The sequence below is a fragment of the Lutjanus erythropterus genome, chromosome 14 (assembly GCF_056507025.1).
Source record: "Lutjanus erythropterus isolate fLutEry1 chromosome 14, fLutEry1.hap2, whole genome shotgun sequence".
Lineage (NCBI taxonomy): Eukaryota > Metazoa > Chordata > Actinopteri > Lutjaniformes > Lutjanidae > Lutjanus > Lutjanus erythropterus.
Window position 1 is genome coordinate 1883553 of NC_139330.1, and position 288358 is coordinate 2171910.

A 288358-nucleotide genomic window follows, 5' to 3' on the forward strand; every position below is an offset into this window, starting at 1 on the left:
TATTTTCCCATTTCTTTATTCCTTTTCAGCGTCAAACTTAAATTAAAACATTTAACATTAAACTTAATATCTTTGGGTTGTGGACAAAACAAGACATTTGAGGACATCATCTTGGCCTTTAAGAAACACTGATCAGCATTTTTCACAATTTTCTGATATTTTATGGACCAAACAACTCATCAGTTAATCAAGAAAATAATTGACAGATTAATAGACTGTGGTCTAGGTCTCTTATTTTCAGGTGATTTTACACTAATGAAAAAATGCAGATGAATATTATATTCCATTTCTGACATGCTCTGCTAATAAATCCCCCGAAATCGGACACACTGGACCTTTAAATGTGAATATTTTCTGTTTTCTTTCCTCCTCTCTGACAGTAAACTGAATATCTTTGGCTTTGTGGACAAAACAAGACATTTGAGGATGTCATCTTGGGCTTTAAGAAACACAAATCAGCATTTTTTTACCATTTCTTTTAATGTTTCTGGACCAAACAACTATTGGATTAATAGACAAAGTAATCAACATATAACTAACTGAAAATAATCATTTGCGGGGCTACAATCATAATACTATTGACCAAATATCAAGGATATTTCTATATTGATAGATAGTGCAAACATATAAAAAAAACTTTGACAACCATCAGTAATGTGGTTATAATGACTAAGTGGGTAAAGACAAATAATAGAACACCTAGAAAAGAAAATGTAATGCAGCCTTTACAAACAGGAAACTACAACATGTATGCAACATGATAATATAACAATTTGCAAAATCTAAGACGATATCTTCTCTCATATGTTGCTCGCCTCTATGTGACATGACTGCAGACTGAAACCCACTGATGACAGCAGCAGGTTAGTGCAGAGCACCGTTCACACACACACAAACACACACACACTCCAGCCTTCATTGTGTGTGTTTTACAGTACACACTGAGTGCTGAGCAGTGACCAGTGTGGTTAATGGTTTTCACTATGTTTTCTTTCCCTGGCTTTGTTGTCCAGTAAGCATTCTATCAGCATGTGACATTCCACAACCTTAACTCCCAACCCACACACACACACACACACACACACACACACACACACACACACGCACGCACACACACATATTTACCATGTAAACACAACTCAGCCTTTCTGTTTAGCCATCATACACACTCCCACAGCTCAGCATATGTACACACACACACACACACACACACACACACACACACACACACACACACACACACACACAATCTAATTACTTCTTCTCACGCCAATGAATGTGGAGGACTCCCATAATGCCCTTTGTGACCCCGCTCCCCCAACCCAAACGCTCACTTCCTGTTTCTTCCTCTCGCTCTGCATTTCTCATCCACTTTTTCTTTATATTCTCTCACACACACACACACACACACACACACACACACACACACACACACACACACACACACACACACACACACACACACACACACACACACGAAGCGCAAAGTGAAACTGCAGCGCCCGTATCTGTTTATAACACAAACTGTCCTTCACACACCTTTGACTGCCACACTGGACTCATTTAAATGCCTGAAGGACGGCAGGGCCCCACATCAAGTCTGATAACTTATTTTGACTGTGTGTGTGTGTGTGTGTGTGTTTGTGTGTGTGTGTGTGTGTGTGTGTGTGTGTGAAAGGCTGCACAGTGCATGTGTAACAGTTTGCATGTCTTCATGAGCATGAGCATGAATGTGCCTTTGTGTGTGTGTGTGTGTGTGTGTGATAGAGAGTGAAAAAGCAGAGAGCATGTAATCACATGTGTGTCCTGTGCTGAGATAAAGACAGGAATGCCGTCTCTCTCCCCCGTTCCCTCCCTCTCCTTCACTAACAAAGAGCTGAAGTGTCAATCTACTGTAAAACAAGCAACGCTTTTCTAACCAACATGCACTGAAACTGAATGAAAAGTGAACTGCAAAGACACTCAGAGCTCCTAACACTTGTTACAACACCATTTCAGATGTAACTGTTCTTTCTTAGCTAAGTGTGTAAAAGCCTCGCAAGGAAGTTAAGAGGTAAAAATTGTGTGAGAGCATTTTGAGCAGGTCTTAATGTTGTATATTCTAAGAGATCAGTACGAGCTAAAATTAGGGCTGAACAATTAATTAATTCATTTCAGTGCACATATTAACAGGTTAGCGCCTGTTTGAGTTGTGCAGCAGCAGCGGTGCGTCATCAAGAGATTCTGTGTCTTGCATAAATACACAGTGAAAATGATCTGTTGACAGTCATATCAACATAATATCAGCAACGTGACACCTTTCACAACAGCTTTAATGTCTGTATCTGCATAATACGTCACAGGCATGAAAAAAATTGTGCCAAGGAGGGTGTTTTTCTGGTGCGCACTCTCTTTTTCTTGTCTCTCACTTTGAACAGTGGGGAAAAAACATCACACTGCTTTCTGGCAACAAATCTTTTCTTCTCTTCACCACTCATCTGCAAAGTTAGAAAGATGGAGCTGGCAGTAGCATCAGTTGGAGAGGTTTTCTCCGACTCTGTCCCGCATGTTGAACTGGATTTTCTCTTATCCAGAAACAGAGTTTTTGCAAAATATTTCCCAGGGTGGATAAATCCGAAAATATAAATGTCACGTTTAAGTCTGGACAAGGAAAACAGATCTTTTGCAAAACAGTGACGTAGGCCTGCCCACTGTTGTTTCATTTTCAACCACAGATGTATTACAATGGACTAGATAGGGCACTGGCACCAAGCCATGACTCCAAATTTGCACTAAAAACATTTGCAACGGCAAAAAATATATTTTCCCACTATAAGCCACCTTTATAAAAGAGACGTGTGTAAAACTGTTGACAGGACACCTCGACTGCAAACAACAAGTTATGATTCTTTCTGTGATGGTTTTTTTGATCCATGGGGCTTTTATGTTTGTAAAAAAGTGAGAAAAGCAATTAAAAATCTGTCACATCATCATAATGTAAAATCTATGGGCCAAGCGGGAGCCTGTGGGCAGTTGGGCGCCATCTTTGCATAACACGATCTACTTTATTATACTCCATCTACAACAACCAGAACATGATACTGTGAGTGTACTTCATCCACACACAAAATTTAGTCTAGTTTAGGTGTCAAACACTGTTTCAGGTGCCCATATTTTATTAAAAAAGTTTAATTTTAATTATTCATTTATGTCACAAAAACCTTTAACTTTACTGTGTGTTGAAAAAGTGTCAGAAAATCAGAGCTGAAGGACAGAGCCTGAAATTCCAACTCTCTGCTCTGTCCTTGAAGTAATCCTTGGAAGCACTGGGGGCCCTTGACTCTTGGTCCAGTGTCGTCTGAATGCTCTTAACTCCAGGCAGTCTATTGTAAATAAGCCTAATGGATGGTTCCACAATGCCTCAGGAATGTTACTTATCCAACAGTGCATGTTATTTAGCTCGAATCACATGACGTGTGTTACTGCATTCACAGTATGTCCGCTCGCTGTCCATGTCTTTACACTCCAGTGTGTTTTTTAGAGAATAAAAAGATGCTCATGTGCAAGTATGCATGTGTGTGGACTGTGTGAGTGTGTGTGCGTGTGTGTGTGTGTGAGTGAGGACTTATGGGTACTACTCTCTCTGTTTCACTCTCTCTCTCTCACTCTGGTCACTTGGGGAACAAAGCAAACTTTATCAGAACATTGCAATCCTGCATTCCCCAGATTCTTAGCACTTGGCAACCGGCTAACACACAGAGCGAAGAGGGAGAGAGGGAGAGAGGGAGAGGAGGAGGAGGAAGGCAAGAGGAAGATAGAAGAAAGAAGAGGACGGCAGGAGAAATAAAAGCTAGTCCTCACTCACAGTGTCTGCTACAGGTTTGAATCTGCAGGACAATAATGGACATTTTAACCACAAGAACTGTTCAGTCTTCTTGTAGTTTGACCTGCAGCTGCAGTTTGAGCTGTTCTCAACTGAACACTGTGAACGTCAAAACCAAATGTGATTCAAAAATCAGGACCTGTCTTATCAAAAGTACACACCTGGCAGTACATGACTAAGGGGCACTTTTTCAGTTTGGTTTTTGTGAAATCCAGTCAGCAGCTCCAATTTTGATAAAATCTCAACTCTTGACACCCCTCACTGCCAAAAGGAAGGTGGCATTTCAGATAGAGCAAAAACGGTCTGAATAACTGATTATCAAAGTTGAAGTTTGTCCAGTGAGTGCCTTATAAAAGAATCATTCTTTGACTATTTGGAGGTTTTGTTCTTTTTCTGGAACCAAATGGCCAGTGCCCTTTTATCGAGCATTTTAGCATGACATTCAGCACTCAGCAGTTTTAAACTAGAAACTAAACTGGGATTTTAGGTTTGCTGAGGAGTGCGTTTGTGTATTTGTACAAATTTCCATATTCAGGGAGACGTTTCTTGGCTCTGTGGAAATTACATATGTGAAAGGGTTTGGAAAGAGCAAGCTGCAACCACCAGAGCTGAAAAATGAATTGGTGTTCCTCTAATGGCCACTTGAGGCTCCAAAAATGAGTCGATCCCCAAAGAGACCTACATGAAAAAGTCCAACTTTACAGCAGAAATAAACATGTTTACAGCCTGGTGCTAAAAAGGTTTTGGTCTCTAGAGATAATTTGGTTGTTTAAATTATATTAAAGCTTAAGGATTTGCACAATAAGGGTGTGCTCATTTTGAATGACAGGTGGGTACCATCATAGATCAGCCTTAACTGCCAAGATGGTGACAGCCAGAGCCACCACACCGTGAGCTCCAGAGAAACCAAGGAGGTGACGTCACAGAGGCTCAATTCACTTTTTGTTATACAGTCTATGATAAATGCACAACAGCGTTATCAGATGTTGCCATACTGCAACCATTATAGGTGGATGTTTTCAAACTCTGTGGAAATTAAATGTTATGTATCTGAAAGGTACTGAAAGTTTTTGGAAATGCGTACATAGTAGGGTTGCACAATTTGGTAAAGACATCATATTGTGATTATTTTGACTAAAATTGCGATATATGATATGATTAGTGGACCTAAACCACTAAATTGCTGTTTTAAATGGAAGTTGTTTCCCAGGGACTTGCTGCCTAAAACTCTAAACTTGACAATAACAAACACTCATAGACTCATCAACAGGATAGATGATGTGCACTCACTAATTAACTCACTGAGTTACAAACTCACTCCTCAACTGCGTCACACCTCCTGCCCCCTCCTGAACCCACCCTATCTTCATCATCCTCGGAGTCAGAGTCCTGTTCATCTCCTCTGTAATGTTGCTATCTTCCCAGTCATCCAACGTGGCCTTTGTTAGACTCTGAGTCTGGGTCCCAGTCTAACAGGAACGCTAACTGAGCTAACTAGCTAATAGCAGCTACAGCAGAGTTAGCCACAGTCGCAAGAATAGAAAACTTATGACAGAAAACAAAAACATGTTTTTGTAATAGGAAGGCGCAGTGTTGTGGAAAATGTAGACTCCATTTTGAGGAAAGTCTGGCACTAACAGATGTCACTGATGCGAGGTGGAGGTCATCATGGTCTGATCTGTGTACAGTAAATACTCCAGGATGACAGTGAACTCAATGGTGACATATTGATGTTTAAAACTGCTACAGAGGAAACCTTTAAAGTATGGCAATCACCGTGTCTGTGTGTTCTTTCATCCACTCGAGAGCCACTTCTCTTATATCACAAACACAGCAACACAATGAGAGAGCCTTGGTGTGCCAGATTAAACACCATTAAAAGGTTCAGTGTATCAAGGACCCCGGCACTTCTGATGACCTCTAACTGTGTTATGTGCCAAAGTGAACCTTTGAAGTCCTGCAGCTCCTCGCAGACTTTCATCATCTGAGAGATTCAAGTATAATGTATTCTTTTGGCCAATCATTTTTGGATTGTATTAATTTTTTTGGCCGTCATGTATGATGTTTGTGTTTTCTGGGGATTTTCTGTTGATGAAGGTTTAGTTATCAGGTGAATTGTTTGAAGTGATCCATTTCTTGTAACTTGTGCTTATATCAATCCAATCTGAGCTGTTAACCACTTTACTTCTTTGCACTTTTCCAAGAAAATAGAGGAAACACTCTGGATATGAGGCTTAGATGACTGGACAAATATATAGGCTCTCAGTGGATGGTTAAGTCGCCAACTGTTATTTTTTGGGGGGAAGGGTGTGATTTTTGTCATTTATTTTGTTTGTTTGTCAGACAAACTGAAATGATGGCAGTCGTCTGTGTAATTACCCAACCTTGAGGTTATCTAGTTTTAAGGACTTTATTTATTTATTGTAATTTCAGATTATTGTATTCAGTCTCAGTTTGGTAAATATGACCGTCCACGCTGAATCCCCAGGGCAGTGGTAGGTGAAATGCACTGCATTGATTTCATAATTAACTGATATTTGGACTTATTTTTGGAATAAAACATAATACATTTTTGGCCTGGTAGGGTTGCTCATTGGCCCAGCGACCTGCCAGAAACACTGTAGGCTTCCCTACTTGCTAGAAAATTATTTGCCCTCACAAGTGAGTCAGATGCATTTTTCATGCATCAGAAACACTCTCGTTTTAATCTACACACCTGTCTGCACCAGCTCCGTTCGTCTCGCATCCCAGCTGCTTCCAACGGCCATAAATGTGACCTGAAGCATCAAGTCTACTTTTTCTGACAATATGCATGTAAACGTGAGGCTGGTGCCCAGCAAAAAGTAACTCAAAACATGACATTTGCGGTCCAGACAAAAGGGAAGTGCCTTTAAATGGCTAAATAGATCCCTGTATGTTCTTTATTATAGATTGGCAGAAGTTGTTTTATTTTAATTCACATAAGAAAATGATTTTAATCCAAGCCAAGGATTGGAAGTGTTTCACCATAAATGCATCACGACTTGATGCTCTGTCACGTTCTGCCGACGCCCTTTTTGTTTTGGGTTTTTTTTGCCCCTGCCCCTCAGAGAGCCTGAGTCCATCACTGGTCCAGAGGGTGTCGTCCGTCTGAATCCATGTGATTGCAGCACAAGTGTAATTGGTGACTCAGTACCTGGAGTCCTGAACTGTCAAGCTGATCCTCCATTCCAGTAGTTACTGCTCAGCTTACTGGATTTTGTATTTACAGGTTTCCTCCTCACTTTACCAGGCTGAGATTTATATACCATTCAGTAATATCTGAATCAAAGATAAACAGGACTTAATCTGTGCGCTTGACTTCATGATTTGATCAGAATTTAGCTTCTAATCTTCATTAACAACCAGTGGCTGCAACCTTTGCATTAGTGTGTCAGTAGAGCTGGAGTTTTCCTACAAGTTTCCATTCTTTATCTGATAACACGGATCCTGCCTTTTCCTCCGCGCCCTCCCTTCCTCCTTCGTTCAGCTCTCTCTGACCTGAGTCTCTGAGTTGACCTTGTTCATCAGTCTCTGTCAGCAGTTTAACGGACCAACGGATATTCCGATCAGGGTCCGGTGCTAACAGAGCTGGTGGCCCGTGTAACCAGAACTCTGATCATTAACACCGTTGGCTCCTAAAGGACAAAATCTGCGGGTTAATGTTCCTCGACACCCTCGGGTGCAGAGCACCAGGGGCTTACTGGAAACTATGCTTAGCAGTGATGCTGAAAAAGTTGATGATAAACTTCCTGGTCTTCCTCAAACACCTTCTACACCATTTCTACACAAGTTGCACATCATGTAGACTATTTGTACTTAGGTTTAAAGAAAGTTCAGTTTTTTTTGTTCCAGAGAGTGAAATAAGAAGAGTGATATCACTGTTACTACTGTAAAACACCTTATAATGACATGTTGACTTTGTTTGTACTGCACTTTTCATATTTTTTGCACAGTTCATATGTTCTTTTTTTAGTTATGCATACTGTCGATTGCACTGTTTGCACTTTTCTACACTCGGGCTAAACAATTAATCAAAATTTTATCAAAATTGCAATATAGTCTACTGCAATTTTCCAAATCACAGGATGCGCAATATTTGAAATGAAATATTGTGGTGCTGCAGAGGTGTCCTGGCAGGCAACTGAATTTTCTAGACTTCAGAAAACATCTTTGTTTGGTACAGATCCCTGAGAAAATGAAGAGGAGAATAATGTAAAAATTACCATGTCCTCTAATATCGCAAATCATATCGCAATTGGGATATCAGTCAAAATAATTTCAATAAAATATTTCTTCAAAATTGTTCAGCCCTGTTCTACACTTTAATTTTTACACTTTAGTTTAAACTTCACTATGCATGTTAAGTACCATGTTCTCACATTAGTATTAATATTGTTAATATGTTTAATCTTTTCATTGCATTGCCTAGTTTTTGTTTTTTCCTTATTTACTATCCGTTTTTCCACAATCCCTTTGCATCTCTGCTGCTGTTAGACAGAAATTTTGTCCCGGGTATAAATGAAGAGCTGCCTACCTACACAGAGCTGGAGCTGAGAGGTGATTAGCCTTGCTAGCTTAGCTAGAGACTGGAAGTAACAGCTGGCCTGGCTCTGTTCAAAGTTTTAAATAATATAGCAGGTAGCTACCCTTAAAACCACAAATGCTATCTGTTTGTGCAAAGAATTAGTGAATGTACTTCAATTTTAAAATTATTGGTAGATGAACCTTCAAACTTTGGAGGGAGCTGAGCTAGCTCTTTAAGCCAAGCTAACCACATCCTGTCTCTGTACGTTACTCACAGACATATGAGAGTTATAAATCTTCTTTTCAAAGTCTCGTAAACGAGACTTGAATGAAGCCCGTTTTAAGTATTCCTTTATCTTTTTCTTTCTGGTTTTCAGTCACTAAACCTCATTATATAAAATGATTAGATGATAGCACATAGAGAAGACGATTCCTCTGTGTGTCCATCAGTGCAGATCACACACACAACAGACACAACAAGATGAAACAGGGTGACTCGGCTGCAGAGAAAAGGTGTGAGAGTTTTTTTAAGCACCACAGGACTGACATGTAGACCCAAAAGTTCAGCCTTGATTCAAAGATCGAAACCTTGATTCATTGTTGTTTAACTGTAAAGTAAGGATTAGTAGCTTTTAACGTAATTGTATAGATTATGTGGATGAATAACCAAGTTTTTGGCCAGACAGAAAACAGTAAGTGAGCTGATGAAAGTTTCAGATATACCTTATCAACAGACTACAACAACTACTTGTTCTCAAGTTCACCTTGTTTGCTGTGTACCGAAGGAAACCAGCTAATTTGTTGCATTAATGTGGCTTGAACAGATAAAATAATGGAAACTATTAATCCCATTAAAGTCAACAGAACCGAGCTCTGAAATGGACTGTCGATCCAAGTCTGATGGGATGCCTGATTTAAATTAGATGGTGTCTGTTTTCTGTTTCAACTTGGCTCCATGTTGTTTTTACCGTTTTCATTCAATTACCTCTTTTACTGCTTTTTTTTTTTTTTACAGTATTCATTCATGCATACATTTTTATGGAATGAATACCTCCATTAAAATAGAATTGTTTGGCATTCCTCCCATCTCTCCACTCCCATTCTGAGTTCAGCTCTTTGCTCCCTGCCCTCATGTAATGTATTGCGGGATGGGCCGAGAATTCAGGAAGTCACTCCTGCCGTCTCCATGGCAACCCTGAGGTCAGCCCTGCGAGGCCGGAGACCCCTCCTCAAACACAAAGAGCCAAGAGGCCTGGATCAACACAAACAACCCGGCTTACACACACACACACACACAAACGCAGGCGAGCTCACAGGGACATAAACTGCATTCAACAAACTAAAGAACTTCCTGTGCAGCCATACAGCAACAAACAACACATATTCAGTATACGACATAAAAACTACAGTAAATAACCGGTGAAGACGCAGCACTGGGTTGCAGTGATGCCTGATGTATTTTCAAGTTAAAGAACGAAGTCAAGACGTTTTTGGGAGATTTCTTCAGATTACTGGTTAACAAACTGATGCCACAATCATCCCAGTGCTCCCAGTAGATCATTGGCTCTGGAGCTACGTGCTAAAACCTCTCCAGCATTTGCGAGTAAATGGCGGCGGGACAAAGTTTATGAGCTGACACACAAGCGAGTGTTTCAATTATCCTGAAAAAGGAGTTCAGTTGGGTGGCGATAGAGGGTGTGGGACAAACTACAACTGTGCATCGCACAGCTTGACTCTAGTTTGAGAACAAGGCTAGGGATAGATGCTACCTAGCCACTAAATTTGGTGGCCAAAGTACATTTTTGGTGGCCCAGATGTAACATTATGTTTAAAAAGGCAATTAATAACTTAACACAGCCTCACATAGATTTTATTTATTGCGTCTGCTTGTTATTTGTAGGACTACAGATGAAAATTAGCATCTTGCTAAATCTGGTGCAACCATGTTTTCATTTTATATTAATGATAAATATTATTGCACGCTGCCCTTACAAGCTAAAAGCTTCTCAGCTTGTGGAGGAAACTGGCAGCACACACTGCAGTGTAAACTCCTGCAGGCATCCACTCCTGAACTGAAATGTTGCTGTTTCATTTTTTCATAATCAACCTTTGGTGGTTCTGTCTCTGTAATGATCATGTTAGCAGTTTGAGTTGGTTTAGTAAACCAAGACTTAGTAGCCTCAATGTATCAGTAGCTAGCCAGCGACAAGTAAACTTATGTTCACTGTTTTTGTAGAATGCTGAACTGACAGTTGTGAAGGAACCAGGATATTTGTGAAACCATAACATTGTGTTGGTGAAGACATGAAATACGGTGTCAAGTTTGGTGGCCAAAGGGAAGCTTCACAGATCCACAGATTAAATCAATAACAAAAATAATGATTAGTTGCAATTTCTTGCTTTCAAATCACAACTTTTGAATCCATATTCTCTCCACTTACAATGATGACCGACAAGCTAATGTCCTTTTCTTTAATTCTTAAGGGTTTTGCCTCGTCCTGTTGGAAGAGAACAACAGATTTGTGACTGAAAGCTTCCTCAGTCCTCCTCACATTCATTCTGCCTGGGAACCAAACTGACTATCATCCCGAGGGAGGAAAGAGTTGGATGAATAGGCAGGGCTCAGAGGGTCACTTTCAAATACAACCCACTACAGATTACTGATTACCTACTGAAAGTGTACTTTCACAAGTTTACTAGTCAGTGATCTAGTGGTGCGTGATGACACAGTTCAACTACCTTCGTTTAGTGATTATCACAAGAGGAACAACCACCAATAAAGCAGTCTTTTGGACCTTTACATTTGAACTAATAATGATTTCCTTATTACCCTAACATTTCATGAAAAAAGTTCTCTGTAGATGGGTTTATCCTCGTCTGCATCCATTTATTCTACTAATCTACTCATTCCTCAAATTTAAACACATGCTCTATTAATGCATGACCTGATTACTTCACATTATTTTTGGATTAGCCTACTTGAACTTCAAAAACGATGTAGAATTCAGAACTTAGTGCCATATATAGACAATAACCCATATACATGTATTTTTGTGTCCATAATTTACCACAGTGAAAATATTTTTTTTCCTTTCTAAATGTAATGCCTCAGCTATTTTCTCAAAAATGGCTAAATGTAATCTGATTACTCTGCATCTTTCTCTTACTATAGTTGCTGCTAGTGTTCCATGCAGAATTGCTTTTTATGTAAAAATTAGTCCAGCATCCTATTATTTAAAGATGGATGTTACAGTATATCTCTGTATATTTCTCTAATTTATGTTTTTTTATTTTCAGCAACTATTATACTCTGTGGTACAACACCTCTGACAAGTATCACAGTTAATTAAAGTATCCGGCCTGAGCTCCCCCACTGTATGAAATGCAGTAGACTAGTTGATGCTGAATGTCCAGTTCTCCTTAGACAAACTCAATTTAAAAAATCTATAAATTGAGAACATATTTGATTGTCAGCATATTTATATACCAGGTAGAGCCCAAGTAAGGACATTTAATGATTCTTATGTGTCTTCCAATAAATTCGGCCTCGAAAAATTCTGCCAGGCAGTTACTATAATCTGTAGTACAACACTCCTGACAAGCATCACAGTTAATTAAAGCACCCAGACTGAGTTCCACTGCTGTGTGAATTTATTTAAATCTTTTCAGATTGTTCACATAGTTATATAGCAGGTACAGCTAAAGTAAGGACATTTAAAGAATCTTATGTGTCTTCACACTAATTCGGCTTATACATAATTAATTTAGCAGCCATCATACCATTAAATCTTCATCTTATTTGTGATATACCAATTCTTAAAGTTATTTTTTGTGGACATTAGTCGTTCTTCTGATGTTGGATATATGCCGAATTTATAAGTGTTATATTTTAATACATGTCATCTAACAAAGACTGCCCTACAGTGTACGCAAGTGTGCTGAAAGCTATGGTAAATCAAAATGCATAAGTATCTTAACGGAGTTCTGAGTGGCATCGTGCGAGAGACAAACAGAACCAGACTCGGAGGTAAGTTAACTCACCGTGAGCACGTCCCTGCGGACAGCAGTTGTAGACAGCGGACCAGCGGCTCTTTGTAACGTTATTTCGTGATGAATTTCAACAATTCCTGATGAACTTTAATATAAAAGTGACAGACGTTAAGAGGTCGGTGAGAGTCAGACATTAAAGTCAGTCTTCAGCGGATGCCGGCCGGCCGGTCACTTGTCCTCAGCGACTCCGGAAGACGGAGCAGAGATGAAGTGCTGATGATAAACACTTTTTAAAGTTCAGGAAATCAGAATATGTCATTCCTTTTATTTTTCCTTTTAGTCTCCGATGTCCTCTTCCCTCTGTCCCAGCTGAGAATGTCCGCTGTAAACTCTGAAGGTTTTTGTAGGAGGAAAAGTGGATGGAGTCCGGCCCTCTTTCCAATGACCGCTGTGAAGTTAGCTCAGCGCCGTTAGCCACAACAGAAACACGTTTCCGGTTTGTCCTTTCAAAATAAAAAGCAACATTAGCAAAATTCTATACAGTCCAATAGGAATTTCACTTTTTCCAGTATGATCCCCTATTTTTCTGTAAATATATATTAAAAGAAAAAAACTATAGGAATTCTGAAGATAAAAAGTTTTGGTTCTTTGTGGATTTCCATAGTCTTATTAGAAATCTGTTTTTTCTTTTCTATTTGTTTCAATAAAATCCCATGGGACAGTGGTTTTTAAACTGGGGCCCAATGGGACCAGCAAGGGTCCTTGAGTGGGCTGTAGGGGGTCCACAGCAAAAGAAGGGACAGAATATTTGAACTTTTATATCACAGGTTTCAGAAGCCGGGACAACAATCAGGGTCCTTGATGGGAAAACGTTTGGAAATGCCTGCCTTAGGATTCCTATAAATTTCTAAAAATCATATGAGATTTTTTTTTTTAAAAGATTTCCTTTATAAAATATTTGTTCCTCACAAGACTTTCACAGTCCTATTGAAAATCTGCTTTTAAGAGGATCTTACAAATACTTTCAACATTTATTTTAATCATTTAGAATGCTGATTCCTTTTCTATGGATTATTTGAAAATCATGTTAAAGTATGGGACACAACTGCACTACAAATAACTTTATGTTACTACAAAGTTGAGGTTTGCCTGTTATCTTTATGCTTTTTTGTTTGTTTTTATAATAAAATGAGTGCTTTTATTCTGAAAGCAGTATCAATATTTCCGGTACCATGTGGTCTTCTTGTGTTTAACTTGACGAAGCTTCCACACTGGCCAATAGCCAGGAGGCTGTAGGACAGGAGGACATCTCTCACCTTGCAGTCTCAGGGGCTAGTACACACACACACACACACACACACACACACACACACACACACACACAGTGATTGTGTCTTTTTTTAAAAAGTCATCTGGTCTGATTAGTTGCTTAATTTTTATAATCTGATTACTTAATCCTGATTACATGTATTGTGTTACAACCCATCCCTCCCCAACAGCAAAAATGAGCTCAGCCTTAAACACTTACAGCAGTAAAATGCAACATACACATTAATGCGGAAGTAATATTGATCCATAAACAGCAGATATATAATAAAATACTGAAAGGGAACATTTTACTGCACAATGAATACTTTTTATTTTCATCATTTAAGTACATTTTGCTGATAATACTACACTTTTTACTTCAGTAAAGTTTTGAATGGAGGACTTTTACTTGTAGTGGAGTATTTTCACAGTGTAGTACTTTATCTAAATACTTCTTCCACCACTATATATATCTCAACTGAAGCTACAAGGTCAGTTTTGTACTTTACATACATGTGAGGACATTTAATCTGCAGTATGACCCCACACAGAGGTCTGTGCATTAATCAGCCCGCATTATAGCTTTGTTTAGACACAAACCAGTACAATAAAAACCCACTGGTGTCTCCTACTGGGACTGAAGAGAACTTAAAGATAAGTGAGGAGAGCAGAGCAGGGCCTTATCTAACCTTGCAGAGGCTGCATCAACCTCCACACTGCTGACTGCTGAGAGGTCAACTGTACGCTGGTGTCCTTTTCATTCCACATGGATCAGCTGAGGGTGTTTCAGTCTCCTTTTATGTGCAGACGTCCTCCAGCCTGCAGTGTCAGTTATTTAAAAGAGCACAAAAAGCCTCGATTCAACTCCCTAAACATAATTAAAAAACAAAACTCTGACCTTAAACAGGATCATGAGCCAGTTTTACCCTCTATGTAATCCTAAATTTGATCTGATAATGTTCCTCAGAAGCTATAAATAATAAAAATGATAATAAAATGATAAATTGTGTGGCATCACTAAAGTAGACATGTGATGTTCATACAGACTCGGGAGCCTGGGTCTTACTTCACTCTGCCAGGGTTTAGTTTTGACGTTCTGTATTGCTTATATACACATTTAGAAAAGAAAATGTTTTTCCTCAGAGACGTGAATGGAGAGTGTCCATAAGTAACAGTGTTGCAGAACTGCAGTGACAGAAATGACTGCAACAGAAATACTGCTAGAGTTACTACTGAGTTGTACAGTTAAGTTAGTAACCAAATAATTATAATGGCATTTCAAAACAAAAATTATCATGGTTTTACTGTATGTAACCATAAGATGAAAAAGAAAGGGGGTGTGGCCACTTAGTGGAGGAAGAAACATTCACATCTTCTATTTAAAGTTACTACAGGTAACTTTCATATTGTGTAGATTCTGGAACCCCCTGTGGACAACAGTGGTAGTGTTTACCACCACCACTCCTCCCACTTCCTTTTAACTTTGCCTTGGAAAATGTAAATACAAGCTCTTCCTGTCTGTATGCCAACCTGGTGGCAGCATTGATGATAACTACATAAAAACAGCAGAGAAGAAGAAAAGCAGAAATACAAACAAAGCTCTTGCAATGAATCTTTTCGTTGCTGTATGAACAGAAACAGGTTTACATTTGTGTAGCAGTTTGCAGTGATGCATTTACTGATCATTTAGAAATAAACAAGAAACAGTTACTCAACCCATGAAATAAGAGAAAAAATAATTTTTTTTCAACTTTTTCATTCATAAAGGTGCAGGGAACAACTAGAGGATAAGAGATGCAGTGATGAAAGTGGTTTTTAAACTGTATTTATTAGATAGAATGAAAGAACTTCAGTTTGGGACGATGATTGTAAAGTCTGGGACAGTTGCAGGAAACTGATGAGACAAGTTAATTTACAGCCTTGAAGGTTTCCTTTAGCATCTGCATGAAATACCAGGCTTTCCATACACCCAAGAGTACCACAGATGGCCTACCTGAAGTAACTGCACAAAAGTCAGATACAAAAGTTATCGCACGGTTTATTTTGGGGGTTGGTTAAGTGTCCTGAGCAGCAAAATAATGAGAAAATAAGGAAATATGGGCAGAGAGCTGCAGAGTCTCTGCAGGTACAGACACCACCACACACTGACAGTCGGTTATAAGTGATGATTAAAAGGGCTTCTCTTTATGAGTCTGTACATTTATTTTTTTTTCCTGGAAAATGTTGCATATATATCTACCAACTGTGCAAAGAATAGTTTTGTTCCAGACCAGACCACCCAGTTAGAACATCATCAAGCTGTCTTACATAACTCTGGTGGGCTAATAACCTGATGCAGGAGATACGGTGAGCTATAATATAGCCACAGAATTTCCCACCTATAAGCCAAAATAAACTGTTGCATCTAATGTAAGTAAACACAGGCCGGGTCGGCCCATGTGACACTCGCTGTGGCCCACTTTGAGCCTCCGTGTTGCAGAGTCTTTGTCTGAGCTCTGTCTGCTGTCTGGGTAACCCTGCAAACCCAAACCCTAACCCTGAACTGGCCCCTGAAGAAGGGAGAGTCGACCCAAATGTCCTCACTTCACAAACATTTCCTCACTCTGAAGGATGAGGAGTCAAAGTGCTTCTCTCACACACGTATCGCACATCATGGACAAGAAAAACACACACACACATCTCATGTTCTCAACCTGAAATGGCAGGAGGCGTTTGTTCCGTTTGCTTTTTCCACTACCCTCATTATGTTTTTTTGTTTTGGGTACAGACCAGAGCAGGAGAGGCAGATAAAATGCCTCCAGATTGAAGAATAAGTGTTTATAGTCAAAGCAGTGTGAGGATGTGGGGATTAGGTAAGACAGTTGACACTCAAAGCAGAGCAGGGGGGTGTGACCTACGGAGGATACCCCACCCACTCATTTATGTTGTCCTAAAGAAGAATTGCAGAGGACTCTGGTCATATGATTTGGACTCAACTGGATAAAATCAAAAATAACATGCAACTAGACCTGGACTCTAACACCAGTCACTCACAACTTGACTTGGACTTGGGCCACTTAATTCACCAGATCCACTTTGTTTGAACCAATCAGACAAGGTCGACACTATAAAAACAAAAAAGCTTAGAAAACTCCAAAATTCAAGGCAACAGACTGCAATAGATTTTTTTGAGTTTTGAGCCCAACTTGAATTCTTTAGTTTTGAAAAAGTTTTATCAACTACTGATCTTTTCTTGAGATAATTTACTTCACTTCTTAAGATAAACTCTAAGCTTTTACAAAGTCAAAACATTGTATTTTTTTAAAAAAATGAGTAAATGAAGTGAAAGCAAATATAAAAATTTTTGTTTTCAATTAAAATGACATCAAAGATAATTTTGCTTTCATGCAAAAACTGATCATGATCTGCAAACAAAACAGTGATATATGTGTATAACTACATGCAGTGTACTGCATATACCTGAAGAAAAGCATGGGAGTTAAGACGGTTGTGTTTGCACGTCTAAGCAAATGTGTGTTTGGTACACATGCAAACAGGGCAGAGGAGAGACAAAAGACGGGGAGGAGACGGACTGCGGGTCAAATTACACTGATGTGGTAGACGTGGCAGAGGTCAGGTGACCGAACACAGGTTTCAGCTGAGAAATTCTTTTGTCTCTCCTCCACAGTGTGTTTTCTGGGTTCTTCAGGTGGAAAAATAAACATGGGTTGTTCTTCTCAGTCAGTGTGTCTCATCCATGTTCTGTGCAAAGTGTTCCTCAGGGTTCAGTCCACTGAGCTCAGCCCAGGAACGTAAGGTGGAGAAGCACTTCACTTTTAGTTTGATTACTGTGTGTTTAACTGAATCCACAGGCTGTTCTTCTTTATTTCTTCCACCATCCATAAACATGAGCAGCGTCCAGTTTTGTTCCATTAAAGACAAAACACTCAGCTTTAGGGTGCAACAAACATTTCAGTGCTGCAGTGGTCAAACACCCCTTTGGCCTTCTGGGTCAAACACCTGACGACAACAGTGGCCTTCACACCTGAGCATGTATGACGATGTTACAGCGACACCCAGTGTTCAGACAGTGAACTACAAATTAACCTCTAGATTATTTCAACAACATATTTGGCTCCCACATACACATAATCTGGCACTTTTGCAGCTCTTGTTCTGACAACAGGAAAGCGACATAAGTCTCCTGTACAACAGTTCAGACCACTGAGCTGAACACTGCAGCAGGTTTGGACAAAGGAAGTAATGATTAATCATTGATCACCATCAATAATTTAACCAATTAAAACTGTATCCATTAATATTTAATCAATAGTCTATAAATGGCAGTAATTGCATCTCATTCGACACTGTTTTGCTTGGCGGAGCCAAATAAGGAAACTGAAACTTTTTAAAAAACACGTGTTTTGCATCTTTTACATTTTTAAAGATTAGTGAAAACCGAAAATGTGTAGTATTTTTCTAACAGTACTTTTACCTGTAATTGATTAATATTTTAGTAATGTCACAATACTTGAGTACAAAATTTTCTCAGTACTCTTTCCACCTCTGCTCGTCCCCTCCGTCCCATCAGGGATCTGCACCTGAGGTTCCTTCATGTTACACACACATGCAATATAGATAATTAATTCAATTCAGAATAGAATAGAAGTATATAGGATATATAATATATATATTTATATATAGAATAAAGTGAAATAAAGATATATAGTTAATAGGGTTCCACAATTAATTGCAATCCAATCAAAATCATGATGTGGGGAAGTGTAATATCCAAATCGCAGAACCAGAACCAAATCACAATTTGCAGAAGAAGCATTGTGATAATGAGGGACTGTAGTGGAGCAGAGACGTCCTGACCTGCAAATCTTGTTCTTCAGATGAAAGAAAATAAACCTAACAAATGTCACATTATGAGGATTTTTATTTTTTTGATAATTTGCAAAACTGATATTTCCCACCGACTGTATCACATACTGCAATTTGCAGCCTAAAGTTTCTCTGCAGTACAGCCGAGGTGAACAGAGCCATCTCACTGAAGGAAAACGTATAAATAGCACCTGATTCTCTCTACATCAGCACCAAGAGTTTATTTATAATACTGCAGAGCAAAGATGAATCTGATCACATACTGCACTGCTTCCTGTGGACACAGAGGTCAAGTGTCCAGTGACAATAAAGACGCGTCACTGTGAGCTGTGAGCATGTGTGATCACAGGCCTCAGACCAGTGCAAACCCGTCTGATGAGAGGAGATCCAGGTCTGTTCTCAACAAAGAGACATTTGGACCTCGACTGTAACTATTAATCCAGTCTGTTTTAATATAAAACACCAGAACAGACCAAAATGTGTCTGTTTGAGAGACAGACATCAGGACATCTGTCCGTGTTGATTTGTATTGGAACAGCTCCACCTAGTGGATCCAACAGAGCATCATACAGTCCGAGCCCCACACATCAGTGCACCTCCACACACAGACTTTTGTGAGTAAATGAAGCATGAAAGTGAGCAGGATTAAAGGTTTTTATTTTCAAGATTCAGTATTCAGACAAACAGTGTTCAGCAAACTAACAACCATCATGTGATCTGCAGCAAATACTAGCTCAGGTTCCAAGACTACCATAGAAAAATCACACAGATACAGAAGTTTACACTCTTAATCTCTGCAAAACAAGTATTTCATTACACAAGATAAATCAGGGTCTCTGAGGGTTTAAACTGGTTAAATTTAAGACTTTTTAAGACCATCATTAAATCAAGTTAAGACTTATTTTACTTTTATGAGCAGTTTGCATCAGGGGTTGTTGGTTCGATTTTGGTTTTGTTTCGCAAATGTTACAACGTGGTCAAAACAATAGTTTGCTACACATTTAAAACTGAGACTGAAGTTAATGAAACTTTAAAAAGTAACATCAACTTCATAATTTAAAGAAACAAACAATAACTGCACTTTTTCTGCTGATATATTGATATTCTGTTTATTGTGCAATTGAGCGAATGTCAATCCAGGTCAGTTCAGTTCAGCAGCTCTTCAACTTAGTTTTCAAGCAAAATTTTCAACTTTGTTCAGAATAATTGTTTTCTATTTCATTTTACGTATGGACAAATTATGAGCTAATTGTTAATTTTGGACCTGCAGGCTTACTGAGAATCCTTCACTGGCACCTATAAACAAAAAAGTTAGACAAGTTTAAGATATTTTAAGACCTAAACTTCTCAGTACTGGATTTTAATATTTTTTAATGACATACAGAAACCTCGTAAAGATACAATCAGATGAGAAACACACTTTCATTCTTTCTATTACTCAAAATCCTCAACTGAAGGAGGCACATTTCTGTCATAAAATCATTAAAAAAAATAATTCACACAAAAATATTTCTATTTAATTTGATTTAAAAAATACTTTTAAATGCTGAAGGGATTGTTAACAAGTTAGAGATCACATTTTTGGGATTATGCAAAACTGAAGTCATTCTGAGAAGAGATTCATGCAGAAATATTAATTTTATTATTATTATTATTATTTTTAAAACTAGATCCACTGTGTCACTTTACAGAATCAAATCCCTGATTGTAGCTTTGGAGAAAAAAAAAAGATAGCTTTATTTTGGCTCAAATCACTGCCACCCACCCTACATCCATGGCAAGACAGATTAATGGAAAAAATAACAGCAAAACTCCTCATAAAGAGCTCCTGTCATCACATATTTTAGATGACCAATATGATAAAGTGCTGTACTGACTTAATATGTGTTTTTTTTAAAAGATATTTTTATTTCATTTGGGGTTTTTTTCTCTCTATGTGGATGCACATGAACAGTGTTGGGGAAACTATTTTCAAATGTAGTTTACCAAACACTTATCTTTACTTCACAATTAAAAGAAGTTAAACTACATCTTAACTACTTTTAAAAGGCCAATATTGATGTGGTTGGGATGTTAATGATAAATCATAAGAACTTAATTTAACTGAATTTATTAATTGATAATTAATCTAGATGCAGCAGTTTTTTTTGGTGATTTTGACTTGAGATGACAAAAAATGGGCAAAAACAAGAAAAATTAATTCATATTTTCCAGCATAATTTAAAAGAAAACCCATTGGGGTTGTATTTTCTTGTCAGTGTGGCTCGTCGATGCTCTGGGTGAAGTGTTCCCCAGCGTACAGGCCGTAGTGCAGCGTGTCTGTCTGGGCTGCGGCCCACGCCATCTGCAGACTGGAGAAGCGAGCGGCCCAGTGACCCTGAGGGTCCACCGTCACCACGCCGCCCAGACCCCCCACTCTGGACTTCATGTAGGCCAGAGCTAAATCACTGGCTGCCTCTACAGACTGACCTGAGGACAGAGGGGAGGACACACTGGGCTTCATTCACAAATATCTTTGTACATTTTTTCTTCAGTTTATTTTTAAGAAAAATCCAAGTCAAGAAGGTGTGTGTGTGTGTGTGTGTGTGTGTGTGTGTGTGTGTGTGTGTGTTACCTTGCTCCATGTGGAACAGGATGAGTCTGGCTAAAGTCAACTTCATGATTGTTTCTCCGTGGCCCGTTGTTGACACAGCTCCAAGCATGTTGTCAGCATAACCTCCAGACCCTGAAACACACACACACACACACACACACACACACACACACACACACACACACACACACACACACACACACACACACACACACACAACAGATCATATCAGCCTATAGCAGTTTTCAAATCTCAAGAGGCACAATATGTGTTAAATGCAAAATATGAGTCATTTCAAATTACATATCGTGCTGCAAATGTCCTGGCCTACACATCATATTTTTACAAATGAGAATAATGATGTAAAAATTATCATTCCTTCTAACAGATTGAGGCAGCTGTAGACCAACAACCCCTGTGTGCTGTGAGGTAAAATGACTGATTTTGCCTCTGGTGTTTGGTTGGTTTAGAAAGAAAGCTATTGGGCTTATATAACAGCAATTTCCTGTCCAAAAAGTCTGTCTGACAGCAAGGTTAAATTATAAAAATATTACAAATATAGCATATTCTTAAACTGATATCAATTTTTCAGGAACTTAAAATATATGTTGCTACTGACCCTGTCAACAGCAGGACATTGTTTAGCGATTTAAGCCACATTCTTCAACTTTTTCTTGCAATACAAACTCTTCTCTGCAGAGGATTACAGAGCAGCAGTTGGTACAAGGATGCAATTACACATCCATTTCACTAGATAGGAGAATAATGCTTTAGCTCCTTTTCTCTTGTAGTGGTATTACCCACTCCAGCAAACTTTAACCCTTTATTGACCACTAATCTCAGCTAAAAGTCTGTCTCGTCACATTCTTCTTTCTGTCCATACTGATGTTAGTTTGTAGAGCACACAGAAGTTTAACAGCTCTGATTGGGTTTTTATCAGTCAGCCCGTGTTGTTTGAACCCAAAGTCTGTCAGAGAGTCAAGCTGTGACCTGACCAACTGACTCATGACAGTCTAATCTCTGCTGCACTGACAGTAACAGATCAGACTGAAGGGGTCAAAATCAACAAAACTAATCATACTGACTGATAACATAGGTGTGAACATGTGTTACTATAATCATCTTTATTTTAAAACACACTTTGTGTCCCAGATTTCTGTCAGCGATGTCAGATTTTTACAAAATCACGATTCAATCTGGCAGAAAAGGGGTTAGCTATACCCTAAGGACCCCTGTCTCACTTCCTGGTTTAAAAAAGTTGGGAATACTGCTCAAGCACTGGTAAACTTTCTGTTTTTATTCAAATTCATTAAATAATACCACGATCAGATGTGTCACAACCATAACACGTCAACTCTGCATGCAGCATGAAGAGAACTCTGAACAACTTAAAAAAACAAATTGTCAACTCTTCAATTAACCTGGAAAATATCAATATGGCTATTAAACCTTATAACTGGCCAATCTCCAAGAGATTACATTTTTTATTAAATGTAGATGAATTTACAAAATGTTCATCACTGCATTCTGGTTTTATCTATATGTGTGAGGACTGACCGATGCAGGGTGTGTCGCCCACTCGGCCCTCCATCTTGTTCAGGATCCCACCAGTGGACGTCGCACAGGCTACGTTTCCCGCGACATCGACGGCCACAGCTCCGACCGTGCCCATCATCCCCCTGCACGACAAACCACACAGGAGCAGCAGGATCATGTTTGAATGACGCTGCGTTGTACCAACAAAGGTTCATTTTTAAACTTGATTAAATCATGGTGTAACTTTAAGTTTTACTAACTTTGCTTTTAGCTAGTTAGCAAACAATGCAATGTTTTGTTAACTTTTTAGCTACCTTACAACAATATAATGTTTTATCAACTTTTTTTATTTAGCTAGTAAATAATGTAACATTTTGTTAACTTTTTTAAGCTACTTAGCAAACAATGTAATGCTTTATTAACTTTTTTAAACTACTTGCCAAATGGGCGCCCCTGTAGCTCAGTCGGTAGGGTGTGCGCACCATGTATTGAGGCTGTTAGTCCTCTGCAGCGGCCGCCAGTTCGCATCCCGCCTGTGGCCCATTTGCTGCATGTCATCCCCTGTCTCTTCTCCCCCCCTTCCTGTCATACCTTCAGCTGTCACGATCATTAAAGGCAAAAAAGCCCAAAAAATAACCTTAAAAAAAAAAAAAAAAAAAAATAGTTGCCAAATAATTTTTTAAGGAATATGGAGCAACCGAAAGTCAGTTCCCTGCTTTAATACTTACTGGGCCCCAACAGCACACAAATTTATTTATTTATTTGGGTAAGCAAACATCTCCGTATTGATCTAACTCTATTTAATTTCAGTTTACATCAATAAACCTTTGCTAAACTTAAACTACAACTAATCTTAGATCAAATTAATGTTCGTTGGTGCAGCCCAGTCAAAGGTACAACCAGTAAATTGGTTACCAAGTTAAACATTGCTAAAAATGGGTTAATAAACAGTCCACCAAAGACAGCTATCCGCTCCTCACTGCTTGTTGGCTTTGAAAAGTATGAAGCTCTCTTTTTTATGAGGAGGGTGCAGCTGCAGTCAGCTGGACTCACAGCAGTGACACTGAATTCCAATAATGACCCAGAGTCACAGCAAAAAAAGAAAACCTGTCCAAACATCCAGACGAGCTCCCCAAACCGATCCTGCTGCATAATCTAAGTCACTGATTCTTGATTCTTGTGCTCAATATGTTCCAAAAATTTCTCACTCTTCCAATAAATGTTCACAACATCACAACAGTCTCTTCAAAATGAAGCCAGAGGGATGAACGTCTCCTTTAGTAAATACATTTCTATACAAAGCTGCTGACAGAAAGCAGCACGACAATGTTTAATTTTCTGATAGATCATAGCATATTTGGGACAAAAAAGTTTAAAATAACGTCATGTCTCACATATGGTGCGCCACAGGGTTGGCATCAGGTGCCAGGTTCTTTTTCCAGCGCATGCGTGCGTAGTCAGTGATGAGGGACTCCTGGGGCACCTCGGGGACGCCCATGGAGCGGGCGAACTGATTGGCACCCTCCGATGTCAGACACACATGATTAGTCTGAAACAGAAGTTCACATCAATAAAACGCAAACTATTCCTTTACTTGCTTTGCATGGCCAACGTGTGAACAGATTGTAATGCAACTTCAAAAATGAGACCTTAGGAATTTTTTCTGGGAAAATCCAAAGGAAGTGACATTTATGTTTCACTTCATGATCATCCCATATATAAATGCACGTACCTTTTCCATAACCAGTCTCGCGAGCTGGATGGGATTTGCGATGTTGCGTACACAACTCACGGCACCACTAGCCAGCATTTTCCCATCCATCACCAAGGCGTCCATCTCCACGTCTCCTTTGACGTTCAGCACTGACCCACACCCTGAAACATAATCACAGAAATGATGAGACGGAGTGTTTCCTCTGAGGAACCGAACCAACAAGGTCATATCTGTACATTTAATTCTGTTGCACAAAAATTTTAAACTCTCAGTTTAAAATATGATTAACTTTAAACTTGCGCCTGAGGAGGTTTAACTTGTAAAACAGCTGCCTTTTTGAGATGGATTAAGCTAAATAATCAAGTTGTGTGATGAGTCTCTTCTGTCTTTCACTCCTGACTGTCCTGTTGTCAGTTTTTTATCTATTATTTGGCCGTGTTGCTCACATTAATTCAGCTGACAAGTTTTTCTTAAAGGAGTAGAAATTAGTGAGTAGACTGGTCTTAGCAAAACAGTATAACATTTTATTAACTTATTTTTGCTAGCTAGCAAACATTGTACCATTTTATTAACTGTTTTTTAGCTTGTTGGCAAACAATGTAACGCTTTGTTCACTTTTTGCCAGCTAGAGAACAATGTAATGTTTTAGCTAGCAAGCAAATAAACTTCTTTTAGCTGGCAAACAATGTAACATTTTGTCAACATTAGTTAGCTAGCAAACAACATAGCATTTTGTTATTTTTTTACTGTATTATTTACTTTTTTAGAAAGTTGGCAGAGATTGTAACATTTTAAAAACTTTTTAGTTAGATAGAAAAAAGTTTTATAGAAGTTTATAGAGTTTTATAGCAACAAGTTTTATTTTAGCTAGCTAGCAAACAATTAACATTTTGTTAACAAATAATGCACCACTTAATTAACTTTTTTTAACTAGCAAAAAATGTTACATTTTGTTAATATTAGCTAGCAAACAGTGTAACATTCTATTTGCTTTTTTTTTTTATAGCAAGTTGACATTTTGTTATCATTTTCCCCCTCTTTAATACTTACTCGGTCCCGACAGCATGACAGGATCTCCGTATTGGTTAAACTCTTTAACTTTAATTTCAGTTTACATGAATAAATTTGTATTTATCAAACAGAGATGAGTTTTTTTTAAAAGTTCTATTATGCTGCAGGCTGTGAGTGTTTTTACGTTACCTGCGTTGAAGGTGGGGTTATTCTCCATCTGGGTCACAGCCTCCACCACAGCGTCCATGCTGCTGCCCCCTCTCTGCAGGACAACGTACCCAGTGCGGGCTGCTGCACACACCCCCGAAGTGGACAGGTTTGACTGCTCTTTTGGGACGTGACCCGCTCCTCCATGGACCACCACCACCGGCAGCATGTCAATCAGCTGACAGGGAAATGTGGAGAGACGAGCTGCAACACAGGACGTGGACACTCGATTTAAAGGTGCTACCTGTTCTTAGGTAGCATTTCAGATATCTGTCACTTATATTTAATGTAGTTTATACAGTAAATATAATTGACATAAAATGGCCATGAAATGCCATCAGAGAAGCTAAATTAAAATATGGTTGAAGTGATCAAAATGTTAATGGAGTGTTGGAATTAATCATGATTTGTCCCAGTTCTCAAAAATGGCTGTTATATATCCTGTTTGTTTTGAAAGGTGCAATATAATTAATATTTTTACTGATTTACTCAGTAAATTCTGTGAAAATCCGTCATGTCAGATTATTTGCTGTTTGAATGAAACATATCTTCACGGTGTTAACTTCATATAAAACAGGTGGCTATACGGCAGCTACAGGATATATTAAATATGTTAAACCACAGCAGCCTTGTAAACTGCCTGTCTGTCGAAATAACGAGACACATCAGAAAAAGCGGAACCCACGTTTTAAAGAACAAGCTCGCCTGTTATGACCTGGTGTTTTGTGTCACAGGCTAATGTGACCGTGTTCAGGCTGAAAAAATAACAATGCTGCAGAAACCGAGCCGAGACTCCGTGAAAAACTCAAATATTTATTACAAATATTTGATTTATTAAAAAAAGTCTGAGTGCACCTACTCACCCCGAAGGTTCACGAGCTCGTCTGCAGCTTTATTTTGGCTCTGAAGACACTGAAGGTATTAAACCGAAGCTGTTAAAGCTGAAGAATAAACTGCAGCACTTCCGGGAAATAACAACAACACTTTCAAAATAAAATAACAACATAAATCAAATCAATCATAAATAAAAGAGTTACGAATAGTGTGCGCTAGAATTTTAGGAAGTCTTATAAAAGCATATTTCTGCCAATGTGATGGGAAAAAAGATTCTGTAAGTCAATATTTAAAAAAAAAACTTTGTCAAAATGATGATTTAGTATCTTAAATAACACCAAAAATAATGATTTAGTATTTAAAATTAACAAAAAACTTTCTCAAAATAATTTCTAAAAATAAAGACACCATATCTAAAAATAATGACGTGGAATCTAAAAATAGTGACTTAAAAATAATGACTTAGTATCTAAAAGAAATCCTTAAAAATAATAGTTTGGTATCTGAAATAACAAGAAACTCCTAAAATAATGACTTACTATCTTAAAATAATGACTTAGTATCTAAAATAATGAGATACTTTTTCAAAATAATGACTTATTATCTTAAAATAACAAGAAACTCTCTCTTACAGTTCTATCATCTTTCTGAACCCTATGAAATATTTGGGAAACGATCTGAGGATGGATTTAGATGAAAATACCTGGTCAAACATCTGTGAAAGAATACATTTTCTGTTTATAAGTAACAATATCAAGGAAACTAACTTTTTATGGGTTATGACGTTATTGTTACCATTCATTTAAAAAAATGAAAGAAAGCTGAAAAAGAAGTTATTTACTGAAATGAGACGGTTGTAGTTGGATGTGTGAACTGTTTGTGTTTCTCCCTGAACGTTGCCCTACATATGTGGAAACCTGAGTCAGTTAAGCAGGTGATTCGTTGCTGTATGTATTACTGTTCAGAAAAACGTTTGGGAGTGTTAGAGATAATGATGATGAAGGGTTGGGCTCAGCTCTAATTTTCTTTTGGCTTCGTGCCTCTTCCTCTGCATGTCACTGGCTCCAGACATGCAGCTGCAGCTCCTCTCAGTACTGTACGCCCAGTGGTGGTTCTGATGCTCAGTGAGCTGTTTGCAGTTCTGAAACACAAACAATCAAGATTTAGGGTCTGATTTTACATTCCACCATGAACTTACACTGGTTTAGATTTAAATGAAATATATTAAAAATATATATATAAATTAATATGCAAGCAATTTCATGTAGGAACTACTTTCTTTCTGCAGTGGAATCTATGAGAACTGGTATTTCCTGTATCACAACAAGGTGTGTTCATTATCTTTAGTAACTGGCTGAGGCTTTTTGGAAAAAGACACTGAGTTTTAATGTGTATTTTTGGTGCTTTGAGCAATACAGTTTTCTAATATGTAACCTTGAGGCCTCTATGCCACATTCTGTCCACTGGAAGGGCACTTTAAAGGGCACTACGCTACATTTTGTTCACTAGAAGGGTACCTGAAAGGGAACTTTACCAAGTTTTGGCAACTCAAAGGGCACTTTAGAGGGCACTTTACATACATTTTGTCCACTAGAAGGGCAGTTTAGTGGGCATTTTACTGTATTTTGTCCACTAGAAGGGCACTTTAGAGGGCACTTTACTCCATTTTGTCCACTAGAAGGGCACTTCAGATTGCAATTTACCATGTTTTGTCCACTGAAGGACACTTTAGAGGACACTTTACTACATTTTGTCCACTGGAAGGACACTTTAGAGGGCATTTTGCCATATTTTATCCAATAGAAGGGCACTGTACAGTGCACTTTACCATGTTTTGTCCACTGAAAGGCACTTTAGAGGGCACTTTACTATGTTTTGCCCACTGGAAGGACACTTTTGATGGCAATTTATCATATTTCAACCACCATAGGGACATCAAAGAGGGCACTTCTGTGTTGTTTTTTCAAACAGAGGGCTACAGGAGAGCCAGGGGGAGCTTAAAAAGACACAAGCTCCCCAGAAACCGTGATGTGTGAAATTCTGGGGGATCTCTAAAATTGTGAGAATATGCTATTCTTGCAGTGCATTTCTATTTTTCTGTATCTTCATCATCATGGATCGTGCATAAAATTCTGCTATTATTGTTGTATGATTCATCACTAATCATCATCTCTAATTCACTTTATAGTAATGAAGATCCTGACGCACAGGCTATTCTTGTCATCACCATTGAAGCTTGGCAGCACAGTATCATAAAAACAAACTTCCTTCGTCCCACTCTGTCACTGAAAGCACTGAATCATTAATAATTTCTCTGTTTGTAATCAGCATACACATATCGTGCATCATATCAGACATTATTTTTGGTTTTGATACGTGTGTAGAGTTTGATGTGGTCATTAACTGACTATTATACTGTATATCTGCCTCTAAATCTGACTTTTGTTTTTAGTATTAATAACTTAATAATCAATAATCATGAATTGATGAAAACTGTCAACTGCCACAAAACCTCCCAGAAGAAGAAAGCAGCGAGTGTGAAGCAGACAAGAATGAAGAAGACTGATTTGCAGTTGAAACGTAGCAGCGATACAGTTGAAAACACGGAGAAAGAAGTGAAAAATGAGCCAAAACAATACTTTCAGTATCAGGAAGAATAATGTGATTTACCTCAACAAGCGGCACTGATGGTGCCCTGCTGTATTATATCTCTTTATATGAGATTTTTCTGTTAAATTTAAAAATATTGTAGACTGGTCAGGGGGTACTTCACTGAAAGAAAAACAACTGGTGTAGCCAACATGCAAATTTTGTTTACTGCTGTTGAAACAGTATCAAGCCTATACTGACACCTAGCTGCTGGACCTCTTCAGTCCACCATAATGAGATTAGGATGCATTCTGGGACATGTGGTTCAGTCCCATTCAGTTTCTTTTTCAGAAGGGCCAGGTTTGACCAAGTAAAATCCAAGGGGTCAGACTTTTACATTCCCTGTGTCTGACCTGTAGAGTTAAACATTTAAATTTGTTAAACCGCGTACTTTAATTTTCTTTCTCCACTTTATTAGTTTTCACAGTTATAAAAGAAACATGCAGGGACTGAATCCTGTACTTCAGCCACTACTGGCTGCTATCTGGGCTCCAACTGTTGGACTTCATTGCACAACAGAAGACTGATATGTCCAGCATTAAATATTACAATTACACAGAAAATTAGTATTTTATACAACACGTGGTGTTTGTTGTCAAAGTTAAGAACCAATCAGAGCCTATCAGCTTGTCAATCAGGTGACAGCCAGGCGTTTGCAGTCGGTGGAGGGCAGCTGCGGCGCCTGGCTCTACAAACTGTGGCTGCCTCGATCTCGTGAGGTTATCGTTGCCCACGTGTGCATGACGTCAGAGCAAGTCGGGATCAAGTCGGACACAAATCTAACCGGCATGCATTGTGCGCTGATGCCGCTGATCGATTCTCCGCAGGCCTGGATCATCTCGAACGCACCTATTCTTAATGAATGAAGGCCACACCCCTCTGTCACCTGTCCATCCTGACAACCAATCACTGATCGGTTTTCTTCCTGTACAAAGGAGGTAAAAGGGAAGTGGTGATGGTGTCTGAAAGACGGCGTGGGAAAAACGCCACGTGAGTCTCCGAAGACCGAATATCTCCGGAACCAGCCGATCAATAATCTCCCTTAAAGGCAGGTGAGTTGGTGAACGTCGGGTCTTCATTTCTCCCTTTTTCCGTTTATTTTCTTCTTTCACAAACTTTTGCTGTTTGATTTTCTGTTTGATCATGAAGCAAACAGCTGACACCTGTCCACAGATCTCTGATGAACTTTGTTGGCGAGTTAATTTACTCTTTTTACTCTTTAATAAACTGAACCGCTAAAACTTTTCCAAAGATCCTCATTTGATTTGTTTCGGTGAAGATGGTTTACTCGGAGCAAATTTTGAGATCCTGAACTGAACAAACAGTTCTTTTTGCTGTTTATCGCTGAAGATCTGAAAAGTTGTGTTTTTCTGTTGAACTCTGAAGAGTTTCTTGGAATATTTATTTTGGATTTGACTGAAAATGACTCTCCCTCTTTTCTTCTGTCTCTCTGGTTAAAAGTGTTTTTTCATCGTCCCATCATTTACACTAATTTACTGAACTGACTTGTGCTGCATTGTCATTTTTATGAAAAGTGTGTTTATGACAGAGTGTATTCATGCATCCATGTGGAGGAATGACCTTTTAAAATTTCAAACAGGAAATCGTCAGATGAACTCTGGCTGCACCATAAAAACAATGATGAGATATTTTGCTGATGATCAGTGCATCAAAGTGATTTTTGCAAAATGTTGAGCAGGTGGAAGTAATGAATGACAACAACTCAAACTACCATCATCTAAACCTCTTTTCACAGATTAGGCCTCATTCAACAGAGTTTTCCCCTCAGTTTTAAATGGAGGTAGTGGGGGTCAATTAAAAGTTCCTCTTAATAAACAATAACTTTGTTCTCAGTTCTTCATGTTATAGCTAAATAAAGTCAGTAATTTATAATAAAGTGCTTCAACAAAATAAAATAGGAAATTTAACTTCATTGAATAATTTAATATTTATTTATGTATTGGATATTTCTAGATACCATATACATTCTGTCTTTATCAGTGATTGTAATGTTAGCAGTCATAATTATCAATGACAACATAATATAAATATATAATAAGATGTAAATAATCAACATATTACATGATAATTTGAAATTATACTGTATGTCTTGTAAATTAGTAACATTTATTTATGTATCAGCTTTTGTTTCTTTAAATATTTTATTTCAGTCATGTAAATTTTTCACACTGGCATCAGTTACTATAGTAACTGACCCAAGAACGCTAATTTCTGTCCTTTTGGGGACGTAAAAAAGGTCCTGACAGTGGAGGAGCTCTGAGAGTAGAGCCTGCTGACATTTACCATATCATTACATCACTGTGACAAGACCAAGACCAAGACCAAGACTAAGACCTCCTTATGTTCGGCTGGCATCTGACGGGCCCCCGGCACTTTGCTGTGATGTGAATTTTTGGGGGCGGGGCCATGCCATGTGGTGTGTGATGCCTCGCCATCGAACATCAGGCGGCATCGGCTGGTGCCTCCTTATGTCCGGCTTGCGTCTGACGGGCGCCCGGCTTCTGCTGCAACGTGAATTTTGTGAGGCGTGGCCATGCCATGTGGTGCATTGTGCTTCGCCATCAAACATGACATTGCTGGCATTTGATGGGTGTCCGGCTTTCGCGGCAACAGTTGTGGGATCGGCCGGCGCCTCCTGGGTCTGGCTGGCGTCTGAGGGGTGCCTTTGCTGTGACAGTTGCAGGAATGGCAGGTGCAACATTTTCTGGAGGGCTGGGGCCGACATGTAATTCTGACGTCTTGCCATTAAACACGAAATTTACTTGACAGTATACAGCAATAGTCATAGCACCACCTACTGGAAACAGGAAATTACACGTTTTAGACTTTAACATGCTCCTCTAAGCAGGTTGACAATATCTTACTCAAATCTTGTCAGAAAGGCCTTAAGACCATTGTAATGTTACATTGTGAAGATCTTGACTTATCAAATGGCACGACCACGATGGCACTGCAACGGTCAATGTTTTGCCAAAACACAGGAAGTTGCATTAACTTTTGTTTACTTGGTCAAATCTGCCTGAAACTTCACTTGTTCAATAGTCGTCCAGGCCTGATCATATGACATGAGTTCTGTGGATGGGAGTGAGACGTGTACTGAGCTGCTGGATGAGAGCAGTGACCATCACCCTGTAGGACATTACATTAGCAAAATAAAAGAAATGTTGCCCCAAATATCGGCTACTAAAAACAATTATGGATTCAGCACATCATAGGTGACATTTTTATCAGGACTTTGAACACTTTATGTAAATTCCTCACCTTTTGGGGAACTCAGCTTCTAAATTCAAAACAAGAAAAAAACAGTCGGCAACTACATTGCTGTGGATCTGATGAGAAACTGGGTGGGGGGTTTGGGGATGAAGGGTGTTCAGTTCACAGTATTACCTTATACAGCTAGTTATGTGGCCAGCACCATCAACAAAGAGTACAGTGTCTTTATAGATACATAAAGTCAATGATTTTGGGTTAGTCATCTTTTTTGGGTTGGATTTTGAAGGCTTGTTATATATTTTTTGATTTGATTTTTTGTTTTTTTATTTTTTGGCACTGAGCAGGTTTAGAAATTAAAAGCTGAAAGCTGACGAAAACATTTCAGAAATTACATGATGGTATTCATAATTTATTTATTTTGATTTGTCCCAAAACATAAAATTATATTGCACAAGTCATATTCATTGTCAGATCCTGTGGGCCACATAAAATGAGGTGCCGGGCTGGATGTGGTCCACGGGTCTCGAGTTTGACGCATGTGAATGAATCTTAAGCATTTCAGATGCCAGTTGTTTTTTTTTAATCAAAACTGGATCTGTGGCTAAAAATAGTCCAATAAAGTACCTGAGTTTCTATTTAGGTGAATGTGACAGTGAATGATCCGTTTGTGTGATTTACAGACAGCAGCTGTGTTTTGTCGTGTATATCAGGACGGTAACATTCAGGAACCCCCCACCCCCTCTCTGTAGACCACACAGGCTGTAATTAAAATGTTGTACGCTGACATACTGTAAATGTCACCCTATAGCCATACATGTGCACAACTCTGTGGTGAACCTCAGGCTCCCTTTACATTGTTCTTCAGCATGAGGAAGTTCTCTGTGTGTGTGTGTGTGTGTGTGTGTGTGTGTGTGTGTGTGTGTGTGAAACTGGATGGATAAGGAGGAAGGACAGAAGGAAGGAGCGGAGGGAGAGAGAGCGGGAGAGGGAAGGAGGGAGGGAGGGAGGAAGGAGAAAAAGGGGGATGCGCGTCATTCTAACACGCAATGATTGGTGGGAGAGAGAAGGAGGAGGAGGAGAGTGCAAACACTCTTATTGTGAAGGGTTCTATACAGAACTACAACATGGTTTTGCAGACATACATCATTTCTCACACACAGAATTACTCATATTATTTTATTTTGACCCACGTCACGTATCGTAGGCTGCACAAGGACAACATTTACCTTTTTATGTTCTATTTCTGAAACTTTTTCATTTTATTTTTCTTTGTGTATCACTTCATGTATATTTAGGTTGCTGTACTTTTGTTTTATTGCTCCTTAATGTATATATGTATATGTATATGTGTGTGTATGTATGTATGTATGTATGTATGTATATATATGTATATGTGTATGTATGTATGTATATATATGTATATGTGTATGTGTATGTGTGTATATATATATATATACATATGTATATATGTGTATATATATATATATATATATATATATGTATATATATATATATATATATGTGTATATATATATATATATATGTGTATATATATATATATATATATGTGTATATATATATATATATATATGTGTATATATATATATATATATATATATATATATATATATATATATATATGTATATGTGTGAGATTATTTACAAAAATGTGCATCAAATTAAACATAAATTAAACATGAATAAATGAGGCGTTTTTGTTTCGAAGTAATTCCAACCATCCATGAGTTATTCTGCTGCTACAAGCCCCACAATGCACCCTTGAAGAACCCTTTATTTCCTGTGTGTGCTACAGGCCGGCGTGAGCGCGCATCTTAACAGTGAGTGGAGCCCCCCATTCTCAAATGAGGGCTGCGCGCTCCCGCCGCAGGAGAAGTGAACGCGCTTGAGGGGCTGCGGTCCCATTGACGGTTCCGTCTCCCTGACAGCAGCATCAGCATCAGCATCAGCGGCGGCTGCAAAACAAGAAGTGTCCGCCTCGCCCCGCAGCCTCCGCGGACACCTGAGCCTCCTTCAGGGGACCCCCACCCCCCCTCTCCGCGCTGCCCGGCCCGAAGGAAGGAAGCCAGAGCCCCCTCCCGTGAGCCATCGTCCCGACCAACCGACCGACCGCCGGAGAGATGGGCTCCCCGTAAAACGGAGGTGGTGGAGGGCAGAGGCGGGCGGGCGGGCGGTGGGAGGGGGGTGGGGGGAGAAGACAGCGGAGCAGCAAGAGGGAGAAGGAGAGGCTGAAAACCGGGAACCGAAGCGCTACCACCTCCTCCACCACCGCTGCTGCTGCTGCCGCTGCTACCACCGGAGCTAGCGCTGACACCGCTCCGCTGCCGCCGCCGCTGCCGCCGCCGCCGCCGCCCTGGGTGCCCCCCGCCACCGCATGGGAACTCCGCATCAGCCGCTACGACCGCCGCTTTGTCCGTGGGCCATGTCGTGATCCGTGGGCTCCGCCAGCGGGTTTTCTATCCGTGATCCCGACCGAGGCGAGCAGGAGGAGGAGGAGGAAGAGGAGGAGGAGGAGGAGGAAGGGGGAGGCAGGGAGGGAGGGAAGGTGGTGGGGAAGATGTTCGCCTCGGTGGGCCCTCGGGGCGGCCCGCGCCCACCCGTCGCCCCGGCCATCCCGGAGCCCGACCTGAGCCATCTGACGGAGGATGAGAGGAAGATCATCATGGCTGTGCTGGCTCGGCAGCGGGAGGAAGAGGCGAAGGAGGAGGCCATGTTAAAGTAAGAGAGAAGAGGAAGAGTGTGTGTGAATGTGTGTGTGTGTGTGTGTGTGTGTGTGTGTGTGTGTGTGAGAGAGAGAGAGAGAGAGAGAGAGAGAGAGGGAGAGAGAGAGAGACTGGGCCTGGACTATTTCCGTTCTGAAGAACTCCATCCACCTCGTCTCTCTCCTCAGCATCACTCCACTGTATCTGACCATGCATGCATGTGAGTGTGTGTGTGTGCATCCTGCAGGTCCCTCCACACACACTTAGTTACACACACACACACACACACACAGTCACACACACTCACGGGCCCATGCAGGCTCCAGCTGTGTGCAGGAGACAACATGTAGTGTGGACGTCCAGTTTGCAGATCCTCTCTGTGTGGTGGTGGGTCAGGTGTAAAGTTGAAGACGAGAAAGAGGAGGAGGAGGATGGTGGGAGGATGAAGGGGTGTGTCACCATGCCCCATCATCATCATCCTCATCATCACCAGCAGCAGCATCACACTCCATTCAGATGAAAAAATAAGAGCTAATTTCTCATCTGCACCTCAATTCTTAGATGCATCCTGACTCTCTCAAAAGATTCTGAATCGATGCAGAAAAGTCAAATATTGGACATTTAAAGGAGAAATCTCTCTCTAACTCATAAAATGACCATATGTCATCAGAGAGTAAGAAAACATGTTAAGCTGAAAGCTACTGCCACTGTGTCCTTTTAAATTGCTGTTCCAAGCCAGAATAACTGTTCTGGTTTGCCCATTTCACATTTATTAGAGCTCATATTAATGCCGAATGTTTTGCTGAATGAGTCAGTGTTTGTTTATGAGATGTAAGAAATCATTAATAATCGTTTAGAGTGAGTAGATTTCTATAATGGTTAAATTGAGCAAATTGTTGATGGAATTTGGCAGGCAGTGACTGAACTCCAACTCCATAGTGTGTTTTTCAGGATAACAAGCTGAACTTTGCATCGACAGACTGACAGAGTTATAAACAGCTGATCGGGACTCGGCTTGTCAGTGTCAAAATATAATATCGAGCTCATACTCTGGGGAGTAGGTGGCAGGAGGAAACAACTCACTTCAACTATAGATCGATTATTTATTAGGCCTCATGGCGTTCATGGCTCCAGTTTACTCTTTGGGCTCATTTTGAATGCTGGGGTCACAAATATTTCTCCTTTGAAATCAAATTCCCGACATTATGATCGCTCACTTTGTTTCTTACGGGTCCACTAATTGGATGGTGAAATGTAACAAACGTAAAAATACTCGTTGTGTTTATGTTCTAAACTAAGCTATGTCTTGAGTTCTTTGGATACTGGGTGTATGCCATCGTATCATATCATTCATTATATATTGATTTTTTTATATGATAAAAAAAACTGGGATCATGATAATTGTGATTATATTCCAATTTTTTGACCTAATGACTTCATAGTGTTACACAGAGCAGCAGGAAACATGGCTGAAAGTGAAATTAACTTTGCCACAGACTGGACGGTGGAGGAGTTAGTTCCAAAAAAGGGGGGACGACTTCAGTTGTGTGGAAGTGGTTCAGTTGCAAAAGATCAGATGTACAAGAAGCCACAGTAATATGTAGTAAGTGTAAGAAGATTGTAACAACTAAAGGAGCAATACAACAAACTATTTAACCACCTCAAGCAGATGAAACTGGTGAGAAGAGACCAAAATCCTGCAAGGAGAATTCCAAACCGGAAATATTTTTAAGTATTTTGTCATATCGTCAAGAACGTTGTTAGTGCAGAATATCCTATAATATTGTGATATTATTTTAGGGCCATATCATCCTAACCTAATGATACAATCTGATCGGTATCCTTTGGCTTAAAAGCTGGTGTATGGAGGCAGAAGAGAAGTTGAAGGGAAAAGTGATCTGGATAAGAGCCACACTGTGTGCAAGTTTTAGTTGCAACAAAAAATGGATTATTACAAATTTGCTATGAAGGGTTCAATATAGTTTTTTATCACTTGCCTGTCTGGGAAATCCTAAGTCCAAATTTAATGTTTACTTGCCTGTGTACAAATTCTTTAATCAGTGGTTATTTAAAATGGGTGTCATGATTCTCCAAATCCACTGTATGATTGGTATGATGGTATCCCAAGATCAAATTTTGATCTGTAAAGATCTACACATCAATGCAAAATATGTTTTTTTCCCTGACAACTGTCTTATGGTATCAAGTGTGATGTAACGGCCAGAAAGCTAAGATATATCGTCCATGAAGTGTTTTTTTCTTTGGACTTGTGATAGACGTCACAATTGTAGTTTCTTAAAGTCTAAGGTGATGTCTTTAAATGTCTTGTTTTGTCAGTCTAAAAACCCAAAGATTTTCAGTTTCATATGATAATAAACAAAGAAAAGCAGGAAATCTCCATATCTGAGAGGCTGAAGACAAAATTTTCTGGCATTTTTGCATGAAAAAGTGCTGTAACGATTAATCGATTAAGAAAATAGTGAATCATAGTGAAAATAATTGCCCCCGGGCTTGCGGACAGTCCTATGTTTTAAAATTAGCAAGTAGTCATACAGTGAGAAAAAATAAATAATGTAAGGAAATTTTGATGCATCAAGATGAGGGCAACGCTGTGCAACGGTGATTTTTTCTTCATGCTTTATTAGGTGCTTCGTCATGTTAGTCATACTCACAGTTTTTCCTGAAATAATCCTTCTACATTTTATGCATTTATTTTTAAAACACCACGGGCATGTAATACAGACATACCTGCAAACCTTTTGGTGGTAAAACATTACAAAAAGATTCAATGCAAGTATTGTTTGACAGAAGAAGTTTTGATACTTCTTGGTACTGGGTTATTGAGATTGATACCTCTGAAAGTATTGCGTACCAATACCCAGCACTAATCAAGATGCATCGATAATCGTTTCATAATTGCAGCATAGCCCTCTGAATCAGAAGCGATTCCCGCCCCGATGCCTGAGTCAAGACTTTTGTGAATATTTGGACTTTACCTGAAATATTTCACGTATAAATGCAGCAGAAGTCTGACTGAAGCCTGGCTCTGAGAGTAGTAAAAGTAAAAGCCTCCCTGTTGGCTTCTATCTGTGCAGCATCTATCTCAACAGCTGCTGTTCTCAGCTCTGGGGTGCGGTTGAGCCTTTCCCAGCCGTATGATGCACTGTATGTAGGCCAGTGCTCTTGCAACAGACATCACACAGGCTGTTATAGAACCAGTAGGCCTATAACAGGGGGAGAAAAGGTGCCTGTGTCATGTCATTTTGCATCAGGAGTGGCTTATATCCACTGTGTACATCCACCACCACCTCCTCCTCCTCCTCCTCCCCCTCTTCCTGCTGCTTCTCTATACCACCACCATACAGAACATGCATGGAGCAAAGTCTCCTCCAGATTTATTTGTTACTGCGATCGGTGCAGAAATGAACTCACATCCACCCCCCACTTGCCAGAAATGCCTTTTCTCTCACATTTTCTGCATGGAGCTGCATGCATAGACGGGCAGATAGAAAGATAGACCGACCCACCTAAGCGAGGCGCTCCTCAAGCTTTACGTCCCTGTTTCTATTTTAAGCCCTCTGCGCGGACTGATAGCCCAGCACTGGAACGGAAGATCGATTCATTGCATCTAAAGAAGGAAATGTCCAATATATAGCTCCGGCTCTAAGTGGCTATGCATCATTTTCAGTAATGTATGAGAAGCCGTGGATTCAGTCGTGTCAGACTGTAGCGGCGGCTGCAAATAAGGCAGCCTGTCAGCACATACATGTCTTAAACTACACTGGCTTCAGCACCGATTCCTCTCATCACTGTTTGGATGGAGATTGCCATAGCTAAGCAGTGTGTGTGCGTGTGTGTATGTTTGTGTGTGCGTGTGTGTCTTTACGTTTGGGTCTGCACTGAAAAGCTGCACTGGTTGACTAATACATGCATGGTGAGTGTACTAGCAGTAGGGTAGTGTGGGTTGTAATGCAGAGAGGCAGAGAATTCACTACTCGTATGAGCATTTTAAGCTTTACATCAGCTTGCTTGCTATTAAAGCATGTAAGATTACAGGATTCTATGTATGCACACCTCTCTGTGTTGGGTACCATTCACATTTGAACTGATACAATACCAATATTAAAACTCTTATCTTATTTAACCTTTATTTAGACAGGTAATCTCACTGAGACAGTTGTAAAAAACTTCTTAATTTTAAGATTATTATTATGTTATTTATTCAGAACTTCTTGCACATGAAATAAAAACCAGTCTCTGCAACCTGCAGCCTGTCAGTCTGTCACCAGGGCGTTTAACACTCTTGTTTGTGTCTCAGAGGAAGCACATGTGACATCCTTCCTGTTACCTTGTTGTTGTCATTACTACCGTAGCACTGTAATATTTCCCTGTAAATAAAAGTCTGCAATTCATGCTAAGGTCTTGGACATGCTAATAAATGTCACATAGTGTTCATAGGGTGCTAAATAGCATGTTGGTAAGGAGTTTCAGATGCAGCCAGTGTCTAATGCAACAAATGCTAAGCAAATGTCCACCAAGGAAGTGAAAAAACATATCCAACAAGCTAATTTATTGCTTGAAATTGCTGATTAAATTGTCGATGTCTCGCTTAAAGTTTTGTTGTGCATCAAGGGTTATGTTAAACTATTTAGGAACTAGCTGCAGGCATGCTATGGTCAGCTGCAGCTGCTGTGCAGGACTTTGCAGAGATTCCACCTTGCATGGTGCAATCTTTATCTTTTAGATATACTTTGTATTTGGTTAGATGTGCTGCCCAGTTTCACCTCACTCTTCTTTTGTAGTTTGGTCGCCGACCCAACCCGACTCCCTGTATGTATGCATCCATAGCAATTTAAATGATACTGTGTTAAAGGGTAGCTTTGGTATTTTTCAACCTGGACTCTATTTTCACATAATTTTCTGTGTGTCTAAGTGACTAATGGCGACAAAAATTTTTGAAATTTGGTTGAGTTTTGAGGGAGAGTGCTGCAGCCACTAGAAGTGTGATATGATACGTTTAGTTCAACCACAAACAGCTCTTTCATCGCTCTCGCCAAGCCGACCAGACTCCCTTTGCAGAAACTGTAATTTTTGTAATTTTGCAGCAGGGGCCTTTTCTCTTGTAACACTGAAGTCACCGGTGCACTACTGCTAACTATGCTGTAGCTGCCATTAGCTACTTAGTTTAGTTAGCAGGCCTATTGGACAGGGACCTCAAAGACTGACAGAGGTCAGTTTCATAAGCAAGAAAACATCACAAGACATGGTGGGTTCATGTGGGGACAGGTAATGTGAATCAGTTGAAAAGCAAGTTTGTAACTTAGTAAAACAAAAAGTATGTTTTTGTGGAGTTGGAATTTATTTTTTCCATGTTTTGAACAACAAGACTTGTATGAGGTTGAAGTGTGTTGAAATAACTAAACTAAATGTTCAGTCTGCTGCTGGAATCAGAACCAGTTTTTGCTGTTGGTATTTACCAGGCGGCTCGCTTTGTAACCCAAAAATATACATTTAAATTTTAATTCATGTTATAAACATCTGATAAGTTGACAATGAGAATCTTTCATCGGGGGCAGCCCTCGGTGTAACTCAGTTTTGCTTCTGCCAGCTGTAGCGATCTCTCTGAATACTGGATCAATTTGAAAAAAATGTTGTCATGTATACTTTCTTTAAAAGCCTAAAATCAATAAATAAAATAAAAATAATAAATGGAAAGCTAACATGCAACTCATAGTACAGTAAAGCACAGTAAAGCTCCTCCCTGCAGCAATATTATATAATAGTAGCATTCCCTCACAGGGAAATTCACCTTTTCAAAGTTTTAAGAGTCACAAAAACTCAAAGTTCGTGCATTTTATTCAAAGTTATTGATTGTTTATCAGGTAGGATTGCCCCTCTTTACTGCATTGAACTGATGAAACCAGAAACTCAGTGGAGGTAAATTTTTTGCATTTCATTGCAGTCACTTCATGTCGGTATTAACCTCCTCAAATCGATCACAGAGAGCTCGTACATTTCACTGCCCTCACCTTGCAAAATGTGCAGAATGATGAGAAAGACGTGATGCTACACTGAAATGCATTGTGAGACATATTTTTCCTCTTACATGTAGTGCTATTTATCAATGTAGGCAGTTTTGGTGTGAGTTGCAGGGTTTTGGAGAGTCTGTAGAAATGTCTGTCTTTTCTCCAGTATAATGGCATTAGATGGCACTCAGTTTACCCAGACCCTGACCCAGTTGCTCAAGAAAATCCACAGACCTTGTTGTGAGCAGTTTCACATAGGAACTACTTTCTTTCCAACAACTGTGCAGAAGAAAGTGTGCATCTAGTCATAGACGAGAGGCTGACGCTCATCATGGGATGTAAATATCAGTGTCGTCCTCCTTGGCTGAGCTGTAATGTTAGCACCACTGAGCTAGCTAACATGGTCAGACGGTTGATGGGTGAAGTTTGGTAGAAAGACAATAGTTCCTACATGAAACTGCTCACAACAAGGATCTGAAACTCTGCAACTCGGACCAAAACTATCTAGACAGATAAATAACACCACAGGTAAGAGGAAAAATATGTATTTTTGATTTTGAACTGTCCTTTTAGATATTTTAGCCTAGTTGATCTACATATGATGAATATATAGATTCAGTAATATCAGTGTTGTTATCTGATATATAAAAAAGTAAAAGTTTATGGAAAAACTCTTTTTCTTCATATTCAGGAGTGGAGTCTCTCTGACCTGAAAGGATCTGTGGTTTTGCATGTTTTAGTCCATTAAGCTCTCCAGCCCTCTCCCTCCTGATACTGTTTCTGATACCTCAAAGTAAAGAATCTGTCAATACGGAGTAAGAATCCAATCCCAGCCTGCTGTCTTTTCTCCTAAATTTCATTACTTGCTTGTGTGGGACTGATCGGGATCGTTTTCATGTAAGGTAACATGAGGTCAGGGATTACAGCAGCCTGTGGTGAATGAAGGTAACTGAGAATGAAAACAGTTTTTTTTTTAAGATGACATTGACCAAACAATTTTAAAATGTGGATCACATTAATGCCGTCAATATTGGTGTTGATATTAATGTGACAGACAGGATGTTTTTGTCAGTGTTAAATAAAAAAATAACAGATTTTACACCACAGCTAACCATAGTATAGAAATTTGAATTAATTTTTCCTACAATGCCAGACATCTGTTGGCTTCCTTTTAACAAAAGTACACAATAAGAAAGCAATGTACTACTGTGGACGGGGTCAGCAGCAAAATGTATTTCAGCTGCTTAAAAAAAGGCCCACCTGAAATAACATCATTTTAAGTGTGCGCTATATTTAGAAAATTTTCACCACTTACTGTCATGTGGCCTTTTTCAGTGGGGAACTGCTGTCATATATATGCAAAATATCAGTCTTTCCAAACCAACCAAACTCCAGAGGCAAAATAAGTAATTTTACCTGGCTGAACACAGGAGTCGCTGGTCTACCGCTGCCTCGATCAGATAGTTTGACTGTGTTATTGTGGGACTCTGGTGGATTTAAATGAACCTTTGAAAACACAGAAGTCACACAATAACACAAGCATAGTACCTGATCATGGCAGCAGTAGAACAGAGGCTCCAGTGTTCTGCAAGATAAAATTACTTCTCTTGCCTCTGGAGTTTGGTTGGTTTAGAGAGAGTGATGTTTGGCTTATATAACAGTGGTTTCCTGTCAGAAAAGGCTTTTTGATGGCAGGATAAAGTGGTGAAAATATTCTAAATATAGCGTACATTACACTTACACTTTTTAATACATGTTGCTGCACTTCAGATAATCTGAACTATCCCTTTAAGCATTACAGAACTCAAGCATGTTTGAAGAGTGACTGATTTTCATACCATGTGTGAAATTCCTGAAATAAGGGGCTTGCAAACACATTGGTATGGTCCTTTAACCTTATATTCAGACACCAAAATCCAGTAAACATGATTTCAGGATGACACCACTGTGGAAAAGTAGCAATATTAAGTTACTTTTTCCCTTTTTTGTTCCTTCTTTTTCCAGTATAACCCAAAGATGTCAAATCTACCTCAATCACTGCTTATTTTAAACAGTCTGTACAGCATAGATGGTCAGAATCCGTGCAGAACAAAGAGATATCACCACTCTTAATGTGCAGAAAGTGTCTCATAATGAGCGGGTTATCCACAGTATTGACGATATAAAGACATGTCTTCTGTATTTGGCAGCGTTGGGGGGTGTCTCTCTCTCTCTTGAGTTTCCTCTGTGATCAGACTGATCAGAGCCCACGGTTCATGTTTATGGATGAGATGGCTTTGAATCACACTGTGAATGTGTCAGTGGACATACTGAAAACATGTCATCGCTGTCGTAGGCCTTAAACGTATCTCCATCACTGCTATGAGACTCTTAATGAGCATTTTTACCAGTTTGTTTGTATTTGAAGAGTTTTTTTTATTAGTTTGGTGCCTGCCATGTCATTTGAGATTGTTATCTTTGATTTCAGAAGAAAGTCCCGTCTCCTGCAATCATGAATGACACAACTATTGAAAGTGTAAAGGAGTACAGCTATAGCTGCTATTATTGATGGTAAACTAACATGGAATGCTAATACGAATGCTAGGTTTGTAAAGGTTCAACAATGTCTGTACTTCTTAAGGAAAGTCAAGACTTTGCTGATATTATTTTACAAGTAGTGCTGTCATGGTGACTGAACTCGACCTGTGGTATGCAGTATTAGAGCCGTGCTTTTTGGGTGTTTTTTTTTTTTTTGCAAGTTACTGCTAAATGTTTCCAGTGGTTGACTTCAAATGAGGCTCAAAGTTTCTCTTGACTGTCCCTCAGTATTACAACAGTAAAACAACATAAAACAAGGCAAAATTTGCAGCTTCCAGGTTTGAGGTCAGGTCACGATATCGATCTGTCATTTAGGGCTGTGGCCGACTAAAGATTTTCCTCACTAGCACCATTAGTGAGGAAGCACCATTCTTTTTTTGTTTTTGCAAATTACTTCATTTATGATCAGTTTTACTGGCTGTTATGATCCTGGCAGTTACCCACATTCGACCTGCTGCTGTCATTCTTTAGTTGACGTTAACGTGATCAACTGTCGGTTAAGGAAAGTGCACAAAATTCACAACCCGACTTCCAAGTTTGAAGTTGTGTCACGATATTGAGCCATCATTGAGCTTGAACCGTCACTGAAGACTGTGATTATTGTGAAAGCCCTACAAGACTTTGATTCAGAGTATTTTGACCTTTTGTATTCAGTGTCGAGGGACACAGCTGGGAAACCAATTTGCAGCATTACTTCCATGACAGACCAGCACATCATGGATTTAGCTCACAAGATCATAGCAGACCCACTTCAGCCTCCCTGACCTGAACATGTGTGTGTATCCTCAGGGCGAAGGTGTATCAAACACCAGGATGTGGACTGAAAGAGGCATCACATCCTTTATCAGCTGACTAACAGGCTCTGATCACATGGTCTGAATTTGGCACTTTGTTGAACTTTCACTTGATGCCCTTTGTGGATTTCCTAAAATGATGCTCTTTGTGCATCGCAGATTCCCTCAGGAGCAATAAAGGTTTCATGCATCCACTCACTGACTCAGGTGACACAGAACAGCAGCTAAGAACAAAAGCTTCTGTGCTTTTAAAACAGAAGTCTATAATTCATTCAGAGTGAGAAGATAATCAGAGAAAACATAAAACATGACTTTGTGTGAGCATAACAAGGCAAAACTTTGATGCTAGCAGTTACTCGTAGGAGAGCCAAGCATAACAAAATGAACTCAGGGCCAGCTGCAGTCTGTACTGATGCTCATATTCAGCTTTATTTTCATATTCAGGAGTCAGTTTTTAAGAAAAGAAACGTACAAATTCTCTGATTTCAGCTTCTTAAATGTGAATATTTTCTGGTTTCTTTTCTCCTCTCTGACAGTAAACTGAATATCTTTGAGTCATATCAACATTTTTCACTATTTTCTGACATTTTTTGGACCAAACAACTAGAGCTGCTTCATCTAAAGAAAATGAGTTGCCAATGATTCTGATAACTTTTTAATTGTTTCAGTTATTTTTCAATCAAACATTTGCTGCATCAAGCTTCATAAATGTGAGGATTTGCTGCTTTTCTTTGTCATTTATGACAGTAAATAAAGAGCTGAGAGTCTGTTGGTTGGACAGACGATACATTTTATGACATCACATTGGGCTCTGGGTAATTATGATGCGCATTTGTCACCTTTAAATGAATTGCTGATGAAAATAATTGTTTGTTTCAGCCCTAATTCAGGTTTGGCTGTAATATTTTGCAGGATGTCAGGTTTTAAGTCTCTGTGAAGAGTTTTACTACATACAAAACACAGCAAAGTTACCTGAAACCAAAGAAAGTTCACAGTTGAGTTTTGTGCTAACAGCGTTTTCCTCACTCTGTGTGTTTCAGGGAGGAGAAGCCCATCCAAGCAAGAACGGTGAACCTGGTTGGGCAGAAGAAACCTCCGCAGCAAAACGATGTCCGGTGAGTGACAACAGTTCTTATTTAACCACTGACCACACTTGCTAACCTGGAGAACTCAAAAACAGGGAGAAAATGCTTGGTTGTGGGTTCCTTCAGAGTTTTACTAACTTTTCCTGCATTCTGGTGACTTTTAAAGAATGAAAATAACAAAAGTACGCTCTTTTGCAAACGGATGCCTGCAGGTGTTCAATAAGTGACACTTACTAGCTGGAAAACACAATGGGATCACAGCATTTAGCCTTACTTAGTCCAATTTTCCTTACACTGAAAATGATTATGTTTCAGTTTTTAATGATACTGCTTGAGTATTTCTTTCTCTTAGTACCCTCTGTTTCTCTCCATCTCAGTCACTGAGGACGAGACGTGAGCAGCTCTCTTCCACATCACGTGCATGCCAGGAAACAACATTTGGTGTAACTGCAGTGTAGTCTGAGTAAAAACGGTAGACTGCTCAGAGTTGTAGAGTTGTAGAGTTGTAGAGCTCATACACAAAATGAAAAAGAGAAGTGAAAATTTGTCTTAAATCAAGAGAAATATGTGAGAATTGTGACTATAATTGCCAACTTTGAGACCTCAGTAGTAGGTTTGAGTTTCTGGTGACTTTTAAAGATGGAAACTAACAAAATAATACACTGCAACAGCATTTTTATGTTTAATACTTTTAATTTTACTTTTAATTCTCAGGAAAGAATGCAGAATAATTTGCCTCTCTAGCGTGAACTTTTCTTTCATGCATTTATTTTTTTCCTGCCTCTACAAGAAAATGTTTTGGCATGTTCTGGTACAAATGCACGTCCCTTTCTTTTAAAAACAGGAATTCCTCTTAGGAAGTTTGGTTGGGTGTCGCTGTGTTGCTGTCTGGGTGGAAACAGTAGACTTTGCAGAGTTGTGGGGTTGACACACACCGTGCAGGATCAGAAACAGGTTGTGATAACGAAAAAGAAAACAAAGGTGTGAAAATTTGTCAGAAATCAGGAGAAATACAGAAGAATGGGAGGAAATAGGAGAGGGCAATGACAAACAGGCGTCTCCTGGGAAAGATGGGAGGGTTGGCGAGTTAACCATCAGCTCAGTATCAGTTAGTCGGTATGGAATTTAAAAGTGGGTGTTCACTTTAACGTCACTTTAACGTCATTTCACCCCAGTGGCCCAAAACAACCTCCGATTAAGCGCTGGCAGTCCGTCCTTTTGTCTCACATTCATGTTTTGTTGTGAAATCTGTTTTACACCTCAGATGAGTCAACAATATAAAGGATAAACTCATGTTTTGGTGATTATCTTTTGAAAGTGTGACTCAAACCATCATCATCATGTAATTTTGTATGATACTCTAAATGGAAGTGCACCGCAGAGGCCCCTCATTCAGACTTTTTGATTCATGTTGAGGAAATATGCCTCAGTTGGTGCTGCGCACACTTCTTCACCTTCTGAGTGACTTTATGTCCTGTTCAACACACACACACACACACACACACACACACACACACACACACACAGTCCAGCTGCTGCTGTCTGTCATCTCTCTAAAGATGGACACGGTCAGTGCAGTGAGTCCAGTCCAGATCCTGTTGAGTCATTAGAGACCAGCTGATGTTGTCGTCCTCCTCTGAGGAGGAACTGCCTCTCAGGCCGGATTCAGAGACTCAGGGTGTCTCACAGTTTGCAGCCAAGCTGCTCGTCTGCAGGAGTCACTTCAGGTTTTAGTTCAGATAAGTTTAGTTTGATTTTGTTTATTTCAGTGTATCGTCCAATACTAATCTCACAAAAACAGAAAATACACTCAAACACAAACTACTTATGCACATTCCATGATTGGAAAAGGAGCAGGAGGAGGAAAAAACTACAAAAATGGACAAACAATGCATAACTGCTGTGATGTATGATATTATTATAAACATAGTAAACAGCTCTGTTTGCACAAAATGAAGCCAGGCTTACATAGTATAAGTAAGGTGTTTTTTTTCAAACAATTTTAAAAACAGTGCCATTAACTTAAGTTATCATTGACTCATTATTGGGCCTTTATTCTGAAAGGGCTCACTGCTGTTTTCTTTGGTAATGATAACAGGGCTGCACCTAATGATTATTTTCATAGTCGATTAATCCCTCGATCATTTTCTTGATTAATCAATTAATTGTTTAGACTGTAAATTGTCAGAAAATGGGTGAAAAATGTTGATTAGTGTCTCCCGAAGTCCAAGATGATGTCCTGAAATGTCTTGTTTTGTCCACAACCCAAACATATTCAGTTTCCTGTCAGAGAAATATTCACATTTAAGAAGCTGAAATCAAAGATTTTTTGTGTCACAAAATTACTCAAACCAGCTTTATTTTAATGTTTCATGTTTCAGCTGATAGGAGTTGTGTTCAGTCACTGCCGATGAAAACATTTCCTGATTTCTCTGCTCCTGTTTTACTTTAATTTGTTGCCCTTCTGTAGATTGCTATTATGAAATATCATTTTGGTTGTTTAAAGCACAATAACAGTGGATTTAAGGTAATGAAGAAGTGAAATAATTATTTATATAAATATATATATGTAGTTTACTAAAGCTGTAAGGTGCTGGAAAAGCTTGAATATGCACCTTGAAAATTCTTGAAAAGTGCTTGAATTTGACTGTGTGTGTGTGACTTGTGTAGGATTCTTGTATTTTAGCCACCAGAAACATGGCCAACCTAAAAACATCTATATGAGTTTAAGTGTACTCTATATTTAGAATATTTTATATATCTTATATATATCTTTTCCATGTTGTCAGACATCATTTTCCGATGGGAATCCACTGGTATATAAGTCAAATATCGCTCTCTCCAAACAAAGCAGAAATTACAATTTTCTGAAAAAGGAAAAATGTGTGAGAAAACAGCATCATAATGAAGTACTTTAATGCTTAAAATCTTGTTCTTGAGATGAAGGAAAACATGTTTTTGGTGCACACCCCAACATATATCACATCATCATGATTCAATTATTTTTTTCATGAAAAAATTAAAGGATTCCTACTAATAATGCAAGCACACTTACAGTCAAAATAATTGCAATATGACTTTTTTTGTACCATATCATGCAGCAGGGATGGAGAGAAAAAAACAAATACTGGCCCCGATACATACATATAATGTATATATATTTATATGTATATAAATATCATGGAGTCCTTCTGTGCCTTTCGAAGCTCCTGCTGGAACAACGCCTTCCATCTCGTGTCCAATTAGTGGGAGTCGGATGCTTGATGGTTTGGTCAGGAGCGATTCTTTATAATGGCTCAGCTCAGTGATCATCTTTCCCTCACCGCTCTGTGTGTGTGTGTGTGTGTGTGTGTGTGTGTGTGTGTGTGTGTGTGTGTGTGTGGTTATTTGATCAGTGGTTGTTAATACAGACTTGAATTGCAAACGTTACTTGAAACAGACTCTGTCGTTTTCACTCTTTGATGTTATATGAGCATCTCCATCCCCGCTGGCTTATTTGCACGTTGAAATGCCAGTTTCCACGCGTTTCTGTTCGCTGTGACTTCTACAGCCACTAATGTCTTTTTTTTTTCTGCCACACAATGATCAAAGGATAAAGCTTGTTTATGCTCTATCTGTGTATGTTGGTGTGTGTGTGTGTGTGTGTGTGTGTGTGTGTGTGTGTGTGTGTGTGTGTGTGTGTGTGTGTGTGTGTGTGTGTGTGTGTGTTGTTGGATCAGAGAGTGAAGTGGGATTACAGAGTAAGTCAGCTGGAGCACATCTGCTTCTCTGAGGAATCCCACAATATGGCCTCCATTTCTAACATCATACAGTCTGTGTCTTTCCGGTCAGTATTCCACATTATTCACCAGACGTTACGGACGGTATTCTGACAGAATTCCTTCTGCCGGGGCCACTGAGCTGGGACAGAGATAACACCGTGTCTACGAAGTGATTTTCACGCAAAAACGTCAAAACCGTTAAAGGAACTGTTCACCCCCAAAACAAAAACACATATTTTTCCCCTGTCATGTGGTGCTATTTATTCATCTACATTATTTTCTGGTGTGAGTTACAGAGTTTTATGAGAAAAATATGTAGTTTGGGGAAAAAATATGTATATTTGATCTTGCGGTGAACTGTCCCTTTAAGGTGTCTTGAACTTACTCTCTAAGTAAATAAATAAATATAGATTCAGGGCCTGTTTGTCTTTGCAGCAAACCTGAGCATTTGGCTCGTTGTTCCAAAATGCAACTTTACTTTTAGCATGTTTAGCAAGTAACAGCACTCGGTCCGTTAGCTCAATGCTAACACATAATGGGAATACCTATGGCTATGCTAACGTAAATTAACATTAGCATGGTTATGTTAATGTTATCTTGTGTACTTTACTATTCCTATCTTATTTGTACCTTTTATTTTTCCATTTCTGTAGTATTCTTATTTGTACATAATTCTCATATTTAACTTTAACTGTTTAATCTTAAGTTCGTCTCTTTCATCTTTTCATCCTGTTGTCCCACTGAGCTGCATCACCAAATTAAATTCCTGTGTACTTTGTACATTTGGTGAATAAAGTGATTCTGATTCTGATATTATCTCAACAAACGGATCCATTTTACTTCACATGCTTAACATAAAACAACGTGTGCTCAGACTTTCTGCTCGGCAACTATTTTGGTAACTGATTCATCGGTTTGAGTAATTTTTAAAGGAAAATAGTCTAAACGCTCTGATTCCAGCTCATTAAATGTGAATATTTTCAGTTGTTTTTTATTTCTCTCTGTTAGTGGCTGATTTTCTTTGGGTTGTGGGCAAAACAAGACATTTAAGGACGTCATAACCAACTAATAATAAATTAACTGAGAAAATAATCTTCAGATTAATCGATGATGAAAATAATCGTTATTTGCAGTCCTAAAGTTGCTAAATTACATTCTCATCTAATGTTTTACTTTGACAGAGAAACTGTACTTTATAAAGCTGAATTTTCACACAGTTAAACTATATATATCTGTGTTTGTAGCTCTTAAGATTACTAAAAAAAAAAAAAAGTCTTCCAGAAACAAAATTACAGGCTGTTATCTTTATCATTTGTTAGTAATGCTAATTAGCTGGTCGCTAATTAGATAGATGGATAGAAATTCAAAGGAGCTGTTTTTCCAGCTTGAATTGGTTAATTTCAGCACATTCAAACTAAAGAACAAAGATAATTAGAACTGCATTATTAATCAATTGTTAAATTAATCACTGACTACCATCAACTATCGATTAATTGTTTTTATTTATTTTTTAATAATAAAGATTCTCTGATTTCTGCTTCTCAAATGTGAATATTTCCTGGTTTCTTTACTCCTTTTATGACAAACTGAATATCTTTGGGTTTTGGACATAAAAAAACACTTGAGGATCTAGAGGAAGTCATATTCTCCAGACTCGATCACTGTAACTCTCTCCTCTCTGGCGTTAAACAAAAGTCACTCTCACGCCAGCAGCGAGGCGTCTTACTGGTTTTAACAGACGACATCACATCAGCTCAGTCCTGGCTTCCCTCCATTGGCTCCCTGTGCATTTTAGAATTGATTTTAAGATTTTACTGATCACTTTCAAAGCCTGGCTGGGTCTGGGCCCAAGCTACACAGTTGAGATGTTAACCCCTTGTGCGCCGGTACGGCGGCCCTCTTGGCTGCTCCATCAGGACCCCTTGACTTTGGAACGACCTGCAAGAGCAGATCAGGCTGCAGAACCAGCGGCATCTTTAAAACCCGTTTTGTGAAGTTCTGACTTGTTATAGATCTGGTGAAACACCTCCTGACCAGCATTTCTTAATATCAGCATATAGATCATCTCATAATGGATAACAAATCTTCTCATATTGGATGACATTGATCGTCCCTGTGCTCATTTCAGTAAGTAAATAAAACGCTGAGGGAAGCCCTGGCTGGCAGACGTTATCTGCTCATTGTGTATTTGTGAAGACATAATGTTTATTCACAGGATGATTGTAACGTCTGTAGGAAATAAAGTGGGCAGGGAAACCTGGCTGCTGACGGTCAGCTGCTGCCAAACGTTTGTCAGGTTGATCGGCTCAGCGGAGACAGAATGGACTTCTGGTGGGCCGTTGATTGAGCTGCTGGCAATCTGAGAGCGCTGCGAGAGAAAATGGCTTGTTTTAAACTTGACCACTGTGTACTTTTTGAGTTCATCTCTTGGGGTTTTAAAACTTTTAATAAGCCCTGGAGTTGTAAAAGTTTCTCAGTCTGTAGGGGAACATGTAATCCTTCAGCTGCAGTTAATCACCATACAGAAGGCTTCAAATGATAAAATCACTACGTCACAATATGTCTTATTAATGACCTTGTGTTACTCAATGCATTTTAATTTAATTTTTCCATGCAGTAACCAATGTTTATTCAACACTTTGTATGCTCTCTTCAAGGTCCAATATTGGAGGTTCTTATGTTGTGTTTTTGCATAATGTTTTACATTAAATTTAACTGATTTTAATCCCAAACTGATGAGTTTTACTGGAACTATGCAGACTTTGAACCTGGAAGTCTTTTTGTGAGCATGATAGAAATGTTCCAGTGTGTGCATAATACAATATAGCGATAATTTACAAATTATATGCGATAAACATATAGTCAGAAGAAGGGATTAAAGGTTAAAGGATAGTTTGGATTATTTGAAGTGGGGTTGTGTGAGGTACTTACTCATAGTGAGTATATTACATAACTACATACATAAGTGCTTGCTTGAAACTGCATTACTTTCAAAATAAGCTCTCACTCTCTGACTGAATAGTTCACTTTTTAGAGAAAGAAATAAAATAAGTTGGATGTTGGCTCAGTCAGTTTACATAAAATGCAAGCTGAAATATTTTGAAATATGAAACTTTGTTGTGTTCCTTTAATTTGACGCCCTTCTTTAGAATTCTATCATAAAATAAATTTTTTGTCGTTTAAAGCAAAATAACATCTGATTTAATGTGATGAAGAAGTGAAATAAATATTATATAAATATATATGTAATTGACCACAGCTCTAAGGTGCTGGAAAAGCTGAAAATGCACCCTGAAAATTCTGGAAAAGGTGTAGGAACCCTGTGTTTCAGCCACCTATAAGAAGGTCCACCTAAAATAATCAAGATCAATTTAAGTATCCACTATATTTAGAATATTTTCACCGCTTTACCTTTCTGTCAGACAATATTTGCCGATGCGAAACTACTCTTACATAAGCCAAATATCATTTCTCCAAACAAACCAGACTCCATAGACAAAATTACTAATTTTACCTCACAGAAGACCTGAGTTTCTGGTGCTGCTGCCTTGATTGATTAGTTAATTTGTGTTATTATGCAACTTCTGTTTTTTAAAAGGTTAGTTTGGATTCATCAAAGTCAGACAATAACACAAACAAACTAAAAAACTGAGGCAGCAGAAGACCACGACATCTTGCATCCTGTAAGATAAAATCACAGATTTTGTCAGTGGAGTTTGGTTGGTTTGGAGAGAGTGATACTTGGCTGACATAACGGGGGTTTCCCATCAGAAAAGTCTGTCTGACAGCAAAATAAAGAGGTGAAAATATTCTAAACATACCATACGCTTAAACTGATACTGATTTTTTTTTTAGTCGTTTAAAACAGTGGTTCTCAAATAGGGGTCTGGGGTCCATCAGATTATTCCAAGGGACAAATGTGAGAAGGTCCCTGGTCTGTTTTCTATCTTCTAAGCGGTCGCAGGCTGAGAAAAAATTGAGAACCTCTGTTTCTGCTTCTCTAAACTGAGGGCATGTCACCCTCCATCTACACTGACTGTGGAAACTCACACAACAACAAATTATTCAGACTATCTGAACTATCCCTTTAAATGGGTTAGGTTACTTTGCTTCAGTTTTACTTTTGCACAGCTACTGTTTTGAAAAAGTTCAGTCACTTTTACATGCACAGAATGTCTTGGTCCTTTGCTCCACCCCGCGTTCCTCCGTGTCTGCACACGGAACCACACATACCTCTGTAATGAGGGAACCTGGATGTTCTGCAGCGTGTGTGCAGGGTGTTTACACTTCACATCACGAAATGTGATTGGCCTGGTGTCCCCTGATAGCAGGGTACCATGGCGATGGCCCAGCAGCCCCGTAGTAACCTCTGTGACCCCTGGGATTGGCGAGGAGTCACTTCCTCACTTCCTTCAGGGGTTGGCTGCTATCCTGGTCTTCCCATGAGCCTCTGCTCCGGCGAGGGGGAACACACGCACACACACATGCACACACACACACACGCGCACACACTTAGTTACATTTCTGTATGTTTGAGACTGTTCTTTCTTTCTTTTCTTAATACACTGTAAACCTGAATAAGTTAGCAGAAAAAACTTAAATATACAGAGTCAGAGTTACATGCCGTCTTTAATCACAGTTAAATTAAAATGATTAATTTAGCCAACTTAATATTTACAGTAAATGCAACTCGGAATTTTTATTCAAACCTCTCACTGCAATAAGTTAAAGGAAGTGAATAAATTTTAAATATAAAAACCCATCATTTCATGTTCAGTAAAGTCAGTATAGTAATAAATATATATTAATTAGTCTCTTAAAATATTTGTGTTTTAGGGACCTCTGTAAAGAGCTTATTTCCCTCATTAATTGATAGGTTTAATAAACAAAATATTTATAAACATAAATGCAGTGTTGGACTGAGTAGATCATTTGCTGCTTTATGTTCCAAAATACAAATGTTCGTGTTTGTGGTTGTGTTTTTTGCTGGCTTGCAGTTTTAACCATTAATAAGTGCTGTTAGTAAGGTTTGTGCTCTTGGTAATGCAATACTTGACACAGTAAATGTACACTGTAAAAATAAACTATTTGTCTTAAATAAGAAAAATTAGTGCCAGGGCTGCCTTAAAAATTTAAACTGACTGAATTTAAAAAGACAAGTTGAGGTCATTTTTTAATGATTCAAAACAAATAAACTTTCTAGTCAAATAAACTATAGTTATTAATTCAGTTGTACTTGAGATGTTTAATAAGTCTCAAACTTAATAAGTTTAATAACTCATTTACACTTTTAACATTTAACATTGGCCATAATTTATTACATCTAATAATCAATATTTTTCAAAGTATTGTATCAAAGTTAGAAATTCCAGTATTTTGACAACACTAACAACTCATTATATTACTTCATTACAGCAAAAAGTAATATATCACAGTAACACGTTACCCTGAACACTGGCGAATAAACAGTTTTTGTTATAAATTACGTGTAAGTGATCCATAGAGTGATACCAGACAAAGGTGACCCCGTTTTCTACCCCGATGAGCACCTTATGGACAGCTGCAGTATCGGACAAACGTGCCAGATGGGAGCAAAAAAAACATAGACCCATTTTTTTTGACATGTCTTCATTCTGATTCACGTAATTACCTGGTGTACATTATGATAAATCAGTGAATATAGCTGGAGGGAGCGTCACTGCTTGGCAAAGCTGCAGAAAACAAGCGCTCCTCTTCAGCTATGAAAGAAAATTGCAGTTTAATGTTACAGTAAATGTCAGGATTTAAATGACTTTAATACAAAGGAGATTAAAAATATATCAGATGGTTTTGTGGTTTTTATGCAGAGTGCTTCCCCCTCAGACTGAGCTGTGTATGTGTGTGGGTACATGTGTGAATCTGCGCTCCGTGTGTGAATTTGATTGTTTGTGTCGAGGAGTGTTTGGGTATATGTGTGTATGTATACATGCTGTGTGAGTGTGTGTGTTTGTGCTGCCTGGCTGTGTATGGCTTTGCCAGGCCATATGGAGCGCTGTCTGGGGAGCACACTACCCACTTAGCTCTGCTGTTGGCTCTGGTGCTCTCTCCATCTGTCCCTCCTCCCTCCTCTCACATCCCTCCGTCCGTCCATCCCACCCTCTCCTCTCTCTGTTCTCTCCTTATCTTCATCTTTTGTTCTCTCTTTTTATTTCTTGCAGCTCGGCCTCTTCTTCGTTTCTTTCCTTTCTCAAAGTCTCTCTCCCTCCTACACTGTGTGCTTCATCCGGTCTTAAACGTAATCCAGAAATAGTCTTCCTGGGGTGTTTGTCCAATTACAAGTGTGTGTGTTTCATATGCAGTTATAATAGTCCAGTCAATGTAACTCGAAAAAAGGCTCAGCCCAGGAGAAAGGAATATTTTTAATAGTTTTTATTAGTCTTCGATCAGTAAGCAAGTTAATTTGTAACAACTTACTGTATAGTCAGGCTGATGCAGGACTTGAATCATCCTGAAGGGTTTTATTTCACAGCACTCACCTGTTCACTGGATGTTATCCCACTAATTACATGATTACTTTCCAAAGAAATCAATAATTTGACACAAAATATTATTTAAAAATGATTTTATTGCTCCTCCAGAGTCTTTAATCAGAACTGCATCCTACAACTGCATCAACGATCTGTTATACAGAAATAACAGACCTTACTGTTATTTTACACTGCATGCAGCACGTATGCAGCACGACTGCTGTACACCTGCAGCCAATATATGTTAATTAGAATGACAGCTGATTGTGTGCATTTATACTGGACATGAATGCAGCACGCAGCGGCTGCAGCAGATATAGAGAAGAGTTCTGTTTTTGCTGCAAGCCTGCTGCAGCCCACAAACATGTTTAAACACATATTAAAATGATTTAAAATGATGTCCTACACACAAATCATATTGCAATTACAATATCAGTCAAAATAATCGCAATTAGATGTTTTTTTTCAAAACCATTCAATCCTAGTATGCAGCACAGCTGCTGTACGTCTGCTGTGCAGCATCCACAGCAGCCAAAATACGTTAATCAGAGTGGTAGCGGGTGCAAACACAGCATGTAGTGGCTGCAGCAGGCTTGCAGCATGCAGCAAATATAGAGAGGGTTCTATTTGTGCTGCGTGCTGCAAGCCTGCTGCAGCACACAAAATACTGTTTAAACACATTTTAAATTATATACATGTTTCCAAGGCAATAAGGCCCAAGTAGAACACATAAAAGGCACAGATAGAATAAAGTGTCAGCCATCACAGGGCAACTGGCCACTACAACAAAGACATCTAAAAAAGTTACAGTGTGCAAATTGAAGCAGAGATTTGCACTTCTTTATCTTCTGGGTCTCGTCCAGAGGCTGTCTAGCTCTTGAACATCCACTCAGCCGAGGACGGCGTTGAGGCTCAGAGCTGGTGAACGCCCTCCTATGAGCCCCAGACCGCTGCTGGTCCTTTTATTCAAAGGCCAGGTCGGGAGTCTGGAGCCGGTAATCGATGAAATGACCGGTGGGGGTCCTGTTGTTGTCGGCTCATTGACAACCAGCGGTCACACAGAACTTGTTTCAAACCCTCCACCCTGCTCCACCCCACCACCCACCCCACCAGGTGACACACTGAGTGTCCACAGTTCCTGGAAAAGTCCTGAGGAAATGCATCATTATTTATATGATGTGTCATTTGAAGCAGTGTTTATTAGGGTTCATAAGGCATCATGCATGCAGCAGCACATGGTGTGCTCATTAACATTTACTGAAGTTATAAAGAGATTGTAAGCACTGAGCTCGTATGAACTGCTGATGGTGAGCGTCATACTGTAGGGCAAATATAAATAAAACTCAAGGAGAAAAAGCATTATGTTCTGCCTTCAGAAGCTCTCAAATTAACTATGAATACTGTGAAACTGCTACGGGAAGTGTGATTCTCTCAAATACCAAATCATGTTTATAATCTATGAAGGTGTGTTCAGAGTAGGGTGTCACAAATCTCAAAATCTGACCTTTGAAAAAGTCCAAATTCTCTGATTTCAGCTTCTCAAATTTGAAATTTTTCTGGTGTCCTCACTCCTTTTTGTCAGTAAATTGAATATCTTTGAGTTGTTGACAAAACAAACATCTGAGGACAGACTTTTCACCATTTTCTGACACTTTGAAGGCCGAACAACTAATCGATTAATCAAGAAAATAATCAAGAGATTAATCCATAATGAAAATGCTTGTCAGTTGCAGCCCTAATGCAGATCATTTGTCTGGCAATTTGAGCTGTTTAGTGCTGCTGAACCTTGTCAACACATGCAGAGTGAAATTATATTTGTGGGATGTCTAAGATGGAATCTGATCCACATCCTGCTCACTTCGCAGATAAATAGAGCAACTGAAAAGAAGAAAAGAAAAGAAAACATGATCAGCTGATCTTTGGCTCTCAGAAAGGGTGGGAACCATAAGATGTGGTTGCCTTCAAGGAGCCGCAAGTCCCATCATTACTTTACTTTTGTTGATGAAACAAAAGGAGACAAAAAAATAAATAAATAAAATAAAATCCAGTGTCATTAGATGGCTGCACATTTCTATTCCTGGTCTTCCTTGAATCAAACATACTGTTATCTGCTGTCTCACTCTGCTGTCTCACTCTCAGCTCGTGTTGTAGAAGACAAACTATGTTAGAAACACTTGAATGAATTAATGGATATAAGACTAACGCTATAAGGCCTAAAGAATTCAAGTGACATCTCTGTTGTTGTTGACTGTAAAGACAGTATGCTCCATTCATCTGGGGGCCTCATCTGTTGAGTCATGTCAGTTAAAAATAAATATGCAAATCAGAACATGTTTCATGTCTCTCATTGCTTTTGAAGAACATCAGACCAGACACCCTCTCTACAAAGCTGCGTTCTTAATCATAAAACCTGTCATTTTCTGGCAAATTTTCAGCACCACTTTTTTTTTTTAGTCTAAAATACTTGGTCTTGATAAAACTAAAATGTTTTGGACTAAAAGTGAAAAGGATGAGGTCGACTACCTATGACTAAATCCAGCACAGACTTTTGATCTCAAGACTAAGACTAAATGAACATTAATTCAGACTGGTTTTGTTTTGATGGTAGGTTTAGGCAACACATGTATTTGGTTTGGTTAAGGCACCAGATCTCCTTGGTTATGTTTAGGAAAAGATCATAGTTTGAATGCCAGTCTCCTGTATGGTAATGTGATAGGACACATTTCCACCACAGGAACTTTACCCAGGAACTAGGAACATGGAGGAACTCACTACGATCCACCACAGAGACCAGGGTCTAATTTAAATTCTGGGGACGTTATTTTAACCCCCAAAAAGCACAAAGCAAAAAAAAACAAAAAAAAAAAACTCCCACACGCTGCCCGCAGATTGGATGTTTTTTTAATAAAAAATGTCTCAAAATGATTAATCAATTATCAAAATAGTTGGTGATTCATTTAATAATACATTAATAATAAATTAATCGTTGTAGCTCTAAAAAAGCTCTAACAAAGAAGTGAATCTTGTTACCTGTCACACTTTGTTTGCTTGGTACACACTCCCACATAGCACTGAATGATATGCAAAAAAATCACATTGATTACAATTACTTTGACAGATATTGCAATTGCAAAATGAGTCATGATTTTAGTGGAAATGATAATTTCTGCATTTCATTTGCACTGAAAAAAGTAAACACGATGATGTGATGAGGTCTGGATGATTTGTAGGCTTCATTTATAATGGCATGTTGAGACAAATTTTATTTTATCAAAAAACTGCAGATCTTGTGATTTGGATATTGCACTTGGCCATATTGCCATGTTGATAAGGCATATTTCGATTATTTTTTTTTTTTCTTAACTTGTGCCATGTGGTTTTCTTGACCACACCTTACACTCTGAGCAAAATGAAATTGCTTCTCTGGGCGTTTCTCTGTGGAAGAATTTTGTTTTACGGTGTTTTAAGTTACTACTGGAGAGACAGAAGCAGGGCAGTGGTGATGAGAATCATGATAAATTATAATCCTGATAGAAAGATGAGCACCATTTCAACAGAATACAGAGTTATGAGGAGAGAACGGGTGGGAAACGGAGAGAATGAGTGAGGATAGGGCTGGAATATCCAGAGAAAGAGAGAAAAAGAGGAGGAGAGAAGAGGAGAGTTGGTTTGGTGAGCTCGAGTATGAAGCAACTTATTCTGCTGAAACTGCAAATGCCAATTTTGGCATGAATCATCGCTTTTCTTCCGTTGGTATCGCCCCCCCCACCCCCCCACCCCAAAAGAAAACCTCTTTAGAAAATTTTATAACCAAAACTTTCAGTCTTAATGCTTTAAAAACTGGAGACAAATTAGAGCAATCGCTGATGGCAGACACGATTAATATTACTCGTCTCTCCTCGCCAATAAGTTGTTAAACTGGAAGAAGGGAATAAGCGAGAGTGTGATATAAGAAAATGATGGGAGGAGGAGAAGGAGGGATGGAGGGAGTGGGGGAGGTGAGAGTACAGCCGAACAGCTCAGCATGGTGAGTTCTCTGACGGAAGTGAGGGAGGGGAAGGGACGGAGGAGGAACAACAGAGCTTGGCACAGAAAAAGAAAACTAGAGAGCGAGAGATTCTCCATGTCCCCGCTGCCATATGGTGAGCAGCCAGGCCACAGCTCGGCTCATACAGGCACTAATGGAGAGGTAGAGGCACCGGAAAGGGCTTGTCACGTCGGAGAGTCTTTTTTTTTTCTAAGAAAAAGTGTCCAAATTCTCTGATTTCAGCTCCTCAGATGTGAAATTTTTCTACTTTCTTTAGTCCTCCATAACTGTAAACTGAACATCTTTGGGCTGAGGACAAAACAAGACATTTCAGGACGTCACTGATTGACATTTTTCACAATTTTCATACAGTACTCTGACATTTTATGGACTGAACAATTTGATTAATTGAGAAAATTATTGGCAAATTAATCCATAATGAAAATAAATGTTAGTTGCAGCCATAAAATCACATCACTTCAAGAAAATATATATATATTCAGAGTAAATGCTTGAACTAGATTAATCAAATGTATTTTTTATTTTGTTTGTACATCTTTGTTAACTGCGCATCATAGCTAAGCTGAATAATAGGTTCGTAATTTTTGGATGCCATGCTGCATTAGAGAGTTATTGGTCGCTGCAATCCTTCCTCCTGTCCATAAGTTCTATATTTGTCAGCAGAACTGATGTGTTGCTTTGATGAATGTCAGTGACAAACCTGATCTTTTCAGTACACGTTACAAAATAAAGAAACATAATAATATGAATAAATAGTAAATACAGTAGTAAAAACTTGAGTTGGAACATTGAGACGTACATGTATGACGTTTGCACAGAGGACTGCAGATTGGTCAGATTGCAGAGAAGTTGCATTGATTGGACATGAGTTGTACAGAATTCACACAGATTGCAGAGATTGGTTGATACAATAAAAACTGAAAAGTCATTCTGACTTCTTCCTGTAGGATTAAGTTTTAGTCACTAAAGAAAGGTCCACTCAAAAAATTCTATATCGATTTATATGTACATTTAGATATTTAGATATTATCACCACTTTACCTCGCTGTCAAACAGACTTGTCTGATGGGAAACCATTGTTATATAAGTCAAATATCGCTCTCTCCAAAACAACCAAACTCCATTGACAAAAATAGTCGTTTTACTTTGCAGAACTCAGGAATTGACTTGATCTGTTTCTTTGTGTTATTGTGTGACTTTGGTGAATCTTAACTAACCTTTCAAAACACAGAAATCACACAATAACAAAATCAAACAAACAGGTGGAGGCAGCAGTGGACAGACAACTCCTGTGTTCAGGTAAAATTACTGATTTTGCCAATGGAGTTTGGTTGGTTTGGAGAGAGTGATATTTGACTTATAAAACATCAGTTTTCTGTCAGACAAGTCAGTCTGACTGGAAGGTAAAGTAAACCCTGTCCACAGCCGTGCAGTGCTTAGCTTCCTTCACCGGTAATCCTGCTGCATCTCCAACCTGGGGGCGTGTCGACCTTCATGTATTGTAGGTAATACACTGACTATGGAAAAGTACCTCATACAACCTTGCTTCAAATATTCCAAACTATCCCTTTAAAGCATGTTTTTCTCAGCTATGGTGCCTTAAAAGATGGCCTTCTTCTATGAGTTTGATGCAACCTCACACCATGTATATGACCGGTTTCATAATCCCCAGATTCTTATCAGCCTGTAAAGGTGATAAACTCTTTTCTGAAAATAATAAAGTGTTAAAGTGAGTGTGGGAGGATCTCCATCGCATGCAAACACATTCCTTTTCTGTGCACACACGCGCACACACACACACACACACACATACACACACACACATACACACATACACACATACACACATACACACATACACACAGATAGACACCCAGTTGCTGCAAACCGGAAACCCATTTCTAATTCTGGCATGCATTTTACCTTCCATTCAATTTCACAAATAGCATGAGAGGGAGGAAACTTTTTAATACTCGTCTATTATAGGACACAGAATGAGCTCCAATCAATCTTGCAGATGACTCCTCTACAGTAAGAGCGTGAGTGTGTGTGTGTGTGTGTGTGTCTCAGTGTGTGTGTGTGTGTCTTAGAGTGTGTGTGTGTATGTGTGTGTGTGTGTGTGTGTGGGGACTAGATTAAAGACAGAGTGAGAGACAGAGATGTGGGGAGGTGAGGAGGATGCTGAGAGAGAGACAGGTCGGTGAAAGAGTTGAAGAGAATGAAACTTTGACTTTTGAAGGTCTTCACTTAAAGGGACAGTTCAAATTATTTGAAGTGTCTGTTGTATGAGGTACTTATCCATAGTCAGTGTGTTACCTACAGTAGATGGGGGGTCGACACACCCCCAGTTTGAAGAAGCAGAGAGGAGAACCAGCACAGAAGATGAGCAGAGTACTGCTGTGGACAGGTTCAGCAGCAAAATGTACCCCAAGAAAATCAACATCACTTTCAGTGTATGTTATATTTATAATATTTTCACCACGTGACTTTGCTGTCAGACTTTTCTGATGGAAAACTGATGCAATACGAGTCAAATATCACTCACTTTAGACCAAAGTCTGGAGGTGCGATCAGTAATTTTACCACAGGCACAGTTACTATCATTTCCATACAGTTGATTAATTATCCTTTCATACATTTTTATGATTATGATTATCCTTTGTTAAAAGGAAAAACAATTTTATATATATAAAAAAATGCTTTTTACTTAAAAAAAAAAAAATCCAAACTATTCCTTTAACATCTCACAATAGGAGAGAGTAAAAAGAAGCAAAGTTACTTTAAAAATAAGTGTTGGAGAGTAAATGAGAACGAGACAGAGAGAGTTGGAGTGCTTAATTTCCAAATGGCTGCGAGGTGATTTTCTCTGACACTGACTCATTGTTATTTGATTCATGTCTGCCTGCTTTTTGAATATCGATCCAGGAACCGGAGGAGTGACTCATACTCGGCCATAGAGGCCTGAGTCACTACAGGAAAAGAGTCAAAGCTGGCTTCCAGTCCCAGCCTGATGCCACCCTGCTTTATGAAAGCCCAGGAGTGGAGCCGATGGTGCCAACGTTTGGCTTAGCAGCAGTAATGACGCTCAAGGACTAAAGGACTCAGCTATTTTATCTGCTTTATTTTTGGACACATATACTGTATGCCAAGCGGGGGGTCTGAAACTTAGCAGAGTTGTTTACTGTAACTGAAACTTTAAGCTGTGATTGAGGATTCAGGCTCTGGCAGAGAAGCGGTCCGGAAACATTTGGGAAGGACTAGACCTTTTTCACAGCAGCCATTTTGGCCCTGTTCACACTGCCACACCAAATTAGTTTCGTGTAACAAATTACTGATTTTGCTTATGGAGTTTGGTTTGAGAAATTGTCGTTAAATAAGCCAAATATCGCTCTTTCCAAACCAACCAGACTCCCTTAGTAAAAACAGCAATTTTACCTTGCAGAACACAGGAGTCGCTGGTCTTCCACTGCCTCGATCTGATAGAATGATTGCATTATTGTAAGACACTGGTAAATCCAAACTAACTTTTTAGAGCACAGAAATCACACAATAACAAAAGAAAACTAATGGATGGAGGCAGCACTAGATCAACATCTCCAATGTTCAGCAAGATAAAATGACTGATTTTGCCTGTGGAGTTTGGTTAAAATCTTTCGGGATTAAATGTCAGCAAGAGTTAGATGTGTGTGTGTCCTCTCTGTTTGTCCTTGCCAGGTAAAGGTCTGCGTACTGTCCAGCTTTGAGTTACAGAGCATTGTAACATCTGTCACCCTGCCATAAACTTAGTCCAGAACTTCCTCCTTCTCCCTCGATCCTTCCTCACCCTTTTCCTCTGTCTGCTTTGCTCTTCTTCTCTCAGACCTTCTTCCTTTTGCCTGATATATCTTCTTCTTCTTTGCCATTGTTGTCCAAAAACTATTAAAAGCCCATTAATGAGTGGGTAGACACGACATGTTCCATCATTACCACAAACACACACATACTGTAGTTTATTTGGACTCAGTTCTGCTGCTGGAAACACTCACTAGAGCACTAAATATCATTTAATCCTCAGTTTCAGAAATAATTGCTAAAAACTACAGCGTCCAGCTGTTTTATGAAATCACTAAGCCTTCTTTTAAAAGTAAAACTACACACTTGTGACCTGTTTTTTAAGATTTATGTCATCAGTAGGAACCACTGGGCTCGGGGCTGAGCTCTATAGAGATTATTGATTTTGGTCTTTTATGGAATTTGTTGGCAGCCTTAATCTTTTAATGACATGATAAAAATCTTGCAGTGATGCCAAATAATTTCCTCTCGCCATGTAGACACATCACTCCACTAGCATTAACAAAATGTAAATTGTGAATTTATTATGTTATTTTTCATTTTAAAAATGTGTAAAACATGTATGGTGTAGTAGAAATGCAGGAGAACAATGCAATGTAAATAATATGGAGGCTGTTTAAAGCCATTGTCATGGTATGAAATGTTAGCTAAGCCAGCCAGCATCATAGCTTCATGACATTTCTCAACTCAGTTGCAATCTTGGAAAGTAGCTTAGTATATTTACTGAAGCACTTGAGGAAGTCTTTCTATTTTCTGCTACTTCATACTAATACTTTACTGCATCTCAGAAGCAAATATACTTTTTACTCATTTATCTGTAAACATCAGTTACTAGTTACTTCGCAGATTCTGATTAATAATACAAAGTATAATAAATTCTGACATTATTCTATTAATAAGGCTTTATTGATCTTCTGGTGGAAATTGACTAAATAAAGCTAAATTAATTAAAATTAGCTATATGTAATATCTTGATGCTTATACTTTTAGTTAAGCAACATCTTCAATACTTTTACTTGTACAGAGTATTTCTACTCTGTTACAAGTAGAAATACTTTGTATAAAAGTACAGACAAGGAGAATTAAAGTTAAATAAAAAGAAAATGAAGTATAATGTGTATTTTCTGACTTTTAAAACTTACTTGCTTATCAAAACAAGATACTGTTTTGTTGTACTCTAATCTCAAAATGATGCAGTAGGCTTTATTTTCATATTAAAATCACGACTCCCTGATTTTTTTCATTATATCATGCCACCATTTTCACTACTCTAGAGTTTGCATTTCTGAACATAACACGTAAAGACTCTGTTAAGATGGATATATTTGGATATTTTGCATTTCTCCATGTGATTTGATTTGCATATTCACAATGACAATGCTATGGTTTCTCTACGGTTTACCTCTGTGCAGCAAAAAAATATATCTCCTGGCAAATTAATTCATCTCATTGTGAGTTTAAAGAACTTGTGTTTCCTCTAAAGACTGAGCAGACAGATCATTATACTCTTATAAAAACACTGACCACATTATTAGAATAAAATCCTGGAAAGATTTATTTTGGAATATAAGTGAAATGATCTCGGCACTTTCATTAAGAAAAATAGGAATTTTACCTCTCAGTTCTGAGCTAAATGAGGGATCCTCTTTTAGTTTTTTTTTTTTTTTTTTGCAGTGTGTATCTCATTTATGTAATCCAATTTAATTTACATTCTCATGGACAAAGCTTAGGTTTCTCTGTGTGTGTGGAGTCAGAGTGCAGAGCTTGTTAGTGCTACACAGCTTAATTATGGGACACTTTATGTTAATGCTGTTTTCTGCTCTGAATCGTGGACCATTTCTTTAAAATATGCATATATGCACCCACATACTCACACAGAGGGTTTGTTTTCATGTTGTTCAAGAGTAAAGGCATCGGGCGTTTTGATGAAAAAGTGGAGTTTGCGTTGAGTTTGTGTGTGTTTGCGCAGAAAAGTGCAGCTTTTTATTCTCACTTTGCTTTAACCTTGTGTCTCACTACATTTGAATATGGATATTTTCCTGCATTTTCTTAATGAGGCCGCTCTCTGTTTCTCCGTTGTGCTGTATGTTTCTCTCTGATCTCTTTCCCTCTCTGTCCCCTCCCTGCGCTCTGTCCTCCTCCCTGTCTCCTTCTCATAATGATCGTCCTCCCCACCTCCACACACACACACACATACACACACGTCTCTCAACGCCGTGATTTGATGTAATAAAGATTTTTTTCTCACCTGCGAGAGAGAATTTGATGGCTTGTTGCGGTTGACTGATTTGTGGAGACGGACTTGATGTATTTCCTGCTCCTGTTCTCATTGTTTGCGTCTACAGTGTGTCCTACTTCAACACATTGATTGCAGAACACACAAACACACTACACTCATGTTAGATTGTTGCCTACCTGGTTTCTGTTGACTGAGGAGAACTTAGGCCACAAATGACACATGTGTCAAGCAGGTGATTTGAGGGGGATGAGTTTGTTGGCAAAATGACCAAAATGCATCCTCCTTGTTAAGCTGCTGTTCTCCCTCCTGGATCTGTCTTGAATTTATGATATTCTTTAAACTATGTAGATGTGGAGTGGGCTTTAAAAAAAATACAGACTCAAAAGAGTCATTCATGAGTCGGTTTGCGAGAGATGGAAGCAAACTGGGTTACTAACAAGAATCTGCCTTATTATCACTGCAGTTCTCCTGGGCATTGGGATATTTACCTCACTTACTTAACTGAGGTAAATAACGTTCTACATAACCCAGAACCATGCATGATCTTTTCTTGAACCTAACCACGTGTTAAGCACCATGTGACTTCTCTGGCAGCTGTTCTGTATTTGTTTGTTTGATCAGATTTATTATTTGAGTCTCAGTCATTATTTGAACACTGTCTTTTATTTGAGATTATCTGGGGTCACTCAGTTTGGGAATTACGAGGACACCGAAGTGTAGACTGTCTCTGTGGTGTCCTTCAGGCAGGACACAGAGCTGATTTATAGGAGAGCTCATACTGAGGCCCTTCACAGGTCTATAGGAGAACAACACGGGGCCTGTGGTGGTGTTGTCATGTCGCTGCTGGTTTACAGATGTTTGTGAGATAAACAGTAAATAAGCACAATGTTAAAAGACAGATGCTAGAAGCTATTTTGTTGAGTTTGTGTCTTCCTGCACATGAAATATTTGACTGGCCAACAAAGTGCATTGCCAGATAATGTTGTATTACACTGTGTCCTTCATAATATGTTTCAGTGACCTCTTTTTTTCCTCTCACTTCCACACATCTTTACATTTACATCGTATATACAGACTGAAAACAACACTGTAAAATTTCTCTGTGAAACTACTGTAAACTCCTGGCCACCATTATTGACACAGTTTGACTCTAATTTACCTTCACGGTTTATTATTGTAAAATTTATTACAGTATTGCACAGTAGAATGTGACATTTAATATAGTTACAACTAATACAAGGTTTTCTTTGTATTAATAGAGACAACTGTAAATTACAGTCATATGCTGTAAATAACAATCTCTTTTCAGTTTAAACAATCCAGTTCTGAGATGAACTCAGTTTTACAGAAGAAAATACATAAAAAAACATGCAAAAAACACAATGAGAGAAGTGACAGCTTTAAGGAAATGAAATAATGCAAAATTGTATGACAGAAGATTTAATTTTACTTTAATATGACATAATTTGTATTTGAAAAGTTAATTACAGTGCACGAGGGCTGCTCAACTGATCACAATATTATCAAAATCACAATATTGGACAATGCAATATCCAAATCACAGAACCAAATCACAATTGTTTGAAAAAGGATAAATGTGTGAGAAAACAGCATTATAATGAGGTACTGTAGCTCTGCAGAGATGACCTGGCCTAAAAATCTTGTTCTCTAGATGAAAGAAAACAAGTGTCTTTGGTACAGATCCCAGCAAATATCACATCATCATGATTTTAATAATAAATGATCATTCTCATTAGTTTTGTTGAATGTTGCGATCGCAATTTCAGTCAAAATAATGGCAATATGACTTTTTTTTAACCATGTGGTGCAGTCCTGTGGTGCATGCAACTGTCGCAGGGCATCAATATAAACCTTTTAATTACTTTATCATGACTTTAAACAAAAATAACTGTTTTGCAAAATACTGTAAAGTGTAAATTATGAGTCGCTCCACACTCTGTCGGGGGTCTGCTCCTTTTCCTCGAATCTTACAGTAGTGTTAATATTTGTTCCAAAGTTTACAGAATCTCCCTGTTTGTAGGAAGAACAGTAAATTTACTATCAGAATTTGTCTGTATTTTTACAACATGCATTTGGGAGTCGGGTGGGATTGTCCCATGAGGTCAGAAAGAGACAACAGACACAGAAGATTGAAGGTAGGAATAAAAGTTTTGGAAATAACCTAAAAACTCAATGAACCCAATAAGAGAATGACAATAAGGACGGAGGGAAATTGGATGTAGTGAGGATGAAGGAACGTACTGAGCCCTTCTGTGCATTTAATACTGAGTGTAGTTACATCCAGCCAATATGGATTTATTAAGCCTAATACCAGTAGAAGCTATTTTGGATTAAAGCCACCCATCATCAGCAAATACTGCGTCTGAAGTAACAAATAACTCACCAATAATCATATTAAAAAACAAAATATAACCCGTCAGAGTCTTGTTGAAACTGATCAAAATCATCAGTTTAAAGGCTTCATTTGAACAACCAATATATTGATCGATTCTACAATAAACATATAATCAATCACACTGCCTGAATAGTATGTTGGTCTGACTCTCTCAGAGCTGAGGGTTGGGACAGACACACTGAGCGCCGTGGAGCAGGAAGTAAATCCTGCGGTGCTGCAGCAGCAGGTGACCTCGCCGTGACCTTTGGCTATTGCTCCCAGGAAGTGTGTGTGTGTGTGTGTGTTAACGTCATCAGTGGTGTGTTTGCATGTGCATGAGTGTGTGTTAGTTTGTGTGCATGTTGTTTAAAGACAAGTGATGGGGTGAGATGAGGTGTGTGTGGGCAGGTTGTGTTTCACCCACTGGGTCCTCAGGGTCTCTGCAGGTTTTCTTCAGGGTGTATTTAGTTTGTCCTGTTACACACACAGGAGCAGTGTTCACTTCTCTATCAAATGACAGTCAGACTTTTCTCTGGCCTGTACTGCTGGGATTTGTAGTTTTTAACGGCTGAGCTGATGGGGGAGGAGACTGCACCGCTGACTCCCAGTCTGTGAGTAGCTGCTGTTCTGCAGCCACAGCAAATGATAGGAAATCCTTGAAATGTTATTTATTGTGTTGTGCAGATTGAATTTGAGGATGTCAGAGCTGATTTTTATTAATTGATTTTAATTAATTTCTCTCTTTCCCTGACAACTTTTTTTGTTTTATTGGCATCCATAGCAAGCTTATGGCACTGAGCCACAGATGTAGGCTATGACGCAGAGTTTAGTTGATGAAATATTAACATTTTTAAAGATTTTGGTGTATAGGCTACATATTTTTACAGTTAGCAAATGTAAGAATCACTTTACACTGTAAAAAAAAAGCTGACTGAGAGTTTTGAACTCAAACTCAAACTCTTTGAAACTTTAAAAAGTTTTGCAGACCTGTAATCTTTAATTGAATAGTTTACTATTCATCCTTACATTAACTTAAATCTTTGAGTTTTAGAATTTAAAAAATGTCTTTCAAAATATGAACCAGATTTGTCATTATTTTGGTGCTTGAAAATTAAATGGTTTTAAATGAAAATATTAAAATTTCACTTTCACGTGATTGAATTTACTCTGTAATTTTTTAAAATTAAAATTTCTGTCTCAATTTTCAAAACTAAAAGATTTAAGTTTATCTGATGAAAAAGAGTAAATTATCTCAACAGAATATTATCTGTAAAACTTTTTCAGAACTTTGAAAAAGAGTTTGGGTCGGGCTCAGAACTCAAAAATCTATTGTAGTCCATTGCCTTTATATTTTGAGTCGTCTCAACTTTTTCACAGACCTACAACAATGATAAATGAAAATGTTAAAGAAAGATTCATCTCCATATTTTATTTCCAAAGTCACAGGAAGCCACTGGAGAGGGGCTAAAGAGCCGCATGTGGCTCCAGAGCCGCAGGTTGCACACGTCTGTTTTAGACATTTTAGTGTCTCTGTACTTTGCACACATCCTGCAGCTCACCAGCAGCAGCAGCACTCAGTAAATAATTCTTTTCTAGGACCTAAAATCCACACCGATTGATCCTTCATACTTTTGCCAGTATGGCTGTCATACATAAGACGTAAGTTGGCATTAAATTTCACTCTAAGTGGCATTTAAAAGGTCTTTAAAAAAAAGTCTTAAATTTAACTTGGAGAGCCCCGGGGCTACCCTGCTATTTTTCTCGCTCCTCTAATTTCTTTTACTCCTGTCTTTTCTCCTCCTCTTTTCTCATTTCCTCTCATGGCTACTCACTTTTCCTCTCCTTTCTTCTTGGGCTGCAACTCATGATTTTTATTTTTATTTTCAATTGATCTGCTGGTCTTTTTCTTGATTAATTAATTAGTCTATAAAATGCCATTTCTAACACAGACGGAAACATGAGCTGAGACTAATTTGATGTACATATCATTTAAAATTATGTCCACAGTGGACCGTGTTCGACTGGCAGGACGAAGAGTAGGATTATGGGAGTTCCTTCTCTGTCTTGTTTTGTCCACAATCCAGAGATATCCAGTTTACTGTCAGAGAGGAGTAATGAAATCAGAAAATGTTCACATTTCAGAAGCTGAAATCAGAGGATTGGACTTTTTTTTTCTTTAAAAAATTACTCAAACTGATTAATTGATTATTAAAATATCTGGTGATAAACAATAATTGACCCTGCTCTTCTTTTCGTCTTTTTTTTTCCTCTGTATTTTATTGCCTTCTTGCTCTCTTTAAATCTAATTTCTTATTGTAATATTTCCAGGTATGTTTTTTGATGGACATATATGTGTGTTATGTATAGGATGTGATTTTGTTCCCTCCCCTTTTCTAAATCAGACTTGGCTACATAAAATCAGTGTGTTGTCTCCTCCTGTGATTCTGAGCCCATCAGCTCTCCTCCTCCTCCTCCTCCTCCTCCTCCTCTCTGGTCTGTTTCCCCTCTATTTGCTCCCTCCTCAATCTCCACACTGTGAAATCCAATTAATCAACATACTGTAACGCCTTAGATAAAACCAATACTCTTCCCCTCTCTTTCTCATATCGATTTGAAGAGTTTCTTGAGTCTGCAAAGCAGCCTGAAACAATAGCAAACACAGAAAAAAAAGTTGATTGCACCAAAACACACAAACAGTTCAGAGAACAGTGATATCGACTGGACTTAATGCAACGATTGTCTCCTTCGCTCTCTCGTCTCTGCTCACTTCTCCTCCCTCCTCTTTATTTATTTATTATTCATCCAATAAAAAAATACACAGCGTTCTTCATTTGTCTGTATTGTATCTCATCGCCCTTTAACTTGTGTGATTTGCAATAAATCACAGTTGATGGAATCACTATGAAATGCTGAAACTAATTGGATCAAAAGAGCACAATGGAGTCATGATTTTTCATCCTATTTCTTCTTTACAAGAATGTCTGTGTTTGCTTCTTCATATATTTCTATTTTTAGCCTCACTAGCCGTCAGAACAGAAAGGTTTGTCAGCTGGTTGGTCAGTTGACCCAAACTGAAATATCCCAACGGCTACTAAGTGGATTTTCATGCAATTTTGTACAAACGTGTGTGATTTCCAGAGGATGAATCCCAGTAAGTTCACCTGACTTTTCTTATAGTGCCACCATGAAGTTGCCAATTTGGCAACTATTATTTGCAGTATTACAGAAATATGGATCCAGAGAGGATTTACTCAAAGTCTTCAGTTCCACTTTGGTCCTGACGAGGGTTGAAAGACTTTGAAAAAAATATCTGTTTGCAATTATTTTGACTGAGATTGCAGTTGTGATACAGGGTTTGTACGGACAAAGTACTTCAAATTCCTTGAAGTTGTATTTGCGTTCCATTCACAATAAATTGCCATCTGATCGTTTACTTTGCTTTTTAGTAAAGCTGCAACAGTTAGTCGATTAACTGATTAGCTGTCAAGTGTCTTTTCCTTTGACTTGTCACTCCTTTGTAGAATATCATGAAATATAATTTTGGTTGTTTTCAGCACAATAACATCTGATTTAATGTGATGAAGGAGTGAAATAATCATTTTGAGTATATTCAGGTAAATGTGTAATTTACCACAGCTGTTAGGTGCTTGAAAAGCTGGAAAATACACCTCGAAAAGTCTTAAAGTTCTTGAATTTGACTGTGGAATAGGTGTAGGAACCCTGGTGATATGATTTGCGATTTTAAAAAGAATGATATATTTTTTTGCATCTTTATTTGCAGTTTCTTTGAAAGACATATTTCAGTGGTTATGGTGTGATTTTTGCAGGGATCTGTATCAAACTGCCAGTCCTGCAGCAGGATTGTCTGGAATCACAACACTAAGATGCTAAATTTTCCAATCACCCACCGTCAGCCCATCGAACCGGCGATTGCCGATACTTTGGCGCAGGCCTCCCACCCACGACTGAGTTTCAGTCAGGATCATTATCTGCTTAACATTTCTATTTGTCCGATACTTTGTACTCCTGTCAGTGTTACGCCACACCACATATTTTTGTCTTACACTCTAATTTGTAACGTGATCACCTTTTAGAGATGTTTAAGTATTCATGTGTCCATCTTGTTTTCTGTCTTCCAGAGGTATCCAGCAGCAGCTGTCCAGCTACAGGGAAACGGTGATCCGGCAGGCCACGGTGGCGGCGGGCTCGGCCGTTCACCGGGACGACGCACCGACCTGCGGCATCTGCCACAAGACCAAGTTCGCAGACGGCTGCGGGAACCTGTGCTCGTACTGCCAGACCAAGTTCTGTGCCCGCTGTGGAGGACGAGTCTCCCTGAGATCCAACACGGTAAGAGAGAGGAAGATTATTATTTCTTTCTTATTGTTAATTTTGTCCACTGGAAGTATTCGTGCAACAGAAATTGTTGGACGAAAACTCACCAAAATTGGCAGGTGGGTCACCCAGTATTCCACCCAGTACTCAGGCAACAGACATGACACTCACTGACCTCAAAGTGGCGCTGTAATGACAAAATGATCAAATGTTTTGTTGCAGTTATCTTGAAAACTTGCATCTTTTTGTCAGTTAGTCCTCTGCTTCAAAAATGTCAACTTTAATGACTTTACCTCAATTTGATCAAAATCCTTTTTTCGTGAACTCGTCTGAGACCGCTCGGCCGAACTGAGTCAACGTCATCTACAGACTTTACTGATCTAAAGTTATCAAAGGAATTTTGATGCATCAATTTGTTTGGATTCTACAAGTCAATCAGTTTTTATCAAAATAACTCATTTTCAAAAAATGTTCACTAACTCATGAACATGATGAGATATCAGACTGATATAACTCAGTTTTAGAAAATCACTCTGATACTCTGATCGCCAGCAGAATGTTTTATCATGCTGAAGTCTGAGAGATTAAATTAAATTATTCACTTTCATTGACTTCAGAACTTTATCAATTGTCCACAGAACAAAGCTGATGTCATCTTTAATCAAGGTCACAGGTTCAAACCCCCACGTGGACAAAGTAACACTGACAGGTGGTTTGTAAAGTCTCTCCACAACTCAGGCGTGTTGAATGACACTGATTGACCTCAGGGAAACGTTGTAACATTAAGTTTTATCAGTTATCTCAGACACGGTCTGGTATAGAGCCAAACTTTTTCATAATTTTATTTTTTTAAGTCATCAGTGTCTGTTTTTCTACTCTAAAACTGTCTTTTTCTCATTTTGCTTGGACTTTGATAAAACTTGGTTTCACATCTTGTTCTATTAATTGTTCTCGGTGTGGACGGCCCTTTGTATCGATACGCAGTGCAGAAAGAAAAATATAAAGTTTTATACTTTTCCTTTGACACTTGGCAAAATCAGTTGTAAAAACCAACCAGTTAATAACATAAGTTGGTTTATTTTAGTCTTCAGTTTATCTTTAATTGTTCATTTTATTATTTATTTAATTATTTTTCACCTCCAAGCCACATATTTTCCCCAATATTTACAATTTTCCCCATGCTTATATTATTATAAGACAGATCAGGGCTGGGCAATATGGATTTTTGATATAGTTAACTTGTGATATGGCCCATATGTTGTCTTTTCCTGTTTTTAAAGGCTGCATTTATAATAAAACTTCCAGACTGTTCTACCTGTTCTATCATTTGTCTTTGACCCAATTAGTCATAATAGTCAGTAATTATCAAAACATCTCATTGGGTTAATATTTTGCGAAAGCACCAGTCGTCTTATAAACGTGATATTTGGTCCAACATTTGATTTTTTCACCTCAGCTGCTTCCACCTCTTGAAGTACACAACCTGTCATCAGTCACGAGCTACATAATCAATAATTATTGATGTCAACCGATTTGAAACTTCACTATTTTGATTGGTTTTCATCTATATCACCCAGTCCTAAAACAAATAAATGATTAAATCTTTGCTAAGACCAAAAAAAATGTTAAAGGAAAACTTAAAAACTTTTCTTTTTATGCTGCATTTTATTTTACTTATTTAACTGACAGGATTATTTATTGCAATATTCATTTATATTTTTGACTCTTCTTGTACTTCTGGTGCATGATAGCAGTGTGTGAGAATAAATACACTCACAGCAGCACATCCAGCTGTTCGACTGTACGTCCAATCAGGTTGTAGCAGAGCCTCAGGTGTTTGGACTCAGGTGGAGGTGATGAGCCATGGCACATATGTGTGTGTCTCTTTGTGTGTATTAGTGTATACTATCCTCTGGATGTGTGTATGTGTGTGTGTTACAGTTTGCTGATGTGTGTCTCCATCCGTGTGTGAATGTGATCTCTGTGTGTGTGTGTGTGTGTGTGTGTGTGTGTGTGTGTGTGTGTGTGTGTGTGTGTGTGTGAGACCCAGGCAGGAGCTGGTAAAGGTTAATTGGGCATTAGACTGAGCTGTGGACTAAGGGGGTGGTCTCCCATTCTGTCTCGGTGTCCCAGGGGTCCGGAGGTGCCCTATACACACACAGCAGGGTGTAGGTGTGTGTGTGTGTGTGTGTGTGTGTGTGTGTGTGTGTGTGATGGCATCGGGTGGCGAGTCTTCCTCTTAAATAAGTGACGTCCCCTCTCCCACCCCCTTCCCCTCTCCTACATTGCCACTGTGGCATTTAATGACCTCGCACACACACACACGCACACACACACACACACACACACACACACACACACACACACACACACACACACACACAGAGTCAAAAGTACATCCTAATTAGTTGCTGTCTGACGTGGGGAGAGTTCAGCTGTGGGGTCCTGGGTGGTGTGTTGGGGTGGGCGGCAGTTGCATTCAATGGGAGAAGATCTTTGAAGGGTGGATTTTGTGCACACACACACACACACACACACACAGACACACACACACACACACACACACACACACACACGTAAGGTGCTACTGTTAGATTTGTTACTTATATTTATTTCTTCATGTGATGCTAAAGTTATTGCCTAATGCAGTGTTAATTATTTTTCTGAAAGCTCAGTTTTGTGCAGAGCATTATTAATTGTGATAACTGCAATAACTAATAATAAGAGCGAAATATTAAAAGAAAATTATACAGACTGGAAATTTGACACCATCTTTGCCAGAAAAATGACAGCATTGGTCTTATTTAACTTCTTTAGATAAACTTTTTTAAAGTTTTAGAATTCCCCAAAGTTTGTATTTAAAAATAATTGAGTAAAAGCATTGAAGTAGATGTGAATGATGTTTAATTTTTTTATATTTTCAATTAAATCTGTTTCATTTTCAGGCACCAAAATAATGGTACAGCTGTGATCTTTTTTTTAGATTCTTTTTGGGCTTTTTGCCTTAGTGACAACTGAAGATATGACAGGAGAGAGGAGGGATGATGCAGCAAAGAACCACAGGCGGGAAAGTAAATCATCTCGACTAAACATATTTCAAAAGTCAAAAAGTTTAAATTGGGATCAAAACTCAAAAATCTATTGTGGACTTTACATTTTGATCATTTTAAATCATTTCTCTTGGCTCCACAAAAGTTTTATGAATATAAAAACTGCATGGATCCAAACTTCATCATAGAAAGAGTCATAATTTAGCTTGTTTACAGGCGTCCTGTCAGCAGGTTTGCAGATGTTTTTCTTCTTACACTGGTAGGAAAATGCTTTTAAGGCTGCAGAATTTTCTGCTGCAATTCCGCGAGTGGCCACAGAGCGATATATAACATCAATGTTCTGTGACCGGTTTCACAAAGATAGACTTTGATATGTCTGAGATATAACAGATAGTCAGACTTCAGATAGACGTCGAAATTCATCTGTTGCACAAAGCAGTTTAGTTCCTGACTATTTTAAGTAGGACTATGGAATTCTGGGTAAATTAAGACATTTTTCAAAGTAAAAAAAAAAAAATGGCCGACTGAGTCCCTGCATCCAAATGCTCAGCTCCATTTATCCCAGCAGAAAATATGTGTCTTTTGGAGGAATTCAACAATTATTTTTTTAAATAGTCCGACAGTGTTAATCTCACTGTTGAGAAGAACATCAAAGATGTTCAAAAAGGAATAAAAATATCGTACAAGACATAATGAAAGAAGTGTTCAAAAGAGAAAATCCAGTGACTTACTGCGCTCTTTTCACTTCTCATTACTCTTTCCATTTCAGTGTTCACAAACCACAAATTACGAGCCATGTTTTTCTCTTTTTTTTTTTGTTGGGTGCGACTGATCAGTTTATGGCACTGATCGTTACCATGGTAACAGGGGTCTTAAACCTGAGTTTGCCTCGGAGTAAGGCATCTAATTTTTGGTGGGCTTACAGTTGGTCAGTCTTTATTTTTGTGAAATGGTCTAACTTGCAACATACTAATGTATGGGCAAAGTTAAGACTGGTCTAAAATATCTTTGTGAAACTGGCCCTGGATCACAGAGGGGGTGTAGTTACACACCTGGTGCAGAACCTGGTGCAGAAGTAGACCGTGATGTGGGATCTCCGCCTGGCAAAGCGAGTGTGTACAGGATTGAGAAATCTCACGTTCATTTTTGCATCTTTCATTTTTGCCTGTTTAGGCACAGTGACCACAGTGTTTCAGTTCCCTCTGCTGTCAGTGAATAAAAAAAAATCATCCATCTGCTTTGTGTGGTGTTGACTGCATGACGCTCGGTGTCACATATCTGTGTGTCTCTTACACTGTTTGTAAGCAGGGCTGCAGGATCATTGTCATGCTTTCAGATATCATCTTTGCTCACATTCTCTCTGTCTTTCTTTTCATTATACATGAATGGCTGACTGGGCTGCAGGAGGACAAAGTGGTGAGTGATGTGATTTTTCTTTTTCTTTTTTCCTGGACCACATAACTCTGCCTGCAACCTTTAACACAATCCATCCTAACAGGTTCGGACAGGATGTATGTTTGTGTGTGTGTATGAATTTCTCTTTGTCCACCTGCCTATTTTTATTACATTATTATTGGTACAAGTTGCATCAGTAGCCTTAATGTATTAATGATGTATTATCATTTAATAAGATACTTTCTTGGCCACCATATACAGTGATGTCATTATCTCAAAACTAAATTAAAACAATCTATAAATCCATAGTTTTCCCGTACCTACTGATATTCCTGTAGCCTCACCCAGCATGAGTCACTTGGAGGAAAAATCATATTAGAGCTTTTCCACCAGCGTGGAACTGGTCCTGTTCCTGTTCACACTCAACATTTCCTACAAAAATAAACTGGTTCAGAACCCAAAAAAAGCAAGGTTCCCAGCTTGAATCAAAAGTTGCAGGTTTCCTTGGGGGAACCAAAGTGGACGTGTCATCTTCTACAGGTGGTTGTTCTGCAGCGCCCTCTGCTGATGGCATCCTTGATTATAGTGGTTCCACTCACAATAGGTGGAACTGTGGAGTTTTTCCTCTGGCCTGTGGTGTGAAGGAAGAACCCCAGTGGAACCCTTATTCAGAGCGTATCTGTCCTCTTTCTCAGTGTTCTATACCCGTACATGTGTGTTGTATTGACCTGCTCCGTCCCCGTGAAGAAGACGTCCTCCTTCGTCTTGTGTCCTGCTGGTTAAACAGGAGTTTAGCGAATGATCCGATAGGACGGTGCTGGAGAACCGTTCCCGGAGGACATGCCTTTAACACCTTCCTCTGCTTGTGTAGTTGTGTCAGGTTTAGAACCTTTCTTGGCCTTGGCTGCCTTCCCTCAGGGCAGCTGCCAAACGGCACTTTGATGATACTTGGCTGGGCTCGAACGCCACGGCTGTCCGAGAGTGCTTTGGTGTGCTGTACATAGCAGCCTCTCTGCCTCGCTCAGGCTCGGTACAACAATCACTGGCTCTAAAGAGGAACGTTTTGGCAGAATGGAGGCCTTATGTAGCACTAGCCTTTTAGCTGGACAGCACACTGGGTTTGAATTACTGTTTGACATGGATTCATTTAATTACTCTGGGATTGATTAATCTTGCCTGGCACAGCGGCTGTCCAAAAGTGCAAAGTTACTGTGCCCGCTTTTTCCACTCCACTCAAACTAAACACTCAAAGTTAAAGTGAAAGTGTTGGCACGGATCATCCCGGCCCTGAATGATATCAATTCTATCAGTGTGTGGTTGTTGTCCACATCAGCATAACTGCTCTTAATAAAGTGCTTTTAAAAAGGGTTTCTGTGGATCTTTAAGGTCAGGTTCCAGGAAAATGTCGCACATAAAGGTGGGGTGTGTCAGAATTTGTCAACCAGGAACAGGAGACCCAAAATGCAGACTGCAACAGGAGTGCTTGACTTGGAAAGTTTAATAAAAAAAAACCAATTACAGAAAACTTACAGAGATGACAACAAGACACAGATGAAGGCAATGAAGAACAGGTGAAAATAATCAGTGAAGTCACACCAAATAAAACAGGAAGAGACTGAAAAACCAAACTGTGACATAGTGTGTGGTGTAACTTTTATTTCACTTCTTTAGATATAACATGCTAATGGTGTCACTGGCAGGTAATTAGAAAAATGAGGATGACAAATAAGATTTTAGTTTGTTATATGTTGTCCTAAATTATATCTTACAATAATTAACAAAATAATAATTTGGCCCCGACTTTGAAAATCACCGTCAAATAAAACACGGGATCATTTGGTACAAATCATGTCATGCCTGCTTATAGGGAAGAAAAAGAAATAATGTCAGGCTAAATTTTGGTAAAGGGAAGAGAGTGCAAAGAGTGTCTGCAGGCTGTTTTCCTCTCACTCCTCACTCAGCTCAGAGCACTCATGGTCGGGCTGAGTGGGTGTGTCCTGTGCCGCTGGATGAGAATGTGTTGCTCTGCAGAACATTACATTAGCAAAATAAGATGACAAATATCGCCCCAAAATGGGCCAGAAAAAACAAGTGGCAATGGATTCATCATTGATAGGAGATATATTCGTCCAATTGCCCAACCCTAGTATCAAGCTTGCCCAACTGTCATTGGAACACAGAGCCTAAAGGGGCGGGGCTTAGGAAGGGTCCATTGTATTCATGTGTAATGAAGTTAGTCTGCATTTTGTTGGAGTGAGACAAGTTTCTGAGTCATGACTTTGCTCTCAGACACGACGTTTAACTCACAAAGTTATGGGAGTTTGTTAAAGGCTGCTGGACACCTGGCGTTAACCACATGACAGACAGTCCAAGGTTCTGTTCAATGGCTGCATCTTAAATTATTTGTGTTATTTTAAAAGTTCTGGTTCCACTTCAGCTCTCTACATACACCAAACCCCCCCAAAAATGGGGTTTAATCACCATTTTCCCACCACATTTTGTGTATTGAATGAACTGTGATGAAACATTTATTTTAAAGTAAACGATAAAGAGACAGATAAAGTTTTAATAAGACATACAGCGTGTGGTGCATGCAGCCTGGTGTGGTGCTAATGATATTCAGCCTCATTATCTGCAGTGATGGCTGAGCTCTGGTGGAGAGATGAGTGTGTGTTGTTGTACCGAAGCCAAGTGTTTCTCACAGAAAGGGCCATTTTTGAAGTCTTGATTCCTCCTCTCATGGGAGCCCAGAGAAGAGTGTTGTGTGTTCGTTTCTCTCACACTCACTCACATGCTCACTCACACCTCTCCTCTCTCTAATTGTAATGTCCAAGGCTGTATTTCTGTGGGGGACCTGTGCTTTTATGTGGCTATAACTCAGACTGCTCAGCACTGCTAGATTGCTGTTTTTAGACCAATTCTGATTCAGAATTACTGGCGTGCTGCTTCATCCACCGGTGTTTTCAGCCCACTGATGCTGTTAACCACAGACATGATGTTGGTATTATAAATATACTCCATACTATTTTTGAACAAAGCCTTTTGCTGTTTTACGATTAGATGGAGAGGACACTGGTGATTGTCTTATTGAAATATAGTCAGAACAAAGTCTGCGGGAGCGGACTGAGAGGATGCTCGTCTATATTGTCTGATTATTTGTAGAGGCGTTCAGAGACGTCATTATCTGTATCTGCAACTGTGCAACCAACAAAATTATTAAAAGACAAGATATGGATGTGGTTTATACCAGACGTTATGTTAATCAGGCAAATGTTTTAGTTTGTCCTAATATTCATTGGCAGTGCAACTGTTGTGCCATCAAAGCATTAAAATGATCTAATGTTGACATAATTATGAAATATATGTGCACATCCTCCTCGCTGTAAACCCAGATAAATCAGCGGTACTCAAACAAATCAAGGCAATCAGTGACCACAATTTTATTCTATCATTGTAAATATGCCTTTACCGCAAATATATAAAAAAAAATTTCCTTCAGTTGAAGGTAATAATCTTAAATTGCAATGATGCTGCATTCATGTTTCTTGGTTTATTAGTCTTACTGCAGTTCACAGAACTAGAACATTATACATATATTAATATTAGAACTTAATAATACAATGATAAGTCTATCCCATATTGGGATTGAAGAAATATCTGTTTCCATCACATTATTTCTGCTTTCCTGCAATAACATATTTGTATTTGGTTGCATCCCAAATTATTAAATTCAATTTACAATTATATAAAACTGAAATGAAACTAATATTGAATAAACCTTTCTCACAGCAGACATGACTTGTCCAACACAGGTGTAATTATAACATAATAAAATCATTTCAATTTCATTGAAATAATAGCTAGAACAGAGTCATTTCCACTGTTATTTGTCCCACCTGTATTTCTTTTTGCTCTGAAAAGAAGAGAGCAAACTTTTGACATGAAAGAAAAGAGAAACAAGCAAAGCAAAGCGATGGTATTTTTTACATGGTCACAGACAAGCAGGCAAGGAGGGTAGAAGTTTTTTTGGCCTCCGTGGGAGTGCATGACAGAAAAAGTTTGGAGTGACAGAACTAAGGCCTTGTGTCCACATAGCATTTATCTTCTGAGAGCCAGCGTCTTTTATTAGTTGTTCCCAGTGAGCAGACAGCGTCTGCATGCAGTCACCTGGAGAAAAGGCGCGGTACTCTGCTTTTTTTAATGCAGCTGCTCCGAGCAGTTAGTCAAAAATCTCTGAACATTTCAGAGAGGAGCTGTTGGCAACTGTTGCTACAAGTCTCTTCATCCACACACTCACCGAACACAACCAAAACACACTCCTGCTGTCAGTTACCTGGCAGTCTGTTAGATGTGTACACCTCTTCTCAGGGCCGTCTGCTGCCTGTTAGAACTACTTACAGCGTCACTGCAGTTTTACTCCTCCCTCAGAGCCCCCTCCTGTGTTTCTTTTGGGAATCAGCACTTTCATTCATCACGTTTGTTCAGTTATGTTGCCATCATGTTAATGTAATAGGTGTGTGTCACAGCTTTGCCCTGGGGGAGGTGTTTATGAGCCTGTGTCATGTTTGTGTAGATTTGCTGTAAGTGTCACAGATCCACAATCATTTACTTTTCTGAGGGTTAAAATCCTCAAACGCAGAGTTTACAACCCCCTTTGCTCGCTGCCGTGACCAAAAAAGTTAGTATCATTGCACCTTGAGAGGAATGACCAATCAAATGAAGGCAAAAATACCTAAAAAATAATCTTACTATGTGTCTGATACTTGTGAAAATGTACATGTATTGATCTGAGCCTACAAGGAATTATGGCTTTGTGCTGCTTTGTGTCGGGGTGCAGCGCAGGAGAAAAGCCTGAGCGATGTGTCATCTGCTGTTAACGCCACAGCGCCTCATGATTACTATTGATCGCCAGTCTCGCTAGCTGCGTCTGTCTTCACGTCCGTCTCTCATTGACTGGTCTTAAGGGGGCCATCTCTCTCCTGGTTGTTGCTGTGCACTTCCTTATGAAAGCAGCCTCGCACACACAAACACACACACACACACACACACACACACACACACACACACACACACACACACACACACACACACACACACAAATACATTCTCACTGTATGATGAGAATGACACACACACACTCTTGTACAGATGCACACAGATGTGCAGCACTGTTGCACACACACATTGGCATGCTCATGTGTGCATACATACATGAACACTAATTCAATTGCTTATTGCAGGACAGAGCTCTGTGTTGCTTTTAATGTCAGTCTTTAATCAGTGTAAAGAAATTTTTATCAAGAGTTCAGAAATGTTTTTAAAAGTTGAAGAAGTAGTTGTCTAACACACAGGTCTGCAACCTGCAGCTCTAGAGCCATGTATGGCTCTTTTGCAATACTTAAATTGTCATCTATCATTGTTGTATTGTTCTGGTATACTCTGGTATATTCTGGTATAGTTTGGCTAGTTTAAATTAAAATAAAAAAAAAATCTTGTACACCCCAACAAAAACACACCTTGAATTCTTTTTCTCTCTCACACACTTGTCCTCACTTACACTCAGGCAGACCTTCACATGACCAGGTGCTACGTTTGCTAACTAGAGACGTTTTGTGGTGAAACAGGGAAGTGCAGTGTCATGACACCAACCTGAACTAAACTACTACAGCTGTGTGTGTCTGTAAAAAAGTGTCTGGGGAGGGGGGAGTCCAACACACAGTAAAATATTAACATGTTCCTGTAATGGAAAGGACACGCACACACAAAAACACACAACATCTCATCACATATGCATGTTCATAAAGATGTTATCTTTGTCTTAACTTGGAGAAAATGCAGAGAATGGAGCACAAACTAAAGTTTTCCTCCTACTGACCTGATAAGTGTGTGTGTGTGTGTGTGTGTGTGTGTGTGTGTGTGTGTGTGTGTGTGTGTGTGTGTGTTACGTATGTTATATCCGGCCTGCAGATGACAGAGGCCCTCACTTGGCTCCCTGAAGATGTTAGTGTCTGCGGGGAGTCAAAGTAAATGATTTATGATATTGATCAACTATTTAACTGTGGATATGGCCTGTGTGTGTATGTGTATTTATACTGTATGTGTGTGTGTGAGAAAGAGAAAGTGTGTGTATCCCATCATGCAGTGTGCTTACTTGTAGGACCAGTGTTCCATGTGTTATTGTACAAATACAATGCACTCGGGTGCTTGCAAATGCACTTATTTGTGTATGAGCTCTTTGTGAGTGTGCATGTGTGTACTGTATGTGTGTGTGTGTGTGTGTGTGTGTGTGTGTGTGTGTGTGTGTGTTGCTGTGGGTGCCGGGCTGTGCTGATATAGTACCTCATTAGCTGCTGTGGACACTAATCTCCTTTGTGGCAGTCTTTCATCCTTAGCGCAGGATTTATTGACGCCCTCGGTTACGGCGCTCGCCTCGCATGCTGCTGGTGCCATACGTCAAGCTGTCATTGGCTGATGCTACTTCCTGGTCCCGCCCCTCCTCCCACACCCCCTCCCCTCTCATAGGGTAAGTGTGGTGCGTGTCTCACCTGTGAGGCGGCAGGCGCTCGGTGTGTTTTAAGTCTGACGGTTGCTGGAGGTGTCACACATCAGGTCGCTGCTGCCTGGAAAGACAGACAGACTCTGCTAATATACAGTCTAAATCTTTGCATTTTTATTGTTTTTTTTTTTATTTATTTCTATTTCTACATGTCATTTCCATCATCCAGGGCTCACCAGTAAGTTTTGTTGACTTTCCCGCAGCAAGTAAAATGCCATGTCGGGCAAGTTAATCTGGCAACTGACTTGTGTGACCGGAAAACATTTAATTGTTAATTAAAATAATTATTAAAATAAAATATTACGGTTGAAGCCTTTTGTTATTTTATTATTTAACTTTATTTTTTACTCAGGTCTCACTTGTAAGTGAAATCTTGATCTTAGTGCGACTTTCTAATTAAATTAAAGACAAAAAGTTAAATGCATTTTGTTAAAAAAAAAAGAGAGAACAGATCTGAAAAAATGAATGTAGGCACCAGTGGAGAGTGTGCACTGGGAATTGAACCTGTCACCATCACACGCTGACCTCCATTCCACATACTGTACAGTCTGTCGTTACACAAACATCCCACTCTCTCCAGGAAACAAACACCTTGCTGCACAAACTCCAAGATTTCACCGCTGGATTATTCATTGTCATACTGTATCACACACACACATATACACACCCCCAAATGCACCATATACACATGAGCAATGATGCACACACTCCACGGTGAATACACACACACACACATACTCCAGCTCCTCGACAGACACAAATAGACACACACGCAGATGGACGCACACACACATGGATGCAGCAGGACGCAAAACAAACACACACAGGGGTTTGGTGTCCTAGTTTCCATCTGTGGAGAAGCTATTCTCTCTCTCTGGCTCTCTCCTTCACTCACAAACTCCTCTCAGGGGGGGTCTTACTGTGGTCATGTGACACGTTGCTGCTGTTGTTGCAGTTTGTGTGTGTGTGTGTATATAAGAGCAGGCGTTTGTGTGCATCGCTGCTCATGTGCATATATTTGATTGTATGGACGCTTTTGTGTGAGCATGCACAAGCCGCCTATATATGTGTCCATCCTTTATGTGTGTGTTTGTGTGTGTGAGAGCTCACTGTCAGGCTGCTCTTTGCCTGCCTACTCTTCCTCCTCTCCGGCGCTTGTTTCACCATCAGAGTGTGATCTAATACAGGGATTACTATGGGATTAAGTGAGTCTCTTATAAAATAACAGCTCACCGCTCCATATCTGCTCAACACTGGCCATTTGTTCTGCCGTATCAACACACTGTAACAACACAATGAGAGCTCCAGCAAAGAGTGAAATGTGCTTAGAGAGGAGTACACCAACAGGAAAACTGGCAGGTGGGACAATCCACCTAAAACATGGTGTTATCCCTTTAAGTCAGCCTGCTAATTTAACTCACCAGTTTCATTTTTCAGCACCTGAACAAATTTTATTCTTTTGTTAGATTTTTTTATTCCCCTAATCAGAACTGGAAGGCTTATCAGCCACAGCCAGAGTAAGTAAACTTTGATGTTTGGTCTGTCATAAAGGGATGATTCAAATTATTTGAAATGGGGTATGATAAGAGTATTACAGTATATGCTGGTCGGCACACGCCCAGTTTGGACAGGCAGAAAAAAAGCACAAAAGCAAAACATATTTCTGCCACCAATATCAGTTTAAGTGTACGCCATATTTAGAATATTTTCACCACTTTACCTTGCTGTCAGACAGCATTTTCCAACAGGAAACCACTGTTACGTAGCTAAATATGACTCTCTCTCTCTCTCTCTCTCTCTCTCTCTCTCTCTCTCTCTCTCTCTCTCTCTCTCTCTCTCTCTCTCTCTCTCTCTCTCTCTCTCTCTCTCTCTCTCTCTCTCTCTCTCTCTCTCTCTCTCTCTCTCTCTCTCTCTCTCTCTCTCTCTCTCTCTCTCTCAACCAAACTCCATAGGCAAAATCAGTAATTTTACCTCACAGAACATGGGAGTTGCTGGTCTACAGCTCCCTCCATCTGCTAGTTTCTTTGTGTAATCGTGTGACTTCAGTGTTTTAAAAGATTAGTTTTGTTTCACTGTAGTACCACAGTCAGACAAACAAACTAACCAACTGAGGCAGCGGTAGACCACCAACTCTTGTTCTGTAAAGTAAGATTGCTGTTTTTCTCAACAGAGTTTGGTTTAGCACAGGAGAGCAATATTTAGCTATATAAAGTTAGTTTTCTGTTAGAAAACACTGTCTGACTGCAAAGTAAAGTGGTGAAAATTATTAAAATGTCACATACACTTAAACTGATATTGATTTTTTTGAAGGTGGAGCTTTTTTTAAGTAGCTAAAAAACGTTTTGCTGCTGACCCTGTCCACCCGGTTCTGCTGCTGCTACTGCAGGTAATACACTGACTGTCGATGAATACCATATTCATTAATTAGATATTTTATTTCTGTTTGGTATGTCTTAATAATTAGCAACATGACTGTTAAAGCTGATATATGTCACTTAGGCCTTAGGATGATTAAATATGAAGCAAAAACTTAGAGCAAATATTGGACAATTTAATCTATGAATTTGTGTTTTTTGGTATGTGGCTCTGAAGTACAGACATATAGTACAGACAAAAGGCCAAATATGTGTTTTTTTTTTTATGTTGCAACCTCTTCAATACAAGGATGACCAAACTAGCAAGCTGTATCAAAAGTGTTCACAGGTTGAGTCTGTCGCCCTCATGTGACCAAAAAGTTCATTTGATGCAGGATTAAGCTCTGAAATGCTTGTTTATAATGTCTGTTAACACCACAGATATATTACTCTGTAGACTGAATACAGTATTCAGTATAAACACCCTGTGTGGAGCTGTAGTTTACTCTCTGTTCGCCTCATTGTTCTTTTATATTCTGCTTTCTCAATATTCTGTTGTAGTTGTGCCTTTCTCTATTATAGATTTTTTTTGATGGAAAGGGTGCTTGCATGTGGATTAGAGTCAACTGCTTTTTAATAAAAACACTTTCTAAGGGGAAATTCTACACAGGCAGGTTATACTGAGGAAAGAGATGTACTTTGATTTACTGTGTTGTCTGATGAAATCATTTCAGCTGGTATAGCCCTTAGCTTTTTGGGTATATTTTATAAAAGGAAAAATAGGGATAAAAGTCAGCCCATAATGATATTAATAATATAATAATTGGCCATTTCAGTTGCATGTTGCAGTCTCTGAAGATTGTTTTGAGAATTAATTAAACTACTGCATAAAAATCAGTAGTCAACAAAATATGATTACAATAGCAAAAACTTAATTTTATAGAAATACAATGTGTAAAAAACCTCACAAACTCATGGTATATGGGTTGTTCTTTTATTATCTTCTTTTATTATTATTCTCAGTTGTAAAACAATACATGCGTTTTCACAATATATGCTTATTGTGTGCAAAAGCAAAAGTTAATTAGTAGGACTTAATGTATTTTAATATGTTGCAACCGTTTCTTTATCATGTTGCAGCTGCAGTTGGGAGGCAGTTGCAATATTTGACTTTTTCCATTCAAATAAATATTTTGAATGATATGACATAAGTAATGATCTTTAAATGGTATGAGTAATTAATAGACGGATGTAAGTTTAATACATAAAAAAAAAAATTTGGTTGGTTAAGTTCTAATAGTCTCCAAGCTTAGAGAAATTTCAAGAGTGTTGCAACCGTCCCCAGTCTCCCCTACAGTATAAAGCTGTTAGTGGATACCTTAAACATATAAGAATAATATTTTTATAGAGTTACATTTAATAATTGGAGTAGGACACTAGTAACAACAAATCAAAGATTTAAAAATAAAACAAAATGGATTATTAAAATAATAAAATAAGCGCAGTCAGAATGATCGTCGTCATCAGGTCAGAAGTCAAGATGGCGCCTGTGTGTCAGCAGGAGGTCACCGCACAGAGCAGCTGAAGCGCAGGTAACTCTTCACAGTCAGTCTGTCAGTCTTCTGCTGTGGAAAATGTCGAGCAGACGAGTCTTAATTGTGAATGAAACTCGTACCTGGGATGAATGTTACGCCGTCCGCAGCACCGACCGTCTGTTCCCAGCGGAGACCGTCATGGAGGAATCAAAGATGGAGTCCGAGCTGTGCGAGTGAGTGCCGACATGTTTCTCCTCTTCACTGTGTCAGCTAGTTACGGTTCAACATACAACAACGAGTTTAGTTTGTTAATCGCTAGTCTTTGATAAACTTTAGGTGAGTCGTTTATCTTCTCAGTTCGGGTTTAACTGCCTGGCTGTATGCTAGAGTTAATTAGTTATTAGCTTGTTAGCTAACGGTTAGATACAATGTAGTTATAAAAACTTTATAATTGCGATTGTTTTTACTGTGTCAGATAATATGGTCATCTCATCCTGATCCTGTCTGCAATTATACAAAACATCTTCACAACTCAAAGTTTAATTTTACTCAAGTGATGTTTTTAACATCATTATTTGTATTTTCATTGGAAAACATTTAATTATGGTGTGATTTTTGTCAGGATCTGTACCAAACAAAGAAGTCTTCAGCCTGTAGAATAGGGCTGGGCGGTATGACAAAATTTTCATATCACGGTTTTTTTAAAAAATCATATCGGTTTCATGTTTTTTTTTTTTTTTTTCATGCAACAGTGTTCTTACCCACATTTTCTTCTACTGAGAACAGAATTACTGCAGTTGATTGTCTTTAAACAGCCCATTTTATTGTCATAAGGATTCATGTGTCATGTGTCCACACACAGGTAAAAGCATGACCCCTTCAAAGTATGGTTACCATCACATGGACGACTATACAATTAAACGTCCCCACCCACGCTAGTCGGCACCAGAAACACTAGTCGTTTAAAATATTTAAAAATGAAATATTTGTCAATATTTGTCAATATTTCATTCATGCATGATGCCAGTTATCTGTTGCCTCACGGCACTAGTCGGGGCTGCAGCTCTGTCAGACAGAAGCTCCTCTCACCCAGCGCGTATGAACCGATCACCGTGGCAACACCGGATGTTTACATCAGCGAAGTCGGACAGATGAATGTAGACTGTGACAGAATAAGTTGATATATATTCACTCGACTGGAGAAACGTGACCACATTAAACACAGACACAAACCTGCAGGCAGAGCTGCTGCTGCTAACGTTAGCCACAGTGTGTCGGGCTAGCAGCTAACGTTAGCCACACTGTGTGTCAGGCTAGCAGCTAACGTTAGCCACACTGTGTGTCGGGCTAGCAGCTAACGTTAGCCACACTGTGTGTCGGGCTAGCAGCTAACATTAGCTCTGGGTCCTTTACCTGCAGACACTGTGACCCTCTTCGGCCTGGAAAGGTGAGGCGTAAGCTAGTAAGGTTTGTGAAGTAGTGCGCATTTCAGCGGCATTTGGCGATTGTAGACTTTGATTAATGTCTTCAAATGGCTCTTAATACACAGTATTTTTTTTCGGACAGTGTTTAACATTATAAATTAAATTCTGCCTTGTGTTTTCTTAGTGACTATTCTAAATTAAATTTTGCATCTAATCAACAGAGAAATTAGTTGCCATGGAACATCCCTAGTACACACGCTCATGCAAGCACGTCTGTGGTGTTGGTGTGCAGCAGTGAAATGGGTCCCCGCTGAAACACTTTCCGCCGCGCACGTTCCGGACGTTGTTTGGGCTATTCACCGGTATGACGGTATATGAAAAATTCATATCATAATGAAAATAAAGACCGGTTTTCGGTATGAACCGGTATACCGCCCAGCCCTACTGTAGAATATAATTTGTAGGCCAGGACATCTCTACAGCACAATAATATTTATTTTGAATATAGTATTTAGTAATTTGTATTAATTGTCCAGCCCTAGTATGTACGCTATTTTTTCATAAATATTTTCAAATAATATTTATTTAGAAAATAACTGTCTTGGATTCAGCTCCAGTACCTTTTGCTTACCTGATCTGTCTGAATTGGCACCTGGTTTGACTTCATTATTTTTCATTTTTTGCAAATTGTTGTTGTGTTACTCAGATGTCTGGAACCAGGCTCTCTTTTTGTAGTAGCACATGCACCTCTGCCAGTGACAGTTTGGTTTTAAAATGAATCGAATCCCTGCCTGTAGTGTCAGTCCAGAGGAGAAGGATCCTGTAGATTCAAAGGATGAAGATTGGTGTTTGTCTGCTCTTTTCTCCCCTTTGGATCTGTTTCCACCTCACAGTGCTCCACTCCCACCCCCTGTAACATCCTGTTCACCGCCTCACGCAGCTCCGAGGACCAGGTCCATCACCCCGCCACCTCAGTGGAGACCCAGGAGAGCCACTGCATCATCCCCATATAGGATGAGAGGATACCGTCCATATAGAGCACCTGTTTATATGCGATGCAGGCATGGCTGCTGCTCCTGCTGCTGCAACTACAGGAGATACACGTCATGGAGGTACATGCCATGGAGATGCAGTCAGAGAAGATACAGGCCAAGAAATACATCATGGGAGCACTTTCCTGTGGCCATCCAGCCCATCAGGTGGTACCAGGTTGTGGGGAGCATGAAGTGCAGCAACTGCAGAGCAAGGGGTAGGCACCAGATGACGTCCTGGATGTGCCAGAGCTGCAAGGAGCCTCTGTGTCTGATGCCATACAGGAACTGCTATGCTGAGTGGCATGATCAGTGGTGTTGAGCTTAGAGGTTTACTCTCCTGTGATGGAACGAGTTCTTGTGTTAGTGCCACTTCTGTTAGCCTGTAGACTTCTCCTCTGTTGATCCTTTACTTTCAGACTTGTAGAGTGAGTGGAAATAGACAACTTTTCAACCCCCCCCCCCAGTGTTTCCAAGTGTTAGTATTGTTTGTGCCACTGTCGCAATGGCAACATCGTTTTCATTTTCTCAGAGCCACTCTGCAGAGAAGAGATCACCACTTTTAGAAATAAGACAGAAGAAAAAAAGCATGCACTAAATAGGTACACTGAAAGCTATTGTAATTAGTTAGTATATCAGTCTGCCAATATTATTGACCTGATGTTTATAGAATCATACAGAGTGGACACTTTTTTTAAGAAATCATGATGCAGATTGTTGTAGTTTTTCAGTTTTATAGGCAGCATCTTATTCATAGTTGATCAGTTTTCCTAGTTATTATAATTTAAAGCAAAAAAGGTCCTGTTTTCAACTGTAACTTGCAAGTAAACGAATGTCAAATAAATTTGTATTTTTTCTGAGTAGTTCCTTTAAATGTGATCAATTACCAGAAAAAATCTCTTTAAACGTTGCTGTGGAGAAGAAGTTATTTTTGGGGGCATGGTCAACTTGTTTGCATGCCATTATTATTCACACACTCCTGCTTCTGTAAATGTTTGTTTCTGATTAAATTGCAGAGAAGTTGTTTGTGGTTGTTTTGTGATTTATTTTTAAACTAAATCTGGCTCGATGTTGTAGTTAAAAGGGTAACTGCACGTTGATATCCAGAAGTCGCACGGTGTAATGGGATGTCACACCTGTGCTTTTCCTAATGTGACAAACACTATTTTGAGTTTTTCGTTTCAGATTTGTGACTGACATAATTTTGACTTTGTATCTCAATTTCAACATTTTCATCTCATAATACTGACTTTGTATCTCATAATTATAAGATAAGATATGACTATAATCTCAGAATATTCAGGTTTATTTCCTCAGAAGTTTGTGTTTTTCATGACTTGACTTTTTAACTCATACTTTTATGTCTTTTGGTGTCTGTGTCTATTTTACCTCACAATTTGGACTTTTTGTCTCATAGTTTGGATTTTTTATCTCATAGTTACAACTTTTTACTCCATAATTATGACTATAAGAATATTCAAGTTTTTTTCTCAGAAATTTGTTTTTTCTTTCAAACTTAGGACTGATGTTATTATGACTGTTTATTTAATAATTTGGACTTTAAATCTCATAATTATGACTTTTTTATCTCATAGTTACTTTTTGTAAAAACAAATGAGTAATCTCAGAATATTCAAGTTTTTTCCTCAAAAGTTTGTTTTTTCTTTCAAACTTATTACTGTTACACAGTTTTGATCTTAGTTATTTTTTTATCTCATAATTATGACTATATTCTCAGAATATTCCACTTTTTGGTTTGTCTTTGCTCATAAAATTACCACTTAAATCTCAGAATCACTTTTTTCCTTCGTAAATTGATGTTAATCTTGGAGTATTGTCCCTCTTCCCTGGCGCTTTTTCTTTTACTTGATTATTTTATTGACAGAAGATCATTTTGCTGCAGTTTAAATAATTAGAACATTTATCAAGCAAAAATATAAAACAGTTGACACTTCCAGCTTCTCATAAATGAATATTTGTTTCTTTATATCATTGCAGATATTTAAATATATTTGAGTTATATTTTGTGCTGTTGGTTGAAGACAATGATTATTTTTGTAACCCTAATAATGTTCCTCCTCTATTGTGCACAAATATTGTGTGGAGCAATTTTTTAAAAGGGTCAATTCACCCCAGAATCAAAACTGCATATTTTCCCGTCTTACCTGTAGTTCTGTTTATCCAACTACTTTTTCTTTGTGCAAGTTTTGGCGATATTGGCTGTAGAGATTTCTGCCTTCTCTCCAATGTAACCTTAATATTTTTTGGTTTATTTACTCCTATATGGACCCTTACGGACCAAATAACTAACTGATTAGTTGAGAAAATGAGCGATAAATTAATCACTGATGAAAAGTTGCAGCCCTACAGGATTTAAATCAAGAAACCACAATAAACCTCCTTAGAGATGTGTTGAAATGCATGACTACATAGAAACTCGTCATGGACAAGTCAACGGGCACTGCAGTGTCGATCTGGCAGCCGTACACCTCGTCGGTCTGGCTGCAGAAAATCACAGATTGGTGGATGTTTTCACCAAAGCTATAATGTCCCACATGAGGCAGTGTTTTTCTTTCTTTGGTGTGTGTGTGTGTGTGTGTTTGAGCACACGTTTTCCCTCTCTCCCTGGTGGTGCTGGGGTGTTTGGCAGGATAAATATAGCTGCGTTGGTGTAAAGCTGTTTTCTCCTCGGCTTTTGTAGCTTTAATCAAAAGCAATCTGGAGGAGGGAGAAATGGAAGGGAGAGGAAGAGCAGCAGGAGGAGGAGGAGGGAGAGAGGAAGGGTAAGAGGAAGAGGGCGGTGGGGTGGTGGTGTTTGGGGGGTGTTGGCCAATGCCAGAGTGTTTTATTTTAGCTCTCTTTAAAGAGTCATTGGGGAGTGTTCAGGAGTAATGAGAACCCTGGTGGCTGGAGGAGAGGGACTGACTCTAACCTCCCCACGCTCTCCTCCATCCTCTTGACTGTCTCTTTATTTCCCGCCCAACCTCACTTCCCCTGTCATCCAATCTTCCTCATTCCTGGCTCTGATGTCAACACAGGGCTGTATTCACACACTGCAGGCCTTCATGAATCCTCGTGTCTATTCTAGGATGTAACACACGTCCCTCATCGATATGAACTGACAGCGATGTTGACGAGATGCAGAGAAACAGGCGTCACAGACATCACGTGTGTTTTTAATGCATTTCAGTTAGTGTGTGTCTGAAGCTGTCAAAATTTGGCTTGACCAATAGTCATTAGTGCATCTTCACAAACGCCACTCCTTTGCAATGTTGATTGTTATTGTCTTGTATGATATCAGCTGGCCAATGAAGGATTCTAAGAATTGTTGCAAATCAGTAAGAGAAAAATAAAAACTTCATTTTAAATACACATAAAAAGGTTGACACCCCCAGTTTGGAGAAGCAGCAGCAGTGCTGGTGTAGGAAGTTAAGCAATGTGCTGCTGTGGACTGGATCAACAGCAACATGTGTTTTAGACACCAAAAATATATGCTATATTTACAATATTTTCACTGCTTTACCTTGCTGTAAGATAGTCTTTTCTGACAGGAAACCATGGTTACATAAGCCAAATATCACTCTCGTCTCCAAACCAACCAAACCTCATTGACAAAATTAGTCATTGTATCTCACAGAACCCAGGAGTTGCTTGTCTATCGCTGCCTCCATCTGTTTGTTTGTGTTATTGTGTTTTAAAAGTTGAGTTCAGATTCACAGAAGTGTCGCAGTTATACAAACAAACTAACCAATCAAGGCTTCAATTGAGCAGCAACTCCTTTCTAAAATTACTGGTTTTTGCCAAAGATGTCCGGCGGCTTTGGAGAAAGCGACATTTGGTTTATGTAACAGTGGCTCTTCCTCGGAAACGTCTGTCGGACAGTGAAAACCTTGTAAATATAGCATAAGCTTAAGGTGTTATTTCATTTTTAAGTGTGTAAGATACATTTTGCTGCTGAGCCTGTTCACAGCAGTACATTGCATAGCTTCTGACGGATAAGTACCTCATACAACCACACCTTAAAAACTCTGAACTATCCCTTTAAAAGTTTTTTAAATGTAATAAATTTATGTTGAAAAACAAACAAACAAAATAGTCATGAGAGCACTGACGAAAGTGTTTACCCATAGGTCCCATTAGATACAGGACAGATGAGGAGCCAGTTTTAGCTTCCAACATTGTTCTTTCTTTGTTAAAAAAATCTATAATGGAAATATTTTTTTCCACTCAGTCTTGTATCAGCTCATTTCAGTTCTTCATTAAAGTTATATGATATGTAGGCTTCACTGTTACTACTAATATTTTTAAATGATAGATAAAAAGAACTAAGAAAGCGATACATACAAGACAGAGGATCATATGTGGCTGTTAAAGCGGCATACATACTGTATTTTATGTAAAATATGTTGGTTGCTTGAATTTTAATTTGTCATCACTGTCAGAATACACTGTATGTGTTACATCATGAAATGGACATGTTAACAGTGAATTAAGGCTTGCAGTGAGCAGACATGCGACTTCAAAATGTGAGCAGAAGAAATGTGAATCTGGACGCTCTGAGCTGTATTGTGTGTAGACAGCCAACGTATAGTCGGTGTGCATATGTGTGACGGGACAAATAGAAAGAAAGAAGACGGGAGACATTATTTTGGCAGCGAGCTCAATATCCTTTCATTATCCAGTTGGCTTTGTGTGCTTCATTTGGAGGCCAGAAGCAGCCCAGCAGTAGAAGCCAAGCTGCTCCCTGGTATAACTGCCGTGATGGTGATCTTAAAAAGCTTCCATAAAAGCCTTTTTCTGGACCACTCATTGGCAGCCCTGCAGCTCTTTAGGAAGTGCATTGTTCCATTTCCTGTTTGACAGGAGCCGGGCCTCCGATTAGTGGTTGGCAAAGTAGTTGGTTGAGATGGTTTTCACAGGCTGCAGTGAAGAATAGCTGCTTCCTGTTGGACATTAATGTGGTACTAATGTCAGCTGCATTAAATACCTCAGAACACACGTGTCCAACAATGTTAATGCATGTCATGTATATTTGATTATCTAATTAGATAAAAGCTTTATCGGTTGATGGCGGCATATAGCTGTTTCTGTAAGCTCTTAGAAATAAAGTTGCTAATCAGAACTTTATAGGTTTCTTTGGCTCGTCTCCATAGGAGAACCCTTTTTGGTTTCCAGTAGGACCAGTAAGAAATTGGCTCTGCTTCCTGAACTGGTTCTGTTAAAGATTCTTGGAACCTTGGTGTTATCTAATGAACCAGCCCTTATTTCCATCAGTTTAGTGTGGAACCATTGTAATCAAGACTGTCATCAACAGAGGGCGCTGCACAAGGCACAATGACCAGAAGAATATGACACGCCCACTTTGGTTCTCAAGAGCAAAACTGCTATTTCTTAGTTCCAGCTGGGAACCAACTTTTCAGGTTCAGAATAGAGTTAGGCGATATGTTAAAGTTTTCCATCAGATCATGCTCACGCCATCCATCGCCGACTGACAATATCTTTGTCCCCTCCTCTCACCTCCTCCTGTCCTCTTGAGCCTCAGCTTGGAGATTCAGTGCATTTAGTAAACCCAATAAAAAATATAAACTCACAAAGTGTCAAGAAATTAAATACCCCGATGTTTATTTTCCTTTTTAAACAGAGAAATACAACGTACACCTTCTGAATTTTAGTTTCTCTCTTTTACAGAACTAAGACGAGCTTAATTTGCTTTTTAATTCGTAAAACACTCTTCATTTGACTTTGTTAGTCTGTCCACTCTTCCAACAATCACCAACTCTGGTTTGGTCGATTAAACTTTAACTGCATGAAAAGAGTGCGACTCTGCGGGCATTTAACCTCTCACTCCTCACCTGACTCTGCAGAACATTACATTAGCAAAATAAAATGACAAATATCACCCCAAATATCGTCCAAAAAACCAAACAGGCACTGGATTCAGCCCATCGTCAATGGGCGATGTATTTGTCCAGTCGCTCATCTCTAATACAGGCATCAGTACTAACCTGAAACTGTTTCATAACCAGTTAGAAACTCTTTGTTGTACGTTTAATTACCTCTGATATTATGCACTTGTCCGTAATTGCAGCAATGTGCTGACACTGCTGGATTTTTGTAGGTGAGACTCTTGATGAATCCTTTCTTCAGCAGCAAATGATCCTCAGTCCTTCAGCAAGAACCTTTTATTTCTGAGTGTGTAACCTCTACCCATGCTCCTTTACTCCTATAGGTGATCTGGGTGTGTAATAACTGCCGGAAGCAGCAGGAGATCCTGACCAAGCCGGGCGAGTGGTTCACTGGTCCGGCTGGGAAACTCGGTTCTGCCATCAGCGAGCCGTCTGTGTGCCAAACACCCGGTGACAAGAAGCTCCGCTCTCGCTCCCAAGCGCCCCCGGGCTCCACCACCGCAATCCAAGACCCCAACCGACCCGGCGCACCCGGAACCATACCTGGCACCGATGCTCGGTCACGTAGCGAACCACCACGAGACACGTAAGCTGAAGCAATGTCCATCCTTTTTAACCTATGCATCAGAGGACACATATAGATACAAAACCTACATCGTGTGAGCTCTAATGGAGGGATGGCGTTCTTCCAAAAGATATTCGCTCATTTGGCTCGAAACCTTTTCAGACATGGAATATATAACATTGCTGGCATGCATCTCTTAAAGTAATTTTTTGTCATTCAGACATAGGTGTCTGTCAGGTAAATATCAGCTACGGCTTCATTCAGACATGACAGGACATTCAGGGAAATAATATTTTGCACCTGGTACGTGAGAGGAAGTGGGATGAGATCAGAAGTAATGATATCATTTTATTTTGCCATTGAAGCCTCACTTAATGACCACGAGTGAGTGTCGCTCCCTCATCTCATAGTGAATCCCCTTAATAAACTTTTATCATCAATTTCATCATTTATTAGATTGTACTGCCTAATGGCCAACTGTGCACAAGCACAGAAAAGTCATTAAGTTGAAACTCTAGTTTAATTCCATGTACTCTAACATGTAAAATTACCATTATATTTATGTAATGAGGTGCATTTCTTAAGAGGGTTTAAAAAGATAGTTATTTGAAGTGGGGTTGTTTTAGGTACTTCTCCATAGTCAGTGTTTCACCTGCAGTAGATTCTGGTTGCCAGTTTGGAGAAGCAGCAGGAGTACTGAGTGTTTTCAGAAATATGAGAAAAGACTTTGCACTCATGTCTCTGTGCTACAGGATGTCTGTTTCAAAGAAAAGGAAAAGATTGTCACTCTTCTCTTTAATTGAAGAGTGCCCAGGGTTCAACTTGAATGTTTTTCTTTAATTGCCCGGTTGGGCAAGTGGGTCAGAAATCTACTTGCCTGAAGTCAATTTGTGATTACCTGAGGAGGAGGAGAAACAATCCTGGAAACGCTGCAAACTTTGTTTACCCGCTGCCATTTTGTTGCGAGTGCCCAATTGATCGATGCAAGTCTCGACAGAGATGTGACAAAAGTCAGATCGCTCATTCATTAGCCACCTCTGTCACCAGCTTCTGACAAAAATGATTGCTTGTTGCTGCCTTGCTTAACTTACCAGCCTGATGTTGCATTTTATAGGCAATCAGACAGTCCTCGTTGTTGAACTCTGAATGCCTTCCAACAACTAACTTGCACCATCGGTGTGGCTTGTTGGGATAAATCCCATTAAAACATACTCGTCCTGAGGCTGACAGTATTTTTTTGGCTCTCATTTTGCTTCACTTTCACTTTTTTTTCTCTGTGTTTTCAGCTGCATTGCTGCCACATTTAAACCACAAATCTATTTCTTGTTTTTTTTAATCTCTTTTTATTCTAATGTAAAGGATTTCACTGAAAACAGGAATACTGAATATAAAATGTGGTTTAATCAATCCTATGTTTCCATTTTTAATGAACTAATAATAGTATAAATATTTAGGAATTATGAGTGATTGACTTAGACCTTCCTGTCTGGTAAATGTTAAATGGCTCATGCCTTTCACATTTTCACATTTGGGTCCCCAAACCCAAGATGAAATAACCTCAATGACATCACTGTGACATCATCAGGCTCCTCCAGAGCCTCAGAAGACACCATTATACAACAGTCAGAGTAGAACCAATCATGATGAGACTAAAGTGATCTTGAAGTGTGAAATTGGTGGAGTGCCCCTTTAAACTGCATTCTCTCAGTCCACAGAAATAAAGCAGTCCTTGTAGAATCTATTAATATTTGTATTATTGAGCATTATCTCCTGCATTCATCATTGTCTTCTGTTATACAGTGGTGCATTATCTCTCTTAAGCAAACTGCGTTGTTTCCTATGTCAGTCAGAGTGTAATGGAAGAACGCAGTCTGTTCCAAAACACTGGATAGTAGAACGTGTTTTCACCCCTGACGTTCTATTAGTGGACACTAATGTCAACAATGAAATAGTAAGAGATGCAAAGTCACGCCAGTTATTTGATATAATGGAAGTAGAAGCTGAAAGCAGTCAAATACAGTGTCTCTTACATAATATTTACTCTATTTACCTTCCACTTTTTCAGTGGCAAGAAGAAAAACACAATTAAAATGTTTATTTGTTTGGACGACTTTTTACATTTGACTGTCATGTAGTGCTGAAACAATTAGGCTGGGTTGCACCAACAAGAATTAATTTTAAGTTAAAGTTACACCTGATTAAATCTTGGTTTAACTTTCACTCATGTTGCACCAAACTTTAAAACTATCTTGAAATTAAGACAGATTCAGATTGAATCCATCGATGTACCAGCTGAAATAAAACACCTTGTGTGTCAACATCTCTCACCAATTCTTTCTTTCTGTGTCCGTCCCTCACTGACTGCCCCCCAGGAGAAATGGACGGGGAGGCGGAGGAGCTGGTCGGGGGGAGCGCCGGCCAGGTCAGGCCAGACTGCAGACCCAGGTCTCCATGGACCGGGACCTCCGGGGGGAGTCCAGGGAGCGCAGGGAAAGCCGGCGGCTGACGAAGGGACGTTCTCTGGAGCACGATCCTGTGGGAGGAGGTGGTGGAGTACGACGGACAGAAGAGGGGGGTTACCACCATATGGACCACAGCGGTGCCCCCCCTCGCCAAGCAGGGCCGGTCCCTCCTGGAGGGCGGGGCCAGGGTCGTGGCATGGGTGTAGTAGGGGAGGTCGGGGATGGCGTGCGGCCTGGTCAGAGGACGGTGGGTGGGGTTGGTGCGCCACATGAACACACGCTTGCTCAGCAAGCCCCTCCCCCTGAACTCAGAGAACCTCCCGGTTCGGGCCCTGGCTCAGCCCCTGGCCAGGGACCCGCAAGACGGACCAAACGGGAGAAGGCTGAGAGCATGCTGCGCAATGATTCGCTAAGCTCTGACCAATCGGAATCCCTGCGCCCGCCACCGCCGAGGCCCTACAAGTCGAAACGAGGACTGGGGGCCGGAGGGAAGAGGCAGACCAGCGTCAGTAGTTCAGAGGAGGAGGGAGGGACCACGCCGGAGTACAGCAGCTGTGAGGACGCCGAGATCGAGAGTGTCAGCGAGAGAGGTGAGAGACAAATCAATCATCACGTCCTGTCTATGAAAAAACTGTGTCTGATTTCATCCAGGGAGGGAGTGAAGAGTATCGACATCTGTCTGTTCATTCAGTTGTTTATCCATCCATCACCTCAGGTATCTGAGGCAGTCTGAGTTACAGAAAATGAGTGGGAATGATCCGTGTCACCACTGCTTTATGACAGTTTGTTACACTGCTTATTCCAAACAGGTACTTTAAACTACAGATCAACACTGATTCTTTAGTTTAGGTATTTGATTTGATTGCATTTTTTTTTTACTTTTTTTACTTTTTTACACTAGACAATGTGAACAAGTCAAATCATGCACTTCTAGGTTGTATATCATGAGTCACATTTCAAAAAACACTGTACATCATGTCTTATATTTCAGTGTTTTTAAAGAGTATGACATTGATGACATGTTAAGTATGTCAAGTATAATTCCTACGTTCTAGAAAATATGACTGGGATCATGATGCTAATTTCTGTTAGCTGGTTTAAAGGAATTCCTATTATGTGTTAGCATCAAGCTAACAGACTCTAGTTGCTAGTTATTTATATATCTAAAAATCAATTCAGCAATCCAAAAATTGATCACAGTACTTTAGAGAATTAATTTTTTTCTCTCCCACTCCTAATAACAGTTCTATATTTCTCAGGTCATATGTCAGACTAACATCACAGTTGATTCATGTGTCCTGTTCTGTTCTGCAGAGTTTGTTATCATGTTCCACATAAAACCTTCTTTTTAAGGTGTCTGTAAAATTTTCTAGTTTCCGTCTTCGTGGTGTCGGTGGTTATCATGAGACTGAATTAATGTCAGCAGCAGCAGCTCTCAGTGCTCAGGCTGTATACTGGACATGCACATTATTCACTCTCCTTTGGGTGATACTCCTTGTATAGAAATTAATAAGCGAACAAAACAAAAACAAGCAGCTCAATTCAATGGCTTTTATACAGAGCTCATGCATATGATATCTTCTATCGCTCTTGCAGTACTTCCTTTAGTGTTGTGCTCTTAGAAATTCTCTTTTTTAAATTCTTTTTGTTCCAGGGTGTGTCTGTATAGATGTTTCACTACCACCTGCAATTTATTTTGTTTCTTTTAACAGGTGCACTGTGGGACGTACATGTGTACAGAGTTTTTGTACATACAGTTTTTGTCTGCGTACTGACTTTTTGATTATATTTGATATAATCTGTTTTCCAGTGTGAATACACAATGGACTCCAGACCTGCCCGAAATTAGAATGTAGTATAGAACTGGGACAGTTATTGCTTTTATTTTGCATTTCAAGAATAGAGTAAAAATGTTGGGACTAAAGTCAAAATGTCAAGTATAAAGTCAAACTCTCAGTGCCAGGCCTAAGAAATAATAAATCAGAGGAAAAAATAGCTTAAGTTCGCATTTCCAGAATAGAGTTGAAATATTAAAAATAAAGTCAAAATGTTGAAAATAAATACTAAATGTTGAGAGTAAAGATTAAGAATATGAATCAGAGAAAGTCTTTCTAATATTGAATTTCAAGAAGAAAGTCAAAATGTTGAGAACAAAGTTGAAATATTGAAAATAAATTTGAACTTTCAGTATTCATTCCAGGCATAAAAAAGTCAGAGGAGGAAGAATATATTTAATTTTACATTTTTAGAATAAAGTCGAAACGTTAAAAAAAAAAAGTTAAAATGTCGAGAATAAAGTTGAAATTTCCAGGAAAAAGATGAACCTTTGCCAAGCATCAGAAAAAATAAATCAGAGGACAAAGGTTTCTTTTCCTGTTTTGCATTTTGAGAATAAAGTCAAAATGTCGGGACTAAAGTTGAAATGTCAAGTATGAGGTCAGACTTTCAGTATTTGTGCCAGGCATCAGAAATAATATATCAGGACAAATGTTTTTTTAATATATATTTTTTTCAGAATAAAGTCAAAATGATATTTCAGCTTTATTGATTGAAAACATTAGCATCACTTTCTAAATTATATCTATCATCTGTTTGAACAAACATTTCACCTCCAGCAACATTTCCTAACTTTTGTGAGCAGGCAGCGGGCCGGAGCTGACAGTCTGGTAATGAGTGTGTGTGAGCCTGTGTGTGTGTGTATCGGGATGTTTTCCCGTGTGTCATATTGTATTGTTTTCAGCGTGGCCCTGAGGGGGGACAATCCCACACTGAGTGTACATGTGTGTGTGTGTGTTAGTGTGTCTGTGATGGGGCAGTTTGACCCCACTTGATCCCAGCGTTGACCTTGTGTGGCCTCTCATAGCCAACTATGTCCCCGAGCCTGAGAACACACTACTGTTCACACTCCAACGTTGTCATGTCCAAGCTGGGATATGTCACTTCACTGCTCACTGCCACGATGTGTCCGACTGTGCTGGAAGAGTAAAAAGATAAAAATACATTGGCTAAAGGCTAACGTATATTACTACCTTAGGGGGCGGAGTACTACTTGTTCCTGAATTACAGAGGCGGTAGCAGGATAGAAAATACCAGTCCTGTTAAGGTTGCTGCAGTGCTGCATCTCAGAGGACCAAGTCATTGTTTTGCAAGTCACAAGTAAGTTTTTGCACTTGAGTCCCAAGTCAAGTCCCAGTCCTAAATGTTGAGTTTTGAGTCCTAAACAAGTCACATTACGCTCTACTCCAAATGTAATGCCATTTTATCAACAGAGCCTCAACTTACCGTTCTTTGTGCAACTTCAAATGTCAAGCGGAGCTGAAAAATTGTATTTCCATCTGTAATTTTCAACCTGCATGGTTTGCAAACTGCAGTCAGGTTCCTACGCAGTGAGGATGAAAAGTGAGGATGAGGATGGAAGTGTGAAATTTGAATTCAGTCATTTTTCAGGTTGGATACTTCCAGTATAGAAAAAAAGAAAAGATAATATGGAAAACGATTTGTGTTTCAAGACTGTTGTCTCTAGTCTGTTTGCTAAAATACAAAATTCAGATTTTCTAAAAATTAATTTATCACAGTGTTTTTCTTGGAATTTGGACCAGGCAGCCAGCAAGCCAAAATGTGAGAAATGTGAGAGAGCGCGCACCAGAGCAAGCTTGATGTCGAATGACGCACACTCCTACACAGAGCTGCTGGAAAATCAGAAATTTATGGACACTGAATAAACAGATGCCATGGAAATTTAATTATTTAACTTTTGTCAGCTCTTTTTCAGTTGTTATTTATAAAGGAGACGAAAAAATATGGGAAGGGGACAAAAATATGATATTATTTATTCAATATGTTACAAATAATATGAGTACAGGTAGAACCAGTTAGTTTACTTCCTGTCTGGGCAGAAATCCCAAAGTCTGTAGAATCTGATTTATAGGACAGTACATCTCTGCCTCACCACATTCATTAATTTAAAAGTTTTTTGACACACATATTGCTCCTCCTGTGATTAGAAAATTGCAGAAAGCCATACTGCGATTTCAATAAAATTTCAATTAATTGTGCAGCCCATTCTGAGCCTTCTACCATCTTAACATTGAGATTTTAAAGTTGACCCACACCACACACTACGACACACAGGCAGGGTCCAAAATTAAGACCCAGCAGGAGTCAAATGCTGGTAGATTTTTCCTCTTGCCAAGTAAAATCTTGTTACTGAAAGTGCAATAAAATGTTTGCAAGTAAAAAGCCAATAAAAGTAATTTATCAAAAAATGTAGCACCTTACAATTGATGAATAAGAAGTGTCAGCCAGAGAGCGCAAAAATGATGGATGGCTTTATCATTGTAATAGTTATTATATACCTGACTTATTAAAGGAAAAACAGATTATGTCCAGACAGTACCATTTAATTTAGGTGCAAACATAAAACATATTTCTAAATCTACTGTCTTTTTTCTACTTCATTGCTGAAGCATGTGACTTAAATACAACAAGAATATCATTGTCCATCACAATGTTTTACTGTGGCCATTGTCATATCGCCAAACCCTAGTTCACTCTTCTTTTATTTACCACTACCTGACAGTCCATGTCTTTTTACAGTAGTCAGTTTCTACCTCCCTACAATGTCAGTGTTCACTGAACACACTCTGACTGTAGCCTCATGCTACATTAAAGCTGCACTTTGACCGGAAGCTGACATTGTTGGGGTTGTGTTGTGTTCTGATGTGAAGGGGAGAGCATGCAGCGCGAGCCTGGACTCAGACCAGGCCCCGCGACATCGATCAAGTGGAGGTTTAGGATGAGAGTGTTCTGTCAGGCCGGGTTTTAAACACACCAGCATGGCAGAGAGACGCTGCTTCCTTTTTTAGCTCGAGACTGAGACCAGGTCAGCTCACAGATGTGGTTGCTGGCAGCCGAAGAGCATCCAGGCATGTAAATCATCGTAAGATCACTGCTGGAAAACACACACACACACACAAACATGCACTCAGTCACAGTACAGTAGATCCTGTTATGATCCGTGCAAGTATCCTACTACACACAAACACACACTATCAAGAAAGAAACACAACACTAGTAGTACATACATGAGCACCCTGATGCTCAACTCTGAACTTTTTTACTGCCTCAGAAAAAAAGCACAACATAATAACGGGGGGCTTTTATTGTGAAGAGTTTAAATAAATGAAATACATCTCTTTACTGTTTTACAATCACTTGACTAAAGACAAGCATGCATCAGTTAAAAGACACACCTGCAAGCAGGTAGCCCTGTTGTAATGGAGATATAAATACCCATCATGTGCAGAGGCAAACCAAATCAAACCAAGCCAGAACATGTTGATGGAAAAAGGGCTCTAGTGTTTCCATTGTTTCACTCACATGAGAGACAGAGGTGAGGAGAGGAAGTACAGCTGTGATGAGAGTGGGGGGGAGGAGCTGCGATTAGAGCCAGGAAGCAGACTGCAGGCAGAGAGGGGAGCTGGAACACAAGTGGAAAAGTTAAAACTACAGTGAAAAGCAACAAACTAGTAAATAGTGTCCATAGTTCGTCCAAGATTGTATTAAAGTACAAAACAGCTGTTTCTCTTGGGGCGAAAAAATCGTTTTTTAGGGGTGGCAGTGCTGGAAAAAGGGCAGTGGCGTGAAGTGTTGAGGGGTGATGCATCTACATGCACAGGCATGTGCCTGGCTGCCACTGATGGAATAAAGAATGTTTTTCTTACCTTAGAATGAGCCCTGGTAGCTCAGTTGGTGGAGCGTGTCCCATGCAGAGGCTGAGTCCTCAGCAGTGGTCATGGGTTTGATTCCAACCTGCGGCTCTTTGCTGCATTCCTATTTCCTGTCTGTCTAGAGCTGTCCTGTCAAATAAAAAAGGCTGAAGGCTGTTTATATCTACAGAGGGTGCAGGTCCTCTCCTTGCATGATGCTATGTTGTGCCGCCATGTTTCTACAGTAGCCCAGAACTGACAAACCACTGTAGGTTCTCCTACATGCTTGGAGAGGTTTGCAGTCTGCAAGCTCAATGTAAGATGCCAAGAAACCTGCAAACTGGTCCGACCGTCCGTCTTTTTAGGCTAAAGAAAAAAGTGACCATAGCCTAAGTTATTCTGTGGTGGAATAAAACAGTTCAGGGATTTAGCCAACTGACTGCTGACTTATTGGTCAAAGTGCAGATATTCCATTTTATATGTCAGGTTCTGGTTGGGTTACATAGATTCTAGGGCTGCATTATTGGGTAAACAAGTCATTTTGCGAGTGTTCTGAGTGAAATTGTGATTGTGATATGCAGTAAGATTAATGGAAATAATGAATTTTGCATTACAATTTTCATGCTCACTGAAAAAAAAACTATTAAAATCATGTTGATGTGATATTTATTGAGGTCTGAAGCAAACAAACATGTTTTCTTTCATGTAGAGAACAAGTTTTTTAGGCCAGGTCATCTCTGCAGCACTACAGTACCTCATTATGATGCTGCTTTCTTACACATTTTTCCTTTTTCAAAAAGCTGCGGCTTGATTCTGATCCTGAGATTTGGATATTGCACTCGGCCGTATTGCAGTTTTATTGCAATTGCAATTAATTTTACAGCCCTAGTGAGTTTATGTGAATTGATATTTACTTTTATATTCCATAGTCAAAAACATAACAATATCTCCAAGTGGATTAGGATATATTTCACCCTTAATGATATTCATTGTTTTAGTTAAATAGGTATCAAACATTATCAACGTTTTGTAAATCTCATACAACCCTCTCTGCACAACAAGTGACCTCTCAAGTGATCCAGACCCCACAGTCACTTTAATTGCTTTTCTCCTTCATTCAGGTCCTTGTTAGTGTAGAAACACAGGAACACACTCACCCATGTGGCCCACCCACTGCACAAAATTACGTTCACGCTCGAGTTATGAAACTGAGAACTCGGTTGTCTATCGTCACAGCGTTTGCTTTAAGATTACATAATGTCACTATAAGTTGTCACAACTCGTTAACCTCATAGCCTCCTGGCTCCTAGGAACGCTTGGCTCTGTTTTACTCTGTGTCATAACAGTGTCGTCGAGGTCCTGCACACATTTCAACACCGCCCCCTGGCACATGTGTACAGACAAGGCTGCGTTTTTGGACTGAAGCAGGAGACGGGGTTCAACCACTGAAAATATTTAGAGTAATTGTCTAAAATATCCTGCTGGATGTGCAGCAGTTCCTGTTATCAGCTCCCTAAAAGACAGCTGATACTGACAGAAATCAATGAAGAAAATGATCAGACACTTTACTGTAACTGTGTTGTTACAGTTCTACAATAACCTGTTGAGCTGAAATGAAACTGTGCCATTCAAATTACAGGTACTTACATCGTCATTATATATATCTTCATTAGTGAATGGAGTGTGCAGAGTTGTCACAGAGATGGATCCGTTGACACTGAATCAGATTCAGAATCAGGTTTAATGCCAAGTAGGTTTTCACATTTGCTTTAGTATTTTGGTGCATAAAAATAAAAAGAGAGAGAGAGTGTAAGATTTTTATTATAAAAGTTTTTTTTAATTGTTTACATTTTTTAAATTAAATTAATATAATTATTGCAGGCCAGTATATCAGCCTGATATTGGCCTGACATGGACCTATTACAAATTATTGAAATTGGTGTATATGTTTACCAATATGCACGAATATAAAAACTTCTTCTATCTGCCACCCTATCAGTAATCTGTGAATTTTTCTCCTCTAAAATCAGTCTCTGTCTCAAAAATCTTATGTCAGGCTCTAATAATTATCAATCATTTGAAGACACAATTAGTAAATTGAATAATTAAATTACAAATTTCAGGGTTTTTAAATTTTTTGATAGACTTATTTTAGTTTTTTTTTTATGTTTTCTAACACATCATTTAAATACAAACTTACTAACCCCTTTGGCACACTCAAGCCTCCATACTTTCTAAGAGGTGAAAACAAAAGAATAAAAAAATAACAAGGAAAATTTGCGTTTCTGTAACATGAATTATTTTAATGTTTCTCAGTGACAAATAGATTTTAGGTTATATTGTTATATATACTGATGCACAATAAACATTGGGAAATTTACATTAGAATTTGTTATTCTGACAATGAAAGTAAAATGCTCTAAAGTATAAAAAGATTGTGTACTTAGTTGTAGTGATGTCAGTTAGATTTGGTTCAGTCATAGGTATAAAATATTAAATCATTCATCTTTGCTCACTGTATCATAGCCTGTCTTGTCCTCAGGTGTGCATAAATAACAAGTTATAAACTATTTTAAATACAAAACATGAAATAATCAGTTATGTCATCTGCATTAGTCATTAGATATTACCAGGTGATTATCAGTTATTTGTTTTGTGCATCTCTAACAATAACCCTCAACATGAGGTCATAAGTTACCAGTTTTAATTTAGTCTTACAACACTGCAGAAATCCACAACATCTTATGTGTAAAATATCTGGAATTACTCAATTTATAATATCTTTACGAGATTGATAAATTCAGTAATTGATTATTCTTTTAGCAGACTTCAGCCTCTGTACCTGTAAGAGGTGACGAGCGTAAATGATGTAAGAGGAAAACGTGCATTATTAACATGTCTCTCTGCAGCTCTAATAGATTTTTGCGTCTTAATGACCGTCAACATGAGGTCATGGTTTAGTCCTACAACACATCATAAATCCACAACATCTAATCTGTAAAATATCAGGAAGGGATTTGAAGCATTTTAAAAGGCTTAGCTGTCCTCTGGTATCGTCACCGCCTCGGCAGACCACTTTGAGCCTGAGTCCTGCCACTGTGGTGATAAATTTCTAAATCGAGCCCAGGCCTGAATATTCAATAAACTTAACCCTCTTCACTGTAAACAAATACCTTCTGAAGAGCTCCCAAATTTGGCCGAGCTGTGTATAAGAGGACTCAGGCTGGTATGTGCTGTGTATACACTTTCTCCTGTATGCGTGGGCGTTTGTGTGTGTGTGTGTGTGTGTGTGTGAATGTATCATGGGGATATGAAGGAGGTCATCGTCTCTGCTTCCTCCACAGTATCTGAGCCGGTCTCTTTTCTCTTGCAGGCGACTGGGAGTGCTACCCACATGACCCCACTGTATGGCACGTAAGTCTCTGCTGTTTGAGTTTTGTCTCTTTGCATTTTGAAGGAACTGATAGGTGTGTCAACATTTGTGTGTATGTTCAGTTTGTAACTATGACTGCCTTTGGTGCTGTAAGATGCTCACTGCTGTTATGAGCACTTTTCAGTGTCTGTGTTCTGTACTTTTACTTTCATCTCCTGTTGCTGAAGTCGTCTTTCTGATATCCCTGCCTGTGCCAGGCCTGTTCAGTTACTTTTTTAGAGGGGAAAGACTGGAGTGCCAGGGGGCCGGGCGTTTACATTTCCTGTGTCTGACCTGTAAAGTTAAATGTGTAAAACAGTTCAAGTCTATCACACAATTGGAAAAAAAAGATTATGTACAGAAATACAGGAAACAACAATGCATCTGTGTAATCCTAGATTAGAAGCAGTTTTATTTTGTTTTAATGAACGTAGTCTGACTCACTGGATGCGCTCTGCTGGTTTAAGTCCTGCCATTGGTTGCTTGCCTCAAGCAACATTGCAGCGTCCACTATCTATGTGTTAAAACTCTCTCCCTCCAACCTACTAGTTGCAACCTACTCACTGAAAACAGCAGATTAGCGCCTCGGATGCTAATGATACAAGTGTAAACAAGCTAACAGCTGTTACCTTTCCTTTTGGAGTGATTTAGTCTTTTTAATACCAGAGCTCACCTCCCGACGTGCAAAAGTTCGACCAAAACACGTTCCCCATCAGCACTATTTTGCAGCAGCGCCGTCGCTGCATCCTGAGCTTAGCGCTGCCCAAGACATACATGATTGTTTTAAAGAAATGCAAACAAGGCCGGGTGTTTTTTTCCCCTTATAACAGAATGTTTATGTGTGGAACTAGAACTTTCTCCAGCACTGACCACTGTGGAGAGGTCTGGCTATGCAAGACTATAATGAACACAATCTTGCATTTATCTTCTTTTTTTCATTCAGTTTGATCCTCTGAAATTCCCTTCAGCTTGAGTTAAAGCTGAATGTGCTCATTAACCTATTAATGAAACAATATCACACCTGTAACACCTATAAATGTAGAATTTTAGCAAGTCACAGTGGTATACTTTGAATGATCAATGGATGAGATTGTGGTCATTAAAGCGACAGATTTGGCACACAGGCCACCACTTTAATAGGCCCAGCCGATGCTAACCGCCTTTTGCAGCAAACATGAAGGCTTTTCCAAACTTAACGTGACTCTGGTGTTATATCAGTCGATGAAAGTGGTTTGCAAACTTAAGCAAATTTATAAGATAAGATAATCTGTTATTAGTCTCAATTTTGCAGCGTTACAGCAGCAACGAGGATTGCAAAATAGAATAAACATCAATAGAAAATAATAATTTATAGGTACTAAGCAATATGAGTAAGATGATATGTAAAATAGAACCAATATAAAAAAGAGGAAATATGAAAAAATATATACAGTATGAACAGTTAAAGACTCAGCAGTTCCAAATAGAAAAATATTGATATTAGTGAGGTGTAATGATAGTACACCTGAGTGAGATACTGATATTGCACAGCATGAATAAATGAATGAAATATCCAGAGGGAGATGCTACAAACTGTTGCAGCCTTTCAATCTGCTGTTTTCCTATTGTACTCAGATGGAGGGATAATGCATCAGATCGAGATATAAATGTACCCACAATGCATTAGGTTGCTGTTCATCCACACCAGCTCTTAAAGAGACCAGAAAAGCATTTAGCAGGAATATTAACGAAATTAAAAAACAATGCACCTTTGACCTATATACATATTTAACAAATGTTTTAAAGGGAAACTTTTAATCCAACAAGGACGCTCGTAGAATTTAGACAGTAAATAAACGTAACAACAGATGGGAAACACTGTGGCCTTCATATTTTCAAGTTCACTGCAGATCAAAATATAAAAAATAACTGTTGATATTTCACCAGCAGTAGATGTTTTCCTATTCCTTTGCAAGTATTTATTTATAAATGTCTCCTGAGTGTCAGTGAATGCATCGAGACAAATCTCTTCTCGGCTCCCATTGCAGCATCCTGTAACCTGGCAGCCATCCAAAGAGGGAGACCATCTGATTGGACGAATCACCCTCAGCAAGAGAAGCGCTGCCATGCCTAAAGAAGCCGGAGCTCTGCTGGGGTTAAAGGTCAGAGAGAGTTTCTTATTTATGTTTGAGATATTAATATTATATAAACGGTGTTTGGTCACTCTTTTCTCCCCCTGATATGACGGATACATCACTAATTTCTCTGTCTGTCTGCAGGTGGTGGGAGGCAGAATAACAGAGTCAGGGAGATTAGGTGCCTTCATCACTAAAGTCAAGAAAGGAAGCCTGGCTGACGTGGTGGGACATCTCAGAGCAGGTCAGTCTAAACCAGTGTTTCCCAAACTTTTTTTCTGAGTTAACAGGCCGTCTCATTGTTTTCATTTCCTCTCAGCAGGAAAGTAATACATAACATTTTAGTGTCCTTCATAAAATAGACAAAATAAGTCCATTTAGGCAGAATTAACAGAATTAAATTTAAAATAAAGCAGTTCAATTCAATTTTTTTCCTCCTGGTCTTTATGACACTCGCAGCCAACCCCATGTTGTTGTTGTTGTTGTTGTTTCTACTGTAAAAACTCAATCAAAATCATGAATACACATCTGATTTCAGGGGATGAAGTGTTGCAGTGGAACGGAAAGCTGTTACCGGGGGCGACCATGAAGGAAGTTTACAACATCATCCTGGAGTCTCAAGCCCAGCCTCAAGTGGAGCTGGTGGTATCCAGGCCTATTGGGTAAGTCAGGAATAAAACGCACTCCACACGCCTGATTCTGATGTCTGTTATTTAAGTCCTGAGTCAGTCACAAGTCTTCATGTTGCATTGACTTTAACCCTTATTTAACCAGGCAGAGCTGAGTGTTCTGGCTCAGAGTTGGCTGACCTAACATAAGACAGGACGGGGGACGTTTATTTGTATTCTGACTGCGACTGTGTGACTGCATTGAAAATATTAAAAATAGCCACCAGCCACTACCTGCTGCAGGCGCTGCCAAGATCTAGAACGGGAGATTTCCATTTTGTCCCTTTTAAAAAAGCACTTGTGTTTATTTCTAGGATGATATAAGGTGAATTGTTACCGACCAAATAAAATCAGCCGTAAACTCTGTAAAAGAAAAGAAGTGGCTGCATCACAGAGTTTTGGTTGTAAAAGATAAAAACCAAGCCGGTCATGAACATGTGAGTGTAGCAGGTCGGCCTGCAGCTTAAAAGTCCTAAAATAAGTTAATCTAAGTCAGACGTTGGTTGTTATGTCCTCTAAACTGAATCTACGCTATAAAAGAAAATTCAGCATCCTAATTTAGGTTACATTGATTGAAGCTATTGAAAAAATCTTTTTAATAGTTTATTAAGTTGCTTTAAATGAAATAAAGTAGACACTTTAAATTGAAGTGTTGGAGGAGGCTGTATTAAAGAAATGTTTCATTACTCCAGGCAGAAATAAACATCTGTACATGCAGATCAACAGGCTCATAACTTCTCATAATTTTTCTCGATCTAATTCTGTCTCAGATGATCTTTGGCCATCATGTCTTTAAAGGTCTTGGTATCACAATTACTGATGTATATTTATTGTTATTGATGACAGTTTGTTAAAATGCATTGAGTTTTTTTGCAAATAGGTTCAAACTGCTGTAAAATAAATCTTATTTATGTGTGTGAGTAATGTAGAAATTTGAAGCTTATTAAGATGAATCTATAATCACAGTTTTAGGGAGATAAGAGCTTGTTTAAACTCTGTAATATTAAGACTAATTCAACTTATTTCACTCTATTTGAAAAGCAAATATATGGATCTGGAGAAAACGCTTCATTTGATTTTTCCAAAGTGTATCCTAATAATCTGTTTACAACTTTCCCTGAAAGAATTATATAATCTGGTACTAATCATTCAGAAAATAGAAATTCTTTGTTCCATTTAACCTACATGTTTGTTCATCATTAATGTCTTTGTGAGACTTAGTGAGATTTTCTATTTATGTTGCACTTGTTCTGCTGTTCACTGACTTAAAGGCTGGGTTTAGAATTAATTGTCTCTATCACTCTATTTCAGTATAATTAGTATCAAATTATTAACAAAATAATCCTCCTGGAGCTATAAATTAGTTCTCTAAACTTTATTTTTTACAACTGCATTTATTGTAACAATTTAGATTATAAGGATTTTGAGAGTCTGGAAATATTTACCTTGAAAAGTTCTTGAATTTTCTCTTAAAAAGCTGTACGAACCCTCAGTAGAAGTTGTGTTTTATTTTTATTTTTTGATAAACTATTGTTGTAAGTGAGATTAAGCCCAGTCTAATGGTTTTATTTTCAATATATATTTCACAGTAAAACACTCACTGTTTGTTCAAGCCTTTGCAGCTTTTCTTAGGATTTAACCTTATTTGCTCTTTGATGGGAAAAAAAAGTTGAATGTATTAATTTCTCTCCAAACACTCGCGAAGGGTGTATAGAAAATATCAGTAAGTAATCTGCCCATTTTATTAGGACCCTTTAATCCTCTCACGCTTATGGAAGCAATTTTGGTTTTGCTGGTGCCATTTTGCATCCCTAAATGAACTGAGTGGAAGGGATGCCAATTGATGCAGATGTTGGCTTTTGTGAAAGTAGCTGCAATTAGTCACCTCCAACTAAATCAAACTGAAAGTTCTCTTGAAGGGATGCCAAATGGCCAATGGGAAGTGTCCATCAATGTAGCATTGCTTTTTGCAAGCTTTTTAAACTGTTTGTGCAGCGTCTGGAGTTCCTCTTCATTCTTGGTAAAGTCTGAGGATCCCAAAGTGAAATCCAGCAAATAAGAAATGCTCATTTATTATTTTTACTCGTAATCCCTTGGTTCTAAAGTTGGAACATTAGGATTCATGAAGCAAGCAATATTTGTTTTATTTCATTTACATTTTTTTTTTTTTTCAATTTTTGATTTTGGAATGGGCTCTAAGGCAGCCGAGGGTCCATGAAACACTTATCAGTTTAATAAAAATCAAAAGATAAAATCATAAAACTTGAAACAACATTTGGGGACATATGCTTATTTGTCTTTTTTCCCAGTGAAATGAGAAGATGGATATCAATCTCATGTTTTTTATGTTAAGCACAGCACTGGAGCTGAGAGGCGAGTAGCCTGCATGCCTGTAGTGTTTATGCTAAGCTAAGCTAACTGCAGCCCGACTCCAGCTCTGTACTGTTCTCCACACACAGACATGTGCTATCCCTCTTCTCAGCTAACTCTCAAAAAGAAAGTAAATAAATGTAAATGACCAAATGTTAAAGAAAATATTGTACGACCTCATTTCAAAAAAAGTTGGGACCTTGTGTGCTACATAAATAAAAACAAAATACAATGATTTGCAAAAACTTTTTGATCTATATTCAGTTGAATACAGTATAAAGTCAAGATATTTGTGTTCGAACTGATTTTTTGTAAATATACACTCATTCTGAATTTGATGCCTGCAACATGTTTCAAAAAAGTTGGTTCTGGAGCATGTTCACCTTTTCTTTTAACAACACTCAGTCAGTGTTTGTGAACTGAGCACGGTAATTGTTGACGTTTTAAAGGTAAATTCTTTCTCATTCTTTCTTGATATTTGACTTCAGCTACTCAACAGTCCACAGTCTCTGTTGTCGTATTTTGTGCTTCATGATGCACCACACATTTTCAATGGGAGACGGGTCTGGACTGCAGGCAGGTCAGTCTAGTACCTGAACTCTTTTACTACGAAGACATGCTGTTGGAACACGTCCACAATGTGTCTCGGCATTGTCTCTCTGAAATAATCAGGGACGTCTTTGAAATAGACATCAGGGATGGCAGCATATGTGACTCCAAATCCCTCCATACCATCACAGCTGCTGTCTATTGAAGTTAGTGCTGGGAACAATCTGGATGGTCCTTTTCCTCTTTAGCTCAGAGGACACGACGTCCATGATTTGTGAAATGTGGATTCATCAGACCACAGCACACTTTTCCACTTTGCGTCAGTCCATTTCTCTTTGCATGGTAGAGTCTTAACTTGCATTTGTAGATGCAGAGACAAACTGTGTTTTTTTGACAACGGTTTTCCAAAGTGTTCCTGAGTCCATGTAATATCCTTTATACAATGATGAGGGTTTTTAATGCAGTGCTGCCTGAGGGGTCAAAGGTCACAGACATTCAGTGTTGGTTTTCAGTCTTGCTCCTTCCGTTTTTCCAGACAGGTGCTTTTTGACCATTCCACAACTTGCAGTGTTTTGCTGCTCCTGTCCCAACCTCTTCGAAATGTGTTGCAGGCATCAAATATATGAATATGAAATATCTTGTCTTTGTACTGCATTCAGCTGAACACAAGTCAAAAAGTTTTTTGCAAATCATTGCTTTCTGTTTTTATTAATGTTTTATGCAAAGTCCTAACATTTTTGGAATTTTGGTTGCAGAATATCCATTTGTTGCCCCGTGGATTACTAAAGATTTTAAAAATCTGCTTTCTTGTGTGCTTTCAAAGAAACGCAACTACAAAAAAACACTCAGTATGGAGCTGAAAAATTAAAATACTGAACTTTTCCACTTTTTAAATTGCACTGATAAGTGTTGCACAGATTACCATGCTTTCATTATATTACATGAAGCTGGTGCAGTGGATTCTGGTGTTTCCCATGGTACCTTTAATTGCAGTGATGGTGATGAATAAGAAAAGATGATGGTGTGGACAGAATTGAGCCACTGGTTCCCATCCATTATTATTTCAGATGATCATTGATCAGACTAAAATGTCTGAATGAGTCTGGGAAACACTGCAGTCATGAGAACAACTTGGCTCTACTCACATCTTCACTTCTCCATGTTTTTTTTACCACATGATATTTTAATCTCCAAGTAACCTTTAATGACAGTGCTACTTTCTTCTAGTAAACTACATTTATATGCATGTGTGCCTGTGCATCAAGAACATTACTAACTTTGTTTAATCCAGCTAGATGCCAGTATGAGAGTGACTGACATGATCTTTGCTGCTTCTTTTCCAGTGATATCCCAAGAATCCCCGACACGTCCCACCCTCCATTAGAATCTAGTAGGTATCTTCTGTGGAAAATCTCTGTGTTTGGATGTCTGTCTGGATGTTCAAAAATACTTTGATTCTAAGCTCTAATTATCACATTGCATTTCATTTTTTTGCAGTCTGCATGCAAACAAAAATGAGATAACTTTAAATTATGTTTTAAATTGACAAACCTCAGTACATAGTTTCTCTGAAGTAAGGTTCTGTGGTGGTCCACAGAGGGACTTTGCCTCTGTATGATCCAACTGTAGGTCAAGAGTGAACAAATGAGGGTCACTTAGTCCGTAGTTAAAATGATACTCGATAAGTCCATTTTTTAAGGTATATGAGGCTGCAAATAAAAGCCTGTGTGACACAAAGTAGGGCAGAAGCTTGGTAATTTGTCATCCTGACAGGTTACCTGTGGATTAGTCTGTATTCTTTTTATATGAAAAGAAAGGAGCTCTTGATTCTGGACATTATTTGAGTACACTTTTTGTTTTAGATTTGGACCAGTTTATGCTTTCACATTTTACAAACCCCACTCATTTTCTCACATTTCTCCCCTGACTCTTGTCTGGACTTGACATTTCTGTCCCTTCTGAAACAGAGCAACTTTCTCCTTTTGGGGTTTCAAATCCGTTTGTTTTTCTTTTTTGTCTTCATAGCAGGTTCCAGTTCTTTTGAGTCCCAGAAGATGGAGAGACCGTCCTTAAATGTCCTGTCTCCCTCCAGTCCCGGGATGCTCCAAGATGCTCCACAGTTAATGCCAGGCCAACTCTCAGTGAGTGTGTGTGCACTTCGAGTGTGTTGCGACTGTTGATGTGTGAGAATGAAGATGCAGCATCAGTTTTGTTTGCGTGTGTTTCTCGTCCAGGTGAAGCTGTGGTATGACAAAGTGGGTCATCAGCTAATAGTCAACGTGCTGCAGGCTGTAGAACTTCCTCTTCGGACCGACGGGCGGCCCCGGAGCCCCTACGTCAAAATGTACTTCCTCCCTGACCGCAGGTACGCCAACCACCCCTTCATAGGGTGTTCTAATCAAAATAAATAATTAAACTGCAGTCTATGTTGTCTGATTTGGATGATAAATTAGTTTAGGTCACTCAGTTGGGTGTGCCACCCTCCATCTGCTGTAGGTAATACACTGACTATTGATAAGTACAAAACAATCTGAATTATCCCTTTAACAAGAATGTATGGTATGGTATAGTATAAATTCATCACATCCACAGTCCACATAGTTTGCTGTGTAAAAACACACCACCTTTGACTTCACCAACAGGTTTCTAAAGTCTGGATTTAATGCTCGCTGCCATATTTTTCAGTTGATTGGAGTCATAAAGTCTAAATGGTAAGAAGCCAAGTTGGGAAAAGCAAGCAGCAACCACAGCTGGCTGTGACAGATTGAGAGTCCTCCTTAACCCGTATTATCTGCTTAAATAATCAGACTCTCTCTGTGCTGTTTAACGCAGTGACAAGAGCAAACGAAGGACGAAAACGGTGAAAAAGACCTGCGAGCCCAAGTGGAACCAGACCTTCGTCTACACGCACGTCCATCGCAGGGATTTCCGCAACCACATGCTGGAGCTGACCATATGGGACCAACCCAGGTCGCCAGAGGAGGACAGCACCTTCATGGGAGAGGTACCACACACACACACACACACACACACACACACACACAAACAAACAACGAAGGCTCCACTGCTTCTCACATGTTCTTGATGCAGCTTCTCAGTGAAAATAGTGTTCAAAACGGTTTGTTATTTTGTGATTTTATTTAGTTTATCTGTAAGAGACCATAATAAACATACATTTTTAGAGCTGCATGATCAGCCATGAAGAAAAAAATCTCACTCGCTCCCCCATGCATTCACGTCACACTGCATTTTTTAGACTTATTTACTTCAGAACAATCTCAGCTGCTTTATCAATCACAAGCACACAATGTAAAGCAGAACACACCATTCATTCAACATTCTCGCATACGACTCAATCAGTGCTCTCTCATTTCTCTTTCTCATTCACATCCCTCCACTGTCAGTCCTTGTTACCATAGTAACCAGACACGGCACGTGTCAAATAAGCAGGAAGGAGACAGTCAGAGAAACAGATTAGAAAGCCTACTGAGAGGAGTCGGAGTCAGAAAGTTTTCAAGCGAAAGAAACAAAACTGAGAGTGAGAGAAAAGCTGACACACACAGGAGAAAGACCTCTCTCAGATCATCACACGTGGTGATCTTTTTAACATAAAGAAACAACCCTCTGTTTGTAAAAGAACACATATACATTATAAAGCCATGAGGTTATGAACTCTATATTTGATCAGAAAGAGCAGGGTGTCAGAATGATTTTTCACCAATGCTTTCATCACACTAGATGCCGGGTCTTGTTCAGGCCTCTTATGATTCTTCTGATTTGTTGCTGCAGTATTATGTGATCTCTGAGTATAATAGGCTTAGCTTGTTTGGGTCGGGACTATATGGATACAATCATGATACTTGGTTTGATATGCATTGCAATTCTACAATTATTGCAATGTTTGTTTGCTTTTCTAACACTAGACTGCAGAGAAAAGTTGAATCATACTTCTGAAGACTGTATAACATAACTCATATTTTCAAAAACAATGAACATGACATGTCAGTCAGAGTTTTATTTCAGCAGCATCTTTGCTATACTGCATGTAAAATTGCTACTGCATTTGTCTGTTCCTGTTCATCACATAGTGAACTTAAGATAAAATATAAAATATAAATCTATATATGACATATACTGTATGTGCTCCCCTCTTCTGACAAGCAGTACCTCCACCAGGTTGTTGCTGTATGAGTCTTGACCATTTGAGGTTGCTGTAGCTGCTCAGCGTGGAGTTTTGAAGTCAGACTAGCAGATTGAGTTATCGATATGAAATCAGAAGTTATTAGTTAATATCCGCACAACACTGGAAATTTACGCCTTGAAGTCTTGAACCCGCGCTCCAGTGGGGATATCTGTTGGTGTTAGCATCAAGTTTAACGGAGTAAGTGCTGGTTATTTAAATGTATAAAAAAAAAATCAATTCAGGAATCATAATGAAAAGAGTCACGATTTTTAATTTTTTATGTTCAGCAGCATTTAAATAAATCACTTTAAGTGTTCTAAAGTGAGAGAGGAAAAGAGGCTTGAGGTATTTGTTTTTGTTCTAAGAGTCTTTTAAATCCAGCCTCTTATTCTTTCATATGTTTATGTCATTTGTTTAAAGTCCTGTCTATACAGCAGGCTATTCAGATGTGTTTTCTTAACGTGAGCGTAAATGTAAATGTATAAATGTTTTTGTTGAAAAAATATGAATCGTGTTGAAAATCGTGATTCACGTTTTCCACTTATCACGCAGGCTTATAGATGTTATGATTTGATGTATTGTACCTGAGTTATCTTCGAGCTCGTTTTCATCTGTGGTCCCTTGGCAGACTGCAGTTAAAACAAAACAAGCTGGACAAACAAGACACATAATCCCTGATATATTTTCATAAACGGCTTCTACTGTCTGTGTTGTATCAAACACTCATGAACAGCAGCCAAACGTTTAATGACTCTGTGGATTATGACCTGAGCAGATCCTGATAGAGCTGGAGACGGCCTTACTGGACGACAAGCCTCACTGGTATCCACTCCAGACCCACGATGTCTCATCCATACCGCTGCCCCGCCCCTCCCCGTACCTGCCCCGACGACACACACACACAGACACCCCCGGCAAGAAGCTGCAGCGTAAGTCTGAGTCTGTGAATGGCCTTAATTGTATATTATACTTCTGTAAAGCTCTTCCGTGTGCTCTTATATCTGTGTGTACGTGTGCGTGCATGCATTGCTGTGCAAACGAGTGTGTGGTTTACTATCAGTTAGCAAAGTATAACATGTCTGTTTTCACTTCCCTGCAGTAATATTGCATCTCTGCCTGGATATGAGCATGCATATATGTGTGTGTGTGGTGTATATACACATGTGTGTGTGTCTGTATGTGTGTGTATCTATGGCTGTTTAGGTTCTCAGCGTGTAACAGAGCCTGAATTTGATGAGGGTACAGCAGTAATGTCTAAAGGTGGGTGGGGATTGTTTCCTAGTGTTACATTCAGTGTCTCCCACAGGCTGGATTTTTATTTGTGGTGTTGTTTTCGGGGGTTGCTTGGCTTGAACAGGTGTATGTGTTAGTCAGCAGCAAAGTTTGGCATCACTTTTCTTTTTTTTTGGTATGGAATACATTTTATGCCAAAATAAATTCCATAAATTTGTGTAGAAATGTATTCCATCCGAGACAAGCAGCCCTTTTACCAGAGAGCAAAGACGGAAACTAAAGAAAGTCTGAATTTACATTTGGAAAATTGTTTTATTCTGCTGAACTGAATCTAGAAACTATTATTAATCATGACTTTTAAATTACCTGTTATCATAAATCTCTGTGACAGTACTAAAAAAAAATGCGAACATTTTGAGCATATTACTTAATCTGGAATTGAAAATCAAAATTGAATATAAAAACGTAGATGACAAAAGTATGGCGGGCCACCACAAATAAATCATGTGTATGTGGAACACTGTCATGTCGTAGATTTCATGTTTGCATGGGGCAGAAAGCATCCAGGCTCCATGCACCACTCAGGCATTGTTCTGCCTCAGATGAGCTCTGAAATGAGGTTCATCTGAAATATAGTTTTAAGACATTAAAGGTACTATGTGAAGAAATTGTATGTGTTAGTTGTTTGGCGTTGCCAATGTGTAAATTCATTGTATTGGGCTGAAACTTGACAAAATTGTGCAACTCGATAATTATACGCCGCAGACTAAAATCAACCATCAGAGTGTGAAATGCAATTTTACTGGCGCTGTTGCTTTTTAAAGTAAAAATTGAGATGATGAGACAGAAGCTGTTGCTTTCACCTTGATTGATTAAAATACTGAACGCTGTGACTTTGGGAATTTTGACTGGTGTAACTGGGAAACGAGGTGTGCTGTCATCACAGAAATAGATAATAAGATTGTGATTTCTGTGTAAAGGACTCTCTTGGAAAATCCAAAGGATGTGATGAGCAGTGTGCAACACTAGCTAACATTAGCTCAGAAATGGAGGCCACTAATGTCAACAAACAGCCGGTGCCCACCACAGCACAAGCCAACGATGATCCCAGTCAATCACGTTCAGTGTCAGTGTCAGTTCAGTTACGTCGCTGTCCTGGCTGCTCGCTTGTGCTTAATAACATTAATAACAAGGATTTTGTGGAAATTCCACATAGTACCTTTAATTTCCTAAACATTAGCAAACTAAAACATAATTACGACATATGTTGAAACACTCAGCTTTTTGTTTGCGTGTGTCTTAGTGTATGCTAAACTGTACACTGAATGTCTGAGTTTATCTGTGTGTTAGGGTTGGACCAGTTTATAGCTTTGTTATATAAATCCTTAAAATAAATAAATAATGTGAATTAATTATGTAACACATTCATCTCATTCCATGCATGTACCTTGACAGTAAAACTCTATTGGAAACACAATATTGGCTGTATCAGTCCAACCCTACCATGTGTCTGTGTTTCTTGTTAATGAGCACCGAAGTTAAAGCGAGTGACAGAAGGGATGGAAAAGTACACTTTATTACTTTGACCAACTTTTTGTTTTAATTTCCATGCATGGTAGGAATAAATGAAAGACCTTGGTAGCACTTTCCAAAACAAAACTAATGGCCCACTGTGAGCTTTGAGGTGCTGTTCTCTTGGAAATGAAACCAGTGACCTTGGGACCACAACAAAGCCCGACACAGTCACACGGATCCTTTCAAGGCTGATCAGTCTCTCTATTTATATTTTTATCTTCAGAGATAGTTCCACCAAAGAAAGAGAAAGTTTTTTTTTTACTATGTTTGAAAATGCAGGACACGGTAATGAAAAATAGCCAGCTGCAGTCCTATTATTAGGCTAATCTTTAAATAGTCTGTATCCTTGAGACAGACTGTTCTGTTGTAGTTTTCGTACAGTATGTTCAATGGTATCAAGCTGCATGCTGAGACGTTTGCCTGCACACTATGTTAAGAACAATAATTGTTGTTTTAATACATTTACATACTAGGCTTATATGTTGATGATCTCTTGGTAATCCAGTGCAGGAATGGCAGACCCCGCCATCACCAATGAATACTACTATATGGAGAGACATTTACTGAATGTAAAAATAAATTATTTTGCTTTCTTAAATTGTATAAAAAATGGATTTTTGGCCATGAAAATCATCAGGAATATGAATTAATTTACTTTATTTTATAGGTTTATAGCTCTCTGATAAATGTCGTTTTTCCTACGCTAGCTTATTTCTGTATGACAAAAGCTACAATGGCTGCATTCCCCTGGAAACCACGCTTACGCTGGTTTCTGAATTCTTTATTAATGTACTGTTTATCAGACAAATGATAAGAATGAGCTAGCTATAGCATGCTATTTCACAGCTAAAGCTAAAGATTTGGGGCCCCGTTTTTTAATTAAATTACTAATTATTAGACCACAGATGAGACAAGAACGGGCTACCTATAGCATAAGTAATACTAGCGATATGGGACCCTGAACCCTGGACCCACAAATGAGACAAGACTAAGCTAGCTATAGTGTACTATTTTCTGCCTGTAGGTTCAGTCGGTGTTGAGTAATGGAAAATGTTAATTCTGAAGGACTATGAGTTAACAGTTCAAGTCAAGAATGCAGCTTTAAAGGCTTTTGTCTTTCAGAAGTATGCATGCTTCATCTAAAGTAGGTTGAACACCATCTGGATGACAGTAATTCATATTATGTAATATTGCTAAAGCTGATGTGTAATTGCAGAGTGTAATTGTAATCGTTGTAGATTTCACTTCAGTTTTAATCTGCTGTGAATCAGGGTAGTAAAGGCCTAAACTCCCAAGTACTGAAGAGTGCCCTGACACTGTTCCTATTTTTGGCATAATTGCATTTATTTTTGTGCGCTTACCCACATTTACTTATGAGTGTGTGTTTCTGTGTGTGTGCACGTGTGGCCGTTCCCACCCGGCAGCGGATGGGCGTGGCAGGGAAAGGCAGCGGGAGTCCACGTCCACCCTGGAGGTGCCAGATCAACAGAGGACGCCCACCCATCACATACGTTCCCGTTCTGTGTCTCCGCACCGCGAGGAGCAGGGACGAATCCGGTCACGCCCAGCCAACATTCCCGCCCAGAGGTGAGGGTTAAAGGATGAGATTTTATTTGAAAGCAGCAACATGCCCAAATAGCAGATCTTGTATTTGACGTGATACATGCAAATCCTGTATGGAACTCAAAAAAAGAGTGAATTGTCGAGTATTCTTATTGAATGGCCAAATTTGATTTAAAAAAATCGTAGAGCCTTTTTTCAGATGTGGGCGGCGTGGCCTGATGTCAGCCTGGTGACTTTAGTCACTTGTAAGAGGTAAATGCAACGTGGAAGAGCGAGCGAGGAGGAATGAGAGTTTGTTGGAAGCCAGCAAACAGAGTCCATCTACTAATGAAATGTCTGTCTGATGCAGAACACACAGTGCTGCCAGCTCTGCTTTTACTGGCCGAGCCAAACAAGCCCCGCCAAGAGTCTGCTGCAATACCGCCTGACCACCAACCTGACATAAGTCTTTCTTTCTTTCTTTCTTTCTTTCTTTCTCTCTCTCTCTCCTTCTTTGCTTCCTACCTTCCTTCCTTCCTCTCAGGAGTCTGGATGATGAGCTTCCTCACACTCGTCGTTCTCGTTCCCCAACCCGCTACTACGACCCTGCCAGAGGTCGCCACCAGGAGGAGGAGTACCTGGATGACAGGTGTGTGTTCGTGTGTGAGCACCGTCTAAATGTCATCACAGTTGTTTCCAGTGTTTGTCCAAAAAAGAGTTACAGTTTGTTTTGTTTTTTGTGTGTGACACTGACCGCTTGTTTGTGTGCACAGACAGCAGAGTTATTGTGAAAAACTGTGTGAGTGTTGCAGAGAGATTCTGTGTTTACCTTTAAGTGTGAATGCCTGCTACAGCTTTATTTTTTATCAAACAGGTTTACCTTTAAAAATACTTTCTCTACTTTTTATTTGACTGAATTTCCCCTTTTCATGGCTCTGTATTCTTTGGGCCTTAAATGACGTTTGGTGCAGTAGCTCTCCGTTGTTGTCATCTTGTATAAAGTGACTTTAGAGCAGCGTTGGTTGTAAAAATCTGTGGCTTTTCTCAGTTAATGTGTGTTGTGTGTGTGTATAGCAATCAGCAACAGCTTCTCTTTCCTATTCACCCTCTTCTCCCCTCTGCTCTTGTGGTTTTTTTGACTGTTGTTGTTGATTTCCTCATGTGTCATCCATTCCCATGGTAACCACAGTGAGGTCATCATGATCCACCAATCAATGCGAGGCAAAAGTGCTGAGTGCCTCCACACCAGGTAAACTGGCCAGTCACGACATATTGTTTACATTTTGGATTCTAGATCAGTTGTAGTTGTATGTGTGTTGTGTTTTTATCATTTTATCACCATATGCAATTGTTCTTTAAAAAAAGTGAGATGCATAATTGAAAATACTGTTCAGAAAGGGATGAAATGGTGCTAAAACACTGAAATCGAGGCTCTTCTCTGCCTCAAAAGTAAAATGAGTGTTAGAGAAGAAAATTATATGACATTTAAAATATATTCAGATAACTAATAATTAATATTCTTTCCAATTTAATGCAAAAAGATAAGTCAAAACATAGAAGTACAGTTGTGGACTGGACTTATAAGATGAGGCTGATGATAGTCTTTTATATTTTTGTATTGTCAACAAATCCCATGAAAAATAACTGCAGTGTCCTCATTACTTCATTATCCATCTGCTTAATACTTTTTGACTTTCCTACCTTGTCTGTTGCTCTCAGCCTGAAGCCCACTTTTTTCTACTAAAAACCCTAATTTGTTTTTTGTTATGGCAAAAAAAAATATTCCAGGTGGGTTCTGTAGTTTTTAAGAGGATAATTTTGGATTATTTGGAGTGGGGTTGTATGAGATGTAGTCAGTAGATGCTGGTTTGCATGCCCCCCGTTAGGAGAAGCCGTGAGGAATACTGGCAAAAAAGATGAGCAACATATAATATCAAACTCCATAGGCAAAATCAATAATTCTGCCTCGTAGAACACGGGAGTTGCCAGTCTACCGCTGCCTTAGTTAGTCTGTTTGTGTGACTTCTGTGTTTTAAAAGGATAGTTCAGATTCAACAAAGTCACACAATAACACACACACACTAACAGGTCAAGGCAGCAGTAGATCAGTTACTCCTGTATGCTGTGAGGTAAAATCACTGATTTCGCAGATGGAGTTTGGTTGGTTTGGAGAGTGATATTTTGCTCATATTACCTGGTTTCCTGTCAGAAAAGATTGTCTTAGGGCAAAATAAAGCAGTGAAGGTATTCTAAATATAGAACACACTTATACTGACATTGATTTCCTTTTTTTTAGGTGGCTAAAATTCTGTACATTTCTATCTACTTGTGTGCTGGTGTCCCTCTCTGATTCTTCTAACTGACTTCATGTCGACCGGCATCTGCTCCGTCCCACAATCAAACTCACATAGGAATAAATGTTTTTGGGGGGACTATTTTCAGCTGCGGATGAATCCACATTTGGTGCTCTAGTGAGTTTTTGTGGCAGCAGGACGGTGTTTGTGGGATTAAGTCAAAATAAACTTCAGAGTGTGTGTTCATGGTAACAAAGCAACATGTCAGCCACTGCAACAGTGTGGTGCTGAATAAGATATAATATATATATAGACTTTGAATACACACACAATATGTGTTAGTTGGATGAATTTGGTTTGTTTTGCTCTTTTTATGGGATTTATTGACAGGCAATGACTTCTTATTTCCTCATAATTGTGGGTAACATGGCCAGTTAGGAAAGTAGCAGGTGGGAAAAAACAACAAGACTGTTATTTTAAGACAATATGTTGTCCAGGGAAACTAGTTGTACAGGTGGACAGGTCAGATTGAGGTAAAGAAGAGGGTAAAGGTAAAGGTAAAGAAGTCAAAGAGCTTGATGTTAAGTTGCACTGCTGCATCAGATCCACAAGAGGACACTACAGGACCATGCTTACACTCAGACTGTGCTTCATTCTTAACATGCTGTTGGTCTACAACCAAGCAATATTGTTCACTAGAAAAAGGAAAGGATGCATAAGAATTCATTCTTGGCCTTCTTGAAACCAGTGAATATGTACCAATTCTGTATTTGCCTCACTGATTCAGAGCTCTCTGCTCTCTTACATCCTGATACAGTTTGAGATATTAAGACTTTTACTGTCCTTTAACATTTGCACATGGGCCTTTAATTGCTATTTGAGCACAAGGCCAAAAAAGGTAAGTTACACGCTTAAGAACACATCTGTCTCTTTAGAGACATCTTCTTACAACCATACCTCTCTGATCGAAACATCCTAGCATTATTATTTGTACTTAAACACACGGACGTGTTTGAAGGTGTTTTTAAGCGTGTCAGTGGAGATGAGAGGCAGCTTTTGATGCTTGTGTGCCTGTCATGCAGTGCTGTACTTCTACTCGCTTACACTGCAAAAACCTACAAGCTTAGCCAGTGATTTTTGCAAGGAATGCACTGTTCAGAAACATGTCAGACGACGAAATGACAACTGACAGTTCACGAAACTGACCTTGGTTTTCTAGTGTAAGTAAAAGTTTTGATGTGAAAATGGAATAAATCAGCTTGTCAAACCTCTTTTAACAACATATCTTCAAATAAGCCTCATAACACACTACATAGTGCATAAAATCACTGGATAAGTTGGTGACTTTTTTGACCTATTAAACTTTATGTCTGCTGTGCAAACAGTCCCACACACCTGTTTTTTTTTCTCCTCTACCACCCATTCCTCCCATTATCCTACTTCTGCATGCATGCTAACATCAGGAGATCTACTAGGCACAATAACACACTGCCACCTAAGATGCCACTTTTGTTCAACGGTATCCACAAACACACAAACAGGTAAGTCCACAGTTAAGGGTTCAGTATGCTTCAAACAAGTGAGTGTATATCTGGAAGTTAGTCAGTTTTTCAGTTCCTTCTGTTGTTTACATCGCACCATTCTCATAATGGCCACGCATCCAAACTGTCATATTGGTGCAAACACTCTATAGGTTTATGGCCAGCAGTTTTAATAATTGCATCATTAAAGCAAATTCAAATCAAAGCAAAATCAAGTGGGCAAAATGCTCCTGGTGTTGTATGAAGGCGTGGGGAGGAGAAATCAAAACTGCGTCACAGAGGCCCAATGGAATCAAGCATTGCTTCCTGAACAGCTCCTCACAAAAAGTCTCTCATCATAGCCTCCTCTTATCTGTATAACACTGCCTCCCCCAGTCTCTCTTCAAGAGTTCAGTCTCTTTTGTGTGCCTAGTGTTGATGCAGTGAATCATGCAAAGGGGTGCATGCTTTCAGACAGTCTCTTCCCAAAGGAAGAACAATTGTAACACATGAAAAGTGATGGAAGTGCAAAAAATGGCTGAGAATTCAAACCCTGCCTACTTCCACACCTCCGCACACCTAGCCAATGGCTGCATGAAGTGGACACGATTGTGTGTTTCAGAAAATAATGAAAATTGTCACGCCGCTGCCCCCATTTCTGATGTCCAAATAGGTCTCTCAGACGATTAGACAACTTGTCAAGCCCTCTGTTTGAAGCATACTGAGGCCTTTAGACATTCTGTGGTGCAGTGTGAATTTTTCTTAACCTGTGGACAAGCACAATCATTTTGTTGTAGTAAATCGTGATAATATCCAATACTAGAGTTAGGATACCTGCCAAACTCTGCATATTTATAGTAGAAGATGAGACACAAACCTGCGGACTTTTTTTTTATGTGAGTATTTTCTCCAGCAGCAGGTGCTTCACAGATTTGTTTCCTCTCTGAGCTTTCCTTCCTTTGCAAATGCATGCTGTTTTTGAAACTTTCATCTTGTGACTAGCTCCACGCTGGCTGCATGTCGAAAGATAAGCTCTGTCGTGGGATCGCACAGGGTCATGGCAACATGCCGCTCCGTCACTCGCTGCCGTGAAATGTTCACAGATGAGGTGGCAGTTAGGTAAGACACACACATACATGCATTTAGATTATTATTAGAGGTTAAACATATGAGTGTAAGCAGGGACAAGTTGGGAGAATTTGTCAAAGGGCATTCCATCCAGAATCAAAATGTGTTTCCACCATACCTCATCTTCATGAGAACTTGCAGACACCTCCATCCTTACACCAGCCAGCCAGTCATGGTTTAGTTCTCAGACTAGTTTTATGATTTTGGGAATCTAACCAGACTTTCTTTTAAAGCATTTTTCTGTTTGTCCATTGTTTTTCTCTTTGTGTTTGTTTCTGTCCTCTCCTCCTGTCTCCTCCTCCATTGGATGGCATGTTGTGCTGTGGTGCCTCTAGTGATCTGCAGCCCTCTCTGGACAGGGTTAGGAGCGCTAGTGCCAACTGTCTGACTCCAGACAATCATGCCCCCTCACCAGAGACTGAAAGGTACCAGCCTCTGTCCCCATCTCCCCTCCCGTAGTGCTTCAGTAGTCTCTCTTCTTCTACCTCTCCTGGTCTTTGCGGTTCTTTCCCCTCTGAATGGTCCTACACTAGCTGAAGATTAAGCTTCCCCCCTCCTCACTCCTCACTCAGACCCCGCCGCTGTGCACCCCTCTACTCTTCCAATCTGCTGCTCTCACATGTTGCCACAATGCTCAAGTTGTATATGAAGGTGCAACGATTTATTTTAAAACTGACAGGAGTAAATCATCCTTGTTCAACTTGTTCAATTTTCAACTGTGGAAACATTTTGCCAAATTTTATATCATTTATGTATCACCATCTAGACCATAGACAGTAGAAGAAGACGTGGACAGAACTCCTGGAAAAAATGAAGCCAATGCAGAAGCAGAGGGCGACTCCACTGGTTGCACAAAAAAGTCTGATTATATTGTGTTTTATATGCAAATGACCCTACTTCCCACTTGATTTATGACCTCAGTAAACTGTTTCCTAATGAGGTTATGGTCTTAATCACTAGTTTAAAGTCTAATTCATTACACCATGATGTTGGTTTTGTAATTTATGGTTTGATTTAGAGTAATATAGACAATAAATCAGTGTATACTTTAGGATGAGGTTATCTTGTGATGTGTGTCCGCCTAGTGCAACACACAGGTCTCATGAAACTTGGATCAAACTATCAAACTAGACAGAGCTGATCGAATATGGATCGATATTCTGTTACTACATTGCTTAGTTGTGACTTAAAATGTTTTTGGAAACATATTTTAGTCACTGTTTAGTTAAAATACGAGGAAGATCACAACCAGGCGGAGGGGAAATGTCTAGAAGGAAACCCAAGATTTGCAAAACTCTTGTGAGATTTGTTCGTGTTGTGTCTTCTGGTTAGGGTTAGGGACATATCTTGGTTTGGGTTAAAACAGTCACTATTGCAAGATCTTTCTCGGGTCTGGAGTTCCCTTCATGACACGGGAAGGTGGCCGCCATTGTGTTTCTGGTTTCCAACAGAGCCTCCTGACACTCAGGTCAAGCTAATCAGGCATTGCTGATCAAATATGCATCAAAATTCTGTTACTGTATTGCTTATTTCTCTCTTAAAATGTTTTCAGAAACATGTTTTAGTGACTGTAATACGAGAAGGATCTCTGCGAGGTACAGTACAGTACCTCACCAGTTTCGGGCTCTCTTCAGTACTGTTCGTGCTCTGGTTGCAAAAAACCAAGATGGAAACCGCCGTGATGTCACCACAAACCAGTGGTCACAGTGGCTCTATCCACTAATTCTGCTGTCTATGATCTAGACATCTTCATGAACCCATCAAAGTATGACTTCATGAATATGATGCAAGTGCTACTGGCAAATCGGTGCACCTTTTGTTGTATATCTTACCTTAATTAATGTATCTAAAGATGAATCACTCCACCAACCAGCCTACTGTACGCTGCTTAGCTTCACACAGTCCGTCTTCTATAGAATTGACACTCATGCGTCTCGTGTTAGCTTCAATCCTTAGTGATACCAGCATCATGTCTTCCAGTCTCACCAAGGCCTGTTTGTTGAGACTGAATGTAAGATTGGCTATGCTGCTTGATCTAAAGAGATTTCTGGTGCTAGTGTAGCCTTCTTTGTCAACCATCAGCCACCATGTAATCAAAACACCTTGAGGGTTAGGTTTGAATTTATTCTAGTCTATTTTATTACAACCCAGGTCTAAAAATATTGGGACGCTGTGTAAAATGTAAATAAAAACAGATTTGCAAGTCCTTTCAACATGAATTTGATTGAATACAGTACAAAGACAATATATGTAATGTTTGAACTGATAAACAATGATCAACAATGTCCTCAGTTAGTGTCCTCAGTTCCCAAACGCTGACTGAGTGGTAAACATGATCCTGTCAAAACTTTTATGGAACATGTTGCAGGCATCAAATTCAGAATGACAAAAAAGTAATAAAGTTGATCAGTTTGAACAATAATTATCTTGTCTTTGTGCTGTTTTCAGTTGAATGTAGGTCAAAAGATTTTTGCAAATCATTGCATTCGTCCTAGTGTTTTTGTAATTGGGGTTGTACAATACTCACATGCCACATGTTGAAAGAGTTGTGGGTCAGTGTAATCATTCATCCTGTACATCGAGGCCTTCAAGTGATACCTCTGTTTTGTGACTACACTGAGGATGAGATAAGGTATCTTCATCCTGAGCGTCACATATCGGTTTGTTGTTGCCACAAATCTGCATTTGTCTGCCTCGACATTTTCAAGTGTTTTCGGCTCAAGAAGAAAACTTCAATGACAATGTTATGTTTATAGCATATTCCACTGCCCTCTAGTGGCCATAAAAAATCTTGTAGCTATGGCAGACACACAGGCAGCTTTTCACCTAATAATGGAATAGTAGTACTCTCTGATTGTGTACTGGCATTGCTGATTTGATCATATGGGTGATATATTTTGTGTGTGTACACATAGAAAATCTTTGTCCCATTCCCTGCCCCGGAGACGTCCCGCAAGTCCCAGGATTCTTATCCAACATGCTTCCCCTGAAGATGACAGGTACCCTTTTGTGGACCCCCAACTGCTTCCTCTTAGAGCTTGACTTATGCCTTCAAATCTGATGCTGTAATGACCCAAATACCCAAAGTTTTTTGTTGAATTATTATAAAAGAAGAAACCATCACCCAGTATGTCACCAATTCCTGAGTTTTTGTTGTTGTTGTTGTTTTCATTTTGTCGACCCTGACTGAAATCTTCTGGGTTCAGTCGGGTCTTATTGGGTTCAGGCAGATGTCAAGCTCTACCTCTCATCTCTTTGCTGAGCTCTGATCTTTCTGTGACTAGATGGTAGTGAATTTTCAACCTAAACTTTTCCAACTCTTTCTATTCTGATAAGTGTAGTGAGTGACTTTATCTTGTATCATATTAAAAAATAAAATGTAGCAGGAAAGTGGCTGAATTTCAAATTTCTTTAAAGAAATAGCTCAGAATTTCACTTTCTTACTAAGAGTGAAATGAGAAGATCCACACTACTCTCATATTGGTTTGTTAAATATGAAGTTACAACCAGGAAGAGGTTGGCCATAATTTCAAACACTCAAACTGTACATTCATGCATGCACAAATGTGTGCACATGAGTGGGAGAACGTGATAAACATCTAGGTAAGTGCTGAAAACAAGTATAATATGACAATTATTGTATTATAGCGAAATCTGAGACAATTTGTTAGTGTACATTGAAAACCATGACATCTTAGTGGACAAACAAAGACAACTGGTCATCATAACCAGTAGACAGTTATCTTAGCCTAGCATAATGAGTTCAAGTTTTTAGGGGGGAAACAGTTAGCCTGGCTCTGCCCAAAGGTATGCATTAACAAACATGACATAACAGCTTCATTAATAAGCTTTAGAGGTGTTGGTAGAACATGGCCTGGCCAGCTGTTACCTTATATTTCAAGTCTTTATGCTAGACAATGCTAACATTTCCTGGCTTTAGCTTCATATTTACCAAGCAGATAGGAGAAAGGTATTAATCTTCTCCTGACAAAAAAGCCAATAAGCAAATTTTCCAAAATATCGAACTATTACTTTACACTTCGTCTTCTTCTTGAAACCAGTAACTGTTGCATTTGCAACTGTAGGGTTTCTCTTTATTGCAACAAATACAAGATAAAGTAACAAGCTATTCTTGTCACTTTTAGCTTCCTTTTGCTAACCCTAAACTCCTGGCGTGTGGTCAATGAGCTGGACACAGTGAGAGTGAACATGATACACAACTTAGAACTTGTCAAAATGTCCCACAGGCAAAGGCAAGTTCTACTTTGTTTCATATGTTGTCACTCACATTGTGTAAAGGGTTGCTTGTTGGTGGTGTTTTTCTGGTTTGTTGCAGAGAGTTGTAGCGATAGTTTTCGTTCCTTGGTTGTGGTTGTTGTTGCCGTAGTTTTGTTCTGTTGCTTTTCTATCCTTCCTTCATGGTTTTTACTGAACAGTTTGTGCTCCTCTGAACTTCTGGTAGTTTGTACTAGTTATGGTGTGAAATCTTTCCTTGCTGAGTTTGCTTCCTGCAGTCTTTCAGAGTGTACTTTTTGTTCTGGGAATTGCATCTGCAGCTTCTGTGTGCTCGCCCTCTGCTCATAGAAGTCTCTCTTTTCCAAGGCTTAGTGCTCAGAAATGACGTAGAAATCATGATGTTCATAATTCATATCAGACATGTGACTGTGTGTGTGTGTTTGTGTGTGTGTGTGCGTTTGTGTTTGTGTGGTGGTACATGTATCATCCTTGTCATCTTCATGTCCATGAATGGAGAATATGGATGCTACTTCCTACTCAAGAGACTTTAATTCACCTCAGTACAAAGAAGAGGTACACACACTTACATGCGCGCACACACAACACACACACACACACACACACACACACACACACACACACACACACACACACACACACACACACACACACAGAGTTACAGATGAAGCATGACTGTGTGACACCCCTTATTCATATCACCATCATACCATCCATCACAGCATGCCTCCTATTTCCTGTTTTCCAGATCATAAACTTATAAGGCCAATGACAGCCCCCTGACAGAGTCACACTCTCAGTGATGTATCCTCCATCATGCTCTCTTCCATCCTCTCATCCATCCATCCATCTTTTTTTTTCCTTTTCTGTATTGTTCCCTTTGCTCATCCGCCACTCTCCAGGCAGCCTCGGACCCTGGAAACACCTGAGTATCACACTCTTGGCAGGAAGCTCTCTGACAGTAGCAGGTAAGGCATGTACTGTATGCTCAGCACATGTCAGACAGTTAACGTATGAGGTCACTGATGGGAAGAGCTTCAAATTACACAACTTCTAAATTATTGTAAAAATGAGTCTATTGCTCATAGTTTTTCAAATCCACTCTTCAGCTTAGAGGAGGCAATCTTTGTTTGTTAGTTTCAGCCCCATTAGGACTGGATTTAAATTACAGGGGGAGGAGAGAAAGGACATATTTACCAGCATTTTAACCACAGTAAATTCACAGGATGTGGTAATAAACATGGACCATCAGCAGGCTGACTAACAGCGTTGTAGTGGAAATGACATTTCGACATGTCAAAATGTGTTTTTAGATGGTAGAAAGGCTTCTGTACAAATAGATGTAATTTTATGTGAAACTTTTGTTAAAGAACATGAATATTTTGTACATGGAGAAAAAAATTCAATAAGAATTTGTTCTTAATGATTTGTTTGGCTGCATAAAGGTAAAATAAATAAAGAAAATGTGGTACAATGGCCTGACCAGACTGACAAATAAAACGGCTGAAAGAGACAAAGACACCTCTGAGCAACAGTTTAATAAGAATATAAGACATCACCAGTCATTAGCAAGGAAATAGGAAGCTTAACATTGAAATCTGTGCAGATTTAAATAGAAACAGGTTCCTGTTTCAGTGTCAAGTGCTCAATAATGCCTGCAACAAGCTAGAATTAACAGGGTTGCTTATTAAAACTTTAAAATAGAAATAGAAGGCAGGTCTAGAGTTAGTGCTCTTGGAATTGGATCAGCTGAAAATACTCTGGACTGGCACAGTTAACAAACAGTCCAACAAACACAGGACTCACACCCAGGAGACCGGGGTTTGTGTCCTGTGTGAAACCAGAAGTCAATGCTGATTTCTTTTTAAGTTACATAACTTACCTAAGTTATTTTAAGTTATGCTCGTAAGTTAACTAGCTTACATTACGTAGAGGAACTTGCATACCTAATGAACTTATTTAAATAAAAATCGTGATCTTTTCCTAAACTTAACAACGTAGTTTTGTTGCCTGAACTGAAGCAAGTCTTTTTTGTGCCTTTATTTTGAAAGTCTATGCAGGTAATGCATATTTGTTAGTGCTAAAGTGACAGTAGGTTCTGCATGTGCAAAACTGACACTAGAGTTACCTACAGCATCATACAGGTCCACTGAGCAAGCTGCTGTATTTGATGAATTTATCTTTTTTCAAAGGCTCCATGTGGCCTTGTAAGCACAGACAAAATGATGTATTACACTAAATGGTGCGTCAGTCCTCTGTCCTAAAAGTCAGGGTTATTACACAACTACATGTTTACTGGCAATATTTTTTCCAGGCAAGGAAGTATTAAAGTCTTGACATGCCTTGTCCATGACCACCATGTTACTAATCAGTCAGTGTGGACTGCTTTTATCTTTAAATCAAGACCACTATCTTTCCCTAAACTAAGTGCTTTAAGTTGCCTAAACATAACCATAAAACATTCATTATGCTTTAGTTCCCATTATGTTTCCTTCAAAACATATTTCTTGTTAAAAATTAGTAGTATGTAAATAAATGTAATGTGTTCAGGCAGTGTAGGAGTACTTTAATATATAGTCAAAATTGTCAACCATGCATTGAATAAAGTTAAAGTTAAGTTTAACTCGTGTTTCACTGATTTAGATGACCTTTTATTTATTTGTATTCTGTTGCTTTTTCCTCCTCTTCCATTTTTCTTCAACCCCATCTATCTTCCTGTTTTTGTTCCTGCATGCTGCTGCTCACACACTGTTTGTGGGGCTTTGGGTTTGTATGGCACTCGTGTGACTGTGTGTGTGTGTGTGTGCGTGCATGCGTGCGTGTGTGTGTATCAGAATCAAGCCCACCTCAATCTTAAGGGGCTCCAGAGGAAAGAAGGCACCACTGCGGCCCCTTGGTAAGGGGAGTCCTCTTGAATGAGTGCAAAGGCAGATTCTCTCTGGTTTTACTGTAAATTCTGTGGTTGAGAGGAACAAGACAAGACTGCTTTCTCATGCCTTCGTACTTTTACCTGTTGTTTGTGTGTGTGTGTTTGTGTTTGTGTCTTTGCCACATCACGACCTCGGACGCTGCTGCTGTTCTGTGTTTGTGTATTTGTCGTATATGTGTTGTGTGGACAACAAAAGTTTTGTGTTAAGTGTTCCAGGTCTGTTTTGCATATTTTTGGTCTGTTTCAATCTTTTAATGGGGCAATTTTTAACACACAAGGGTAAAGTGACCATAATTCTAATGTAACTAATAGATTTAGAGTCTGTAATTATATCCTGTTGCCGTCTTCTGAGTATAAAGGCCTTTACACACCAACAGCGATGAGAATAAATGGCAAAATTGCAAATAATTTTGAGGGTAATTTGGATGTGCTTGACGATGTGATTTTCTAAAAACAAAGAAATTGCACCATGGGAAAAAAATACAATGAAGGAAAATTGCATACCTGGAGGAAGAGAGGAGGACTTTGTGTATTTCACTGTGTGGTTCAGGAGCTAAAACTGAATTACAACTGTTTCATGATGTGTTCCAGGGTGTCTGGTGAACACAGAGTGACCAAATCCCAACAAAGTTTGTGTGGAACATGTTACTAAAGCTGAGAGTTAGTCTAAAATTTTGATACATGTATCTAACTTTAAAAATATATATTTCTGCCCCTTAGCTTGTAACATCTCTGTGCTTTGCCTGATGGTTGATTAGACCATGCAGGTTACAGGTTACTGCAGGTTACCCACCGCCATGTAAAACTGAAAAATATCTTCAGCAGTTTTCACAAAAAACTATCTTCCAGTTATAAGAACTTTCCCAGTCATTGTTGTAGCTCTGCTTCACTTTCTTTATGGAATTTTCCATCATATTCCAACTAAATCTGCGTAGCTTGTGACTTTGCGGTTGCTCCCAAATTTTGCACGATTAGTTTGTGCAAAAAAGAAAAAAAACACATCTGGTGTGCAGAGGCCTTAATGGAACAGTTGATGGCCTGTGAAATCTTCATTTTGAATGGAAGCTTTATACAGTAACACTGATAAACAACAAACAGAACAATACAAATTAGCTGCAACATGCAGTAAGTAATGTACCAAAACACGTGGAACTGACAGGTAATTCACAGTGAAATAAAAATTGTGGGTTTCATGAATAAGCCCTGCTTTTGGGTCTTCTTTGAGAATGGATTATAATGAATGAATGCCTGCAGATAATGATGGGATTCGTGCTTAAAGGCTTTCACCTTCTCTCTGTGTTCTTCCACCATCTAATCTTTATTTGCTGCTCTTCCTGCGACAGGATCCCTCACTGTCGACCCCTGAACGAGTTTCACTTTGCTTCACTTTGTGAATATGCTTTTGCCACTGAAGTTTCACAGAAATGTTGCTGCTGTTCTTTTATTTTCACGACTGATGCTTTTCCTACAGCCATGTTCTCTCATGTTTTTATGCAATTTTATATTTGATGTTGCACATTTGTTCCACTGGTTAAAAGCTGTGTTCCTTCAGGTGAAATTTCAAAATAACACTGTAAATAGGATAAAGTCAAGTTGACCAGCGAGTGACTGGTGCTGCAGGGTATCACAAACATACTGACTTTAATTTAATTTTCTCTCTTTTTTGTTATTCCCATTCTTTTCATCCTTTTGTTCATTTTTCTTCTCTCTCCGCTCTCCTCTTTTCCTCCACCTCTCCCTCCTGTTTCTGCTTCATTATCATGTTATTTTATATTAGGGGCCACCTCCAAGGTGGTTCGTCTCTTTCCTCCTCAGTGACGTCCTCCTCGGCACGCAGAGTACGGCAACTCCCACAGCTTCCCCCCAAGAGCAGCACCGTAGAACAAGGTATGTGCTGATGATTGTGTGTGTGTGAAACTGAATAAAGTCAAGGTGAGGGATAATTCGTACATCAGCTTGTACAGTGTTGACAGTTGTGCTACACCGATGCAGTCATTAGTCATCATTATTATCACAAACCGACACCCCATGTCTTCAGAATCCACATGATGTATCCTGTAGGGCAAAAGAAAAACTAAGTTTAAAAAATCCTTTCTGGGATTCAAACATGCCAACACCGGATTCAACGTTTGTGGTTAAAATCAAAGGACGGACAGACAGAGATTCCTACCAAAATGTTCTCACGACCAAACCTTTTTTTTTTTTGCTTCAGATACTCAGATTAAAGTGCAGTGTCTGATTAAATGTGAGTTTATTGAGTTTCTCGTATTTTGTGTGCGTGTGTGTTTGTGCGTGTGTAGCCCTGGTAGCAGAGGAGTGTGTTCGTCAGCTCCAGATGAGGGTTCGTTCCAACCGGGTGTCAGCCGGCCCCACCTCCAGCCAACAGGACCTGGACCGATCCCTCAAGAACAAACGGGAGGTGGGACACAACTGTTTTTTATGTTTTATTTTTTGGCTTCATTCAGCTTGACGATTCACTTTAAAACAAAGTCATCAGGAGAGTGGAGGGAGACAACAAGAGCTCCAGCCAGACAGCGTGAGCCGTAATGTTGCTGAAGTGCATCGCAGTGAATTGCATTTACTGTCTAAGAAAGTAATAAATTATGTTACCGTAATGGTGAAGACCACTCAATAAAATGAATTGGTTCCAACTGGGCAGTCGCTCAAGAGTGCACCTCACTTCTCACATACAGGAGTGTATAATCCATACTGGCTGCTTTTCATGTCCCTAACTTACAGAAAACTGACAGTTTAATGGCGAAGTCCTGACTTTCACACGTGTCTACATGCTGGTAGTTGAACTTTTTTGTATGCATCATGTCACAGCTGTCTTTGTGAAGCATTACGACGTCCCTCAGCTGACTGAATGTGAAATGCTGTCAATCTGAAGGTATAGATCATCAACACAAACTGACTCAAACATCCATAAGTGGCAGTAATGCCAATCCTGTGATGTGGATAAGAACATGGACAACAAAGTGGACGATGGAAAGTGATCAAGGCTTGATCACTGTGGGATTTTAAACAGCTTTCTGTTGCAAAATATTAAATAGTCTGAGTTTGTCTGATATACAGTAAATTGTAACACAAAAAAAACAGTGTAATAAATATTTTAAAAAAGGGTTTTCAAACTTTCTTTCAGCAGACATTCATGAATGTACATGCAGGAAAAAAAATAGGCTGATCAGTCCAGTGAGATTAACTCTGGACAAGTTCCAGGTCTGTTGGTCACGAGAGTGCACACACGCAAGCGATCGCATGATCCCCCGGGCAGACAGAAACCATCTTTGGGAAATATTATTTGACATGTACTTAATTTTTTTTTTGTTTTCTCCCTTGACCCATCTGCCAGCAGGGAGGGAGAGTCGTTTGAGATGTCCTGGCTTCACTTTTTCGGAGCTGTCATGTCGACCGTCTTTCTGTGCGTCCGTTGCGTGTCCAGGCTTTGCTTGACATTTCTAAATCTCCTACAGGCCTTTTTCACAACAGACATTTTTGTCTTGGCTTTGCATGATAAGCGCAGGTGTTATAAATAACATTAGGGATGGCTCAGTTCCATTAAATGTTGCACTAAGCCACGAAAGTGAATGAGCACACACACCACCAGGACCGGGAGCAGAAGTTGTACAACATAGAAGTTACACCTTTATCATTCCAGTTGATACATGGAGTTCGGTGACCTGATGTAAACCTACTTCAAACTGAGCAGTTATGCATAAATTAGCTCATCAGTAACACCTCTCCTGTTTGTTTCTTGATCAGTTGATTTTCAGCTGTACACTAGCAACACTTTGTGTGATGTTTGTTTCCTGCAGCTCTACAAGGACCAGAGAAGGAGCAGTGAGAACGTTTCCCATAAGTCCTCAGACAGTGATGTCAGCGACGTGTCAGCCATCTCTCGAACCAGCAGTGCCTCTCGCATCAGTAGCACCAGCTACATGTCCATCCAATCAGAGAGACCCCGGGGACGCTTCAGGTACCCACACATACTCACTCACTTCACTTTATTCTGTTATTGCTCATGTTTACTTTCCAATTAAATGAAATCATATGACATAAACAGAGTTTTGGCTGATTGTTATTGTAAAATGCGATGATCAGCAGGGCCATGCGAGCAACGGGCCGCCACATGATGAAGAGCACCAGCGTGAGTGGGGAGATCTACGGCATGGAGCACGCTGACGGCAGCCAATCAGACACGGCGCTCGGTAGCCTTGGAAGCGGGATCAAGAAGCGGCGTTCAAGCCTCAGTCAGCGTGTTGTCGCCATCCTGCCATCCAGACGCAGCCGGAGTACCTCGCAGCTCAGCCAGACAGGTCAGAGGACAGTTTGAGAAGTCATCACATGAATTCACGCAGAGAGAAAATGTTAGCAGGCCGACTTATCCTGACAGCCTCAACTACGTCACCACCAACCACAGACACTTTCTTTAAAGAAGCACCTCCACAGTAATTTTAATACATTAGTGTAATTACTGTAAATAAATAAGACCATCGCCAAGGAGACTGGCAGCCTCTGATGGCATCTATTCTGTTTTATATTGTGTGGTAAATCATTCAGTCTTTGGCATATGATGAATAAAGTTAAAAGGCTGATATAAATTTTTATCAGTAAAGCTGAAGCAGCAATATTTGCTTGATTAAGTGAGTATTATTTTTCCTTAAAGCCGCTATATCATAGGAGATTTTTATGTGAATACAGCAGCTTTCAAATCCCTTTGATGATGTTTGTTTATAGAAAAATTAGATAATCTGAGGGAATAGCAGTGGCGTGAGATGATATTTTGTGGTTATGGTGGTGAAAACAGCTGCTTTTGTCCACAGGGGCCTCCGAAATCAACCCAGATGAAAGTTTCTTGTAGTACCTTTAAGTAGTGTGACATCATATCTAACGCAAAGGAGCACAAGAACACAATAGAGGTGTTATTTCTTTTTGGTATGCAGCTCTTTACAGTGTTGTGAGTAGTTTCATGTAGGAACTATTTTCTTTCAAGCAGAAAGAAAGTAGTTCCAGTAGGTTCTACCACAGAAAGAAATGAAATTGCTGGTCTGTGGATTATTTTGAGTAACCAGGTCATGATTTCTGGAAAGAGACACTACTGTTGAATCTTTCAGATGTATTTTTTTTTCTTTAATGTACAAGAGCTACTACACCTCTGTAAAACAACACACACACACTGAGCTGTTATCTGTTTAACTATTTAGAGGCATGTGGAGGCCAGATAATTTTCTACCAGTTCATGCATCATGTTTTCTCCGTTGGAAGGGACCTTAATGGGCACTGAAGAGTCTCTGTGCATTTATTTATGGATTTAATGTCTTTTTATCTGTACAGAAACAAACTGCTCTGCTCTTTAAGACAAAAGCACACACACACACACACACACACACACACACACACACACACACACACACACACACACACATACAACCTGTATGTCACTAATGCTGTAACACATTTAGATCATCAGTGTATCCAGTGTTGCTGTTGTTTCTGATGTTGTTTGTTTATTGGCTTTGTTGTTGTTATGTGTGTTATTTCAGAGGCGGCGGGTAAGGCGGCGGACAGACAGAAAGGTAAAGCAATAGTTAGACAGACAGTCAGACAGACAGACAGTCAGACAGACAGCCAGGCAGGCAGTTTGAAAGACAGGCAGTCAGACACTGTAAGACAGGAAGAAAGGTGAAGTAACACTTTACTTCAGGTGTTGCTTCTAAAGGTGCCATAAAGGTGCTGCATGTTATAAACCAGCATGGTGTACTGGTTCCCAACCTGGGGATCCTGACCCCCACCAGGGTTCCCGAAACCTTCACAGGCGGTCGCAAAGCCTTCTTGATTTTAAGGGGTGAAAGGAAACATCTTAAGAAATGTGCATTAGGCCCATATCTCAGCATTTCATTCATTTCTGTGAAGAAAACTCACTGAAGTAGTAAATAGTTTGAATCATCATTTAAGATATAAACTGAAAAAAAATCCAAGAATAAAGGAACAGTGACAGCTTCGGCCTGCGTTATTACAATATACAGTTAAAGCAGGAAGAGCTAATAGCAGAGTGGCCAAGCTTAACAGAGAAGAAAACATTGAATTTATCAAAAGGGAAGTTCATAAAAATATCACAAAAACTCATCTCTGATGCAAAATTCACAGGATTAGATTAGATTACAGAATAATCTGTTCAAATATCATCTAAATTGTTCATTTTACACAAACTTCCTGCTGTTATTGCCTTCTTTATTTGGGTTAATTCTGTGGTTGTTCTGTTCTGTTATTATTATTCATTTAATATAATAAAAAATATCTCTAAAATACATCACTCAATCAGGGGTTGAGAGTTTGCTGATTTATAGAAAAAGGGTCCCTTCAGGAAAAAGTTTGGGAACCGCTGTATTATATTGTATTAAAAACTCTTCAAAGGGTTAAATGCACTATGTAGCAACTCTTAAATATTTGAATTACATTAAGAAATGTTAAAGAATAGGTTAAAGCTTGACAGTAGTTTTAGTTAGACCAAGCTCAGGCAGAGAGTGAATGACAGACAGGGAGAGTTTCAGAGCAGCTCTGTTAGACAGGTGAAGGTTTCATGCACCTCCAGCCCCTCCCAAGATCTGTCTCCGGCACGCTTCCTTACTCCACCCTCTTCTGTCACCATTGTGTTCAAAGGACGGTTCAGTTCTACAAACAGCCTGGCTGAGTCAAAATTGTTTTTCTCAATGCAGTCTGATTGGTGCAACGTACAGTACACACCTAATCTGCCTTTTAATTTTCACAATCAAACTAAATCCGACTCCATGCCTTCTAAAAGGGCATTATGCACCTATTATTATAACAGCAGGCTTATAAAGAGCTGAACTCCTCCTTCACATCTGGACGTATGATTTCTTCAGCCCTCTGAGTTTTACCTTTACATCATTGCCAAACATTCAAGATTAGGGTGGACTGAATAAACCCTGTGACCTTCCTGCAGTGACCTCATCACCTAAATAACAGTAGATCATTCCTAATTTACAAAAATGTGATGTTATTTTCTCACATCCTGAGGATTGCCATGTGTTTATCTTGTAGATAAATGATGTTTTTGGATGTTGGTGAGGTCACCGTAGAATATTAATTTGCATGGGATGTCCTGCAAATTGATAAACCTCAGCCAAAGTTATCAGGCTTGTCAGAGTTTTTGTTTTGAATTGATGCAAAAAGTACAAGACTCAATATGTAAGATTTTGTGACCTTGTATTATATTTTAAGTCTTTTAATATTCTCTACAAATGCAGGTCCAGTTATCCATATTTATTTCTCAGGGTGGTGAAGGTATGACCCACCCTAACCCTGCCCTCATGCTGAAACCTAATCAACCAAAACCGGCAAAGGCAACAAGTACTAGCCAATCAGAGTCAGAGTAGGGTGGGTCATGACTTGGCTATCCTGGGAAAAAAAATGTGGTGCATTTTGGGTAGGTATGACATGAGATGCCTGATAACTGTTAACAGCCTTGGTTCACCTGTTAAGTTTTACTGTTTAAGACGTCTTTTATCTCCACTTTTTGCCCAGAAGCAACAGCAGCTAAGAAGGTGGGTAAGGCTGGAAGCAGCAGCATCCAGAGGAGCGTGGAGACGGGCATGGCTGTGGAGTACCCGCGGGGAGGGTCAGCCATGAACCGACAGGCCAGCAGAGAGTCGACTGATGGCAGTATGAACAGCTACAGCTCTGAGGGGAAGTACGTACACACCGGACGACTGACCTGCATGTGAACACAGAATGAATGTCATGTACATACGTATGTGCAGTGTAAAGTGATGAGAGCTGTGGTGGCATTTTATCAACATAAAAGGCTTTTTCACACCGCCGCCTGGTAACTTGCCGCCCTCGTTCATTTCAGGGAGAGGAAGGCTATGTTATTTTTCCTCCTAACTTTATTGAGCATGTTTATATACAGAGGTTTGCAAGCTAGTCTGTGTTTTGTGGACTTTTGGGTGGGTTTCTACCAGCAGTAAGACGTTCAATGAAACGCCTGCCTGTCATCACAGCCTTGGAACGTAGCGGTAGCAGCTGCTTTTAAAAACGCTTTGCTTTTCAGGGGAATGCTCCTGCAAGTAGGTGGTTTTCTTGTTGGCTACAGTGCGGTGGTGTGAAAGAAGCTCCTGAATGCCACAAGAAAAGAGCATCTTTACAAAAGCAAGAAGAATTACCGCTTCATGTTTGTTTGTGTGAAAAAGTATTCACTGGAAAGATTGTGGCTGTACTTGTTCATGCGAGCTCTGTCTTTAGTACCATTAGGAAATTATGATGTCTTCTATTCACAAGCATTATAGTTTTATAGGCTAACCTGCAATTCTAAGCCAATTTATGAAAGAAATATGATTTTTACGAGTTTCTATAATTTACAGAAGCTGGCTGTTTCTCCTCTATAGTTAATAAATGTTAGCATACTGACAGTTGCATTAAGCTCAAAGCACCACTGTGCCTAAATATAACAGACAAAGTCATTGTTTAGCAAGTCACAAGTCATTTACAAGTCCCAAGTCAAGGCTGACAAGTCCTGGCATGTGGTTCACTTGGGCTATACACGACTTGAACAATGCTTTAACACACAGATCTGTTTTCTTTTCTTATACATGTGTAACTATAGTGATTGTGTGTTTTGCCATCTGATATTTTCTCGGAGGTAAACAAACAAGTTAAGGTCGATGCCGCTGCCTTTATCATGTCAGGAGGCACCAAGTAGCAACAAGTAGACACAAGGACAGTAGCAAATAAAATGCACAAAAATGACTTTGAGAGAAACAGATTAGCTCTGCACCAGTAAAAATTAAAGCATGTAAATGTACATCTGTCACAGCTTAGAGCTACTTATATTACTTTACATTCTTCCATGTGCTTCCTTTCAATTAGTCCTCATTCTAAATCCTCTAAAATCATGCAGTTATTATTATCACAGTATAATGTAGGGTGAGGGTTTTCTCAAACTTATAATTCTACTCTCGGTTGCATCATGTAGTCTGTGTTTTGAGTGGCAATGTAGGGATTATTGAATAATTTGTGTGTGTGTGTGTGTCAGTCTGATCTTCTCAGGTATGCGGTTGGGTGCCGACAGTCAGTTCAGTGACTTCCTGGATGGTTTGGGCCCCGGTCAGCTGGTTGGCCGGCAAACACTGGCAACACCTGCCATGGGTGAGTGAAGGCACCATTGAATCCACAGCGCATCCCAAACCCCACCATTCTTCATTTGTAATACAAGAAACCCTGCGAATACTGCATACTGTGTATATATGTATATACTGTGTGTACTGTATTTAAAGAGAACTTTCTGCTGATTTCTCAATAATGTGTTTGCATATGTCTCCGGTACAAACAGGTGATGTTCAGATCGGTTTGATGGATAAGAAAGGCCAGCTGGAGGTTGAGGTGATCAGGGCACGAGGCCTTACCCCCAAACCAGGCTCCAAATCCCTCCCAGGTACCACAAACACACTCAAACCATAAATACAGCACTTATGTGTGATACCTGAATGTCAGACTCAAACACATGCAGAGACCACTCCTCCATCATTTTATCTGTCTCTTTTTGCTTCCTCTTTTTCACTCCATCCTCAGCTCCCTATGTCAAGGTGTACCTGCTGGATAACGGAACTTGTAAAGCCAAAAAGAAAACCAAGATTGCACGAAAGACCCTGGAGCCGCTCTACCAGCAGCACCTTCTCTTTGATGAGAGTCCCCAGGGCAAGGTGCTTCAGGTAAAAAGAATGTCCATAAAAAGATTCAAATAAAAACTTTTACATTTTAATTAATGTTATATAAAGAAAGATTTTAAGTCGTGGTTTAACAGCAAATGACCATCTTACAGTATAATTAGCTCTATGACAGAGCTGTGGACTTTGCTGTGAGAATCGACTTTGTATTGCGACATCGTTCCCTAATGACTTGATTTGAGACTTGAAAGCAAAAAACATTCTTGTTTAAAGTTTCAGGAACTTTAAAAAACATTTTATGAACAGATTGATACTGTCTTTTCTTCATCCTGAGCTCAATATTTATTAGTTTAACTTGGAATTTTTTCAAATGACTTGAAACTTGACTGAGTTGTCTTGAATTACTCGAGACTCGGCTTGGACGTTTTTTAATGACTTAAGACTTGTCTGAATGACATGACTAGTTACTAGTCTAACTCGTGTCTACCCGTCTCTCCTGCAGGTGATAGTGTGGGGTGATTATGGACGATTGGACCACAAATGTTTCATGGGTGTAGCACAGATCCTATTGGAGGACCTGGACCTCTCGAGCACGGTGATTGGCTGGTACAAACTGTTTCCGCCGTCCTCATTGGTGGACCCTACATTAGCTCCGCTCACGCGGCTGGCGTCTCAGACGTCATTGGACAGCTCAGGACCGCCACCGGGCGTTCGGTCCTAGTGACCGAATGGCGACCGCAAACCCTCCCAATAACCCTTAAATGACAAAACAATGGACCACAGCTACTGGACCAGAACTGAGCAGAGGGCGAGAACACGCCCCAGGGACGACCGCGAGAAGCCCTTGGTCGACCACTGAAAAAGCCAGACGGAGCGACAGGGAACAAGAGAGAGCAAGAGAGAGAGGGAGAGACAGAACTAGCCAATCAAAGCTTAGCTGGAGTCTGACAATCACGTCTCATACCTTCCCTCTTCCTCCTCCGCACGCCGTTTTGTTCTCATAGCTTTGCTTTCTTTGTTTTCTCCTCTGAGCTGCAGCAGTGGAGCTTTCTGTCCATCATCCTTCACTCCTCTCTTCTGGTGTTCTTTCTTTCTGTTCTCCTTTACGTTCTCGTGCAGCCCTGGTCAGAGCACCCAATCAAAATGGAGTCCTCCGCCTAGCAGCCCTCCAGCCAATCAGAGTAGAGCTTACTGCTAGGCCACAAGGGTGAGTGGTGTAAACCATAGACGTATAGACGCCGCATTGACCGCTTCGGTGTGTTGCTGCAATATATCAACGTCGCCATCATATTTGTCCAGTCAACACTGACCTGTGAACAAATCCATGTAAACAAAGGAGCTGCCATTTTTCTGGATAAAAAGAAGTTGGATGTTTATTTCTCAACCAGATTTCAATGACTCATGTTATATGCTTTGTGAAGAAAGTAAAAAAAGTTTTTTTTAATTTATTCTACATAAATCATGAAACCTTGAATCTAGAAATAACAAATTGAATTGAAGAAATTTTTTATTGCTTTTTATCCTTAAAAACTGTAGCTCCCCTTGTTTACTTGTACATATTTAGGCTGGATTTGCACAGTGAAACTTTAACGCAACATTAGTTGGTTGAAACTTGATGTGGTGAGACAAGGTTATTTACACGGTTTAAAACCCTCTCATCTGACACTGAGCTACAACAAGTGCAAAACTCAACTTTGTGAAACTAGCTTCATGCAACAGCCAATCAAAATGTTGGTATCATTCCAACTGACTTTAACTGATTTAGTTCAAGACGACAGCTATTATTATCACCATAATGAACAAAATAATAAGTCAGACGATGTTCTCTTGGATGCTTCATGAGGAGATCACAAACATTGTAAGGCTGATAATGCTCTCAACAAACGAGGCAAAGTTGTTTATCAAAATTTTTATGCAAATCATTTATCAATAAGCATTAAATCACTGATATGCTGTGTTACTATTCTCCAGGGCCGCGATTATAAAACAGTGAGTGAAAGTAGCCAGTGTCAGAAGAAAAAGTGATTCGACGCCTCCAAATTGATATTATCCAGTGATATGAAGTGATATGAAATAAGATACAAAGATGCAAATTTAATCACAATGACATAATTACTTGAGGTAATCTAGCAAGAAGACAATTATATATGATATTATAAATATTGTATTATAAAATTACAAATCTAGCCAGCAAATTTTAGTGGAATTACCTGATAAATTGTCAAGTTGGAAGTTATGTTTCACGTAGAGTTGCAACGATTAATAGAATAATCGATTATTAAACTAATTGCCAAATATTTTAATCTATTAACTACTAACTATTTAATCGATTAATTGGTTTGAGTAATTTTTAAAGAAAAAATAATCAAAATTCTCTTGCTCCAGCTCTTTAAAAATTGTTAGGTAGCTTTAGGATGTTATCTTGGGCTTTGGGAAACATTTTTCACAATTTTCTGACATTTTATAGACTAATTAATAATTGATAGATGGAGGAAATAATTGCCAGACTAACCGATGATGAAAATAATTGTTAATTGCGGCCCTAGTTTCATGCAGTTTGCAGATTGAAACTAATTGCATGAAAGTTTCACGGTGTAAAGTCGGCCTCAAAGGCCTCAAAGTGGGGGCGACGTTAACGTACAATCCAAAGTCCGATGCAGCGTCTACGTACGTATATGTCTGTGGTGTAAACAGGGTGAGTAGCAAACCGAGGCAGCTTCATGCAGCTGTACCGCGATGCAGAGGTTAGCTGTTGTCTCTGCTGGTGTTACCATGGTAACAGTATCGTTGTAAATGAGCTTGAGGGGCAGCGGTCTGGCACGGTGTGGTAACCTCTTCAGGTGAAGGGAACCTGCATGTGTGCACGTTCTCAGCCTTGTTGTAACGTATGAAAGCAAGCACAAGAGAGGCTTGACTCCTTTACTCGGTCAGAGGCAAAGTAAAGGTTTTGCTCTTTGTCGAAACAAAGAGGAAAGAAAATCGAGGCCAAATTGATGATTTGCTTTTGATTTTTTCATTTGGAATCATTTTTTCTGTCTTTGTTTTGAGTTCAGGATGGTACCTTAAGGTGCAGACTCCCTCTGTGTGCGTGTGTGTTTGGTTTTCGAGCGATGGTGCGCCACAGGCCGACGACAAAGGTCACAGGTCACACTCGCCCGAACACCCTTTGCCCAACCCTCACCCTCACCCTCACCCTCCCCCCGCCCCACCCCACCCCCAAGTCTCCTCCCCTTCCCCACCCCACAAACTCCCCCTGTAGGAGGGAGCAGCATGACTCGGGGACGCCCCGCCCCGGCCCCAAGCTGCATGCACGTTTCTTTCGTTCCGTTTGTTTCGTTTTTTGTTTTGTTCTCTACTTTTTTGTAAAATAGAAGACGAGACAAATTAACGAACAATTCTCAAAAAAACAAAAACAGAAAAAAAGACTAGACTCTGTGTGTTAGTTCCACATACTTTTAGGCCAGCTTGTATGTTGCATGTTCTTGTACAGTTTGCTCGTACTGAATATGAATACAAACCGAGAAAAGCCAAGCCATCCCCGCCCCCTAACAGGAGCGGACCAATAGGGGGGGATCAACTCCGCCCAGGCCACGCCTACCACTCTGGGTCTAAATATACATATTAGGAAGTCTCCGGAAAAAAAAAAGAATCTCTTTGTTTCAGTTTTATTTTTGAACCCTTTGAACAACAGTGCTGTTCTGTAGTACTGAGCATACTCGAGCCCCGGGCGTATCTGAGGGTGTAGGTGTCTAAACTGTAGTTTAACACAGTCGGGGCTAGAGACCGAGATAGAGAATGTGTGTATAACAGCTAAATGTATATGAAGTATCATTATGAGTTTGACAGAAATTATAAAGATATAGATATATGAATATAAAAAGAGTGTATCTGACTGCACACCCGTCACCAACACACACACATGCACACCTTGTACATACAAACCAGGATGAGCGGCTTGAACTTAAGTTATGAACAAACAAAACATTGCTGACACAAACATTCCTGGTCTTGTTGAAGGGAATTTACGTCCTGTGGATGTGCTCGAGCCGCTGAGCGGCGCCGAGCCTCGAGGGGGCGCTAATAGGCCTTTATTTTTGTCCCAGTTGCAGAAAAACAAGCAGAACCAATTGGAACAAAGTTTATGTTCTCCTCCTTAAACCCCCTCTCCCCTGTTTATGACTATTGGTTTGGACTGGACTTCTAAAGCCAATGAGAATCTGATTTTGCAGACATATTTTGCGGATGTTTCTGTTGAAACCCTTGGCGGTGTGGCCGACTGCCCTTTCCTTTGTCAGTATTACTCCAGGAATACTGATTGTTTACAGCCCATGGCTCCCCACTCCCAAACCACGATTTTAGACGAAAGACTAAGTATTCACTGCAACAGTTCTTGTTTGTATAACAGATGTGGCTCTACTGATGTGTATGTTTTATATTCAAGAGTTCATTTTTATTATTTACAAATAAAAGACTGTGTGGAAGAAGATCATGGCCTTTTCGAACCGACTGGTCTCAAGTTATTGTGAAGCAGGTGACAGAGCTTTATATAACATGTGATAGTGATGATTTATTTTATACTGCTGCACACACACACACTGACAGCTGGAACAGTATAAGGTAAACTTTGTACCATTACCAAAAGTACCATTACCAAATTTCTCTCCATTTCAGTTTGAGACAGGAAAAATGGAACAATTTGCAATGCATCAAACTTAAGCAAGGTCTATGGTCTGTTTTGATGTGGCTTCTTAGCTTAGGGATGAAATGTACAACTGTCCCCACCTTATGCCATGACAGAACATCAGCCAAACACATTGACCTAGACACATATTAACCATGTCACTTAGAAGTCAACAGATTTAGATTAATTCATAAAAAATGTCAGGACACTTTGACAAAAATGCAGCTCAGGGGAAAAAAAGTTACTTTCATCTCCAAAACAATTTTTTTTCCGATAAATGCAGCAGCATGACTGTTGAATGTGTCTTCTGTCCTCCTGGTGGAGAGAGGGTCTAACTGATCATGTGCAGTGTGAGTGTCATCACTCTCATGTTTCTAAAGTTGAGGAATAAAGTTGAGCCCTGTTGCAACTGGTCCCAGTCTACCCTATATAAAAATACACTTGTCAAATTCCAGCTTGTTGTTTGAACCACTGACTTCATGACTAATCGACTAGGAGAGGAGCTGCTGTGGAAAAAAAGGTTTGTAAAACATCCTACTGTGTTTTCAAGCGTGTCTTCAAGTGTTTGTCCATGAGGTTAACCTGCGAGGGGCCTAATGTATCTGACAGCTTTCTTATTTATGTACTTTGAGATTTCTCAAAACTTACAGTAACAGAATAAAAACAAGAGAGTATTACATATGAAATTTTTAAGGAGTAAATGCAAAAAAACGACCCTGCTAAAATAACAATATAAGTAAGATGAGAAAAAAATGGACTAAAATAAACAAATATATATTTAAACTTGGATTGATCCCAGAAGTCTTCATCCCAGGCTACTGCTGCCACCCTGTGGTGTGACAGGGAATGACTCATTCTTAAAATGCACTGACACATTTTTTATTTCACTCTACCAGAAATTCTCAGACAAAGGTAATTCTTGATTTTTTTTTTTTATGTTAAAGTTAACAATTATATGTACAAAACTATATTTTTTAGACATGGTTTACAATAGTTCAGCGTTGTTATGTGTTATTAGGAAATAAAGGTCTCTGAAATAAATATGTATATATATATATATATATATATATATATATGTATATATATATATATATATATATATATATATATATATATATATATATATATATATATATATATATATATATGTATGTATTGTTTGAATGGTTTTCAATGCCTTCCATCCACTCAGAAACATTACACAAAGAAAAACAGACCAAATAGTGTTCTGTTTGCCAATATTTTCTGTTTCAATTTATCTAATATAACTGAAAAGAAGAAATTACCTCTAACAGACAAGACTGACACACTAACATACACTATAATACATAACCATAGAATAATAGGACTCTTTGGGGTCATGATTGGCAAAAAAAAAGAAAGAAAAAGAAAAATTATAGAGTTAATAAAAATTCTTTCTTTTTTATCTGGGGCTTCCAGCTCATTACAGAAGCAGGATTTAGTGTTCTGTAGCTGTGAGATTTGAACTATCTGTGGGTGACCACTGTTTTACCGTCTCCTCAAAGCCTGAAGGAGAAACTACGGTGGCTGAAACACTCGCGGAAAAATTGAAATGCTGTGTTCAGAGTCGGCGTCTGGTTTGTCCGTTCTGGGCTCCTGTAGAAACATGGCGGCGCAACATGGCGGCTTCCGGAGAAGAAGAGCTGAGCCGTTCACGTGCTAAAGTTGGAAACAACTCATTCTGAGGTAACAAAAACACGACAGTTCTCATTTTCAAATGATTATACACTAAAGAAATTAACTTCTGTCATATTCTGTTTAAAAAAGCCCTTAAACCTTAAACACACTCGATATTGAATGACTTGAAGCAGGAACCGTGTTCCTGCAGGTAAAGCCAACCGGAAAAAGTCAGTTGTTTTATTTAAGTTAGTTAAGAAAGCTTACAGCGGTGGAAGTAACTATGTGCATTTACTCAAGTACTTTACTTAAGTACAGGTTTTAGGTATTTGCAACCTGTACCTGAGTATTTCCTTTCCCTGACACTTTATTTTTCTCCTCCACCACATTTCAGAGGTGAATATTGTAATTTTTACTCCACTACATGTATTTGATAACTCAGTTACTAGTTACTTTCCAGATTCACCTGCAAAATATAATCAATTATATTGTTATATACAAGACTTTTTTGATATCCAGTGGGAGCTTCACAAACAGTATATAAAGTAACACATACATAACTAAATAAACCAGCTGCAGGGTTAATGCATCAGTAATTATAATACAATAATGTAATATACATTGTACTGAAATGGGACATTCTGCATAATGAGTAGCTTTGGTATCTAATGTATATTGTGATGCTGATACTTTTGTACTTATACTTATGTATGTATTTATATAACACCTTTCATACAGAACATTCACCTCAAAGTGCTTTATGTTTTATATTTTATAAAAAGTTTGATGCTGCAGCTTCAGTCTTTTTCCAAATTAGAATCTTCTTATTTCCAACTTCTCAGTGTTGTGACCTGCTGGTAAATACATTTAAGGGATGCTTTAATTTGTAAGTCCATAAGGACTTTAATTCTCCCTTTACTTGCTACAGATGAGCCACCAAATGTAAAATTTTGTGGTAAAAGCCCTTTACATCAGCTCTCACTCACTCACACAGTGATGGCAGGTGATCAGGAGGAGCTACCTGAGGTACAGCGTCCTGACTGGAGGAGCCGGGGATCAGACCACCGACCAAAACAGCACAGACGAGGACAGAGGTGAGTCCTCTTGTGGACCTCCAGACAATCTCATTCAAACTTTATGTGACACAGGATGTGTTTTCCTCAGTGAGAAAATTTTTTTCATTTTTTATTAGTGAAACGGTGTCATTTTAAGAATACAGAGGACACAGAGCTGTTTATTATGCTTCACTGTGAGATGAAAAATGTAAAAATGACAAAAACCCACCATACAAGCTCATAAAAAAATCTACTGTCTCTGGTCCTCTCCACACAGAGGAGAGACATTTGAAGCTCTTTAGTGCCACCTTGTGGTGACTTGACTGAACTGAAGTTGGTTGTAAAACCAGAGGAATCGTGGGACATCATTCTCATCCCCCCGTCAGTTTCACCTTACTTTGTTCTGCTTATAAAGCAGGTAAATACCTGGTTATGTTGGCAAACCATGAGAGATAAAGTGCAACAACTTAACATTGAAATATGAAGGTTCAGGATTTTCACAAAAAAAAGTAGCTCTTTCCTACAATACAGCATTGTATGTATACTATATGTTTAATGTACAATACTGTAGGTGTTTTTCTAGAAGTTCATTAATGGCAGTTAGTAAATATGGAAGTCTAATTCCACCAGTCTGATGAAAAAAGTCACTATAGTGAGAAACTTGGTTTGTAGGTTTGGTAGTTTGATATTAAGTCATATTTTCAAAATAAGTAAAGATTTAAAAAAAAAAAAAAAAAAAAAAATCTCATTATTTTGAAATAAAATCACATTATTTTGAGATAGTAACTCATGATGTTGAAAAAGTTTCTCATTATTTTCACACGCTAATTATTTTTTTGAGATGCTAACTCATTATTTTGGAAAAGTTTCTCATTATTTTGAAATACTAACACATTTTGAAAAATCTCATTATAAGATAAGTAGGCCATTTTGAGAACATTTCTGATTATTCTGATAAAGTTTCTCAATAGTTTGAAATACTAACAGGTTATTTTGAGATATTAACTCATTATTTTGAAAAAGTCTCTCATTATTTTGAGATAAGTAAGTCAAAAGACCTCGTAATTTTTCAAAATAAAAGCAGATCTCTTAGTCACTGAAGGGATTCGAGGCTGATCAGGACTGATTGGTTATGAACAGGGTTTCAAATACAGACCAAAATGATCAGTGATGGACTTTTGAGATTGGTTGTATTACTGCTGGGCTCAGAGGGCAATTGTGTATTTATTTAAAGGGACAGTCCACCACAAAATCAAAAATACATATTTTTCCTCTTACCTGTAGTGCTGTTTATCCATCTAGATATTTTTGCAGAGTTTTTGAGATATCTGCTGTAGAGATGTTTGCCTTCTCTTCAATATAATGGAAGCAGATGGCACTTGTTTTTGATATTCAAAGCACCAAAAGATACATTTGAAAGACTCTAAACCAGTGTCTCTTTCCAGAAATCACGACCTGGTTACTCAAGAAAGTCCACAGACCTTGTTGTGAACAGTTTTAGGTATATTTATTGTTGAAATGTTTGCAACTCAGACCAGTTTTATTAAAAATAAAGCTCTGTATTTCTATGAGAACAGGTGCTGTCAGAGAGGCTGAGGTAATATATGAGTCTGAAATAAACTTTTATATGGCTGTAATCCAGTTAATCTGATCATATCAATTAATGCACAAAGTAACTGAACATTCCTTAACTGATGATCTATGAAGTGTGAACTAATGACATGGAGTCACAGTGAAAATAAGCATTTTCAAGTCCTTAAATATTACTTGAACCGAGTAATTGATTATCAAAATAATCGGTGATTAATTCAATATTTGATTATTTGTTGCAGTTCTAAAATATTATCAGGACCTCCTACAGCTCCTGTTGGTCAGTTTGAAAACAACTGCATTAAATCCATTAAATCATCATGAGTCATGCATTAGTTAAGTATATTTTTGTAAAGTGTTACCAAATATTAAATGTATTTTGCCGCAATCATTTTATAGTGACCTCCTGTAGTTTATTATATTATTATATTAATGGGGAAATAGCAGCTATAATGTAAATAGCATCATCTTTCAGTAGAGGGCACATATGAAAGATGCTAAGAAGCATGTAGATAAACACAGTTACAGGATGTGTTAGAATGAAGATCATGTGTAAGAATAAAAATAAAGTGACGTGCAAAAATCTCCGCTCACTTGTCACTTTACTTTTGCTCTTAATCCTCAAAGAATGACTGTATAGATCAAATGTGCAGTACTCTTTACACACTCACACAGTCCTTATTTAAATATTTTTATCATGTTAACATTACTACAATGTTGCATAATATTTACTTAATCTCTAACTGATTAGACCTGTTTTGTTGACTTGTGCTCCTACAGACCAGTACATTGTACCAGTATTAACCTACATTTGACAAATAAAACCAGTGACATTCCATGATAAGGATACTTTAATTATCATGACTTCATGCATTAAAAAACATAAATACATTCGTGAAGTTACTTTATGAACTGTTAGGAAAAAGTCCACAGTATCTCATGCATGACTTAATGCAGGAATATGTTAATTAAAGCAACAACTACAGTATTTCAGTCATGATGATTTCTGAGTTATTAATGATGTTCATGTCTTCTCCACAGGTAAGTCTGCTGTTAAAGGGACAGTGCAAAAAACCTGACCAGCCACAGCAGGAAGCAGTGTTTTAATCATGATATGTTTGTATTATTAGTTATAAAATATTAATTTTGATTAATATGAAGAAAACTCTCACTAACTTTAAGAGATAAAATGACAACTTATCACGGCTATCCTGTAAAATGATCAATTATTACATTTTGTCAACTCTCAGATATTCCATCTTATGGAGTTTACGGAGGTGACATTACTCTCAGTTCTGTTTAATAACTGAATGATGAGTTTGAAATGAATGTTTTTCTTTTTCAATTCAATAAAAATAAATAACAAAAAAAAGTAAGTGCCCCATGTGGGCCACCCAGTCAAAAATGTATGGACACACCCCATGTATGTGTTTTTTATTCATTTAATATCATGATTATCTAATCATTACTTTTTCATTACTTCATGTTTGTGATCCTTCAAATAAACAGGCGACTTGTCCATCTTTAACACTGATTAATAACGTGATTAATAGCGACATAATTGTGAAATCACATGCAATAACCATTGGTGCTGATGCATAGTCCAAAATAATACATGTGTTTGTATTTTTTCTAAATACAGAATACCTAAATATACAGATGGGGTGACTTTATTTAAAAGGCCACAAACATGATGAAGCCATGAAAAAATCATGTTTAGTTTATCATGATTACAACACTTGGGATTGTCCTACAGACTCACCTGTGAAGAATGCATTAACATAATATTAAGTCATGTACAAGATACTGTTAAATCCTGTACATTCCTTATAATACATGAAGTAGTAAATATCAGGTAAAACCACCTAAAATTGTGTATATTTGTGTTTATTCTGTACTGTGGACAAGTAAAACATTTCTTGGCACCTTTCATCCACTGAGCCTACACTCCTCCTCACCTCTCTGCCAGGCTGTTCTGTTCTTTTGCTGCCTGTTTCCTCGCTGTCATATTTTCTACAATGGATATTATTATAGTAAAAATGTTAATATTCCCTTTACAACTACACCTTCCTCCCCCACGAGGATGTGAGTGTGTGAGACATGCAAGTGTGCACACACTCACAGTGTGTGTGTTTGTGTGTGTGCATGTATTTGTAATATGCACAAACAAGTGTGTGAACGTGCGCTGATTCAAGAATGTAGTGATGAACCTGGACTCACGGCATCATCTTTAAGATTTTTTTTAAAGGGACAGTTCACCCCCAAATCAAAAATGCATATATTTCCTCTTACCTGTAGTGCTGTTTATCCATCTAGGTAGTTTTGGTGTGAGTTGCAGAGTTTTGCAGATATCAGCCGCAGAGATGTTGTAGAGACGTCTGCCTCCAATATAATGGGACTAAATGCCACTTGCGATGCTCAAAGAGTAAAGAGCTCAAAGGGAAAAATTCAGGCCAATGTCCCTTTTCAGAAATCATGACCCGGTTACTCTAGATAATCCACAGACCTTGTTGTGAGTTTCTTGTAGGAACTACTCTGTCTGTAGTTGACGAATCTACTGGAACTACTTTCTTTCCTACATGAAACCGCTTGAGCGACACTTGGGTTGAGTTTTTGTTTTTGTCTGTATCTATATCTTTGAGCCCCACATGCTGAGTACCAGACCTTTTCCTGTTGGAGAGAATCTCTATGGCTTTATCTACATCTCCAAACCTCTGCAACAGACTCCAAAAAAATGCATGCATCATTAGGTACTCACTAGAAACCTTTCCTCGTGAAAAGTAAAATGTATTTAAAAAAAAAAAAAAAAAACGTTAACTACATTTGACTTATTACCCCAAACTGTTAACAGGCCAAATGGCATATCCTGCAAATGCTACACTGAAAAAAAGTTATTTTTCAAATCAAGGATACAAGTTAGATGAACACAGTTGCTTTAAGTCAGATGTACTCGCATTCAAATCAACATTCGCATGAATGCAGCTTCAATTTAAGTCCAGCCAACTTAAAAGTTTCCAGTTTTCCAGCTCAATTATTTGCTTTAATATAAAATAATCCTGCTGCTCCTCAACAACCTAATTTAACACAATTCAACCAAATTACGTGAACCATTTTCTTTATAATATTATACATTATTAGACACAAAATATCCTGTAGTTTTCTTTACTGAACTGTACTGAAATACACTTTTTACAGTGTTTTCACAGTGTAGCACCAGAGTTTTTGTTTAAATCTTTGCTCTGCCCATAAAAGTTATCTCAGACCAATCAAAATGACCTTTTTATGCAATGTAATAAAATGATTGGTGATTGGCTGCTAATCTTTAAAGATCCAAGGATGTAAAATCTTATTTGTCCTAAATAACCTGACTTCATAAATTCTTGCTTTTTCATTCCTCACTGTAAACTTTTGCTATTGAACTTGAACTTGGTAAATCCTGTGATTTCATGACAACAAACAAATACCAATAATCACTTGTAATCAATCAGGATAGTGATATGTTTGTCTCCAGAGATCCAGGATGTCTGCGGACGCACAGGTCCAGGAGTCAGCTGACTTGTCCGGTACTTTGTGCTGAAGTGAGTCCGCTGGTTAACAGACTGCGCGCTGAAACAGAAGGGTGTCATGTCACATTAGATTTGTTAGCCCCCCCCCCCCCCAGTGTTAATGGGTTGAAAGGCCCCCTGGTTTGTGTGCGTGGCAGCGCTTCAGAGCCCATTAGAAACTCACTGCCGTCATAGCAGCAGTCATTACCGCACTGTTCCCCCGTCAGTCCCGCACCGTGCTGCGCCGCGCCGTGCAGCACCGCCCCTCCGCCGCTTAATCTAATTACACAGCCTGACTTTTTTTATTCATCTATTGATATTCATTAAAAATACACCATTTATCATCACTGAGCTCTCTGAGGTGTATGCGGCCCGCTCACACTGCGGCCCGTTAGAAACAGAAGATTTACTGGATCCAACTTCATCCTGAGCCGCTGATCACCGCTGCGGAATTATGGGAATTATTAATAATCCGCGTAGACTCAATCAATCGGACACTATTTAATATTTCACCAATTATATCACGGAGAGAGAAATATTTCGTGCACTTATTGGCATTATTAGGGAATGAAGAAACAACTGCAGCAATGTAATAATAATAATGATGACAATAATAATAATAATAATAATAATAATAATAATAATACGAATAATAATAATAAATAATTAGAGGTAGCGCTACATATTGTTCTGAAATCACCATATTTTTTTTTACAGATTTGCTCTTGAGATTGATCAAACTATAAAGTGACTAAAATAAATAAAATATAAATGTCGTGTTCCCACCCAAGTTTTGTGAAGAAGAGCGCTAAAAGCTGCGGGTATAAATATCATTTCGTTCTATTTTTATGCATCTAAATAGACAATAATGATTCTGAAAGTGGAGAGCTGGTGGTTGTTCAGGATTTCAGGGTTTTGGTTTCATTTTTAACAAACAGTAACACGAAAATCTCCAGCGTTTGAATTTGGGATTTTTTTTTTTTTGATCAGTAATCCAAAATATTAAAACATGACAAAAAATCTATCACAGTTTAAAATATTTTCTGTTGTTTTATGCTTTTACTTCCAGATTTGAGCAGCTTCTCCGTGCCATCTTCGTCCTCTCCTCGTCTCCTCCTGTCGCAGCTGATGTTTATTTCAATCAGTATTTACAGTATTGTACCAAATTTTAATCCCCAAATCAAATCACTGTATTTGGATGCTGCGGGCCCTCGGCGGCGGCTTCAGCAGCCTGCAGGGGCCCCCACGTCACTGTACATTCCTCTGCGCTCCTCCACCGGCTGTATTTTGTCACTAGGGGGAGCTAGAGTCCGTGTTTGGAGATGTTGAAGCAGGAAAGTCACCTCGACCAGAGCCGGTGGAGCTTTAGATTTTTGACGGAGGTCTTCGTCTTTTATTTTAAAGATTATTCAGCTGTTAGAAGAATTAACTCACTCCAAAACACAGTAAATATAACAGAGCAGCAGCTGCACCCTGCAGGTTCATTCATGTGGTCGCACTGCTGATGTTACATTATGCAAGAAAAGAAGAAAGTTTTGTTCTTTTATCAGAGGTTTCGAGCGTTTTTTATCATAATAAATATAGATAACTGACCAGCATCCATCCAGAAGAGTTGCATCATATTATTGATTAGTTTATTAGAATATTTTAGCCTTAAATTAAAAATTAAAAATAAATTCCAATCCAAATATGTAAAAATATACAGTAAAATTCCAAATATATATCCCTACTTGCAATTATTTTCTGTGCAGATTAGAGCTGGGTGATAATATCTCGATATTTTTAGGTCATGCTGATATACAGTATCTCAGTATACATATTTTCTCAATTTCCCTAAAAAACGTACTGTAAATTCTCAGATCACACAAAAATATGTTGATCTTATAGAACATGATGCATTTCTGTAGATTAAGAGTGATTAAGGACGATGTGGACAAAAAAAAAAAAACTATATTGCAGTATATTTGACTAAATGTCACGATATTTTGATGATATTTTCACTAGATGTTTTCACAAAATGAGAACACAATGAGGCTTTTGATAAATATTTATCAGTAATGTGGATAGAATGACTAAGTAGGTAAGGACAAATAATAGGACAGCTAGAACAGTCTGATAAGTTCAGAAAATGCAGCCTGTAAAAACAGAAAATCAAAAATCTAAGAAGATATCTTGTCTTAAACCGTGATATGAATACCATATCATATATAATATCAATATATTGGCCAGCCCTAATGCAGATATTGGAAATCATCTCTCATCAGTAACTCCTCACCATGATGTGTTTAAGAACATCTCAACACCACCAACACAGATAGGCCCCTGCAGACCGCTAATACCCTCACATCTTTTATAGATCCCTGTGGCTATAGGCTCCTCTCAGAGCAGAAAACGCTCCGCTGTCCCCAGTGGAACCATTCCTCTCCCGTCATTCATCTTCATAACAACCAGTTTAGTGTAAAATTAACAACGGCTTAACTACAGCAGCCGTAAACACGTCCGTGCGTTACAGGCAGATGGATGGATGCGGAGCGTGTGGCGGTGGTTTGGAGGGGTTGGAGAGGGCAGCACCGGACCCTGTGTGGTCTGTGCGCAGCAGCGGGTGTTTGTGGTCCGGGCTCCTTTGAGCAAATGAGAGTTTAGACTTGTGGCAATCGTTTAATGTAAATATACAAACATTAATTATCATCAAAATGATAATTTATCTCGTTACACAAAGTTTGGACGCCCTTCATTTGACTGGAGTGGTCTTAAACTCACCCGTCACATCAGTGCCACACATCCTACAAAGGAAGAAAGGATCGGGAGGGTGGTGGAAGTGGTGGAGATGAGGGGGGTCTGATAATTTGGTCTATAGCCGTGTAATCCCGCCTGATTTCATCTAATACCACCGGCCCGACGCAACGGCGTGCGCGCACATCCCCCGATGTGATAATGGCACATCGTGAAATCCGCCCCGCTCCTTTTTATTGCAAAGCTTTTGGGGATGGATGGAAGGAAGGGGTGGAGGTGGAGGGTAGTGTACGGAGTATGCGGGTGTTGGGGCCTATATGTGGGGATGGGGTGGTGGGGAGCCTGAAATTCCTCCGCAAAGAAGCCAGGGACTAGATTTAACAGGGATTTGAAGGTAATTCCCACTGGAAATAAACACATGAAAACAGCAAAGAAAACTGTATTTTTGTCACAGCACCAGAATTTCGCAACAAACGCATTTGTTTGTAGCTTATTTTTGTTATTTTAATTGTAAAACATGAACTATTAGTTTAGCAATAACTTGATATGAATAAGAGAAGAAACAGGTGCCGATCAGCTGGGTTTGACAGCCTAATATTTCATCAGAAATTTCGTGTCATGACAGTGAGGCCACGATAAATTACCCGTCCAGAATTTACTAAATTACTCAAAACTGATATTAAGTTTGGTTCAGAGAGGTTCGGCGCTGTACAACAATTTAAAATGTCACTTTTTATATCTCTGAATGTAATTTCACGAGTCAAATATCCTTTCTTTTGGGTTGATTTTAATTAGTGGAGAAGAGATCATTTAATTTAAAAAAGCATGACTATCACTGTAGGCCCCATCAATATATGTTTAATTCTGACTTTATAAAATTCTGACCGGTAAAGTCAGTTTCCTCTGCGCGTCTTTACGCACGGTTTGGAAAATTATGACAAAAGCAACAAAAGCTGGAGAGAGGAAGAGGAGGAGGAAGAGGAGAGGGAGAATGAAGGTATGAAGAGGACCATGGAAAAAAGGGAGGGGGAGACTGGTGTGTACAGGGTGGAGGGGGTGTATGTGGAGGGATTGGAGCTGATTTATCTCAGGAGCCCCCCGGTCATTTCCATATATTGAAATGCGCCCCCAGTCACTCAATTTCCCTGGAGCTGTGGTGCGTGCAGAGAAGGCGCGCATGTGACCACCGCGGCTCTGATGCCATGCAGCTTGTGCGCTCTTTTCACGCTCCTTACAAAAGCCTAAATTCTCTAAGTCCCCCTCTCTCCTCGTTTTATGACGCATCATCAAAGTACACTGCTGTCCATTCACTCAGCGCGCGGACACACACACACACACACACACACACACACACACACACACACACACACACACACACACACACACACACACACATATATATGCTGCATGTAGTGAATATGTAGGCGGGTAGGGGCTCTAACCGCCTTAACAAGCGAATAAAAGTGCTGAATATGAGAAATAAAGTTAAGATGGCAGAGTGTGGCCTACATATGGCGCAGAAACCAAGCTTTCTATCTGAACACACACCTGAGCGCGGCCTGTGGCTACCAAATCTGGTGATTCTTGCTTATCATCTTTTTATAAATGAAGAAATAAAGGATCGAATGAGATTTATCCATGCACACAAACATGCACCCAGGCCGTGCACAGCGCTGCTGCACCTCCACATGCATTAAGCATACAGCCTGACTGATGTATGACGGAGCCGGCGACGCGCTGCCATTTACATATAGAGATTCCCCCTGCGCGCTCCCCGAGTCCGAGCAGCTCCACGGGCTTTGATCAATGTCCCGCCTTGACTTGGTGTGTGTGTGTGTGTGTGTGTGTGTGTGTGTGTGTGTGTGTGTGTGTGTGTGTGTGTGTGTGTGTGTGTGTGAGTGTGTGAGAGAAAGAGAGAGAGAGAGAGAGAGTGTATGTGTGTGTGTTGGGGGTGTATAAAGTCAGAGGAGGAGGAGGAGATGGGAGGAAGAGAAAAAGGAAAAACACTCTTTGTTGCCAACAGATGGAGCGGGGTATAGGGAGAGGTCAAGGTTAGTGCTCTCGGATGTGTGCGTGGGGGCCCCTTTTAGGGGTGGGCACCGATTGGGGATAACACGGGCTCTATTAAAATCAGGAGAGCAAGTTTTGGCTGATAGATGAGCCACGGGGTTCCTAAAGAGGGGTCGGTTGCTGCTTCACTCTGTGCGTAAAGATTTGGGGAGTTTTGGTGCCAAATGATAAGCCTGACGTGACATGAAGGAGAAGGAGTATATCATGTAAGTGACATTCTCCACCACTGAGAGAGCATTTAGTTTTTTCAGATACGGTAAAATTACCTGAGGAGAATGTTGAAAACTGCACAAACTGAATCTTATTACAATAACTCTTTCCTCATTCCTTAATCTTGTCCAAAATATGCCCAAAATGATGCAAAAACAGAAAGAAAAATATCAAAAATCTAAACCAAATATCCACTGTAACGCACATAGTCATTACACCTGATAGTAAAACCCGATAAGCTGAAGTCTCTGCCTCCTCCTGGATGTTTTGAACTCAGCTCCGAACACTCCGCCGTGTCACCCAGCCTGTAAAGGGCTTCTAGTGTTACTGGATCAGGTTTAGTGGGCACGATGGCCGCCTGTCGCCGTCCAGACAGCAATAAGGCCGCCCAGGACACCCGAGAGCTCAAAATCCATCCATTTATCTACGCGTTATGTCCTCTCTACAGTGGATGCCTCTTTTTGTCAATGCAACAATTAGCTTTTCTTTTAACACTCGGCGGGGTTGTGGCAGTGTTTATAACGCGTCTTTAAGCCTCATCAGGACACATGGATGCCAAGGAGTGTGTATTTTAAGTGTCCATCTCCGTCACATTTAATTTTTCATGAAATTGCCAGATGAAAATGCTAAAAAATCTGCACAAACCGAATCATATTGCAATAACTTCTTCCTAAATTCTCAGTCTTCTTTTAAAAAGAGCACAAATGAGGCAATTACAGGAAGAAAAAATATCCAAACTAAACTTCCATGTAACGCTCACCATCTCCGCCTTTTGACGCTGAAAAATATCGATCACATTTTTAATGGATTCTTGCTCAATTTAGCGCCGCTCCTATTCAGAAATATAATTCATTTTTAAAAACATGTATTTCTCTCTGTAATCTTGCATCCTTTACCTTAAGCAGAGTCTTGTTAAATTGTGAGTTTTTCCACTGGTGCGTGCAAAGAAACAATTCGGCTAATAACAATAAAACTATAATAACCAGTAATCAGTTAAAAAAATTACAGATTAGGAGAAATAATCCTCGGATCTATCAGTTTTATCATTCTAAATTGGCTTTATGATTATATATGCAACGAATAAATGAGGTATTAAAGTGCAGCAGTCCATGTTTGATGGATGTAACCTCACACTTCTTGTTTAAGATGATTTTGTTATTATAATGGAATCAGAAAATCTCCTCTGCTGCTTTAAACCTGCCTGAACTCACACACACACGCGCTCACAATCGGGATAATCACCCCGTGCAGGATAATCGCCATGCACGCGCGCGCACACTCACTCACTCACACACACACACACACACACACACACCCCGGTCCGTCTAATAAGCCATGCAGCGAGTTGCAACCTGCAAAATATTTCACTCACTGGTCATGCATTTTCCCCCTTGACGTTGAACCTCCTCCTCCTCCTCCTCCTCTCCTCCGGCTCCTCTCTCCCTCTCCTTCTCTTTCACTCTGTCTCTCTCTCATCACCTCCCTCCTCCTCCTCCTCCTCCTTTCTGTCTTGCCTCCCTCCACCACCACCACCACCCCCACCCCCTCGGTATTAAGTGCGCGTCCTCTCCGGTCAGTGCGCGTAGCTCCAGGTCTTCGACTCGAGTCGCCGCTGCTGCTGCAGCCGCCACTGCTGCTGCTCCGAGCTCCGGGCTTCAACTCCCGTCTTCTCCTCCTGATCTGTACCATCCCTTCCTGATCCAAACAGCACCGGCGTCTCCTCCTCGTCTTCGCCTTCTTCTTCTTCTTCCCGTTTTGTCTCTTCACTTCATATCTGCGTTCTCAAATCGCGTCGGGATGCGCGGCGCCTTTACCGTTTTAAGCCCCGCGTCTTATATTACCGAACCCCCTTTATTACAAGAGTATTTACAATCTCTTCCCCCTCCTCTTCTTCTTCTTCTTCCTCCTCCTTCTCCTCCTCTCCTCTCCTCTCCTCTCCACCCCCCACCACCAACACACCCTCCCCTGTACCGTGCAGGCAGCTCCCTCGAACCTGAGGCACATCTGAAAGTTATTACACGGGGCGCTTATGTGCCCGCTCGCCCGCACTCCCACGGTCTGCACGCCGGGCTGCGAGTGTGGATTTCACGCACAAGACAGATACAGACACTGGACCCTATAGTGCCCCAGACGCACACACTCATACTGTACATCCCCAGTTAGAGTGGAATAGCGCGTGCATAAGTGGCCCAGAACTCAAAATCAGACATGAATTTCTCTAATTTCCTCCAGTAGAATAAAAAATAATAAATAAATAAAACTTTTTTCTTCATGTTTTTAAGAAATGGTTGTCTTTGGTGCAAATGACAGCTTTAAGAAGACATTTCTAGCTTTTTTTGTTATAATAAGCAACTTTATCATGAACATAAGTTATCATAAATAATATGGGGTACAGTCTATGTCATGATCATAATAAATCATAATAAACATGTTAGGATTTTTGTAATCACTTTTTAAAAAAAAATACATATGCAGCATTGCATTTCCAGGACTTGCATGCAATAGCAGGATCCATTCTTTGTTTTGCGGGGCCGGAATGTGACTATCACCTGTGCGCAGCCCACTGTGTGTATGTATGTATATATGTGCGAAGCCACCCAGGTTATAGCCTGTGTCTGTCTCTGCTCTCTGCTGCTAGTTCAACCTGTTCGTCCTGTTCGCTGCTGCAACCGGATAGTTTGCTTGTCATTTTAACACGTGCGTCTATTTCTCTCCAACATAGCCTTTAAATGCTTGACCGTGCACGCGCCTTAAGTAAGGACACAGAAATATAGCCACACGAGCACGCGCACGTCCAGCCAAGTCCAAGACCAGGTAGGTGAACTTGTGGCCGGCGTTTGCGCGCTTTTTTCTCAGACTGAAACAGTTGAACAGTGGCCACCAAATGCGACAGACTTTGTTCACACACACACACACTCCTCCGATGTGAGTGTGTGTGTGCAGCAGTGTTATATCCGCCCCCCTCCAGTGAGCTCCTGTCCGCGCGGCTTCCCCTGCCCTGTTTTGCGTCCACCTCTCTCTCTCTCTCTCTCTCTCTCTCTCTCTCTCTCTCTCTCTCTGCATATTGCTTTCATTAGACATCTCTGCCTCTCTCTCTCTTACACACACACACACACACACACACACTCTCTCTCATACACACACTCCTCCCTCCCTCCAAGTGCCTCTAGTCCGGCCCCCCTGATCTCTGTGTCCATTGGCTTCCACTGGGTCTATTTCTCATGTCCAGCCCCCCCTCCTCTCCTCCCTCCTCTCCTCTCCTCCCCTCCCTCCCCCCTTTCTCTCTCTCTCCCTCTCTCTCTCTCCCTCTAATGACCGTCCATTGGTGTTGTTATTGCGCGTCCCGTCCGTCCCTCCTCCCACTCCCACTCCCACTCGGGTGCCTCGGCCCTGCCCATGTTTTTGTATGTCGGGTGTCCGTCCATCGCCTGACGTTCAAGTTCGCAGGGAACGTCACGTCCGTGCACTTGAACTTGCACAGCTCAGAGGGTGGGGGGGGTGGGGGGGTGAGGGGAGGGGGGTGGAGGGGTGGAGGGGAGGGGAGGGGGGGCTTTTGCCATTTTTTCCATCTCTCTCCCCTTCTCTCTCTCTCCATCTACCTCTCTCTCACTCTCTCTCTCTTTTTTCTCTGCTCTCCTTTCTCAAAAAAGCCATGACGGCGATCCCGCGATCCATCTTCGCCTCCGCGCCATCTTTGTATTATTTCTAATTTATTTTAATTTTTTTTCTTCCTCCTCTTCTGCTCGTGGATGTCAAAGGCGTTGGATGAAGATATTTTTTTGCCCCACCGGAGTCTCCGCCGCTCTCACCCCGGCTCTCCCCGATGTGATCCGCGCTGAACGCCAGCCACCATGTCTCGCCGCAAGCAAGGCAAACCCCAGCACTTAAGCAAACGGGATTTTTCGCGTAAGTAGAGATGAAAAAAGAAAGAGAAAATGTCACTTCTGGCTTTAATTCATTCAGCAAACAAGGGGTGAAAAGGCAGCAGAACAGCAGGAGCTTGTGGACACTGGACGCACCGCTCGGACCCGCGGTCAACTGGACTTCACAGCGTGGACAGAAAGTGCGACAGCTCCGTGCGTAAAAGCCGCTCGGAGATCCCAAAAAGCCCGAATGAGAGAAAAAGTTTTGTGTGTCGGTGTGCAGCGGCTGCTGCCTCTCTGTCACACGGTGAGAATGTGCAGTCACAGGCTGCTGAACGCGCTCGCTGTGGCTCCGGTGCCCTCACGGTCGCTCCGGTCAGTGGGAAACGCGCAGGGCTCCCCGGTAAGCAGAGCAGAGCGCGTCATCTCCGCGGAGCTTCGTGGAGAAAAATCAACCCCCCGGAATATCGCTGTGTGATCAGCTCTTCGGGCAGGTTTCTCATCTGATCTCTCTCGATCTATTTTTGGATTATTTTCAGAGAAAAAAAACTTGGAGGTGGATTTTTTGGATCGAGGGGGGAAAAATCTCGTGTCCGTGTTTACAACTGCCTCCCTCTATGAGCAGCCCGGCAGCAGAGACGACACGAATCGATTTGTCTTTACACACCTTCAAAAAATCCTAATGCCTCTTATGTAAAGGCTGATTATTGATGTTTAGTTTAGATGAGACGCTTTTCTTCCTAAAACAGAAAGCTGAGTCGCTGCAGCTCAGACTTACTGTAGAGGCAAGAAACAGAGATAGCAACAGGACAGCAGCACGTCCAGTCCTATCCTCGGGTCTGTTCTTTTTCGTAGAAACACAAAATTGGACCAACTAAAACTTACGATCCTAAAGCTTCATGTTCAGTTAAGGTAAGACACACAGAACAGCTCATTAGTGTGTTGCAGCTGCAGCCTGAGAGGAAAAGCGACAATTTTTAGTTGAATCCGTCTTTACGCACGGCGTTTATTCATCACCGAAGCTTTATTTTTCGAGTTTATTACATACATAAGTCAGATATGTGTCGAGAGAGCAGATAAGTGTGTTTGTAAACTGCGGGGCGATTAGCAAAGTGGTGCTTATCACCGCACCATGTGCCGCCACCTCGCTGCGTTTCAGCGTTTCTCTCCAAGTGTCCCGCAAACACGAGACAAGAAGATATTTGGGCATCTTCACGCACAAGTGCGTGATTATGTTTCGGTATGTTGACTGGCTGTCGCCTGTGTTTGGTTTGGAGAGAGACTGTGTGTGTATGTATGTGTGTGTGTGTGTGTGTGTGTGCGCGCGTGTGTGTGTGGCCCCGGCTGGGTGACAGCGCAGTCACCATGGCCATGTGCCGTCGCTAGGAGGCAGAGCGCGATCAGAAAATCCAGCGCTGAACTTGAACCTGATCAGTTTCACCGCCACCCCGATCTGCACGGGCTACTATTTGGCGATCTCTTTAGAATAAAGGGAAGGTATACAAGACATGGGGGAGGCAGGGAGGGAGGAGGGGGGAGGAGGAGGGAGGGAGTGAGGATGGAGGACCCCCCCATCCATATACAAATCTACAATTCCTCTTCATCACCTCAAACACACCTTTTTTCTCCTTGTATCTCAGATTTTGTGCATCACATTTTTACATATATGCAATCAGCATATGCAGCTGTAATATTCCTGCAGATCCCCCCTCAAACCTTACACCATACACACCACACTCACCACACACTCCTCATAATAATACACACGTTTCATTTTATACAGATTCACATTTGTCACTAATGGAGCAAACATCCATCCTGGATTATTTCTTCTTTTTTACCGCTTTTATTCCCATTTCCTACATTTCTTACAATTCTATATTTTTATTGGATTGTTTAGCATGCTACATCTGCAGTGTTTGCAGTGTAACGGCATGATCAGGGTGAATTTAAGGAACAAAATTGTTTTTTGGTGTTATAATTCTTCATCTCCTCCTTCAGATTAAATTACATTATCGGTAATTTCCAAATTTTGCCAAGATGGAAATATATTTCAAATAGTTTATTAAGACCAGAGATAACTTTTCTCACTAACTAACATTTAGCACTTTTAACTTAAATCTTCTTGATAAAATGATTTCTAGTTGAGTCCATTTGTACTTTCATTTTTATGTTATTGTCCTCCTTAAGTAAATGTGATTGAATTATTTTCCATGTTTTGACACATTAATATGGTACACAGACACGTTATTGTCCTCTCTGTTGCTTTTGCTCCTTATTTCACCCAGTTTCACTACCTTAAAATAGATTCAAATAAGTGATTTATGCATGTTTCTATTTTACTCAAATAGAACTCTGTGCATGGAGACCTGCTTTAAGAAAAAAAAAACCTCCCTCCTCATGCTCCATTAAATCCAACAAAATGTTTTTGCAAACCTCTGGATATCCACTCTTTGAGTTCAACTAAAGAGGTGAGGGGCTTATGCAGCTTTCATTATATTTTTTATTGTTGTTGTTTTATCCTGTGAATTTAATGCTCCTCCACCCCCCGGGAGCTGTTGTGTAACTTGCGTCGTGTTGACCTGAAGTTAAATCAAAGAGGAGAAAGGGTGGAGAGGAGGAAGAGGAGAAGGATGGATAAGGAGGAGGAGGAGGAGGAGGAGGAGGAGGAGGTGGGGGTGTTGATAGGGTAGCAGTAGAGGGGGGTATAGTGGTGGTGATGTTGGTGCAAACCGGGAATTTATCATGTTATCTCCATGTCCCAGTTTGCGCACAGATGTCGCACAGGATTGCGGCGTTCAGATGATATTTCCTTGAGGGGATGTAGTCCACATTCAGACCCTATCTCTCTTTCTCTCCCTCACACACACACTTGTGCATTCCCACACACACACACACACACACACACACACACACACACACACACACACACACTCTTACACATGCATGCACAGGAGGAACCCTATCCCTTTTATCAGACAAAATCTGTACCAATCACCCAGACAGTGAAAATTAAAATCTATTTTTTGACTCTCAGTGGTTTTAAGTTCATTAAAATGTGAAATTGGCGGCTGAGTAAAGAAGGTCAACATGCATTAGGCGGCTAGCACAGAGTCAGACTCTTCACCTTGGACTGGAAGATTTTCTTTAAAAGAGGGACAGTGAATTATGTTCTCCCGTTTCGCTCCTCTAATTCAGCGGGCCGCTCTCTCTTCACACTCCTCTCCCTCCACTGCAGGACGGTCTGAGCCTCACAAAAGGCTTCTTAAAAAAGTAGTCAGGAGTTAATCCGGCCTCGGAGGGGTGAGGAATCGGGCTGAACGGCTCATTTTGGGCTGATTTCCTGCTGTACAAGCTCCTCGTATCTAAGAACTATAAGTGCGGCACATGTAATCGAGGCCGAGGGAAGAGTTCTCCTCCTTCCCTTCCCTTTTCCTCGGCACATATGTTGGACATGTTTGTGACAGTTTCCCCTTCTGCTGATTACAGGATCCAAACCTGTACAAACAAGGTTAGGCAAGTCAAACTCATCCACATATTTAGTTTTTTGGTGAATGCTGTGTTTAACCCTCATTTTCCAAGCCTCCCCTGTCATTGGCTATGAAATTGTTATCTTTGAGGAATCTGATTTGAGCTTTCAGGATATTCTTTCCCACCATTTTGCTCTTATGATGTGTGATCCACATCAGCTTGCATTGTAATCATTTTTTCTGCATTACATGCATTTCTATCATTACAAGGCACATTTTCTCAGCCCCTTATTGTGTGCACCACATGTCAGACTTGTGTTTAGCTTTGACTCTTTAACTCTGTGTGACACAATGAGAAAGCTTTCCTCTTGTCATCTCTTCCCACAAATAGTTGTATCAATAGGCTTCAATTACAGGAAAAAAAGGAAAATATAAAAGTGGTTGTTGCTTTCTTTTGCCACCTTCTAATTTCTCTCCCTCTTTCCTCCCACCCCCTTCATCTTCTCCTGCCCCCCCCACCTCGCCAGCAGCCGAGCCCCTCTCCACGGCCGTCGTCTCGTCGGAGGAGCTGTCGGAGCGCTGCTCGGAGAACTCAGAGGAGAGCGGCAGCCTCAACGGGCACCACCCGGGCTCGACCGTGGGCCGGCTGGCCCGGCTGGGTCACGACGCTCACCCCTCTCTGGAGCAGGACCTGCTGACCTGCGGCCAGTGCCAGGCCACTTTCCCCTTGGCGGACATCCTGCTCTTCATTGAGCACAAGAGAAAGCGATGCCACGGGCCGCCCTGCCTGGCCGTGGGCCGGGGGCTGGACAAGCCCCCCTCGCCCTCCCCCGGCCTGGCCCTCACCCCGTCGCCCGCGCTGGGCTCCCTGCGCAGCCGGAGGCCCGTGGAGGTGGGCGTCCAGGCCACGCTGGCAGACGACGACGATGACCGGTTCTCGTCGCCCCGGGGGATCTGCCCCAAACAGGAGCCCCTCCCAGGTAACCAGAACCGCTCTGACACCAACAAACACCACCACACACCACCTCTGTCTGGATTTAACCACACTCACTATAGTACTCAGATTGAGAGAGAAGCAGTAGATCTTCTTTGTAGAGGATGTGATTACGCCTTTAGATATTGGCTTTTGTGTGGATATGGTGGGAAAATTGATTAAAAATAGATAAAAAGTCATTCTCTTTCCTCAAAACACTTGAATGAAATGTACCTGATTGAGAGATAAATTCACTTCTCCAGCTTGCAAGCAACTCTTTGCGTCCAGATTCTGATTTTCTAATTGGCACATTGTCATTTTGGGTGCGTGTATCCTAGATTACGTTATTTTTTGGATATGTATGTATGAAATGCACCCTTGGGTTTAGCCTACATGTTTCCGATGATCTCCATCCAAACATGCTTGATCATATTTGTAGAGGATGTGATTACGCCTGTATAGCAGTTTTTATGTGAATATGGAGGTAAAATCTTACGGAATATTAAAAATACCTCATCAAGGGATAAATTAACTTCTGCAGCTTGCAAGCAGCTTACTGTGTCCAGATTTCTAATTGGCACATTGTCATTTAGGTGTGTGTATCATCCTGGATGGGGTTATTTATTGTAGGGGTGTGTGTTTTCTGCAACACTAGATCTTGTTTCTCTATCGTTGGCATAGCGTGCATGTGTTGTAGTACGACAAGCCGGCACAGTCTCAAATCTAGCCTGCATGTTGCCGATTATCTCATCCAAACCTTGTGGGGGCTGTAGTAGTTTTGATTGTAAGGGACACACACGCCAGATTGTATTCATAGAGGATGTGATTATGCCTTTATATATCAGCTTTTATGTGAATATTGAGGTAAAATCTTAGAGAATATCAAAGACAGACAAATCTTACAGAAACGTTACTCATCAAAAGATAAATCGAACTCTCCAGCTCCAGGTTCTACTTTTCTAGTCATTTAGGTGTGTGTTTATTGCCTTAGATGGGGTTATTTTTGCAGGAGTGTGTGTTTTCTGCAAGGCCAGACCTTGTTTTCCTATCGTCGACAAAGTGTGCAGTCTAGTCTTGAATCTAGCCTGCATGTTGCCGATGATCTCCATCCAAACCTTGTGGGGGCTGTAGTAGTCTGAGGACTGTAGGGGACACACATGCCAGATTGTATTTGTAGATTATGTGATTACGCCTTTATATATCAGCATTAGTGTGAATATAGAGGTAAAATCTTAGAGAATATTAAAAATAGACAATAATTTCCCATCAAGCAATGTATTAACCTCTCCAGCTTGCAATCTGCTTTCCCTGTCCAGATTTTCTAACTGGCACATTGTCATCGTCACCCTAGATGTGGTTATTTTTGTGGGTGTGTGTTCTTGTCTTTATATCATCGACATAGTGTGCGTGTGTTGTGGTACGACAAGCCGGCGCAGTCTCAAGTCTAGCCTACGTGTTGCTGATGATCTCCATCCAACCCTTGTGGGGGCTGTTGTCGTCTGAGCACAAGGTTTTTAAGGGTACACACACACACGCCAATCCTTGTCAAGGCAAGAAATCTGATTGGCTGAGACTTGTTTTGGAGGGGGGTGGCTTGGCTGTTGTCAGACAAACAACAACAGAGGGACGTCACAGGTGGGGAGGAAACCCGAGAGAATACGCCTCTGTTCTCTCATGCGGCTGACAACAAAAGCACACACACACGGGTTTGATTTAGGATCCCTCCGTCTGTGTGTGTGTGTGTGTGTGTGTGTGTGTGTGTGTGTGTGTGTGTGTGTGTGTGAACAGTCTTCTGTCTTTAGTGTAAAGAGCAGTGTGTAAGACAGATCTAATCATCAACCCGAGTCTGGCCAATTGTCCTTCCACTGATCCGCTGAATTCAATGCAGAAAGTGTGAGTGTGTGTCAGTGAATGTGTGTGCATGTTTGTGTGTGTTTTCCCAGTTTGCCCAGTCTGGCGATGGTGACCAAATCCCACAGGCCGGTGGCAAAGAGACACAAGTGACCTTGACTTTGTGTTACCACTGGTCAGTGTGTGAAACCATGGTGTGTGTGTGTGTGTGTGTGTGTGTGTGTGTGTGTGTGTGTGTTTGTGTGCATCTGGGGAGTAACTTCAGCCTCTTTCTGGGATTGGGTGCGTGGAATGTGTGTTCTTGCATAGCATGAGCGTGTGTGCGTGCATGTGTGTGTGTGAGTGTGTGTGTGTGTGAGCAGCTCTCTCTCATGTGGCCCTAGCAGATGTGTCCTGCTCTCCGTGTGGTTTCCCCCCTTCCACTGCCACATCTTACCCGACTAAATGCAGCCCAGCAGCTCTCCATCTCTTTCATTCTTCTCCCTCCACACCAAACTCCATAGGTAAAACACTCGATTTTACTCCAGTTAAATCCCTCCTTTCCTTTTCCATCTTGTTTCTTTCCCAGTGTGAGAATCAAATGAGAGGCGAGCAGAAAGAGGGAAAAGCCAGATTTAGTTTTTTGCTCTTAGAGGGAAAGTCGTTTATTTAAAGCGTCTTAACACCACTAATTATTTGTTGCAGCGCCATTTTTTTATCTTCCTTGTGCATTTTAATTAGCAGTAGTTTTTAGTGGCGGGCTGCCTGTACTAAATTAGCCATTACAGAGAGACATAGAAGGAGAGGAGGAAAAAAAAGGGGGGTGAAGATGAAATAGAGCAGCGGAAACACACCAGCAAAACACACACTTTATCACTTTGCTTGTTGAACGCAGCTCAGGAATCCTAAATGTTGCAGTTTGTTTTCCATTTTGGAGTTCTTGCGTGCGCGTAACTGATCTCACTTTTCACAATTTTTGTGAAAAATTTGTCATCAAAGCTGCATTTGACCTTTGACCTTTGGTCTTGGATGAATCTACCTACTGTACATCAGCTGTAAGGATTTTTTTGTGTGTGTGTGTTTGTTTCTCTGCAGTGACTATACGTTTCAGCACCCACTCCCACACACACACACTCTCGCAGACACTCACCAGCTAAACTGGGTTATTAGAGCGATTTACATCATAATACAGGCGTCTGGTTGCTTCAATAGCGTTGTGTGTGGGAACGTCTTGGTAAGAACAGCTGTACACTCAGACAGGAGAAGAAAACAGCACGGCAGCAGCGTTATATATCTTGTCTCGTGTTGACGTCAAGCTGAGCAGCAGAGCGTTATTATTAAATATTTGGAATTTAAAATCGAGAAGAAAAACTTTTAAAATCTGGAAACAAGGAATGCATCATTTTATCTCCATTTCATCTCCATTTCTCATCTTTAATCTGAGCTTTTTTTGGCCCTTCTTCTCTCAGCCACTGACTGGATGCACACCAGCACAAACAGCAACCTCACATGCCGAATTAAGGCAACACATCCATTCTGATAGCTGATAATTAAAGCCAGTATTTTCCCTCCTCCGACCCCAGCTTTCATCCTAATTGACCCCAAACTGTCACGGTGAAGTAAATATGTGAAAGGCAGGAAAAAAAAAAAAGAGAAAATCTGCTGGAATTTTCAGCCGCAACGATAGCCGTCCAAAAGCATTCCTAATGACAAAAAAAGGAGGCGAGGAGAGAGGAATGCGTGTGTGTTTCTTATTTGTAAATGCTGGCTGGGTGTACCACTGTGTCTCGTAGGTTTCCCTTACAGCGTATAAGGCCTCCACTGAGCCAGGAAGGCATTGAAATTAGAGGGAGTGAAAGCAGAAAAAACATTGTTTTCTTAACCTCAAAGATTTAATATTTTAAATTCAGCGCTATTGTCCATATAACTGAGTTTGTGGGGATTTTGATCCATAATTTTTAGTTTATCTTGTCTTTCACTGAGAGATTTCGGGGGATGAGAATTAGCTGTATTTTATTTTGACTTCCTTGTGAGTTCCAGGGAATATTTTCCATTTCATGTTGCAGCAGATCAGACGCCCTCTCCTTTATCTCTGCACATGTAGCCCGTTTTTCTGCATGCATCTGCCTATATAATGTGCTGGCTGTATGGCTGCGTGTTGTATGTATGTGTGTATGGTCAGAGAGCTGCACAGCTCCTCCGGCTGCTGCGAGGCTCAGAGGAACACAAAGCGTCGGACTTGTGCCGGAACGCTGCTATTTACATATCAAACAGCTCCGACCGAGGAGAGCCGAGACATTACCTGTGTGTGTGTGTGTGAGTGTGTGTGTGTGTGTGTGCGCGCGTGTGTGTGTGTGCACGAGAGAGAGAGAGCACTGTACAGGCAAAATGCCGATCAGTGATGCAAAAAGGCAGCATGCCCGCCCACACCACACACACACACAGCTCTCTCACACACACACACGGTTAGTGCTCTCTCTCTTGCCCATTTATTCTATTAATCCCTGACTGAGATGAAAATTCTGATTATAATCCCTGAGGCGCCCCTCATTCAGAAACAGCATCGCTAATGTCTCAAAAGAGAGGGGTCTGCACATGTGTGTGTGTGTGTGTGTGTGTGTGTGTGTGTGTGTGTGTGTTGATGTGTGTGAATGGTCTCTCTTCTGTCTATTTTTTTTCTCTTTCAACCCAAAGTGGTTATGATTGGAGAAAAAAAATCCTGGCTTGAAAATTGAAATTTAGAATGAATTCTTTGTGGATTATTTCTACAGTAAATACAATTTCTGCTGTCCAGTTTTGCCAATTGATTTCTCATAATTAGCATCGAGAATTTAATCCCTTCCTCTATGGGAAATCACTCGTAATATGTGTGTTAATGAGCTGAAATTGATACGTGGCCAGTGCAGAGAATTATTCATCATATTGACCACTGATTTTATTGAGCAATATTGGCCGATAAGCTGGTAATATCAGCTCATTAACAGAGATATCAATACTCATACATGATGAGAAATCCCAAAAATTTCCAGAGACTCATTTATCAGATAATTTTTCACCGTCGTCGTTCATTATGGTGAGCCCACTGAAGAGTCATCCTGGCTCGAAGCCTCGTAACATGAGTATTGTTAGTCTATGATCTAGTGATTAGCAATTAGCTTATCATCACTGGCTAATGCTACCCACCTCAATACATATTAGAGCATTTTTAACACCCATTTATTGTCTGGCTCCGTGTCAGATCTCTCTCTATCTCATGTCTATTTTCTCCCTCCTCTTTTTCTCTTCTTCTTTTTTTTTCATTTTCTCTTTTGGCTCATGTGTCCGTCTCTCTCTCTCTCTCTCTCTCTCTCTCTCTCTCTCTCTCTCTCTCTCTCCCTGCAACATTAGCAGTCAATGCAAATCCAGGACAGCCAATTGATACTGAATCAATTACAGTATGTTTGGGGTGTGTGTGTCTGTGCTGTAGCACATCCCGGCGAGCCTACAAAGAAATTTCACACACTGGCTGCCATCACTAATCTATTGTTGCTCCTCTCTTTCTGTCTCAACGTAAGATTTTATTTAGTGGACTCAAGTGCAGCGTTTCAACTCTGGCGTTTTTTCTCCCAGTGCAGCGAGAATCTGACTGTGTCGGCATTTTGAATGAGCTTACTGAATGCAAACATGATCGTGTGCAGGAGGCATCAGTAGTAGGCTGAAACATATAGAGCAGGCCAGTGGAATGACTGGAATAATCTGATACCAAGGCCAACAGCGGTTTTATTATCCAGCACTTGCATAAAAAAAATCCTGCATATTGACTGAACCGTTGATTATTGTCTTGCTGTAAATGTGTGTGGGTGTGTGTTTGCAGTGTGTCTGCAATCCAGACGGAAACAAAAAAAACTTGGAATTCGCTGCTGACAAATTTTGGATGCGGAGATAAAACAAGAGATGAAAAGAGTGCTTTATTAAAAAGTTGCTTTTCTGCAGCCTGTGCTGCTGGGAAAGTCCAACTAACCGATGCGCCTGTTGCTTTATCCTGTTTGGTATTGCTCACCACACACACACATGTTCACACACACACACACACACACGCACACACATATTTTGTTACATAAGATAGTATTAGAGCAGCAGAACTAAATCTAGTCTGCTTTAGTCTTTATTTAAAGGGGCACTCCAGCAATTTAATATTGCACTTACCGATAACAATGGTGAACACATGAGAGACAAGAGATTAAGAGGGATTGTAAAAAATTTGAAACATCAAAAGCTCAGATATCTTGACTTTTAGTAGCTCCAAAAATGCTACATCCCACATTTCCCACAATGCAACTAGTGCTTATTTTTAAAAACATCTCTTCCTCCGTCTTCCAGACTCTGTAGCTCCAGTGTGTAGTGCACGCTTTCTGTATTAAATTTGTGGTCTCCAGGCCCACGCTGATGACATCACAGTGACATCATCAGGGTTTATTTTGTCTGACTCGACAAATGCACAGAAGGCACGATGCAACTGTTTTCTCAGGCCTGACCAAGGCGAGTAAACTGATCTCTTTCTGTAGAATCTGTGGAGTTCCCCTTTAAAGGGATAGTTCGGATTATTTGAAGTGGGGTTGAATGAGCAGCAAAATGTATTTTAGCCACCTACAAATGGTAGTTTAAGGGTACACTGTATTTTGAATATTTTTACTGCTTTACCTTGCTGTCAGACAGACTTTTTTGATGGGAAACTGCCGTTATATAAGCCAAGTATCTCTCTCTCTCCAAACGACCCAAACTCCATTGGGGAAATCAGTAATTTTACATCCCAGAACACAGGAGTTGCAGATCCACCGATGCCTCTATCGATTTATTTGTTTGTGTTATTGTGTGACTTTGGTGTTGTAAAGGTGTAGTTCAGATTCAACCAGATCACACAATAACACAAACAAACTAACTGATCGCAGCTGTTGTACACCAGAAACTCCTGTGATCTGTGAGGTAAAATGACCGATTTTGCCAATGGAGTTTGGCTACTTTGGAGAGCGTGATAGTTGGCTTATATAAAAGTGGTTACGCATCGGAAAAGGCCATCTGATGGCTAAAATATTGGTACTTTTTCATTACCACGCGCTAAAAAACATTTGGCGGTATCACAAGTACCGGAGCTAAAAAAAAAAGGAAAAAGATTTAAGTGCTCATTGAAAACCATCAGTCGTCATTGTCCTGATGGAAATTTGGCTTGCAGAAAAATCAGACAGTGCTCAGTGATTTTTTTCTGTACCAGCACTTTGTGAATGTTGTTAAGTTTTAAAAAAGAAAAAAAAATGTGTTTTTGCTGCTTAGGCGTTGTTGTGGTAATTGAAAGCAGTGCTGAGTATCGTTTTTTAATACTAATGCTGTATCAAAGTCTGATGGTAAAGTAAAGAGGTGAAAATATTCTTATTTGTTTTTTTTTTTAGGTGTTTAAAATATGTTTTGTCGCTGACCCTGTCCACAGCAGGATATTGCTTAGCTTCCTCCACTGGTACTCCAGCTGCTTCTCCAAACTGCCGAGGTATTTTGCTGATACAGCCCTGCTTCAAAAAAAACCCCACACTATCCCTTTAAATGACTCTGGGTTAAACAGGAACTTGGTAAAGTACCTTTGAGCAAGACTCCCATTAGATCCAGGGCTGCTGTTCTGCATGTGAACTGTGACCTCTGTGTGGAGTGGGGAGGAGCAGAGACCAGAGAGTTCCCCTGTGGTGATCAATAGACTCACATTATTGTATTTGAAGATGAAGCTGCACAGGCAGCAGCATAATTACAGCAAGTTGTTTTGATCACCAGTTTTTTCTTTTTTCTCCAGTGCAAATGAGATTCATCACTGTAAACTGCTATTATTTACCAGTGAAAGATTTTACAACAGTAGCTGGCGCCTTCTCCTCAGACAGTTGCACAGGAAGCGATGCATTTTACATGTGCGGTGGGTTTGGAATAAATAGAAGAAGGAGAAGAAGAAGAAGAGCAGGGCATGATCACCGCCACCACCGCCACAGCCGAACAGACAACAACAACATCAACATCAAAGGGTAGAAAAAAAATCCAAGAGAAAGACGTCATGCTGCCCACACACCGTGATTGACAGCTGAACCCTGGGAAATGCAGCGCAGACACACCGCAGCGACGATGACCAAAGATGGAGGAGACAGATCTGGAGAAAACAAAAGATCTCACAGATTATCGTGGTCGCTGAACCATTCTGAAAGTATGACAATGGCAGAGGACAATAAGACATTAAAAAGACCAGTGTTGTTTCCCAGTTTGCAGTGTTTGCAGCGTGTCGGTGACGCGTGTGACGTCAAGCCGACTACTGTACGCGCTCCGTGATGGAGGGTTGTTTATTGATCTGACTCGTTGTGTTTATGCGAGCGATTCGACATCCACGCTGCGTCTGCTCCTTCGTGGTGAGAGGGAAAGCTGCTGTTTTTGGCTCTCTCGCTGCTCGCTCTGTGTGTGTGTTTGTGTGTTTATTCCCGTGCACTCGCACACACACACTCACGTGCTCGGTCTGCTCAGGGGGTGCACATGTAACTCAGCTCTCTTATTATGTTGAAGGCAGTTGAAGGCCTGTTCATAAAACTGTTTATACACTACAAAGCTTATTTATATAGGCCACTGGATTACAGACTGGCTCTACACACATACCACACACACTCACACACACACGCTCAAAGACACACATACATTCACATCTAACTGGCTAGATCTGCACTGTAAAGAACAATAGTGGAATAAACTAATCTCTCCTCATTAATTTAATCTAATTAGACAAGTTTTATTTATTTAAGTTAATTAAACTTAAAAATTCTAGTATTTATTTTCAGAACTTATAAACATGAGTTCTTCTAACTTGAAGTTAAGTTGAGTTGAATGAATGTACTACACAGAGTTCAGTCAACTCATTAAATTAGGTTTCTGTTTGAGATCAGCAGACTTCCCAGCATGCACTGAGAGTTGAAACTCTCTTAAAGGCCCTTCTTTTTTATAGTTTGAAGAACATATGATGGAAACTTGTTGTGTGTCTCTAATACACTTTAAGATAAGTCAGTTATTTGTTTTCACATTAATGAAAACACAGCAAACCACGATGGAGGTTATAATTCACTATTATCGGATCAACTTAAAAAAACATTGTTAGCACATAGATGAATTAAGTTTTTTTCAAATCAAGTGTACAATTTGGATGAACACAGCTGCTTTAAGTCAGGTGTACTTTAACAGTTTACATTAATGCAACTTAAATTTCAGGCAAGTCAGCTTAAAGGTTTCTATTTTTCCAACTCAATTATTTGCTTTACCCAAAAGTGAAATACCACTCCTTAACAACGTAATATTGTGGCTTCAGGAAAAATATTTTTACAGTAATCTTAGTGTATTATTTTAATTTGTTAAATATAATAATTGCTACCATTAGTCTGACTTAACCAGGGTTCAACGTTAATGATTTTTTTCAGAAATCTACTTGCCCACAGCCAATTTTTACTCTTCCCTGTACTAATTGGTTTATTTATTAGTAGTAATCAAATAACAACAAGGACTAAAGTGAATTGTCATGTTTAATCGAGAAGTGCAATGAAAAATGTCCATCCTCAGTTTTTGAAAATCCAAGCTGATGCCTTAAAATGTCTAAACCCCAAATATATTCAGTTTAATTATGATAATAAACAAAGAAAAGCTTAAAATCTCCATATTTGAGAGGCTGACAACAGCATTTTTTTTTAATCATTTTGCATGAACAATTACTTTCACAATTAAGTATCAAAATAGTTTAATTCTTTTATTTTACGTCTTGCTTGATCGGGCAGGTAAGTTTTCAAATTTACTTGCCTGACATGACTTTTTATTTGCCCAGAATGTTAGCCTGACTTAACGTTAGCTAGTATTTTTCAGAGACTTTACAAAACCTTAAACAACACAATTTAACCAATTCAGTTGGACCATTTTATATCTAACATAACACATTATTTGATCACAAAATATTTTGTCTTGCATTAAACTTACCATCTTCACAAGCCACTAAGAGAAAATGCGACTCAGCTGCAGGGGGACAAATCTGGAAAAAATGTGGACATCATGACATAAGATGCACAATACTGAGAGAAACCAAACTGATGCGATGCTACTGAAACAAACAAAACAGGTGATGGGAATGAGACTCTTTCATAACATTATGTTACTGGAGTTACTAATGAAATACAGTTTTTACAGCGTATACCCCCTTACACTTAAAATGTAATAAATTCACTGAGAGCAGTTTCTCATATTGAACAAAGTGTCTCCAACAGGAGCAGCTGGAAACTTTGTGTGAAAAGAAGAACTGACTCTTCAAACTGAGAAAAAGGCAAAGGAAATCAAATTTGTTTGGTGCAACTTAATATCTTGAGCTTATTGAACACGTTTTCTCAGTTGCAACTGAATTAATATCAAGTTGATTTTACTAGAAAAGTTTATTTGTTTTGAATCATTATAAAAATGACCTCAGCTTGTGTTTTCTTATCAGTCAAATTTTAAGGCAGCCCAGACACTAACTTTTTATGTTAAAACAAATTATTGTTATTTTTGCAGTGTGTGTTCATGTGCATCTCTTTGTATGTACCTCCAGTATGTCTATGTGTGTTTTAATGTGGGACCATGCACGTGTGTGTGTGTGTGTGTGTGTGTGTGTGTGTGTGTCTGTGTGTGTGTCTGTGTGTGTGTCTGTGTGTGAGCTGGCAGTGTGAATGCAGGACATCCCCTGGTGAAGTGTGCCAGAGCTGAGCTGGCAGTGTGTGTGTGTGTGTGTGTGTGTGTGTGTGTGTTTGTGTGTTTGTGTGTGGCCAGTATGTGTGCATGTGTGTGTGTGGAAGGGCCTGGCTCCTCGCTCTGGTTTCATGTTCCCCATTTGGCTGAACTACTACTACAACTGCAGATGAGCAGCACACACACAGACACACATACACAGACACACACACAGACACACACACTGGCACACTGTGTTGATAAGTAGAGCACATACAGTACAGTACAGTACAGTGTTTGCACAGCTCCATACGAGTGGGTCTAATCTTTTATTTTGGCATTGTTAGTGTCGGCTCCCACCACCTTTTCTCCACTTTACCTCCGTCTCCTCAAATCAGAAGCATGTTTTGAGTTGAATAAAGTGACGCTCAAAGCAGGATAACATATGTAATTCTTGTGCTCTCGGGCAGCTCACTTGATTTTTTTTTTCTTTCTTTTTTTTTACGTGAACAACTCACTGCAGGACAAGACAACCGAAGCCCCTGATGGTCTTTAACAATTTGTTCTCTTAGAGCAAGACTGAGATCACCACAACAAAACAAGCTCAATCATTTATCATGCAGAGAAAAGCTAATTTATGACCAAGTGCAAAATCCAAATCAGAAGAAGCTGCAACTTTTTCATAAAGATTGAAATGTGTGACAAACAGCATTATAATGGTTGCACAGACGACCTGGCCTACACATTTTGTTTTCCAGGTGCAAAAAAACACATATTTGTTTGCTACAGACCCAACAAATGTCTCATCATCATGATTTTAATTGTTTTATTTTCAGTGGAAATGAAAATTGTAATACAAATACAATCATCATGATCACCATATCTGTAAAAATCTGTCAATATAATTTTTTTCTCATCAGCACTATTTAAAAAAATGATTAAACACTGTGGAGTTAATTATAATCACTTAATCATTTACAGAATTTGTTAAGCAAAAATGCCAGAGCCAAAAATTCACTGGTTCCCATTTCCCGAAAGTGAGGATTTTGTCGTTTTTTGTTGTTGTAAACATTAGCTATTGTCATCTTAAACCCCAAACCCTGTAATTACACTTGTACAGTCCTCAGATGCTGGGGAGTAAATTTCTCAGATGTGAGGATTTACTGTTTTTTTCTTTTTCTTTTATTGTTGTAAATTTAGTATGTTTGGGTTTTGGTTTCTTCGTCAGACAAAACAAACCATGTGAAGACGTCAGTTTGAGCTCCGGGTAAACGTGACGGCCACTCTCACTTTTTTCAGACATGTTATAGACAAAACTTGCTATTGATTTATCAAGAAAATAAACAGATTATTCAGTAATGAAAATAATTGTCAGCTGCCCCCCTGAAATGTTCCCTCTCCAGACTCATAAAACAATATGAAACCCATCTGGTTGCTGCAATGCACTGTCACAAAACATAAAATAATTATTCTTAGCTGATGAAAAGTTGGCACAGGGCAGTCTTTGAAAAGCTCTCTCTCTGTGTCTGTATTGAATCTATGTTAAGACACTGTATTATATCACACTGTAAACATAATTATGCATCATTCTTCTTCCCTATACAAATAAAAATAATGATAATAATACTAATGAATATAATATACAGATGCATGAATTTTCCCCACAGCTTCTGGTTTATCCACACATATATAATCTGGACAACTGTAGGATGAGTTGCCATGATAGGAAAGCAGAAAAGACAAGTTATGTTTATTTTTTCCTCATTTGTTTTGTTATTTTCCTGTGAATTATGTGACATTTTAAAAAGTAAAATAAGGTAAAATATCACTTTTTGGTCATAACTGGTAGACATATGCAGTGAAAAAAAAGAAAAACAATAAAGAAAAATAGAAGATATTACCTATACATATACATATTACCATACCTATACATTAGAGAAATCAGGAATAAGATTGTAAAAAACACAGAACTATAATTTGTAATGTATCAAAGCTATGGACAGTGAAAGGAAGGGAAACAAAAAGCAGTTGTTTTTGCATTTTCTGGCTTTCAATCTTCTACCTGAAGGTAAAAGTTCATATTCAGAGCGTAGACTGTGTGGATGTGCGTGTGTGTTTGTGTGTGTGTGTGTTTGCTTGTCTGACAGTGGATGTTTTAGGTATTTTGAAGAGAGTTCTTTTCTCTGTCTGTCACTTTCATTGCTGTTTTCATCATGTTTTCATCTGTTCGTCTTGAAGTGGACGCTCAGATTTCATGTCATATGTGATGATATTATCCAGACTGATGTTGCAGAATGTCAGTGTTCACCCCAAACAGCCCGAGCGTTCTGCTTTAGATTGACATTGCTTCATTTGGTCAATAGCTACCGGCATATAGTTTTTTTTTTAAATTACTGTCATGCATTAGTTAAAACTGAAGTCACATTGTTAAAACATTGTTCAAACAGCCACCCAGGTGTCCTCCTTCAAAAGAGGACGGGAACTCACACTGCACAGAACTGGGGTGATTATACTATAGGCATACATGTTGATTTTTTTAAATAATTATTATTGCAGCCTTAGCATTTCAGGAATTTGCTTTTAGACAAAAAAATAAATAAAGGATATTGAAGTAAATTGATGCTTTTCTTGTTAGATATACTTTAGTGGCATCAATAATGTGAAAAAGTGTTATTCAGTTTTCTTATTCTATATTAAATATTGATTTGTGTGGCAAAATCACTCAAAATTTCAAAGATACATTAATGTAATGCTGCCTGTTGTTGGTGTTTTTAGGTCAGTGTGTTATGAATGATAATGTAGTGAGAACTGTAGTGAGTGTTTTGAGTGAATGAGCTCATTGTGAGACACATGTGAAATGTTTTGAGGTGAGATTAACTGTTTGGTCCTGATGCATGTTGGTAAAGCAGACTGTGTGAAGAGTTTTGGAAAAGTAAAAATATACCATCACATTTTTATCATCGTCATCACCAAGCAGGGTGACCTGAACAGTCCCAAATTACAAGCAGTTGTCCCCAATCCTGTCCTTATTGTTCCCAAAATGAATCATAATTGTAATAAATATTACAAACAAAATATGAATTTGCAGAATCATGTTAGTTATGTAGGTAATAATTCCTGCTTTTAGCGCTCAATATCAATTTTTTTGAAATATGTAAAAGTTTTATAGATGTGTTCTTAATGGTCTATTGCAATAATTTTGCTTTTATAAATAATTGATTGTTGATGTCATTTGATATGTTTTCAACCAGATAACAGAGAGTAAAGTCACCACTGTGGGAAGAATTTCTGATGAAAATATCTAAAAAATGTGTTTGTAAGCTCTTGCAGCTTAAAAACAATCTTAAAAATGACTGTAACACACCTGTCACCTGAGCCAGGACGCTGCGCTTCATCTCATCCTCAGAATCTGGAACTCATCTGCATCATTTTCAGAACAAATGCTGCTCCTCTAAATTATTCTGTTTTAATTCTTCTGATGTGACACGCCCACCCCAACTCACCCATCATGTCCCGTCATGCACCGTGGAAATATTTCCTGTAAAATATACATCAGCTCAGATAAAAAAAACCCCCAGCTATTTCTTACGTTGTCACAAACATTAGCAATTGTCATGTCAAACCCTAAAACCCCATAATTACACTTGTTCAGCCCTCAGATGTCGAGGAATACACCGTTTAATAATACTTAAAAAAATCATAAACACACACACACACACACACACACACACAACATATAAGGAACTCCCCCATCGCCGTCACCAGCAGCAGCAGCAGCAGCGGCGGTGGCGGCGGCGCTGACTTTTCTCGATAATTTGCGGAGGCTCATTTGAATTTTAAGCGCTACTTTAATCTTCAAAGCTCAAATAGCTTTATGAATATGCATGCAGTGGGCAGACTTTAGTTCATTACCTAGTTGTAAATTCTAATGACCATTAGGTCCTCACAGTAATTGCCAATTGTTTTGCATTTTTGATTGGCCTATTACCATGCGCATTCGCGGCGCACATCAGCTACGCTTGTCAGAGCCGGCATGTCAAGGGGTGTGTGTGTGTGTGTGTGTGTGTGTGTGTGTGTGTGTGTGTGTGTGTTTTCTCATTTGTGCCTTGGGTGAGAGATGTGTGAGCTGTTTTTTAGGCTAATATAAATGAAAGTTGCATTTTTTTTAATTGTGTGAAGATTGAGAGCCGAGCCAGAGATTGGACATATTTAATTTACATGATGTCTCGTCTGTTCCCTCATTACACTGCTTGTCTCTCTCTCTCACACACACACACACACATGCACGCACATAAACACACACACAAAATATACCCAATGCAAACCATCTGGCTCTCTCCTGTACGTGTCTGTCTTGACATGGTAAAATGATTTCTCAATGCCCATCTCTCTGTCTCTCTGTCAGCCTATTCATTTTTAGTGTGCCCCCCCACCCCCCTCCTCTGTGTTTCTCCTTGAACAAACAGATGTCAGATACTTCTCTTTTCTCTCTCCTCATCCCCTCCCCGACTCCATCTGAGGCTGCCATTTTGGAGACAGTGATTCGTCTTCCTAAGTGAATTTCTCTGTAAACATGGATGAAAACTCGAGAAAGAAAAAGAATTCCATTGTTCCGTCCGAAAAAAAAGAAAAATGTGACTCAGTGAGTGTGTGTGTGTGTGTGTGTGTGTGTGTGTGTGTGTGTGTGTGTGTGTGTGTGTGTGTGCATACAAACAAGAAAATAGGCACCTGTGCACACACATACACCTTCCTTTGTACTCAAAGAGTCCCGTTCTGAAAGTGTTTTTTTTTTTTTTTTTTTTTTTTTTTTTTGTCAGAGGAAGACAAAAGAAAGAGAAATCAATAAAATAAGTCAATTTTCATCTAATAATGAGGCGGGACAATTAAGAAAATGAGAACAAAGACAGAAACGCAGCAACAACAAACAAGAACAACTGGTGCACAGCCGCTAATCTTTCTGTTTTCTTCTCTGGTTCCCTTTGTTGCTTTTTTTTTCTCCATCTTTTCACCCTCCTCTTCTACCCCCCGCGCACACACACATGCATACACACACCTCGCGTCTTCCCAGTTTGTGTACAAGTGCTGTGAGGGAGATATGTGAACCTACATAGCGATGAAAAGGAATTCTTAATTGCCCAGAAATGAGCAATGTTACAAACGGCGGTGTAATGGACGCAGCCGAGGGGAAGGATTGTGTGTGTGTGTGTGTGTGTGTGTGTGTGTGTGTTTCGAGGGGTTGTCTCCGGTGGGACTCACGAGGCCTGTTTCCTGAGGTCTCTTTTAGCCCCCCTACAAATACACACACACACACACACTCACACACACACACACACACACACACACACACACACACACACACTCACCCTATATACCTCTGGCTGCTGTTACTCACTTCAAAGTTGTTAATATTCAGCTGGGAAACTGTATCCAGAGCACAGCTAAATTATTAAGTGTATGAACTTTTTAGGCAGTAAGATGAACTGATGGGCCACATCTTCTTCACATGTGTGTGTTTGTGTGTGTGTGTGTGTACATGCCCTCTCCTTCTGCCCGATGCTTGGTCTTTGGCCAAGGGCATGCATAATTGATCCCGTGCCCACTATCATTTTCTTCATGTAATTGCCCCGGTAAGATATGATGAAATCTAATGGATAATTTATTCCCCCCAAAACGGATAAAGAACTGCTAAAATGTACTTTGTAGCCGAGTGTGTGCGTTTAGTGGTTCACTAATATACACAAATATCCAGCTGTGTGGTCAATGTGGTCACTGATACTGTCAAAAATAGGTAAAATGTTCACGTTTTGGGGATACTTTTTAAGTTAATCTCCCTAAAACGGCCATTTTTTGAATGCTAACGTTAATAATTATAATTTAGCTTTATGATATATATGATTGCATGGTAAAAATAGTGTGTTTTAAACTAAATGAATGTGTGTTTATTGGAAAAATAAGTGATTTGTCTTCTGTTTCAGGCTGTCTCAAGGTCGTAGTTTAATTCCCGCTGCATCAATCATCACTGTTTAGGAGTTTGTCACATTTTTCCAACCTGCAGTGTGCACAAACATGCACAAATATTCCAGCTGTGTGTGGTCAGTCTGCACAAAAACAGTATGAAATTGATGCTGAGGGGTAAAGAAATCTCAAAAACAGGTCAAGTGTCCACATTTTGGGGATATTCTTTTAGGTGAACTCACCACAACGGCCAGTTTTAATGCTGACATGAATAATTCTAATGTGCATTTATGAAATATATGATTACCTGGGAAAAATAAGTCTTTAAACAAAATAAGTTTTTAGAAAATCAGTGTTTTATCAGAAAAAATAAATGGTTTGTCTTCAGTTTAAGGCTGTCTGAAGGTTGTAGTTTAATTCCCGTTACATCAGTCATCACTGTGTAGCAGAAACATACAATAATTAAAAGCTAAAATGTGCAAAAATATTCCACAAATGTTTCAATAAATGTCAAACATGTCAGCATTTTTGGGATGTTTTTTAAAGGTAAACTCACCAAAGTGACACTTTCTGATGCTGACATGAATAATTCTAATGTAGTTTTATCATTTATATGATTGCAGGGAAAAAAAAAAAACGTCGTATTAAAGGAAATAAATACAGAAATCACTGCTTTCTAGGAAAAGTAACAGATTTGTCTCCTGTTTCAGGCTGTCTGAAGGTTGTACTTTAATTCTTGTGGCATCAATCATTACTGTGTAGGAGTTTTCCAGTCTCCAGTGGAATCATAAAATAATTTAACTGAAGCTGCTTTACAGACGTTTTTGTGTGAGTGTGCACAAATTTGACCAAACATTCCAGCTGTGTTTGGTCAGTATTGACAAAAAGAGTAAAGCTGAGGGGTAAAAATATCTCTAAAACTGGTAAATTGTTCTCATTTTGGTGATTTTTTTAAGGTAAACTCAACAAAACAGACACTTTTTGGTGCAGACATAATGTGGTTTTATAATATATATGATAGCCTGGGAAAAGAGAAGAGAATAAGAATACAGTGTTTTGATGGAAATAAATTAGAAAAATCAATGCTTTCTAGTTGATTGTCTCCTCTTTAAGGCTATCTGACGGTCATAGTTTAATTCCCAGCATAAAGAAATCTCACAATTATGTAAAAAGTCGCCATTTCTAGGCCTGTAACTAATGATTATTCATATGTATCATTGTTGTTTAATCTGACCATTATTTTCTTGATTAATCGATTAGTTGTTTGGTCAAAAAATGGTGAAAAATGTAATCAGTATTTCTTAAAGCCCAAAATGACGTCCTCAAATGTCTTGTTTTGTCCACAACCCAAAGATTTTCAGTTTTGCTGTCCCAGAAAATATTCACATTAACAAAACTAAAATGAGGAAATTTTAAGTTCTTTTGAGTAAAAGTAGTTTATTAGTGGATTATCATTAGTAGCTTAAGAAAACAGTTGGTTATTAATTTAGTAGTAGTAACTAATCAATTATTCTTTGCAGCTTTAGTGTTTTTTAAATGTAAAATCAAGAAAATGGCCAGTTTTTAGTGCTGTTGTGCATCATTATACTGTAAATGTATTGTTAGAGCAAACAAGAATACATCATTTTAATGAAAATAAATAAGAAATCAGTGCTTTCCAGGAAAAGATTTGTCTTCTGTTTGAGGCTCTCTGAAGGTCACTGCATCAGTCAGAAAATCAACAGTATTTTTTGACTTCATGAAAAGCTTCAAGAGTTGTAGGAGTTTTGTCAAGATTGTTTTCATTATTGATCAATCTGATTCGTCATTTAGTCTATTTCATGTCAAACAATTGTGAGAAATGCTCATCACAGTTTCCCAGAGGCCAAAGTGACATCTTCAAATCCTTCTTTTGTCCAAAAACCCAAAGACTCTTTATTTACTATCAGAAATGACAAAGAAAAGCAGCAAATCCTCACAATTAAGAAGCTGCAATCAGCAAATGTTTGACATTTTTCTTGAAAAATGACTGAAATGATTAATCGATAATCAAAATATTTGGCAACTAATTTTCTTTTGATGAAGTAATTGATTGTTCGACTAATCACCGCAGCTGTAGGAAGCTAAAATGATGAAATCGCCCTCAAAATTACAGCAGCAATGGTCACAGCACTATTCAACACATAGTTCACGTCACCTCCCCTCAAATCTTCCACTCGATGTGCCCCCGAAACACACGACCGAAGAAAACGTGTATTTAAAAAATCAAGATGTCTTGTTAAATAAATATTGAAGTGTGAAAGAGACTGTAATTCCTTGAACTCTTACCCCACGACAAATAATCCAGGAGCAAAGCCAGCCTTTTGTGTGTGTGAGTGAGTGTGTGTGTATTCCAAAAAAAAAAAAAAAAAAGAAACACACCTTCACTTGCTCTTTATGAATTTCCCTTCATTTTTCTCTCTCCTTCAGCCTGTCTTCTCCTCCTCCTCCTCCTCCTCCTCCTCCTCCTCTCTCCGTCTTTGTCGATCTCTCTTTTTCTTCCCTCCTGTGCTGCAGTTTTCCGTTGGAAGACAGATGTGTTTGAACACGCTTTGGACTGTAGTTAACACTGCTGATCCCTCACACATACACACACACACTCACACACTTTCTATCTGCCTTAATTTAATGGAACCTAACCCGTCTTTTGGCCTTTGTTTGATTTCTGACTTTTTGTTTCCAGCTTGTTGAAAAGCGTGTGTGTGTGTGTGTGTGTGTGTGTGTGTGTGTGTCTGCTGACAGACACACAGACAAAGGGACACACACATGCACACTCACACACATACACTGTTTATCTGTGCTGTATAAGAGGGGAATGCAGGCCCCAATCTGCAGCGCTGGGAGAGGTGGGATTGGGGGAAAAAAAAAGATAGAAAGAGGGAGAGACAGGGAGAGATGAGGAGGAGAGGGCAGAGGGGTAGAGCGCCCTCAGGGGATAGGGGATGTGGGAGAGGGTAGAGCGGGGTAGGAAAGGCTGGGTCCTGGCGGTGGCTGTCCATTAACAGATGAACTTGGCAGACGTCCAACTGTTTGATGAGACGGGTGTCATAGGGCTGTGTGTGTGTGTGTGTGTGTGTGTGTGTGTGTGTGTGTGTGTGTGTGTGTGTGTGTGTGTGTTGGATCGGGTGGGAGGGAGGGTGTGGGGCCTACACACACACATATACATGATTACACACACTATCTTTCCTCACTTTGGCTCTGCATATTAACCCACGGCTTGTGTTCAGTGTCATTCACCGCAATAAAAAAAAAGCCACACAAGAATTTGGTGGAATCATCTGATCTTTTCTCTTTAACATAATGGTATAGTTTTCCTAAAAATTCAATGTATAGACTCATATAAACGTAATCTATTTCAATCAAGCTGGAAGAGTGTGGTGGAGTCTGTTTCTGCAGAAACCTGCAGCTCGTTTCCTTATTTTTCTCATCATTTTGCTGCTCAGGACGAGGGCTGATAACGATTTATGGATGATCGATTAATTGGTCGTTTAAAATTTGGTAGATCAAGTAAAACTGAATCTACCTATTATCAAATAAAGATCTGAAATATTACACAGATTATTTTTATTAGCGCGTTTCACATGTTATTCAGTATTCTAGTGTTTAATATACATACATTTGTTTCATAAGCTACGAAATCTCTATATCACCAGGCCTCCCAGCAAGACCCTTCTGTTTTTTTAATCGTGTTTTGAATCAATACAAATAACCTCAATACGTCTTTTCAAATTCACTCATCTTAAAATTTTACAGCAGCCCAGGCACTAACCTTTTAAAGTTATAACAAATAGTTTTTTGCAGTGTAGCAGACTTGCCAGGATGCGTTGTGGGAGAGTGAAAAAAAAACTTTCCTGAGATCCTTCTTTTTGTATGAAGTTCTGAATCTTTACAAAATTGCCTCTACTTGTTTTCCCAGCATGCATTGTTTGCTAGTCAGTCCTCTCCTGAGACCTATCTTTTCTATAGTTTGAGGAAAATATATATAATGAAAACTTGCCTTGTGTCTTTAATACACTTTAAGATGAGTTAATATTGTTTGTTTTCATAACAATGAAAATATCATGATGAAGGTTCCTGTTAAATTCTTTCAGGATGGGTCTGAGGGAGGAACAAACAGTACTGGATGGTTGCAACTCTTAGCCACAATGAAAGAAATAATATTTTAATATTTTACAAACGTTTTGACATGACAGTCTTCTTCGGGTTACTGAAGGACAAAGCGGCTCAACACACATTAAATTTTAATGTCTTTTTAATGTCTGTTTGGTTGCTTTGTCCTTAAATCGCCCGAAGAAGACTGTCATGTTGAAACGTTGGCAAAATATTATTTTATGCATCGTGGCTACAAGTGGTTACAACTATCACTGAATTCTTAAAAAATCATAAATTGACTTGGAGCATTTTCACAAAATGTGAAAGGAAATCATTTATTTATTTATTTATTTTTGTAACGTTTGTCAATGTGACTGATCGGACATGTTTTCTCAAGTACAACTAAATTAATATCAAGTTTATTTAACTAAAAATGTTAATTCATTTAAATCATTACAAACTACCTCATCTCGTCTCTTCAAATTCAGTTAACTTAAAAATTTAAGCCCAGCCAGGACACTAACTTTTTAATAAAAAATCATATTTTTCCTCTTACCTGATCAGCTGTTTGTCCAGCTAGATAGTTTTGGTGTGGGTTGCAGAGTTTGAGATGTCTGCCTTTTCTGTAATATAATGGGACAGGATCACATGTGTTCCCATTTTTATCTACCTGCATACACTCATCTCTCTCACTGTCTCCTTCACACACACACACACACACACACACACACACACACACACACACACACACACACACACACACACACACACACACACAGTTCAACCATTTCAGACTGGTTTGCTGGCATGGAAACTGTGCCACGGAGGGTTAAAGAAGGAAAGTACAAAAAGAAAAAAACAAAACAAAAAAAAAGTTCAACTACACACAGAAAAAGAAAAAAAATTACAGCAGCAGATTTCCACTAATGCCCCCGACCCGGCCAAGCCCTCCACTTCAAGAGACAGAAAACTCGCACATAGGGAAAGATAGATAGACAAGGCAGAAAGAAAAGCAGGAGGAAGTAAAATATACATATTTTTAACCTTTGTGGAGCTGCTGCTTGTGTAACCGAGTGCGAGTTGACAGTGCAGGAGCACATTTATATTTACACCAACAGTCAGGGTCAGGAGGTGCAGCAGGAAGGAGGGAGGGTTACACACTTTCTGTAAATTTACACTGCCGTGCTGCCGCCGCCGCCGCTGCTGCTCCTGCTGCTGGTGCTACTGTTGGCTGCCGAGCAGGTTCAGTGAGTTTGATGCCTTGCTTAGGGGCACTTGCATGTCGGTTGACTGTCTGGTTGGAGCACACAGTGGGTACAGTGAGCTGAATTTCAACTTTGTAGTTCTCGCGGTCATGACGTTCTCTTACTTTTGATTGAGAGGATTAGTGTGTTGCTCACTGGTTTTCTGACTCAAGCTTTTATTTCTAGTTGTCTAGCCAACTAGGAACATTCTGCTCCAGTTCTACTATTGTTGTTTTCCAGTTCAAAAACACTCCCAAAACTGCGTGTATGACCGCTGGAGAATACCAGTGACAGGTGTTCCAGACCTTCATCATACCAAACCTTCACTGTCACGCAGTTAACGCTGTGAAACTGTTCGAGTTTGGTTTAAGCACCAAAACTACTTGGTTAGATTTAGAAAAAGACTAATATGTTCGTTGCATTGGTTGAAATTAAAGGCATAATAAGTGAATCTAGAGAAAGATAGCTGATTTTTTGGGTCTTATTCCCAGTACACTAAATCACTGACGCTCTGGCTTGGTGGCACAAAGATAGTTGATTGTTGAGTCTCTTTCCCAGGTCATAAAATGCTGATATCTTGGGACTGAGACTCAACAATCCTCTATCTTACCGACCTGTGGTTGGCCAAAGTCTCCCATCACAGACTAGATTTTCTAAAGCCTGGAAATGGAGTGAAGAGGTGGAGCAGAAGTCTAGTTTTCTCCCAGACAACTTGAATTACATTATGCTTGAAAGTTAGTGTGGAACTTTTGCCCAATGGTGCCAGATAACTAAGTTGATGTATGTAAGTAAATTTTAACAAGTCAACTTTGTCCTGGGTGAACGTTTGACTCAGCCGTCCATCCATCCACCCCAGCCTCCTCCTTACGAAGACTTTGTTGCCTTTTATACTATGTCATAATAAGCTGCTTGCACAGATGACCTATGCAGTCGTGTTCCTGGTGAGGGCGAGCTGTCCAGTGGACACTTCACCCCGTATTATACTTTCCAGGTCATGATGTAAATTTCACCATCAGACGATGTACATGTAGGTGCTATGCAGACATCACTTTACTCCCAATTTGTTGTGACCACCCAAATTTATCCGACCCGGTACAGATGCCTGTCTTCTGTACTTAGCATGTGTAGAGCGTATCTTCCAGGCCCCAGAAATAACTCCAGAAAGAGATAATTGAGCCCATAGGATGGCTTGGTGCTTAGGCTTTTGCAGCTTTCATTTTTGTAGATATGCACAACTGTACTGTGATGGTTGTTTTCAGATTGTGTTTGCAGTTTTACACATTTTCTCCTCTCTAGACTTTGGCATTGCCACAAACTCACTGTACTTTACCTTTGCATGATTTTGTGCCCATATGATAACGCATGTGCTCTTCATCATCTCTATCATGTTGTGCAAGACGTACAGTCTTTAACACTTGTAATAAAGATCAAAGGTGACATGTGGAGCGTGAGAGTTGCATGAGTGATTAAAAGACGACTGTAAACGTGCAGGAAATAATCCATAAAGTCTACAGCTACCAGTCAGGAGCTCATAAACATAGAGCCTATATATTCACACCTTTAAGACGATGACTGCAAAGCATCAAGACATTTCTTGAATCCAGAGGGTTCCTGGCAAGTTTATCATTCAAAATAGCTTATTGTTGATGCAATAATCTAAAATAGTATACCAGACTGTTTTATTTACATTATGAAAGACCCTTATCTTCCCTTTTGCTCATGATAATTAATCTTTGTGTAGTTAAACTGGACATCTGATATCTGTGGCTACCAGAGGCGCAGCATAGATGTGTGACATTTTGGTGGCTGTGAACGTGGCATCTGGACTCAACACGGTGTAGTTGTCCATAAAGTTTAACGGAGACCATGTATATACAATGCATCTTTGTAACTGTGCATATTACATACAGTAAATTTGCTTGGCTGTTTTACAGTACATGGTTATGTCATTTACCAAGGGTCAGTGAGTGTATTTGTACTGTATGTGTGAGTGCCATATGATAGGGCAGGTGGTATGTGGACTTTATGTTTGCAGTGTCGGCCCTTACAGTCGTGCCTGCAACATGAACTGTGAACTGGACACCCTGACCTGCACCTATAAGTACAGCCTGAAACACATGCAGCAAATATGGGACAGTGAGCTTATGTAACGGGCCCTCCTGCGGCCATGTTGGAGGTCCAATTAAAACAGACACAGTTCAGTTCTGTCACCACTTCCAGGCTTGCCAAGACATTTGCTACTACTATGCAAATACATACAGTCTTTTAAAGCCACTGGAAATCTGAATCCACAGCAGCCTTTTTACTGTTTAATTTTAGCCTTAATCCTGGTGAAATATTATCATTGAAGTTTTTCTGCCCTTTCCTTTATTGGGTTTGAATTGGGTATAATTATTGTCATTCATGATTGGACATTCGTTACAAAAATTATGCAATTAATTCCAGTTATATTCCTAGTTATTAAAAGAAAAATCTTTGATGTTGGTCACTCAAGCAGGTGCAACAAAACCTCTCTGCCCCTGCTTAATCTGCCTCTTTGCATCTCAATAATGTGGAGCTGGAGCCACTGTTTCTGCTCTCTTCTTTGACAAAAACATCTTACCTAGCAGAACACTGGAGTTGTTGGGCCACCTCAGCTTGAATCAGTTAGTTTGCTTATGTTTTTTTGTCACTTTGGTGAATCCAAACTTTACCAAACTTTACCTGGCAGCAGTAGACCAGTAACACCCGTGTTCTGCAAGCTAAAATAGCTGATTTTGCCTGTGGAGTTTGGTTGGTGTAGACAGAGTGATCCTTGGCTTATATAACAGCAGTTTGTCATTGGAAAACACTGCCTGATAACAAGGTAAAGTGGTGAAAGTATTCTAAATGTAGCTTAGGTGTCTAAAATACGTTTTGTTGCTGCATTTGTCCATAGCAGTGCATTGCTTCAGGAAAGTGTCAGTCAAAACGTGATCTGCCATGCCGACACAGTATTAAGAGAACAGCAAAATTTGCTCTTTTTTTTTTTTTTGCTCTGCTTTTTAACCCTTTCAAGCCAAATCTCCGGAGGCTTTAAGTTAATTTTAAAACAGCATTAATGGCCACTTGGGGGCAAGATGCAGTCAGAGTCACAGACCCTCATGTCTGCCCTCAGTAATATACATTAAAATTCTTGATAAGATTGCTGGTGTTGAAATGTTTCCTCCACGAGGAATTTGAATTGTAGGATCTTCTTAAATCCTGCCTGATCAGTCAACATATTTTAGCTTTAAATGCTGAAAACGAAGACGTGGCGTCTCTTATGCTGCAGGTGTCTCATGTGCATCGAAGTCACCATTATTACAAATGAGCGGATGTGTATGTATCAATGGTTAAGATCCCTGACCACTGCTGCAGTGCACCCATATTATAACAGACACATTCACACACACATGCTCACACACATGCAGCCCCTGAGGCCTGTAAGTGGTGTAACTTACTGTTCATACCTTTGGCTATATCTCTGCTCAGCCCCGCTCCTGCAGGCTGTTTGTGGCAGCATTTGCTGCATTAAAAATGAGAGCTGCTTGGCTCGGAGCTACCATATCGGCTACCTTCTTTTCTCCCTGCGCTCTAATCTTATGTAAACATAGAAATCAGCTCCCAGCTCTCTCTGGCAGATGCAGGCCAGCAGTGATGTCCCACTGTGATACATCCCTCTAAAGCCTGGATTAAAAGTTTTGGAGGCACGGGGCGTTAAGGGGAGGGGAGTTTATGTAGGAGTTGGAGGGGGGCAGCTGTCATCTCTTCAGTGTATTTATACCTGAGAAGAAAAAAAAAGAAATATTGAGCTGAGGTCTCAAGTTGGTTGCAATCCAGTTGGTTTGTATGAATGTGGTCAGGCTTTGCAGGAAGAGGAAGTTATAATTGTTCAGCCAGATCTATTTTTTCATTAATGGCACAGTGGCAGCTTCAAAGCATTTATTCTGCCAAATATCCACAAGAAGAAGAAGAAGGAGAGAAAAACGAGGGAGGGAGACAAGCATCCCAAAAGAGAGACAAAGATAAAGTGGAATAAAGAGACAGAAAGAAAAAGATATCTACACGGCGCTGAAAGAAGCACGTTGTGATGTGACCCATGTCCAGCTCCATGTACGCATAAAAGCATCTGTCTTCAAAGACATATTTTATGTATGTGTGTGTGTGTGTGTTTATCTGCGTCTGTGGCTGTCTGTGTGTATCTGTGTCTGTGAATGATCTATGGTTTGTGTTTACCGTGCCATATTTCGGCCTGGCCTGCCGTCACCGGCGTATGAATGATAAATTGCGGATGTCCATCGGATTCACCCGAGCACCTGTGGTCCCTCGCTCCCCCGGCCGTGTGGCAGGAGAGCAGAAATAATAAATAAATAAGCAAAGTGAGAGATAAACAAAAAAGGCCTCTTAGGGATGGGACTTTTTTTTCTCTCCAGGGCTTGTTCAGGATGTGAGATTTATGGAGCATATTTACAAGACACATCCTGTCGTTTACCTTCTCTTTTTGGCCATTTTTGTGAATATATACATCATTGACCTCTGACCTTTTTGGTGCAACATACCTGAAATCTGTCTGGCCTGAGAAGATTTTCCACCCTGACATGAATGTCTGGGCTTTTCTTTTTACATATATCTGTTTCTTTCTGCCTTCCTCACCCTTCATCAGTCTAGTGGCCTGATCACAGAGGAGAACTCTTGGACACTTACTCCTCAGTTTATCTTCTAACTACCTTTATCTTTTGCTTATGAAGCTCTATAACTGCAGATAGAGGAGATTTCCGCCTCCTTATGACCCAGCAGGTTATTGTCTGACTTGTAAATGGATATTGTAGACACAGACTGAGATAATTTCATTATCAGTAAGAACAAAGATTTTTAAAATCCATCACATCCTTGTTTTAGAGTCGTGTGTTAGGGAACATGTGAGTTTGTGGCTCTTTGTTTGGATATTATAAAGCTAATTTAGATGAGAAATGAGTGCACATGTTGGAACAGTGTGTGACCGGATCAGGACTTCTGTATTTTTTGGGTCACACACTTGCTCACACACCATTTTCCCTTGACTTTCTACATTACATTGGCCTTTTCTTGCATTCTTCACCTCAAACTCCAACCTATTTTCTGATGAACCTCATGATTGCATGTCGTGTGAGGTATGTTTCGATAGTATTATAGCAGTTGGCATGCCCCCAGTTAGGAGAAGCAGACAGCAGCCAAGCTAAGCAATGGACAGCTGTGGACACGTTCAGCAACAAAACCCATTTTAGCCACTTAAGAAAGGTCCACCCAAAAAAGACAATATCAGGATAAGTGTACACTAGATTTAGAATGTTTTCACCACTTTACTTTGCTGTCAGACAGCCTTTTCTGACTGAAAACCACTGGTTATACAGGCCAGACATCACTCTGTCAAACCAACTAAACTCCATCTGAATTATCAGTAATTTTACCTCACATAACATAGGAGCTGCTGGTCTGCTGCTGCCTCCATCTGTTAGTTTGTTTGTGTTATTGTGTGACTTTAAAGGGTTGATTTGGGTTCACTGAAGTCACACAGTAACACAATCAAACTAACCGATCAAGGCAGCAGTTGGCCAGCAAGTCCTGTCTTGTGCGAGGTAAAATTAGTAATTGTTCCAGTGGAGTTTGGTGAGTTTGGAGAGAGCAATATTTGGCTTGTACAACAGCAGTTTCCTGCTGGGAAAGGCTGTCTGGCAACGAGATAAAGTGGTGAAAATATTCTAAATATAGTTTACACATATACTGATATTGATTTCATACACCCTCACATCAAATGATCAGAACTATCCCTTTAAACTTTTTTTAAATGAAGTATCTGCAATGTACAGTGGCCTGATGTCTGATTTATGTTTTGCAGAAATAACTTGTCAGCTCTGTTTCTGCCCTTTCAACACATGCCCACTTCTCCCTCTCAGCGTTTGTGTGTGTTTGCATGTCTGACGTCGCACATGGCTGCGTTCTGTTGACCACAGAGGCCTTTAAAGCATCACTCCTCCTCCTCCTCCTCCTCCTCCTCCTCCTGCACCTTTTGGTTTGTGTCTCTGTGCTGTGTTTGTGTTTTCTCGGCCTGCTTGTCTCAGTAACAGTAAATACCCTTGCTACCTGACACAGATCCACCTTTCTACTTGACCGCGCACACAGAGAAGGGCAGCAGTGTGTGTGTGCGTGTGTGAAACAGTGTATTCTCCAGTGACCCTCTGCCCTCTGGTTTAAAGGACTGAGTGAACACACACAAGCACACACACACACACACACACACACACACACACACACACACACACACACACACACACACACACACACACACACACACTTCTCCCCCAAGCAGCCCCCTTCTCTGAGATAAAACACAGGTTTAATCTTTGACACTGTGTCCAAACTGGCCTCTTTGCAGGTGAGGAGAGCCTCCTGGGGAGTGTGTGTATGTGTGTGTCTGTGTGTGTGTGTGTGTGTGTGTGTGTGTGCGTGCGTGCGTGCGTGTGTGTGAAGCTGTTAGTTTCGGCCTGACCTAAATGTGGAGGACAATAGCCTGGAGGCTGTGTGTGTGTGTTTGTGTGTGTTTGTGTACTGTACAGTGTTGTCTTCTTTGCTGCCTCTGTGTGTTTGTGTGTTCCCGTTTTTTGGTTTTCTTCTCCGCTGTCCTCCATCTTTTCTTCGGTCAGTGACACAACTGTGTCGCATATTGACTTTTTAATTGCTCTTTTCATGACGTAGATTGTGACAGATACTCGTTCAGGCTTTCAAAAGCTTGTGTGGCTTGTCCTAAAGGGTCAGTTTGCCAAAAATACAAGAAAAGAAATGTGTTTTCTCGCTTCCCTTTCCAACCTTGCAGATAGTTTTAGTTTCAGATACAGATATCGCTGAGATTTCTGCCTCCACTTCAATACAATGAGGTAGAATAAAATTTAATTTGTGGTGTTCAAAAAAAAAAAAATCAGAAGCAATGTCTCTTTCCAGAACTGATGTCCCTCTGACTCTCACATAATCTTCAGAACACACTGCCAACAGTTTTCTCTTCTTCTGCAGAAAGTAGTTCCAGTTAAAAATGTTCACAGTGGGTTATTCAGACTAGCCGGGTTTCTGGAAAATACATTTCCCTGCATCATTTTTTCACAAATGTACTTTTTCCAACACTGTAAGCACCACAGAAGTAAGTTGATTTATTCTCTTGTGTTGAAGTGGAGACATAAATCTCTGAAATGCGCATAAAACCAAAACTTATTATTATTATTTTTTATTTAATCCACATTTAACCAGCTAAATCCCACTGATATCAATGATTTATTTTTCAAGGGAGACCTGGCTGAGACAGCAGCACAGTGGAGGTTACAGACAGCAACAACAACCATAATAAAAACACACAAAATATACACTGAGGTGTCAATAGAGTTAAAATGTATGTACATGTTGACAGATACTGACTCATTCATCATTGTATTCATAAGAGCTTTAAAATCAGGCAGTTCTCTTAGTTTCAAATCATACGATTTGCATGGGAGGAAAAAAATGTCTGTTTTGGGTGAACTGTCCCTTTAAGAAGTTTCAAACCCATTTAACAGAATGAATTAATTAGTGTGGAGATTTTTAGCGTCCAATGAATATTTAGAATGTCTTAATTATATATATTATAAACTTTGTACTGATCATATTAGTATTTATGCAGGTAGTATGCCAAAATAAACTTTTTTTATTTGTTGAGTATGCATAATGTAGTTTTTTCCAGTGCAAAAAGATAAGAGAGACACCGTGGTAGTTGTGAGTGAAACAGTGAAATTTACAGGCCTTGTTAGCACAAAATGTCCGTTAGCAGATCTTTAAGGTGCAGGACTTGTCATAAATTCAGAACAGTTTGTTGTTTGTGTAGATTTCTTCCTCTCACAGGATTCAGGTCAACTTGATCGTATGTTCAGACCACGTTTAAATGTGTTTTAATCCCTTGTCATCATTGTACACACAGACTTACGTCTGTTCGTTATGCTTCAGTGCCATACTATGGAGTTACACAGAATTACTTTACATAAGTACCAAATAAAGTTTGGTTTCATTTTCAGTTCTCCTCACACCCACACTCGTTTATTTGGTTCTGTCGTTTTATCTGACTGCTTGTCAGACAAATATAATCATTCAGTAAATCTCCTTGCCTGTAACACTCATCAAGGCTGGGCAGAGTTTGACCTGTTTGCAGCCCAGGTTTTCAGTTTGACCACAAAGCTGGTTCGACATGCATCACTGTGACAGCCTGAAAGGGATGTTAAGAAGGACTTTAAAACCGATATTTCTTCTGATCCAGTGGTTAAACCAGCTGTCGTTTCAAACCAGTCATCAGACTAAATGATTCTTCTTAGTTCCATCTGTTCAGCAGAGTAAGTGTTTGTCTTCTGGTTGGACAAGAACAGGACACACTAGTCAAAAAAGTCTGTGTTTCAGGGCGTTAAAGTCAAACTCAGAATCTCACAGGTTATACGATCATGTGTTGGACCGCCACAAGCTGGCGCTGACTCATTCCAAGGTGGAAAATCAGTCCTGCTGGCCAAATCTTTGCTATAATAGATGCCTAGAAATGGTATTTTGTGCCCTCGGCTTCTATAAAATCCAAGAATTCCTGTTTCTATTGCAGCGCTCTGTGATGATGGTGATGTTTCAAATGGAGATATTGACCTTTTAGGAATATTTACCATGTAATGCAATTATACCACTAATGGATTTGGCCCACTGATCTTTTTATGCACTGTGTCAGCGGGCCAGTAAAACATTGCTGGCTTTATTACAACACAGACACACACACACAGACGCACACACACAGACGCACACACACACACACACACACACACACACACACACACACACACACAGACACACACACACACACACACACACACACACACACACACCATGCAGACCAGTCGGGCCCTGTGCTCATTTGCGTGTGTATGTTCAACATCTATAATCCTCCCTCCCTTGCGCAATCACACACAGGCTCAAACGCACATGCATGCATGCACACACAGCCACAGTCACACACGTGCACACCAGACCCCTCGCGAGTGTGTGTCTGCCAAGTCGGACGGCAGGCTGCCAGCAAAAAAGGGGGCTGTGATTGGGGTGAAGGCTCATCTGCTGGGGTTAGCCAGCTATAACACACACACACACACACACACACACACACACACACACACACACACAAACTGACCCAGCGCCCACTAAGATTAACAGGGTTAATTAGCTCAACACGGCCCCCAACCCTGGCTACAGCAGAGGGCCACCGGTCTCAGGCCGGGGTTACAGCAGTGCTAGCTGTTTGTGTGTGGAATGCTAATGTTTTTAGCCACTGGGGTCAAACTGGTGTTGAGCCGGAGCCTGCTGGTGCTAATGAGCTACATATACACTTCAGCATATATCTGGAGAAAATTAATGTAAAAAAGAGGGTCAGTAAATGAAGGATAAATTAAAACATATTGATGAACCCGTTATTGGTGACAGGTTATATTAACTATCAAAAAATAATTTGAATTATAAAGTGGGAGAATGGAACTTGAAAGATGAAGGCATTTAACAGGTAAAGTATAATGTAGGATACTGTTGAGCTGCATTATGGGAATTGTAGTATCAAGTGTTTTTCTTGCTGAACCTGAAATAGGGACTAAAAGTCGTCATCTTCTGTTTCAGTTCTGACCACTCTTTTAAAATCTCTCTTGCAAGCTTCCCAACTTTATGTCAGTAGAATACTGAAGCACTGAAGTGCAATTTACTTTATAGCTGCTGTAAGTATCTATACTTTAAGACAATCACTTTTTAACCCGATGAGAACTGACTTCCTGCAGGCAGCTCTGACCTGGCATGATCCTGATTAAATCGATCTGAAATAAAAAACAAAATTTAGTGCTAGAACATTTATTCTCTTTGCAGCAGAGAGCTAAGGCTTCTGTCTGTCAAGTCATCATATGTACGCTCATGATGATGTAAATGAAGTCATATTTCGGTGCAAAACGTGGTGGCAGCAGGCGGTGGGGCAGTGAAGTGGCACCAGCAGAGCAGCAGAACGGCAGGGCAACAGTGCCTGTCAGAGAAAATGAGAGAAACAGGATTAAGTCAGGAGTTTTTATCTTGGGTTTTACATTAGGGGTGTCACAGTATAGCTGTACTGATGATAACTGTGACATTTTAAATAATACATATTGATATTATGTTAAAAATACACAGATTGTGTTGTGTTTCAGTTACAGTCCTGGTTACAGACCGTCTCTTTTTGCTGTAATAATTTGGCATAATAAACAAAGTTAAAGATAAATTTGACTGATAGCATTTAATCTTTCGAAAAATGTCTTTGTGAATAATTTTAGCCACAATAGGTGTGTAATGAAAATTGGATATCATGACAGCCCTGTTGGTATATTTCAGGTTTATGGATCATTTTAAGTAATGTAGGAAATCACAATTAGCAAAAATACCACTGTGGGCACTGGGGAAGTATTTTTATTGCAGATGAAACTCTCAAAAACAACTTTGCACTTTGCTCATTAACATTTTTTTCATATGTCTGCATTTAGAAATCTCTGTTTTGTAGTTTTATTTAGTAAAATCTGATGAAAATGCTTTCTTTTGCTATTTGAATATTTTCAGCAATTATGGTTTATGCACTTACATAATCTTTAATGTGTGGATTTTAGAGAGAAGCATTTCAAGATATGTAAAATGTCTTGCTCTATGCATTTTTTGGTTACAATTCCTTAATAGCCAGATTTAAGGCATTCAGAGCACATGCAGAGGTAAATATCTGACAGAAACAGATTCTAGTTCACAGTACAGCAGATAAAAATTCACATCTATACCGTCTCCTTTCCTTTAACTTGCCTGAAAATGTGAAGAAATTTGGGAACTTTTTTATTAAAGCTGCACTTTTTCTAATATGATTATGAATTTTACCATGTCACTCCAACTTATCAAGCTCAGAACAGCGATAGGGCTGACTGCAAACACCTGTCCCACCAGCTTTATCACACATACAGGTCAGTTCCTCTTTCACATTTTTCTTCACACACACACATCTGGCTGCAGGCCTGATGAAAACAGGTAGTGAGAAACGTGTCTGTCTGTCTGCGATGGGATTGATTTTAGGATGATTTGTGTATGAATGAGTGTATCTGTGTCTGTGCATGTGAGTCATGGTGGTTTGTGTTGTGCGCTCCACTCGTCTCGTCTAAATATACCAGCGGACCATGAGAAAGTTTCTTTTTTCCGTGGCCACCGGCCTTCTGACACATATTGCCACTTTGTCGCCGCCTTTCACTCCCGGTATTACACCGTTTGTGAGCGGAGGAGATTTAAATAGGAGCCATTTTAAGGCTAGAAACTGCATTTACAGAGCCGTGATGGCCGTCAGGGGGTGTATGCTGCTGCCTCGTTGAGACCTTGAGGCACTTTTAATGGAGAGAAGAGGAAGAAAGGAGGTGGTGGGAGGTTATACATGAGCCCCGCATCATGAGCTGGGTGGAGAGCGTCAGTTTAGGGAAGAGCGACGGAGAAGAAGAGAGCGATACACAGACACACACGGAGACAAAGAGGGAGGGCAGATGGTAAAAAGAGACGGTGCAATGTGTGAAAAGCAACAGTTAGCCTGTGTCTTCGCTGTGTGCCAGTCTGGCCTAAATATGGCCCGCTTTTGACACGTTCTCCCCTCACACACACACTCACTCTCTCACACACTGTTTCTGCAAAAAATTACTGAAACTACATGGAGTCAGTAACACACGTGTTGGTTAAAAATTGGTCTCTGGTTGTTGCTTTTTAAACATATTTTAACACCAGAGCTGTGAACGCATGCTGACATCACATCAGCCTTTTGTTTTCTCTGTTTTTGACACTATTGAAATGACTGGATTAAATATGACCAGTGACATTAATATTGGTCTGTGAAAACTGCTACACTATTGACCAAAGAAAAACTTTTTTATTGTCATAAGTTGTGAAGGAACATTCATAACTGTCCATTTCACTTACACCTTGTCTTGTATATGCCATTCTTCTAATCTATCGACTGATGGAACAGCCATCGGGGGCAGTTTGGGGTTCATTATGTTGCCCAGGGACACTTTGAAATGTGGACCGGAGGAGCCGGGGATCGTATTTGACAGGAACTGCCAGCCTGTTCTCATCCGAGCTCGTCAAACACTAGCGCTGCTTTGTGATGCACCTCGACGTCTCATACTGATGCACGAGAGGGGGCGGGGTTGAGAGACGCTGCCTTAAGGTGTTTTTAATTCATTTTTAAGATCATGCTGTGTTGCACTAAGATGTGCTTTGTTAAGTTCTGTTACATTAAGTTGTGTTAGCTGCGTTGCATTATGTTGCATTACGTTATGTTTCGTTATCTTACGTTATGTTGTGTTATGTTACTCTGTTACATTGTGCTGTGTGAATTTTTGTTATGTTGTATTACGTTGTTTTGTGGTAAGTTATGTTTTGTCGCATTAAGTTGTGTTGTATTACACTGTGTTAAGTTGTAGTATATTATGTTTTCTTATCTTACATTATGTTGTGTTATGTTATGCTGCGTTACATTGTGCTGTGTGAAGTTTTGTTACGTTAAGTTGTGTTACGTCGTTTCGTGGTAAGTTATGTTTTGTTACATTATGTTGTGTTGCATTATATTATGTTACATTCTGTTGCGTCACATTTTAGTGCGTTTATATTACATTATGCAACATTACATCACAGAATGCTACACAATACTACGTTCTGTCACATTCCATTCTGTATTCTTAACTTACAGACTTAATGTGATCTAAGTGAAGCAACTCGCAAGATGAAAGTCATGTGATGCGTGTAACATTATGTCCCTTAAAACTTTAGATAATGTTTTGGTTTCACACGGGACAAGAAACCTGGCCTGTAGTCCTGAGGATAGTCTTGTTCTTTATACTACATCACCTGACATGGACGGATTTATACTGATGTAGCTTGAAAGCAGCAAGAGTCTCATGCAGCTGCTAAAAGGTACCTTGTGCATCTGTATGAGTTACGGAGGGGCGTGACAAAACGTCTGTCTTTGATGACTTGGGAATGTGAACGGGCTGCAGCCACATATAATAAACAGTAGTTCAGTATTTGAGATCTGATGTATTATACTGAGGTATCGCTAAAAGCTAATTTTCTTCCCCAGTTTCTGAGCAGGTGATACAAAAATACAAAAAGTGAATACACAGTTACAGGATGCATGTAGGCCTCATATTAATGGTTGTCAAGCATCAGGACTGACAGATTCTCTCTTCTGCATTTTAGTCAACAGCTAACTGCAGTTTTCTGCTAACATGGCAGTTTGTCTTTCTTTCTTTCTTTCTTTCTTTCTTTCTTTCTTTCTTTCTTTCTTTCTTTCTTTCTTTACGTACGGACAGGACTCACGGTGTGGTTAGCGTCTCTCTCTCTGCACCACTTGAGATAAGCGTTCAGGATATGTTCCTTCAACCCGTATGACCCTGACAGACAGCACCAAACTTAATCCCACACACACACTCACACATACACGCACGCCTCCGTCCCCTCTGGCTCTTCCTCCTCCTATAGGTAGACGTATAGGGAGGTGAGGGGGGCGGTTGGGACACATTTTTTGGCAGCGGTTAGTAGGCAATATACAGTATATACGCACACACACACACACATATGCAGAGCTATGTTTCAACTTGATTTACAGGGCTCAGCTGCAGGGACTGGGAGAAGGAGAAAGGGCGGGGGTACACACACACACACACACAGAGGAGAGATGGGGGAGATGGGGGAGTATAGCTTACAGGTAGCAGGTCTGGTAAAAGAAGACATATAGCGATTGTATAACAGTTTTAAACAGAAGTGGTGCAGGATTTTACAAGACCCGGGAGTGACTGGCCTGTAGGGAAAAGTGTAATTTGTGGTTAGGAAATATTAATTTGTGTAGCTGACACACCGTATATATGTCCTCTATATACATCCAGCAGGCATGTGGGCTGCGTGACAAGTGGACAATGTTAGAGGATCATTCACCCACATAACTAAATACATATTCTAGTTGTATTTAGCCGTGCAGATAGTTTTGGTTTTATGTGTCCAGGTTTTGAAAAGTGAACTGAGAACTGATGATGTTCATGTGACACAGTGGAAACACTGGTGTCTGTGTGTCATCAGTTAATCAATAAGTTGACCAAACAACTTTATTGCCGGAAAAGAACATTGACATTTATGGAAGACCGTTTCTGCTTTTCATTATTTTGAGACACTAAGTCATTATTACGAGATACCAACATTATTTTGGAACGCTAACACATAATTATGAGATATTAACACATTATTATGATATAATAATCAGTCATGAGTCATGAGATTCTGACTCATTGTGAGATATTAACACATTATTTTGGAATACTAAGTCATTATCATGAGATCCTGACACATTATCAGGCAATACTAACTCTATTTTGAGATAAGTAACTCATTATTTTGAGAAAACTTCTCATTTTAAGGACTTACAGAATCATTTTTTCTCCATCATATTGGCAGAAATTGGTTTCCATAGATATTGGACATTTTAAAAACAATGTCTTATGATGAACAGTTCCAGCAGCTGAGGTCAGGGAAAGGTTGTGGTTACAGTAGATAAAAGATAACATTAACTGTTAGACAAAAATTTGCATGCTCTCCCCCAAAATCTGTCACCACCACCACCACACAATCTTACAGTTTGCCTTAAGGGTTCCCTGCTTTACTTTCTGTTGAACCAATATGACAGTCACACTAAAAAAAGATGGTGCATTCCTTTAATGTAGCTGCATCACTCCTCTCTATGAAATGTATTCAGAGCTCTTATAAGGACCCTTCCTGTTTACAGTTAAATGGTTATTGTTTACCATTGTTTAATTACTCTCAGTGTTGCCTAGCACATTCTGATTGTTATCAAATATGTTTGCTTTATTCATATGTAGTCTTGTCGTGTGAACAGGCAGGCTGATGTGTGACTTTGGCCAGCATGGAGGCTGAAAATAACACCAGACATCACAGCTGTTTTCAGCCTTCACAACTCCTCCTGATTTCTTATCACACAACTGATCAAATCATTTTCAGCACAAAATAAAAAAAAAATCTAAATGGAGGTACGGGACAGTTCAAAGCAGGAAAAGAAGTCAGGGGCAGATCTGGAGAAATACTCATGGGGCAGCAAGATGGTGGCATGGAGACTTAAAGGGAGTGGTTAAAATATGTATATGCTAATTTACTAGGAGTGTCGCAATTCTCCAAACACACGATTCGTTGTGATGTTCAATTTTTAGGTGATTATATTTGATTTAAAAATTTTATTTTTTTATTTTGCGCTGACGGTCATGCTATTGTTAGACTGCTGAGTCCTGATTTGTAAAGAACAACAGATCATGTTAAATTCTTCAAAAAATGGTCATAGTCATAATGTAACAGCTGATAAGTTACGCCGTGTCGTCTTGAAGTGTAGAGTTTTTCTTTGGATGCTGCAAATAGAGGGAAGTGGAGAGAAAAACAAATACTGGGATAATGTCAGATTCTGCTTTTTGATTTGGCTCTTGAAAATTAAAAGTCCTTTCAATCCATTTTTGATTTTTAAAAAGTTAAATTGTTTGCAAACACTCATCTATATCAATGTTTGCTTGAAAATGAACTCAAACATTGCGTTGTTGTGGCACATGAGTAAAACATTCTAGAAATATCTAAAGGTGGCATTAGAAAACAAAAAATAATTTTACTTCTAAATCTTTAAACATTTTTTCCAAATGCATGTCTTTTTTCATTGAATATAAGCTCATCACTTAAGCTTAAATGTGCAGATAATATCATTAAATTATTGATTTAATAAAACATTTTTTTTTTTTTATTTACCTTTAATAAACTGTGTGAGTCCCATTTAGATTAAGAATCTCTTTTTCAAGGGAGACCTGGACAAGACAGTCAGCAGCTAAATCCAAAGCTGCAGAGACACAAAGGGAGACAAAATACAATTAACAAGAATTGAAATTTGTAATAAAACAGAACTTTCTTGGAGTCATTTGTGCAAACAGGCAAGTTAAAAACATCGACATCCTATGGAATCTGATTCCAACCCTTTTGCTTTTGGATTTAAAAGCATTTAAAAAGACCAGTTTCAAGTCATTCTGCAGCAAAGTCCTCACCAAGGGTGCAGAAATTAAATTAATTACACTTAACAGTCTGTAGATAGATTACAAAAACTAGTGAAAGCTGGTAACCCTACACACATCAGCAGTCAATATGAGCAGCCGAGACCGTGAGAAAACTCAGCTCCCGCTCGCTGCAGGGATGCCTAGCGAGTTGGGTGAAATCAAAACACGGGGAGCGTCATCTCTTGCCGCATTAACTTGCACTCAGACATTGAAACTTATGTCATGTATGTTATTTTGAATTAAATCATCCAAAACTGGGGCAGCAGCTGGGATGGTGAGGCATCTTTTAGTAGTAGTAGTAGTTAATCTCATTTTAACACTGTAGTGACTCATGCCGTTTCGTGTAGCAACTTGTGGCAATAAAATATTTTCCCGTGTGTGGCCGCTCCCAGGCTGTGGAGGATTTTGACCAACAAACACTGACAGGTTTTTCTAATAGGCTGGGTGACCTTCTCATCGGGAAACATTTTTTAAAAGATTGCTTAACAGCTGTTATGAATATGATGGCCTTCTGGGTTGTTAAAAGCTAATGAGGAGGAGAGAGATATCTTACCTTAAATGTGAGGTGTGTGTGTGTGTGTGTGTGTGTGTGTGTGTGTGTGTGTGTGTGTGTGTGTGTGTGTGTGTGTGTGTGTGTGTGTGTGTGTGAGGCCCTGAGGGTGCCTGAATATTTCCTCTTACTTATTCTTCGACTTTTTGTTATCATGACGGCATAAAAATCCTGCTGAAGAGCTGAATGATTTGTTGATAATGCTGAATAAGGTTGAGTCAGGAGTGTGTGTGTGTGTATGTAGGTGTATTTTCTCCATGATGAGTGATGTTTATGTTTTGTCTTTGTCTCGCCCTCCTCTGTTCTAAAGGAGACAGAGACAGCATTGTTTAAAAAAAAAAAATGAAGAAGAAAAGAAAGGGAGGAGGTAGGTAAGGAGGAAGAGGAGGGGGAGAGGGGCTGGTAATAAACAGGTATGCCAAGCTTACCATCTCCTTCTAGGAAAAAGTTGCGTCAGTGCGTATTCGGTTCTAAATCGTGTCTGAACCTGACCTGACGTGATTCCCAGCGCTCTCCACTTGCAAGGAATGGACCCTGTTTACTCTGGAACCGGAGCTATTTTCTCCCTGTCAGGAGCCTCCAAAGTCTCGCCGCCTGCGTTCAAATCTCACAGCAGAGCTTAAAGCACTCAGGAGAGAAGTTTCAATATCACCAAACATTAGCAAACTGTGGCTGACAATCCTAATGACAGTTTTCAAAAAGAAACTATGGTGCATTTGACAGAGAATCTGAAAAGCATGTCAAAAAAAACTTGTGAAGGAGACAAACGTTTCAAGTAAAAAACACTCAACATGGCTCATGGTGTCCAGTGCAGGTGTGTCGGGACATGAGCCCTGTTTGGATGGGTTTTAATCCTCTGGGAGGAGGGTTGAGTTTAATATTGTTCATGCTTTAATCCCATCTGGAGAGACGTTTGATTTTTCACTCTCGACCCCTGTAATAATTTTAGCCCCAGCCATCATACCTGTTTTTTGTGCTCTTGTTCTTCCTCTCATACAGATTCAAAATAAATTATGTAATTGAAAATATGAATCTAATAAAAGCCAGCTCCACATTTGAAATAATTTGTGCACAAACACTCATCAGAGGTTTTGTTTATGTCCCCCCTTGTCTGTTATACATCATTTTCCTGTCGTCAGGTGATAACAAGCGCCGTGGTGTCGGGCCAGTCAATATCTGAACATATGTGGCAAAAACTTCATCACAGCTTAGTTAATGATGATACTGAGGAAATGACGTGTGCTGATTCTGCCTGTAGATCAGAGTGAATCAGAACAGAGTCTTAGTGATGGTGCAACTAAAGTTTTTACTGTGAAAAAATAAAACCCCTGAGAAAGAGGTAAAGAAAGCAGAAAATATTCATATTTAAGAAGCTGAAATCAGAGAATTTTTGCTTTTTTCTCCTAAAGAATTACTCAAACTGATGAACTGACCAAAAAAATAGTTGCTCTAATAATCGATGCGCTCATCCATTCATTTATTCAAATTTTAATTAAATCTCAAGGAATCATTGAGAGATTAATGCGATCTGCACCCTTGATTTTGACACATACTGCATTGCGATATGAGTCAAAATGATAGTGTGAATGGTACACTTTGCATTTTAGTTGGACTGAAAAAATATAAATGATGATAATGTAGTTTTTGTTTGGGTCTGTACCAAACAAGCATGTGTGATTTTTAGTCTGAAGCATCTCTGCAGCACCAAAATATTTCATTTATAATGGTACGTTGTTACAAACATTACCTTTATCAAAAAAAAAAAAAAAAAAAAATTTGCAGCTCTTAAAAAGTCACTGGATGTCAAACTGTCCACAAAGTTTTGCCACAGAAATTGCAAAGACTGTCCCAAAGACCCTTTAAAAGGTGTTTTAAGGAGACATCACTCTACATAGACTTCAGTTTGACAGAGAACAACATGTGGACACTCCTCTACCTTTATCTCAGGGGGGACGTATGGTTTCTCAATTATCCCTGTTTGGCATTCCCCTTCCGACCTGTGGCTGTATTTACGCGAACGCCCATTTTATCCATGGCTTTTAATGGCATATAAAAAAATCACTTCCCCATCAAAATGCCCTCTCCTAATAGCTTTTCAGAGTTGTTTGGGAGCTGTTTGGGTTTGGTCATTAGTGGACCATGAGTGTGTGTGTCTGCTTGTGTGTGTGTGTGTGTGGTGTTTTGGACCCGGCTGAGAGGCGCTGCTAGGTTGTCCTAGGTGGGGTGAGGGTTGGTGGGAGCAGGAGGGGGGCAGGCATCCAGGCTGTGCCTATGAGGGTGGGGATGGTGAGGGTTTGGGAGTGTGTGTGGTGCAGCACTTAGGCCATACAGGGCCTGATGGGAATGCCAGGCCCCCACACCACTTTCCAAATCACTAATGGAGCATCTATGGGCTCACACACACTCATAAAAACACACACCCAACTTGTCACATCCATGTAGACCCAAATGACTTCATATACATGCTATATTAATTTCTGTAAATACTATAAAAGTTCAGAAATACTCTAAAAAAAAAAAAAAGAAGAAGAAAGAAGAAGAGCTGCATGCATTGTGGCACCGCCCACCACCCTCTCTTTTTTTCCCCTGCGTTGCTTTTCACACTTCTCAATTATTTACTGGCCTTTTTGTCGTCTGCTGGTGGCCAGGCCCCAGGCATATGTCACTGTGTGTTTGTGTGTGCGTGTGTGTGTGTGTTTTTGTGTGTGCAGAAATGAACACCGCTTCGCACACAAACAGAAGAGGGCTTTCACATCCATCACAAGTCTTTTATCATTCACAAACGGTGTCTATACCATATGTTCATGCAGGCGTTGACCAGTCACAGGCTCACTGAAACCATTTTTTACAACCACAGGGGGACACACTGAGGAGACGCCGTGCTGACAGCATCCATGTGACTCTTTTAAAGTAGTTTTTGTAAAATATTTTCTCTTCCTTAACCCTCTACTGTATATCACTGACCTGAGAATCACGGAGAGTGTTTTGACTTTAGTTATAATTATATATTTATAGTAGTTATACATTTTTATATTCATACAGATTGTGGTATCTGATGACGCAAATCAAATAAGCAGCTGATGTGGGTATAATGTTGCATTTTGGGAATTTCAGAAAGCTGAGCCTCATGTGCACAGTGCAAATTATTTAATGCCATTTAAACAAGAGAAGTTCTTGGAAAAAATTACAGCATAAGCACCTGAATCAGACTATGATATCCAGGGAAAGCACAAATAATGTGATGGAAAGAGATATTTCCTCTATCTGAAGTTGCTCATTATTATTAGGAAAAAGTCAGCTCCATGATTACCTCAGTGTACTTAAAAAGGTTGCATCAGCCTCAATCAATCACTGATTTAATGCACCAAGATTATTTAACTGACAGCAGAGTTTTTATTTCCAATTCACAACAGAATCTTTCCATTTCTAAAACATTTCAGTTTCGGATTTTTCAGCATGGTCCAGTTAAAGGGGAGGCGGTGGTGGGCTTAAGACTGATCATAAAACTTAGTTTAGCTAAACATAAAAATAAAGAGAAGGATGGTAGAGTGGAGAAAGTGAAAAGACATTTCATAAGTAATCATATTCCAGTTTGAAATCATTTTGATGCTTTGAAGGTACAACAGTTTCATTGCCAGTGAATATTAGATTAAGAAATAAAACATTTAGCATGACTGACCATGACTTCTTGTATAAACCACACCCACTTCTATTCCTCTGTCCAAACACAGATACAGAGACAGATAGTTTTGTTGTTCCATCAGAAATAGATGCAGATAATGACTTCTAAAGGTAACGTAAGAAAGAATTTAATTCATTCCAAAGGAAACTCTTGTGCTGGAGATTGCTCTAAAATTACAGGACAACAAGAAAGTAAGAAATATAATGTGAAATATAAGATATCAGAAGTATAAAGAGTAAATGCAAAAAGATAAACAAAAACATTACCTCATAGCACAGAATAGAAGTACAGCACAGTAAGCTAAGTAAAAAAAATAAACTAAAATAAGCCAAAAAAGAAAAAGTGTCAGTAATATTAGAATCATTGCCCTTTTCATATTTTTTGTTATATTTCTAGTTATATTTCTTTGTGATACTCAGAGGTAATAGTGGACACAGGGATATTTGGTTGCACTTTCTATGACGCCCATGACTATTCTGCATTATAACATGCTTATAATGTGTTATAATCTGCTTCTAGCATTGTGTAATTCTAATTATAAGAACTTATAAATATTCCAAGTTCTTTATAAAATAATAACACATTATAAAGCATTTTATAACAACTTATAAGGTCAAATATCACAATACTCCATAATTGCAAGGATCATATAGTGTTTAATAATTCTTATAGTTGTCATACATTATAATGCATTATGTCTGTTATTTTATGATGCATCACATTTATTATGTGTCCATACGTCAGCATCCACTTATATACACAAACACTTTAATATCTGCTTACAACTCAAATCCATTATTACTGAACACTACATCATAGTGTGTTATAAATCATTTATTACTGCTTATAAAAGCTAAATGAGGGGAGGATGTGAAACTTTTTTCTAATGGACATTTTGCTTGTTTTTACCTTAAACTGTTTGATGGAAATCACATTTTTTATTTCATTTTTATTTCCCTCATGGTACATTGTTGCATATCAGAAGGCCTCATCCACATAGGAGAGTTAGAGCTGCTACAAGTCTTCATTTTCTTATTATAGATTTTGACATTTTTTTCCCAATGATTTAATACCAAATAATATCTCTAAACGTGGTAGAATCTGCTGTACAAATAAAAAATCTCATTAAAGTGAGTTTTGCTGTGTTAACCTGGTGAATCGCTCACACTGAGGATGAGTCAAACCCCTCAAAAACAACCCCGCGCTGTCTTTCCAGTGCATTTGACCGGCGGTTTCACAGAAACCAAAAATCTCTCCATCATCTGACTTTGGTTCCAGCTCATGCACACCTTGTTTCTCTTGGAGGGCGAAAGATTTCCTTTGGCGATGAGCGGGGGGGGCTTTTCTCTCCGGGAGCCGTCACAGTCGCCTTGCACAGTAGAATGAATTTAAAGAGGCAGGTAAACTGCTGCTCGCTTCGTATTAACAGAGCCATATATTCAGCCTGTCTCTCCCTGGCTTTTTTTTTCTTCCTCCATTTCTCTGTTTCTCCATCTCTCTCTTTTCTCTCCGCTCTCAGTTTTTTTTTTCCTTCCCCCCCGGCCGGTAGAAAACGTCTGGGGGATCGATAGGGCTCTCAGGCTGTAGTGACTGCAGCTCTAATGAATCAAGCCTATGTGTTTGTTAAGTAGACAAGGTTGTGAAGGAGCGCTGGAGGGGAGTTTGTCTTTGTGCTTTATCTCATCGCTGTTTGTCTGTGTGTGTAACTGAACAGTGACCAAATCTGGCAACTTTGATATGAATTCAATATGAAGCTTTTCACATATGCAGGATTTCAGCTCTTTTGCATTTTAGCAGGAACATTTTACAGGGTTTTTGCAATAGTTAACATCCTTTTATCCAATCTGTAGTCACATTTTCAAAACTTTAAACTCAACATCCGTCTGTTGTGGACGACCATGAACACAATTCATGTTGTTCTTATGCAATATGCAGTTAATTTTCTTGACATACAAGCTTACCACAATTCCAAAATGATTGATTTTTCTTGTCTTATTTACAAATGCTTGCACACAGAATGCCAGAAATAAAAAGCTAATGTTCAAAAACTAATATAGTATAAAGCAAGGGTCTTCAATGTTTTCCAGGCCAGGGACCCTTTAACTGATAGAGGGACACAGCAGGGACTCTCTGCTACATATTGCATTTAATGTTTTTCTCATTTGTGCTTACTCTTAGCTGCTACAGCTAATGCTAGCTCTGTTAGCCTCACCTCTGCACTTTCGCCAGTTACCTGGAAAGTTGGGTAGCTCACATGATTGTTTTACCAGCCACTTTTATTACCATTGTTCTTTTGGCTGATGAGTGAATGAAATCTACCAGATATTTGTATATCTTACCGGCATTTGGCAGGTGCTAATTTTGTGTTCTGCATGAAAAATAATGCATGTTTTGTAATGCCATCAACTGTTATTTATTTGATTTTGATTATTATTTGATATTGAGTCGTGTTTGCCAGAGTTTGTGTGTAGAGAAGGTATTTTTACATTTTGAAATGTAGAGTCGGTATTTATTCAAGAAATGTGGTTTTGAGCTGAAAATAAACTATAGTGTGATTTAGGAGTGTTGATGTGTTAAAGGGACAGTTCACCCTAAAATCAAGAACATGTTTTTCCCCTAGCTTGTAGTGCTGTTTATCCATCTAGACAGTTTTGGTGTGAGTTGCAGACGTTTGGAGATATGGGCCGCCTGTGATGCTAAAAGCACCAAGAAAAAACATTTTAAAAATTCAGAACTTTTGTCTCTTTTCCAGAAATCATGACCCAGTTGCTCAAGATAATCCACAGACCTTAAAGTGAGCAGTTTCAGAAAGTAGTTCCGGTAGATTGTACTGCAGAAAGAAAGTAGTTTCTACATGAAGCTGCTCACAAAAAGGTGAATTAAATTGAGCAACGAGGTCATGATTTCTGGAAAGAGACCTTGCTGTTGAGTTTTTTAAATTTATTTCATTGGTGCTTTTAGCACCTCAAGTGAGTGCCATCTAACCTCATTATATTGAAGAGAAGGCAGACATCTCTACAACTGATATCTTCAAAACTCTGTTAAAAATGCTTGTCAGCGATTGTAAAAAGCTATAAAATGCATATTATTCAAATCTGATTATGTGCATTATGTCAAGTATCTCATGTTGCCTCTTAAAGGCCTCAGTTTTTTGTCATTTCCACCATTTGAGAAGCAGTTTTTTCACTCGAACGTGAAAATAACCAGCCTATATAATTATTTATTACGCCTGCCAAAAATTGCTGCTGTGCCGGAGTCCATGCTGAAATCCTCTTGTGAACTGTGCACTAAAATCAAATGCCTGAAAAACCTCCCGAATACACCCGAGACCCGCTTGAAGTTGAAGCCTTGTCTGAAAAGAGAAGGAAAAAAAAGAAAAGAAAAATCTTGAATTCTCGTGTTTTTGTTGCAGCTTAAACCGTATCTCTCCAAGGTCGGACAGTGAGACTGTGGGAGGCTGTTTGTGTTAAAAGCAGGATGGCTTGTATTTCCTCTCCTTCCTCCTCCTCCTCCTCCTCCTCCACCTCCTCCTCCTCCCCCTCTTTCTCTCTTTCACCACAAGCAAGAGCTATCTAGGAAAAAAAAAGGCTTTTTATCGCTGATGGCTAATAGTCATAAATTTGTATTAAATATGTCCTCTATCGATTGGCCTTGTCGGATGAATACAATTAAAGAGACGGCACTGAGTGCTTCCCACCTGGGAGGGGAGGATGGAGGGATTAAAAGAGGGGAGGGATGGATGGAAGAGGAGTGGGAGGAAAACAAGGAGGGAAAGAAGTGGGAGGGAGTGAAAGAATAGACGGGCAAAAGGGTTTTTGGCAGCAGCTCGGCTTCTTCGGTCGAGTCGCAGCTTGTCCACATGTTGCCATAAATGTGTGTGTGTGTGTGTGTGTGTGTGTGTGTGTGGGCGGTTAGGGTGTGTGTGGCTGTTTGTATTTTAGTGATTCATCTTCTTCTTTCCTCCTTGATTCCCCCCTCACCTCTCCATCTCCTTTCTGTTTCATCGCCGAGTCGTCGGGAAGAAAAGAGGCAGTGAAAGAGACGAGGACGGAGAGAAAAAGATGGAATGTGGAGAAGAGAAAAGAGGGATTGAGCAAAGAGGAAAGGAGACAGAGACACAGGGAGGACAGCCACCTGTATGCAATGTTGATGGACAGATGGAGGGATGAAACCAACTGGGCGGAGGAGGGATTAGATGAAGAGAGGAAGCAAAGAGCTCTGTGTGTGTGTGTGTGTGTGTGTGTGTGTGTGTGTGTGTGTGTGTGTGTGTGTGTGTGTGTGTGTGTGTGGGCCTCCGGCCAGCTGAGGTGTTTGCTTGGCTCAGAGTGATCTCCCACTGTGGTCACTGCAAGACACACACACACACACAGATACACACACACTGATGATGACTGAATTGTCCTGCTTGGCAGCTGTTGCAGGTCCCTGCAGATCACTCAATACCCGACTGGCTTTGTGTATAAATGTGTGTGTGTATGTGTGTGTGTGTGTGTGTGTGTCTTCAGTGACCACCAACCTCTTGCTTGTGGCAGTAAAGAAAATCTGCTTCCTCTCAGTGTGTGCTCTTGTCTCATCAGGGATTTGAGACATGAGCATGTGCGTGCGTGTGTGTGTGTGTGTGTCCAGGAAAAATAAAGCACATGTATTTTTAGTAATAATTAAAATGACCTTTTCTGTTTTATACTTTAGACTGATTTTATCCATACCCACATTTTTTGAACTGAATAGTTAATTGAGTATATCAAGGTTTGTTTTCTAAATGATTAAATTTTGTGCTAGAAAAATCTTTATAGTTTGGCTGCACATTTTCAATTATTCTCTATAATTTCATTTGATTCTAAGGTCTTTTGAACTTTGACCACAGGACACTAAAACCCTCCAGTTCAGAAAGTTCTGATAAAAACAAATAACTCAAACTGTTTAACAAAAACCAACCACTGCATCTGAAATCACATTCTTTGAATTACATACCCAAAGTGTATACTATTGTTGAACATGCAGTACTTTTGTGTAAATGAACAGTAGTATATATCTTTATGGAGACTCTGTTCAGCACATCACTGCCTTCCTTAATTTAAATTGAAGGGTTATTTACATTCTTGGTCTTAAGACTTCTGAAGATCCCAGTTTCGACAACATTTGTCCTTGGTCTCAGACAAAGAGGACTCAGGATTTTATTTCCGAGACCTCAAGACCACAACTGTGGAGATGTAACTAAATTACCTGTGCAATGTCTGATTTCTGTGTTAATCATTAGATGTAAAGCTGACTGTTTGAAATTTCATTTTTGTCACCGGCTGTCGTCGCTAACAGCTATCCCTTCTGGTTCGGTCCGGTCCAGTCTGGTCTGGTCTTGGTCTCGCCCTGCCTTGGTCTCGGTCTTGACACTCTGGTCTTAGTCATGAGTTGGTCTTGGTTTAGGTGATGGAGATTACAACATACTTTTCTGATTGAATTCATTTGTTGATGCCAGTACGAGGTTTTGTCGTCACTGATTATATTTAGTTTTAACATCCTCCTACTATCTTTTTCAAGCATTCAGCTGTTATTTTATAACCACTGAGTGGTCAAGATTGAACTTTTAAATTTAACTGACTAGAAGTTGGTGAGTTCTTTGACTCTGACTCAAGCGACCACATCAGTATTCACAGATGTAGCTGAGCTGCTTCGGTTCAGCCTGTCTTCAGTTCTGTCTGTTGTTGGTTTGAACCATTCAGATCATTGACTGCCACCTATTTAAAACAAGGTTATTGCTTCATGATGGTGTCTGTGGATCCTTTGTTTTAACTGAGGGCTCACAGTTAATCTGACCTCACTGTGAGGATTTTCTGCATTCAGTTCAGCGTGAGGGTTTGATGTCAAAGATGTGTTTGTTCACGGACTGGACACTTCCAGTGCCAACTGGACCACGACCTGAAATAATCAGACATTCAGACTCAAAACAAGCCTACAGTGGTGGGTGTGAGTTGTCCAGTTTTCAGGTCAGTTTGAGTGATGGATCTATTGTGCATATTGGTGCACATTTTCATACAGTCAAGGCATTCTTAGAATTGCACTCAGTTTTACACACCTCCCAACTTCTTTGTTGAAAACCATGTTGCAACACCATTCCCTCATAATGCCTGTAATAACATCACCCAGAATGATATCTTAAATATCTAGATGACCCCATCAGATGCAAACACCATTGAACATTAATGACATGAAGGAATGAAGCTTCTGCACTTGTCAAAGATGTTGAGTCGCTCCGTCGACGGTTTAGAATTCAGTGTGACTGCAGGGCAAGGCTGGTTTGAGTGATAGATCCATGAGTTTGAAGGCTTATCAGACTCTAAAACAAAACAAAAGTAATCTAACCCAGAATGTGTGCTTGCTTGCATATATTTGATTGGCCAACACAGTAAATTGCCAAGTGATGTTGCTTGGCTCTGCGGCAAAAGTTGACGAATGTTGAGGGTTGAGGTTTCATTGAAATGAATGAATTGTCATGCAGTACTGAAGTCGGTCTGAACATGCACTATGATATTTTTAACTATTGCACGTCTGCTTGCTGCCATGCACTCAACTGTATCCTCATCAAATCTTAGTACTTACTTCCAAAAATAAAGGGAAACAACCTGGATAACTCAAAGCAAATAGGGGAGAGTCGCAGTTAATTTAACATATTACAGTTGTGACAGGTACTTTTTCTTTTGCTATGTAAATGTCATGTCAACATCCCTGTGAAATATAAAACCGGATTCATCCACTCTGCAGGAAATGTCGTCTGGAAAACCAGTTTATCACAAATTATGTAAAAATTATGGTACAAGGGTTTTTTGTTAGTTTTTTTTAAATTGTGGAGCTAAAATTCACACAGTTGTCTGCATGTATCTGTCCTTTGTCAGTTTGCATAGTTTTCACATGTCATGCGTGCTAGTTTTGGTCTGTAAGGAACGTTGTAGCGTGGGCACGACCAGCGGCTTGTTTGAAACACAGGATCAGTGTACAGTCACATGGGGTCTGAATGGTGAACCTGAGCCAAGCCACAAAACAGTGATGGAAATCATATCACATCCTTACAGGTTTAGTAGTAATCAGCTGTTAAATAATACTACTAATAATACACAAGTTCAGGTATCGGAGTCAGTATTGGGAGTTGAGACTCACATGTCCTTCAGATGTAACATCAGACATTTTTTAGTACTTTTAGTTTAGTTCCTCAGGACTTGTTTTCTTTAATGAAAAACTTAAAGTGGTTTATGACAGCAGACACATGTAGGTCATTTACATGAAGATATTAAACATGCAGATTAAAAAAAGAAAAATCTCTGAAAAATGTTAACAGTGTGGCGACTCTCCTCTATGTAAACTATGAGTTTTTTAAAGGACATAATCAATCAAATGTCTGCATGAGTCCTGCAGTCACGGCAACGTCCTGAAATGACCACAGAAAGTCTGATTAAGGGTCACCAATCTGCAACAGATTAGGAGTTGAAAGAAGCATTCTGGGTTTCAAGTAGACATCCACAAGCTGAGTCATTCAGCATTGTGTGTGTGTGTGTGTGTGTGTGTGTGTGTGTGTGTGTGTGTGTGTGTGTGTGTGTGTCAGGACCAAGTTTTCTCTTTCAAACCCCATTCTCTCTCTCTGCCTGTCTGTCTCTCTCTCTCTCTCTCTGCTCACATAAGTGTTGTAATTTGGATGCTCTGTAATTTCACTGTGGTGGTTTAGGGTTAAGTGGAGGCTGTCCCTGCCATCATGAGTGCCGGTCTTCCAAATGGACACACACACTCACTCGTACACACATGCACACACACTGGAATCATTGCTACAGTGCGCTTGGATGCTTCTACAAAGCCCGGTCCATTTAATTACATTTATAAACACAGTTTAAAGGCCCTGGCTGTGTCATTAGAGCACACTTTACGAGATACATTACTGTGTGTGTGTGTGTGTGTGTGTGTGTGTGAGTGTGAGTGTGACTGAGTGTGAGTGAGTGTGTGTGAGAGAGAGAGAGAGTGAGTGTGTATTTGTGTGTGTATGTGACAAAGAGAAAGAAAAGGAAACTTTGTCACATGGCAGCTATAACGGGTGGTTGGATGGACACGGACACACAAACACACACACACACACACACGAGTAGATTACTAGTGAGAGAGTTGCAGATAGCACAGTCTGTAGCTCAGCAGGGGTTCCAAACACAGAGACAGAAGGTATTGATATATCCCGCACACACACACACACACACACACACACACACACACACACACACACACACACACACACACACACACACACACAGGGACAGACGGTATTGATATTTTTGCTCATCAGTCTAGAGTGTATGGCTGTTCAGCAGGACCACACAGATACGCACACGGAGTGTCACACACACATCCATGCACACGCAGCATGTAATCAGACAGACTCAATAATCCATTGTTGTTTTTGGTAATTCAAATGCGTTCATAGTTCTTTCTTCCATAAAAATACCAGATCGTTATTGTCAGGTCTTGAGGATTTTATTTGCAAAAGTTGTTTGGAGCTATTTTAAGTTCAACTAATCTGGGTTTTACCAGTATATTTTTGTGCTTTTTACCTTGATATTCAACTCTAAAGTCGATCAAACTGCTTCCTTTTAAAAATGAAAAGGTGTTTCCAAAGTTGCTTCACTTTGCAGAACTTTATTTTGTTGCAAAAACTAGCTGGCACTCTCATGGCTTTGCAGTTTGCAGTCAGTATGTTAACATTAGGGGTGAGAATCTGTTTGCACCTCGTGATTCAATTCAATTCTGATTCAGAGGACTACGATGCTGCAACTAACAATTATTTCCATCATAAATAAATCTGTTGATTGTTTTCTCAATTAGTAGATTAGTTGTTTGGTCTATAAAATGTCAAAGTGGTGAAAAATGTCAACCAGTGTTTCCCAAAGCCCAAACTGATGTCCTCACATGTCTTGTTTTACCCACAAACCAAAGATATTCAGTTCAGAGGAGTAAAGAAACCAGAAAATATTCACATTTAAGAAGATGAAGTCAGAGAATTTTGACTCTTTTTCTTTAAAAAATTGCTCAAACTGATTAATCGATTATCAAAATTGCTGCAGATTAATTTAATAAGGTAATAAAAATCCATTATTAGATTAATTGTTGCAGCTCTAGATGCAGTTATAAAATGATTAGCGATGCATCTTGATGTATCAAGATTTTTTTTTCCCCCACAGTGTCATTTGTTTAGTTAGACACAAGTTGCGTACAGTGTGGCTCTTGTGCAGGTCGGTCTCTTTTCCCTTCAATTTTATTGGAGCCAAAATGTGTCCACATGCTTTTAAAGGAAGAGGTTTACAGCTGTAGTTGCTCACACTCAGCCGTCCTCACCAAAACGCAAGAAGAAGCCAAGTTTAGAACGTAAACACGACGCACGCGCTGACATCCGATCAGTTCAGCCCAGTTTTTCAAAATTATTACAGGTGATCATAATGTTGAGAATTGTTTTTTAAGTTTCCAATCATTGACTTTTCTGCATCGATTCATTATCTCCCAGCAGAGAATCACACTGCATCTAAGAACTGATTTTTTTTTCTCACACCCTCATTAACAAGATGTAAAGTATTCAGATTATGATCATGATCTTTGAATATCCTGTTTATTACCTCTGCCAATGAGGTTATGGTTTCTGTGCTGTTTGTTAACAGGATTCTTGAAAATTACTTGGCTGATTTTCATGAAACTTGGTGGAAGGTTGTAGCATGAGCCAAGGAAGAAATCAGTAAATTTTGGAGTGGATCCGAATCACTGGATGAAATGTAATATTTTTCAGTTTTGTTTATATTGCATTAGTCCTTGGTGGAGGTCTGCACTTCAAGTCTGTTTGTTGTCTAGCATTGCTTGGTTGTAGAAAAATAGACAGTAGATAAAGAAGTTAGATCTTACAAACAGTGGTAAATGGAGGCATGTCTAAGAGCCCAGTTAAACTGGAGCCTCATACTGTCTTCGAATTGGACTACAGTTAGTCATATGAGGTTGTGAATACCATCAGCAGGGAGGTGTTCTCCGTTAGATGTGCTACCTGCTCAGCTCATCTCTGCTGAAAATAAAACCAAAATTTGAAAATATTATTAGAAGATGTTTTTTTTGGAAACCTGTAAAAATGAGACGGCCACATCTTAAGTTAGTTTATGTCAGTAAAGTGCTCGCTAACTAACTTAGTAATGTATATTGATCCCTTGCTGGCTAGTTAGCTTTTATTTTGCTAATATTAGCTGACTTAAGATGTGACTAAATATCACTTTTATAGGTCCCTCAGTGAGCTGCTAAAAGCTTAGCTCAAAGCATATCTACACACAGGAAACAAGGAAAGAAAAAGGTTCCTCTGGGTATCAGGACTGTGTCAAATGTTTATTTAAGCAGAAACAGTGGTGTGTTGAACACCTGAAAAAGCATTCTTGATGCTGCTCTCTGTTTTACGCATATAAAATTATAGATTGTCAAACTGAACTTTGTTGAACAGCATGTTGCGACACTGTTTCCTCATAATGCAATCTAATAACATCACCTAGGACGGTTTCTTGAACACCTAGACGAGGCCAAAGTCCAGCAGATAAAAAGACAGCTGAACATTAATGAGATGAGCGTATGAAGCCTCTCCATTTGTCAAAGATGTGGAGTCGTTCCTTCAACAAACAGTTCAGAATGCAGCGTGATGGCAGGACAAGAATCCTGGACTCTCTTCCTTATTCATATATTGTTGTTTGTGTAGTTTGATTATGATCACAAAACCATCCTTTGCATCAGGATTGGCACACTCTTTCTGTAAGAGGAAGTTGCTTTGATCTAGCCGGCGACTTGTAGCCAGTAATAGAGGCTGATTTCCTTCCAAGCGGAGCGCTGCCTTTTTGAGCAATTGCAGTCATGTTGTTATGTGACTGCGTCGCTCCCTTCAGTGAGCGGACAGGACACCAGCTGCCACTGTTTGCATTCCAATTGTTCGCTGTCCAGTTAGCAAGAAAGCTTGAGCACAGAGGGGGAAAATAATTGGGGGAGAGGAGGATAGAGCAGATCCTTTCTTTCTGGACCACACTGGAAGTGGTTGTAGAATTTAGCCCAGTACTTTGGCATGATGGTTTATGATGCCAAAATAGCAAATATAAGAATTTAATAGGATGCCACTCAAGTATGCAACGCTGTTCTTAGTTTTGTTGGTATCCTGGATTTCATAACAGCTTTGTTTTTGAACTTGAACACCATGCATTTTTGAGTTTAACCAACAGAGTTTTGAAATGGTTTCATATATATGCCCAAAGGGTCACTGAATTCCCCCAGCTCCAACAAGAACATGCAGTTCTGAATTTAAAACATGAAAAGAGCCATAATTAGGGCAACAAGTTCTTCACATGACAACAATGATATGGTTTAGTGCTTTTGGGCAGTATAAATGACTGTTGGGATGGAGGCAGAAAGCCACAAGTGTTGCATTTAAGTGGGTGATGATGAGGGAGGACAGCAGGGAGGAAGGCTGGCTCATGACAGTGGAGCCGGTAATGTCCATGTCCTGCAGAAACCATTTAAAACTCATTTCTACTGGTGTGGTTTGCTCCCGGAGCCCTGACAGAGTTTTTATTTAAGTAGCACAGTGTATCAGTTACAGTGCAGTGTATGGTGAGAGTCAGGAGATATGTGGGTATCTGAGTGATGATCAGCAGCAGCTCCATGTCTCACTGAAGATACATATGGATTATATAAGAAGGAGAAGGAGGGCAAAGGCCAAACAGACATGATCACATTATCACACAATCATTATATTCATATAGTTTAACCCATTTCCCCAACATAATTACTGTCAAATGTGAGCATGAGATTATTGCCCATATGACATTAAGTGAATTCCTTGTAATTTGTCTTATTTTAAAGGAGAATTACAACAATTTAAGTGGGATTTTATTCTGATTTTGATGAAGCGAGTAGGGAAAAAACATTGCATTTGCCCTTTAACTACTGGATTCACAGGTGAAATGAATACTCATTGTAGTATTGTAGTCCATATGACATATTGTAGTCTAATTTCTGTTAAAATGCCTTATTTTAAAGGAATATTACAACAATTTCAGTGGAATTTCATTCTGTTTGTGACTAAGCATGAAAATATATTTGCACTTGTTCTTTTGGTACCTTAAACCATCATTCTGCTTCTACTGCTGCTTATATTTTAACAATAAAAATGGTGGAAATTCTCTTTCTTTCCGACTCCATGGAGAGGTCAGAGGTCGGGTTAATGCACAGGAAGTGTGCACCCAAGTTGGCCAAGATTATGTTTGTTTTTTGCTCGAGCACACACTGCTAACTTCAGGAAAGTTTCTTAAACCTGTCATGTTCTTTATAACAAACATTTATTTGATTACTGTGAGAATAAATATGCAACTATATGCCTTCAGACATTCAGTGCAGTTTGATAGAAGAGTGAAATCCTGGTGAAATGTCCAGGTAGCCCTTTAAGGTAAAGCAGGAGGTGATCAGGGGTGAGCGGTGATGCCCAGATGTAAATATAAGCAGCAGATCCTGAAAGCCTGAGGCTCAGATAGAAATCCCAAATTGTATTAAGGGACATTGTCCCTCACTCCCAGTATGCGTACCTAATCCTGTTTCGGCAATGTTCCATTACCTCAATTACTATCATCTCACCCAGAGGTGGACCCAGCCAAGGACACCACCGGAGAGCCAACGATGGGTGGAAAGAGAGGGGGGACAGGAGGGAGGGAGGGAGGGAGGGAGGGAGGGCTGTAAAGGAGTCAGTCATATGTAGTACAAAGAAAGTACAATGGAAGAGAAGTGGCGGGATGAAGAGGGAGGATGAAGAGATAAAAGGGAGGAAGTTATAGAGAGAAATTATCACAAGGGATGAATAATGAAAGGAGAACAAATTGAGAATGCTGAGATGGAAAAAATTTATGTAAGGCCAGTAAGATAGTGGTAGGTCTGTCTGTTCTCGCTGGGAGCCAAGACCTGGCATCCATTTTTGTCTCCCAGCTGGTCAGAGAGGGATGTAATGGTGGCAATCCAGCTAATTTACAGGACAGAATGACTGGCTGAAGAACAGACAGTCATGCAGGCTGACGCTCTGAGGTGGATTCATTAAAGGGAATTTCTATAATGTGAATGTGTCTCTGGCTTTATGTGCCTGCAGCCTTAAATGTACACTGCTTCCATATAGAACCACAAACAGGCCCTGATGTACCCCAGACAGACAGGGACAGACAGTTCTGTACATGGTGTCTTTGTATGCAGACATATTCCAGACATGCTCACTAGAAATCAAAATGACAACCATTCGATTTTTGCTTTTCTGCAGCTTGTGCAGCCTACACAGACGTACTGTATGTGTGGATGTTCATGGGCACAAGTGATTGACGAAATTAATGCAGACATTTGTGGACGCTTGTGGACAGTCAGCCTCCAGTACTTCTGTCAGCTTCTACCATACAAGAACTCTTTTAGACCACGTGAAGAAGATCTTTCTCATTGAAACTTTTAAGCAGAAAATGCACTTTTTAGGTGCATCGTTTGTGCTGTTATGACCTGCTGGATGGGGGTTTGATGCATGAAGGCTCTGGCATTTTCACACTGTTTTATTATGACATGTACTCTGTTAATGTCTATTGTAGCATTTCCAAACTTCCTAAAATAGGTCGCAGATCTGTTTTTACTGGGTCGTCACTTGGCAGAGTAAAATGCACACCACTTTTCCTCAAATACGTGCTATTTGAGGAAAGAGAAACCAAATGTTCCTGGGAATGTCAATCCTCTAATGACATCCAACACAAGGAACAAGAACTTTATAACACTAGCAAAATACAGCGGCGAGGAATGTAACACCTCACCTTTGACTCCAAATTGTATGCTGCGATTAAGATATAAAAGAGTCAAGATAGAGAAAACAAAGAGAAAAGGGGGTGCAAAACAAGACCAGAAAAAGAAAATAAAAGCTTCACAAGCTGATGCAGCGAAATGTTCCAAACTCAGCATCTTGTTTTTGATAAAGGTAAGGATGAAGGTAAAGAATGAGTGCTAGAAGTTGATGGAAATGATTAGACAGGTATGCTTGCTTAGCCTACAGCGTCAACAAAGCAAAAAAAACACATGTATGTCCAGTATAACAGGTTATGAGCTAAAGTGGGCTGAGGCATGAAATTCACAAAATGAAAATACATTATGTCACTACAGTATTTTAGTACACAGCCTCATTTTGATCCATTCCCTTTTGTCTTGTTGAAGTTAGGACCTGAGGAAACACTGATCAACATTTTTCACCATTTTCTGACATTTCAAAACAAACAACTATTAATCGATTAATCAAGAAAATAATCGACCGATTAGTAGACTGAAGATAATTGTTAGTTGCAGCCCCATAGATATGTCCTGATTGTATGCATACTACATGCACCAATAAGTAAAAAAAGTAAAAAGAAATAAATTATTAACTAAATTCCACTGAAATCCTCACTGTAACTGCAAAGCAAGGGGACAAAAGAAAAGCATTACAAGACAGTTGACATGAGACATTTTTAAGTCAAGGATATTTTAAAGAAAAATTCATTTAGTGCAGCAAAAAATAAATGATATCAAATAAAAAGTTCAAAGTTTTTCTTTAACACATGTTAATGCTCAGCGAGTGTCCATTGATTTGATCTGATGCATTTAAAAATGTGCTCGATGCTTCCAGTACATTTCGAACCTGAACACAAATCCCCCTTTTTTTCTGGACGTACAGTGAGTCTCGTCAGTTTGGTGCACTCGCTTTATTCAGCTCCTTTGACAGCCATTGGATCAGAGTGCTACACTTCCTTTTGAGAGGGATGGAGAGAGCCAGGGGAAGCGCGCGCACGCACACGCACACACACACACACACACACACACACACACACACACACACACACACACACACACACACACACACAAAGGAGTCGTGAAACATGAGCCAAGCTGCCTCACTGCCTCCCTCTCCCATCTAGCACCACATAAGTGTCCAGGCAATGCCCTTGGCTTAATAGGGCTTAATGCCTGTGCTTGTCACTGTAGCATGGCTGGTATTGAGTGTTAGGACATTTCTGAAACGTGCGTGTGTGTTCTCTGGAGTCTCACTAGTGGCTGTATGGCTTTGACATTTACCCCAGGTAAAGAACCGGATGCTATTATTTACCCCTGCCTCCCTCCCTCCTCTCTTCTCCTGCTGTATCCAGACTTCAAAGTTGCTGCAGGTATTTGTCACCTCCGTCCAAACTTAAACCAGAGGCATTACTTCTCCCATCTCATCTCTTTCTGTCCCCCTCTCTGACTCTATCTATCTTCATCTCCCGTTCTCCATTCCGCTTTCTCTCTTCATTTTTCTACCTCCCAGTGGTGGAGAGTTTGCCTAATGAAGTGGCTGATGGGAGTATATTACAGAGAGACAGAGTGGAGCGGTCGCCTACTCTAAAATCCATTAACCTTACAGTTTCAATCAGCGTGCAGACAAGTCTGAGCTACGAGTCAAAGAGGAGCGCGTTAGCTTAAGAGTTACACTACTGAGCTTTGCACTTGTTTTTGCTCAATATTTTGCTCAAATCTTTGTCTGAAAACACAAATCCCTCTCATGCTGTGTTATCATTGTGCTGTCAACATTTTACAGTTTTAAACAAGCTTCATTTTCATCAGCTGGCAGTATTTTCCTGGCTGAAGAAGATTAGTTAAGTCAGGTAGCACAAAAATCTGCACCCTGCATGTATGCAGCTGCAGTGGGCCTCCTTTATTCTGTCAGTATATCAGTTTTCATGCATGTATAAATAACTGAATCCCATCAGATGCTAGATGACCAGATGAGAGTAACAAAGAGATTAGAGTAACATAATTTGTTATTAATATTGTGAAGATCAGTTACAGATTCTGAGGATGATATGAAGCACAGGCGACAGGTGTGTTACACTCACTTAATTGTCTTTGAAGCAGCTAAGATTGTCATTAAACTGTAGAAACCTGAACATTTTTTTCGATATCATCACAAATTACTGTCCTCTCTGTCATCTGGTTTAAACAGATTGAATGACATCAACTGTTTTATAATAACATGATTTATAATCAGTGCAACAGACGAGTGAAGACACATCAATAAAACTCTGACATACTTAACAAAAATAACTAAAGGCAGGAATTACAGCCTATATAACTGATTTAATCAGAATATTTTCACAGATTCATACATCGTTCATTCAGCTGTTCATTAACAGCTATAATGTTTAATTTTCAGGACAAATAGGACAGAATTCAAGAGTCGGACGTCCTGAATTTTTCAGGATGCCTGCTCAGCCTGTCGGGTGCTTATACATTTTAAGAATAGAACAGAATAGAATATCTTTATTGCCATTACACAAGCACAACAAGATCACTGTCTTTGTTTGCGACTTTTGATGTAATAAATAAGAATATAAACAGCAGAATAAAACAGTAATAAACAGAAAAATAAAACTGCATAACAATAAAAGAGATAAAATAAAATAGTGATAAACTGACAATAAAATAAGAGCAGTAGAAACAGTAGAAACAGTAGAAACAGTGCAACAACTCAGATGTGTTGGTTGCAGTACAGATATGATAACACAACATGAATGAATATGTGCGTTAATCTCTGAGATGTAAACTTATTGATCACAGCAGATCTGTAGATACAGGTATTGAACACAGTAAAACTGGGGGGATATACCTGTATACCTTCGTTAGCTTCCTGCAGTAAAGAGTGACTTTTTGAATATATTTTAAATGGGCTGAAAAGCCTAAAATTATCCTGTAAGAAATTTTATTGATCTGCCTCTCATCCTGTTCATAATCCTGCGACTTCTCAGATTTACTTTGTGACCCCATGAGGGGGTCCTGACCCCAATTTGTGAGCTATTGTAGTAAAAACCATGTGCACCTTTAAGAGGAGGGAAGGGGGGCTCCCAGGAGTATTTATACAGAAAACAACAAATTTATCTTCTGTGGTTAGTTAGCTAACTATTTTCCCCACTACAATACCCCTGAGAGGAATCTCTTAGGGTGCACCAATTTCATTTTGAAGTTATTCAATTTCTAGACCATCATTTTGACTTTGAAATGATGCTGATAGGTTGTTCTGCATCACTTGAAAATATACAGAAAATAATCTGAACGCTGCATTTCTGTGATCAAGTTCAGTTTGCATCATATAATTTGTGCCTTTGTGTTTATCAGTTTAATTTATTGTCTGCAAAAAATCCCAAACTTTGCAATGCAATCAAAAGAAACCCTTTTTAACATTGCTATAAATTAAAAAAAAGAAAAAAAGAAAAGAAAATACAGTATAAAAACAACACTTTCCAAAGGGAAATAGTGCTGAGATATTAAGCCTTTAGTTTGTGTGTAAAAAAAATGCAGATATCAGCTTGTCATCGTATTAAGAGAGATGTTTTATTAAAAGCTACTGTACAGAAATGTGACTTCATTTACAGTAAAAGATCACACTCCATCCTGTCAAAGGGACTGCCTCCATGCTGGATTAATGATGGTTGCCATATGAGATATGTTTACAGGAAGGATAACCCGTCCTCTGATTCAGCCAAAGGGGGGAAAAAGTGCAGCGTTATTGTCAGTACTGTCAGTGTCCAGGATTAAAGTGGCTCAACCAGAGGAAAAAAAGATGAATAAATAAATGAAGCCTCCCTGGTCCTGATAATGCAAATGATATTCACAGGTTAGATCCTATGCAGGTGGCCACAATTAGTGGTAATTTGTGCCGATTTTAATGATCCATAATTTAGCTGCCTTTCCAAACTGTTGGTCATGTGGGATAAGTGTGTGTGTGTGTGTGTGTGTGTGTGTGTGTGTGTGTGTGTGTGTGCGCGCATAGAAAAAGAGATGGGGAGAAAATGAGAGACGGTCAAAAAGAAGGAAAATGAAAGAAGGGGAAGAATGTTCCCCTGCAGACAGACAGACAGACAGACAGACAGGACCCCCATCTGCACACAGGCACTCCAACACATTCACAACTCTAGTTTTGTCAATTTAAATTTGTGTTTGGGTTTATGTTTAAGTCCCATAGCGTGAGGAAAATTGCATCTCTTTTGAACACATGCACACACTCCAACAAGCACAAACACAAATGTTCCCTTTGCAGATTTATGTTGAATACATGTGTTTTTTTCACCATAACCTCTTTGACTCCCTCTTTCTGGCTATTAGAAGTAAATTGCGACGTGTGGATGTATAAAAGCTTCCATGTAAACCGTGACATCCTTTTAGTATCACCGCTAATTTGTCATATTCGTTCTGCCGGTAATTAGCAGGTGATACATCCCAATTTGTGTCTATTTTTACAACCCACTTTACCTGTTTACATGTTAACGGGATGTTTTGCAATTTATTGTCCAGACACGTTACAGCAAAATAGCTTTTTACCCCCCAAAAAAGTCATCGGAGATAATTAGCATCAATATCACGACCCCTAGAATGACACCTGTTTATTTATTCTGATTTTGCAATAATATTACAGCATGTTCCAGTTTATTATGTGTGGCAACTTTTGACATTTTTGGATGTTGATATAATTGTTGTTATCCCATAAATAATGTTTTTTTTTTTTCATTACCTAAAAGGTAACTTTGCATTTTCAGTGAGCCCGACTGATACTGGATTTTTGGGGCTGATACAGATGTTAGAGTAAAAACAATCTATTATCTATATATTGGCTGATATTCTTTATACAGAATATATAATACACATTGAAATGATCCTGTAAAAATGGTAAAGTGGTAAAGATATGTAATGGAGGCAGGGTATGTCACAGTTAAACACACACTTATTGTTAAAAATGATATTAGGTCACTGAAACAGTAAACTTTCACTGGGATTTTTAATAAATATATAAATAACAAAAGACGAATAGTGCAAGATATATGTACATATTAAACCTGAATAAAGAATAAGTATCAAATATATATAAAATGAAATTTGGGTGCTCGAAAATAAAATGGTTGATCTAAAGAAGAAATGTAAATTATATCAACAAAACTTTATTATTAGATGGTAAAACCATGGTAAAAGTTTGAGTTGGGCTCACACATTTATCGCAGTAAGTTTCCTTTTTTGTTGTTTGTTTGTTTTACACTGTACTCTTTGGAACTGTGAGTTTTGTTTTGTTTCCTACACTAACTAAAGCATTTGCAGAGTGGCACTCCTGCACAGCAGCAATTTACCCCTAAATATTTCAGTTTGTTTTGTAGATTTTTGACCATTGTTGGTCACAAGAATGTTGTAAGGCCTCAAAGGTAGAGTCAGTAGGATGTTTCTTAGCTGTTCTTAAATGCATCAGGGTTAGTAAAGTGTCCCAAGCACAGCAAAACAATCAATAAGCACAAACTGTGACACGGACGTCTGAGCTTCGTGTACATTTATGTGTCTGTCCGTTTGTGTGTTTGTGTATGATATCTCTGCTTGTTCACTTCGTCAGACGCCGCCACGCTGCACCGTGCTCAGCAGTGGAGGGCTCTGAACGGCAGCGATGGGGGTTCGTCTGTCATCTAATCTTGTAAACGAGCTGATGGCCGTCCGTTCGGTTCCCTAATGAGATTACACATGCACTGCGGGTCCCACCACAGGTCATCATCGCCGAGGCCATTCAAAGGCAATTATTGCTTTAAATGTTCCTCTCGTCGCCGTCTCAAAGTGACTCTGCGTGCTTCGTTGAGGGAAGAAGCTTGCAGGCAGAGCAAAGGAGTTGTTTTTCCTCTTCAGTTGGAGCCTAAATGTTTTTACACTCCTACTGTTTTACTTTCCTCAGGCGGCTGGGGTGTTCTGTCTGCGTGAATGGAGAGAATGTGTGTGTGTTTGTCTGTGGTGGCACTATGAACAGCACGTAACAGAATATGACTTTAAAATACAGTGTACTCATCAGTCTGAACCTTTTCTCACCTATATTAGAAAAAAAATCCTGGTTTGTCAGATATTTTCATGTATTTATGCAGCTGCTAAAGGAAGCAGTAATTCAAAGGTCTAAAGGATTCTTCTCTGTTGCCTCTCCTGCATGTGTGTGTATGTGTGTTTGTCAGCGGGCCTCTGTTTTGGTAGATCAGTGGGAAGTGCTGGTCCGCCGGGATAGCCCTGTTTCTTTGTTCTGCTGCTGACAATGGAGGACTCACAGTCAGTCTAAAGGGAGAAATTATGTCCCAGAGCAGTCTGGGAGAAGAACAAATGCATACACACACGCACACACAAACTCACTTCTCACATGCTACTCATGTGGGGCATGACCTCAATAAGAGCTACTGTTGTATTTGCAAAGCCCTCAACACCATGTGCCGACCACTTTTAAGAGCTGTAACAGTTAGGCCTAAGGTTCAAATAAAAGAGGTTGGTTCAGGCAAGTTGAAAATAGTTGGATTTCATGCTGCACTGTTTATGTACAAACTGTGTGAAGGTTTCCAAATGAACAGCAGTGCAGCATTTGGAGATCCTGAATTTTTCTTTCAAGTAAATCGAAATGTTTAAAGGAGAAACCTTTAATATACTTACTATAATAAATCATAAAATGATCATGATATGTCATCAGATATTAAGGAAGCATGTGAAGTTGCTCCAGCCGGAGTGTCCTCCTCTGAAATTTATTTTTCCAGCCAATATTATATATATTTTTTATTTGCAATATTGCACACGTCTTGCACTCCTGCAGTGTTCCTGCAACCAGATTGAGCTTAACCATAGACCGTATATTAAATAGGATTTCAACCTATTTAATAAAGCATCTATGGCTCCAACTCGCTATTTGGACTGCTGTACTTAGTTTGCATGTGCAATTGCTACATATTTCTCCCTTAACAGACTTAAAAGTCCAAATGCACTGAAAGTGATAATTGACGTACATCAATTGTTTTTACCTTTATGTTGCACTGCAGGCATTAGATCTGAAATGCTTACACCACAGAACCAGCAGTATTTTCGGAAAAGCAATTCAATTTCTGTCTCTCTTTATTTGTTTAGTATTATTTTCAATAATTTTTCTTCAATAAAATATTGTCCTTCAGACAATATATTTGGCAGCGAGGAGGCCTAGGAGATAAAGAGAAGACAATGGACAATGCATCGTAGCTTATAATAATAAAGCGCAGTGACTTTTCATAGGGGAGACAAGTGTACAACACAGATCTGTCTGTCTGTCACTGTTAACAGAGACTCCAGTCTGCAGTGTAGTTCAGACTTCACTGATAAACCCCAGAACTGTACAGTAACATTAGGATTTATGACCAGAAAAAGGCTTTATATCACGTCGACTCTTCTGGCCATATTCACACGCTCCTTTGTGTTCGTTCCTTTTATAAAATTCCTTTTTAGCTGTCACCAAGCAGGTACTGCAGCTGCAGGAAAAGGCTATGGTCCTCAACTGATGCTCCAAAATTGAAACAAAGTTGGAGTAGGGGCTTCTAGGCAGTTTGAAGCACCTCAAAAGGCTTTTTGTGTGCGTTCAGCTGTTTTAAACAACAGGTGTACTTCAAAAGACACTCATCTGAGGCTTTCAGTGCATTTGAGCCTCTAATGTTTAACAGATTCAACATAAAGTCTGGATATTGCTAAAGGTGTTCAGTTAAATTCTTCCTAACCCGGTTCTTTCTCTTCTGTCCCAACAGGTAAGGAGGAGCCGACCACCTACACCTGCACTACATGTAAGCAGTCGTACGGCAGCGCCTGGTTCCTGCTGCAGCACGCTCAGAATACCCACGGCTTCCGTATCTACCTGGAAAGTGAACATGGCAGCCCTCTCACCCCACGCATGGGTGGGCCTTCCTCCCTGGGCGGGGGTGCAGACTGCCCATCTCAGCCTCCTCTCCACGGCCTCCATCTGCCTCCTGACGCGAGCCCCTTCAACCTCCTCCGCATCCCCGGCTCGGGATCAGGTGGAAGGGACAGTGTCGGAACAGGGGGAGGAGTCGGTGCCGGTGGTGCCATCGGTGGGGGCCATCATCAGCGTTTCCCTCCCACGCCACCCCTCTTCAGCCCCCCTCCAAGGAACCACCTGGACCCCCACCACCTGAGCCCAGAAGAGCTGGCGCTGGCAGCCCACCACCCGAGTGCCTTTGACAGGGTGCTGCGCCTCAATCCTCCTCTGCCCCTGGACCCCCCTCCGACAATGGACTTCTCACGGCGGCTACGGGAGCTGGCGGGCAACACCTCAGGGTCCACTCCCCCGCTTTCCCCCAGCCGGCCGAGCCCCATGCAGCGGTTGCTCCACCCATTCCAGACAGGAGGAGGAAGCGGGAGCGCGGGAGGTGCAGGGGGCAGCAAACCTCCATATCTTGCCACCCCACCACCTCTTCCAGGCTCCATGCAGTCACCTGTGGGATCTCAGACCACTCCTACCACCCCTCTTCCCTCAGCAGGGGCAACACCCTCCTCCACCACCCCCCTGAAATCAAAGTGTTGTGAGTTTTGTGGCAAGGCCTTCAAGTTTCAGAGTAATCTAATAGTGCACCGGCGCAGCCACACAGGAGAGAAGCCGTACAAATGTCACCTGTGCGACCATGCTTGCACACAGGCAAGCAAACTGAAACGCCACATGAAGACACACATGCACAAATCCTCCTCGCCAAACACGGGCAAGTCAGAAGACGGGCTCTCGACGGCCTCCTCTCCGGAGCCTGGCACCAGTGAGCACATGGGTAGCGCGAGCAACGCTCTGAAGTCAGTGGTGGCCAAGCTGAAAAGTGAGAACAACCGCATGCTACGTGAGAACGGGGAGGAGGAGGAAGAGGAAGAGGAGGAGGAAGAAGAGGAAGAGGAGGAGGAAGAAGAGGAGGAGGAGGAGGAAGAGGAGGGAGAGGAGGACGAGGAGCAGAATGGAGAGAGGGCAGCCAGAAGAAACAACAACAGCTATCACTTTGGGTTGAACCTGGAAGCAGCTCGTCAGCACGAAAACAACGGCGGCATAGGAAGTCGACTGGGAGGAGTCGCCGACGAGGGGTCCATCCCGCGCTCGCTGCCGGAGGTGATGCAGGGGATGGGCCTGGCTGCCAGCATGCAGCACTTCAGCGAAGCCCTCAACGCGCACAAACGGAACGCCATGGCCCAGGAGAATCACCTGCACCACCACCTCAACCGAGACCATCACCACAATCGTGAGATGTGCGACGGGGAGTCGGTGTTGGAAACAGATCGCGGGGAGGAGGGCTCCGTCTCGACAGTCAACGGGCGGGGAGCGTCCCCTAACGAATCTGCCTCTGTTGGCCTCTCTAAGAAACTGCTTCTCGGTAGCCCCAGCCCACTCAGTACTTTCTCCAAACGCATCAAGCTGGAAAAGGAGTTTGACCTGCCCACTCCCACAATCCCCAACACGGAGAACGTCTATTCCCAGTGGCTGGCTGGCTACGCTGCCTCCCGACAACTCAAGGACCCTTTTCTGAACTTTGGGGATTCCAGACAATCGCCCTTTGCCTCTTCGTCCGAGCATTCTTCAGAGAACGGCAGCCTGCGTTTCTCGACCCCTCCGGGGGAGCTGGATGGTGGGATGTCAGGCCGCAGCGGCACAGGCAGCGGGGGCAGCACACCACACCTCGGGGGTCCTGGTCGGCCCAGCTCCAAGGACGGCCGGAGGAGTGATACCTGTGAGTTTTGCGGCAAGGTGTTCAAGAACTGCAGTAACCTGACAGTGCACCGGCGCAGCCACACAGGGGAGAGACCGTACAAGTGTGAGCTGTGCAACTATGCTTGTGCCCAGAGCTCCAAACTTACTCGCCACATGAAGACCCACGGTCAGGTGGGCAAAGACGTGTACAAGTGTGAAATTTGTCAGATGCCCTTCAGTGTCTACAGCACCTTGGAGAAACACATGAAAAAATGGCACAGTGACCGTCCTTTGAGTACCGAAATAAAGTCAGAGTAGAAGGCCGAACTATGGGACCTTTTCCCCGCAGCTATGTCCGCCATTAGTCCCCTGTTTATTCCCAGCCCCTTGTAGATTTGCCCCAACCCTAACACTCAACTTTCGCCAGTCTGGCGGAAGCTCAAGACCATGTGCTCTGCACCAGCACACCCCGTTTCCATTACCCATTGAATGCATGATCTGTATCGGGGCAATACTCTTGCATTGACGCAAAACTTCGAGCCTTTCTCTTGTGCAATAATTTACATGTTGTGTACTATTTTCTTTTTTGAGTTTTCCTTTTCCATTTTTAAGAATTAGTCAGCATGCATAGTATGTTTTTGCTAATCAAAAAAAGAAAAGAACTTGTCCCTGGTTGGTTAGTTGTTGAGTAAATGTGTTGCTGTTTTTCTCTTGTTCTGTTTTTTTCTTTTTATTCTTCAAAAAGAGAAAAGACAAGAAAGATACACCATGCTGCATACATTCTGTAACACATATCATGTACAGTTTTGTTTTGTAACATGGAAAAGTGAACAGTCTTTGATTTGACCCTCTTCTTGCAACCCTGGAAATGCACTTATCCTGATCTTTCTAAAAGACGCCATGTTCACACAGGGTTAAAAAGAACAACAAAAAAAAGAAAAAAAAGAAAAACGAATCATTGCATTGGCTTGATGACTAAACTGAGAGTAACGACAGCCTTCAAATTTCTTTCAAAAAGACAAGGGTGTGCTTAGAATTCAATTTGTACTATCATTTGGTAGAAAAAGAAAGAGTGCCTTTGATATCTCAAGACTGCATTGGCCATAATCTTATCTGGTATAAGTTTGGGGTCACATTAGACGAAGCTAGAAGGTTTAAGCCACCCAGGGAAGGTCCTTGCATCAAGCACCTGACTGCTCAAACGGACTGTGACAACTCATGATGAAAGATCAGAGAGTTCTTGTTAATCATCATTTAGCTACCTATTACATGTTCAATAGGCTATCTTTAATATGTGGATTTCATGGCAAGCATGGTACAAGCAGTATTGTGTATATCTGAATTATTTGTAGTTTTGTTTCTGGTAAGGAGGTACTTTTGAGATAAAGGTAATCTGTAATGTACAATCCTGAACTTGAGGGATACAGCGCATGGCTGAGAAGTGTCATGCATCCGCGTTAGCACAAACCTACAACGCTGCTTCGATATGTCAGTGTGTGGAACAATGCATAAAGTAATATATGAGCTCCAAGTGAGGCTAACTTTATTTGAGAGCATTGAAATAACTACAAGCTAGACAGACAGAAAGCTACACAGAACTGGAAGCTATTTTACGGGGATCAGAGGCAATCTCTTTCATTTTACATTTATAATATCAAAACAGGGTCATTAACTATGAATTGCAGAGAAAAGAAAGAAAGAATTGCAAAAAATATCTGTACTCCAGGGCTCTTGAAAAGAGTGAAATGCGATAATTTGAATCAGTATGCATAGGCTAATGCAGGGCACAATTTTTTGTTTGCTGTTGCTTTTTTAACCCAAAAGGAGTTTTTTTTTTCTTTTTCCTTGTTGAGTTTCATTTCATAGCATAGCACTTGTACTGAGAGTACGTACCGACATCTCTTTTGCATTTTTCCACACTGATGCAATGTTGGTACATGTGTTGAGTCTAAAAGCTATCGATTGTCATTTATAGGACATGAAGTGCACTGTTTCAATTTTCCCAGTTTACAAATTCACGCTGAAGGGGAAAAAAAAATGGATGAAAAGAAAAACGTTGTTGAAATGCTGTCAGATGACGAGGGTCCCATTGTCAAACGCAGTAAAAGATGAGACACATAATCTGTCGCCAGCAACTCCAGCCTCATGAACCTTGAACCTTTGTACCCCTGCCGTTTCACCTTTGACCATTTGTCAATTTGTTACCCCGAGAAAAAACCCCAGAGCTGCTTTAGCCTGGGCTGAAAATTCACCCCGTCGCTGCGAGGTCTGTAAATTAAAAGGTTTGATAACAAGCGCTCCAAAACCGAAGCACCAAACATCCAAAACTTTGTCGTCTACAACCCGAATAATCTGCAGACCCCGCTGCCTCGACAACAGAAGCGCAAATCTTGTTGCTCACACTGCGAGAATCGGTTTTTGTATAAATCTTCCTTTAATTATAGATATGAAAATAAACGTTTTTTGCAAATAACACTCCACTATCTTTAAGGGGAAACTGTATTTAAGTTTTGTTGTCGTTTCTCTTTTTCTCAGCGTCTTGGTGGTGTTCAAGACTCCGATCACAGTATATATGAAATGATAAAACAAACAAAAAAAATGACGAAAAACAAACAAAAAAAATTTCTGTGATGGTTTTTTGTATTTTATTTTGCCTTGGCTCTTCACAGCTCTTCAGGTTGAAATACAATTTGCATTGGGGAAAGGATTAAGATTATATATGAATATATAATAAAGAACTTAAAATATAGGAAAATGCACACTCATGTCGATTCCTATGCTTAAACACATTTATGGTCTACTTTTTCTGTATTTCTAGAATTGTATTTGAATTCAATGTTCACTTAGAGTAGGCACTATAGTATTTATATTGAGGCTCGTATTTTTAACTGTTGCTTGTTCTCTCTAAAGGTATTTACCATACCTTTTTTTGGTAGTGGAAAAAAAATCCCAAGCTGCCACGGTATATTTTTTTAATTTGGCAGGATAATATAGTGCGAATTATTTGTATGTTTAAAGAAATAAAAGGAAAAACCCCATAAAAAAGCAGCTAAAGTATGTGGCATTGGGAGGCGTCACAGGCCATCAGATGGCCGCCGCTCTGTTTCCTGTCCACAGAGGTGGTTGTACATATCTTCTTTGGTTTTTTGGTTCGGCCCCCCAGCCCCCCCTCCCTTCCTCCTCCTCCTCCTCCTCCCCACCCCCAAACCCCTCCCTGCCCCACCCCACCCTGCTGCCATTCTTGTATGCAGTAATGCAAGCTGACGTCGGCCTGTTCTGTTGTGTGCTTCTGTCTCTCTCACCCCTCCCACCTGACTACATTCCAACATCAAGACGAGAGGAAAAAAAAAAGAGAAAAAAAAAAACTTCATATGCAGTACATGGATTACGAAAAAAAGCGTCAAAATAAATACATTTAAAAAGAAATTAAATGTTTTGCAGTTTTTTTTCATTGCCAAATACTAAATGGTGCTTTATATTTAGATTGGGTATACTTTCATATGCAAAGCATATTTAAAAATGACCCGGGGGACGTGGAGAAGCCTGCTTGAGTTGAGACTTTTTTGTAAATGGCAATGCGGAATATTTTGTTATCAGCCTTTTCTATTCCTATTCTGAGAGCTGTTTGTTGTAACTTGAACTTGAACTTTATCTTTTACTATGGGAGTTACTATTTATTATTACCTATATGCTCTGTTCAAAACAGAGACATGGAATGGATCCTTATTTTTGTTTTGTTTTTTATTTTATTTTTTATTTTTGGTTATAATATAATTTTGATTTTTTTGTTTTTGGTTTTCTTTTGTAATGGTGGCCGATGGTCATTGGACAAACCTAGCTCTTTAATTTCTGTTGTACTTGTTTGGGGTCTCTGTTCAGTTGTATTGGGAAAACCACTGTCTGTGTTTTCTGGCAGATGTCTGCATAATCCTGTTCACACACCCATTTTGTCCCTTTATCGAAAAACAATTAATAAAAAAAATGAAAGTATAACGGCACTTGTTGCTTATCTCCACTGTGTGTGTCGAGTTAACTCGAGTGTGTGTGCATGAGTGTGTGTGCGTGTGTAATTACCCTCCTCAAAGTCCATTGCTGTCTTTCGATTGGAAGTAACTAAGTACAAATACTTCATTACTGTACTTAGGTAGATTTTTTGGGTATCTGTACATGAATATTTATTTTAGGATTGCAGCAAACGATTATTTTCATTATTAATTAATGTTTTGATCATTTTCTTCATTAACTGATTAGTTATTTGGTCCATAAAGTAGTGAAAAATGTTGATCACTGCTTCCCAAAGTGTGAGATGACGTCCTCATGTGTCTTGTTTTGTCCACAAGAAGACAGATTTAGATAAAGATAGACTGAGATATTCAGTTTACTGTCAAAGAGAAGAAGAGAAACTGAGAAAATCTACACATTTGAGACAATTTGGACTTTAGGAAAAATGACTCAAAACGATTAATCAATTAGCAAATCAGTTGCTGATGATAGTTTAATCGAGTAGTCGTTACAGCTTCAATTTATTTTTCTGACAACTTTTTACTTGTATGATTCCTTGGACTACCCATCAGTGCATATGACACACGACAGACACAACAAGACAAGATGTAGGCTGGTAGAAATGTCCTTCAGAGGGCTACATTTTATTTTTATACTTTGAGCATATTTCAGAGCCTTTATTATTCATATTTATTGAAATAAAGAAGTTAATCACTAGTGCTGTTAGGACCATTTGAAGTCCAAACACTATAATCTCTGATCATTAATACCTAATTAAGTGACTAATGTATACATTCTGTTAAGATTTCTTTTTTTAATCAAAATAACATCAACATGTAAGTCTTGTATTTATCAATATGCATGCTATCACATATATTAAACTGTAATGACTGTATATATTTCCAGCAGTACTTTTCTGGAGGGTAATGACCATCAGAGAAAGAAAGAAGAAGACAGTTGAATGTATTTGATGAAATCCTGAAACATTTTATCTCAATATTTGCATTTTTTAAAGAGTAAGGGTACTTTGTGACGAATATTGCCGAGCTAAAGGGGCTGAGACATTAAGTGTTGCAACTGTCCCATGTCTCCCCTACTTTACATCACTCAAATTCTTTTATTCTACTGATTAAGACAATTTATTTGTGCTTTAATTTAGACTAATTAATGAAACCTGCTTGCTACTTTGATAGAGACAACGATAGTTGCCAATTAACCATTATGTATTTCCAACCGTGTAAAAAAAGTAACAATATAACTGCTGCTGTAGGTAAAAAGATCACTTTTCTTTGCCTTTTGTATATATATATATATTTCTTTTTTTATTATCACACATATAAATTTGAAAAGGGTAAAATGACCTTTGTGGCTGTTTTAATCAGCACTTTTACTTTTACCAGAGTAGTTTCTTGCATGAGTATCTGTACTTCTAGTTAAGTACAGAATGTGTTTTCACCTCCTCTGGTATCTTTTACCTGCAGCTGCACGGCTGTCACCTGTCGACATCACCTGCTTACAAATATCTTTTTTTTTCCTTATATGTTTCATGTGAAAATGTTTATTTCTCATAAATCACTTTATGTGGAAGAGTTTTAACAAGTCAGCATGTGGCATGAGGGCAAAGTTCTCCCCCTGTAAGTATGTATACGTGTGTGTGTGTGTGTGTGTGTGTGTGTGTGTGTGTGTGCGTGCGTGCGCGTGTGTGTGTGTGTCAGTGGTGACCTGCAAACTAGGCGTTTTCTTAACATGCTTTCTCGAATGAGGCCACAGTGTCTCGCGTTGCTTGAACCCACTGAACCCTCCGCCCCCAGCCTCACCCTAGCCTTTGGCCCTGTACTACATGTACTTTATTACCCTGTGTGTGTGTGTGTGTGTGTGTGAGAGAGAGAGATGCCCAGGAGGAGTGGGAGGGCTGAGCAGGTGGATACTCAAGTGCATTAAAAACTCCTGAAACTCCTGACACCTGCAGGTCATCCTACCTGTTGGTTGAGACAGCTCAGCAGGTTTAAGTGCATGCCTATGTGTGTGTGTGTGTGTGTGTAGGTGTGTGTGTGTGCATGTACATGTGTGTGTGTGCATTCTCACTTATTGCATGTTATCTGTGAGTACACATGTATACTTTGCATGTCACTCCTCAAAGTACATTATCTGTTGCTGATAATAGCCGTTCCCTATGTGCCTTTCACCCTCAGTGTCTCACACACACACACACACACACACACACACAGCACGGTATATGGACATGTATATGCTCCTCCTCTCACAGAATGTACTTAAGTAAATATCATTATGTCCCTCTGTTTGCTCCGTCGTCACAAAGCCTCATAAACCTGTCAGGATCAATCAGCACTATGTCCTCCAACCACCACACCCTGACGTTCACCTCACTCACACACACTCACTGTAAATCCCCTCAGAAAGCATCAGTACACCTGCTCGAGGGCCAAAATATAAGATTCAATAATGTGGATCTAATTTAGAGTGAGGATGGAGTCATTAAGAAGTAGATGTGAAGAAGCGTCATTTAGATTACAAAGAAACAAAAAAGAAATCTAAAAATACACAGCGTACTGTTTTAGATTTTTATGGTAAAATAATACAAACTGTTTCCATCTTTCGTCCATGATGTTCTGCAGGATGACCGTCAAACTGCAAGTTTGAAGAAACTCCATCAAGGCGTTCTTGAGATATCGCGTTCAAGAGTGGTACGGACCTATACGTACGGTCAGGTAGACGAAAGGACAACCCGAAAACATAATGTCACGACTGTAGCTGGCGTGGAGACATCTAAACAAAAAAGAGACTTCCCTCTTTGTTAAAGGATCAGGAGGAAAGACAAGTGATTCCATTAAACTTGATTTTCCAAGACGAAGAGGCTGGAAGAAATGTTAAACAGAGGCTCTAATTCAGGAGCCCCTCAAACCTCTGAAACCACCTGGCCTGATCCTGTAGGCCCAACATACAGCGAGTGAGCGAACTCAAGGTAATGGGTGAAATATTGTCCAGATATACAAGTGATGTTGCAACAATGTTGCTTCCCAAACTCAGATTTAACTGTCAAACTAGGGAAATTCTGTTACTGCATTGTCCATCTCTCTCCTAAAATATTTTCAGAAACATATTTTAGTGTACTGTTTAGCTGTAATATAAGAAAGACTGCGACCAGACAGCCTGCTTAGAAATGAACCAAGCACCACTGCGTCATGTGTTTCATTGCATTTCATTGGTTGTGGGTCTTAAATTGTGCCCAGAGGCATTTTGGCTTGCAGGTATTGATAGCACCCGTTGGAAATTGAGAATGATTTGAGAGGTCCTACACTAATTTAAAAAAAAGGAACTCTTTCAAATTTCCCAGTAAGAATAAAGGCTACAAAAGGTCACAAAGATCATGTATGACTCAAATTCAAAGCAATATTTTTTTGTTCATATGACTTCGACTGCTTGACGCCCCAAGAGCCTTTGCCTCGGAGGAGATTCAGTGTTTGTGAAAAGGTTCAGGTGTGTTGGACAAGGCAGGACTGTAAGACTTTATTTCCCACCTCAGGACCCACAAGTGGCAGCAGTTTCCTCTTTACTCGCTGTTAAACAATGTGACCAGCCACCAGCAGCACCGCCTGGGCAAATAAAACAAATCAGCGGCATATTTTTTCACTTCCTCTCTTTCCCTCTCTGCCTTTTCCCTCTCCCTCGTTCTGTGATAAATTCATTGTGTTATAAACCCGTGAAGCATTCAGGCCTTTTCTGCTTTACTGGGGCTCTCCTGTGCTGGTTTATGTGAAAAGCATAATGCATTTGTCACCGTTATAAAATCTATACAACCATGACCTGCAGTCCCCCATAAACTCCCATGGATTTGTCTTTGGCCTGCAGGGTTTTCACAATAAAAGATTCTCCAAAGAGAAAGCATGTTTTCACACTGCTTTTGTCACCGTATGGCCTTGACACAACACTGTTCCAATGGAATCTAGATAAAGGAAAGGAATGTATGTGTGTGCGAGTGTGTGTGTGTTTTGTCTGTCTTTCTTCCTTTTGAGTGTACTTTAGTATCTGTGTACATACTGTGCTCTGCCACAGGAGTGCATTTCGTCTTGGTCAGCTGCTGTCAGAGGAGTAGCTACTTCTATACATATCGAGCGATTTAATACGTGCTGACCACTGCGGTCTATAGGAACTGGCTGCAAAGTAAATGCCTCTTACTGTAATGGACAATCATTGAACATTACTTAGCACATATAATGGCCACAAGGCCAGTCAAGCATGTAAAAAAATGCAATCAAAGTCAGTAAAGGAATAATGCACGGACATTGACCGCCTTTGACCACAACGCACTTAACGCCCCCATGTAGGAGTTACAGTGTAAGACACTGACTTAAGAACCACAGAATGAAAGTTCATCTCTGACCTGCTATTCATGGTGGTGAGGCCACTTGAGAAGCTGTGCAGTAAGAAAGGCTGTGAGATGTGCAAAAATGTGATTGGTCAAAACATGTACAAACACTTACAAAGGAGACAAATACATTTCTCAGAAGTATCCTTCAGGCATACTTCTTATTTATGTCAGTCATCTTTTTGTAATCATGGCCGTTACTTTTGTTCATTATGGTAACATTCACCACAGTAACAGATCTTCAAATGTGCATGGAGACATCGCTGCAATGAAATCTGAGGATGCAGACTTTAAAGTCCAGAGTGTGTATTTTCAGAGCAGTGGGCTTTAGTTTTCAGAATAACAGGCTGAACTTTAATTTCATCAGCTGTCAGTTGTCTGTCAATGTACAGTGTAGGACTTGTCCTCACTTGTCACAAATGTGATACATGTAACGCAATGTACCATAAAACCTTAAATAATGTTTTGGTTTCACACAGGACAAGAACCCCAGATTCTTAGGTGAAAATCTTGTGTTTGTTTGTCCCATACAACTGATTTTCCAGCCTGTTCTCATCCCGGCCTAACAAATAAGACTATGGAAGAAATTCTGTAAAGTTAACATTTATCTGCAGCACAACTTTCACAAAGTAATTAAAATGTATAGAACGTTTTACTGATGAGAGAAAAAACAGTGTCTGTTAATTCCACCTAAATGCACTTATTTTGTCTCATTTATAAAGGAGGTTAAAAAGTTCTATATTGTTTTGCTGATGAGAGGAAATGAAAACAATGATATCCTGTTAACAAAGTCTACATGCATTTATTATTTACATTTAATGTATTTAACGTGTGTGTTTTCCAATAACATGTATCAAGATATTATAAGGTGATGTAAAAATGGCAGTAAAGATGGTCAGGAACTTTCATTAATGTACAAATTAACCTTTTCCAAGATTTACTGATCAGGCCTGTTGTGAAATGGGTTGCAATGGTTTATCATTTTTAAAAAGTGAGTCCCAGAAATAAAATTTGGGAAACACTGGTTTATAATGTCTAATCCTTGGTGCATCGTTTTCATTTGGGTACCATGTGTGTCTGTATGAGACATATTATTAGTATGGGACAAGATGAAAATGAGACTGGGCGACTTGTGAACAGCAAGTTTTTCCTCAACCATCTAACTTAAGTGATTCTGCTGCATTCTGTGATTAACTTGGTGAGTAAAACTTCTCATAACTGTTATAAAAGATCCCTGTCAGGCAACATATAGCGAAACACCTAAAGAAATGTCACCAAAACTGCCTGATGCAACCATACAGAACACATGGGACTTTGAGACAATGAGTGCTCCTGCTAGCCAGAGAAGCTAGCAAAATACATAACAGAAAGGAACAAACAAAACTGTCTGCTAACATTCTGCTAGCCACAAGCAGTTCAGTCTGCCACCACAGGACTAGACTGCAGACATGCAGACCGAAGTCTACCAAACTGTCATCTGTTCTGCTGCACTGTCTCTGCTTTTGAACTGGCCTGATTAGTGATTGACTGCACACCTGAGCACACTGCTGACAATCAGCCACTGCAGCAGCAGTGTGGGAGAGGAGGAGCAGAACTCAAACACAGAGAGCACAGCAAGAAACACACACACACACACACACACACACACACACACACACACACACACACACACACACACACACACACACACACACACACACACACACACACACACCACTGTGGCATGTAACAAGAGATTTCTGCCAACAGTAACATGACCCCCATATACATTGTCCCGAGATGAAACAAGATTTCAAACTAAAGCAGTCGTTGACCACTTGCGGCCTTTGATCACTAAAATCTAATCAGTTCATCCTCGAATTCAAATGAACATTTGTGGCAAGTTTGAAGAAATTCCCTAAAAGCTTTCTTGGTATCACACTCATGAGAATGGGAAAATAAAAAAAAGGGGGGTTTTCAAGAATTCTGAATCACAGAGGTCCTTCAGCATACAGTCATAACTGTTTACAGAAAAATAGGCTGATCAGTCTGGTAGTATTTGAGATTAGCTGAGGACAAGCTGCAGATCCAGTCATCATACACACACACTAAACCCTTGCGCCTGGCGTGATGGATAAAAAACAATCAATAGCGGTGGTTAGATTATATGCAACTTTTAAAAGAAGCCCAACAATGTGCAGAAATGTGACAGTAAAGTGCCAAATTCCAGATGCATACATGCACCTCTGTCTAGCAGGCAGAGCTCTGCTGTTAAAATGTTAAAACACAAGTCAAACTATTACTGTGAGCTTTCTTTTGATATGAATATTGATTTTACTGGAGGAATTTGGTGTTTCATAAGGTTGAAAACTGTTTAAATACTGCAGGATTTTTTGATTCCTGTAAAAACATTCAGAGTTGTGGTGTATTTTCAGTGTATTTACAGTCGGAAGTTTTGAAAGAGACGTCAGGAGGTAAAAGGTCAGAGTTCATGCGTTTATTGCTCCAGCTTTTATCTGAGTTTGCTGATGTCATGTTATGGTCAACCTACACAGACTGTTTAGAGCAGTGTTCCCCCACTGCCCTGCATGTTTTAGATGTTTCTCTGCTCCAACACACCTGATTCACATGATCAGCTCGTCATCAAGCCTCTGCAGAAGCCTGATATCAACCTGATCATTTGAATCAGGTGTGTTGGAGCAGGGAAACATCTAAAACATGCAGGGCAGTGGACCATGAGGACCAGGTTGGGGAACACTGGTTTAGAGGATTGACAGAAAATGCTGTAAAATCTTGTGTTAATATTATTTTCCTGTAGTGCAAGTTGAAAAAGTTGAATTTGTCACTTTATTGAGAAGTTTTTAAGTTTAATTCAAATCCACTCACCCTCATCCAAACACTACTCACACTAATAATCTTGTCAGAAGCCATTGGTGCTATTTGAATCAGTATTAAGTTTACATCCCCCACCCCTCACAAGCACACACACGCTCACAAGCTGAGCCGAGGCATAATAGGTCAAAGTCTTTTGATAGACAATCAGTGCTGGAATGCAAGGTGTAGAAAAGGCAAATCAAACAGAGCAGCGTCAGGTGTGGTGATTCGTGTCCGTGCAACACGTGTTTCTCTTGTCACCTCGTCCAGCTTTGCCAGATTCATGTTGTGACATATCTGAAATACGTCGAGGGTTTTGTAACCGGGTTGAGGAAGCTGCCGGGGGGAGGGGACGGCTGTCTGGCCCTGTGCAGGGTCAGAAGGTCAGAGAGTAGGCTTAGAGCGAGAGAAGAAAGCGTCTGCCCTCCCTTTTCTTCTCCTTTCATTCTTTCACTCCAGCGTGAACTCAGTCTGAAGTTCAGATTCATTGTCAAAGAGAATGAATGAGTGTGGGGGGAGGGGGAGTGCATGCACTGTGCATCTTTCACAGTGTTATTTAAATCTTTGCACTTGAAATATTTCATTAACTGGACAATCTCGAAGCTTTTTATGTTATATGGTTGTTTAATTTTGAAGCTAATGTGCTTCAAGGTGCTGCAAAGGTTTAACAATTAATTTTAGCCCAATTAAAGCTAAGATTAAAAAAAAAATCTTTGGAAAAATGTCCAAAAACAAAATGAACTTAATGCACACATTGTATTTATGACCTCCTGCATTTATCAAGTGACTGCAATGTACTTATAAACAGTTTATGATGTCTTATAAGTGGCAGTTAAAGGACAGTGTTATCTACTGGTCATTCTGTCTGGTTTCACTGCTGTAATGCGGTAAAACAAAGATTAACCCAGTAAATTAAATCTAGGGTGGAAATTAAAGATATTTATGTGTTAATAATGACAGCAGTTTGGATATATCTATAAAAAGCATATACATATCTAATTTTTAATCTAAATATATCTTAAGATGATACTTCAATTGTTGAAATAGTTTAACAGCAAATTTTAGCAAATTTCCTTTTTTTTCTAAACAATTTTTTTTTTTGACTTGTGGTCATTAAAAACAAACAAAACTGGTAAATATCCTGTGAACTGTTCAATCTAACATACAGATTATGATTCGCCAAGCAACTGTTTTGTTTAAAAAAAATTGAAAAGGCAATCAGTAGCAAGTGCTCATTTGCTAATGATTGTTTGCAACATCCTGAAAACCTCCTGAAAATATCTCAGTTTCCACACTAAATTTATCTTACGATGACATTTCAGTCTTTTATTAGTTTATTTAAAGGAGAAATCTGTAATAAATCTTAAAATGACCATAGTATTTCATCAGAGATTAAGAAAACATGCTAAGTTGAAATACTCTGACAACGACGCTGCAGCCTTAAAAATATTTATTCCAGCTCATTTCACATTTATCAGAGTTCAAATTAATGCTGAATATTCGCTGAATGAGTTAGTGTCTGTCATGAATAATCTTTTAGGAAGAGATGTTTATAATTCCTCAGTTACTTACTGATGTTCTTTCCCTTATCTCTCCTGATAACTATTTATATTTCTTGTATTTCTATATTTTATGTTAATTTAAAAATTTTCTTCACTTTAATATGTGTGTTTTTTATTGTTCAACAGCATTCAGAGCAGAAGACAAAGGAAGAATTTCACTGTACAGTGAAACTTGCTTTTAAATGTGAATATGAGAATAAATGCTTTCATTTGATAACGGTTAAATCAAGCAAAATGTTAATGGAGTCTGGCAGGCAACTCACTTAGATTATATATTAAACTGGATTTCAACCTTTAACCTTTAAAATGACAATTTTAATGACTATTTAAAACAAGTATTGCCTAATAATCTTTTTTAGACTCTGGCTGAACAATGAAAAAAGAAAATTACACTCATCAACTATACATCATGACGTCCTGTGTTATATCACCCTCTCTGACTGCATGTTAAACCTCTGACCTCACAGCGCAGTGGCGGCTGTGGCGGACGTTGTTAGGGCCATACCGTGCCTGGATCCTCCAGGGTCATGAAGGGCATCTCTCTGATCTCTGACCCCAGAAAGAGGCCTCTCGGCCTGGACGGGCCAACGGAAAATCCCTCGGGCCTGAGCTGGATAAAAGGATGTCATGGATTATCAGTGCGTATGTGTGAGGGTATGTGCGGGTGTGTATGTTTGTGTGCGTGCGTGTGCATGTGTGTGACGACATGCCCTGGAGACTCATGCCTGTCTTGGGTAACCAAGTTCAAGGCGCACACTCTCCAACACACACATGCATACATACAGGGGTTATGGAGGTTAATTGCAGCTACACAGATGAGGGGGTTGGGTCACCTTTGCTAGAAAGGTGTGTGTGTGTGTGTGTGTGTGTGTGTGTGTGTGTGTGTGTGTATGTGTGTGTGTGTGTGTGTGTGTGTGTGTGTGTGTGCGTGCGCGCGTGAGAGAGAGATAGAGAGATGGGACACTGCTTAAAGGGATAGTACAGATGATGCGAAGAGGGGTTGTATGAGGTACTTATTGATCATCAGTGTATTATCTACAGCAGATGGCGGTCGACATGCTCCCAGTTTGGAGAAGCAGAGAGAGGAATCATCATGGAAGCTAAGAAATGAACTGCTGCAGATGGTGTCAGAAGAAAAATGTATTCTAGCCTGTTACGTGCCACAGTGTCTGTGTGGTGCTGTGCTCTCCTGTGCCCAGGTTCTGCCCCTCCCCCCTTGCAGGTTGTAGTGATTGGCATCAGGTGCAGCTGCTCTGCAATCAGGACCTGGTCCTTAAAAGCCTGGAGAGTGCAGCCGATCACGTCCAGGGGGCCATTCGGCAGACTAAAGTCTGCTAGTCTGTAGCCTAATCCTGCAGCAGCAGCAGGTTAGACTACTTGTGGTGGTTGACAAGTGCTTTGCTAGAGCTCTCAGCTAGTGAAGTCACTTGTCTTTGTGTTTCATGTGTCTTGTTTACCTCCATGGTTGGCAAGGGCACTCGTCTGGGCACCTCATGTGCTTTGCTAGTCCCGCCAGCTAGCAAAGGCACTAGTTGTGTTCTGTGTTTGTGTTCTTGTTAGCCTCCCTGGCTAGCATGGACACTTGTTGTCTTTTGTGTGTTGTGTGTGCTTAATTTAGTAGGTTAAGTTAACCCTTTTGTTAGTTTAATTAGTTAACTTAATTTGACACATTTGTTAATAAAAGAGCCTTTGTTTACATCATTTTGTCTCAATTCTCCTTCCTTCCTTTTCCTCCTGGTTATATTTATTTAACGTTGCACCCCTCATCCCCTAGCCCAACTTGGGGTCGTAACAAGCCACTTTAAACAGGTCCAGGTAATATTAATTTAAGTGTACGCTAATTCAGAATATTTTCATTGTTTTGCTGTGCTGTCAGACAACTTTTTTTTTTTATGGGAATCTCCTGAATACTTTGTAAGTATAAAGAAGAGTACAAAGGGTCATATTTACATTGAATAGCCAGTGGTGAATAATTGTATTTTGGGCTGATGTAATTTTCATAGCATTCAATAAAATGTCTCATCATCCAGGCTGGAACCAAAATCTTCTTCCCAAGATGTTTTACTGTTGATGGATGTTTGGTTACATATAACTCACAGTTAAGGAGCTTTCAATAGCATTTTTTCCCAGCTGGTTCACATACAAACACTTATATTAGTATAGAGTGGATCTAGGACAATCATTTTAAAACTCTGAAGTCACATGAAAACACAATAACACAGAAAACTAACAGCTGATGCAGCAATAGATCAGCAACTCCCATCTTCTGTGAGGTAAAGTTACTGACTTTGAGTAACTTTGAGTTTGGTTGGTTTGGAGAGAGAGCGATATCTGGATTATACAAGGATAGTTTCCTGCCAGAAAAGGCTGTTTGACAGCAAAGTAAACTGTTGAAAATATCATAAATATAGTGTACATTTGAGCTTAGGTGGATCTGTTTTTAGTGGCGATAACCCAGTCCACAACAATCACTGCTCAGCTTCTGTGCTGGTGACCCTCTCTGCTTCTCCAAAACGAGGGCGTGCTGATCCCCATCTACTGTAGGTAATACACTATCGACAAGTACATCATGCAACCTCACATCAAATAATCCGAACTATCCCTTTAACCTTAAGATGTATTAATGTGTGTGTTGGGGGGGGGGGGGGGGGCTAAACACACACACACATGTGGATAAGGGGACATTGTGTGTTAGGTTGTTATGTCTAGAACTGATGTGTGTATGTTTCTGTGACCCTCCTGGATATCTACAAGCCTGTTACAACACACACACACACACACACACACACACACACACACACACACACACACACACACACACACACACACACACACACACACACACATGAACACAGAAGAAAAAGGAGGGGAAGAGATTAAAGAGAGAATGGAAGTGTTATATGTGTGTGTGTGTGTGTGTGTGTGTGTGTGTGTGTGTGTGTGTGTGTGTGTGTGTGAAAGGTCAAAGGTCAACCTGCGGGTTTGAGGCTTGGGTTTCACATGACTGAACATCTTTGTTGCCCGCCGCAGGGGGAAGACTAAACGTGTGTGTGTGTGTGTGTGTGTGTGTGTGTGAGTGTGTGTGCATGGTGAAGTGGGGGTGCATCTGGTATGTTGGGTCTAGTTCAGATCCACGACGGACACAGACGACACCACAGCCCAGGTTTTGATGTCTGCTGAACGCCGTGTGATCGTGCAGAAAAGTGTCACACGCAGACAACGGGTTTGTGTTTTTCTTCTCACAGCAGCTGCAGGAGGAGTCAGTTGGTAAAAACTGGAGTGAAACCAGCCTCACCCTGCCTGCAGGAGCTGCTGCGTCACCTGAGAGAATTTAATTAGTCTGACTTTCCAAGTGTCCCACGACTGTCCAAATACTGTTTGACAGTGTTGTTCTACATGAAGTCAATTTCAGCATGGCAGAGGCCAAATTTAAAGACAAATTGCTCTGTGTGAACAATTAATATAATTTAAACCCTTTTCAGTCTTTTAAACTAGTAGTTCCTGTCCTGAGGGAACCACTGAGGGAGCTCTAAACAAATCTGAGGGATCATCAGCTGATTCATCAGTCATATAGATGTCTAAACTCCTTTGAATTGACAATTCTGACAAGAGAAATAGGTTGAAACGCTCACAGCCAGGCTGCAGGGGAAATGATGACAAACAAACGCTCCACGTTGAAGACAACATATTATAAACTCTACAGGAGCCACTTTCATGGAGCAGAGGAGTAAAAGGATGGATTATGATATTTTCTAAAATGTGCAGCAGCAAATAATAGTTCAGATAAAGGACAGCAAAATAAGAAGCTTTTATTTAATTATAAAAGTGTTGTTTTAACCGTCCATAGAGATGTCTGCCTTCTCTCCAGTATAATGGAACTAGATGGCACTCGGCTCAAAGAACCAAAAAAATACATCTGAGAAATTCAAAGCCAGTGTCTGTTTCCAGAAATCATGACCTGGTTACTCAAGATAATCCACAGACCTTGTTGTGAGCAGTTTCATTTAGATTCTACTGTAGGAAGAGAATTTTGTCATGGCTGTATTCCAAACATTGATCTATAATCAGAGGTACACATTCTGGACTCAACTAGAGTGGTGTACAAAAAAAAAAAAAAAAAAAAAAAAAAGATCCTGGTTAAAGTACTGATTCAACTTTACTGTTTCTGTGTAAAACTGACTGAACCTCATCTTTTCTCCACCACAGAGTCCCCCTCTCTCTCTGTTTTGTTTTGTCTTCATAGTCTTCTACATCATTTTTGTCTTTTACTTCATTTTCATCTTGTTACATCTTATATATTGTTTACATCTTGAGTTATATCATGTCCGTCTTGTTCTGTCTTTTTCGTTGTTTTTGTCTCGTTACATAATTTTCAACATGATATGTCTTGTTACTTCATTTATGTTGGTTTCATCTTGCTAGGTCTGTTTATGCTGTAAAGTACAGATATCTGAACAATCTACTTAAGTACAGTAACAAAGTATTTGTATTTAGTCTATAATTTAGACTATGTAGATGGGGTTTGTATCCAGTCGATCATGGCCCCTGTAAGGCAGGTTTTTGCTGGTCATGCTGTTAAGAAACGAGGTTAAAGTGACCTGTGAAACTCTAAATCCACTGACCCCACCGGCAGCTTGACTAAAGTTAGTTGTGCGTGTTGGCTGGAGTGCTGTTAAAGTAGTGTACTCTTACTTTTTTCTCTTAAGCAGTGTGAGTATTTGTCTTTTCAACACGCTCTATTTTTGACTTTTACAGGTGGAGGGTGAACCTGATGAGGTGGCGTTTTCTCTTTCTGGGTCACGGAGGAGAAACAAAAAGAGAGAGAGGCACAGTGAGAGGGAGAGAGATGCACACTGAAAAAAAGGTCAATCTCCTGAAATCATTTAGACTTTCTGAGACATGTGTCCTAACATACAAGGCTTTTACATGGACAGCAAACACAACAAGCTGTGGGATTTTGGTGTGACACATTATTTAATCAACATTTCATAAAGACACGTCCTGCCTCTGAGCTGCTGATGGACAACTGGTCCACTGTAGATATACAGCTGCAGGCCAGCTACTACTATAAATGATTAATATCCACAGATAATGTGGCAGAATAACAGCTGTCAGAACAGTGTTTGTAGCACATTTGCATGCAATATGTTATTTCTTTCTTTGTGTCTTTTATAGAGATGCAAAGTCCCTCCCCTTCTGGTGTGCCCCATAAGACCTTACTTTAGAAAAAAAAAATGTACATAGTCAGCAGCGAGAGATCCCTCTGGGACTGTGTCATGAATTACACACATGATGTTTGCAAAAAAGAATCTTGCCAAGTAAAGAAAGTTGCAGTTTGTTTTGAAGATTTAGTTTAGTGTGAAACTGCTCTGTGAACTATGTCTTTCGTCTCACACAGTAAATGTCACCTACATGGCTGTCATTTTGGCACATTTCACCGTGTTCTTGCAAAATGAGGGAAGAAGTATTAAAAGAGATGGAAGTCTACAACAAGTCTGGCTGTGGTGAGAGCTGCAGATATGTGAAAGGAGGATTAGTTCTGTAAGAGCAAGCGTGCAAAAGTAAAAGTTTTCAGTGAATGTGAAACAAATGACGTGAATTTTTGATGTATTTATACTTACGTATTTACAGTCTCATACTACGGTTTTATGCCAAACTGCAGCTTTTTTAACTTGACAAAATGATCTTATACATAAATTGACACACATATGTGTGATTCACAACACATTTCAAATGCGATAAATAATTTATCTAACCAATAATTACTGCGCATTTTATTTCTGAAATAAGGTCCCATGGCGGTCCATCGAAAGGGACTCAGCCTCTCTATTGTGCACTGAGGGACAATTCAACATCACTGTTTATATGTTAGTATTATTCAAAATGATGAATTTCAACGGTTGTGTCATTGTTGTGGTGAGATGTTGAATTACCTGTGTAAAAAGTTGCTGTCACAGCATGTCCTGGACAGATTATCATCCAGACAGATGATACTTTGTTTTCCAGTGGTTTTGAAGATATGCTTTTTTTAAATTTAGAAACAACACTGCCATGAACAATTAAGGTTTGCGTCACCCAAGACAGAGACTGGTTGAGACCTGGTAGTGATGCCTCTGACTTGGTCGTGTGTTCCAACAAACATAAATCACCTCTTTGCTGGTGGGAAGCCAGTGAAGGCTCTTACAGTTGTTGCTGCCCGGACAGCTTCTACAGGTTGAACTTCAAGCGAAGCTCCGTCTGGCAGGTGAAGACGGGTGGATCTGAGTCAGCTGGGAAACGACACACAACAGCTTTTCTTTGGTCTTGTGAAGCTGTAGACTTTATTCACTGACAAACTGCAACCTAAACTGTACATTTACTGCTAAACTGACAAGTTCATGCTCAGCTGCTCCTCTGCTCTGCTGCATTCACTACACACTCACTGTAGATGGAGTTAGTTGATGGGAACTGTGAGTGGTGGATATACCATTACAGGACTATTAAATGCCTCTGCCCCTGTATGGTAGTATTTTGTATTTCATAATGATAGTAAAGGTGAGCCAGCTGACATAGATGAAGCTGCGTGCACATCGTCTTCGTTCAGCTTATTGGCCTGCCCGTGTGTGAGTGTGTCCTGCAGCAAGAACCAGGTGAAGAAGGATGCTTACGCCTCATCTATTCATTAATGTTTGAGCCGTAGTATTTAAACCCAGCAAGACTTATTGAAGTAGGCTGCTTGAGTATTAGACACCCAGTGCTGTGGGTTAGACAGAGTCATAGCGTGTCATTTTTAAGGACAAACTCTGTCATATTCCATACGACTTGGTGAAATGTCAGGAAGGTATTAAAGTATAAAATAAATAGATACCGCCCAGGCCTCCTGTGTCTTTAGATGTTCCTGGGCCAACCACAGAATTATCAGTCAGAAATTGGGGCTGTGTCAGATATTCCTCCATTTACTAAATAGTGCACTAAATTTACCCTAAATGGTTTTATGTAAATATCTGAACATGACATGTACACTCTTTATCCTAACCATCCCACAATGCAATGTGTGTGTTTTATAGATAACGAGAATTACTGCCATGTGACCCTATTACGGCTATTAATGACACAAAATGATGATGATTCAGATCTCAGTTTATAGCTCATTATATAAGGGTCTGTTGTTTATATGAGACGTAATGTATAAATGAATGAGGGAGTGATTTTCTGCTGCAGATCAGCAATTTGAAATCCCAAAATATGGTGGAAACAAACTGGAAATGAGCAGGAAAACTTCAAAGTTATTATTGTCCAGGCTAATACAGTCTATTATATGTTTAAAAAGTTATATTAAACGCACAATATGTGAGTTCTGCCATTAGAGGTCTCTCACATCAAAACAACAAAAGATGCTGTTTAATGTCATTGTAAAGTAGCGTGGGATTGTGGGAGTTGTTGTCTTCTTTACACAACTGATGAAAATCAAACAAACACCAATGTGATAAGAACTACCTAAAATAACAGAAACCATGTTACAGAAAAATGTATTTGACTAAAGAGGGTTCAAACCAAAGAACCACTTATGTATGAATGTACAAATGCATCCAACCAGCTATCAGATTTTTATGAGTGTCCCTTTAAGTTAGATATTTTTACAGTGTAGGAGAGCAGTGACAGTGAGAGAACAGAGGTGTACATGTGAGGTGTGCTACCTGTCCCATCCCCTCTGGCTTCTTTGGTTCCAAATGCTCACTCACTCACTCACTCACTCACTCACTCACTCACTCACTCACTCACTCACTCACTCACTCACTCACTCACACTGTCCTGGCCGTGTGCCAGTTGTCTCTTTGTGTTCCATGAAACTGTCATAAAGACACTCACACACAAACACACACACACACACACCCTGTGCCCCTGAGCACTGGTCATATGATTGACCTGTTCAACTGGCCCATCCACACCTTTGTACACACACAAGATCACACACGCAGGGCACAAACACACACACACACACACACACGCACACCTGTTATCAGCCACACCCACAGGTAAGCTGAGTGTTGAGTGACATTACAGGGACGCTGGGAGGCTCTTTGTAAAGAAAACACACAACCACATCACAGAGCTGCATTAAACTAAGTAAAGAAGCACTCATGTATATCCTGCAGTCACCTCATCATTGTGTGTTATTGTCATTCCATGACTTGTTTCTGTACGTTAAGGTTATTGGCAGCTTTTAGATGATTGACGGCTTTAATCTGAGTCCATTATAGTGCTGAAGGCCCATATGCTGGAACTTGTTCTGTTAGGATCATCAAACTATAGACAAATACACACACACACACACACACACACACACACACACACACACACACACACACACACACACACACACACACACACACACACACACTGAAAGGATGTGAACATTTTCTCCACTTCATTTTCTTCTCTCTGTGTAAATGGACATTTCCCTGCTTTCATCTCTTGTTTCCATTCATCCATCCATTGAGCTTATTAAAACACAGTAACAAAGTAATGATAGATTGATGACAGTCTGAGCTGATTGTGTTTATTTTCATCTGTGTGTGTGTGTGTGTGTGTGTGTGTGTGCTTCAAATGAGTTGAGGGCAGCTCCACTAAACCAGGCACCATTTCACTGTAATAACAGTAATCAGTTTGGCCCATTTTAAATAAGACCTAAGTGAGTGTATTGTTATGCTCAATTACTGTTTGTGGTCGGGTCATGCACAAATAAATACATACACGTGTATATGCTTAATTCCATCACTATATTTATGCTCTTTGTTTACTCCTCTACTCTGATTTTAGGGTTATGGCAGACCTAATCTGCTTGTTTTTATTCGCTAAAAGGAAAAGAACAACAGAAACCATCAATGTGATTATAAATTATGGTGGGCACACTGTGACCTACCAGGGAAACAAACACTAATAGAAAAAAACCCCTAATATTTTCCAAAAGCTATATCTCCAAGATAATGACATTAGTGTGATTCTTGTGTTGTGTTCCAGGTCGGAAGTCAGAGCTCGGTTTGACGTCACACCTGAGCTGCTGTTGCACAGCAGACGTTTAGATTTTTTTTTTTCTTATATTTGCTTTGCACATGTTGTGCCTTATTTTACAAGAGTCTGCATGTTTTACATGTGTTTCATGGTTTAAGTACTTGGGTTTATGATTATTGCCATTTTTATTGGATTATTTACTTCCTGTCTTGACATTCACAGTAATTACACCAGATAACCTGCGCCTGTGGAGCTTTTTGACAGACTTACTTTTTGGCCAATTGGGACACAAGAGCAGAGTGACCACTGACCAATTGGCAGCCAAGAGGAAGAATTAAACTCTGCAAACGTAGAACAAAGCAGAGGACATTATACGACTGTGTACCAGGCTGAGTAGTGCTCCCCATGACTAGTAAATTGATCTTTTTGTATAAAATTGAGTTCTCCTTTAAAAATTGTATAACTGTACATTAATATACCGTGTCATTATAAAATGATAAAATTATGCATTTCGATTCTAAATATTATGTGCCTTGTGTTGCCAGCACACAGTGTAAACATCATCAATACTATCTGCAATGTGGTGCAGATTTCATCTGAAGCCCAAACACAGCTGTAATCAGCCAATAAGTCAAACACACAGAACATTTTCCGCTGTTGACGTGTTAATTCTCAGTAACAGTCATTTCAAGTTGAAAGTGATGAGCTGTTTCCCTGCTTAAAGAGCTGATCTAAAACAATTCAACATCATAAATCTTGCGCAGTGTTTATTTTAACATTAGTGGTTTTCAGCAAAAAATGGTAGCAGAATGTGAAAGTGGGCAAACACTTCTTAAGAGGAGTTGTTTTTTTTCAGATCAGCTGACTTGGTTTTATAAAGGAGATTCCTCTGCTGTGTTTGAACACTGAATTAAAGGCCAATGACCTCTGCTGCAAGCCATGTCACTTGGAGGAGGTGGGTGGATGGATGACTTGAACAAACACATGGCTTTCACCCAGAGAGCATGGGTTCATGTTCCACGTGAAACCAGAACATTTTTAAAAGATTTAAGGTACATAACATTACGTGCATCATCTGACGTACATAACGTAACACTATTGTAACTCAAAACACAATCTTTTCCTAAACCTAACCACATCCTGCAGTTATTTTGCCGACAATTTCACAATGTCGATCGCGTGTTAAGAAGACTTTCTAGCAGCATCTCATACAGATGCTAAAAGGTACAACATGCATCAGTATGAGACCGCGAGGGGCGGGGACAAAACAGTGCCGGTAGTCAAGGAGCTGGGATGAGACCAGGCTGTCGAACTGGCAGCCATAGAAAGATTTTCAAGAATCTCCTGGATGAAGAGATAGACAGTGAGATGCTGAGACCCAGAAAAGTGCAGTGTGTGTGTGTGTGTGTGTGTGTGTGTGTGTGTGTGTGTGTGTGGTTTAGGAGTGGTCTCAGTGTCCTGGGGGCTGGGGAGGTTTGAATGTCAGTTTCTCTAATAACGGGAATCGGTGAAAAGGTCAGCCCCAGTCGCCTGACCACACCAAGGGGAGGGTGTGTGTGTGTGTGTGTGTGTGTGTGTGTGTGTGTGTGACAGTGTATGCGCATTTGAGTGCATATCACAATGTGTGTTTGTGTGTTTCATATTCTTATTTGCGTTTGAATGTGGAAAGGTGTGTGTGTGTGTGTATGTCTGTGTGTGTGGGGTGGCGAAGGGGGCGTCGGCCAGGCCCGGGGCAGAAATTGATTCTCTGGCGAAGGAGAGGAAATGAGGAGAAAAAGAAAAATGGTAGAAGGTCGCAGGGTGTGAGGAGCAGGAAGAAAGAAGGGCAAGATAGGAGAGTGGAAGGAGGAGGAAGAGGAGGAGGAAAAGAAGGAGATGACAGATGAATGAGGCAGAGAGAGTTAAAAAAGAGAAAAAGAAGACAGAATGGCAAGATAATATGAGGGAGGAGAAACAGACTGGGAAAGGGAGCACGAAATGCAGCAAAGGTTGAGGTGGAATGAGGCGGAAGCAGGAGGTGCAAGGAGACGGTGGAGGAAAAGACTGAGGAAGGATGGAGAGCAAAGAACAAGAGAGGAAGAGAAACTGAAAAGATTATAAGATGAAGAAATTAGTAAAATGAGGGGTTGTTTGAGCTACTTAGCTTGCTAATTAACCAACAAGCTAAATGGTACATCAAAAGAACTACATGCTGCATGATAACTTTGTGTTAGCTTATAATAATGAACTATATAACTAGCTTCTAGATTAGTTAAGTTAGCTTAAGTGACACAACAGATGTGTGACCTACCACCTGTGCTTTATCATTCACATTTCAACTGCAATGCATAAATTAATTAAATGTATGCAAGAAAAGAGCTAAAAAGTTAATGTCAGTCTCAGTTGCAGCACAGTGATTATATAAGACAGGTATGTCTGCTGAGGAATGTACTACATCACCTGAAGGCCTCTATAGAAAAATAAATACAACTGAGAACACTGAAGTTAAGTCCTTGATATTTTTTCTGTAAATCTGAGGTTGCTGCAGCCTGGCAGAGTCAAAATTCCACTATTTCAGATTTGGAATATTAAAATTTTAGGCCAACGAAATGAAAGCATAAATAAAGGCCTCAGTACTTTTCCATCTGAACTTTGATCCAACCAGCTTCAACAGGACATGTTGAGAAATAAACTAGTTATACTTTATTTTGCAGTTGCATAGTTTTCTTATTTTCTTGGAAAAAACTATGTGATCTAGAGTTCTAGCTATTAGCATTATTATTTTAGCAGATTTGCAGGATTATGAGGCTAACTCCATGTTGTCCTCCACCTCCTCTTCCTGTTGTACCAGAGCATCATTGAGACAATCCTACTGTACTGATCCACCTGCTTCTTTAATACTTTATCTGTTACTGGGGCTAAACTCACACAGAGCACACATTGCAACCACAACAGCCCCAGACGTCACGCACCCACTCAGCCACCGTCTGACCCTACAGAGCTCTGAGGTAGGAGAAAGACTCACTTTGCCTGATCCCAGTTGCCAAAGCTGCCTTGAATAAGAAGTCTCACCTCAGTTGACTTAACGTAGGTGTTAAGTTAATAGAACATTAACAGACTTATTTCAACCCAAAGCATGATCTTTTCCTAAACTTAACCAAGTAGTTTTGGTGCCTAAGCCTAACCGAACTGTTTCACAACGTTAACCAAGAAAAGCGATCACCTGAGCACCCAGAAGTTAATAAGAGGGACTGGTGTATCACCTGCATATGAATTTGAAAGTGTAAAGTCTTATTGTTAGTGTTAATTGTATGCATATTGAAGACATGAGATTGTGTAGTGAGTGCAGTATCAACTTGCAGATATGAGGGTAAAGGACAATATTTTCTCACTGTATTTTTATCTTTGCCTGTTGACGGTTATTAGATCATGTTACCTATTAACCAGCGGTCACAGTTTACCCCCCCCACCCCCACCCCCGCCCCTTTTTTTTTTTTACTTTTTTACAGTAGAAGGTCTTATTCTTGTACTTCCTGCAGCGGGACAGCCATGACGGTGGTCTGCTCTGTAATGTGCAAAAGGCACAAAGGAGGGAAATTACATTAATATTTGAAGTAATGAAGCCGTGTGGTCATTAGGATGGTCTCCTCTGCTTCCATAGCAATACATTAAGCCAAGACAAGCGCCATGTATTTTACATGGTCCTGTCAACGCAGAAGATGGATCCTGCTGCATAATGATGTCCCCTCACAAGGTACGGTAGGTATAAAGAAAGAAAGACAGAGACGGAGTGAAGACAGTGTGTGTGTGTGTTTCAGACACCAGACTACTGCCTGTCCCCCGGTCACACGACTGACCTGATTTGCCTTCTAAAGCCTCCAGTTATCTGAGGGAGCACATGCTGGTACACAAGCTTGGTCTGTACTAGTTCTACACACCTACACACACACTAGCACATGACACACACACACACACACACACACACACACACACACACACACACACACACACACACACACACACACACACACACACACACAGAGTGGTAACCCTGACTCACCTTTCACCTTGGTGGAGATTTTGGCCCAAATCCTCCATGTGGCACCGTTTGAGCTGACAAAGTGTGTGACATAAGATCCTTGGCCACTATTACTGTACACTGACCACTGTGTGCATGTGTGTGTGTGTGTGTGTGCGTGACATGGAAGGTGGAGGCAGTACTGTGACGTCCAGGTGATAATCAGTCGGCCTTGGCGCTTATTGGTTCTTCAGACTGTACGGGCTTCAGATACAGATTTTGTATGACCACCGTGGGTGTGGGAGGAAAAATGTTAGCAGGTTTCAGCGCCCAACCAGGAAGAAGTTAATGTCGAAGTCGTGACGTTTTGAGCATTTTAGGCAGTGGCAGATGGTCACAGACAAAGGGAACATTTGGTAACATTTTCTAATCAATAATCAATAAATGGCAAATTAATTAAGTTAATTAAACTTTAGTTAATAGATGTGTAAGAGATGAAGGAGCAGGTTGTTGTGATGAAATAAACAACAAATAAGGGTGATGCAGAACTTAAATCTCACTGAAGGGATATATTTTTATCACAATAATCTGCTCACTGTTCATAATCCTCCTATTTCATGGCTACTTACAAGAAAATCAATAAGTTGGCATGTGATCATTTCTGCATTCATAGCAACAGTTGGTTTTATACACTATAATGTGTATATATATATAGGATTCAAAAGTTTAATTTTAGTGAAATAAAGGTTTTCATGACAGAATCAGCATACTCTTGTTTGTTCATTATCCCAAAATACCCCAGCAATTTTGTGCCTTTATTTTGAAATTCAACCCCACTATTGCATGTTCATTATTGCTAACCTGTCCGTGGAGCCCTGCATGCGCACAACTGACACACATAAATGATGCATACAGTGTCATAGACTGAAGTGGAGGACCACTCAGACCTTATCTGGATGTTTTTTGTAAAGTTGCAACTGATCTTTATAATACTTTGAAAAATGGTGAATAAATACTTTGTAGTGCATCTATAAACATTAACATATTAACAGGAAAATAACAACTGACTAAAATTGAATTTACTATAAAATTGTCATGTATTAATGGTAGTTATTACTAAGTGTTATTTAATATATTCACATGGAAGCATTTTACATGTTTGCAGCAGGAACCTACAGGGTTCAGTTATATAGTCTTCACAGGGGAGACTTCAGCGGTTGTCAAAAGCTTATATTGTATTTTTATTTACATTTCACAATGAACTCTCTTCCTTCCTCCCCTCAGCTTCCTAATGTACCCTTGCCCAGGTCTGACAAGGTTATGTCAGGCAGTGTGCTCAGAGGAGTTATTGATTTCTCCTCCAACCTCTCCTCTTCCCCTCCTGCTTGTTTGCAACATGGTCAGGGGATCACACAGATACACGCAATCACAAACTGTCTGTTTGTTGAAAAAAAAAAAAGAGCAATACACATAAAAAGGAATATTCTACCCGAATGTCATATAGTTGGGTTATTTTCAAGTACATTTAAAACAAAATATGACAAATTAAAGGGGACTTGTTGAATAGAAATGGCAAATCTTGATGTTTTTTCCCAATTATTAAAAATATAAAAGCGTTACACTTGCCTGAGGTGGTTAAAAAAAAAAATCACATTTGAATGAGGAACTTGTGACATTTTGTTGTGACTTTTTACTACAACTCCACAGAATTATGCTGTTTGTTTTTATGTGTAAATACCAATTCATACTGCACTTTTCCAATTTTATTTTGAGGCAGCACCAAATATGACAAACAGCTGACAGCTGACAGTTTTAATAAAACTGTGTTTTATTAATTGTGACAAATTAGATGAAATCTGGCAAAATTTACTGAAAAAGTGGATCTTGTCAATAATAAAGGTCAAAATATAGGAGCCTGATGAATGGCTTATTATCCATAAGTGACCACAGTGACCTTAGATGTGTGGATATGGTCTGAAAATTTCTGCTGACGATGATGTGCATGTATAGACAAGTTCACATAAGCTTCTTGGCATGTCCACGAGTGTTGCCTCTCGTGGACATGGGCAGATGACGACATTTACGTCCTGTTTAACCTTGCAGACTCCCGTCGCCAGGAGGTGTCTTTAACCTACTGAAACTTTAACTGTAAGCTTAACTCTGTGGAGTCCCAGCACAGGATCCAGGTATTAAGGTCAACGTTTACAGCCAGTGGCAATTTTCAATGCCAATGCACAAAGTAGTGTGCCTTTTAATGTAGGGGGGGGGGGGGGGGGTAAGGGTGTGGGTGGTGGACAGTAATAAGGACATCAGACTTCAGTGCAGAAGACCAGAGCTTTTGTCCAATCAGACCAGGCCTGCAATTAATGCTTTTACTGTAACTATTATTTTAAGCTGTAAAGGATAAACATGCATGGACTCAAAAATGATTCCTGTCAATCATCACCACGACTCACCACGTGTGTGTGGCGATGCAGGCATCTGCAGACACCCCACCCTCTGCCTTTCCCTTCTTAGTTTCTCATTATTTTGCTGCTTGGACCCTTTACCAACATAAACTCTGTCCATTTGACATCCTGAGAAAAGAGACTCAACAATCAAACAAGTGTTTTATTACCTGATTTGTCACACCCCTCAGTGTTTCACACTGATGCACAAAGTACCTTTAAGTATGTTGTTGGAAACGCTGCCAGTCTTTTTTTTTAACATGTGATTATCTTTGAGAAATGGTAAAGGTTTGGGCACATTTAGGCAACAAAACTACTTGAGTAGGTTTAGGAAAAGACCTTGTTTTTGGTTAAAATAAGTACATAAGTACGTCATGACACACATGATGAAAGTAACATGACACACATTGCGTAATGCACCTTAAAACTTGGTTTCACATGGAACATGTTTGTTTGACCCATCCATCCACCCCACCTTCTCCAAACATGTTTTTCTTGCTCTTTATACTACGTCAAAAGCCTGCTGTGTCGCATACAGCTGTTAAACGGTGTGTTTTGCATCTGTATGAGTCTCTGAGGGGACGTGGCAAAATGGCAATATTTGAGAATGTGCTCAGTCTTTCTCTTATCTCACGAGTCCTGCTTGTTACAAAGTCCTGGATCTAGCTTTGTTAAAATATCAACACCAAACCCACTGGAGTTTTTCTGCACCAACAGCTGATGATGAATAAAGATGAAAGATGAAAAGAAACAAACTGTGAAGAGCTTCTAGCTTTATAGAAGATTGAATGGCAGACGCATCTCTAGCACATTTATTTGTGCCACTTAAAGGAGTCAAGGTGTTGTTGGCTTTTTGTACAGAAATTCCTGTTTACTTTTCTTCTTCAAGGAATTGCAACAACAGGCAGGTCACTCCACGAGTCATCAAGGACCTTCGGATGTAGATCACTGTGTACTGTTTCTATGATATACAGGCTTAGTCATAAATTAGAAATGTTGGTGACGTGTCTTATGTTAAAATAACTCACTACAAAGTACACACATTCTGTACTTGAAGTATAAAAGTAAAAAGTTGTCCTCTGAAGGACATTTCTACTGGCTGTTTCTGTGCAAAGCTGACTGAACCTCACCTTTTGTCCAGCTGAGCCTCCCTCTCATCATTGTGTTACATCATTTTTGTCTCGTTACATCTTTTACATCGTTTTATCGTGTTATTTATGATGTTTTTTTGTCTTGTCATGTCTTTTTATGCAGTTTTTTGTCTTATTACATCTTTTTCCCACATCTTTGTTTTTTCATCTTGTTACATCCTTTGGTCTTGTTACCTCTTACATAATTATTTTTATATCTTTTTCATCCTGTTACCTCTTTTACTTTTTCATCCTCTTACATATTTTTTGTCTTGTCTTTTGTCTTTTACGTTATTTTTCACCTCGTTATGTTTTTGCATCTTGTTATGCCTTTTATTTTGTTTTTTCATCTTGTTACATCTTTTTGTCTTTTTACATCGTTTACATTGTTTTCCATCTTGTTTCATCTTTTTGTTTTGTTACCCGTTAAATCATTTTTCATTTATTGTTGTTTTATTCAAAATAATCAGTAATTACACTCAAATGCATTAAAACTAAAGTAACAAGCCTCTTTGGAAAATGTAAGGAGTAGAGAATTCAGGTATTTGTGTTAAAATGTAGAGAGTAAAAGTTAAAAGTTGACACAAATAAATACTCAAGTAAAGCAGAGACACCTGAAAAATCTACTTAAGTAACAAAGTATTTGTACTTAGTTATTTCCTGCCTTTGCTTTACTAAACATTCATTTCTTTTCATTGACATCAGCTGAAATTACATATTGGCACAACGTATTGTCTCACAGTAGCTAAAAACCAAACATATCAGTTTAGTTACCAGCTTTGAAAACCACATATTGACTCAACCCAAAGTGTAGAAACAATAAATTTCTGTTATGGTGATTCAACGCTCCCCAAAATTTCACCCTTCTCCCTGAACACCGCCTGTTTCCATAAGAAAGGCCTCTGCTAATGTGATTGCTGTGGTCATGGGCCTGCACTGATCTTCTTTTTACGAGGGAAAATGAGGTCTGATTGTTGGAGGCGCGTCTTGTGTGTCGAGGTCCCACAGCTAGATAGACAGACAGGCCGACCGGCCGACAGTGTGAATGAGTGGCAGCGTGCCAAAGCCAATAAGAGGCAGCGGTGGGAGCCAGGGGGAGGGGAGACACTCATGTATTATTCATAATTATTCGAATAATCCCCAGACAGTGGAGTGTGATGGTCTGTGTGTGTACTCATGTTTGTGTGTGACAGTAATTTAAGGTAAAAAATAAATAAATTAAAGATGAATTATCAGCTGCTTCTCTGCTTTGGGGTGTTCACTGTCAGAAGAGCCTGGAATTATATGTGTAGTTCAAAGAACAGATACAACCACAACAGTGTTTGCAATCATCAACATATTGTGTTGCAGTGTTTAGTTTATTACCATCCCCCAGCAGCATGATGCTGTATCTGCATTTTACAGTTTGGGTTGAAAACCTGCTCACTCTGGTGGTTTTTTTTTTTAGCTCTTCTACATGACTTTTCAGGAAAATCTAGAAAACTGTTTGACCTTTCGGCTCATGAAAACCTTTTGAAAAAGTACCCTCATTTATTTGTCTCATTTCTACTCCAGAGAAGATTTAACATAAACTTGCAATCATTTTTCTAACAAGTGAAAGTTAACTGTTTTGACCCCTGCAGAACTGAGAATCCTCACTTAAATTAGTATTTTCTGCTCAGTCCAAACAAACGGCTTTATCTCAAAGACACAAAGAAATTAACAAGCACAAGTTGTTTTCATTTTGAAAAACACAATTTCCTCTGTAATTTAATACCAAACAGGTGGCATGTGTAGCTTTTTAGACCAGGCTTGATTCAACATATTTCAAGAAACAGCAGACAAAACAACTGGTAGAACTTTAACTGCTATAAATAGTTGTGATTAAATGAATTTCAGTCTGCCTACATGAAGAGAAAGTAACATCAGGTCAATTTTAAAACAAATATGTGGTTCACAACATTTCTCCCTGTTTGCTTGTCTGACAACAACTGGGTAACTGGATAACACTAGGCTTTCAAAGTAAGAGGGACGTGTCCCACATTTTACCCCTCACAGCTGTGTTATAAGAACAAACAACAGTATTGTGGCAGTTGGTCGTGTTTTTGGCAACTTGCATCAGAAAACTTCCTTAATTTTTATGTGGAAAACTAGTCACTCCTCCAGATCAGCTCACAGTTCCTCAATATTATGATAAAATATTCTGGTTCTGGTTACTGATGACCCCTTAAAGTATCTACAACACAAACCACAGGACTTTTTTCTGTGTTTTAATCCACTGGGTATGATATTAAAATGACATGCGCTCCCTGGTGCTATGGGGTCTAGAGAGTCCAACATATCTGTGGGAGAAAACTGAAATTAGCCTGATCCCAGACATTTGGGTTTTCAGCAGTTCAAATACATCTGGTGTTTTGACAATTGACAGCTGACTGGTGAAAAAGTTGCTCCATCAAAGCCTTGTTGGCAGGATTATGGTTGTGCATGTCCTCCTCCAACACCTGGCTCCATAACATCTATGGCAACAAGTGAAAATTGTGCATTAAAGGGACAGTTCACCACAAAACATATACAATACACCACTGTAAAATAAATATTTTTAAAATAATTTTCTTTCCTGTAGTACTATTCATCCATCTAGATAGTTTTGGTGTGAGTTGCAGAGTTTTGGAAATATCTGACTACTCTCGAATATAATGGAATTAGATGGCACTCAGCTTGTGATACGTGAAGAAAAAATACATTTGAAAAGCTCAACAGAAATATCTCTTTCAGACGTTAAACCTACAGTGACTCTGGTGTTTCTTCCTCCAGAAGCTCCAGTCAGCCACCGACCCTCTCCTGCAGAGCTCTCTGGATCTGAGCAGCTGTCTTTGGACTGTGGTCCACCTGTTGGGCCGCCAGGCCCTCTTGGCCCTCAACAAAACCCCCGAAACAGCCTGCATGAATGAACGCAACTGAAGGTAAAGTCAACAACAAACCTCATTAGCTGGACTCTTTTTAAGATTCTCCTGATAATTCCTTTTTATGGCAACTTTTCCTGCAGGAGTTTCCGCCTTCTTCCATCTACGGTCACGGGACAGATTCTCTAAAGCCTGAAACCAGAGGCAAGAGGAGGTGCAGAAGTCTAGTTCTGTCTCAGACCACTTGATTTACAGTATGCTGAAATGCTATTATGGAATTATTGATCATTGATGCCAAAAAACTGTTGCCTGCCACAGCTTTAAATGTGTTACATGTTAATACAGTGTGGTATATGGAGCCTCGGTGGAGATGTCTCCAGCCGTCTCTACATTTCCATAGAAAGTCAAGAAATTAAAATTAATAATTAACCGTATACTGTTTTTCCTCCTTTTTCTCAACCATGTTATGTCTCTGTTTCTAAAATTACTAACCTCAGCCTTGTTGTTTAACATTATTACCTGTATGTGTGTGTGAGTGCCTGTGTACTTTTACATGTAATTTAATGTGTTGACTTCTCTGTTGTTGTTTTTCACTGACTTGTAAAGTATGCTGAGACTCTCTGGCTGATGTGCACTTTAAATAAACTGAAGCTGAAGTTAATTGAGAGGAAGAGTTGTTTATCATATTACTGCTGTTAAGACTGATGTTTGATTTTTCAGCTTAATTACTGAAGCCATCTGCCACTGTCTGATACTGTATGTACTATATATCACCTTGGCAACACAAGTTTCTCACCTGCCATGCCAATAACGCTCATTTGAAATGAGTTGACTTCGTTTAAGGACGAGCTAACCTTAGCAGCAACCACAGTGCCTTTCAACCTCTCAGTGTACGACAACAATACCAACATCATGTACTTGTATCCTTCACTGTGATTGTGTGTATTCAGGCTTATTATAGAGCATGTTGACAGGTTCATTTGAAAGTGTGTTGTCCTTTAATTTACACACGGGACTGCAAGGCCATTTTTCATTTCACCAGCAGGACCTGAATCTGCCATCTTTAAACGTGTGTATGCAAGTGTAGGTAGTGTCTGTGTGTGTGTGTCTGGTCTGAATACAAGTGACCTTTAATGAATTAAGGGGATCCCAGGACGGCTTTCCCAGACACACACACTGACCTTTCAGCCCGGACCGGGCAAAGGGGATGTGTGTGTGTGTGTGTGTGTGTGTGTGTGTGTGTGTGTGTGTGTGTGTGTGTGTGTGTGTGACAAGGCAAGATGGAGAGGACAGAGACTGTTTACAATAAACTAGTTCAGAACATTTCAGAACATAAAAACAAATGCAGTACCTGGTATTTAAAAATATATATGTTAAAGTTTCAGTTCACCCAAAATGCTTTCACACTCTCAGTAACTCCTCACAGCATTTTGTTTTTTTTATTCTAACATTGTGAGATATGGCCTCTGAAACTTGTACCATCACCCCAGAGTAATTAAGGAAAAAAGACATTTTTTGTGCAGCTCAAACTTTGTAAAATGACATTTGAAAAACTGAACAACGCCTTTTAAGAGCAATGTCTTGATTACTCAGATGTCACCTAATTTTTATTTGGACCATTTCTTTTGTAGCCAATCACCAGTCTGCAGAAACTCTGCAGGCAGCCAGTTGTTCAAACGTTCTTCAAAGAATTCAGTTTTTAAGCTTCTTCTTGTGATATTTTTGCTGAGCATGGTTTCATGAGGATGCATTAAATACTGTATGTTGTAATCCATGTATTCATTAACTGGACATAATCTACCATACCATCTCTTTGTCACCAGAGCCCTTTCACCAGTCATCACTGTAACCTGCAGTGACTGATCCACTGATATCAGTTCATTTATAAAACTTAAAGGATGCCAGTCGTGCCAGTACTTCTCCATGCTTCTTTGGCTGATTGTCAAAATATACACATGATTTTTCCCATTTTGTGGAAGAGAATACAAATTTTCTGTTGTAGTGAAACTGCATACAACTGAAGCGTTGTCTTGTCACCCTGTTAAGTTGGCAGAGATGCTCAAGATGCTAAAGTTTCATTTGACACCCCCCCCCCCCCTTTTTGCATGTGTATTTATGTGTGTAAATGGTAAATGCTATAAGGTTATTATTGTAAATGAGAATTGGTTCTGAACTTATCTGGTTAAATCAGGGTAAAAAATGCTGTTGCAAATGCAACATAAATGCAACATTTCCCTAAATAATATTGGTGAAGGTGAAACTAAATATGATGCATGTATAAAAATGATCCAGATCCAGGAAATGAAATGGTATTATTGGTTGTTGATAAAAGGCTCCTTTGAATTTTGCAGAAAAAAAAATCTCTTTCTTTTGTCACTGTATGATACCAACAGCTCAGGTGCTCAAGCAAGTATAATTAGAGGCAGAGTTGGTAGGTTGATGCAAAACTGCCATACAAAATGGATTTAAACACTTTATCCAAAACAACTTCCAAGACCCTTCAATTATATCCAAAGATCTTTTTTAGCGGATCGAGTTTCTGCAGTTATTCTAGAATTGTAGGTAGATTTCCTTTTTTCTGGACTTCTGAAGCCTGGCATCATCTGACTAATTTATATATATGAATAAGTAAACCTCTTAGTTTACTGTAGATATGTAAGCGGCGTTATCAACACATGCTGATCAAAATGCCTCAGGACACAATTGGATAGACGTACAATTAATCAGTGCAAAGAAATGAATGATGTAGCGGTGCTTGGTCCTTTTCCAAGCAGGGCACAAAATGGCAAAATGGGTCTACAACCAGTCAGAGCAGTTAAGTATGTGACATGTGACTTTTCAATCTTCCAGTCAGCAGATTTGTCTGGTTCCCAGGCTAGAACTTCAGTCCACGTTGGCTTAAAATGCGAGATTGTCCATTCTTGATCCTGGAAACAGTAGATGAGCTACCAGTCTCCTGACCAGGTCCATTTAATAGCAGTGCTGAAGCTTGTGATTTCGTCTCACAATCTTCCTGAGCAGATGGAATTTGTCCAATTGTCATGCAATGGTACTGAGCACTTTTTAAGAACTTCTTATCCATCTTTGGTTAAAAGTTGAGACAGAAAGTTCATTCTTGACCTTGTAAACACTCGCTGAGAAAGCAATCTCACATTCCATTTAGTAGCTGTTCTGGAGTTTTCATGCACAGGGTCTTTTTTCCCAGTTGTCATGAAAATGTAGATATTGAGATTTGTCCCAGTTTGGAGATGGTGCAAATTGATATAAAGCTCCAGAACAGCTATTAAACAGACCTTATGTCAAGAGTAAACTTTGAATGCCAACCTCGAGGACATGTTAAATGTAAAACATGTAAAAAGTATGAAATAATATGAGCAGGAATCTGGGGCTGTATTTAAAACTAATATTACTTAAACATCTGACATAATCAAACACAACGTCAGTCAGGGAAATTATGGTTTTATATTTATCTTTAAATACATGATAGGCTTAAAATATTCACAATAAATGAGCAAAACATCACCCTTTGTGTAAAGCACAGCACTGATGTCACCAAGTCATGTCACATCAGAAGTAATATTAATTTGGAGCCAAAACAATACACAATACATCGCTGTCCAAGGGTCGTGTATTTATTCTGCAAGTCTGCATGCTTTTGGCCAGGCTCTCCTCCCTTAAAATGAGCTGGGGGAGGGCCAACTTCCGCACCCTCCCTCCTTCCCTCCTTCCCTCCTTCCCTCCGTCTCTCCCTCTCTCTTTCTTTCTCTATGTGAAGCGCCTCGAGCATCCACGGTGCTGAACTGTCTCTAATCGATTTGTCTGTGAAGGCGAAGCGTCACACTCAGAGTACCACAATGCAATTCTTTCTCTCTCAGTGACACTGCACCCCCACCCTGAACACCTATAAGGCAGCCTGAGTGATGCTGAGAGACTCTTCTGCCGGGATAAAGAACGGGAGGACGCTTCAGTCCACCAATAACAACAACAACAATGTAACTCTATTACTGATACTAGTATCACTATATATACATAACACAGACAGTGCTGTTTTCAATATTGTTACTACTATCACTACTACATCAGTAATGTTGAGTGCCATTGCTACTTTAACCCTTTAAATCCCTGTAGAACTCTAGAACATGACTGTTTTGTAGCTGTGTTTTTAAGTGAGGTTTCTCAGTGAACTGCAAACAGTGACATGGCACAAGATATTTGTTTTTAGCAACGTATGAAAGGCCACAACCTGGCCGTGAGAACTGTGAAGGTCCTGCTCTTTACTGATGGTGATTATGTGATGGGATTACTAACAAAAAAAAAAACAAAACTCACTGTCTGTTGTTTTCCATGATAATGTTGTAGGTTATGTCTTTAGCAACTTATATGAGCCATTCCTGAAGAAAAACAGCACCTATTTCTGGCAGTGAAAGCTGGAGAAGGTCACGCTCTTTACTGACAAAAAATGCCAGATCTCAACGTTAGGATGTATATTTATGGTTCTGTTTATTGATAAGAATTGACCAAGTATAGATACTTCAAAACATTTGAAAACTTTAATTTGGCATATTTCAAGAGAGAGCTCAGAAATTCATGCAGAAACACACTATTATGCATAATTTCATTATGGTTTAACATGCTATTAACTTCTACTAAAAACAATGTTCCAAATGTTCCATATTTACTGCTGTGTAACTGCTAATATACCACAAACAAATGGAGATTAAAATAAAACTTAACAGAGCTTTTTGAAAGGGTGAAATTGATGAAAAAAAGACTCAGTGCAAGACAAAAGCAGAGAACAGACAAAAAAGAAAATCATTTATTGTAGGCACATTATTTACATCTTAAAGTAGTGTGTCCTTTGGCTTGTGGTGTGTGTGTGTGTGTGTGTGTGTGTGTGTGTGTGTCTGTGGGTGTTGGGGTCAATGAGTAATTACAATGCCCCTGTACCGGCTCTTTAACAAAGTGTTACCTCGACACACTGGTGCTAATCTATGTTGGTACCACGCTGAGTTACACAAAGCCAACACTGACCTGCTGTGTACAGCCTGACCCAGCATCTGTATGCTTCTGTTTGTGGCCACCCGCTGGCTGTGCATGTGTGTTTGTGCGTGGGTGAGGCCATGTGGGTGTTTGTGTGAAAATGTGTGTGTGTGTGTGAGTGTGTCTCAAGCACACACCTGATGGGCAGTATCTCCTGTTTCACAGCAAGGTCAGAGACAGATGGAGCTTACACACACACACACACACACACACACACACACACACACACACACACACACACACTACAGAGAGATTATTATATTTTTGTAGCAGGGACTCCAAAATATGTACAAAAAATGTAAATGTAAAAAAGTCTTGAACAGGTGCAAATGGAAACAAAGTGTAATTTTTCTCTTTCTTTCACATAGACACACACACACACACACACACACACACACACACACACACACACACACACACACACACACACACACACACACTGAAACATGCACACAAAGCGTTTCACACATTTCCCATTTACTCCATTCATGGAGCAGTTTAGCAGGGCACAAATGGATACGTGGGTAACTGGCGGAGCAGCTGATCAAGGCTCAGCCACAGCTTGGTGTGCAGCGCTCACAGCAAAATGGGGATCGTCACACTGAGAGTGGAAGCTCTGTGGTTGGTGGACATGGAGGAAATCAAAAGGTCACATGAGTCCTTTTGCAATAATGATGGTAAACATTACATTCCCTCTTGAATTTTTAAATAATAATACATGTATTTTATTCATGTTGCCTGTCTCTTCCCTCTTAATTCTAACTGTTATGTATAAAACCATACTTTTCAATATAGTTCACCAAGTTCATTTTCTCCTATTCACAATGCAAACTTTGCAAACTTCAAAACTGTAATAGTCACATCTGTGAAAGTTGCATTAAAGCTGAAACGAATGTACAGTTTTGGAGCGACATATGCTGCCATGCAGACGACGTCTTTTTCAGAAACGTCCCTGCTTATTTCAGCAAGACAAGTCAGACACATTGTGGATGTGTTCCGACAGCGTGTCTTCGTAGTAAAAGAGTTCAGGTACTAGACTGACCTGTCTGCAGTCCAGACCTGTCTCCCATTGAAAATTAGTGGTGCATTATGAAGCACAAAATACGACAACAGAGACTGTGGACTGATGAGCAGCTGAAGTCGTATATCAAGAAAGAATGAGAAAGAATTTCATTTTTAAAACTTCAACAATTAGTGTCCTCAGCTCACAAACACTGAGCGTTATTAATAGATGACACTGGTAAAGTTGCCCCTGTCACAACTTTTTTTTGGAACATGTTACAGGCACGTTATACTTTGCACTTACCGTATTTTTCGGACTATAAGTCGCACTGGACTATAAGGTGCATTTTTTTGGGAAATTTATTTTAACCGTTGTCTGTGCTCTGATAGAGAAGCGGTTGCATTGCATGAAGCAGTAACACCAAGAAGGTCCTCCCGCAAAGTCATTCATATTCGTTGCCTTGGCAACTACCAGGGCGTGAAGACGTACCTGCACCGTTGACAAGCCTCTCCCGGCAGCACATTGTTCAAGCACCCATCTGTAAACTTGTTTCTCCAGCTGTGGCCTCTTGCTTTTAGCCCGCGATTAGCTTTCTTTGTTTTCTTCATTGCAGTAAGAGTAACCTCCCCTTTTCGCCAGTTCCTCACAAGTTTCTCGCTCAGTCCAAACTTTTTTTCTGCTGCTCGATTACTGTTTTCGGCTGCATATTTCACTACTTGCAGCTTGTAATCTGCAGAATATGATTTTCTTTTGGGGGGCATTTGAGTTAAGTCTTTCTCAGTTGTCTTTAAGTTAATGTTTAAATTAATTTTCAGTGGTACAGGAGTAGCAGATACTGGTAGTTGTCACAAGCCTAGAGTGCCCTCTCGCTGCTGTAGGTAATGTTTACTCCTTGGTCACGTCGGTCAGTGTGAAATAACATTTAAGAACATGTGAAATTATATATTTTAATTTATACAAGTTGCACCTGAGTATAAGTCGCAGGACCAGCCAAACTATGAAAAAAAGTGCGACTTATAGTCCTGAAAATACAGTACTGTTATTAAACAATTTATATGTCTGGACAGAAGGACTTCCTTAGATCAAACATAATGTAATGTGTGACTCCTTGTCACTGATCTGATGTATTGTGCAAAGTACAAGAACTTCAAGACTCACAATTACATGACAGAAAGTTGGCATTATGCAGCGACTGGCCAGATGCAACCGTGTCCGACAGCAGCATTGCCTCTGAGAAGAAACTTTCTCATCATCATTTCTTGTTGTCATTTGTACAATCCTTCGGGTCCAAGGATTGTTTTACAACAAAATGAGTGTGCATATGCAGGTTTTTTGTATGTGGGTAAACCTGCTAAGTCTCAGCTCCTCCTGTCCATGCAGTAGACCAGAGAGACAGACATTTTTTAAAGTCTCTGGGTGTTCTACTCTTACTTTTTTAGCTTCTATCTGAGTCTCTGTGACTTGCCACCGAAGACAAAAGCCAGATGTTAGTTGGATATTTTTGGCACGTCTTAGGAACTTGGTCATTTTGATCATACTGAAGCACTAAATCAATCCATGATTATGCAGCACTCACAGCAACAAACAAAGCGGAACAAAATGTAAATTGTTTTACACAATTTTTTAAAAAGTTTCTTCCTTCTGGGACAAAGACATTTTATTGGTAGCATGTCAGTTGACAAGTTTAAGATCTACAAACAACAATGACTGTATTTTTACAACTCTTGTCCAACCCTGTGTCCTACAGAGATTTCCTTAAAGGAATCATTTTTCATGTGCTGGTCACATGGTCTGGTCACTGTTTTACTTATAGATACTGTATAGTGCAGGTGTTGGGTAAATACAGTAACACTGTATGCAGGCCTGGGTCAGGAATTACAAACTCTTTTGTTTTAACCTACTTAGGTGCAAGATACATGTGGAGCTGCAGTACAGGACGATATACAACGCTTTGACCAAGAAATGCATTGAAACTTTTTACGTCCTTTATTTTACACTGTAGACTCTTGTTAGCTTGCTTACAGTGCATTAAAATGCATGTTAGATGTGTCTGTGTACTGCTGAAGGGACGGAGAAGTCCTACTGAGAGACAGAAACTGAGGAAAATGTGAAAGACAGAAGAGCCAGAAGGAGACAGTTTGAAAAACCTGGACAGAGAGCCGCAAAAAAAAAAGGGGGAAAGGTGAAAGAAAAAGAGAACGGGGGTAGAAGAGGAGGAGGAGAGACAGAGAGCCTTTAATTGCTTGGAGGGAGCATGACAATTGAGAGGAGAGTGGAGGGAGGAAAATCTCCAGCAGTATTGATCAGTCCGGCTCTTCCATTTCAGTCGCCACCAACCCCCTCCTGCGTCTCCCCCTCCACCCAATTTGCACCCGTAATTTAGATTGGAGTGTGTTTGTGTTTGTGTGTGCACACATTTGTGTGTATGTTGAGGTCATTTTGAACAGTGTTTGTCCTTCACTGTGTGCCTACATCTCTTTTGTATTCATTTACTTGTTAATGTGCCTGTCTATCACGTGTCAATGCAGAGGAACCTGAGGTATCGCCAGAAATAGTGCAGCAAACAGAGTGAACGCCTGCTGTGTTTGTGTGTGCATCTCTGTGTGTTTATGGGATTTAATTGCATATATTAAGAGTTAAATTTGTCTTTGTGATGAACTACGCTAAAAGTAGTGATGTGTGTAGATGTGTGTGTCTATTTTAAGGTGCTGAAGTGTGTTCCTGTGTTATCTGGATGTGTGTGTAGCAGGTGACGGGCATGGTGATGGTGGTGGTGGCGGCAGTGGGGGGTATCCTTCCTGATCGATCTCCTCTCTCCCTTTGGAATGACCCTGCACCTCCTCCTGTGCCTCGGCCTGGGCCTAATGAGACACTCCACATCATGGGACTAATACACACACACAAACAAAACCCATGTATACAAAGAGAAAACCAAAAAACATAAGTATGAATGCAAATATGACACACAGCATCTATTTGTGCAAGAATAAACAAAAACTTTCTATGTTCAAATGATTAGAAATGCTAATATTGAAGCTGCACACACACATACGTTGTCTCGGCTGGGGGGTCATTGTCAAGGCTACGACCTTCCACCTCTGCCTGAGTCCCAGACTGGATCAATTCCTAACCAGACATACACCCCCACACCCACACACCACGTCTTACCCAAACACAATGACCAGAGCCCTGCTGGTTCTGCAAATAAGAGGGACCACCAGAACCTTAAAACACTGTGTGTGTGTGTGTGTGTGTGTGTGTGTGTGTGTGTGTGTGTGTGACACAGTCAGAAAAGGTGAAAGGCAGCATGTCTGTTTGTGAAACACTTAAACCTACCAGATGAGTAGAGTGCTCTGTTACTACATCAATGAACTTCTGTTCTGACAGGAAGCTCAAATTAAATTTTGCCACACCAGTGGCAGATCTGAGGACAGAGAGGTTTTTCCGGTTCAAAGCTGTCTGGACCAGTATAGGCCAGGCTTTTCTTTTGTACGGATATACTTGGATTGAGGAGATTGACTTTCAGTGAATTTTGTGACTTTCATGTGGCATCATGGATCATTTGATTTTGATGCTGATTGTCACAATTTCCTCTTTCCAACACTTTAATTCATAGCAAGATAATTTCTTACCCTCTTTCACTCCTTCCCTCCTTACCAAAAACACATTTTTGTCATTTTAATGTGAAGACGGGGGCCTTTAGGGGGAGAAAGCTGGTAAATAGTATATGTCACATAATTTGAAAGATGGGAACCTGAAGATTAATTTAAGATGCTGTCAAGTTTTTCTAGTGTGTATTCAGCTTCACAGTCATACCCAGTTTATATAATTCCAATACTGTTTAGGAACCCCAGTATACAGAAATATTCAACACATTTATACTGGATACTGGTGGTTGATCAGTTGGTCCACGACTTTGGTTAAGACTGAAATATCTCAACAACTGCTGGATAGATTGACAAACTTTGGACAGACATTCATGGTTCAGAGAGAATGAAACATACTGATGGTTTCTTCATCTATTGACCTCTCAGAGCGCTTCAGAAAAACAGAAATGTGGGGTTCAGTATCTTGCTCAGGGACACTGACACTTCCACTTGCAGATCGGAGGTGCCAGGGCTCAAACCCCCGAACTTCTTATCATTGGACAACCTGCTCCACCTCCTGAGCCACAGATGCTTTGGTGATCCCATGACTTTTCAGACACAGACTTTTGTCTGTGATTACAACAATTCTCTAGTTGGAATCATTTCCAACTAATTAAAACATTGTGAAATTTCTTATTGAAGTGGGGGCTGTCTGGAAGCCCCTTAAGGTCCCCTGGAAACCATTCAATTAACCCAGTTTGAAGACCAGACAGTCAAGCATTTCAATCTCAACAAAAGTGTCAGTTTTGATAAAAGTTTGGAGTATAATTAGCAAGCTATACCTGCTCCATAATGTAGTCCAAATGTAACCCTAATTCTAACTGAAACTCAGAATAACTTTCTCCAAGAGTGTTTATTAGTAGTTAGAGTTGTGTTTAACCTTTAAAACCTTGTTACATCTGTGAATTCTTTTATAATCAGGCATTTTTTCAAATTTCTTTCAGCCATTGTAGTGCTATTTTTGTTGGCTGTGATTTCAAAAATGGTTGCTCAAAACAAACGAATAAAATCAAACAAAACATTGGGAGATGATCTATATAGATGAATGGTCATCTGACTGAAAACATCATGTATTTAATAAACTCTCCATAAGAGTCAACAATATAAGGAAATCTACTTCTTCCATTAGATATGTGACCAGAGAAACCATTCCACTGTGGTGTGGGTGGATATTACATAATGGTTGGTGTTAACACTGTGTCACCTTGCCTTAACAAGGTGCTCAAGAGCCTAAAATTATTTCTGTCTCTCTGTCGTGTTTCTGGAGAGTCTCCCCAGAGTTTTAGCATCCCATGATGATTATCACAGGCTTTTCCACTCTGAGCAGAGAAACAGGTCTACAGGAAACACAGAACCCTCATTGTTATGTTAATTATTTATTTTGAAATTTTTAGGCATGTCATGACTCTAGGGACAACAAGTCTGTTGGTCCACCAGATTTAAATATCCATTAAATATAATGGATGGATTGCCATGAACAGACAATCATGGTCCCCAGAGGATGGATCTAAATGTGAACCCTTGATATTCCCTCTGTTGCCACCATGAGGTTTAATAAGGCTGAAATATCTTGACAGCAATCAGATGGATTGCAATTAAATTTGCTGCACATATTCAAGGTCCCCAGAAGATAAGTTTTAATGACTGTGATGATGCCCTGAACCAAAGTTTTTGGTTATTTACTGAAATATCTCAACATCTATTTTATGGATTGGTGCAAAATTTGCAAAATCCACTCAGGATAAACTGTAATAACTTTTGGTGATCAAGCACCATCATCAGGTCAGTTTAAGTCTAAGTGAACCTTGTGTACTTTGTGTTTTAAGTCCCAAACAAGTCATTCATCTGTCTGCTGGTCTGCTCTGCAAAATGTAAGATTCATTCTTGTTCAGAGAACATAACCGGACGTATGTTGTCATGGAGATGAATGCTTTATCTGCATATACTTGTGGAAGAATTGAAGTATTCAAAGTCACAAGGCAGAAATCCAAGAATGTCGCCAGTCACTCAAAGTAAATTTGCAGTTAAAGTCTAACATAACTGTCTCTGTTCAAAATGGTTGTTTTACATCTTAACAAAAGGTGTCATGAAGAGGCTATCAGTCTGATTACTTTGTGTTTTTGGAATATTTACCCATCTTCTACCCATGCTTGCCACCAGAGTGCAAGGCTATGATGTTGTCCTCAGAAAATGCACCACTCTCTCTTTCATTTTCATTTATGCACAATTGGACAAATCTGTCAGCTCTGTTATAGTTCTGAATGGATGCATACTGCACACCGACAACTACTGACACCTCGGACACCTATTAGTTTTGTATACTACTTACCTGAGTCCACTTAGAGGATGAATCTCACTCGTACAGTAGATTGGCATCTGTAATGTCTGCCTGGACGGGTTTGCACCACAACAAATGTGGGGTATGCAAATGTTTGCAGAGAGCCAGAGAGACTTGTGGACAAGTGTGTACAAGTATAATACTGTATTAAGTATACAGCAAACACTGTCTGTGCCGAAAAGCAATCTTATGAATCTATAGGGTTGTTCAGTACTCAGGTACCTCCTAAAGGTGGTATTGGCAAGTACAAAAGTGTATGTAATGATCTAATAACCCTAAACGGGAACCTGCTTGTCGCCGGCAGTGTCCTGTTTACCAGATTTTATTGTCAGTGGTGGAGAGACATGCCAGCTTTACCTCTGTGTCAGATTGCATTGCAAAGTCTGCATTGTCTGTAGTCTGTGTCAGGAGGAGGAATAATCCCGTGGACTGTGTGTTTCTCAGTTGGAGTTGCTGGTCTCAGTGGTGAGGCTAATGTTGAAAACCTGACTGACCAAGTTACTGACTGACTGACTGTCCATTGGTACAGTGAGCACCTGGTGTATATTGTAATGAAATGCAATACAAAGTCATCAGATCAGTACTCAGTATTGACTGATATGCAGTTCAAGTTCAGGCATCAGAATCTGTATCTGCAGAGGAAAAAATGGTATTGGTACATCTCTGCTTTGCAGTATACCTCCAATATATGTGATCACAAGGTAAAAAACAGCTGTGTATCGATCCCAGTCTATACTGAATAGATGAGCTCATTCAAAAATATCTAAAAGTCAAGACCAAATAAAATCTGTTAAAAACCTGCATCAGATTTAATTTTCCACACTATGCAGTATGTGTTGGAGTAACTTTGCTTTTACTGTGGCGGTTTTGTGAGCTGAGGACTACAAAGAGTGATTTATTCCAACAGAAAAAAAGCCCATTCCATATTGAGCACCTTTCAGCAGCCTCTTTAAAACACTTTGGCCCTGTTAAACCATGCAGTACCTGACCGCCCTGCTCAAACTGTTTATTTGACTTGCTGCTGAGAGCACTGCTGTGTGTGTGTGTGTGTGTGTGTGTGTGTGTGTGTGTGTGTGTGTGTGTGTGAACATGACGTTGGCTTGTATTTGTGTGTGTGTGTGTGTGTGTGCTTTAATAAGTTTATGTAGTACATGTGCAAAGCTTGTGCAGTCATTCTGATGTGTGTGTGTGTGTTCACAGTGGCGTTAGGCCTTGCTTCCTTCCTTCCTGTTCAAGGGGACCTGGTCCCTTTACCCACCAACGCTTCTCTCCTCTGGGATGGCAGTTTCAGTGTGTGTGAGCTTGACACTTGGCTGAGCAGGGTGGTCCTAAAGGAGTAGTCTATCGGTCTAGTTCCTGATTCTCGGAAACACACACACACACACAGACACACCTGCACCATCACACCAGCCAAGAGCCCCAAATATAACCCAAACCATGTGATACACACCGGCTGACCCACTCTTTCTTTCACACCTGTCCTTTCCCTCCTCTTTTTCTCTCCTTCTTCTTTTTTCTTTTCTTTGTCAGTTTACCAGAAGTGTTTTTTTTCTCACCCCTTCTCAGTTACTAAATGATGAAGTTACCCTCTCTCATGCACTCACAATAACCAAACAATGAACACACACACACACACCCACTCTCTTTCTCTCTCTTGCCTTCTTTCTCAGGCACACACACACTCTGAGTTGTGAATTAGGTGTGTGTAGGAGCACAGGGATGGTTTCAATATTGCATCATTGGGATGCAGCGCGGCTGTGTTTGGGGTCAGAGCGCTATCATGTTGCCAATCAGCAAGGCAGCTCAGAGCCCTCATCAGCTTTTGATTGCATTTAGAATGGCTAATTAAATAAAATATGACATTATGTAAATGTCTGTGTCTCTGCCATATGGCCCCAGGCTCTGCCCCCCTCCACCCCCGCTCCGCCCGCCTCCAGCACACCAGGGGCAACCAAGTGTGCTCCATACATGTGTGTGTGTGTGTGTGTGTGTGTGTGTGTGTGTGTGTGTGTGTGTCTGTCCACATTTTGTATGAAAGTGAAGGAGAGTGAAAAAGTGACGGTGCGGCTGACCAAACTAGTTTCCTGAAGCTTTCCTATCAAGATGGCGTTTTACAAGTTTATTTTCTTCACTTCTTTTTCATTTAGCTTCTGCTTAGTTTCATTTCATTTGGGTGTCTGACAAGTTGGGATTCAAGTGCTGCAGTTCTACACCATTTAAATTCAGGTTTTTCACCTCTCCGGCCTGGAATAACCTCTTAAAGGGATAGTTCACCCAAAAGTGAAAACTCAGTCAGAAGGTCAGGTTTAGTTTTTTAAGTCTACAAAACATTGCTAGAGTTACTGGAGTCAGGGCTTTAGGAGCAGACGAGCAGTGTGGAGGCATTTCATTTATTTATTTATTTTTTTGTTTGTTTGTTTTTTTTTACATTGGAAAACTGGTCAGCATTCATATTGTCTGGGAGATTTCACAAAGCTGCTTGCCTGTGAAACTCCAGCTGTGTTTTGTGAATTAAAAAAATAAACCTGACCTTTAGTCATGAGTAGATAATGACTGCATTTTAATTTTTGGGTGAACTATCCCTATCCACACTGATAGAATTATTTAAAACTAGAACTGTCAATGGGTAAAATTTACCAGCGACTGTTTTTCGATTGCATGTAACTCTTTTTTTCAATAAAATATTCAAGTCACCCAGTTTTGGACCTTTCCTAAAATTGTGTAGGTAGGAAGCCCTATCATTAAAGATTGTCAAAATAAAGTAACTGCAAGATATATATTTTTTTTTTTTAAAAGGGCATTTGCAGCTTTAACAGCCAGCAGGTAACATTTACACCTATAGAAAAAGCACTAATTTGTGGACTCCTTTGCACATTTAGATAAACATGCCATGCTGCTATTTGTCAACTACTGTGTGTGATAGATGCAAATCAGGGATTAGACTTCCTCAGTGCATTGAGTCCCACTCAGCTGCTGAGTAACATAATTTGAGGTTAAGTTTCTACCAGCAAAACTATGATTCAAATATTGGTTGTATGGAGGCATGGGGACCCTCCCCCTGTTAAAAGAACAAATCGCAGACTGCTTGTATCTTGAAAATCAGTGCACTTTACTAGCAGGTAAATTATACCCATTGATGATGTGGATTGTCCTGTTTGTTTGCAGGATATCTTAAAGAAAGAGTCCATTAATCTAAATTATGTTGAAAATGTTCTGTTTGGACTGAGTGAGATTCAGAGATGCAGACATTCCTGGTTTGACATGCCAAGGTTTTTAGATATCCATATTTAGAATTCTGCCTCCAGCCCAATGTCATGGAGGGGAACGGAATTTTGCCTGAGGTCGTCAAAGCAATTGAAAAGCACTTTTTGTATTTGAAAAAGCATTTAAAAAATGATCAGCAGTGTGTCTTTCCAGAAATAATTGGTCTCATGCATGAATCGTTCGTATGCACAGATTTGATCTTAAAATCTTCTTGTGAACAGTTGAAGGACCTTTGTGGCATCCATCAATGCTTTAATTTGTTCTTAGATAAGATCAAAATTTGAAAGCGCCTTCGACCACAAGTAAGCCAAAATGCACACAAACCATCTCATGTTTTGGGACAGCTGTGGACTCCACAGATACGCCATGCACATCAGAAAATTCTCAGATAAATATTAATTCAGTTGTAAACTCAGCAGGCCAGATAAATCATCAACATCATGGCTCCACTTCCTCTGCACTTCCTCAAAAAGTAAAAACTGATTAAATAAACTTCCTAATAATTTGTGATGCACTGAATCTTGAACACAATGGCTTGCTGGCCAGGGGGTTGAGGGGCACATCCTGCTGCACCCCAGCAGAGAAACCTCTCCAAAGATGCTCCAATGCGCTTCTCCATGTCTACTACAAAGTTTTTTCTTCTTTATTTTTCTGTCCTTGAGGCCCAGTGTTACTCGTTAAATTATTTCCGTTAAAGCATTCAGATGGGTTTGCATTCTTAAAGAACAACTTTGTCTGCAAAGTCAGAAGGTAAAACAGTTTACAGTCTCTCTGAATGGTGACTCTGACAGGCTGGCAAAAGCTGGCTATCATCGACACAATAATTGTTTGAATATAGGAATACTTTTAGAAAATCTTTCCAGGAAGGCACTCACAGTTTTTCATTCAGTTGTTCACATGAAAAAGGAAAGAAGTATGGGGTGATAAGAATGTCAAAAAAGAGGCAGAGAGAGAACTTCCAACATCCCACTTCTGAAATGTGGATTTCACAAAGGTGTTGGGAGACAAGCACTTAGGTTGGAGTGTGTCTTTTAATTGCACGTACAAAAGCATGAATAACATTTTACTTCAATAACTTCTCCTAACTGGTTGATTCCACTGGTCACAGCGTTTTGATCCGTCCTCCACATGGCTGCAGGTCCCACCAGAAGCTTTTCAGCAGTTGAGTCTTTTTTCCCTCTGATCAAGTTTACTTGCTCAAATTTTGTTGATTTGGTTCAACAGTTTCTTTTGCGTCTGTCTTTGGGATCGCAAGTCAACATGGGCTCTTTTATTTTGAAAATTGACTGGATTCTCTCTACTTTTTCTGTCTCTGACTTCCTGCCCACTCAGTCTGCTTTGTGTAGATTGATATGGCATCCATCATAGTTCTGGCGTGTTTTTGAGGTGGAGCTCGGTGGAGAACCACTTCTGGGAAGCACTGAGGCGCTGCTGATGGAATCACAAGCATTGTACAGAATGGCAGTGATCAGCTACAGCTGACATGGCGGGGCCGTAAAGCAGCGTAGCCGTGCTTGGTGACATCAAGCCACAACTCGTCTTGTCTTTGAACATTTCATGAGCAATAACTTTCTGTTTTTGCTTCTGTTTTTCTTCCTTTCTTATTCCGTTTGTCATCTTGGAGGATGTGTTCCACATGTGAACAGTAGATCGGTGTCTGCAGGATGGGCATAGATGGACTTTTTCACGTGATCACAACAAATTGGGGTACGCAGATGTCCATGTGAGAATGTCTGCATCATGTGGAACCTAGTGGATCCTCACTGATGCAGAAAGTATAATAAGAAATTTGCACATCGCCACTGTTCATCAGTGACATTGTTATCATTATGGTTAACTTCCTTTGATATTTTAAATATTTTTAAATTTACTTCAGGATTTCATTGCGAGATAAGCATTTTTCATTATTTTCTCTGTTTTTCTCATTAAGCATTGAAGTTGTGATCACCACATGGAGGGCACAGTTCACCTGCCTCGCCACATGCCACTGTATTGTTGACAGCGCTACACAGAAACCGCTCATGTCTTTGCTCTTACATGACCACAACAAACAGAAGTGAAGTGCAGCAGTCAAGACACCATCTTCAGTGCTTCACCTTCCTCATTGTGTGAACTCAAGACGGCCATTTCCTTGATAGTTTTCATGTTTTCTACCACGAACTTTCCCTGGGTATAGTATGTGTGCATACATGGCTGTGTATGTGTCTTTGTATGTGTGTGTTTGTGCGTGTGTGTGTGTGTCGGGGGGGGGGGGGTTGCTGCCTGTCCCAGTGATAAGGCGTATGGAGCAGGCCCAGTGTTACCAGGCCAGTCACACATACAGATAAGAGCAGATAACATTCACTGGAAGAACTGCTGCAGGCTTGACACAGCACTGTACACAACACACAATACTGTGTGTGTGTGTGTGTATGTGTGTGTGTGTGTGTGTGTGTGTGTGTGGACATATAGGCCTATAAACTGTGTACATCTGTGTGTCTGGGAGCAATCTTTTGCACATGGGTTTGTGAGCGTGCCTCCCTGCAGAAGATTATGAGGGGTTATTACTGTAAAAAAAAGTTTTAACGAAATCCTTTGTTTTTGCAGTTCACTCTGCTGCACAGTGCTACTGATTCAATAAGGCAGCCCACCACAGCTGCTATGGAGGCTTCGACACATGAAACGCTTTGTTAACGTGTGTCTTTCCTTTATTTTTCAACCATTTTTTTCCCCAGGAAAATTCAAATAAGCACCACGTTTCAACAGGGCTCTGTTACATTTTCACATTCTTGGATACATTTTAGGTTCAGAGCTGCCCAGTAAAGCCACAGCTTTTACTAGTGATGATGGAGCAGCTCTTTTGGAGAGGCTGGGGGTTTAGTACCTTTGCTTAAGGGCATCATGAAAGGACTGCGGTGTTTTTTCACTTGTCTGACTCAGATTCTCTCAGTCATCCTTGGGATCACAGTCATACTGGCTTTGATTAAGGAAAAAAAAGCTGTTTTTGACTGAAAAAATGATTTTTTGAAAAAAAATGGACTTGTGAAAGGCATCAGTAATTACATTACTAACATTTTTTGTACGACTTGGGTAATATTCAGTTGAAGGGTGAGAAAAATCACTGGGACTAAGCTTGTTGTTGATGCCTCCATGACATCCTTTAGGCAGGCTGCTTTTTAATCACAAAATAGTCAAATCTGCTAAGTGTGAAGCTAAAGACGAGAGGCGATAATATTAGTTTAGGATAAAAGCTGGAGTTGATGGGAAACCCAACTGTTCTTGTATCTAAATAAACAGAACTCCCTCTGCACAGCCAGCCCCAGGGATCAGGTGTTGGTCGAACGCAGGAACATCTCAGGTAAAATCATCAACATAAACCACTGCACACTGAACTGAGTTACTGTGATTTTATTAGGAGCGAACAACATGTTTCACCTGTGGCTTCCTCAGGTTTGATTCTGTTGAGCAACACTTTGAGGTTGTTGGACATCATTTTTGACAAACATGAGCTGAACATTTTAAACTAATACTTGTCTAATCTCCTCCTGGATGACTAAAGGTAAAACTATATTATAATTATAATATAGAATATTTCAGGGGATTTGAACTTTGTGCTGAGAAACCAGTTCCTCTCATTTCTACATCACATTGTCCTAAAGTAGTAAATATCAGCCTGGATGTTTGGAAGCCTCTGTAAAAACTGTTAAAACACTTTCTGTCTTTCTCTCTGGCTGCCTTCACTCCCCCCTGCTCTTTCTTTTTCACCCTTTTTATTTTTCCCATTTTTCATAACCCAAAGTGTCTCTGTCTTTCTCCTCTCTGTCCATACACCATAACCAGACCACAGAAGGGGCTGCTGCAGAGTAAGAGAGGTTGTGGTTGGCACACATACGCCCAGAGGGGCCCAGGCCTGTCAGCTCAGTAGCCCCACATCTGGAGACTCCCGCTGGGCCAGCAGCCTCCCTCCAGCCCCCCCTTCTCCTCCACCACCACCACCACCACCGCTCCCCGGAGAGCACTGAGCATACATACCACACACACACACACACACACACACACACACACACACACACACACACACACACCACACACCCACACAAATAAGACAAGAAAATGTACATGCACATACATATTTGCACACTTCGACACCTCACTTACACACACACATGCACACCAGCACAGACATACTTTTTGCACAAACACATGCATGCATACGCATAGATATCTATAAATTCACAATATACACACATACAGGCATGCATGCATCACACACAGGAACATACACACACACACACCCAAACGCCCACTCACACACACAATTTACAGGCACACACATTAAACTCTAAAACATTATGCTAATCTACAGCCGGCGGCAGAGGATGGCACTCGGCTCGGCCTCGTGCCAAAGTCCCTTTCATTTTTATAAGATTAACCACGAGGAAGGAGAGAGAAACACAGACAGATTCTGCTGTGAGAGAAGTTGACTGGACAGCAACACCTACTCTCTCACTCTGATGCTTCATAACACTTTGAAACATCCACTAATGTAAATACAAATGACAACACCATTAGACAGTAGAGTTAAACAACCAGGCCAGACTTTATTCTTCTTTGCTACAGGCAGATCTGTCTACTGATGCAGGACATAAAGAGCAGCATTTAGCACATGTTTTGACTGATATGGATTTTTGAAGGCCATAACTGAAATATACCAGTGCAGTCATTAAATACCCAGGAGGATAATACTTTAGTGCTCTGCTTCAACTCTGATTTTGTGCTCAAAAGCGAGTTTCTATGGATCCTTTTTATTGTGTAAACCTTCTGTCATAATGCTCCATGTTTAAATTCTGAAAAGACTCCTAAGGTTTAATATTTGTATTTATCAGTACATTTGGAGTGAATTTGCTGAAAGCTAGAATTCAGTGATTATATTTTGGACGTTTAAATTATAAATAAACGATTACACTACAGGTATTACTTGTGTGTTATTTTTTTTTTTCACTTATTCATTCTTGTTTATAAGTGTATATTTTATTTGTAATATGTAC

General features: G+C 39.8%; 4 protein-coding genes across 6 annotated transcripts; 3 read left to right on the forward strand and 1 right to left on the reverse strand.

Moving 5' to 3' along the window:
- Window positions 1–20773: 20773 nt before the first annotated feature.
- Window positions 20774–27396, reverse strand: asrgl1 (asparaginase and isoaspartyl peptidase 1). 2 transcript variants are annotated; one of them, XM_084735776.1, is made up of 7 exons: window positions 27308–27396; window positions 25615–25836; window positions 24433–24575; window positions 24095–24249; window positions 22722–22843; window positions 21186–21296; window positions 20774–21040 (listed from the first exon to the last, which is right to left on the reverse strand). In XM_084735776.1, the coding sequence occupies exons 2-7, from the start codon at window positions 25799–25801 to the stop codon at window positions 20826–20828; spliced, it is 933 nt and encodes a 310-aa protein (XP_084591902.1). In that variant the 5' UTR covers window positions 25802–25836; window positions 27308–27396; the 3' UTR covers window positions 20774–20825. The 2 variants fall into 2 exon arrangements, with proteins under 2 accessions (XP_084591902.1, XP_084591901.1); XM_084735775.1 differs by lacking the exon at window positions 27308–27396 and adding an exon at window positions 26496–26521.
- A 7511-nt stretch (window positions 27397–34907) lies between these two features.
- rims1a (regulating synaptic membrane exocytosis 1a) lies at window positions 34908–145368 on the forward strand. Its single transcript, XM_084735433.1, has 35 exons — window positions 34908–35085; window positions 45507–45581; window positions 72471–72681; window positions 77121–77132; window positions 96241–96503; window positions 98855–99534; window positions 108026–108066; window positions 110092–110205; window positions 110323–110422; window positions 110717–110840; window positions 115109–115155; window positions 115791–115906; window positions 116000–116130; window positions 116598–116769; window positions 118724–118877; window positions 119152–119208; window positions 122181–122343; window positions 122843–122947; window positions 123488–123547; window positions 126056–126133; window positions 127115–127231; window positions 127576–127665; window positions 130156–130239; window positions 131993–132049; window positions 132397–132462; window positions 136201–136310; window positions 136724–136842; window positions 138239–138399; window positions 138525–138739; window positions 139967–139999; window positions 141969–142134; window positions 143476–143588; window positions 143773–143874; window positions 144012–144151; window positions 144609–145368. The coding sequence occupies exons 1-35, from the start codon at window positions 34925–34927 to the stop codon at window positions 144825–144827; spliced, it is 4656 nt and encodes a 1551-aa protein (XP_084591559.1). The 5' UTR covers window positions 34908–34924; the 3' UTR covers window positions 144828–145368.
- LOC146315013 (uncharacterized) lies at window positions 87556–90337 on the forward strand. The gene is made up of 2 exons (XM_084735434.1): window positions 87556–87783; window positions 89778–90337. Exons 1-2 carry the CDS (start codon window positions 87656–87658, stop codon window positions 90331–90333), a joined length of 684 nt encoding a protein of 227 aa, XP_084591560.1. The 5' UTR covers window positions 87556–87655; the 3' UTR covers window positions 90334–90337.
- Window positions 145369–165188: 19820 nt separating the features above from the next.
- Window positions 165189–236624, forward strand: bcl11aa (BCL11 transcription factor A a). Of its 2 annotated transcripts, none has more exons than XM_084735417.1 (3): window positions 165189–165534; window positions 169489–169941; window positions 233858–236624. In XM_084735417.1, exons 1-3 carry the CDS (start codon window positions 165480–165482, stop codon window positions 236104–236106), a joined length of 2757 nt encoding a protein of 918 aa, XP_084591543.1. In that variant the 5' UTR covers window positions 165189–165479; the 3' UTR covers window positions 236107–236624. The 2 variants fall into 2 exon arrangements, with proteins under 2 accessions (XP_084591543.1, XP_084591544.1); XM_084735418.1 differs by having other exon boundaries at window positions 169492–169941.
- The last annotated feature ends 51734 nt before the right edge of the window (window positions 236625–288358 follow it).

What these genes read in the sequence shown, in the direction of transcription:
- asrgl1 (XM_084735776.1), bottom strand. Translation starts at nt 25,801, where the DNA reads ATGCTGCCGGTGGTGGTGGTCCATGGAGGAGCGGGTCACGTCCCAAAA. An exon ending in AACCCTGTGGCGCACCATAT is followed by an intron (nt 22,844 to 24,094) that starts GTGAGACATGAC and finishes TTTGTCGTGCAG; the next exon opens with GGGGATGATGGGCACGGTCG. An exon ending in CCTGTTCCACATGGAGCAAG is followed by an intron (nt 21,041 to 21,185) that starts GTAACACACACA and finishes CTCTGTCCTCAG; the next exon opens with GTCAGTCTGTAGAGGCAGCC.
- rims1a (XM_084735433.1), top strand. Translation starts at nt 34,925, where the DNA reads ATGTTCGCCTCGGTGGGCCCTCGGGGCGGCCCGCGCCCACCCGTCGCC. An exon ending in AGACCCCGGGGACGCTTCAG is followed by an intron (nt 138,400 to 138,524) that starts GTACCCACACAT and finishes TGCGATGATCAG; the next exon opens with CAGGGCCATGCGAGCAACGG. An exon ending in CCCAGGGCAAGGTGCTTCAG is followed by an intron (nt 144,152 to 144,608) that starts GTAAAAAGAATG and finishes TCTCTCCTGCAG; the next exon opens with GTGATAGTGTGGGGTGATTA.
- LOC146315013 (XM_084735434.1), top strand. Translation starts at nt 87,656, where the DNA reads ATGTCGAGCAGACGAGTCTTAATTGTGAATGAAACTCGTACCTGGGAT. An exon ending in TCAAAGATGGAGTCCGAGCT is followed by an intron (nt 87,784 to 89,777) that starts GTGCGAGTGAGT and finishes CCCTGCCTGTAG; the next exon opens with TGTCAGTCCAGAGGAGAAGG.
- bcl11aa (XM_084735417.1), top strand. Translation starts at nt 165,480, where the DNA reads ATGTCTCGCCGCAAGCAAGGCAAACCCCAGCACTTAAGCAAACGGGAT. An exon ending in AAGCAAACGGGATTTTTCGC is followed by an intron (nt 165,535 to 169,488) that starts GTAAGTAGAGAT and finishes CCACCTCGCCAG; the next exon opens with CAGCCGAGCCCCTCTCCACG. An exon ending in CAAACAGGAGCCCCTCCCAG is followed by an intron (nt 169,942 to 233,857) that starts GTAACCAGAACC and finishes CTGTCCCAACAG; the next exon opens with GTAAGGAGGAGCCGACCACC.